This window comes from Microcaecilia unicolor, chromosome 13 (genome assembly GCF_901765095.1).
Source record: "Microcaecilia unicolor chromosome 13, aMicUni1.1, whole genome shotgun sequence".
NCBI classification, from domain to species: Eukaryota; Metazoa; Chordata; class Amphibia; order Gymnophiona; family Siphonopidae; genus Microcaecilia; species Microcaecilia unicolor.
Genome location: NC_044043.1, coordinates 82,763,670 through 82,996,353, shown reverse-complemented (window position 1 = coordinate 82,996,353; position 232,684 = coordinate 82,763,670). Strand labels below are relative to the sequence as shown.

General features: G+C 42.9%; 1 protein-coding gene across 2 annotated transcripts; it reads left to right on the top strand.

The window, feature by feature from the left end:
- Positions 1-20,084: 20,084 nt before the first annotated feature.
- On the top strand, positions 20,085-225,018 carry ACOT7 (acyl-CoA thioesterase 7). 2 transcript variants are annotated; one of them, XM_030185904.1, is made up of 10 exons: positions 20,085-20,224; positions 40,254-40,371; positions 56,037-56,193; positions 110,930-111,021; positions 115,468-115,503; positions 119,098-119,212; positions 138,291-138,377; positions 173,786-173,902; positions 199,152-199,336; positions 224,841-225,018. In XM_030185904.1, the coding sequence occupies exons 1-10, from the start codon at positions 20,178-20,180 to the stop codon at positions 224,940-224,942; spliced, it is 1,056 nt and encodes a 351-aa protein (XP_030041764.1). In that variant the 5' UTR covers positions 20,085-20,177; the 3' UTR covers positions 224,943-225,018. The 2 variants fall into 2 exon arrangements, with proteins under 2 accessions (XP_030041764.1, XP_030041765.1); XM_030185905.1 differs by lacking the exon at positions 115,468-115,503.
- Positions 225,019-232,684: the final 7,666 nt, after the last annotated feature.

Here is a 232,684-nt window from a genome sequence, read left to right as displayed (position 1 = left end):
GAAGTTCTCTTCTCGGCTGTGCCGGGGCGTTGCTTCATCAATGATCAGCTGTTCAAGTTTCTGTGCGTGCATCTGACATCAGACGCACGCACAGAAACTTCAACAGATGATCATTCAGCGAGCAATGCCCCGGTGCAGCCGAGAAGAGAACTTCAGCTGTCGGGGGTTGGGGTTCCCCGTCAGCACAGGTACGCAACGGCGGCGGAGGAGTGTTTTAGTCAAAAAGGGGGGTTGAGGGGGTCGCGGCAGGGGGGGTCCAGGGGTCCGTAAAGTGGAGGGGAGGGGTTTGAAATCGGAGGGAGGGGGAGTCTGGAACTGCTTCTTGCTGGCCTCCCACTTAGTCACCTCTCCCCTCTCCAGTCAGTTCAAAACTCTGCTGCCCGTCTCATCTTCCGCCAGGGTCGCTTTACTCATACTACCCCTCTCCTCAAGACCCTTCACTGGCTCCCTATCCGTTTTCGCATCCTGTTCAAACTTCTTCTACTAACCTATAAATGTACTCACTCTGCTGCTCCCCAGTATCTCTCCACACTCGTCCATCCCTACACCCCTTCCCGTGCACTCCGCTCCATGGATAAATCCTTCTTATCTGTTCCCTTCTCCACTACTGCGAACTCCAGACTTCGCGCCTTCTGTCTCGCTGCACCCTACGCCTGGAATAAACTTCCTGAGCCCCTACGTCTTGCCCCATCCTTGGCCACCTTTAAATCTAGACTGAAAGCCCACCTCTTTAACATTGCTTTTGACTCGTAACCACTTGTAACCACTAGCCTCCACCTACCCTCCTCTCTTCCTTCCCGTTCACATTAATTGATTTGATTTGATTACTTTATTTTTTGTCTATTAGATTGTAAGCTCTTTGAGCAGGGACTGTCTTTCTTCTATTTTTGTGCAGCGCTACGTACGCCTTGTAGCGCTATAGAAATGCTAAATAGTAGTAGTAGTAGTCTCTTGTAACCAGAGCTAATATTGTGATGTCATAATGCCTCAGTCCACCAATAAGAGCCAACCTCATCAGTGATGTCACAATGGCTTGATTGTCCTATACTTGGCTTACTTTTATTACATAGCTCTTTGAGCAGGGACTGTCTTTCTTCTATGTTTGTGCAGCGCTGCGTATGCCTTGTAGCGCTATAGAAATGCTAAATAGTAGTAATAGTAGGGAGGGGCGTGAGTGAGGGGGCCTTGAAATGGGTGGGTGGGAGGGAGGGGGCCTTAAACTGGGAGGGAAGGAGGGAGGGAGGGTGGTCTTGAACTGGGAGGAAGGGTGGGAGGGGGGGTCTGGAACTCGGAGGGGACAGAGCCGAGACAGCAAGGGAGGGTGGGGGATTGCCTTGCTAGCGCCCGTTTCATTTCATAACGAAACAGGACTTTTTTACTAGTTTCTTATAATGGGTTGGGTGCTTCAGATAGCCTTTCGGTTTGCGTGACTACCCAGGTATTATCCTTTCAAGCACCAGGTTCCTTTGTTTTGTCAGTCAAGAAGACGGATCTTGATCAGATGCTGTGCTGGAGAGGTTAAGCCTATCTGCAGGTTTCTGGGCTAGCATGCGGGAGGCAAAGACTGCGGAGCCTGCCCGGGCATGAAACATGGAGAATAGATATTCAGCCGCCCACACTGCCTACCTCTGAGTAAGCAGTTTCGTTCACCAGTTCCCAGGAGAGGCTCTGGGCCATTTAGGGAGCTGTAATGTGATTTAATAGCTTCAGAAGCGTGAGAAACAGCAGGTCGGAGATGCCTGGGGTTGCTTCACACGTGTCCTGTGCCTGCACGTCTAGGTTCTGCTTCCGTTTTGTATTACCAGGCATTAGACTGCAGTCAAAACACCCCAGTGCAATGAGTTGGTTTAATTAATTTTTTGTTTTGTTATCAACCTTCATTTCCTAAGGAGGCAGCTTATTAATGTAGGTACAGCAAGTACCTATTCAAAAGAACTTGCAATCTAAGCTGGTATTTCTGAGACACCCTGCGATTCTGTGGCTTTCCTAAGGTCAGGAAAAGGTAAAGGGATTTGATATACTGCCATATGCAGGTATTTTCTCTGTCCTAGTGGGCTCACAATCTTTTTTTTTGGTTCCTGGGGCAATGAAGGGTTAAGCGACTTGCCTAGGGTTACAATGGGCTGCAGTGGGAATTGAACCCAATTCCCTAGGTTCTTAGCCCACTGCATTAAGCATTAGGCTGCTTTTCCTAATGGATTTGAACTCTGCTTTTCCAATTCAGTTTTAGTTTACAAATAAATGATAATTTTATAAGGGGCTGCATAGTTTAAAAGGACTAGTAAGAGACCATTTAGGCACTCTTTTATAAAGATACATAGGTGCCTATCAAGCTCATTTTCAAAGCACTTAGCCTCCCAAAGTTCCATAGAAACCTATGGAACTTAGCCTCCCAAAGTGCTTTGAAAATATGCCTCCATGGGGATCATTTTCAAAGCACAGACTTACAAAATTGCATAGTAACCTATGGAACTTTGTAAGTCTTGGGGGGGGGTCTTTTACTAAGGTTCACTAGCGGTTTTAGCTCAGCTAGAGCTAAATGCTGAGACGCTAATAGCAATATAATGGGCATCAGTGACGATCCTAGGTTGGCTGCGACCCGGGGCGGATCGCCACTGCTCACCCCCCCCCCCAGGTGCAGCAGCGTCCATCCCCCCAGGGTGCAGCATGACACCCCACCCCCGGCACAATGACACCCAGCGCATCAAGCCCCCCCCCCCCTCCGGGTGCATTCTTGGCTGCTGTAGGGTGCAGAGAGCAGCCACGTGCCTGTTGGCTCCACTGGCTCCCTCCTCCCTCTGCCCCGGAACAGGAAGTAACCTGTTCCGGGGCAGAGGGAGCAGGGAACCAGCAGAGCCGACAGGCACGCGGCTGCTCTCTGCACCCTCCAGCAGCATGCACCCGGGGCGGACCGCCCCCACCGCCCCGCCCTTGGTACGCCACTGATGGGCATCTCAGCGTTTAGTGCCAGATGATTTCTAGCATGAGCTAAAAACGTTTACGCACTTTAGTAAAAGACCCTCCCCAAGTGCTTTGAAAATACGCCTCCACATGTAAGCACATTCTAGGCTTACTAAAACTTAGTAAATGGACCCCTGTGCTTGTGTGTTAAAAGTTATTAGGTGCTAATTCATGCATTAACTTTAGTGAAATGGCCCCTGTATTCTTTGGAGAAGAGGCAAATCTTACCTGAATACTGACCAAGGTGTGCATGTCCAGTAGTATTATACCCGCGGGAGGTGGTGGAAATGAAAACGGTAACAGAATTCAAGCACGCGTGGGATAAACAGAAAGGAATCCTGTTCAGAAGGAATGGATCCTAAGGAGCTTAGCCGGGATTGGGTGGCAGAGCCGGAGGCGGGGATAGTGCTGGGCAGACTTACACGGTCTGTGCCCTGAAAAGGACAGATACAAATCAAGGTAAGGTATACACAAAAAGTAGCACATATGAGTTTATCTTGTTGGGCAGACTGGATGGACCGTGAAGGTCTTTTTCTGCCGTCATCTACTATGTTACTATGAGGCATATTTTCAAAGCACTTTGGGAGGCTAAGTTCCATAGGTTTCTATGGAACTTTGGGAGGCTAAGTGCTTTGAAAATATGCCTCCATGTTACATATGATAAATATTAGTATTGGATATTGCTGCAATGATCCTTGAGACCCCCCTGACTGCGGCGCCAATATATGCAAAGCAGAAGAAATGAAAAAATGGTTGGTAGGAAGGGTACTGTGGTCCTAATAAAATTTGCACATCCCTTGTTCCTCCCAAAAGCCTCAAAATACTGAGGGTCAGATGCACTAAGGTCCTCGGAAGAACCCTTCCCTTACCGATTCCATAGCGAATCGGTAGGCAACGGCCATGCATCAAGGAAATGGAATGGAAATGAGCTGTTCGTTGTAGGTTACATAGGTTACATTACAGGAGTATCTTTTACTCTCCATATATTCCACAATTTGAATATATACTATAAAGCCCCCCCAAAAACAACATATATATATATATATATATTGCATATTGTTCCATTGCTTATTTGTGTAAACTTTTGTAACTGTGGTTCATATATATTTTTATTTTATACCGTCTCTATAGGATATATATGTTTCAAAATTTTTTTGCATATATTCTTCCTGTCAATTTCTCTAAGTTTTTCTTTTTAAACTTTTGTTATATTTATTGTTTTAGACTCCTGAGGCAGACCTGTGGCCGAAACACAGTTTCTGTGTCGAGTCAATGAATAAAGTGGTACTCTGAAATTTTATTTCCCGTTTCCCTTGAGTCATTGGTCCACTTCCCACTCTCTTTGCACCGTTGTAGCGCACTTGCATTCTCTATTCCCTCAGAAGCCAGTCGGCCGGTCGAGCATGCGCAGAGCAGCCAAGCGTTATGCTGGCTGCTCTGCGTATGCCAAGGACATCCTTTATGGACATCCTTCACTAAAAAACACTAACAAAAAAAAGGACGTCTCTGCCGAGGCACACCTTCTCTCCCTGTAAGGCATCCCGCAGGCGGCAAACTGCATCTACAAGCCGGGGGTCGGGGAACCGATCTTCACTCTTCTACTTTCCTCCTTGTCCGCAGTTCAGAACCTCTCTCTCAAGCCCCTCCACACCGTGTCATCAAGCTCATACCTGGCAGCTATCGGCGGCTTCTGCTCCGGCTGCCTTGCCCCGGGGTGTTAGCAGCACGTCCGATGCCCCTCCTCCAGGTCTCTCCCAGCCAATCACAGCCCGTTTAGCTGTCACTGGTGTCAGCTAAACGTGCTGTGATTGGCTGAGAGAGACCCGGAGGTGGGGCATAATCGAAAGAGACGTCCAAATAGTTTTTTGATTTGGACGTCCTCGCACCCATCACAAAAACATCTGGGAGAAAAACGTCCAAGTGCTCATCAGGGACGTCCTTTTTTTAGTGAAGGACGTCCATGTTAGGCACTTTAGAAGGACAGCCCTGACGAGCACTTGGACGTGGCTAGGCAAAGGTTTCCGGCTGGTTGTTTTGAGTGAAGGACGTCCATAAAGGACATCCCTGACGAGCACGTGGACATTTTTTTTTCCCAATTTTTTTTTTGTTAAATTTATAGAAGTTTTTAGAGGCGAATAAATCCCGCGCAGCTCCAACGAGAGGTACAGACCTCCCGTTAGATTTTCCACGGTTAGGCAATCGGAAAATGGTAGTGCATCTCATTACAATACAATTGGGGTACTAATTTGCTCATCTGCATTCCGTTTTCGTTAGCTGCTACCGTGATCGGAAAATGGCTTGGAGAAGCCTTTTGTGCATGCCACGGTTTACTACTTGCTCGTTAATGGCTCATTAAGTTTAGTGCATCTGTGAAAAGGGACTTTAGCCAGCGATACTGCTTGGTGTTAATGCTGGCACTGAGGGTGTCAACAATGCAATTACATTCACAAAGCTGCACTGTGAATTGCTATTGCTGAAGATTATTAATACTCTGTTACAGCCAGATATTACATGCAATATTCTGCCGGCAAGAAAATGAACTGCAAAAAGAGGAGAGACATGGCTGTGAAAAATATTATTTATTATTATTCTTTTTATTTGGAGGATATGATATTCGCCCCCTCTCTGATGATATGAATTCAAAAAACAAAAGAGTAGGGAAGATACTGCTGGGGACCGAACAGAGAGATGATAGTGGAGTTCTTTACACGCAGTGCATGGAGAGTATCAATGCAGAAACCAGGGGCAGGTTTACAGCAAATTAGAGAACTGAAATTTATACCAAAGTCTAAGGGGTCCTTTTACTAAGGTGCGCTGAAAAGTGCTCTGCGCTGGTGTAAACGCATGTATCGGACATGCGCAGGCCCATTTTTCAGTGCACCTGCAAAAAAAGACCTTTTTTTTTTTGGCCAAAAATGGACGTCTGGCAAAATAAAAATTGGCACGTGTCCATTTTGGGCCTGAGACCTTACCGCCACCCATTGACCTACCTGTTAGGTCTCACACGTTAACCAGGCGTTAATGGTCTACGTGCGTACAATGCTGATTACCGCCTGGTTAGCACCACGCGCCGGAAAATAAAATATATTCAAAGTGAACGGGCTGTGTCAGCATTACTGCACAGCACCCGCTATATCAGTGGTTCCCCAACCTGGTTCTGGAGGCACCCTGGCCAGTCAGGTTTTCAGGATTTCCATAATGAATATTCATGAGAGAGATTTGCATGCAGTGAAGACAGTGCATGCAAATCTCTCTCATGAATATCCATTGTGGATATCCTGAAACCCTGACTGGCTGGGGTGCCTCCAGGACTAGGTTTGGGAACCACTGGACTAGAGACTGATAAAGAGCCATCAGCATGTACCTTCACCTGCAGGAAGGGTGGCCAATTTCCAAAAAGCCCATTTGATCAGATAAAGGCCTTTTAGAAATAATTCTCATATGTGTGTGTGTGTGTGTATGTGTGTTAAAGTTAAATATTCAAAAGCGTTATGCCAAATTATATATTTTTACATTATCTTTCTGGAAGGGATGGTTATGATTTTTAAGTGCTAAGGGCCTGGAGGTTAATTGAGGATGGAGCATGCCTGGTGGCTCCTCCTGCCTGCCCAATAGTCTTATTCTACACAGTAGAAAGTATGCTAGCTGGAAGCCTGATGCTTGAAGAGTTGTTTAAAAGTCTTCCTGACCCCGTGGGTGGCAGAGCTCACTTTTGGGTTTCGGTTTGGTGTGGCTTTATCTGTACAGAAACATATTGGAAGCTCTTTAATGCATGACTCCTGCAAACAATACCCCTCCGGGAGATCAAATGCAAGCAGTTTGTACATGAAGCATGTAGTGTAGCCTCCAGGGCACATCAGAGCTGTAATTAGACCTCACCTTTTTTTCTCTCTCTTAAACCAGACAATCCATGGGAAAATTCAGCTGAGGTTGTGTGTTGGCTATTACTAAGTTTGCAGGTGTAGACCAATTACATAAATGAATATCATTTCATGCAAATAGCTGTCTAGAGATCACCCACTTGTTTTTAATACTTACCCTCACCCTTTCAGGGAAGGCTGGAAGGAAAATGAAACTGGTTGTCAGAAGGTGTGAACCAGCTAGCCTGTGGAGTAACCAAATGTGAAGTAACTTTGTAGGGCACTTGGTTAAGTCACTTTGAACCAGTAGAAAGTTTAACCTAGATAGGCTTGATTAGGCACATGATAAAAATTCTCACACTAATTACCTCCGTTCCCCCCTCCCCCCCTTTTCAAATCATCCAACAACATTCCAAACCCCATGACTCTCTTACTCAACACCCTCACTTATCACCCCTAACTTATCGGCACCTAACCTTTTGGAAATCTAGACTGCCCCACTTTGTCTGTACACTTGTCTTTTAGATTGTAAGCTCGTTGAGCAGGGACTGTCCTTCTATGTTAAATTGTACAGCGCTGCGTAACCCTAGTAGCACTTTAGAAATGTTAAGTAGTAGTAGTAGTAGTAGGACCTAGCTGCATGCAAAGTTCAGTATAACTAGGTCTACTCATGGAAAAGTCACATATTCATTCAGCCCATCATTGGGATTTATTATTTATCTCACTGAGGAGAGGATGGCACATAAAATTCTTGTCAAAAAGTGTCAAATCTGCCCCCTTCCATGACTCACCAAGTTCAGAAAGTCTAAAACTCTGACGTCATCCTGTTCTTTCCCCTCTTTCCTCTCCCTCCCACAAAGTAGGTACCTTCCCACACATTTTGACAGAGCTTGATCCAGCCCTTTCAAAGTCATAAGGGGTTACCTGAAACATACTCAGTATAATTTCATAAGCCTCCTTCATAGAGATCTGAGAACTGATTGTTGGGGCTTGTTTCTCATACTGTCTCTGGTTCTAGCATCCATGTCTGATCTGATGTTATTTTCGCATACATAAATGAATGACATTAATTTGAAGAGTGATATATTACATTCTACTAAATAAAATGGTGAAATGGGTCAGAAATTAAGAACAGTAAACCTTTGTGGACCCAAGTTAACATATCGTAAACTGCAAATACTTGTTACCTGCAGGTTGGTTAGATGCCAGAATACTTTCAATTGCAATGGTTGCTTTAGTATATTCTACTGCAGAATGATACGTGCCAGTGTACAAAGCTCATCGGGTGATGAGATGCATGTTGGAACTGGCATTGTGGAGCTGATGCCAAAACAAATTTTTGAAAGAAGAAAAACTACCGGGTCAAGGCGAGTGGCAATCTCCACCTTCCACTACAGCCACAATGGGAAAAAGAAGCAAGTTCAGAGCAGTGACAGGTTGGTGACTCGGCATGACTGGCAAAAAAAATCACCATTGATTTACACCATTGCTTTGGCTCCCTGTACAGCCCTATGAGGAAAGACTGAAGTGGCTAGGGCTCTTCAGCTTGGAGAAGAGACAGCTGAGGGGAGATACGATAGAGGTCTATAAAACGAGTGGAGTGGAACGGGTAGATGTGAATCGTTTACTCTTTCCAAAAATACTAGGACTAGGGGGCATGCAATGAAGCTACAAAGTAGTAAATTTAAAATGAATCTGAGAAAAATTGTCTTCACTCAATATTTAATTAAACTTTGGAATTCGTTGCCAGAGAATGTGGTAAAGGCAGTTAGCTTAGCGGGGTTTAAAAAAGGTTTGGACGGCTTCCTAAAGGAAAAGTCCATAGACCATTATTAAAATGACTTGGGGAAAAACCACTGCTTATTTCTGGGATAAGCAGCATAAAATGTATTGAACTTTTTTGGGATCTTGCCAGGTATTTGTGACCTGGAATGGCCACTGTTAGAAACAGGATGCTGGACTTGATGGACCTTTGGTCTGTCCCAGTGTGGCAATACTACTTACATACTTATTTACTTATGTATAGTCAAATATAGCACAAAATCCTGAGTGGTGTAGAATGAGTAGAAGTAAATCGATGTTTTACTTGTTCCAAAAGTACAAAGGCTAGGGGACACTCGAGGAAGTTACATGGAAACACTTTTAAAACAAATAGGAGGAAATATTTTTTCACTCAACGAATAGTTAAGCTGTGGAACTATTTGCCAAAGGATGTGGTAACAGTGGTTAGCATAGCTAGGTTTAAAAAAGGTTTGGATAAATTCCTGGAGGAAAAGTCCCTAGTCTCCTATTGAGGCAGACATGGGAAATAACTGCTTGCCCTGGAATTTGTAGTATGGAGTTAACACGATTTGGGTTTCTGCCAGTTACTTGTGACCTGGCTTGGCACTCTTTGGAAAACAGGATACCGGGCTAGATGGACCATTGGTCTGACCCAGTATGGCTACTCTTCTGTTCTATGTACCTTCTGATATGTATCATCTTGAACACTATCCCCCTGATTCTATAAAGGCTGCAAAAACTTGCACATGAAAATTTAGACGTGTTCCCAATTTGCGTGTGAAATTTAATAGAATAATGAGCCAATTAGTGGCAATGATTGGCTCTTTAACAAGCAATCGTTGACACTAATGAGATTTAATTGGGACTAAAACTCGTAAAGTTAGGTGCGGGATCCGCAACAACAATTTACGCATGGTTCAAAAAAAAAAGGGCACAGAAATGGGAGGGTCATGGGTGTTTTGGGGCAGAACAGGGCGTGCATTTGTTACACACATAATTACAGAATATGGGTGCTCTGTGTGTAAATTTAGGTGCGGGCACTTGCACCACGTTTAAATTAGTGCAATTGATGGTGACTAAATTTACACGTGACCTCTCCACTTAATCATTTATTCTATAAACCGTGCCAAACTTTAGGTGTGGCTTATAGAATACCGCTTATGCGGTTATTTTTCAGTGCCAATATTTTTAGGTGTCATATATAGAATTTAGCCCTATATTTTTCCGCAACCTAATACAATCAATGGTAATGACCCACGCAGATTACTGCAATGGAATACATGTGGGATGCAAAGAACAATTCATAAAGAAACTCCATGCAGCCCAAAACACGGCAGCCAGGCTGATCTTCGGTAAATCACGTTTCGAATCTGCCAAACCCTTCCGAGAAAAACTGCACTGGCTCCCTATCAAAGAAAGTATCACCTTCAAAATCTGCGCCTTGGTTCACAAGATTATCTATGGTGAAACCCCAGGATACATGGTCGACCTGATGGACATTCCAGACAGAAACAGAACTAGAGCATCACGCACCTACTTAAATCTAGTGGTTGGTGCAGTGGACTTTGATCCTGGGGAACTGAGTTCGATTCCCACTGCAGCTCCTTGTGACTCTGGGCAAGTCATTTAACCCTCCATTGCCCCTGGTACAAAATAAGTACCTGAATATATGTAAACCACTTTGAATGTAGTTGCAAAAACCTCAGAAAGGCGGTATATCAAGTCCCACTTCCCTTTCCCTTTAGTGACAGAAATATGTTACATATAGAGAGGTAGAGAATTACATCTGTTTGTGTGTACCTAATTATTTTTTTCACTTGAATGATGTTTAAGGGAAATTGCACTATATTAAAGCCTGGAAACTGAAGATCAGGCTTAGTCCCCTCAAGAGCTGGGTGGTTGAAAGAATATGTGATCCAATTGGCAGAGAGTCTGCTGTAGCAACTGTAAGGGATGTCACCTGATTTATCATGACAGCCTCTGCTTTTATTTAAATGACTCTGCAAGTACAGACATTTACTGACAAATTAGGTGTGTCCAAACTGACAAAACCTTACCTCAGGTGCTGCTGAACATGACACGAGCTGGTCTTACGCTTGGCACAACTGGTAAAACAGGACAGACCTAATGCAAATGCATTTGTGAATTCAATGCACAATATGTAAAAGCTGGTATCAGGTCCCATGGAATCTTTATGGGCCAGATTCAGTAAATGGTCCTGAAAAATAGGTAACGAAACTGAGACTCTAAACAGTGGCGTACCAAGGGGGGGGCGGTCCGCCCCGGGTGCACGCCGCTGGGGGGCGGTGCCGTGCGCCAGTCAGCGTCATTCGTTTCCATGCTCCCTCTGCCCCAGAACAGGAAGTAACCTGTTCCGGGGCAGAGGGAGCATGGAAACGAATGACGCTGACCGGCGCGCGGCACCCCCCCCAGCGGCGTGCACCCGGGGGGAAGGGGGTTCTTTCGTCGGGGTGGGGGGTGTCCTTTTGCCGGGGGGGGGGTCGCGCTGCACGGGGGGGGGGGGCGCTGCACCCGGGGGGGGGCAGGGCGCATCGGCAATCCGCCCCGGGTGTCAGTGCCCCTAGGAAGCCACTGACTCTAAAGATCAAACAAACAAGGTAATGAAGAGTCCAGTAATCATGCAAAGATATATGCTGCTCTTTCAAAAATGAGGAAAAGACCTCAAAACACCTGAATGCTTACTATAATTTCGGCGTCTTTCACTGGGGTTGTGACATTCATCATTGGTCTAAAAAACCTTGTGACATTTTATTTTTTATTTTAATAATTACTTGATGTTTATTAGCCCTCTGTTAAAATAATTCTTTCTTCATTTTTACTTTGTCCTGTGAACGGAGGTTACGGGCGGGAACGTAAGGGGAGATGAGGGTAGAAAGATAGTGAGGGGCAGCAGACTGAGTGCATTTGTAGGTAAGAAGGAGAAGCTTGAATTGAATGCGGTATCTGATCGGAAGCCAGTGAAGTGACCTGAGGAGAGGGGTGATATGAGTATATCGGTTCTGGCGGAATATGAGACGTGCAGCAGAGTTCTGAACAGATTGAAGGGGGGATAGATGGCTAAGTGGGAGGCCGGTGAGGAGTAAGTTGCAGTAGTCCAGAAGTACCACCTTTTTGAATTCTGTCACTGCTTTTGTCCCCATCACCACCACCAGGAGAGCATGCTAGGCATCTACCACCCTTTTGATGACAAAATATTTTAAATTTTCCTCCTTACAGCTTTATTTCACGTCCTCTAGTTCTACAGCTCCCCATCTTTGAAAAGGATTTGTTTAATACCTTTCACGTGTTTAGGCATCTGTATTGTATCTCCCTGTTCCTCCTTTTCTCCAGGGCAGTGTTCTTCACTGCAAGGCCTGAGAGACAGTGGTGGCCCCTGAAGCCCTCTGGGGCAACTCCCATCAGCTTCATCACTATTCCCTGTTTCTCTTATGTTTGCTATATGCAGAGTATGGCTTCATGGGGTTCTGTATTAAGTTTTGTCTCCATATTTCTGCTCTTAGTTTGTGGTTACTTATTCTGTACTGTACTCATTCTATCTGTGTTCTGTGTGTCTGAAAGAGCACATGGTTTTCCGTTAGCATTGTCTGTGCAGGATCAATCCATACTAATGTGGCTTGTTTAGTTTTCCAATAGTTGTATTGATGTTCTAGTGTCAATCGCAATGTTTATGGTTCTTCCTTTTCCTAGGTGGGTCCTTGTTTTGTGGCTCATGGAAGTTACTGTTGTTATGGTGTGATAGAATTGCTTTTTAGGTTCTGAGTGACATTTGTAGTGTTTTGCATTACTTTTCAGTACTGGATTTTGAATTTGGATTTACATTACATCTTAGTAGCTCAAGGCAGGCTATATTTTATTTATTTATTAGGATTTATTTACCGCCTTTTTGAAGGAATTCACTCAAGGCGGTGTGCAACAAGAATAAGTCAAACATAAGCAATAGACAATTACAGCAGTAAAAATATTCAAACAACGATACAAAGTATAGCATAGTAGGCTACATTACAATGCCAACACAATATGCAATAAAACATTTTAATAGACAGCGTAGGGCAGTAGTTCCCAAACCTGGTCCCTTTCATGAATATTCATTGTGGATATCCTGAATGAAAACCTGACCGGCTGGGGTGCCTCTAAGACCAGGTTTGGGAACTACTGGCATAGGGTGTAAGCAAAGGTGGAACATATAAATAGATAAGATAGAGTAACAGGAGTAAGAAAATAAGGGGACTAATTTAAAGAAAGTTGCAAATGAGGTCAGAAAGGTGCTTGAATATTATCTAGTAGTATAAAGACTAGGGGACACTCAAGGAAGTTACATGGTACTTCTTTTAAATTGAACAGGAGGAAATATTTTTTGTCACTCAATGAATAGTTAAGCTCTGGAACTTGTTGCCAGAGGATGTGGTATCAGTAGTTACTGTATTTGGGTTTTAAAAAGGTTTGGACAAGTTCCTGGAGGAAACGTCCATAGTCTGCTATTTAGATAGACATGGGGAAAGCCACTGCTTGTCACTGGGATCAGTATCATGAATCTTGCACAATGTGCCTATTTCTCTATCAGAAGTCTTCAGTCCATTAAATATTTATTCAGTACAGCAAGTTTATTTATTGCTCACACCTTTTTCAGTAGTAGCTCAAGGTGAGTTACAGTCAGGTACTCTGGATATTTCTCTGTCCCAGGTGAGCTCACAATCTAAGTTTGTACCTGAGGCATTGGAGGGTTAAGTGACTTGCCCAGGATCACAAGGAGCAGCAGTGGGATTTGAACCAGCCACCTCTGGATTGCAAGACCGGTGCTCTAACCACTAGGCCACTCCTCCACTAGCAACATGCCATCTAGAATCTCAAATAGTAGCAACATTCTATGTTCATTTGCTTTTTCATGCGGCTGTATGCGGTATCTTCCATCTTAAGTAGAGGAGTGTGGTAGCCGTGTTAGTCCACTCTTAAGGTTATCAATAGAAATCAAACAAAATAAAACATGGAAAAGAAAATAAGATGATACCTTTTTTATTGGACATAACTTAATACATTTCTTGATTAGCTTTCGAAGGTTGCCCTTCTTCCGCAGATCGGAAATAAGCAAATGTGCTAATCAAGAAATGTATTAAGTTATGTCCAATAAAAAAGGTATCATCTTATTTTCTTTTCCATGTTTTATTTTGTTTGATTTCTATTGATAACCTTAAGAGTGGACTAACACGGCTACCACACTCCTCTACTTAACATTCTATGTAAAATCTCAGATAGTAGCAACAGAATCTCAAGTAATTTATTTGGATTTTGCTCACACCTTTTTCAGTAGTAGCTCAAGGTGAGTTACATTCAGGTACTCTGGATATTTCTCTGTCCCAGGAGGGCTCACAATCTAAGTTTGTACCTGAGGCAATGGAGGGTTAAGTGACTTGCCCAAGATCACAAGGAGCAGCAGTGGGATTTGAACTGGCCACCTCTGGATTGCAAGACCAGTGCTCTAACCACTAGGCCACTCCTCCACCCCAAAAATGTTGTTACTCTTTGGGGTTCTACATGGAATGTTGCTACACTTTGAAATTCTGCATGGAATCTTGTTATTCTTTAGAATTCTAGAATCTTTATCTATTTAGATTTTGCTCACACCTTTTTCAGTAGTAGCTCAAGGCGAGTTACATTCAGGTACTCTGGATATTTCTCTGTTCCAGGAGGGCTCACAATCTAAGTTTGTACCTGAGGCAATGGAGGGTTAAGTGACTTGCCCAAGATTACAAGGAGCAACAGAGGGATTTAAACCAGCCACCTCTGGATTTCAAGACTGGTGCTGTAACCATTAGGCCACTCCTCCACTCCCTAAGTTTATTGTCCCCTGAACTTTGTAAACCCAGGTTTCTAAACCAGGAAGAAAACCCCTCCCTTCTGCTTTGTTTTAAGACATATCTGTTGCATTAATGAGAACGAAACATGGAAGATGATTCAGATTCTTGCCCAACAATTGGATTTTCGATGCAGTACATACTTAAGGTGTTCCCAGAACAGCATCTATTGATGATGGTTGCCATCACACAATAAATGGATTTTCTTATTGTTTTGAACTTTTTATAACACTCTTCAGACTATTAAACCACAAGCTCAAACTTCTACAGCGGTGAACTTGGATATTGTGATCGTTCTTTAATAGACAGAAGTAGGTACAGCAACACAGCTGCTAGTTTTGTGGGTGCAGCAGGACTGGTGTTAGGGACGTGCAAACACGGCCATTGCCCTGGGCTCCCATGCCACAGGAAGTCCCGAGCCTGCCTGAAGCTGAAGGAGGCACAGATTGTTGGGAGTCCTTGGGCTCCCCTTCCAATTGGACCCCAGCGTGACTACAGGGCCGCCGAGAGGGGAGGCAGGGGGGACAAAATTCCCCGTGCCCGGGCCTCCAAGGGGGGCCCGGTGCCGCAGTCCCCTCCACCCGCCCTCCTCTATCCACCACCGGGCCGGGCCCCCCTGAATTCAAATCATAGCGCCTCACCTCGACCTCGCTCCCTGTGAAAGAAGCGCAGCAACTGCAGATCACTTTAAAGATGGGCACCCAGTTCGATTATGCCCCTCTCTATAACCTCTCTTCTCTTTGATCCCCATTGTGCCTGAACCTCTCAGTACCCTTCTCCACCACCGCCAACTCCAGGCTCCACTCATTCTGCCTCGTCTCACCCTATGCTTGGAACAACCTTCCTGAGCCCTTATGCCAAGCCCCCTCCCTGCCCTTCTTCAAGTCTTTGCTTAAAGCCCTCCTCTTCAATGCTGCGTTCGGCACCTAACCCTTATAGTTCAGTGAATCCAGACTGCCCCAATTTGACTGCCCCTATCGGACCCACCGTTCACTTGTCTATTAGATTGTAAGCTCTTTGAGCAGGGACTGTCTCTCTTTGTTAAATTTTACAGCACTGCGTAACCCTAGTAGCGCTCTAGAAATGTTAAGTAGTAGTAGTAGTACTTCTACTGGTGAGTGTTGGAAAACCCACCTGCACATCTGCCTTGGCCGTGCTGCCGCAAAAACAATCAAAACACAACACTTAATCTGAGACTGGAAGAAATCAGGGATGTGCATGTACATTTCGCTGAGTTTTGTTTTCAGTGCGATTTTTTTATTTAGCAGGCACTAAGCAACATGTACTAATCTGAAATAAAACGTGCTAAAACAAACGCAATGCAGTGGATAGAAAGGCTATAAGTGCAATAAATGAAGAAAAAGAAAATTTTACTAAAATAAAAGTCAACAAAAGCTTTCCTCCTGCATATTGCTAATGGAAATAGGAGTGGATGTCTGTCCATTCCTGGCCGCTGGTGCTCAGCATCTTTCCCAACCTCTGAGAGCTCAGCAGAGACGGAGAACACAGGTGACAGCAATGACACCCCCTGCCAATCATAGAAGACAACTTTTCAAAAAGATTTATTTATTTATTTGTTACATTTGTATCCCACATTTTCCCACCTTTTGCAGGCTCAATGTGGCTTACATATAACCGTTAACGGCTTTAGCCGATTACGGTCTGAACAAATACATGGTATGAATGAATACAAAGTGATATTGTAGTAGAGTGAGGTACATGTAGTTACATGTATGGTCGGTGCATTGGGGGGAAGTTAGAGAGGGAAAGGGGGAAGAAGAGTCAGATAATGTCCGTTACGGTCTTTGGTTACATTGTGTTGCGTGTGATCAGGTAACTAGATTGTGGGTGCTAAACTCAAAACAAATTACCCCTCACTGGATACAGTGGAGTTTGCTCAATATTGGGGGTACTCAAGCACCTACTTCACCCACAGAGCTGACACCTCTGATGCCAATCTTCAGTCCAAAGCTACCATCGTTTAAACCTGAAGTTTCAGTTTCAGACGCATTTGGACAAATGCAAAGTGATGTACATTGAGAAGAATCATCCAGATCACAATTACTTGATGTTAGGGTTCACCTTAGGAATCAGCACCCATAGGTGTAAAATGGGCTTCTTCACATTCCGCGCAACACTGCTTGATGAATTCATAAGTACGTAAGTAAATATGTAAGTACATAAGTGTTGCTATACTGGGACAGACCGAAGGTCCATCAAGCCCAGTATCCAGTTTCCAACAGTGGTCAATCCAGGTCACAAGTACCTGGCAAGATCCCAGAAAACCTCAATACATTTTATGCTGTTTATCCCAGAAATAAGCAGTGGATTTTTCCAAGTCCATTTTAATAATGGTGTATGCACTTTTCTTTTCAGAAGCTATCCAAACCTTTTTAAAACCCTGCTAGGCTAACTGCTTTTACCACATTCTCTGGCAAGGAATTCTGAAGTTTAATTACACGCTGAGTGAAGAAATAGAGTTTGAATGTATACAGTTCTAACTTCTCTTACTGACTTACAAGTGCATTGACTCTGCAGCTTCTCTTATCTCTTCCTACCATGAGAGGCCCAACCATTCAGCCACCTGAGGCAGGGGCCTCAGGCGGCACTCTTTCAGGAGCAGCATCTCCCCCTTCTTTGCTCTACCCCGTTCCCCGAGTTTACCTTCTTTCTTCATGTACCAAAAGTCGGCCCAAATCCTACTCTGCCACCGTCATCCGTCTCTTCTCTTTACTGTAGCCCGCCTCTCTGATGTAACTTCCTGTTTCCTCAGAGGCGGACGCAGTAGAGAAAAAGACGGTGCCGGTGGCAGGGCAGCGTATAGGAATCACTGCCATCACCGGCTTCTGAAGCATGAAGGAAGAAGGTAAAGTCAAAGAATGTGGTGGAGGAAGGAAGGAAGGGGGGAAATGCCAGAACTGCATGCTTTGAATCGACTTCCTGAGTCAATACATGATGCTCCCCCTCTCCTGGGTAAGTGAAACAGCCAGTGCTGATTGGAGTTATATGATGGATGGAGCAGCCCATTTTGTGGGGTGTATACAGTTAGGGGGAATAGCCAGTGTGGAGTGTACATGCTGTGCTAGATGGAGGGGGGGGGGGGGTTACAGTACTGAGTAGGGGAAACAGTCAGTGCGGTGTGGGCTGTATATGCTGTGTTAGATGGGGAAGCAGACCATATTGTGTGGCACATATTGACTATGCGGAGTGGGGGAGCAGAAAAACAAGTAGGGGATGCCTGGATAGGACAACAGCCCATGATAGTGAAGGGTAGTGGTGATAATAGTGCTGAGTGGAGGTGCGTAGACCGAGGAGCAGCCCATGGTTAAGGGTTTATGCAATACTAGGTGGGGGAAATAGCCAGTGCTCAGTAGGGTATAGGTTGAGGTAATGGAGGGAGCAACCCATGTTGGAGAGATTATACGATTCTGGGTGGGGAGGGGGGAATTAGCTGGTGATGAGAGGGGGTATGCATGTAATGCTAGATAGGGAGGATTATGCTAAACTGGGTGGGGTATATATGTTGTGCTAGATGGGGGAAGTAGCCTATATTAGAGGTTTCTATAGTGCTAGGTGAGGAATAGCCAGTGATGAGTGGACTATCTATATGTGGTACGGGGGGGGGAGGGAAGAATACCTTTTTAGGGGGTTTATATAGTGCTGGGTCTCTATGTTGTGCTTGATGTGAGGGAGAAGCCCCTATTGAGGGTATATACGGTGCTGGGGGGAGGGGGAGGAATAGCTACTGATCAGTGGAGTACATATATATATATATGTAACGCCCCTGACCTGGGGCGCTTCTGGGTTCGGGATCAGACCCTTCTGGAGCCTCCTGAAGGGCAGGCAGTCTTCATCAGACCCTCTCACTCACTTTGCACCTCCACCTGGTCCAAATGCAAACTCTGGAAACAAGGCTGGCTATTAGGTTAGCCCAGTTTGAAGACACTTATATTCTCTCAAGTCCAAAAAAACACTTTGGTGTCAGCAGCTCATGCAAACTCAACTCTCTATTCTTCAACTCAGAAAAATCAGGAACATCAGCTGATATTAACTCTCCAACTTAAAAGGCAAGTCTCTTTTTTAAAAAAACCCAGTTCGTCTGGAATTTCTCTAGGGAACTGCTGTATTTTCTGTCCTTGTATTTATGTACAGAGGCTACTCCTGTCCATGCACATCCCAGAGAATAATAACCCAAAGGCTGCACTCCGCTCACTGATTTCACAGATGCAGATCCTCCGTGGCCTGAGCTCCCTCCAGGTTGAGCTAAGCATTGACTCGCCCTGGCTCTGGGATGGGCACTCCTTGGCTCCAATCCTACACTCCCAGGCTGGTTCTCTCCACCGCCCACCAGTAGCTCTCCTCACTTTTTCAGAGTTATCACTTTGGTGAACCACAACTCTTGTTAGCAGCCAATGGTTTTGTTTCTCCTAGTTGAGATTCCCCTTTACTCCTCCAGGTCAGCGGCAGGCTTAGGGTTATCATATGGCTCCAGAAAAAGGAGGACACATTGATCCAATCCGGGTTTTGCTTCAGGGGACCATCAGGCAACCAAAGGACAAACACTCCCCTTTATCTCTTTCTAATCTTCTCTTCCCCCTCCCTCCCTCCCTCTTCAGTCTCAGGCCAGTATTGTTCTGGCATTTTATTCTAAAACTACTACTAATAATTTCTAAAGTGCTGCTAGACGTATGCAGCGCTGTACACTTGAACATGAAGAGACAGTCCCTGCTCGACAGAGCTTACAATCTAATTAGGACAGACAAACATGACAAATAAGGGATAAGGACAAAGAGTAGCAAGATTCTGTGCAGAATCCCAGAGTAGCAAGATTCCACAATCCCAAACACTACTACTTATTTCTATAGTGCTACTAGACGTACGCAGCGCTGTACACTTGAAAATGAAGAGACAGTCCCTGCTCGACAGAGCTTACAATCTAATTAGGCCAGACAAACAAGAGATAAGGGAATATTAAAGTGAGGATGATAAAATAAGGGTTCTGAACAAGTGAATAAGGGTTAGGAGTTAAAAGCAGCATCAAAAAGGTGGGTTTTTAGCTTAGATTTGAAGATGGCCAGAGATGGAGCTTGACGTACCAGCTCAGGAAGTCTATTCCAGGCATATGGTGCAGCAAGATAAAAGGAACAGAGTCTGGAGTTGGCAGTGGAGGAGAAGGATGCAGATAAGAGAGATTTACCCAGTGAATGGAGTTCCCAGGGAGGAGTGTAGGGAGAAATGAGAGTGGAGAGGTACTGAGGAGCTGCAGAGTGAATGCACTTATAGGTCAATAAGAGGAGTTTGAACTGTATGCGGAAATGGATAGGAAGCCAGTGAAGTGACACAAGTATGTCCAATCTAATAGGGAATTGCCTCTTTCTTTATTTAAAACACTTATAGCCCACCTCCAGAAAAACATATATATAAAAATACAAAATAAAACGTATAGTTGTAAGGGGTGGGGGAGGGGAACCTGCCCTGTTGGATGTTATATAGTGCTTGGTGTTGGGGGGGGGGGGGGGCAGTGTTGGCGTCACTTTGTACCTCGTGCCAGCACGGGGTGGGGGGAGGGGAGGGAGCAGGCGGAGGCGCGTTACTATGTCACGCCGTCGCTCCCACGCTCTCTCTCTCTCTTTCTCGTAGCCTCCTCCCGCCAGGCAGCAGCCGGGGGGTCACCGCTCCGTTGCCAGCCCCGCTCGCCCGCTTCATGGCCGTGCGAAAGACCCTCAGCATGGCCGCCATCCAGATAAGCAGGTGAGAGAGGTGGGAGAATGAGAGAAAGGCCACCGCCAGACCCCTCCTCTTCCTCCATCATCATCATTTCCCTTCGGCGGCCTCGGCCCAGGCCCCGCCCCGACTCCCAGTGACGCGCTGTCCTTCCCGCCACGACCCTGGGGGAACAGGGCCTGGGCCTCCCCTCAGCCCCCCCCCCCCCCCCGAAGGGATATGATGAGCTTCCTCCGTAAGGGGCCCCCTGACCCCGGGTTCTCACTGAGCTCTGGTGGCCTCGGAGGCCCCTCTCATTTTAACAAAGCCGATGAGACTTTTTTGGGGGGAGGGGGGGGAGAAAAAACTAGGTTTGAAAAGTACAATCTATTTTACTGCTTTTAATGGCAAATAAGTGCACCCACTTGCCGCCCACGACCCCCTACATTCTCTCTGCTCTCTTTTCCTCCTTGTTTTTGCCCATATTTAAAGATCATCCTCAGTTTTTAATAGTCACCTCTGAATGTTCTTCGTGTGCCTCTTTATGTATTTAATTTTTTGCCCTTCAGAATGTCTTTTTATTTATTTATTGATTGCATTTGTATCCCACATTCTCCCACCTCTTTGCAGGCTTAGTGTGGCTTACATTACATCATGAATAGTGGAAATATATAAGAAAATAGACATTTAGTATTGCATAAGGATCTTGGGTAACATGGTAATAATAAGGCATGATAGTAATATAACGAGCAAATATCGTAAGGCAATTCTGGATCTATGCGTAGGAGTTCACATTTGTTCATCTTTGTGGTATGCCTTGTCAAAGAGATGGTTCTTCAGTAGTTTGCGGAAGTTAGTTCATAGGTCGTTTTTAAGTTGCGCGGCAGCGCGTTCCAGAATTGTGTACTCAAGTAGGAAAAGGTTGACGCGTGCGTTAGTTTGTATTTTAGACCTTTGCAGTTAGGGAAGTGAAGATTAAGGAATGTGTGGGATGATTTTTTAGCGTTCCTGGGTGGTAGGTCTTATCAGGTCTGACGTAGGCTGGGGCATCTCCGTGGATGATTTTGTGAACTAGGGTACATATTTTTCAGGCAAAAGGTAAAAGATGAATACAGCGGGATCCTCGGGTAAGTACTTAACCGGGGGATCCCGCAAATCTGGCTTTACTACTTATCATTTCTATAGCGCTACAAGGCATACGTAGCGCTGTACACCATACACCTTGTCTTTCAGTACTAGATTACCTGATGTGCCACTAGGTCCTGTGCTTTTCATCTTTGTTACAGGGCTAGTCCAAGGGTATTATTAGTTGCCCTAAGCAAACCTTCAGTTTTGCACCCTACCCCTTTAATTTTCAGGTCCTTAGTCCACCCTTTAAATTTTGATAAATTCAACACCATCCCTCTAATTGTGAGACTGAGGTTATACACCACACGCACTTTCATTGTATGTGCAAAATTAACCCATCTGCATATTTGCCCTGAGTGAACCAATCCGAAATGTATAATTGGACTTCTACTTTTAAATATTAAAATTTATTTTATGAGCATATAAACATTGAGGATAATTGCCAGTCATATACTTCAGTAGATTGGCAATTTTCAAATAACCTTGCTGCAGATAAAAGTGCTGATAGTTCTTGTTTGACTTTGTGTGGCTGTCAAGATCTATTGTTTTGCTTTGACTGAAGCTAGTCTTTGCTGCCACCCTAGGCAGTTGCCATATCTTGCCTAATGGTTAAGCTGCCCTGCTTAGGTATATAGAAACATGATAGGCTATATGGCCGTTATCTACCTTCATTTTCTGTAGGGGTAGATTTTCGAAAAGGTGCTACCATGATGCACATTATTTACAGTGGGTCCCATTTTGAGACCTATTTACTAATAAGCATTAACAGCATTAGTGTGTGCTAACCCAGAAGCACACTTTTTTGTAAATCTAGCCCATGATACTGTAAGCACCTGGTGGCATTATACAAATAAAATTAATAATACATGCTGTCAGCAGAAAAGGACCCCTTGGTCCACCTATATTTGCTATAAGGTCTTAGTTGATCTGTGGTCTTCTGCCTCCCGCTGATGCTTAAGGGTTCATTGTATGTATCCTGTACATGCTTAAGCTGTGATGCTGTTTAGACTCCTATCATTTCAACTAGCAGCCTGTTTCAGGTGTCTGCCACCTTGGTGGACTAGTACATGCTCGCATTCGTTTTAAACTTGCCTCCATTCAGCTTCATATGATGATTTATTTATTTATTTGTAGCGTTTATATCCCGCTCGATAGCAGGTTCAGTGCGGCTTACAATGTTTGGTAACAAAGTATCACAGAGAGAGCACAATTGTGTGGAGTAGGACAATAGGAAGGGATGTGGTGGGAGGGATTGAGGTATTGGTAGTATACTGGTGGAGAGGAGTGGTTCGCGAATTAAGTTGGGTCATTTGGATAGGCTTGTTTGAAGAGGTAAGTTTTCAGCAACTTTCGGAAAGGTAGGTGTTCAGTGGTTGTTCGGATGTATCTTGGTATGGCGTTCCAGAGTTGGCTGCCTTTTACGGAGAAGTTGGATGCGTAGTAGGTTTTGTATTTGAGATCTTTGCAGTTGGGAAGGTGAAGATTGAGATATGTTCGAGAAGATTTGGACCCATTCCTGGCTGGGAGATCGATCAAATTGGTCATGTAACTTGGGGATTCTCCGTGGAGGATCTTGTGGATCAATGTGTCCTTGAACTTTTTCATCTGGCAAAGGTGCTACTTTTATGGTAGTACAAGGAAGCTTGCTGGTTATCATCCTTTCTTTTGTCTTTCTGGCGTTTTCTTTTGTCCAGGAAGTACATCTTTAGGTTCCTCAGTCTGCTTCTGTATGGCTTTTTGTGCATTCCATGAACTATTTTGTTGGCCATTCCCTTGTCAATGTCCTCTTATAGATGTGGTCTCTAGAACTGAATACGGTTCTCAGGGTGGGTTCTCACAAATGGCCTTAGAGGTAATATGTTCCTCTAGCTAACTAGTAATTCATCTTCAGCCATCTGTAAAGTTCTGCTAGCAGTTTTCTTATCCTCCTGTCATCTCATTATTTTATTTGTGATCATGTTTTTCTAGCTAATCTTCAAAACTCTGCAATACTGCATTTCAAGTATCTATGTTTTCTTTAGTATTTTTATTATTAAGTCCATATCACGTGTCCTATCATTAAGAAGCTGTCTGCGGTAAGTAGTAGGGCTGTATTGAATTTTCGTATTCGATTTGGCCCCGAATACATTATTTGTATTTGGCCAAATAGTGATGTCAATTTGAATATGAATAATCCGGGGCTCTACTGTTCTAAATCGTACTGAACTGAACACTTGATCTATGATTTAACCTTGCTGCTTTTATTATTTGTTATGATAAAGACAATACCCGATGTAAGTATGTTAGATTACATGGCTCACTTTCACTGAGGAATATGTTCGAGGAGGAGGAAAAGACTTGTAGATTGGAGTCCAGCCATCACCCGTCATAAAAACCTCCCCTACTTGTGTTAACTTAAAAAATTTTTTTTATTTACTTTAGCATCCCTTATTTTCTTTAATGTTCAAATCTAGCCATGCAGATTATTGGTTGTTTGCTCAGTTATCATCAGTATAAACAGTTTAGTACATTATTGAAAGAGCTGAACTGGTTCGTGCCCAACAGGGCCAATCTATTTCACTTTTACAACTTCCTCAGGAGTTGCCAAGTACTGTTTTCTGCAATAAAACATTCATGTTATAAAGTTGAATCAGTGACAATATTATAACGTTTTTTTTAGGCTGTAACTTCATATGGCAAGTCTCACTGCTTGGTGCGTAGCCTCATCTTTCCTCTGACCAGCACAAATCTTTCAAAATGGTGACTAGCTTTTAACAATGACGCCCTTGTCTAACCACCAATCATCTGTCTCCAAAAATGAAAGTCTGCCTATAATTGGACTTCCCCTTCAGTTTAAATTTGTAAGAAAACCTTTTCATGCAATGGCTATATCTAATTGATTGTAAGCTCTATTGAGCAGGGACTGTCTCTCTGTGTCAGGTGTTCAGCGCTGCATGCGTCTGGTAGCGCTATACAAATGTTAATAATAATAATGATGTCTCAAAAATATACACTATGAGGAAACAAACTGGACTATTGTCAATGCTACAAATCACCACCAGTCAATAAGCTTGTAGTCTCTCACTGTTACATCAAGAGCTTTTTAATAAACAGAAGAAACCTCAAAGCTTCTCAGTGAGGTCGTTCAATTTTTGAAGTACTGTACCATTAGTGGGTACACTTAACTGCATATGGAGCAAAATCATATTGGTTTCTATAATATTCAAAGGAATAGGAAAAAAAGAACCAATGCAAAAAGCTCTTACTAAGGAGAAAAAGCTTTGGTTCTAAAAAAAATCCCCCTAATTCTCTTTAAAATATTTTAGCGGTGAGAGAGAATGCTTTAATTAAGTTAAATGGTGTTTGTTTTAACTTAGGCATGCATAGAAAAAGCTTGATAGGGGATGGTGCACCATTAAGTACTTATCTAACAGGAAAAAGAAATAGACTTCAATCTCTCGTGTCTTCTGATTCCTCCCGATTACTTTCAACCATGTCACCATCCCATCTCTTTGCTGTGCTTTACTGATTTTTAACTTCTGTGAAACTAAAAAAATCTTCAACAAGAGCGCCTTGTTTCGCTCGAGCTTACTGCTTCGGGAAGAATTACTTCCAAATAGTAATATAATAATGCCCATTATTTGTATTCAGGCATTTGTATTTGGCTGAATAGTAAAATATGCTATTCAGTACAACTCTATTAAGTAGCCTTTGGTTTATCTTTAAGTTCTTCCTAAGAAATGCCTTACAGTCTGCGCCCAAAACATTTTTTGCTGTTCTTCAATTTTGCTTCAGTTAAAGGGTTTTCATCTTCTGTGATCCAGCTGCCTAGATATTTATATATTCCAATTTCATTCCTTAAAGAAAACCTATCTTAAATCCCCCCTTAGCTATTTATTATTACTTAATAAACTTGAAATATAATATAACATTTTATTCCCACCAAATAGGATCAGAGCACATTACAGTGTACAAGGCAAAATAATAAAACAAAATCTATCATAAAAAAAAAAATTAAAAACCCACCATTCCAAACTTATATATTATAATAAAACTAAAACATCTCTATCCTATATAATAAAACGCACCTCCAACATTCTGAAGCTGACTGCATGGCTGAGGCATTCCTGCTCTCTGTATCCATCTCCTGAATTGACATCACGTACTTCCGGGTTCGTCACAAGCAGAAGTGACCAACCACACGAGGTTTCTCGGCTTCAGAATGTTGGAGGTGCATTCTATTAAATAGGATTGGTCAGTTCCTTGAAGCACAGCCAGAGCTCAGCTTCCTGCACAGTAACGCTCAGACACCAGAGAGAGAGAGAGAGGGGGGGGCCTGACACCAGAGAGAGGGGGGGAGGTATCTCTGTCACACACACACACACTCTCTCTCTCACACACTCTCTCTCTCACAGTCAATGTCTTCCTCTCTCTCACTCTCACACACTGTCTCTCACACACTCTATGTCTCATACTGTATCACATTCACTCTCTGTATCACACAGTCACTCACACACTCTCTTGGAGGCATATTTTCAAAGCACTTAGCCTTCCAAAGTTCCATAGAAACCTATGGAACTTTGGAAGGCTAAGTGCTTTGAAAATATGCCTCTTGGTCTCATATACTCAGTCTCACAGAGAGTCTGTGTCTCACACACACTCTCTCACACACACTGTATCTGTGTGAAACACTCTCACACTGTCTCACATACGCACTTGCACACACTCTCATTCTCACACACACATTCTCTCTCTCACAGACACACTCGCACCCAGACTCTCTCACACACACACACTTGCACATTCACTCTCTCACACACAGTCACTCTCACATTCACTCTGTGAAACATACACACTCCGAGGAAAACCTTGCTAGCGCCCGTTTTATTTGTGTCAGAAACGGGCATTTTTTTACTAGTCTGCTTATAAAACCTAGAAGTGCATCTGTTCTTTTGAACATATTTCTTTTTTCCTTACTGTTATAATTTATTTCCTAGTATTTTGTCCTATTTGCTTTGCCCCTCTATATTGTGGACTTTATTAATAAGGTTGATGTATGACTTGGCACTGGCTGAAAAAGTATATATTTTTCCTGTTCAGCTTTATTATTTCAAACAAGTATTTCTATTTGTATATTATATTGACATTTCATAAAAATAAAACAGAAAAATAAAGCTAGAGGTGCAGCAAATAACTTTTAAGACTTGCACTGCAGAGGGCAGCAGATAGTTCTGATTTTGTGAGAAACGCTAGGTCAATGAAAGCTTCCTTATGCTGAAGCAGTGGCAGCTGAGTATTTAGAAACCTTTGAATTGTTCAGTCCGTGGTGTCCCCTGATATATATAATTAGTTCTATGCACGTAAATTAATTAGGATGCATAAGCAGGCAGTTGGGAATTACTGCATCCTGGGGATTTTTCAGCATCCCACTGCTGAGAATGGTGACTGGAATTTATTCCCTGAAAAGGTGATTATATTTCCAAATGCCAAAGGTTCACTTAAGAAATATTTTATTCCTACCCAGTCACATTTCCTTGGTCATATGATTTATTTTGCTCTATTGTGGTTACCGTGGCTGTAATTTTGTCAGGGTTAGATTTATTGCCTGCAGATCAATTTCATTCTTATGGATATCCTGAATACATGACTTGCTTGACGGTAGGGGGAGGCAGAGAGATGCCCCAGAAAAGGGTGGGATCACTTGGTCTTTCCATATCTCAAAGACTGGCTTTGGCAGTCTCCTCCCACAGTTAGCCTGGACTAGGCTTCATTATCAACTTTGAGAAATCAGCCTCAGGCCTCACAAACAAAGCTTCCTTTACAGAGGGGCAGTGGCGTAGCGAGGGAGGCTGCTACTCGGGGCGGTTCACCGTTGCACCCCCCCCCCCCAGGTGCAGCACGATGACATACCCTTCCCCTCGGCGCATCGACACCCCTCCCCAGTGCCCACCCTCTTTCATCCAACCAGCTCCCTACCTTTAAAAAAATATCGGAATCCGAAGCGAGGCGCAGCACCTCGCGTCTGCACGTAAAAGAAATGTGCACCGTCTCATCGGGCCTTCCCTCGCTCTGTCCCGCCCTCTGCTGATGCAACTAACTATTTTCGCAAGGGCGGGGACAGACCGAGAGAAGGCCCAGTGAGACACTGCACATTTCTTTTGCATGCAGGCGCGAGGCGCTGTGCCTCGCTTTGGATTCTGATATTTTTTTAAAGGTAGGGGGAGCTGGTTGGACGGAGGAGGGTGGGCACTGGGGGGGGGGTGCGCCGAGGGGGGGAGCTGGCAGGGAGCACCCCCCCCCCCCCCCCGAGCTGACACCCGGGGCGGACTGCCCCCCCCGCCCCCCCCCTTGCTACGCCACTGCAGAGGGGCTATTCCAGACATGGTACAAGTGAAAGTTTTCCTGCCTGCAGATAGACTACATTCCTTGATGTTTCATGTCCCTGCATTTTAAACTTCTGCCAGTATTACCTTGGAAGCCTTTTTACAGATGTTAGGGAATGTGGTTGCAGAGATGTATGTGGTCCATTTGCCCACCTAAAAATGAGAAGACCTTAATGGGCAATGGAACCAGTGTACCCAGACTCATTCTTCTACATTTCATCCTTTAGTTCACCTGTGATCTGTATTGCACTTGTGGATGTCTGACTGCAGGTTGTCCTGTTTGCACCACTGAACTGTCATTCAGTTGTAACAACAGATGGTCTTCGGCTCTCTTAGATTTCTGTCTTATTCAGGGATCCTAGCCTCAGTCTAAAAGACTGCTCCGCATCAATCATTTGAAAAGCTGAGCAATTTTGTATTCCCTCCGATTATTTATTCATCTTCTCCAGAATCCATCAGTATTAGTTCAGATGGATAACCAAGTTATTTTAATTGTGGTTAGAAGTAGGAGTGTTATGTTTAGATGATTTTATTGTTTTTTTTTTTTTTTTTTTTTAATAAACTGCCTGGTGCCTTTTTGGTAATTGGTGGTATATCAAATTGTGTTGTGTGAGCTGAGTTGGTGAAGGAGGCCTTCAATAAATACAGCCAGAGAAGGGAAAAATGAACAAAACCCCTTTGTTAACCAAAAGCTGAATCCTGTTAACTCACAGGTACAATAAATAAAGACTAAGATCTCCCTGGGTTCAGAGGCAAACTTCCCACAGGCCTTATGTCCACAGTACATACACACACAGCTATTTGCAGGGTTTCACAACACTGGTCTGCTTCCAGTACCCTGAGGGCAGTATTCTTCTTACAAACCTAAAAGTTAATGCTGCCTGTCTTATCTTCCGCCTAGACCGACATGCTCATATCACCCCTCTCCTCAAGTCACTTCACTGGCTTCCGATCAGGTACCGCATACAGTTCAAGCTTCTCCTACTAACCTACAAATGCACTCGATCTGCAGCCCCCCATTACCTCTCTACCCTCATCTCCCCCTACGCCCCTACCCGTAACCTCCGCTCACAGGAGAAATTCCTCCTCTCAGTACCCTTCTCCACCACCGCCAACTCCAGGCTCTGCCCTTTCTGCCTCGCCTCACCCTATGCTTGGAATAAACTCCCTGAGCCCATACGCCAAGCCCCCTCCCTGCCCATCTTTTTTTTTTTTTTGTTATATTTGTACCCCGCGCTTTCCCACTCATGGCAGGCTCAGTGCGGCTTACATGGGGCAATGGAGGGTTAAGTGACTTGCCCAGAGTCACAAGGAGCTGCCTGTGCCTGAAGTGGGAATCCAACTCAGTTCCTCAGTTCCCCAGGACCAAAGTCCACCACCCTAACCACTAGGCCACTCCTCCACTGTTGCTACTACTTGAGATTCTACATGGAATGTTGCTATTCCACTAGCAACATTCCATGTAGAAGTCGGCCCTTGCAGATCACCAATGTGGCCGCGCAGGCTTCTGCTTCTGTGAGTCTGACGTCCTGCACGTACTCACAGAAACAGAAGCCTGCGCAGCCTTCTACATGGAATGTTGCTAGTGGAATAGCAACATTCCAGGTAGAACCTCCAATAGTAGCAACATTCCATGTAGAATCTCCAATAGTATCTATTTTATTTTTGTACCCTGCGTTTTCCCACTCATGGCAGGCTCAATGCGGCTTACATTGGGCAATGGAGGGTTAAGTGACTTGCCCAGAGTCACAAGGAGCTGCCTGTGCCTAATCCTTGCTTAAAGCCCACCTCTTCAATGTCGCTTTCGGCACCTAACCATTGACCTCTATCCAGGAAATCCAGATTGCCCCAATTTGATTGGCTGCACTTTTTGTCCTTTAGATTGTAAGCTCCTTTGAGCAGGGACTGTCCTTCTTTGTTAAATTGTACAGCGCTGCGTAACCCTAGCAGTGCTTTAGAAATGTTAAATAGTAGTAGTAGTAGTTGTTTTGGTAGCCTACTCACAAGCAGTGGAGACCTGCACCCTAGGGCAGCTTCTCCTCCAAAGGCCTCTGTTCTGTTCTGTCTGAGGGCTTTTCTTCCAGCTCTCTGTTAAGCCCTGCCCTTGTGGTCAGGCAGCCTAACATGCCTAAGCTAAAGCAGGTTTAGTGCCACCTGCTGTAAAGCTGAACTGTGACCTCAGTGAGGGAGTGTTTCTAGGGACGCCTGCAACTATGTAACTAATGCCCTTACACAAATCAGTATCAGAACACATGGTGAGATGGGAGCCCATTGTTTGGACCTGAAAGTAAGAATTTGGGATGTGTTATTAATTGCATTCAAATTCAGTTGTCTTCCTAGTGTTCAGAACCTGATAGCTGACAGGCTCAGCAGAGTTCTTCAACCTCAAGAATGGTCCTTGGACCAGGAAAATTGGCCTCTTTGCCAGCATGGAAAATTCAAAGCTTACCTTCCTTGCTTGGTTCATCTCTCTTCCCATTGAAAGTTCTACCGTGATTATGCCTCCAATTTTACATGTATAGGCAAACAATTGTGGAATGCTTTACCCAAATCAGTAAAATCTACCCAGATCTACCTAAATTTCAGAAAATTATTGAAGTCCGTACTGTTTAAAAAAAGCTTATTCTCCAGGTTCAACATAATTCTGTTCAACTTTTAGTCTTAAGGTTCAAGGACACTAATTATCTTTATTATCTCTTAACATATTGTTGTTTTAAATGATATTTACTAACTTACTATCAACTGTATAATTGTACTTCATGCACTGTAGCCTCCCTACAGATTAGTGTAAGCCACATTGAGCCTGCAATTAGTGGGAAAATGTGGGATATAAATGTATTAAATAAATAAATTATGCCTTGGGCTTGGTATTTCCTTTATGCTTATTTATGCTTATTTCCCCATCCTGCACAAATTCCAGCAGAGACCAAGCACCATCATACTTTGCTTTACTGGTCTGGGTAGAACTGGAGCCCTTGGCTTAAAAAGCTACTTCTATGGAAACTGAGCAGCAGTTTGGAAATGGTCTCCAAGGACAGTTTGAATGTTACAGCTTTGTTAGAAGATTGTCGCTTGGGACTTTCTCGGTGGATTGCTTTTGGTTACTTATGCATTGGAACCAGATAAAATTTGTACTCAGAAACTGTTCTTTAATATAGAAGTGTTTCTTTTTTTGGGATCGTTGATTTCTGTTTTTCCTGATGTTTCTAGAACATTTGCAGGTAAGGCGTAGAGCCTTTCTTTTTTTGAAAGAGTCCGTATTATTTAAGGCAGCAACGTTTTTGTTACATTCTTCATGTCTTTGTGTGAAGTATAAAAATTATAAATATCTTTTTTTTTTTTTAATGATCCCATTCAGTTGAAACAGTTTTTGGATAATAGAACGATTTATATCACTTATATGTCCTGTTTCTATTTCAGGTTCTTAGGCCACTGTGATTAGACGTCCTTGGACCCTCTGCCTAAAGGAATACTTTAGGAATATTTCTAGGTGACTGTTTCAGGCATAATTTTTGATTTACTATGGGCCCTGTTTACAAAGGCACATTATCATTTTTAGTGCGCGTTATCCTTGTAGGCGCCCATAGGAATATAATGGGCATCTACACAGTTACGCGCACTAAAAACGCTAGCTCGCATTTGTAAACATGGCCCTATGTAAGGTTTTGCTATAGTATTTTTTTTTTCTTATTGGCTTCTCTCCCCTCCTTTTTGGCCTTCTTAAGTTTTTTGTTGTATGTAAAATTATATTTCTTGATGCTTATATTGTTTTGCTTATTTACAGACTGATATGGCTATTACTTAAAGCAAGTTTATCTTGTCTATGTACTTTAAAATTATGTATAAATAAAAAGAATAGTCATTTTTTTCTGTGGAAGAGTGAGGTTGTGTACTTCTTTAGTTTCTCTCAGCTTGTATTTCCCTCGGTTTCCTTCTCTTGCTGCTGTTTTCCTTCTTTTCCAGTGTGTAAGTACTGTCATGTCGAGCCTGTACACCATAGTGTCCTTACTCCTTAGGGTTTTAACACTTGTTAAGTTTTCTTTTATTTGTGTAGCCCACTAGGCTCCAGGAACTCGGTTGTGTTCAGTTTCTTTACACTACAGTTGTTTGATTTTACTGTGGCCATTTTTCCAGAGATGTCCCAGAAAAAGTCCTAGTGATTTATGTTTCAACGTTTTTATTAACGATGAAATAAATATGGTATAACAGATACCATAAAATATAAAACTTCAACAATACAGTGGAACTGCACATATAAGTATTGAACAGATCATCATCAAGTTTTTTGTATACTTCCCCCCTCCCCTCCTCCCCTCTCTTCCCCCTCCCTCCCCCCTTACTTCTGTGTGTGCCAAACAATATTGGGGATAGTGGGTTTAAACATTCAGACCATGTGTACTGCCAAGGTAACTACTCCTAGTGATTTTAAAAAGTGCGCCTGGTGCAGCAGGACTGTGAAAAGTCAGAAATTGAACAAAATCCTTTTGGATAAGTATAAACAAGAATATAGTGAGGTCAAATAAAGGTACCGCAGAGTCCAAGAGGTATAGGCATTTGACCCCATTTCATAAAATGGCATAAAATGTAGGACAATTCAAGCTTGGTGGATCAATAAAACGGCAGGAAGAATGAAAGACTTGACATGGCTGTGTTTTGGTAAAGATACCTGCATCAGGAGTCAAGCAATCTATAAGTAAACAAACAATGCATCATAAATTCATATCTAATGAATTAAGACAAAAGAACAAAAACAATAAATACAGTGACAACAAACATATTTCTGCATGCGTATATACATGTTTTTTGATAATACATAAATCATGCAATAAAGTAGATTACGTGAACAATGACTTAGCTGTTACAGAAGACTAGATATAAGAAACACAACAGTAATAAAATAATTGTACATACAGCTTACCAGCCTTACCCATAATGTAGATGAAAATCTAATTTGATTAATATGATTTTCCTTAGAACTCAATTATGAAAATGCCAAGATTAAGGAGGAAATATTTATGCAAAAGACACTGAGCTATGTCCTATTAAATGTCATAAAATGTCTTTTAATTCATTAGTTGAGTTATGAAATTATTTCTGTTACATTGTTTATTTGTTTACTCATAGAATGTTTGATTCCTGATGCAGGCATCTTTGCCGAAACACAGCCGTGTTGAATCTCATTCTTTCTGCTGTTGTATTGATCCACCAAGCTTGAATTGTCCTTCATTTTATGTAATTTTATGAATAAATTGTGGTCAAATACCTACACCGCTTGAACTCCACGGTATACTTATTTGATCTCGCAGCAGGATTAGTTGGTGCCTGGGCCTGATTATGATTCCTTCTCTTGTAAACTCTGCAGATGCCAGTAAGGGGCATCAGAGGTTAAAGGAAGCAGTGTGAAAAGATATTTGGCATTGACAAGTCTGTTCCATCAACATCAGGGGAGGAGGGCAACATGAGTCTCCATGTACTGAGGTCAACAGTATCCACGAGGTGCTCCCAACATCAGAGTATCTTACTTTTCTTGGAACCAGATGGGTGCGACAGCCTCCATCAAACCAAGACCAGCCCATTGACACTCCTCAGGGATCTCTGAGGGATGTTACTGTACTGATTGAGCCCCAGCCTTCTTCAGTGGAAGCTGTCAAGGACCGTTTAGGGGCATGATCCAGTAGTAGATAGAGCACCTCTTGGCATAGCCAGTCAGTGAGCTCCAGGGCTGTAGTAGCTGATCCACTCTGTACAAAGTTTTACAACAATGGACATCCCTGCTTTTTTCGATTATGGCTCCCAAGTCCCGTCTTCACCACGCCTCCGACACGACCCCTTGAAATTTGGATGCCCTTGCGATGGACTGCAGTTGGAGACGTCCAAAATTGGGTTTCGATTATACCGATTTGGACGTCTCTGGGAGATGGACGTCCATGTTCCGATTTATGTCGAAAGATGGACGTCCATCTCTTTTGAAAATGAGCCTGATTGTAAGTAGTATACTATGTCAACACAATATGTAATAGAACATTTTAATTGACAGTGTAGGGTATAAGCAAAGATGTATGTGGTAACACATCATACCTTATGCTATGAGTTTATCTTGTTGGACAGACTGGATGGACCGTACAGGTGTTTATGTTACTATCATCTGTGTTTCTGTTTCTTTGGTGTCATTGGCCGTTTCCATCCTCTTATCACTTCATCTTGTCACAATCAACTAATTCATAAAGAGCTTAATAATTAAGCAGTATCTGGGCTAATTTAAACATGACGTCCCATTGTATTATACTTGGCAGTTTTATCTGCTTGTAAACACTGTCATACTGCAGGATATATATCCCATAGATAATTGTGAGTGCACATTCAATCCAGTGTTTATTTTAAACTGTGGTGTTCAGTGAAATTAGGTTTCAAAGCAACTGTGTACCAGTGAAGAATGCTATTACAGATTAACACACAAGATTCCAGAGTGGTTAGTTGCATGTAGAGTTAGGTGTATTGTTTGTAGATAATGTACATGGTGTGATAATAGCACTGGTGAGGTGGATTGTGAATTCTGCAGTTGAGCAGGGCACCTTGCATTTTATTCCTTTTTGATCCATACTCGGTAAAGGACCTAGTATTACAATGCTGCATGTCTGGAAGTTGATTAATACAATCAGCAAAGGAGCAGCACTGTTGCATTTTAATATGAAGCCGAAGAGGTGAGTTTTACATATACTTTGTAGTTCAGTTTAGTTTAATTAGTTCTAATCATTTAGTATACTGTGTTTTATTGCCAAGCAATAAAAACAGTTTATAATGGTAATAACCTGTAGGGGTTAAATATTATTAATCACTAATAATCCAATCAATCTACAGGTATAGGTGAAAGCTGGAACCTTTGTAGGTTGTAATATATTTCTAGGGGACCAATATAATCCATGAGCTATTGTGACCATGTAGATCTTTATTTTCCCCTGATATCTAGGACCAGTTCAGCTACCAGAAGTCTGCACAGTTGGATGTGTGAGGTGCATACTGTTTGTTGCTTCATAGAAGAGATTTAGGTATAGTGAGAACTATTAATCTGTAGGAAATGTCTGCATGCCTTCATTTATTAAACAGTAATTGCAAGGATGATTTTATGTTTAAATCTTTTTTATTGATTTATATAAGTCAAAAGAAATTACATGCACAAGCTCCGACATCCTCACATAACTATACAACCAACAACTATCAAGTGTCTAGTACCATCACAGAATGCATCTTAAATCTCCCCTCAACAATCCCTCCCTCTCCCTCCCTGCAAGGATGATTTTAATTAGGTGCATTGATACTCAAACTTATTTTGACTCTCATTAGCACATCACTTTATTATAATTTAAAACTTCCATCCTGAAAAGACATAGTACAAAATATGAATACTTGTCACTGCACACAGTTTTGCTATATTGACGAATGCCTTCTTGTTACAAGAGCGAGTACATAATACAGAATGATCCTTTCACTGGAAATTTGATTTTTAGAATTATAGAATGTTTTCAGAAGACTTCCATACAACACAGCTGGCTTATAAATTCAATAACAAATGAATCTGTATAGATCTATAATCTCTGTTTTATGAAAGTTAGATCCATCACTTACAATGTGCCCTATAATCAGGTGCACTGGAAGTTACATTTGCAAACAGCTTCTGCAGTTCTATCGTTTTCAGCAAGCGTATTTATTTTTAAAAACTTTTTCCACAATTTATGCATGTTTTTCCAGCCTTCTTAGAAATCTGATGTAGTGCTGCTTCTCCTGTTATGGAGATATCTTCTGCTCTGTGCAGGCTACCCTGATTTATTCTTGGAAGCTGGATGCAGACTTACGAAGTTAGGATTGTACCTACTGCTCCATTCAGGTCCATTTCCCAATTAACTTAGAAACTGAGAGCAGTTGCATCGTTGCTGTTACAATCATACGCTGCATCTTACAATTGTGATGCCACTGTTCATTCAACAACTGCTCAAGAAGACACATAACGACACAAGAACTACTAGAAATCTGTGAAAACAGGTATTCGGAGTATGTGCTTGGGAGAGATGTTGGATGAATTATTTATCTGTATGGGACTGACTACCTATTGTGTTGTAGCTCATTTATATACAGGCTTTGGAAATCTTGAATTCCTATGGTTCTGTTTCTTATTATTATTAGCATTTGTATAGCGCTACCAGACGTACGCAGCGCTGAACACCTGACACAAAGAGACAGTCCCTGCTCAAAAGAGCTTACAATCTAAATAACACAGACAGACAAGACAGTTACGGATGAGGGAAGTACTGGGTGAGAAGGACGGAAGGAACAAGGGAGGGCAAATGAGGGCTAGGAGCCAAAAGCAGCAGTGAAAAGGTGCGTTTTCAGCATGGATTTGAAAACAGGTAGAGATGGAGCTAGACGTATAGGTTCAGGAAGTCGATTCCAGGCGTAAGGTGCCGCGAGAGAAAAGGAACGAAGTCTGGAGTTAGCAGTAGGGGAGAAGGGGGGACGACAAGAGAGATTTGTCCAGTGAGTGGAGTTCACGGGAAGGAATGTAGGGAGAGATGAGAGCAGAGAGGTAATGGGGGGCTGCAAAGTGGATGCACTTAAAGGTCAGTAAGAGAAGTTTAAACTGTATGCGGAAGCGGACAGGGAGCTAGTGAAGTGACTTGAGGAGTGGGCTAGTGTGGGTATAACGATTCCTGTGGAAAATAAGTCGTGCCACAGAATTTTGGACAGATTGGAGAGGAGAGAGATGGCTGAGCGGAAGATCAGTGAGAAGTAAATTGCAATAGTCCAAACGAGAGGTGACAAGGGTTTTGGTATCGTCATCAGAAAGGAAGGGGCGGATTTTGATAATGTTATAGGTAAAGAAAAGACAGGTTTTGGCGATCTGTTGAATATGTGCAGAGAAGGAGAGAGAGGAATCAAAGATGACTCCAAGGTTACGAGCCAAGGAGATAGGGAGGATGCGAGAGCCATTAAAAGAGATAGAGAAAGGGGGAAGAGGGGAGGTGGGTTTAGGGGGAAAAATGAGAAGTTCAGTTTTGGTCATGTTAAGCTTCAGATGGCATTGAGACATCCAAGCAGCAATGACGGACAAGCAGGCTGAAATTTTGTCCTGGATTGAGGTTTATAAATCATCTTCACCAGAAAGGGGGTAACACTTGAAGACATGAGCCTTTCACTTTTTTTTTGCTCTATGTAATTAGTTTGAAAGTTTTTTAAAACTGAATGTTTAAAAAAATGTTTTCAGCTTGGATGCAGTTTGAGAGCGTGAGTAACTTAAATTGATTTTTAAAACAAGATGATACTTTTGTGCATTTCCTCTGCAGCATCCTCTCTACAACTGACTTTTACCTTACTGAGTGGGAATCCACTTTCAGATTCAGTAATGCAGGAAGATGCTTTTGTCATCCTAGCACACGTTTCGTCATTGCCTTGCAGAAATTGTGTGCAAATATAGAATGACTGGAGCTGTTTTAGGAAGTGGCCAGTACACCTTATTGATTCACAGCTTTGCCTTTCTTCAAAAAGTCCTTTTTTTTCTTGGTTTAATGGCTCCTCTTCTTGGCAGGTACAGTGCTTGGAAAGTTTTTCTTCATATTTTGCTAGTAAAGGGTTACTGTGGTTGTGGTAGGGGACCTTAAATTTACATCAGCATTGTCGAGGATTTTTATTGTTTTCTGGCTCTAATTTTGGGAATGGGGATGGGATTTGATATACTGCCTTTCGTGGTTACAATCAAAGCAGTTTACATATTATATATAGGTACTTATTTTTGTGCCTGGGGCAATGGATAGTTAAGTGTGTTGCCCAGGGTCACAAGGAGCTGCAGTTGGAATCGAACCCAGTTCCCCCAAGTTCTCAGGCCGCTACACTAACTATTAGGCTATACTCTTCCCTTTTCTGTGTTTGAATTGAATTTGAATGAATGAAATAAGGAAAAAAATAAGAGTGTTGAATGTTTGACACCACACATAAAACTGCAATGATCAGGTAAGCTGACTGTGGTTAACATATCCCAGGTCTGTATGTGCACCAAGGTTTAAACCAAGTCTTGACTTTCACCCAGAACTGATTTAGACAAATAAGTGATGAGCAATGTCATCTCTGGTTACTTCTACTGCATGAGCAGAGACATGATTTGAATAGTAAGTTTTACCCTACACCCCTTCCCTGTAAGTTCAGTTGTATGTCAGGTTAAAAGCAATTAAATACTGTATACCATTCATCATATTTGCAGATCATATAAATAGCTATGTAGGTTTTTGTGTGCTTGAATATAAATCGTTCATGATCACCATTCTGTGATCATTAGGACTTCTTGCTTCTTTATATGGCTTTTCCTCTGCAGAGCTCTATGCCCTAGTTGGCCAGAGGAACAGAAATGGGAGCTGAAGTTGGAGCTCTTGCTGTTTACACGGTAAAATGTATTTGTGGAATAGTCAGGGCTTTTTTTTGAGGGGGTACTTGGGGGTACTGAGTACCGGCACCTTTTCCATTGTCTGCTAAAATTCACCCATGGTCCCCAAAAGAGCTCAGGCCCTACACACCAATTCTGCCTTGTCATAGATTCTGTGACTGGTTGCAGGGGGCCTGGCTACTGTGGGGTGGGTCCCTCAGTAATCACCCCACCTCTGAAGGGTGGCCTGGCATTTTGAGTACTGGTACCTTTTTTTGCTAGAAAAAGCGTACTGGGAATAGTTCTCATCCTTATGGTACGGAAGAGTTTCTAGAAGACGTTTGTAGCATTATCAGCTGACTGAGGTGAAAATTTGCACAAAATATGTCAACAGGCACCAAACCTAATTTTAACCGTTAACATCAGTGACTTGCGCGTTCTGGTAACAGGAGGAACTACTGTATCTAACAAAAATCCATTAATCTAAAAAAATCACATGCATTACATAAACCAAAATTAACATTGTTTTCGAGAGCATGTATAATACTTCTGGCACCCTAGAAACCATAGCATGGTAAAACAATGGCAGATAAAAGCTTTCTGTCCAATGAGTGGATGAGTATACAGCTTTTCAATACCCAAACCAACACCAGCTTCTCCCTTCCACTCCACTCGACCCCTAGATCTTTGTTATTTGTAATGGCCTCCCATATCTGTCAAAACTACGATCCTTGATATTGTATTACCCTTGGCTTCTCCATGCACACTATATCAGCCTTGTTTGGTGCATAATGCAGAGGTACTTCTGATGTGAGGGTTATTACCACAGATATTCAATGCTGGTTACCCCAATCTTTTTGGAAGCCTTCTTCCTGTTGGCTTGTATAGTCCCTCTTGGTTCTCTACATAGAAGGCCTATCTAATCAGCTTATTCTTGGGGATCCCAGTTGATTTCTGGTTTCCCCCTCCTCTGTAAAGTAATTACACTTTTGGGAGTTATGCCATTGTACTGGTAATCCAGTACCTACTGCGTGCTACAACATGTGGGCAAAATATATTACATCACTAAATGCATAATATCAATAATTCCTTGACTATATAATACAACCAGGTGGTTGCAGGTGAAGGTCAGCTCTGTTTGAACTGACTGCTCTTAAGTAAACTAGTAACCAAGGAAATGGTTGCCCAGCCTGTGGAATCTCCTCTCTCTCTTTTGCTTGTCATGTGGGTGCGTCTGAAGCAAGCGTAGAGAATGCTGCACTTTGTAGACTGTTTATAGGGGCTGCTATAGCGTTAGTGTAAAAGGAAGTAAGTGGGTGGGCAAATATAGATAACACTATAACCACTTTCATTTGGGTGTATTTGTGTGCAAGTTCACTGTGAATACCTTTCATCCACTTCTGATTAATAGTGCTTCTATTAAAAAAAAAAAAAAAACCATGAAAAGAATTCCTTTCTGTCAGCTTCATATACATTTATCTCGTCGTTTAACTGGCAATCACTGGTCTGACATCAACCCTGGGCATGTTTTACATTCAGCAACTGCAAATCTGCTTAATGTACCTTGTTTTGGACATAAAAACGTTATCAGATATATGGCATTTTCAGTTGCAAGTCGCATTATTGGAATTCACTGCCTGCTCCAGTTTAGAAAGCAGTTCAAGGCTTTTGTTGTTGCTGTTGTTGTTTTATGAAAGTTACAATTATATGTCTATTCATGGATGATAAAATGTATTTTGTATTTTTGTCTGTGGTTGGGATGTTTTTGTCTGAATGCTTTATTTTTTATGAATACTTTACTGTATACTGTGTTTGCTGTATAGAGAGACAATGTAAATGTATTTGAAATAAACTAAAATTAAATTATTTGGTTCTAAAATGAACACAAACATTCTCCAATGTAATAATAAAAAAAGCCCCCCTCCCCCGCACTTACTTTCTTATGCTAACATCTAAAAGGCTGATCTGATTCTGACTCCTCAGATCTGTAGACTCTAGGAAAAGACTTGCCTTGGATTCCTGATGCAATGATCAGAGGGCGTTTTGGTTTCTAAGTTTAGATGATTGCAGGTTAAATGGATTGCACGAGATAAAGTTATCACAGGTTGAAAAGCTGATCTGCATCATTGATTTGACTTTGTTAGTGATAGAGGAATAATATAATGCACTTTTATTTCTCTAGGATCATGCGTCCTGATGATGCAAACATTGCTGGAAATGTGCATGGAGGAACCATACTGAAAATGATTGAAGAAGCTGGTGGCATTATTAGTACTCGGCACTGTAACAGTAAATCTGGGGTAAGTAGAGCTGATTGAAGCTGGTCCAAATGATTTAGACAAGATCCCGCAAGAAAATTCCATAAACTGTTATTAGCCGGGCAGATTTGGGAATACCGGTCCTTTTTCCTGGGAGTGAGCAACATGCGATGGTTCTGCTTTTTGTGATCATGCTGGGTATTTGTGGATGGGCCAATGTCAAGAGACAAGGTATTGGGTTAAGTGGATACCTGTTCTGATCCAGTATGCATATCTTATGTTCTAATCACAGAAAGGAAGCTCTGGTGGGAATCTTCCAGCCAAGATGTAAACTATGTTTATGCTTATTATCATTTGATATACCACTTAAGTAGTAGACTTTCTAGGCCCATACGCCATGCCCCCTCCGTACCCATCTTCAAATCTCTGCTTAAAACTCACCTCTTCAATGCTGCCTTCGGCGCCTAACCGCTTGAGAAATATAGAATGCCCCAATCTATCCACCCTATTAGATTAACTGTTCACTCGTCCTCTAGATTGTTCACTTGTCTTTAGTTTGTTCTCTTGTCTTTTAGATTGTAAGCTCTTTGAGCAGGGACTGTCCTTCTATGTTTGAATTGTACAGCGCTGCGTAACCCTAGTAGCGCTTTAGAAATGGTTGTTGTTGTTGTAGGCGGTTTACAATATTTTAAAATAAAATGATAAAACAACTTTTAGAGAAGTACAAAAATGATAGGAAAGAAAACTAGTGTAACAGTAACAAAACCAGTCATGATTGTCTACTCATTCCACTTCAGAAGACAAACGTGGGAGAAAAAGAAAAAAAAAAGACTAAAATTATCAACTATCCTGAAGAATAGGTTGATCCTCTACATACCTCCAAGGACACTAAGGTCCTCTCATGGACTATTACTAACCGCACCATCTCCAAAAGACACAATGATACCCACAAGCGAACCTTCTCCGGAGTAGCCCCCACACTCTGGAATGCACTCCCTGAAAGTCTCCTCAACACAAGACTATCTCTACTTCAGGAAGCAGTTGAAAGCTTGGCTCTTCAACCAGGCCTTTAATGGAAGAAGTAGCTAACTTGTTGGTCTCACTCACACACACACACACAAGGAGTGACAAGGGCTGCACATACTGCAGCAGGACATGTTTATCCATTCCTACCCTAGCTGACATAATATTTAACCATCTCTCTGACCTCAAGTGCACCTTTCTTTAAATTAGTCACCTTATTCTCTAACTCTTCTTACTCTCTTACCTATCTATATGTTCCATCTTTGCTTATACCCTTCACTGTCAATTAAAATGTTCTATTACGTGTTGTGTTAACATTATATCCTACACTGTCAATTACACACAATCACAACTAGGGGGAAGGTGGACAACAGCACCTTCTGGACAATGGCGACAAATGAACATAAAAACATTACACCCAAGGACATACACTTCATGAAAAATTGGGACGAAGCAAGCAAATACACTCTAATCAAAAATAGCACCTCTCAAAACAAAAACAAGAATTAAAAAGCAAACACATCCCTGGTTTAATGATGAGCTACTGCAAATGAAAAAACAGACACAAACAATACCACATGGAGAAAAGCTATAAGAACATAGACAAACAACATAAAGAAAGCTAATGCAGAATATTACAGCACATATACTAACCCAGAATAGGTTAATACAAAAAAAATATTGAAACATGAACAAACTACTGAAAACCCAAGATGTACTGGCATGAACTGAAACACCACCAACTGCAGATGAGCTTACACAAGATCAAACCTTGCGAAATCACAAACATCCATCATAGATTTCTTACAAGAATGCAAAATCACAGAAACCCACAGCAGACAGAACCTAGTCTTCCTTCAAATCACCCAAACCAAACACAGTAAAGATGTTACTAACAAAATACACACATGCTTACTGTCGGTTAAACAAATGCCCCAACCATATGATGAGAGACCCACCAGATTGGTTCATCGAATGCTTCACCAAACACATCACATACATGTTTTCAAAAGGTCAATTCCCCACTGACGGCAATATCGTACTCGCCCCAAGTCCCAAAAACACAGCAAGCAAGATCAGCGATATCACAAACTATAGACCATTGGCTTCCATACCACTAATGACCAAAACGATGGAGGGGCTTGTAGCACAGCAACTAATGGAATACTTGACGCAATTCTCAATGTTTCATAATTCCCAATCAGGATTCAGACCACAGAGATGTTCATAACCACCCTGATAACGAATATCAGAAACCTAATAAGCCAAGATCAAAATATATTACTACTACAAGTTGACATGTCAAGTGAATTTGACCTGGTAGACCACACAACATTAATGTTGATACTCGACTACATGGGAATCGGCAAAGCAGTGGCAGCATGGTTCAATGGTTTCCTAAGGACCAGATCCTACATTTTAAAGATGTCAACCCAGTTATCAGCCTCCTGGATCCCTGAATATGGAGTACCACAGGGTTCTCCAATATCACCAATACTGTTCAATGCAATGAGGGCACCACACAGCAATAAACTGGAATTAATGGGTTTCAACCCATTCATATACGCAGATGATGTCACTGTCTGCATACCTTTCAACAACAGTATCTCAAAAATACTGGATAAAGTCAAAAAAGGCCTGGACCTCATGGAAAACTGAGCAACAACTTTCAAGCTGTATAAATAATGGTAGAAGCCTGAGGCCTACTACCCTGCCTGGGACCTGCTGGAAAGGGTTGCTGGGAATTACAGGCCAAGGGAAGATTGATTTCAAAAGAGCATTTTTCTTACTGTGACTTTAGTTTGATAGTGTGGAGTGATGAAAATAGATTTTTGACTGCAGAGGTAACAGGGAGGGGCCTTGTACCAGGTGCATGAAAAAGCAGAAGTCAGAAAGAACATTTGTGGACAAAAACAGCTGCCCATCTGCCGGCAAAAGGTGGGGGACTTTTTCCAAGGGTAAAAATATCAGAATCTGTGGTTAAGAGGAAAAAACTGTTATTCGGCCACCTGGGCCATTTGCGTAGAAGTAATTTTTTTTTTTAGAACGCCATAGAACCTAATGTAATGAGGAGAGTATAAATATGATTGACAGCCTCCCTATGAGAGAGGAGTCTGAAGAGTCTGTGACTAGAGGTAGACCTGTGTCACACTATCGGAGATCTCCCCATAAGAACATCTTGTTTATGTAACCTGCCTTGGGTGAGTAATAAATCACAAATTCTCTAATTGAACCTGCCTCGCATTCTCTTTATTAATATCTGTAAATGATTCCTTGGTTTACTTGAAAAGTAAGTGAATTATTCTATTCAGAGATGGAGTCAGATTTGAGGTCTAATCGGCCTTCTCAGGGTTCTCTCTGGTACTGGACAACTCTATCCCGGTACCGGCCAGAACCTAGGGGATAATTAACCCCTCATTAATTCAAAGCTCAAACAGAGACAAAACCAAATTCCTGGTTCTATCCAACCAGCACACCTCGACATCACACCAAAGTTTCACAATCAACAACCAAACATACCAAATCGAGTCACAACTAAAAATATTGGGAGTCATTCTCGACAAGCACCTATCAATGGACAGTCAAGTATTGGTAGTAACATCAAAATGCTTCAGAACACTATGGAAACTGAGAAGGATAAGAGACTATTTGCAAGCTTTCCAGATAATAGTACAATTGTTGATACTATCACATATAGACTACTGCAATGCAGCATACGTAGGGTGCAAGGAAAACACACTAAAATCATTACAAACTGTACAAAAGACAGCAGCAAGACTGATTTTCAGGAAGTCAAAATACGAAAGAGCTACCCCATTGCTCAAAACACTACACTGGCTACCTATCAAGGCTAGACTATTTTTCAAAGCTAGCACCCTCATTTTCAAAATATTGTTTGGAATGGCACTTGAATATATGGTAGACATGATTAATCTTTTTCCAAGAAATGGAAGCTCAGAAACCAGAGGCTATTCTTCATCTACCCAATTGCAGAAACATAAACTATAAGATCATTTACACAGCAGGATTCAGTTAGCTAGGCTCCAAATGGTGGAACTCAATACCAAAAGCCACAAGAAGCATCACAAACTATCTTCAGTTCAGAAAAGAACTGAAAAGTTACCTCTTCAAAAAATTCTACAAATAACCACGCAAGTTAATGACGTCCTTCCCTCGGCCCAACTGTAAACCACTATTATAATCTCACCAAATGTAAATTGTAAGCCGCTTTGAACCGAAACTTGTTTTTGGATAGCAGTGGAATACAAGAATACATAAATAAACAAAATGTTCTATTACATATTGTGTTGACATTGTAAGTATTGTACTATTGGGCTCATTTTCGAAAGAGAAGGACGCCCATCTTTTGACATAAATCGGAAGATGGATGTCCTCACAGGGTCGTCCAAATTGGTATAATGGAAAGCCGATTTTTGACATCCCTAACTGCTTTCCGTCGTAGGGATGGCCAAAGTTCAAGGGGGCGTGTTGGAGTCATAGCGAAGGCGGGACTTGGACGTGCCTAACACTAGGATGTCCTCGACCCATAATCGAAAGAAACAAGGACGTCCCTGATGAACACTTGGACGACTTTACCTGGTCATGCTTTTCTTACGACCAAGGCACAAAAAGGTGCCCGAACTAACCAGATGACCACCGAAGAGAATTGGGGACGATTTCCTCTTACTCCCCCAGTGGTCACTAACCCCCTCCCACCCTCAAAAAACATCTTTCAAAATATTGATTGCCAGCCTCTATGCCAGCCTCAGAGGGTAAATCTCTCTTATCTGCACCCTTCTTCTCCACTGCTAACTCCAGACTCCGTTCCTTTTATCTTGCTGCACCATATGCCTGGAATAGACTTCCTGAGCCGGTATGCCAAGCTCCATCTCTGACCATCTTCAAATCAAAGCTAAAAGCCCACCTTTTTGATGCTGCTTTTAACTCCTAACCCTTGTTCACTTGTTCAGAACCCTTATTTTATCATCCTCACTTTAATATTCCCTTATCTCTTGTTTGTCCTGTTGTCTGTCCTAATTAGATTGTAAGCTCTGTCGAGCAAGGACTGTCTCTTCATGTTCAAGTGTACAGAGCTGCGTACATCTAGTAGCGCTATAGAATTGATAAGTAGTAATATCATACTCAGGTCCATGACAGCAGTATGCAGGTCCCTGGAGCAGTTTTAGTGGGTGCAGCGCACTTCAGGCAGGCGGACCCATCCCCATCCCCCCCTACCTATTATGTTTGTGGAGGAAACAGCGAGCCCTCCAAAACCCACCACAAACTCACTGTACCCACATCTAGGTGCCCCCCTTCACCCGCAAGGGCTATGGTAGTGGTGTACAGTTATGGGTAGTGGGTTTTGGGGGGGGGGGGGTTGGGGGGCTCAGCACATACGGTAAGGGAGCTATGTACCTGGGAGCAATTTATGAAGTCCACTGCAGTGCCCCCTAGGATGCTCGGTTAGTGTCTTGGCATGTCAGGGGGACCAGTGCACTAGAAATGCTGGTTCCTCCCACGACCAAATGGCTTGCATTTGGTCGTTTCTGAAATGGACGTTCTTGGTTTCCATTATCGCAGAAAATCAGAAACGACCAAATCTAGGGACGACCAAATTTAAGGATTTGGACGTCCCTGACTGTATTATTGAAACAAAAGATGGATGTCCATCTTGTTTCGAAAATGCGGGTTTCCCCACCCCTGAATCGGGACATTCTGCGAGGAAGTCCAAATCAAAATGAGGACGTCCCTTTGGATTATGCCCCTCCACGCCATACTTTCTATTATTATTTGAATATTTTTACTGCTGTAATTGACTGTTGCTTATGTTTGGTTTATTCTTACTATACACCACCTTCAGTGAATTCCTTCAAAAAGGCAGTAAATAAATCCTAATAAGTAAATAAAAATAAATAGGATTTAAAAATAAGGCGTTGTGGTGAGAACCCTGTATTTTCAATTTTAAAACATACATACAGAGAAACATAGAATATGATTATTTATTTATTTATTTATTTAGTTGCATTTGTATCCCACATTTTCCCACCTATTTGCGGGCTCAGTGTGGCTTACAATACATTGTAAATGATGGAAATACAGTTTCTTATATTACATTACATTACGAACAGATAAAGGAAGACAAGGTCAGATTAGTCGCCTTTGGGGCGTGGAAACTAAAGGATATGGTGTAAGGGATTTAATACGCTGATCGAATAATAGCAAGTGAGCGATGGGGTAGACAGTTTTTATCTGTGGGTAGATATTGAATGGGAGAGTACGGGGACGTGGATTACGTGGGGTAATATCTTGAGGCATTGTTGTGATGTATATGGGATTTATATGTTTTGCTCCTTGCGGTATGTTTTGTCAAAGAGATAGGTCTTCAATTGTTTGCGGAAGTCTGTCAACTCGTAGACAGCTCTCAGGCCGTGTGGTAGTGCGTTCCAGAGTTGCGTGCTCTTGTAGGAGAAGGTTGAAGCATGTAGTCCTTTATGCCTTTGCACTTAGGGAAGTGGAGGTTGAGGAAAGTTCTGGATGATTTTTTGGCGTTTCTGGGTGGCAGGTCTACCAAGTCGGACATGTATGCAGGGGCTTCACCGTGAATGATTTTATGCACTAATGTGCATATTTTAAAGGTGACACGTTCCTTAAGTGGGAGCCAGTGTAGTTTTTTGCGTAATGGTGCTGCACTTTCGTATTTTGGTTTTCCGAAGATGAGTCTGGCCGCTGTATTCTGAGCTGTCTGAAGTTTTCTCATTATTTGTTCTTTGCAGCCTGCGTATAATGAGTTGCAGTAGTCCAGATGGCTTAATACGAGTGATTGTACCAGATTATTGATTTGTTAGCACTTATATCCTGCTGAATCCAAAATGTGCTAAGCGGGTCACACAAAAGCAATAGATTAAAAAAAAAAGGTACTGTTCACCAGACTAAAAACATATTTGTCATTACAGTTTGTCAGTTCTATCTCGATGGCATAGTTATAATAAGATTCTATTATATGGGAGGAAAAGACTTCAGACGCTCAGAATTAAAAATCTTAGCAGACCTAAACGGAACTGCTGTACCTCTGATCAGCTTCCTCTCTAACCTCAGAAACCTCCCCTTTAAAATTGTTTTTTATATCTCTTCAATATATGTAAATATAAATATATAAATATACCCTCAAGTTAGAACTGGCAAGTTATAATGGCAAAGATTTTATTAGTCTGGTGAACAGTATCTTGTTAATATATTTTGTGATTTGTATCTAGTGACAAGATAATTTAATTTGGAAAAAAAAAGCCCATACACAGTATGAGGAATAGCCTAATGGTTAGAGCGGCGGGCTGAGAACCAGGGGAGCCCAGTTCAAATTCCACTGCAGCGCCTGTGATCTTGGGAAAGTCACTTAACCCTCCATTACTTCAAAATTCAGATTTTGAGCCCTCCAGGGACAGAAGATACTTACTATACCTGAGTGTACATCATTGTGATAGTTTTCAATTTTGCAGGTGGTATATAAGAAAATAAATAGACACCATGATATATAGAATAACAGCCTAACCGAAATACCATATAACCCTGATAATAATGGCTTTCTCCTGACTTCTTCGTAACCAGGTGTCCTCTGTGCTTATCACAAACTTTCTTAAATTCTGTCACTGCTTCTCTTTCACCTGCTTCCACTGAAAAGCCATTCCATGCATCCAGCACCTTTCCATAATGAAATGTTTCTTGATGCTGCTCCAGTTCACTCCCATTGAGCCTCATATCATGACCTCTTGTTCTGGAGTATTCTTTCCTCTGATAAAGGTTTGTTTCTTCTGTATTATTGATACCTTTGAGGTATTTGATTGCCTATCTGATATCGCTGCCTGGATGTCTCAACGTCATCTGAAACTTAACATGGCCAAAACCGAGCTTCTCATCTTTCCCCCTAAACCTACCTCTCCTCTCCCCCCTTTCTCTATTTCTGTGGATGGCACTCTCATTCTCCCTATCTCATCAGCTCGTAACCTTGGAGTCATCTTTGACTCCTCTCTCTCCTCTGCTCACATTCAGCAGATTGCCAAAACCTGTGGTTTCTTTCTCTTTAACACCAGCAAAATCCGTCCCTTCATCTCTGAGCACTCTACCAGAACCCTTATCCACACTCTTATCACCTCTTGTCTTGATTATTGTAACCTGCTTCTCACTGGCCTCCCTCTTAGCCATCTCTCTCCTCTTCAATCAGTCCAAAACTCTGCTGCGCGATTCATTTTCCGCCAAAGTCGCTATGCTCACATTAGCCCTCTCCTTAAGTCACTTAAGTGGCTCCCTATCCGTTTCCGCATTCAATTCAAACTTCTCTTATTGACCTATAAGTGCATTCACTCTGCCGCTCCCCAGTACCTCTCCACTCTTGTCTCTCCCTACGCCCCCCCCTCGGGTACTCCGTTCTGTAGATAAATCTCTCTTATCTGTCCCCTTCTCCTCTACTGCTAATTCCAGACTTCGTTCCTTTTATCTTGCTGCACCTCACGCCTGGAATAGACTTCCCGAGCCTGTACGTCTAGCCCCGTCTTTAGCCGTTTTCAAGTCCAAACTTAAAATCCACCTCTTTACCACTGCTTTTGACTCCTAACCACTACTCACTTGCCCTGTCCTTTTATCCTCACCTCTTTATTCCCTTACCCTTAATTGTTCTGTCTGTTTACCTGTCTTATCTAGATTGTAAGCTCTTTGAGCAGGGACTGTCTTTTTGTGTATGGTGTACAGCGCTGCGTATGCCTTGTAGCGCTATAGAAATGATAAGTAGTAGTATTTGAATGTTTCTATCATATGCTCCCTCCAGCCCTCACAAAATTTATAATTTTCAAGATGCTGATTACCCAGTGTAACTGAATGTAACTCATCTTGAGTTACTACTGAAAAAGGTGTGAGCAAAATCTTAATAAATAAATAATGCTTTGATGTGATTATTTACTAGCAAAGAGTTGAGTGTTCTTTCTTTATGAAGTACCACCATCTAGTGGGAAGAAATGTGTAATACTGCAGAGACTGCAAATGTCTGGCATTGGAAAACAGATTGAAATATTTTGTAGCTGACCCACCAGGAGCAAAAGTTACATTTAAGAGAAAATTATATGGGTTTGATAGTCAGTGTGGTTTAAGTGGGCAGGAAAGGCTCCTGACAGCCTAAACCATGCTGAGTGGTCCATCTGTTGATATTCACCCAGCAGTACCACTGAATAATGGCTATAACTACATTATCCAATGGAAAGGCAATCCGGCGGTGGAGTCGGGCAGGAGCCGGGAGTTGTGTGGGATACTGGCGATATTGGGAGCCGGTGTCCACATAGCTAAGCACCTTGATAGGGGGCAGCCTTTTGTTCAGTCCTATCTTTTGGGTTCTTAGCTGTGTGGGTGCCAGCATTGAACATCTGCTACACACATATAACTTCTACTACCAACATTACCCCTGCTTTGCTCCCCCAGCCTCTTTTCCGGTTCTGATCCCCACCTGATGTGATATGCCCCCCCCCCCCCCCCCAATGTTTCTATTTCCACTTGATGCGATCCTCTCAATCCATTCCTCAACCCCATTCCGATTTCTGCCTCCAATTATGAGTGCCCCATGCCCCACTGCAATTCTGAACCCCTTGATCCCTCTCTCCTCCTGGACTCCCTTTTTCCACTCAGGTGGTGATTCCTGGTGTCTAGTGGGAGAGGGCCGGAGTGGACCCTTTCTGCTCTTGCCTCATTGGCTCTGGGTCTCAAATGACGGTGTTGACTCCTAGCAGAAGTCTTGTGCACTACTGCTAGGGATCAACCATCCATATATAGGGTCAGCACTGCCATTTTGAGACCTGGAACCAACGAGACAGGAGCAGAAAGAGGACCCTGTATATTTAGCATCTCTCATAACATTTCACATCAATTAAGACCCTTTAATCTCTTCATGACGGCCAACTATTTATACCTCCACCACATCATGTTCACCTAGAATCAACACGTCATGGAGCATTCTTTGCATAGTGCCTCTACTATGGAACTCTTAGGAATCTTCGAACTGAGCTATCACTGATGAAATTTTGATCAGCCACAAAAACTGCTGTGACAGCTGATATGGGTGGAACCTGGAGCAGACTAGCATAGTCTATACCTATCATTTTTTACTTATTCTTTTTCTATTCATGTTCTTGAATATTTTATGGTACACGACTCTTACGCTTGTTTGGAAGGCGGTTTATAAAGTTTGAATAAACCATAATTGAGGCCTCCCTTTTCAAAATGTGGTCTTGCAGCACATGTGCTTTCCCAAATTCACCCTATTGAAGTAAGTCTCAATCATTTCCAAACCACAACTCAATTCAGGTTTTTAAAGATCCTCAAAAAAATTGCCTAAAAGCCTCGCGGATCACTTTATTCTTTTTCCTCTCCACCCCCTCCTTATCTATCTGATCTACTTTGATAAACCCATCCCTCCTCTTACTTGCCTTGTTTCTGTTTGCCATTCTTAATAAGAATTCTGTTCTCTCCAGCTTGATCTCATCAGTTTTACTTCGAACCCCCACCAACTTTTTATGCACTCTAGGGCCTCCTGTCTGCTTATGCTGTAATTGCAACCTCTCCTGTTCTTTATACCTCCATTCTTCTCTTCACCCTTGCTGGAGTTTACAGTAGTATCCCCCTCATGTATGTTTTCCCTTCCTGTCCCCCCTTCTACTTCATTGCTACTAATATAATCTTCCCATTTTTCTTCTCTTTCCTAACCTCCTTTTTCTGAATTGAACCCACATTAATCTTCCAAACCATCCCCACCTTTATGACCACTGTGGCATGATCAGACACTGCTGTGGACTCAGTTCTTATATATTTGCCACCCTGTCCCCATCTATCTAACTGAAAATATAAATGTGTTTTCCCTGCGAAACACAAATGCTCTCTTACTCCTGGATTACACAGCCGCCATATATCCATCCATCCAAAGCCAGTCAAACATTTCCTCAACGCATTTCCCTCTCCTCTATACCCCCTGTCTTCCACGGGTGTAGATCTGTCCCCAGGCACAAATACACAATTCCTATCTTCCTCCTAGTGCTACTACTACTTAACATTTCTAGAGCGCTACTAGGGTTACGCAGCGCTGTACAGAACAAAGAAGGACGGTCCCTGCTCAAATGAGCTTACAATCTAAAAAACGAAATGTTATCCTATGGTATCCTTAGCTTTTACCTCAAAGTTCATTGTGGTACTTTGGTCCATTTTGGTCCATTGGGTGCTTATAGATATTGTAATGAATAAAAAAAACCTAAAATAATGCTTGAAACTTGCTCTTTTGTTACATGTATGCACTTTTCTACCTAGTTGCTACCATTTGCCACACATTTCTGCCAATGATGGACAAGTTCTTCACTGTCCTTTCCACCTCTTCATTCGTGTTGAACAGATGCCTCTGAAGGTATTCCTTCAATTTTGGAAAAAGATGGAAATCACATAATGTTAAGTCTAGGCTGTAAGGTGGATGGAGTGAGACTGTGAGACCCATCTTTGCAGTTGCCCCTGTGGCGTTTCATGCTGTGTGAGGCCTAGTGTTGTCATGTTGCAACAGAATTTCCTTCTTGTGCTTCCTTGCTCTTAATCATTCTTTCAGAATTTTCCGGGTTGCTTTAAGGGATCCTCTGATTATTCTTTATGAGCTCATCTACCTTTCCCATGTGAGATTCATCCATTGCTGTCACAAGTCATCCACAGAAATCATCCCTTCCCGGTCCACGATCATTACAATTTTTAGCCAAGTGACACACACAGTACTCACATCAGCACAGTCATCACCATAAACAGCCTGCATTTGATGGTGAATTTCAATTGCAGGAATTCCATCAACAGAAATTTGGGATTTGTCTCCTATAGCTGTTGATTTTTAGATTATATTTGACTAGTAAAAAAGCCCCGTTTCTGATGCAAATGAAACGGAGGCTAGCAAGGTTTTCTTCTGTGTGCATGTGGGAGTGTGTGTGTCCCTGCCCTCTGCCCTCTCTCCCCTCCCCCCTCTGAGTCCTTCACTGTTACAGAGAGAGCAATTTGATTTCGTGCTTTGTTTGTGTTACGGAGAGGGCGGGGCAGACACTCATGGGGAAACCGGATATCACTGCCCCTTCACACTTCCGGCTGGAGGTGGTGCCTTTTATATAGAGAGATGTATTATTGATAACTTTCAATAAAGTTTTTTTGAAAAGAAAAAGAAAAAAATTCTATCATAGCAAGTTGCTTAAATTGTACTACTGAGTGCTCACTTCAGGCTTCCATTTCACAAGCAATAGCAAAACAGACTTTTCACACAGACACTTCTTGCCAACTTGAAGTGAAGGAGATTTCAAAGAAGAACTGTGGGGGTGGAGGCATTACTTTTCATTCAACAATTGCGCATTCAATATTGAGTGGGTGGAAGGATTGGCTAAATTGTGTGTCGTTCCGTTTCTTCCCCCTCCCCCCCCCCCCCATAGACAACCAGCAGCAGCTTTTTAAGTATGCCAGTGTTGTTATCCCCCTTTCCTCAGATTGAATAAAATGCCTGCCCAAACCATGCTCTCTTGAGTTTCTCTATTTCCTGTATCTATGCTGTATCCTCTTTGTGTCTAGCAAGGTAAGCCAGGATTCACCTCTGTTTAATGAAGCTGTTAAACCTCCTCCTCTTCCAACTTCAAAAGTGACAATTTTTAAGGGCATTTGAAATATCTTGCATCCACTTACTATCTCCCCTAACCCCTCTTTCTCACCCCCCATGCCCCTCATCCCATTAAACATGCCACCACCCCACCAGAAAACTTATTAAAACCTACACATTTAACATGCTTCCACCCCCCTCTCATTTTATTTTCCAAAGACCATTTAACAAAGTGCAGACCTCCCCATCGACTCGCATCATCAGCCCCAACCAGCATGAGTCCGTGGGGTGCCTAAATGTACACGCCCAATTATAGAATTGCCTCCTTACACCTTTGGAGCAAGTGTAAATGTGCAGGAGAGGATTTGTGCCCTACTTGGGGTTGGGGGGGTGTCACTGTAGGCATTTGATTTATAAAGGCACATTTAAGCCATGTTACAGGGATCTGCAGTATTTGCTTAGTTAGTGTAGTAAACCAGGTGTTGAGTGCATTTTGTGTCAGGAGATGTGGCATAGGTGGAGAGTGGGTGTGGAAGGCATTTTGCAGTTAAAATGCTACGTTTACCATGCACTAACTAACATAGAATTAATACAGGACCACTTACCATGCTAAGTTCTTCTGCGCTAGCTGTGAGCAGGTACCGCAAGTTAATCTGAATGTTAATACACGACTTGCATTAAAATAGTGGGAACACCCTTAATAGGTGCAGGGCTACATTTGCATCTACCGTGTGGTAAAGTCCTGTGTTAAGCCACAGTAACTTCAAATTTTACCATGTTTTAGTGGAACAGCCCCTAAGTACCTATGCTGTCTTTATTCAGATATACAATCACATTTCTGTGGGCTTTAATTAATCTGTTCAAGCCACCAAAGCCGTAGACGTGTCTAGCAGCGATAATTCATTAGTTGTAAGATGTAAACAAGATGGATTAAATGATTGGTGATAGATTGTTTTACTCCTTTGAAGCTTATCTTAAAAATGACATTATTTTAAGGGACGAAGATTAGTAACACACTTCTTCCTCCTTGATCATTTTTCTTAACTTCTCAAGACTAAAGACTGGTCCAGTAAATCACAGTATAGGAAACCGGCTTCTAAATAGCTAATAGTTGGGGTTTTTTTAAATTTCCACTTCTAACCTTATTACAGTGTTTCTGGCATTTTATCAAGGAAATAATTTGCGTTAGTTATTTGGGAGACAGAGATAAGTAGTAACTATTTTTTTCTTTGAGAAACATAACCATCTTATATAATAAAACTCACCCTCAACGTTCTGAGGATACTGACGTCACTTCCGTCATCAAAACGGGTTTGAAGGGTTCGTGGTGGTGAAGCCACCAAAATCGCCGTCTCGGGGCCCTGCCCTCGCGTCAAACGTGATGACGTCAAGGGCGGAGCAATGGCATCACACACCGAGGGCGGAGCAATGGTGTACGGTGCGTTCAGGAGGTGTGGAGCAATGGCGTCAGAATGACGAAGGGGTCGGGAGGGAGGGAGAAGGGTGGGGGGGTGTTGGGGAGGAAAACCTTGCTAGCGCCCGTTTCAATTGCTCCAGAAACGGGCCTCTTTTATAGTTATACAATAAAGGACCTAAACAGATTATAAAATTTAATATTTTAGTGTGGGAAGAAAATGATTTCTAACTATTTTTTCATTAGCATTAGAATTTTCTGATGCATTGTGCTTGTATTCTGTACACTGCAAACTGAATACATTGGGGTGATTCTGTAAAGTGGCATTACGATGTAGGCAACACGTGGATCATCTATTCTATAATGACATTGGGGTACCCAGATTCCATTATAAAACTTATATGTTGTGTGCGTACATGGGAAATACTCCCATGTCCTGCCCATGTACATTCTCTCCTTGACAGCAACGCTTTATGCCACTTGCGTGCACCCTTCTAGAATAATCCTTAGGACATTTGCATGCCTAAGTGGCACTTTTTGCTGCATTTACACATTCATGGTTATAGAATTGCCCCGATTGGGTTAACAAGGCAGAAGGGGGATGCTGAAAAGATAATTCTGATGATGTTGAGGTATGATGAGGTTCTGTTGAAGTCCTCCGTTGCAAGAGTGAATGAAGTGTAAGGAGATCAATAGTTATGGTCCCAGCCATTGCCATTCCTTCAGGGGCTTGTCAGTTATGATGATATGCTTTGCAACACCTGCAAACTGTTACTATCATTATGAAATTATAAAGGTAATAGATCCCACTATACTGTCATAATTTCAACATTTTCACATTTCAGCAATTGCTGGATCTTACTAAAAAGGGCTTTCCCTTCCCCGTCCCATTCTGGTCATATATTAAGTGTTCTATAAGTCCTCCAACAAATTTAAGTAAACAGCACATTCAGATATGAATTGGCTGTAGCATTCCAGATAAAGAAGTACATAAGCATCGCCATGCTGGGACGGACCAAGGGTCCATCGAGCCCAGCACCCTGTCACCAACAGCGGCCAAAAGAACAAGCAATTTGCCCCGCCCATCCTAGAAATACTGTATTATTCCCTCGTCCATTCAATAACATTCTATGGCTTTTTCCTCCAGGAAGCCGTCCAACCCTTTTTTGAAGTCCGCTAAGTTAACTGCCTTAACCACCTTTTCCGGCAGTGAAGAAAAATTTCCTCTGATTCATTTTAAATTTACCACACTGCAGCTTCATCGCATGCCCTCTTGTCCTAGTATTTTTGGAAAGCGTAAACAGACACTCCACATCGACCCGTTCCATTCCACTCATTATCTTATAGACCTCTATCATATCTCCCCTCAGCTGCCTTTTCTCCAAGCTGAAGAGCCCCAGCCTCTTCAGCCTATCCCCTGTATCATCTTTGTCGCCCTTCTCTGCACTTTTTCCAATTCCACTATGTCTTTTTTGAGGTGCGGTGACCAGTACTGTTAACCTGCAACAACACACTGTAATTTGCAAACTTGTCTGCACACTGCTTTTATCTGAAAAATGTTTCTTTTTTTTATGTCATTGCCACAGCTGTCTAATCAGGCATTCTCATGTGTGACTCTCATTGTTTGTGCTGTTTTAGGAGCGGTGTTTTGCTGCCTTGGCTCGCGTGGAACGTACAGACTTTGTTTCACCCATGTCCATTGGAGAAGTTGCTCATGTCAGTGCCGAAATCACCTACACCTCCAAACACTCTGTGGAGGTCCAAGTTAATGTGATGGCTGAAAATATTTTAACAGGTAATCTCAATCTTAATTAAATCTGATGTTGTGTAAGTTTGGTATATAAGTTGATCTTGCCCATCCCAATCCAGAACCGCAGAATTAATACATTTCTAATGAATGGCTACTATTAATGTGGGTTCAGACTAGATGGAAATTCTGATACCTTGGTTTTTCATTGGCCAGATGCTAAACTCTAAAGCTGCTTCCCAAAGTACTGCTGTTTAAAAGTATTCTTGGGACCCTGTTTAATAAAGTGTGGTAGGAATTTTTAGTTATTTAATTTGCAGTAACTGCAAAATCTCTGTGGTAACTGTTGGAGGTGTTCCAGCAGTTTCCCATTCAGTTAATGTAGAAAAACATTTTTTAAATGTTTTCATTGCAGATAAAATGATGCAATTAAATACACTTATGCAGGAGGTGGTAACTGCACAGTGTTATCTGCTATGTTAGAGTTAAAGGTACTTACTGCCGGTTGGGTGCAGAGTTGGTAGGGACTGTCTCTCATTCTGCATTAGCTGTAAAGTGTGATAACTAGTAAGACATCTGTGTTAAACTGTTAAAGAACATTCGAACATATGAATTGCCATATTAGGTCACACCAAGAGTCGGTCAAGCCCAGTATTCTGTTGCTTACAGTGGCCAAACCAGGTCACAAGTACCTGGCAAGGTCCCAAAAAGTAGTAAGTTTCTATGCAGCTTACCCCTAAGGATAAGCAGTGGCTTTTCCCACATCTACCTTAATGACAGTTAAAACTTAAGAATAGCCATGCTGGGTCAGACCAATGGTCCATCTAACCCAGTATCCCGCTTCCAACAGTGACCAATCCGGGTCACAAGTACCTGGCAGAAACCCAATTAGTAGCAGCATTCCATGCTACCAATCCTGGGGCAAGCAGTGGCTTCCCCGTGTCCATCTCAGTAACAGGCTATTGGCTTTTCTTCCAGGAACTTGTCCAAACTTTTTTTTAAACTCAGATATGCTAACCACTTTTACCACATCTTCTGCCAACGAGTTCCAGAGCTTAACTATTCTTTTGAGTGAAAAAATATATTTCCTCCTATTTGTTTTAAAAGTATCTCCATGTAATTTCATTGAGTGTCCTCTGTTCTTTGTAATTTTTGAAAGAGTGAAAAATCAATTTGCTTTTACCCGTTCTACACCACTCAGTATTTTGTAGACCTGAATCATCCCTGCTCAGCCATCTCTTTTCCAAGGTGAAAAGCCCTAATTTCTTTAGCCTTTCCTCATATGGGAGGAGTTCCATCCCTTTTATCATTTTGGTTGCTTTTCTTTGAACCTTTTCTAATTTCACTATATATTTTTTGAGACTACAGCAACCAGAACTGAACACAATACTCAAGGTGAGGTCGCACCATGGAGCGATACAGAGGCACTATAGTATTCTTGGTCTTATTTTGCTTACCTTTCCACATAATTGCTAGTATCCTGTTTGCTTTTTTGGCCACCGCTACACACTGGGAAGAAGATTTCAGCTTATTGTCTACAATGACACCTAGATCTTTTTCTTGAGTGCTGACTCCTAAGGTGGACCCTAGCATCAGGTAACTGTGATTTGGATTATTCTTCCTAATGTGCATCACTTTGCATTTGTCCGTATTACATTTCATCAGCCATTTGGATGCCCAGTCTTCCAGTTTCCTAAGGTCTTCCTTCAGTTTCTCACAGTCCGCATGTGTTTTGACAACTTTGAATAGTTTTGTGTCAAAGTTTTTGTTTGGGGGTGCTCAAGCTCTGCCCTAGACCCCGCCCCACAATGCTACTAATTGTAATATCATTTCTTCCATTTATTCTTCATATACATGGGATATAACCTTATTAATAATACATAATGGTAACCACAGAATTAAACTACACAAAGCACACTGTATGCATTGAAACATGTAATTAACTGTCGTTTATATTCTGCTTTGTCCAGGGAGGTCAAGGCAGGACTCAAACAATGCCAACCCTACCTTTGAAAAGGCAGCATAGCAAATATTTACATTAGTATCTAGAGCACTTGGGCCTTCATGATCAAAAGCAAACTCTGGCGCTAGAGGCTGTTAACGCCATACTAGCGCCAGAGTTTGCAGCCGACCCATGATCAGAGCCCTCAAGCGCCTGAAACCGCGCACTCGAGGGCTCTCAGCGCAAGTAGCATGCAAATGCATGCTAAACAGGGCTTCTAGCACAATTAGCTTGCAAATGCATGCTAATTGGCGCTTAACGCATTCATCCCCAATGATCAGCGACCAGCGCGCCAAAGATTGGGTCGCTGGCCGCAGCAAAATCAACACCAGCTCCGAGCTGGCGTTAGATTTTGCGGATCATTGGGGAGGAATGGTGAGCCCTGTCCAGCATGCAGTTGTATGCTGGCAGGCCCCCCTTCCCCCCCAAGGCAAACTCAAACGGGGTGCTGGAGGTCCGGTGGGTCTCCAGCCCCCGAAACCCCCAGAAATCGTTCTTCCATCGACGGGGGTGGGGGCTGGAGGTCCACCGGACCACCCCAAATCTTCCCCCCAGCGTTGTCGCTCCCTTACATGGTCTGTAGCCCCGCCCAGTGCATCCCAGGATGCAGTGGGCGGTGCTGGGTGCCGCCATTTTGGGCTACGACTGACTGGAAGAGGAGGGAGGCAGGCAGGCTGCGTCCCTCCTCCAACAGAAAGGTAGGGGGGCCGGGAGGGGGCCGGGACGGGGCCAGGGGCGTGTCACCACACCACGGACCACCAGGGAATTTAAAGACAACGCTGGGGGGAGGATTTGGGGTGGGCTGTCAAACAAGTGCGGGAGGATTGTGCTGAGCGCATGCTCGGGCGCAATTCTCCCGCACTTCAACATGATAATCAAAGATAATAGCGCTGCTTAGATTTGCATGCATTATCTTTGATCATCGATGCAGAAAAGCCCTGCGCTGTCCCGGCGCTATTTTTAGGGCGCTGTTTGGAACAGCGCAGGGCTTTTGGTCATCTGGGCCTAATAGATCTCCTATTGAGAAAACAGAACAAGCTGGACTGCCACAGGCTCTTACACAGATAATCAGGTACCTCGGTCACAATGCAAAAAAGACCCTCTTTAAATAGAACTAAGGACCTCAAATTTCACAGTGCATTTCTTCACAAAATACAAAGACATGAGAGATGCACATTTTCCAAAGATATAACTAAAGGGGGTATGGAGGACTATCAGAGATGAAAAATGTACAAAATCAGAACCTCCACCAATTCAAAAATAACATCTCGTAGACTCTAATAGCAATATTACTCATAAATACCGTTCAATCTCAGGGCTTAAATGCAGTCTTCCATATCATCAAGCTGATCAATCCATAGACTGGTGGGTTGTGTCCATCTACCAGCAGGTGGAGATAGAGAGCAAACTTTTGCCTCCCTATATGTGGTCATGTGCTGCCGGAAACTCCTCAGTATGTTCTCTATCTCAGCAGGTGGTGGTCACACACAGCAGCAGCTCTGGCTAGGCCTCCAAGCCTAATTTTTAGGTTTTGTTGAGTGCCTGGGGTTGAGGGCTCTTTTGAGCAAGTGCAAACCTGGTGGTGCCAGGTCCCTCCTTTTCTCCCCCCTCCCGCTGGCTCCGTTAAAAAAAAAAAAAAAAAAAAAAAAAAAAAATTTTTGAACGGCCTTAAAGGCGTTTATTTCGACGTTTATTTAAGCGTCTATTGCAGCTACTCACTGAGACACCAGGTCGTTACAACTCGGAGCGGACAGCAGGTAATTTTACCTTTTTATAGCGGGCGGGGGTTCCCCGATTCTTCTCCTCGTGGCTCATGGCGTCGGAGGGCGAGGGCGCAAAGGGTCGCTCCCCGGGTCGCTCGAGCGCTTCTAGAGGGGATGCGGGGGTCTTCAAGCCGGATTCGCCCTTGGTGGGTGACAGTTTCGCGACCGATGCATGTCCCGGTCCTTCCTCCGGCGTGGCGGTTTTTCCCGCCATAAACGCCCATCCCCCGCTCCTCGCCTCCGCCATCTTGGCCGGCCACGCGGCTCGGACGGCTTCTTCTTGGGCCGCCCTTGAGGTTGGAGACATTAATGCCATGAACGCCCTTGATTTGGGCGACGGCACAGAAGCGGCTAAAGTTAAGAGCCGTTCTTCCCGCGCGGCTCCTTCGCGGAGTTTCGCGCCGGACGCCATTTTGGATGCGCAGCATGTCTCTCCCCCGCTATTGCGAGCGCCGGTTGAGAGCGCGCCTAGGGCTGTTGCCCAGGCTGCGGAGGTGCACAGTCTGGGGGGTTTCTCCCCCGAGTTTGTTTTGCTGCTGCATCGGGCCTTCCTCATGCACAACGCTGCCCCCGCTCCCTCCTCTGGTAAAGAGGTTGAGGTTCCCAGAGGTAAACGCCCTCGGGTTGATTCCCAGGCCTTGGAGGAATTTGTCTCCTCCGATGTAGATGAGGGCAGCGTGTCTGAGGTCTCCCAACGGTCCTTTGCGGATTCCTTGGTGGAGACGGATCCCCGCTCGGATGGAGCGGATGACCCCTCTGCAGCGCGGCTTTTTCGCCCGGAGGATTTGCCCAACCTGTTGTTACAGGCCATGGACACTTTGAAGATATCCTCTCCGGAGGACGTCTCTCCCTCAGCCCCTGTTGGCTCTGCCATTATGCTGGGGACTAAGCGCCCGCCTAGAACCTTCCACGTGCATGATGCCATGCACACCTTAATTGCGGCTCAATGGGATGTCCCAGAAGCGAGCCTTAAAGTGGCTAGGGCTATGTCCCGCCTCTATCCTTTGGCTGTGAGTGAACGTGAGGCCTATCTGTGGCCTACCGTGGATTCTTTAATCACTGCGGTGACTAAGAAAACGGCATTGCCGGTGGAAGGTGGCACGGCCCTAAAGGACGCCCAAGACAGGAGATTGGAGGCGGCCTTAAGGTCGTCCTTTGAGGCGGCTGCTTTAAGTTTGCAGGCCTCAGTTTGCGGCTCCTATGTGGCCAGGGCGTGCCTGACTATGGTGCAGCGGGCTTCCCCCTCGGATCATTTCTTGAGGAATGATTGGCCAGCCCTGGAATCGGGCTTAGCCTATTTGGCAGACTTGCTGTATGATGTCTTGAGAGCCTCAGCTAAAGGCATGGCTCAGACTGTCTCTGTGCGGCGGTGGCTTTGGCTGAAACATTGGTCTGCTGACCACGCCTCAAAATCCCGCCTGGCTAGATTGCCTTTTAAAGGCAAGCTGCTCTTTGGGGTCGAGCTGGACAAAATCGTGACTGATCTCGGCACGTCTAAGGGCAAGAAGTTGCCGGAGGTCAGGGCTCGGGCGAGTGCTCGTCCCGGTACCTCCAGAGGACGGTTTCAGGAAGCCCGTCGGTACCGCCCGGGCAGGTCGGGTGCTTCTGCCCCCACTTCCTTTAAGAGGAATTTCTCCCCCAAGCAGCATTCCTTTCGCAGAGACCGCCGTCCCGGAGGTGCTCCCTCCGGTCCTCCCCCAGGGTCTCGTACCCAATGACGGGGTATTGGTCCACGCCCCAGTGCAGATTGGAGGACGGCTGTCCTCGTTTCTGGGCGAGTGGACCACAATAACTTCAGACGCTTGGGTGCTGGAAGTCATCAGAGACGGCTACAAGCTGGAGTTCTGCCGACCCTTAAGAGACGGGTTTGTACTCTCTCCCTGCAAGTCTCCGGTCAAAGCTGTGGCTGTGCAGCAGACTTTGGACAATCTGATCCGCCTGGGTGCGGTCGTTCCGGTGCCAGAAAGTCAGCTTGGCAAGGGGCGTTACTCCATTTACTTTGTGGTACCAAAGAAAGGAGGTTCGGTCCGGCCTATCCTCGACCTCAAAGGGGTCAATCGGGCCTTGAAAGTGCGGCACTTTCGCATGGAGACTCTCCGCTCTGTTATAGCGGCAGTGAAGGCAGGGGAGTACCTGGCATCCTTGGACATCAAGGAAGCGTACCTGCATATTCCCATCTGGCCTCCTCATCAACGCTTTCTGCGTTTTGCAGTCCTGGGCCGACACTTCCAGTTCAGAGCCCTCCCGTTCGGGTTGGCTACTGCTCCGCGGACCTTTTCCAAGGTAATGGTGGTCATAGCGGCCTTCCTGCGAAAGGAAGGAGTACAAGTCCATCCTTATCTGGACGACTGGTTGATCCGAGCCCCCTCTTATGCAGAGTGCGGCAAAGCTGTGGACCGGGTAGTTGCTCTTTTGAGCTCCCTGGGATGGATCATCAACTGGGAGAAGAGCCAGCTGCGCCCGACTCAGTCCCTGGAGTATCTGGGAGTTCGATTCGACACCCAAGTGGGCAGAGTGTTCCTGCCAGACAATCGGATTGTCAAGCTTCAGGCTCAGGTGGACCAGTTCCTAGTAGCCTCTCCTCTTCGGGCTTGGGACTATGTGCAGCTGTTGGGTTCTATGACGGCCACGATGGAAGTAGTGCCCTGGGCCAGGGCTCATATGAGACCACTACAACACTCTCTGCTGCAGCGCTGGACTCCGATGTCGGAGGATTATGCTGTGCGTCTTCCCTTGGATCCAGCAGTGCGCAAGGCGCTGAGCTGGTGGATGCAGACAGACAAGTTGTCTGCGGGAATGCCTCTGGTGTCCCCAGAGTGGATTGTCGTCACGACGGACGCCTCGTTATCGGGCTGGGGAGCCCACTGCTTGGGAAGGACAGCGCAGGGGCTCTGGTCTCCTGCAGAGGCAAAGTGGTCTATCAACCTCCTGGAACTCAGAGCCATTCGGTTGGCGCTTTTGGAGTTCATCCCGGTACTGGTGTTCAAGCCTGTACGGGTCCTGTCGGACAATGCCACGGCTGTGGCCTATGTCAACCGCCAGGGAGGTACCAAGAGCGCCCCTCTAGCCAAGGAAGCTATGAGTCTATGCCAGTGGGCGGAAGCGAACCTGGAACAGCTGTCAGCGGCCCACATTGCCGGAGTCATGAATGTCAAGGCGGACTTTCTCAGTCGCCATACCTTGGAGCCCGGAGAGTGGCAGCTATCTGCTCAGGCGTTCTTGGACATCACGAAGCGCTGGGGCCAGCCGAGCCTAGATCTGATGGCGTCATCGGCCAATTGCCAAGTGCCGCGCTTCTTCAGCAGAGGACGGGACCCTCGATCCCTGGGAGTAGATGCTCTTCTCCAACAATGGCCGACACAAGAGCTTCTCTATGTGTTCCCGCCCTGGCCCATGTTGGGCAGGGTACTAGACCGGGTGGCAAAGCATCCCGGCAGGATAATCCTGGTGGGTCCGGATTGGCCCAGGCGTCCCTGGTATGCGGACTTGATCAGGCTCTCAGTCGACGATCCTCTGCGGTTGCCAGTGGAGCAGGGCCTGTTACATCAGGGTCCCGTGGTGATGGAGGATCCCTCCCCCTTTGGTCTTACGGCCTGGCTATTGAGCGGCAGCGTCTGAGGAAGAAGGGCTTCTCAGACAAGGTCATCGCCACTATGCTGAGAGCGAGGAAACGCTCTACTTCTACTGCTTACGCCAGGGTTTGGCGTATCTTTGCAGCGTGGTGTGAAGCAGGCTCTCTTTCTCCTTTCACTGCTCCAATTTCTTCAGTGTTGACGTTCCTGCAAGAAGGTCTGGACAAAGGCCTGTCGCTCAGTTCCCTTAAGGTCCAGGTAGCGGCTCTGGCTTGCTTCAGGGGCCGCCTGAAGGGTGCTTCCCTGGCTTCGCAGCCAGATGTGGTGCGCTTTCTCAAGGGGGTTAATCACCTGCGCCCTCCTCTGCACTCAGTGGTGCCTGCGTGGAATCTCAACCTGGTGCTAAGAGCATTGCAGAAGCCGCCGTTTGAACCCTTGTCAAGGGCATCTCTGAAAGACCTGACGTTGAAAGCAGTCTTTTTGGTGGCTATCACTTCAGCCAGAAGAGTTTCCGAGCTCCAGGCGCTCTCGTGTCGAGAGCCTTTTCTACAGTTCACTGAGGCAGGAGTGACTATTCGCACAGTGCCTTCCTTCCTGCCCAAGATTGTTTCTCGCTTCCATGTGAATCAGCAGCTATGTCTCCCTTCCTTTCGTAGGGAGGACTACCCAGAGGAGTACTCTGCTCTTAAATATCTGGATGTGAGACGAGTCATCATCAGATACTTGGAAGTGACCAATGATTTCCGGAAATCGGATCATCTGTTTGTCCTGTATACAGGTCCTCGTAGGGGTCTGCAGGCTGCTAAGCCTACAGTGGCAAGATGGGTCAAGGAAGCCATTGCAGCGGCTTATGTGGCCGCGGGGAAGGTGCCGCCTATCCAGCTGAAGGCTCACTCTACAAGAGCTCAGGCGGCCTCGATGGCAGAGGCCGGTTCCGTCTCCTTGGAAGAGATATGCAAGGCGGCAACTTGGGCTTCGGCCCATACATTCTCCAAGCATTACCGCTTGACTGTGGCTGCTCGGGCGGAGGCCCGGTTTGGAGCTTCAGTGTTGCGGTCAGGGATTTCTATGTCCCGCCCTGGGTGAGTACTGCTTCGGTACATCCCACCACTACTACTACTACTACTACTACTATTTAGCATTTCTATAGCGCTACAAGGCATACGCAGCGCTGTACAAACATAGAAGAAAGACAGTCCCTGCTCAAAGAGCTTACAATCTAATAGACAAAAAATAAATAAAGTAAGCAAATCAAATCAATTAATGTGAACGGGAAGGAAGAGAGGAGGGGGTAGGTGGAGGCGAGTGGTTACAAGTGGTTACGAGTCAAAAGCAATGTCAAAGAGGTGGGTTTTCAGTCTAGATTTAAAGGTGGCCAAGGATGGGGCAAGACGTAGGGGCTCAGGAAGTTTATTCCAGGCGTAGGGTGCAGCGAGACAGAAGGCGCGAAGTCTGGAGTTGGCAGTAGTGGAGAAGGGAACAGATAAGAAGGATTTATCCATGGAGCGGAGTGCACGGGAAGGGGTGTAGGGAAGGACGAGTGTGGAGAGATACTGGGGAGCAGCAGAGTGAGTACATTTATAGGTTAGTAGAAGAAGTTTGAACAGGATGCGAAAACGGATAGGGAGCCAGTGAAGGGTCTTGAGGAGAGGGGTAGTATGAGTAAAGCGACCCTGGCGGAAGATGAGACGGGCAGCAGAGTTTTGAACTGACTGGAGAGGGGAGAGGTGACTAAGTGGGAGGCCAGCAAGAAGCAGATTGCAGTAGTCTAAACGAGAGGTGACAAGGGTGTGGATGAGGGTTTTGGTAGAGTGCTCGGAAAGAAAGGGGCGGATTTTACGGATGTTGTAAAGAAAGAAACGACAGGTCTTGGCGGTCTGCTGGATATGAGCAGAGAAGGAGAGAGAAGAGTCAAAGATGACCCCAAGGTTTCGAGCTGAGGAGACAGGGAGAATGAGAGAGCCATCAACAGAAATAGAAAATGGGGGGAGCGGGGAGGTGGGTTTGGGGGGGAAAATGAGAAGCTCGGTTTTGGTCATATTTAATTTCAGGTGGCGTTGAGACATCCAGGCAGCAATGTCAGACAAGCACGCTGAAACTTTGGTTTGGATGCAAGGTGAGATATCAGGGGTAGAAAGGTAGATTTGGGAGTCATCAGCATAGAGGTGGTAGGAAAAGCCATGGGATGAGATTAATGAACCAAGGGAAGAAGTGTAGATAGAAAAGAGGAGGGGACCAAGAACAGAACCCTGGGGTACGCCGACAGGCAGAGGGATAGAAGTAGAAGAGGATCCACCAGAGTGAACACTAAAGGTGCGGAGGGAGAGGTAGGAAGAGAACCAGGAAAGGACAGAGCCCTGGAATCCAAGTGAGGACAGGGTATCGAGAAGTATGCTGTGATCGACAGTGTCAAAAGCAGCGGAAAGATCAAGAAGAATGAGGATGGAATATTGACCTCTGGATTTAGCCAGTAATAGGTCATTGGAGACTTTAGTAAGCGCAGTTTCGGTTGAGTGGAGAGGGCGAAAACCAGATTGTAATGGGTCAAGAATAGCATGTGAGGAGAGAAAATCAAGGCAGCGGCGGTGAACAGCACGCTCAAGTAATTTGGAGAGAAAAGGAAGGAGGGAGATGGGTCGGTAATTAGAGGGACAAGTAGGGTCAAGTGAAGGCTTCTTAAGGAGAGGTGTGACCACAGCATGTTTAAAGGCAGCAGGGACAGTCGCAGTGGAAAGTGAGAGGTTGAGAATGTGACAGATAAAAGGAATAAGAGTAGGAGAGATGGCATTAAGAAGGTGGGTGGGAATGGGATCAGAGGAACAGGTGGTACATTTTGAGGAAGAAAGGAGAAGTGTAGTTTCCTCAATAGTAACTTCAGGAAAGGAGGAAAGGGAATGAGGGGAAGGAGAGAGAGGGGAACGGACTAGTGGAGGGAGAGCTGGTGAGGTAGAGAAAGCAAGGTTTATCTTTTGAACCTTGTTGTGAAAGAATTCAGCAAGGGTCTGAGGAGATAGTGAAGGGGGAGTTGGGGGAGGGGGCACCTTGAGGAGAGAGTTCAATGTGGTGAAGAGAAGTCGAGGATTAGAGCCAAGAGAGTTGGTCAGTTGGATATAATAATCCTGTTTGGCACGTAAAAGAGCAGATTGGAAGGAGGTCAGCATGAACTTAAAGTGTAAGAAATCAGCAAGGGCCCGAGATTTCCGCCAGAGGCGTTCGGCGGAGCGGGTACAGGAACGTAGGTAGCGGATATTAGAAGTCAGCCAAGGTTGGGGTTTTGTACGCCTTACAGGGCGGGTCATCAAAGGTGCAAGAGTGTCTAAGGCAGAGGATAGAGTATTGTTGTAAGAAGAAACAGCCTCGTTGACAGACATGGATGGTGCCACAGTAGAGAGGAGGTTTGAAACATGGGAGGATAGAGATGAAGGGTCAATGTCGTGAAGATTCCTAGATAAATTAGATAGGATAGGACGGGACTGGGAGGGAGGAGATTTAAGTGTGAAAGTTATAAGATGGTGATCAGAGAGGGGAAGATCGGAGGCAAGGAAACTAGAGGGTGAACAGTTGGAGGAGAAGATGAGATCAAGACAGTGACCATTTTGATGAGTGGGGGAGGTGGAGCATAGTTGGAGATTAAAGGACGACGTTAAAGCGAGTAACTTGGAAATATAAGAGTTGGAAGGATCATTAGCAGGAATATTAAAGTCACCAAGGATGAGAGAGGGGGAGGAAGGATCATGGAAGAAGGCAAGCCAGGCATCAAAGTCACTGAGAAAGGATGAAAGGGACTTATCAGGGGGACGATAAATGACCGCTATTCGAAGAGGCAGAGGAGAGAAAAGGCGGATAGAGTGGACTTCAAAGGAGGAAAAACAGTGAGATTGAGGTGGAAGAAGGGGTTGAAATCTGGAGGAGGGAGAGAGAAGTAGTCCAACACCGCCCCCACGGCCAGCAGGGCGAGGAGTATGTGAAAATAGATAACCGCCATGGCACAGGGCTGCGACTGAAGCAGAGTCATCAGGGCAGAGCCAGGTTTCTGTTATGGCGAGCAGATGGAGGTGACGCGAGATAAAGAGGTCCTGGATATAGGGGAGTTTGTTACAGATAGAGCGGGCATTCCATAGGGCGCAAGAGAAGGGCAGAGAAGAGGAGGGGAGTAGAGGAATAGAGATGAGGTTAGAGAGGTCACGGTGAGATCTGTAGAGTTTGGATAATAGTTGGTGAGGAGGGCCAGGATTGGGATTGATGTCACCAGCTGAGAGTAAGAGAAGGAGTAAAAGAGAGCGGAGGAGAGTAGGAGAGGTGTGGCCACGAAGGCGTCGAAGGCGAGAGGTATTTAGGTGGAATGGGGAAGGCAAAATGGAGGGAAGAAAGAGACGGAGATTAAAAGCCAAAAAGGAGGAAGAGGGTAGGAGAGAAGGTGAGGTGATGAAGTCAATGGATGGGAAGTGAGTTCCTGTAGCGGAGAGAGGTAGGGGGTGAGGGAAAAGATTAGGAAGGGACAGAGCTAGGAAGAGAATGTGAATAGGGGCCATAAACGATTAAGGTACTTTAGCAACTGGAAAAAGATTAGATACAAAGAGAAAAATGCCCCGCGCGCCGTTAGGCGCGCGGCACCTAGAGCGGAGGCCCTGAGTGGATCGGGGTGGACCTGGGTGTCACCCCGGAGAAGGCTGTAAGGATATGCAGATGAGCTGCAAGTCCTCCACAGCACCTGAAAGGCAGCCGGTGGTAGAGGTGGGTACCTCTCAGCTGAGGAAAGGCTTACCAGGGGTTAGGCCGAAGCCAGCATTCCTCCCCCTGAGGGTCGCCTGATCCTAGCCAAAAAGCACCTGGGAACTCTGGGCACTTGGAGAGAAGGCCCTGGGAAGGTCGGGGTGGAACTGGAGTCACCCCGGATACAGCTGTGAGGAAATGCAGAAGGGCTGCAAGTCCTCCACAGCACCTGGTGGGAGCGCTGGGCACCTAGAGCGGAGGCCCTGAGTGGATCGGGGTGGACCTGGGTGTCACCCCGGAGAAGGCTGTAAGGATATGCAGATGAGCTGCAAGTCCTCCACAGCACCTGAAAGGCAGCCGGTGGTAGAGGTGGGTACCTCTCAGCTGAGGAAAGGCTTACCAGGGGTTAGGCCGAAGCCAGCATTCCTCCCCCTGAGGGTCGCCTGATCCTAGCCAAAAAGCACCTGGGAACTCTGGGCACTTGGAGAGAAGGCCCTGGGAAGGTCGGGGTGGAACTGGAGTCACCCCGGATACAGCTGTGAGGAAATGCAGAAGGGCTGCAAGTCCTCCACAGCACCTGGTGGGAGCGCTGGGCACCTAGAGCGGAGGCCCTGAGTGGATCGGGGTGGACCTGGGTGTCACCCCGGAGAAGGCTGTAAGGATATGCAGATGAGCTGCAAGTCCTCCACAGCACCTGAAAGGCAGCCGGTGGTAGAGGTGGGTACCTCTCAGCTGAGGAAAGGCTTACCAGGGGTTAGGCCGAAGCCAGCATTCCTCCCCCTGAGGGTCGCCTGATCCTAGCCAAAAAGCACCTGGGAACTCTGGGCACTTGGAGAGAAGGCCCTGGGAAGGTCGGGGTGGAACTGGAGTCACCCCGGATACAGCTGTGAGGAAATGCAGAAGGGCTGCAAGTCCTCCACAGCACCTGGTGGGAGCGCTGGGCACCTAGAGCGGAGGCCCTGAGTGGATCGGGGTGGACCTGGGTGTCACCCCGGAGAAGGCTGTAAGGATATGCAGATGAGCTGCAAGTCCTCCACAGCACCTGAAAGGCAGCCGGTGGTAGAGGTGGGTACCTCTCAGCTGAGGAAAGGCTTACCAGGGGTTAGGCCGAAGCCAGCATTCCTCCCCCTGAGGGTCGCCTGATCCTAGCCAAAAAGCACCTGGGAACTCTGGGCACTTGGAGAGAAGGCCCTGGGAAGGTCGGGGTGGAACTGGAGTCACCCCGGATACAGCTGTGAGGAAATGCAGAAGGGCTGCAAGTCCTCCACAGCACCTGGTGGGAGCGCTGGGCACCTAGAGCGGAGGCCCTGAGTGGATCGGGGTGGACCTGGGTGTCACCCCGGAGAAGGCTGTAAGGATATGCAGATGAGCTGCAAGTCCTCCACAGCACCTGAAAGGCAGCCGGTGGTAGAGGTGGGTACCTCTCAGCTGAGGAAAGGCTTACCAGGGGTTAGGCCGAAGCCAGCATTCCTCCCCCTGAGGGTCGCCTGATCCTAGCCAAAAAGCACCTGGGAACTCTGGGCACTTGGAGAGAAGGCCCTGGGAAGGTCGGGGTGGAACTGGAGTCACCCCGGATACAGCTGTGAGGAAATGCAGAAGGGCTGCAAGTCCTCCACAGCACCTGGTGGGAGCGCTGGGCACCTAGAGCGGAGGCCCTGAGTGGATCGGGGTGGACCTGGGTGTCACCCCGGAGAAGGCTGTAAGGATATGCAGATGAGCTGCAAGTCCTCCACAGCACCTGAAAGGCAGCCGGTGGTAGAGGTGGGTACCTCTCAGCTGAGGAAAGGCTTACCAGGGGTTAGGCCGAAGCCAGCATTCCTCCCCCTGAGGGTCGCCTGATCCAGTCTATGGATTGATCAGCTTGATGATATGGAAGGTAAAATTATGTATAATCATACCTGATAATTTTCTTTCCATTAATCATAGCTGATCAATCCATAGCCCCTCCCAGATATCTGTATTGTTTTTATTCTGGTTGCATTTCAGGTTCAAGTTTAGTCTTCAGTTACTTCAGAAAGACTTCGTGTTCAAGTTTTTTCACTTGGATTCTTCAAGAGTTAAGACGAGTTTGTGTTACAGTGAGCTGCTGCATTCCTCTCCCCTCCGTTTTACGGGGCTGGATTGAGACTTAAAATTCTGCCGGCACTCCCTCCCGCTTCGTGCGGCTGTAGGGCAGTTTTGTACCCCTCCCGCTTCGGCGGTGTTAGGGTCAGTCAGCTCCTCCCGCGGTTGCGGTTGCAGGATAAGCCAGATCCCCCCGCATCGGCGGGTGTGGTGTCCCTCCCCCGCTCCGCGGGGATGAGCTGGACGGATTCCCCTCCCCCGTTTCGGCGGTGGTGAGCTGGGCAGAGTGTCCCTTCGTGGGTGTAATTCTCTAAGTGCTGAGTCCTGCGGATGGAGCTTTGATATCGACATACTGAGGAGTTTCCGGCAGCACATGACCACATATAGGGAGGCAAAAGTTTGCTCTCTATCTCCACCTGCTGGTAGATGGACACAACCCACCAGTCTATGGATTGATCAGCTATGATTAATGGAAAGAAAATTATCAGGTATGATTATACATAATTTTACCATTGATGGGTTCTTTCAGAAAAACATAAAACCATGTTTCATCCAATCATATGAGAAGTTTTCTGATTGGAGGGATTCTATATGAACAGCAACAAAGCGCCATTTTGAAGTGCTTGTAGAATTTGCAAGGAAATAGAGCAGCACAGAGTAAGTTAAATATTGCTTTCATCCTGCACTTGAGTTATTTGTCTGTTTGGTTGCAGAAATGTCAATGGAGATCGATAGCAGAAGCTCTGGTCCAGTCTAAAATGCCTCATTCAGCGGTTGATTTACAAGACAACGCTGATGAGCATGGGGAGAATCTGAGAAACCTTAAAAACTACATTAGAGTAATTCTCTAAAGAGAAGTTTGCAATATAAATACAATTGAATCACTTTAAGTGTATGAGAGAAGATTATAGTAGAAGGTTTTTGCCAATGACTGAATAAGGATTCAGCAAGTTCTGAGGCTTTTTCCTTCCATCAGACTGAAATGGTGCTTTCCTATTAGAGTCTACAAGATTTTTTTTTTAATCGGTGGAGGTTTGGTTTTGTATATAAATTTCATTTTCCAAAGGTGACATTTATATTAAAAATGTAAAATAATTTTTTCTACCTTTGGTATATTTTTCACATCCTGGCCCAGGGGCGTAGCTACGGGTGGGCCTGGGTGGGCCCAGGCCCACCCAATTTCAGCTCAGGCCCGCCCACCGAAGCGCGCGCACACACTGTGCAGCAGCGTAGCGACCACGGCAGAAACGGCACCCGCTCGCTGTAGCACAGCTGATCTCTCCAGGGCAGGCTCCAGCCCGATTTCGGCTCAGGCCCGCCTGCCCGCCCACCGACCCACCCACGTGGCAAGCGCACACACTGCAGCAAAGTACCATGTCGCGCAGCCGTGGCCATCCGCTCAGGGCCGGTTCAGCTGATCTCTCCAGCAGACTCATCCTGCCTACCGTCGGCTCGGGGGGGGGGGGGGGGTGGGCGGCGCAGGAAAATGCACTTGTTGCAGCAGCAGGTCCCGTCGCGGCCACGCAGCGCGTCGTAGTTCCCTCCATCCATATGATCCTATGCGGTAGTACCTTATGACGTGGCTGCTGTGCGCGGCGGTGTGCTCCGCTCGCATCTGAGGGCAGGCTAAAAAAAAATAGCTGCAGGTGCACGCAGGCCGGGTTGAGTATTGAACTAGAGCCTCAGCCTGGCCCTGCCCTGTGGAAATTGGAAAGGTTCGAGTCCGAGTGAGATCATTTGAGAATCGAGTTCCTGCCAGTGCCAGCCCAGCAGGTAATACAATTGTATATTATCTCTGGGCCCGGCCAAAATGTCAGGTCTGGCTACGCCACTGTCCTGGCCCCTTTGTTCCTCTCTGTGTGAGAATGAGAGAGGGAACTGGAAGGCAGTAGCCTATGAAGGGAAAAGGCAGGAGGGAATTTCAGGGCTTATGAGGAGAGAATTCTGCACAGAAACACTACAAATAAACTACATAGGCTGGAGAAGGAGAGAGAGCATCAGGATTAAAAAAAAAATTCTGCCTGTCCCCTCTTCTCATGTCTTCCTCTGCTCTCAAGTTTTACTTCCATTGCATTCAGGAAGGAGAAATGGCTGTGCTGCCTTGCTTAATTTTTGGGGGTGCCATGGCACCCGTGGTTCCCCCCCAGTTCCGACACCTATGTGTCATCTGCAAATGTAATCATCTCACTCGTCGTTCCGAGTTCCAGATCATTTATAAATATGTTAAATAGTACCGGTCCCAGTACAGATCCTTGTGGCATTCCACTATTCACCCTCCGCCGTTGAGAAAAATGGCCATTTAACCCTACCCTCTGTTTTCTGTTCAATAACCAATTCCTAGTCCATAGAAGGACATTGCCTCCTCTCCTATGACTTTTTAATTTTCTCAGGAGTCTGTCATGAGAACTTTGTCAAAAGCTTTTTGAAAGTCTAGATACAGTACATCAAGCAGCTCACCTTTATCCACATGTTTATTCATGCCTTCAAATAAATGAAGAAAATTGGTGAAGCAAGACTTCCCTTGGCTGAACACATGCTGACTCTGTCCCATTAAATCATGTTTGTCTATGTATTCTGTAATTTTATTCTTTATAATAGTTTCCACTATTTTGCCTGGCACTGAATCATGCCTGGAACCCTTTTTAAAAATTGGCGTTTCATTAAACACCCTCCAATCTTTAGGTACTACAGACGATTTTAATGACAGTTTACAGATCATTAACAGCGGATCAGCAATTTCATGTTTGAGTTATTTCAGTAACCTGGGGTATATCATCCGATCCAGGTGATTTATCACTCTTTAACTTGTCGATTTGGCTCAGTACATCTTCCAGGACAGTTCATGGATTTTTTTCACCAGGAACTTGTCCAAACCTATTTAACCCAGCTACACTAATGCTTTTACCGCATCCCCTGGCAACAAATTCCACAGCTTAACTATGCATCAAAGGAAAATATGTTCTATTTATTTTAAATGTAACTTTACTTTGCATTATTTGATGTTTCACCTCAACTAAGGCTTGAAGTGAATTGCAATAAAACCACATACAATACAACTGTCATGGTTCCCTGCACTCCTGTTCCTCTGTGTCAGGTGTGATGTGCCCCGTGCTCTCTTCTTCAGCCTGCAAAAAGTTGATCATGCTTGTTTGGGAGAGGCTGGATTCGGATTGACACTGCTCAGGCCCACCCTGGAGGAAAAATGTTAACTCAAATATAAACCCATGGTTTATATTCAAGTACCTGTAATCTTCTCTCTCCTCCCTTCTTCCCCCAACTGGAAAAGCTCAGTCCCTCGTTGTAACACGAACATTCCCCCCTCCCCAAGCTTACCTTACAACCTTGGTGGTCCAGTAGTGAGCTGGGGCAGGAGTGATGCTCCTATGCTCCTGCCTGTGCAGTCTGCTTAGTTAAAATGGCTACAGAGAATCCACATATAGGAGAAGGAAACGCAATGTTGTGTTGAGTTGCTTTTGATTTTCAATAAAACCTTGTTTTAATTCAAGACATTGTGTGCTCCAGTCTCTGGAAACCTTGGCCTTAGTTCCCACTTTTCCTTCTCCTAGTTAAAATGGCTGCCACGAATTTCAGCGGCAGTCTCGTGAGATTGCTGTGGGAACAAGCAGCAGCCATTTTAACTACAGAGACTGTATGGGCAGCGGCGTAGGAGGATCACTTCTGCTCCAACTCACCACTGGACCAAGTGCAAGGTGATGCATGTGGGAAAAAAGAACCCGAATTATAGCTACGTCATGCAAGGTTCCACGTTAGGAGTTACGGACCAAGAAAGGGATCTGGGTGTCGTCGTTGATAACACACTGAAACCTTCTGCTCAGTGTGCTGCTGCGGCTAAGAAAGCGAATAGAATGTTGGGTATTATTAGGAAAGGTATGGAAAACAGGTGTGAGGATGTTATAATGCCGTTGTATCGCTCCATGGTGCGACCGCACCTTGAGTATTGTGTTCAATTCTGGTCGCCGCATCTCAAGAAAGATATAGTAGAATTGGAAAAGGTGCAGTGAAGGGCGACTAAAATGATAGCGGGGATGGGACGACTTCCCTATGAAGAAAGACTAAGGAGGCTAGGGCTATACAGCTTGGAGAAGAGACGGCTGAGGGGAGACATGATAGAGGTATATAAAATAATGAGTGGAGTGGAACAGGTGGATGTGAAGCTTCTGTTCACGCTTTCCAAAAATACTAGGACTAGGGGGCATGCGATGAAACTACAGTGTAGTAAATTTAAAACAAATCGGAGAAAATGTTTCTTCACCCAACGTGTAATTAAACTCTGGAATTCGTTGCCGGAGAAAGTGGTGAAGGCGGTTAGCTTAGCAGAGTTTAAAAAGGGGTAGGACGGTTTCCTAAAGGACAAGTCCATAAACCGCTACTAAACGGACTTGGAAAAATCCAAAATTCCAGGAATAACATGTATAGAATGTTTGTACGTTTGGGAAGCTTGCCAGGTGCCCTTGGCCTGGATTGGCCGCTGTCGTGGACAGGATGCTGGGCTCGATGGACCCTTGGTCTTTTCCCAGTATGGCATTACTTATGTACTTATGTAGGGCTTTAAGGTAGGCCTTGGGAGGGGGCCCCATGTTGGGTCTGGAGGGAGGTGTTCTTGTTACAAGGAAGGATTGAGCATTTCCAGTTCACTGGGGGCAGAGCTGGCCATGACAGGATACCTCGGAGAAGGGTGGAAAAAGTAGTGCCCGGTTATCGGGTGGGGTGGAGGCTCGAATATAAACAGAGACCCCAATTTCTTGGCCATTTGGCCCAGAAATCTTGATTTATATTTGAGAATATATGGTAGATGACATTTAATACTATGTTGTTCTATGATAGACACTTTTGGGCTTAAATACAAATAAAAAAACAATGGTTACAATATTGAACCTTGGGGGAGCCCACAAGTAAGGGTTGTGACATCTGATTTTTGTTAATTCCAGAAGACATGCTGAGTTCTTTCTGAAAGAAATGACTGAATCCATCTGATGACAAAGACTCTAAAACCTAATTTGAACATTGTTAGTAACAACAAAAAGTGATTTATGGTGTCAAAAGCAACCATCAAGTTGAGCAAAAGAAGCAGTACATCCCTCCCCTTGTCTAAAGTAACTCTTATATCATTAGCAAGGGGGTTCAAATCTGTGTCTGTACCTTGGATTTTCTGAAATCCTGATTGTCTAGTGTTAAGAAAACAAGCCTTTTGATTGCACTTCTCAAGTATATCCACTGTACCATGCCCCTTCAAAAGCGTGGAAATAATATGTGAGAGGAATATGCTGGAGGCAGTGATGCAAACTCTTGTAGGTTAACAGTGAGACTGAAATCAATTCTTTTCTTTGTTTGTACTTCATTACAAGTTCTCTCAGTACAATATGGAGGTAATGTAACAACTTCTACGAAGCTGGCTCAGGCTAATGCTTGAGTGCACAAAAGCTGCTCTAATATCCTCCTCTCACAAACATTACTGTCCACTGGAGCTATTTTTAGGACAAAAATATTCAAGGGAAAACATACTTATGTGATTATTGTTTAAATTCCTCTTCTTGTTTTTAAGAGTAGATTGCATTGGCTATGGTTTCCAAACAAGTGTGTTTAATACTGTATATTCGCTTCTGTAGATGATATGGAGGGTCATTTTTGATATGATGTCCAAATGGCGAAATGTTTATTGGAAAACATCTAAAAACTGAAGCCATAAAGAGAGAAAAAAAACAAAACATTTTCTGATATTCACAAATACACTAAAAAAAAGTTTTGAAAGAGGAAGTACTGAACATTTTGCCAATCGAAAATACACTGTGCAAAACGTACAATGACTGTACTGGTCCCTGTGTCGAAAAAACATCTACATCAATTAAGATATTCCCTCCACATGCAAAACATGCATGTATACCTCTGTAGGTGGAGGAATGCTCCTCAGAGTGCCCAGCTAGCAGCTCACTAAAGTACCTTGAGCTGCCCAAAGGCACACTTGCTTTACCCCACTGCAAATCATCACTTCCCAGACACAGTGCACAACAGCCACCTCAGCTCACATAGCACCTGCACCTGTATAATGCATACCCACCCCTTCAGCCCCCCCCCCCATCTGCCTATTGCCATCTGTCATTTATCAAACTTGCTATACCGCTTAATAAACCCTTCAATTTAAATCAAACAAGATACTAGACTATCGCCTAAAAGCGCTAGCTTGAAAACTCAGTTAGTCAAAAGTTCACTACCAATTATTACAATAGAACTAATGATTTGGCCTGAGGGGGAAATTTTTTTAGTTTCATATATGGACTTGGACACCAACAATTGTCTGCGTGGAACCCGAGGAAAGGAAGAAGCTGTAAGAATAGTCCTGGAAAGAAAAGATGGAACCTGTATCCACATTGGTGTTATCTACAGACCTCAGGTACAAGTGGGGAAGCTGGACAAGGATTTGATAGAAGATATTCATAAGCTTGGTATGAAAGGGGAGGTACTATTGGCTAGGAGATTTCATCTTACCTGATGTGCAGTTTTTTTAACATCACAAAAAAGATATAATGGAATTAGAAAAGGTACAGAGAAGGGCGACGAAAATGATAAAGGGGATGGGATGACTTCCCTATGAGGAAAGGCTAAAGCAGCTAGGGCTCTTCTGCTTGAAGAAAAGACGGTTGAGGGGAGATATGATAGAGGTCTATAAAATAATGAATAGATTGGAATGGGTAGATGTGAATCACTTGTTTACTCTTTCAAAAAAATACTAATTAAACTCTGCAATTTATTGCCAGAGAATGTGGTAAAGGCATTTAGCTTAGCAGGGTTTAAAAGAAAAGTCCACAGGCCATTATTAAAATGAACTTGGGGAAAATCCAATGCTTATTTCTAGAATAATCAGCATAAAATGTATTGTACTTGCAACCTGGATTGGCCACTGTTGGAAACAGGATGCTGGGGTTTGATAGCGATGCCTATATTTATTTATTTATTACATTTTCCCACCTATATGCAGGCTCAATGTGGCTTTCATGGTTTTGTTAACATTGTCATTCCAGGATATCAGATACAGTTAGTATTGTGCAGAGATTAAGTAAGGGAAGAGAGAAGAAGGAAGAGAGTGATTAGGGTAATTATAGAAGGTGGGTTTTCATAATTGAGTGGGTTGGTGAGCCGGATTTGTGAGGCTATTGGTTCTCATTGTAGGCTTTGTTGAAGAAATATGTCTTCAGAGATTTGCGAAAGATAGTTGTTTCGTCGATTGTTTTCAGGTCTGTAGGTAGTGCATTCCATATCTGCATGCTCATGTAAGAGAAGGTAGTGGCATGCATCAGCTTGTATTTTAGTCCTTTACAGCTGGGGAAGTGCAGGTTGAGAAATTTGCGGGATGATCTTGTGGCGTTTCTTGGAGGTAGGTCGACGAGGTTTAGCACGTAGATTGGGGCATCTGCGTGAATGATTTTGTGTACAATCGTGCAGATCTTGAACGCAATGCGTCCCTTAAATGGGAGCCAGTACTTATGGATTGGAACGTCCCATCAGCAGAATCAAAAAGAAGTAGAGAGATCATAGATGCCTGTCAAAGTGCATGGTTGTTCTTAGTGCGGGTTTGTTTGAATAGGAACAATTTGAGGATTTTGCGGGATCTAGTATATTCCTGTATATTTCTTATTTTGGTTGGTAAGGAGTTCCATCATTTGATTCCTAGGTAAAAGAAGTCTGCAGTGTGTGGATAGTTTTGTTGAGAAGCAGTGCTATAAAGGAAAGTAGGCACCTACTTTCTATAATAGAATAAACTCAACATAGAATGTTCTCTAGCTCATTGTTTACCAAGTTGGTCCTGAATGTGCTCTAGGCCAGTGTTTCCCATCCCGTTGATCCTGGAGTACCCCCTTGCCAGTCAGGTTTTCTGGATGACCACCATAAATATGCATGAAAGAGATTTGCATACAAGGGAGGCAGTATCCCCCGGATTCTGTATAGCACGCCTAGCGTTCTGCACCCAAATCCAAGCGTATTCTGTAACAATGTGTGTAACTTAATTATTTTAAGCCAATCCTTAACAGCACTTAACAAGCAATAATGAGCACTAATTGGCAGTAATTAGAATTTAGATGCACAACTCCCTAAGCATATTCTGTAACACACTGTGCCTAAATTTTAATGTGTACAGGCAAAAAGAGGAGTGGTTATGGGCAGGGAAATGGGCGTTCCGTGGGTGTTCCAAAATTTATGCGCATTGTTATAGAATATGGCCCTCTGTGCCTAAATCTATGCACTGGGATTTACGCATGTTTTCATTGGTATAAGTGGATGTGTGTAGTTTTAGGTGCTAGGACAGTGGTTCCCAAACCTGGTCCTGGAGGATTGAGGATATCCACAATGAATATTTATGAAAGAGATTTGCATGCAGTGGAGGCTGGGGTGCCTCCAGGACCAGGATTAGGAACCACTGTGATATGATATCAACTAAGCATATTCTATATACCGCACCTATATCTAGGCACCGCTTATAGAATATGCTTAGGCTGAAATGTTTTCTTGGCGGATTTTTTATTTACCATATATAGAATCTGGCCCTATATGCAAAGCAAATCAATCTCATGCACATTCATTGTGGATATCCTGAAAACCTGTCAAGGAGGTGCTCCAGGACTGACTTGGGAACAGTGCTCTAGGCATCTAAATATAGGCAGCCCTATATAGAGACCTGCCCTTTTAACATTTATACTCTACATTAGTAGGACTTCCAATTCTGTACCATTTGGCTGTTCTGTTTAAAGTTTTTTTTTTTTTTTAAATTAAAGAAACTAGATCAATTAGTATTTTTTTGCAAGTGTAACCAGATTCCAGAATAAATTCAGACTTCTGCATCACCCAATTTGCTTTTGTAACAATTTTCTTTTTATATCTGTTTAACGTAGCCTAGCCGATTTTCACCTCATGCGTGTCGAGCTTCCTTCTGGGCATGAGATCATTATGGCATTACCTGTTTACGCAGTGCAGCTACATATGCATGCACGTCTGAGTTTCTGGAACAGAACGGCTATGATTTGGGGTTATTTTAGCTAAATGTTACAAGTGGGAGTGGTTTGGATACATCTGGACTGTCAGAGTAGACTTGCTAGGTCCCCTGGACAGTGCTGTCTGCTGCTGACTGCAGTAAACCTTTTGGCTCCAGTTAGATCTAAAAATCTCTTCCTAGGCAGCGGTTACCATGGGAACCCATTTTCATCTTCCCACATGGCAGCTGCAGGAGGATGGGTGATGATTGCTGTAACATTCGCACGCGCTTTATTTTCCTGGTATACCCTGGAAGTTTTTCTGTTTTAAAAACCCTGTGCCTGGATTTTCATTATAAAAGATAAGTAGATAAAGGCCTTTCTTCTGTTTTTCACACAAAAGGTTCACGCTTGGCACTTATTTACAAAGCAAGGACTTCCTAAACTTGTCCTTTTTACCCCACAACTGGTTCAGTTTTCAGGATAGTCACACACATTGAATATGCATGAGGTGTGTTTGCATAAAGGAGGAGGAGTGGCCTAGTGGTTAGGGTGGTGGACTTTGGTCCTGGGGAACTGAGTTCAATTCCCACTTCAGGCACAGGCAGCTCCTTGTGACTTTGGGCAAGTCACTTAACCCTCCATTGCCCCATGTAAGCCGCATTGAGCCTGCCATGAGTGGGAAAGCGCGGGGTACAAATGTAACAAAAATAAAATAGATACTATTGGAGATTCTACATGGAATGTTGCTACCATTGGAGATTCTAAATGGAATGTTGCTACTATTGGAGATTCTACATGGAATGTTGCTATTCCACTAGCAACATTCCATGTAGAAGGCTGCTTCTGTTTCTGTGAATCTGACCTCCTGCACGTACGTGCAGGACGTCAGACTCACAGAAGCAGAAGCCTGCGCGGCCACATTGGTGATCTGCAAGGGCCGACTTCTACATGGAATGTTTGCTAGTGGAATAGCAACATTCCATGTAGAATCTCAAATAGTAGCAACAGTGGAGGAGTGGCCTAGTGGTTAGGGTGGTGGACTTTGGTCCTGAGGAACTGAGTTTGATTCCCACCTCAGGCACAGGCAGCTCCTTGTGACTCTGGGCAAGTCACTTAACCCTCCATTGCCCCATGTAAGCCACATTGAGCCTGTCATGAGTGGGAAAGCGCGTTGTACAAATGTAACCAAACAAATATATATATATTGGATCTTTAGTATATTCACATTCTCTCATGCATGTTCATGGTGGATATCCTGTAAATTCGAAGGCTGTGGAGTCCCCAGGAGTGGTTTAGGAAGCCCTGCATCAAGGTATTCTTCCATTTTGTGTCTGTTTAAAAAAAAAAACAACCAAAAAAACAAAATGCTTACATTTAGATCTTCTAAGTTAGTTAGTTCCAGGAGGTAGATTTTAAACTTATCCTGATGTATTAAGGGACCTGCAGCACTGATTTCAGTGGGCAGAATCGGTGACTATAAATACCACACGTTTTTAGGATGTAAGTTTAAAACCAGCATTAGCTGGGTAACTTGGGCAGCTCTGTAAATCAGTTTTCCCTTTCCTAGGCAAGAACAGTTTCCCTATTCGTCTCTCGGGAAACATCGGAAATATATACTTAATCATAGAAGCAGTGCTATATATATTTTTCCCTGAATTTGTATGCATAATTTAAATAGCCTGAAGAAGTACAAGTGAAGGGGAAATTCCCTTTTATTTGGGTTTTCTCACTAAGGGCTTCTCACTTACCGCTCAGGAATCACTAGTGTGGCTTTGTAAAAGAAGCCCTAAGAGTTCGATGTACTAATCCCATTTTGGACCAAATTCTATAAATAGCACAAAAAAAAAAAATCTGTGCTGAAAAAAATAGCGTTTAGTGCTGTTCTATAAATGGTTTTCAAAATTAGACATTGTTTATAGAATAGCGTTGGGATCTGCAATTACTTTTAGGCACTGTATTCATACCAACAACCCTGATGTAAATTGTCACGCCTAAATTAGGTGCAGAACCCTCTTATTCTTTAACAGCGCTCGTAAATTGTGGGAATGCCCATGACTCTCCCATGGCCACGCCCTCTTGTTGCAGTTCGTAAATATGTGCCTAGGATGCCTTGCCCCCTTCACACCCTGCCCCGCCTCTGTCACACCCTCGCCTCACCCCTGTCACATTTTCCCCTCCCCCTGTCACATACCCCATCACTCCCCTCCCCGTCACCCCCTCCCCTTACCTTACTACTGCCCTGGTGGTCTAGTGACCTCTTCGGGGCAGGAAAGAGCCCCCTCTTTCCTGCCTGGAGTGCTGCCCTGCATGCATACTTCCTGTTGCTGATCCTCGGCGCCGAGTCAAAATGGCCGCCGAGAGTTGAAGTCTCGTGAGGTCACTTCAACTCTCGGTGGCCATTTTGAATCGGCTGCGAGGATCAGCAACAGGAAGTATGCATGCAGGGCAGCACTCCAGGCAGGAAAGAGGGGGCTCTTTCCTGTCCCGAAGGCGGGTCACTAGACCACCAGGGCACTAGTAAGTAAGGGGAGGAGAGGCTAGCAATCTGCCCGTTTGCCCAGAAATCCGGACAAACGGGCAGATTGGCAAAACCCGTCCGGTTGCCCGGACATGCCTTCAAAAAGAGGATATGGCTGGGTAAATCCGGACATATGGTAACCCTATATGTGCCTGTAAATTTTAATTAATGCCAGTTAGCACCTATAATTGTTAGGGCCCTGTTGTCGGTGCTAATTGGCTTATTTAGTTAAATTGTGCATGTGCCCAAATTTGCACGTGCAGTTTTTAGCTGCATTTATAGAATTTGGGGGTTTGTTTCTTTGGGAGAAATGTTTAGTACATTTAACCCTTTAATGGGATTATCATGTTTTTAAAGCTGGATTTTTCTCCACCGAAATAGATTTGAAAGAGTTGTGTGTTTTTTTTTGTTTTTTTTTTAAGGGCACTATATCAAAATGTTCACAGCCCTTGGGGGAGGAAGTCACAGTCGTAGCCAGTTTTAGGGCCCATGATTGCAGTGTTTCAAACCAAGTTCTGGTGCACGGCCTCTAGCTGAGGACTGTTGTTGAAATGACTGGACCAAAAGTTGCTGGGACAAGTTATAAATAGGGGAACAATTTTTCTTATTTGGATCGAGCCTAAAGCCCAAAGGAACAGGATGAAACTGTGGGCCAAAATAATAGAGCGCTCTCTTACTGGGCTGCTTATGTTCCATGACACCAACTTCCTTGGAAGTGAGTTATTAGGCAGAACACAGAGTGCTCATTACTGAGCTACAATTTGTTCACTTAAGTTGTATCCATGGCTACTTGAAACCATCTACTTTACTGTGTGTATGGGGTAATAAATATTGGTTGTTGTTTGATGGTATGTTAAACATGATGTCCACGTTCCCAGCACTCTTCAAAACCCCGGGGATACTTGTTTTGAACTCTTCTTGTAACATGAAACACAAGATTTTCTTTCCAAGTTGGATACAACTTATTTTCCTTATCATGCCAGACCAGTTGGACCCGTTCTGTCAGAGGACACTGGTTGTCTTGTCTGGATTGGAGGTCTCTGGGAGTCACTGGGACCTGAACCCCTGGGACAACTCCCCCATTGGTTGTGCCCATGGGGTACTCGAGCGTGTTTGCCTAAGTACTCAGTAAGGACCGAAATGTAGCCAATGTACCTTCTGCCCCCCCCCACCAAGGCTGCCCCATGACCCTAAGTCTAGCAGAGGGGAAGCCCTCTGCCGACCTCAACAGGAGAGGCTTACTCATCTTGGATCGTGTGTCCAAAACATAGTCCAGAGACAAAATAGCTGCAGTTGTCGATGAAATTACCTTAGCTATGGCAGAAATGACAGCCTTCTTAAGAGTGCGCTCCAGCTTCTAGGGAGACATGGGTGTTTCCTGTAACTTCCTTGTGCAACATGACACTATCCCTGTTGCACACGATGCAAAAGACCTGGCTAGGCACTAGCCAGCTGGCATCAAACAAGTTTCTGACTATTCCACTCTAGTGCAGTTGCTGATGCATGGCCCTCTCCTGCCCCTGAGGAGGCAGTGTCGGCTACCCTGGGTCCAATTATAAAAGGTCTGCTACTGGCCTGAGCAAGGCTGTTGAGCCTCAGCCTGCTGTTCTCCCTCCATTTGCTTGCTTTCCTTCCCCCCCCCCCCCCAAAAAAAAAAAACAAACAAACAAACTATTTTTCCTTCAGGGGAGAAAGAGGACCAGTTCCTGTAGCAAATATTCTTTTTCTTTTTTTTTTCAGAGCCCTCAGGAGGATAAAGGGAGGCATTACCCCTGGGCTCTGAGGGCCATGACATAGCTTGGCACATGGAACAAAGGCTGAGGCTCCAGACCACCAAGGAGGCAATACAAACCCTCCCTTCCCTCAGCCAGTGGTCTAGCCATGGCTCAGGTTCAGACCCTAGCAGTGGCGTAGCCAGGGGGGGTGGTGCCAGGGGAGCGGCCGCTCCCTCAAATGGAGTTCTGCCAGCTCCGGCACCTATTTTTTTCTCAACGTGTCGCGTTGAAAATGTGCGCCAGCGTCGACGGAAGTCCACTCTCGCGCCGCTCTCGCTCCCCCCGCGCTGTCAACCTGGCTCTGCTTCTGGACCCTAGGAGGGAGACCTCTTGTAAGACTGCAACCACAGAGCCAAGCGCAGTACTCCGAGGTTTGGGGAGTTTGGCTCAAATGCAGATAAAAACAACAAAAGAGATCCTGCTGCACCAGTCCATTTGCACCATCTGCTGAACGCAGAGAAATAATGGAACGTGCCTGGCTGTACCATTTCTCATATTGGCGATGTCATCGGAATCTTCAAATCTCTTCCCCCATCTGCTAGTAAGGGGACATAGGTCTGGACTATTGTTTTCATTATTGTTATTTTTTTCTTTCCATTCATATATAGGAAGCTTGTTCTTTTAGTCTTGCTGGAGGTAATTTTCAGAGTGCCTAGATAGATGCAAAATCCATGGGTACTTTTTACCAGCAGCCTTTGCACTAATTTTAAATTTGAGAACTGTCTAAAGATAAAGTACCCACACATATTTGCATCTGCAAAATTGTTCAGGCATACTTGCGTAGTTTTATTTGCATGTAGGAGGGGTCTAAAGTACTGTTTTACTTGTGGAAGTGAAAATAAAAGAAGTGGGAATAAAAACCAGGCTTATCCAAAAAATCCAACAAACAATATTTATTAATTTTCTTTAAAACAGAACTCATAAATATTGTTCGTTGGATTTTTAACATTTGGTTTGGTTCCAGTCTTTTGGATAAGCCTGGTTTTTATTCCCACTTCTTTTATTTTCATTATTTATCCTGTGGGATCTACAGAGTTCTCCACACATGTGGATTCTCTTTAGATTTTACTTGTGGAAGTGGCCTTGAATATATCCCTTGTTGTGAGTAGTAAAATATTAATTGTCTATTATTCTAGATTAACATTTATCTAATATTTTCATGTTAATTTAGATGGGTGGTGATTGAAATATTGAATTTGTGTTGGCCCTATGAAGAATTAATTTTAAATTTTACTTGTTGGACTGTCCTAATGACACTTTTGTGAGGCTACTTAAAAATAAATGTTAGATGGCTGAATATTTGGACAGTCCTCTTTACATATGATTTAATTAGTTCAAGTGAACGCTTACTAGATAAATGTTTGATAGTTTAAACTTCCTTCATTTAGATATCACTCTTTTGCAGGGCTTTTTTTTGAGAGGGTACTTGGGGGTACTGATTACCAAGCACCTTTTCCATTGTCTGCTAAAATTGACCCATGGACCCCAAGACTCTACACACCAATTCTGTCTTGTCATAGATTCTATGACTGGTTGCGGGGGCCTGGTTATTATGGGGTTGGTCCCTCAGTGATCACCCCACTCTTGAAGGGTGGCCTAGCATTTGAGTCCTGGCACCTTTTTGGCTAGAGAAAATACACTGCTCTTTTGGGTTCCTGCCAGGTTCTTTGTGGCCTGAATTGGACTTGATTGGAATCAGTATACTGGGTATGATGGACCTTCAGTCTATCCCGGTGCAGAAATACTTATGCACTTATTTAAAAGAGGTATTTTTTTTCCTCAAGACCCGACATCCAGTGATCTCTGATCATTCACACCAGTTTTTTTTTATACATTTGGGGAGGGGGAGGACAAATTTTCAGTTGCAATCTAGCTAGCAAATGTGCCCTCCATGTAGAGCTGTAATCATTATCTTTCACTTAGTAATAGTGGAAGGTAAGATAAAACAAAAAATAAGGGAATTTTAAATTGTAATAAAAGACATTATTACTGGAGTTGTAAGTACAAGAAAGCATAAACCAGGATTTGTTCAATAATGGGTTAAAAATAGTTGTGTTTTCTGAGATGAAAGCTCTTTCTGTTTTCACATTCCCAAATTTTTCTCTGTACCTTGATGCATTTCTTTTGATAAGATGTCCTTGCATATATTAAGTATAAAAGCAAAGTGGGAATATAGTTAAACCAAATCCTTCTAAATCTGTCTGGCTATACTATCATCAGTTAGATTGGTTCTGCTCTCCCTGTGAATGGGAATAGTCATGGGGCAGCTACCATAGCTGTCTAAGCATCTGTCCTTGCATCCCAGACTTAACCCTTTTCACCAGGTCACTCAGAATTTGAGCCTCAAAAATACCTTCTAGTGAAACTATTGTAGAGTGCTATATACAGCTATACATGCTTTTATGCACTGAGCTGAACTGGCCACACTGCTAACAGAATTTCCCCCTATGTCAGTAGTTCTCAATCCAGTCCTCAGGACATACCCAGCCAGTCAGGTTTTCAGAATACCCAGAATACATGAGATAGATTTGCATTCACTACCTCCATTGTATGTGCTAATTTCCTGTGGGCAAAGCGATGTTCTATCCTAATTCTCTTCCTTCTAGTGCATCCATTTTAATTGTATTGTTTATTATTTTTCAATTTCGCTAATACACAAAATTGATAAGAAAAATCAGTAAGTGAGGTTACAATATCAAACAAAATCTTTTACCAAATTATTTCCTCAGAAACCAATATAAGTCCACATTTGGGAGTTCAAAATATAGGTAACAGTTGAAGAACTTAAGGAAATAAAAATAAAACAAAATGGTAGATAGGCATGATTTGGACTTTCTTTATATCATCAAACATTGTTTATAGTTGGTAGAGTTGTTCCAATTGTCCTTCTAGATGTTATAAATGCTTCCAGTTGAGAGGGATCAAAAAAGACAAATTTTTCAGACCGGTAAGTAACCAAACATTTGCAAGGAAATTTTAAAAAGAAAGTTGCTCCTATCTGTAACGTTTCCTGCTTCTTCTGAAGAAATTTCTTCCTCCGTGCTTGTGTTTCTCTCGACACATCAGGGTAGACATTAATCTTATGTCCCTTAAAGGTCTTTTCACGATTTTTATAAAATAGTTTAAAAATCCAAAATTTATCTGAGGAAAAAGTAACAGTCGCTACCAAAGTAGCGGCTGCTGCTTGGTCTGTTATAGAAGATTCCAACAAATCCGTCACATTAAGGGGTTGATTATCGGAAACCTGTTGATTCCTGAAAGGAAGATAATATGCTTGTGCAAACAAAGGAATATTTTCTTCTTTTATTTGAAAAATTTCCTGAAAATATAATTTCAGCATCTCTCTAGGAGATATCTCTTTCAAATAGGGAAAGTTCACAAAACGTAAATTATTACTTCTGGTAGAGTTCTCCAAAATCTCTATCTTCCTTCTAGAATTTATTAAATCCTTTAAGATAGTCTGCTGTACATCTTGTAATTGTTTTATATCCTTCTCTTGTTTTTCCACTCGAATATTTACTTGTTTTACTTGTTCTTCTACCCTTTCAACTTCTTGTTTTACCTTTTGTACTTGGGGAATTAATGCCTTGCCTAAGTCTACTATTAAAGTCCAAAGGCAGTCTAACGTGACTTCAGGAGGTTTAATCTGTAATTGAGCAAATGAAAAAGCTCCTACCTCCGTCTTTTGTTGCAGCGGAAAGATTCCTGCCATACTGGAAACACTTTGATCCTCCATAGTTGACTCGGCCGTCGTGGTAAGCTCTGCTCTTTGATCTTTGCTTGCCTCACGTCTGCCTAACTCCACATCCACTTCCGGGATTGGAGTTGAAGACATTACCGATTGAGCACCTAGCTCCCGAGGCACAGGAGGAGGAGGTGGTGTTCGAGCATCGGGGCTAAGAGAAATTTCCAGCTCTAAAGACTCACTCGCACCTTCAACTTGCACTGGAGTCGACAGCAAGCCGCTCGCCGATGTATTTGTGTCCAAAACCCGCTGGAAAAACGCATCGATCGGTCCTCTTTGAGTCGGGGTTTCAAGCCGCTGGGAGGCTGCGGCAGCGGCTTTCCCCCTTCTCTTGGGCATTCTAGGAGTAATAAGGTATGTTCGCCAGGAGCTCTAAAATCACGTCCTATCTACTCGGCAGCCATTTTGAACTCCGTGCATCCATTTTTAATGTAGAAAAGCTTGTGGAACCATCGTCTTTCCACCAAAACCCACGTCTCCTCTTCCTCCACTTTCTATCTCAGTTGATAACACCCTCATCCTCCCCGTCTCATCTGCCCGCAACCTCGGAGTCATCTTTGACTCCTCCCTCTCCTTCTCGCGCATATCCAGCAGACTGCCAAGACCTGCCGCTTCTTCCTCTTTAACATCAGCAAAATTCGCCCTTTCCTCTCTGAACACACCACCCGAACTCTCGTCCATGCTCTCATTACCTCTCGCCTTGACTACTGCAACTTACTCTTCACTGGCTTCCCACTTAGCCATCTATCCCCCCTTCAATCTGTTCAGAACTCTGCGGCACGTCTCATATTCCGCCAAAACCGATTTACTCATATCACCCCTCTCCTCAGGTCACTTCACTGGCTTCCGATCAGATACCGCATTCAATTCAAGCTTCTCCTTCTTACCTACAAATGCATTCAGTCTGCTGCCCCTCACTACCTCTCCTCCCTCATCTCCCCCTATGTTCCCGCCCGTAACCTCCGTTCACAGGACAAATCCCTCCTCTCTGTACCCTTCTCCAACACCGCCAACTCCAGGCTCTGCTCATTCTGCCTCGCCTCACCCTATGCTTGGAACAACCTTCCTGAGCCCTTACGCCAAGCCCCCTCCCTGCCCATCTTCAGGTCTTTGCTTAAAACCCACCTCTTCAATGCTGCATTCGGCACCTAACTCTTACCGTTCACTAAATCCAAACTGCCCCAATTTGACCGCCCCTATCGAACTGTCCGTTCACTTGTCTCTTAGATTGTAAGCTCCTTGAGCAGGGACCGTCCCTCTATGTTAAATTGTACAGCGCTGCGTAACCCTAGTAGCGCTTTAGAAATGTTAAGTAGTAGTAGTAAGTAGTAGTAGTAGTAGTAAACGTTTTCACTCATGCTGGTTAACTTCAGCCTTGCCTTGATTGTAAAAATTGTTGTTTAATGTAAAAATCTTATATTCGCATACACATATTCTATGCAGATTACATAAAAATTATACATACAATCAACAGACAAGACGATATAGTTATATTTTATTTGAATTTGTTATACTGTTATTAACTAACTTGCAGATCACAGCAGTATACAACTCTAAAAGCAAAGAAAAAGAAGTAAGGAAAGCAGGTTAGAGAGAACTAAGATGGCATCATAGCAAGAGGTACGGGTCAGATGCAACTCTCTTGGTTGTTGCTTTGTGGAGCTTTGCTTTGGGGAAGTATAGGGAAAAGCTTCGAGTTTTCCCCTTGAAATTCCGTTTACCTCATCTTATTGCCAGATGACCCAGTCACTGGCTAGGAGATAAGCTCTGGGATGGTCATCTGGCAATAAAACGAGGTAAGCTGAGTTTCAAGGGGTAAACTTGAAGCTTTTCCCTACACTTCCCTAAACAAAGCGCCACAAATCAACAATACCTTGTTCTCCCCTGTATCTGTTTCACTCAGTTAATGATCACTGAATGGTCCTTCCCAGTCCTAAATTGGCAAAAGTGTACAAGGCAAAGCACTTTTTATTTTTTGGCCCCTGCAGCTTGGAACAGTCTTCCTTTAGAGATGTGTGAAGAACTATCTCTTCCAAGATTTAAAACGTCAATTAAAACCTGGCTTGTCAAGTAGGCTTTTGGTGCTAGTCACTGTGACTGAGTCTTGGGTGATTTTTTTTGTCCTCTCCTTTTTACCCTTTCCCCACTCTCTTACTTCTTTCCTTGCTTGTTGGTATATTTGCATTGTCTTCTATTCTCCACCTTTCCTGTTTGATATTGTAGTTCCTTTTCCATGTTTTAAAATGTCTCTTTAGTGTGTAACTTAGATTGTGAGCCCTCCTGTGACAGAGAAATATCCAGTGTACCTGAATGTAACTCACCTTGAGCTGCTACTGAAAAAGGTGTGAGCAAAATCTAAATAAATAATAATAATAAATAATAAAAACCACTTAGCTCTGGAGTGCTATAGTAAATGGAAATAAAGAATGAAGAATTGCACTGGGCAAGTGCGGGCCTTTGAGCATTTGTGCACGCTCAAGACTTTACAGCTGCCACCCTTCAGAAGTTTTGGAGAGGGCCGGAACCAGCAGGCCTTATGCATGCACAGATGCTCAAGATCCCGCACCACCGCAGCACACTATCTTTGGTGTCAATGGCTGCTGGCAAGAAGGAAATACCAGTCACTATAGGGGAGGGGGTAGGAGAGGAAGAGAAATGCTGGTCACCATGGGGGAGAGGGGACAGTGAGAAGTACCAGTCACCATGGGAGGGGAGGAAGAGAGGAGAGAAGAGGCAGATGAGTGCCAGTCACTACTTTGAAGGGGGGGGGGAGGGTGAAGGAGATGAATGAGGGACACCACAGGGGAGGAAGCAGGGAGGGAATCCTGGAAAATAAACCCTCTGTTTATATTTGAGTTACCATCTCCCTCCCTCCCCCCTTTTTTAAGGGAAAAATGTTCTCAGTTTATATTCAGATAGGTTTGTATTTGACTATGTATAGCAGCACAGACTTAGCGCACAAAGCTAGGTTACTACTTCAGTGGGTGGAGGCCCACTCACAACAACTGTCTGCTGCGCACATTGCGGGAACGCTCAATGTACTGGCGGACTATCTCAGCAGGCATGTACTAGATCAGGGGCCATGCACATCATGGCAACTCATCTTAATGCCAAAGCCCCTTGGTTCTTCAGCAGGAGGAAGGAGTTTGTATCTGAGGGCATTGATGCTCTGGTATACCTGTGGCCTCCGAATCTTCTGCTTTGTGTTTCCTCCCTAGCCTATGATAGGCAGGGTGCTCCATCCAGGTCAGGTGATCCTGGTGCTCCAGATTGGCCACGTCGTCCCTGGTATGCCGACCTGATGCGCTTGCAGGTGGATGACTCACTGCCACTGTCGGAGATTCCCAGCCTCTTATTTCAGGGATTGATTCTAATGGAGGAGCCATCCCGCTTTGGTATTACGGCTTGACTATTGAGCGGGTGAAGCTGAGGAGGAAGAGTTATTCTCCTGCAGGCAAAAAAGCGTTCTACCTCGGCGGCTTGTACCCGAGTGTGGAGAATTTTTGAATCCTGGTGTTCGGACCGGGTGGTGTCTCTATTTCACGCTTCCCTTCCGCAGATCTTGGCTTTCCTCCAGGATGGTCTTATGCGAGGGCTAGCGTATAATTCACTCCGGGTGCAAGTGGCGGCTCTAGCCTGTTATAGAAGTCACCTTCTACACACCTCTTTGGCTTCCGATCTAGATGTTGTTAATTTTTTTTCAAAGGAGTGAACCGTCTTAAACCACCGCTGCGGTGCGTTCCCTGTGCCCAGAATGGAACCTCAATCTGTTGTTGAGGTCACTACAGAAAGCGCCCTTTGAACCATTGAAGTGATCTACGTTGAAAGATCTGAGGTTTAAAACTATTTTTCTGGTTGCTAGGCGCTCTCTTGAAGGAAACCTCTTCTCCGTTTTTATCTGCCTGCCTTTTGGAAAGAGGCATACCCGCGGGATTTTTCTTCTTTTGAATGTGCTCCAGGTTCTCCTGCGCTATTTGGAGGTTACTAATGATTTTCGCAGAATGGATCACTTGTTTGTTCTGTTTGCAGGTGCACAGAAAGGAGACATGGAGGGGCATTTTCGAACGGGGATGACCATCTCTAAGGGCGCACAACTCTAAGGACGATGCCGCGAAGGGGCGGGGCAACGCGTATTATCGAAACAAGATGGACGTCCAAAAACTGACATTTAGGTCGACCTTAGAGATGGTCGTCATCGGTTTTCAGCGATAATGGAAACCAAAGACGTCTATCTTAAAAACGTCCAAATCCAAGCCCTTTGGTCGTGCACTGGTCCCCCTCACATGCCAGGACACCAACCGGGCACCCTAGGGGGCACTGCAGTGGACTTCACAAATTGCTCCCAGGTGCATATCTCCCTTACCTTGGGTGCTGAGCCCCCCAACTACCCCCCCCCCCCCCCCAGGTCTGCCTGCCTGAAGTACACTGCACCCACTACAACTGCTCCAGGGACCTGTATACTGCTGCAGTGGACCTGAGTATGGCATTTGAAGCTGGCATTATTTTTAAACTTGTTTTTTATGGTGGGAGGGGGTTAGTGACCACTGGGGGGAGTAAGGGGAGGTCATCCCCGATTCCCTCTGGTGGTCATCTGGTCAGTTCGGGCACCTTTTTGAGGCTTGGTCGTGAAAAAAAATGGACCAAGTAAAGTCGGCCAAGTGCTTGTCAGGGACGCCCTTCTTTTTTCTATTAACAGCCGAGGATGACCATCTCCTAATCACGCCCCGTCCCGCCTTCGCTACCCTGCCGACGCCCCCATGAACTTTGGTCGTCCCCGCGACGGAAAGCAGTCGAGGGTGTAAAAAAATCGGCTTTTGATTATGCCGATTTGGACGACCTTGCGAGAAGGCTGCCCATCTCCCGATTTGTGTCGAAAGATGGGCGTCCTTCTCTTTTGAAAATAAGCGTGATGGTGTCCATTTCTGGCACTAGATAGAAATATTGAAAAAAATATTTCCACAGGAAGTTACCTGGTGGTATTTAGGCAGCATCAAGCTCTCCTCGGTTATCGCCAGGTTAGCACAGGATCCCTTAGTGCCACCTCAGTGGGTGGTGATAAGTGCTCACCTCTCAAAATGTCCGCATGACAAGTGCGAACTTACCACATGTCCATTTCATTTTTGGCTATTTTCACCCACATGTAGTAAAAGGGGCCCTGGCGTGCATCAGAAACGCCCGTCGCCACTAGCACAGGACCCCTTTTAGTGCAGCTTAGTAAAAGGTCCCCTTGTTTATGCCATCTCTTTCTACAAATTGACTTTCTGTAGTATGTTCTTTTTGTGCACATGTTAGGCGTTAACACTTTTTTCCTTTATAGTATGAAACTGCGCTTCAGTCTTGAAGGATTCTGTTTTGAAAGTAATTATAGTTTAACAGTAATGCCCCACAGTTATCTTCTGCACAGAATTCTAAGTGAGCCTATGTTATGAATTAAGCCTTAAAGCAATCACCTGTTATGGTAGTCCCCATTCATGTTCTTTGGTTCAAATGTTTGTTTTAAAATTATATTTACAAGTTGCTTTTTGATACCTGAATATATTTGAGTCTTTTTATTGCCTTTTCTGAAAAATATGCAAATTATAGACAGAAGTATTACAATTTTCATAATACATGGAAGTCCTATCAATATACATATTAAAAAGAGAACCCCCCCCCCCCCCAAACCTTGTGTTGATGTCATCAGATTGCTTGGCCTGGAAATCTCTCACTCTGGTTACAGAGGGATAGGTAACCTGAAGGGAGCTTAGTACGATGTATTAAAGTTTGCAATGCTTACATCAATGCCTTGAAGAAAAACAAGAAAAACTGGAACTAACACACAAGAAGCATATCTCCAGATATATCCTTGAGATGTCTTCAGTTTAGGCCCGTCAGACTGGAAAACTCATTATATCCAAGTTTTTCAGGTTAATGTAGCAGAAATAGTTCAAACAAATATTATTCCAGTTATAGTCTTTAGGAGCACAAACAACTCTAGTAGCAAGGCAGACAATTTATTTCTGAGATAAGCTAAATTAATTACAACAAATTATCCAATTAATCTGATACCATTATTAGAAGATTGACCTGGAGGCTAAGCTTAAATTGTGATGTTCATATTGATGTTTCCATTTACACTGACATTTGTGTAACGTGAATAGCGCTTGCCATTTAGCATGGAAACATAATTGAAAATTCATGTTTGGTTGATAAAATAATTTTCATAAAAATGTACTTTATGTAAATGCAGTCAAGGGAGAGCTGCCCCCAAAACCAGCACAGACCATATGAAGATTTTGAAATGTTTGTATACTTATATCCTTGCAATTTTATTAAAATATTGCATATTTGCAGCTAAACAATGCTGTATAATTTTATGTATACCGTTCATTAGATCTTAAAAACATAGATCTATGTGGTTGCTCTACTAACTTGTCTGGGTGCATTTATTTTTACAGTTGAATTTAGTTTCAACATTTTTATTGATGACAAGTCAAATGGAACACATTATACAGAGGCTTAAATATGAAAACGCCCTTAAAAAAAATTGAATTCTTACAATCCGTCATCAAAAATTTTCAATAAAACATTATATCCCCCCCTTCCCCTCCAATGTAGGATTAAGCCTATACCATTTAACTAAGGAACTTCCACATTTAGCTAACCATTTATCTTAGCTCCAAAACTGTCAAACCAATACACATTACATCATACTAAGTATTATAAACATATTTCTTCTGTCTAGTACATTATTATGTCCCCTCCCCTCCACACCAAAGGAAATCCCCCTTTTATCTATACCGATATCAGGGAACTCAGTCCTACTCCTTAATCCTTTCTTAGGATGAACCTCTTAAACCCCCTAATAACACAAATCCTTTGCCGCCCAACTCCTAACTCCCAGATCATCTAGCTCCTAACCTCCCACACCCCCCTTCTCCCCCCCAACCCCCCATTAACCCCTTTTTACAGTTGAATTTAAATGTATTTCATAACATTGTATTTCAAAGTCAATAGAATATCTTCTAACCATATCTAAATCCCTATTTTCACTTATAGTGACAGAATGATAGTGTAGGTTGCTGGTGGAATCTGCTAGCTGGAGTTGCCAGAATGCATTGAGCTCACTATGGGTTTGTTATAGCAAAAGAAGATTAGATGTTTCCTGCTTGCCCTGGAATTGTTAGCATGGAATGTTGCTACTGTTTGGGTTCTGGAACCTTGTTACTCTTTTAGATTCTGGAATGTTGCTACTATTTGGGTTCTGGAACCTTGTTACTCTTTTAGATTCTGGAATGTTGCTACTATTTGGGTTTCTGCCAGGCACTTGTGACTTGGATTGTCCACTGTTGGAAACAGGATACTAGGCTAGATGAACCATTGATTTGACCCAATATGACTATTTTTACGTTCTTATTATATGACCAAACTAATGTCCTTTCTTGTTTATAAAACAGGCAGGTTGGAATTAATTTTATTTTATTTTTTCACAATGTCTTAAGTCTGAAATTGCAGGGTTCTTTTTACTACCGTGTTTCCCCCAAAATAAGACACTGTCTTATATTAATTTTTGCCCCCCCAAAATGCGCTAGGTCTTATTTTCAGGGGCTGTCTTATTTTTCGGGGAAACATCGGGGTTGGATCAGGGTTGGGCCCGCCCGCTCTCCGTCGCTCCTGGAACTAACCTTAAACACCTCCTTTCACCTTCGCAGCAGCAGGGCAGGCCACTCCTTCCTTCGGTGTCCCGCCCTCGCCTGACGTAACGTGCGCGAGGGCGGGGCACGGAAGGAAGGAGAGGTCTGCCCTGCTGCTGCGAAGGTGAAAGGAGGTGTTTAAGGTTACTTCCGGGAGCGATGGAGGGTGGGGGAGGGGGCGGCCTTGTCCAGCTCTCGGCGGCCCTGCTTTCAAACAAAAATTTGTAGGTCTTACTTTTGGAGGAGGCCTTATATCTAGCAATTCAGGAAAACCTCTACTAGGTCTTATTTTCGGGGGATGTCTTACTTTCAGGGAAACAGGGTATTAGCGATGCTACTGTAGGTTTTTTTTATTTGTTTGAGCCTTTTGAACTTGATAGCTTCACAGTGGCTTTGAACCCCACTTTGGGTTTGAGCAACCCATGATATAGGTGATAGAGTAGCCGCTAGAAGTTTCTCTTTGGTCACATGTATTGTTTTTTTTAATTATAGTCCACATTGGCAGCCGATTCCTGAGGAAGGCTGTGAAGCCGAAACACGGCCTGTGTTGAGTTTGCATGGGACTGTGTGTCTTCATTCCAGTTTCATTTGTTTTTGCTACCTGATTGTGTGGGAGGTTTGGTTTTCTACTTTCTGTACTACAAAGTTTTGGTATGTTAAAATGGAAGAACACCATTTGATCCTCCTGTAGTAGCAGGCAAGATCAAATTTAACTTGAAAGACTAATTTATGCAAAGCAGTCTTTATAACTTGGAAACTGGCTTTAATGTAGTATAGTATCTGACATATTGAAAATTTTAGGAGCAGTGTCACACAGACAATTCCTTGGTGATATTCTGTTGGTAAGAAATATCTTAAGAGATCTATTAGGGAATTATTAATCTTGAGCCAGGGAATTGGAAAGTTTCCCTTTATGGGTGTTTTTGGCTTGCATATCTTTTTAGTAAGGAAGAGTATTTGATCAATAAAACTATGGTCTGAGTCTTGAAATGCCAAGGAATAGATAGACTGTTATATTACAATAATGAGTGGCTTTGAAGATTAGTGGTTTTACTAATGTGCTATTTGTTGCACTCAGGATGTTGTCACTGTCTTGAAGATATGCAGATGTAAATATACATTTATAACTACTTAGCCATTTCTTAGATGTTGTCTTTCTTGTTTTTAAGTTGATTCTTAATCTCCAAAATATCTAACCATAAACCAGGGCTTCCCAAATCTGTCCTGTTGACCCCACTTCCAACTGGATGTTCAGGATATCCACAGTGAAGATGCTTGAGATAATTAGGTATATATTATGTCTCCGATGCTTGCAGAAGTATCTTGTGCATCTTCATTGTTTATATCCTGAAAACCTGACTATTGGTAGAGTCACCAAGACAAGCTTAGGAAACCCTGCCATAGATGCAAAGTGATTGTAAGTAGTGTACTGTATTGTGTTAGTTTAAGATTTATTTTCTTTTCATTAAAAGTCATTGTAAAATATGTACAAATATTCATGTCAGCTTCAAGCAGGCTAAATGTCCATGACTTTGGTCTAGGTGTGATTTCTGCTGCTTCACCCCTATTTTATAAAGACATAAACCCCCTCATTCTATAATGTGCCTAAATTTAAGAACAATTTGCATGCTCAAATTATAGAATATTAGCACTTTTATGTGTAAATTCTTATGTGAACCCTCAGCATTATTCTATAAAAGACGTGAGCAATTTGTGTAGCATATAAAGGGAAATGGAAATAGGACTTGATATACCGCCTTTCTGAGGTTTTTGCAACTACATTCAAAGTGGTTTACATATATTCAGGTACTTATTTTGTACCAGGGGCAATGGAGGGTTAAGTGACTTGCCCAGAGTCACAAGGAGCTGCAGTGGGAATCGAACTCAGTTCCCCAAGATCAAAGTCCACCGCACTAACCACTAGCCTACTCCTCCACTAGCAACATTCCATGTAGAAGCCTGCCCTTGCAGATCAGCAATGCGGCTGTGCAGGCTTCTGTTTCTGTGAGTCTTATGTCCAGCACGTACATGCAGGACGTCAGACTCATAGAAACAGAAGCCCGCGCGGCCGCGTTGCTGATCTGCAAGGGCAGGCTTCTACATGGAATGTTGCTAGTGGAATAACAACATTCCATGTAGAATCTCAAATAGTAGCAACAGAATCTCAAACAGTAGCCAACATTCCATGTAGAATCTTAGATAGTAGCACCAGAATCTCAATAGTAGCAAGATTCCATGTAGAATCTCAAATAGGGAAATGGGAATTGATATACCACCTTTCTGAGGTTTTTGCAGCTGCATTCAAAGCGGTTTACATATATCCAGGTACTTATTTTGTACCAGGGGCAATGGAGGGTTAAGTGACTTGCCCAGAGTCACAAGGACCTGCAGTGGGAATCGAACTCAGTTTCCCAGGATCAAAGTCCACTGCACTAACCACTAGGCTACTCCTCCACTCAAATAAATACAAGAGGGGTGCAAAAGGGAGGTGCATGGGTAGGGTATGCTATTGACATGGTGTAAGTGGGCACACCTAAATGTAGGTGCTTAGATGCCAACATTCTAGCATCCTATAATTTAGGGGTGGGCTACCTAAGGGCCATAAGCCAAATGCGGCCCACCATTGAATTTTATATGGCCCCTGAGACCATGGGAAGTATACATAAAAAGATGAAATTTATAATTTTCCCAGATAGCTTGTAAGCAAATTCCCTAATTTAGATGCAATGGCTAAGAATGCCATCTGACTCATTTGCACCAATCTAATCTCCTTTGGTAAAGGGATATGGAATAAATTCTTACCTATGCATTATGAACGTCTTGTTGGAGAATGCTAGCATAAACAATTTATTAAAAACAATTGGACCATAACAAACAGCACTTTAAGGGGGGGTAGTTTTATAACAGGTCACCTAAGTTGATAGAGCTGGAAGGCACAAACTGGGACAATTGTATAACTGGATGCCACAAGTTAGGCACCTAGATGCAGTGGCGTAGGAAGGGCGGGACGGTCCGCCCCGGGTGCACGCTGCTGGAGGGTGCAGAGAGCAGCAGCGTGCCCGTCGGCTCTGCTGGTACCCTGCTCCCTCTGCCCCGGAACAGGTTACTTCCTGTTCCGGGGCAGAGGGAGCAGGGAGCCGACAGGCGTGCGGCTGCTCTCTGCACCCTCTAGCAGCCAAGAATGCACCCGGGGGGGGGGGGGGCTTGATGCACTGGGGAGGGGGGGTGTCATTGCGCTAGGGGAGGGGGGTGTCATTGCGCCGGGAAGGGGGTGTCGTGCTGCACCCTGGGGGGACGGACGCCGCTGCACGCGGGGGGGGGGGGGGTGCACAGCGGCGATCCACTCTGGGTGGCAGCCGACCTAGGATCGTTACTGCCTAGATGCAATGTACTGAGCACAAATTCTATTATCAGCATCTGTGTACCAAGATTCCATTATAGGAGAAGGCCACCTTTATACACAGAGGGCCTCATGAATGTCAGAACTACCCCTTAGTGGGCTGCAACATTTTGTAATGTCCTAACTGGAAATGCACAAAGCTCTGTATGTGACAACATACATACATAGTAGATGATGGCAGAAAAAGACCTGCCCGGTCCATCCAGTCTGCCCAACAAGATAACTCATATTTGCTGCTTTTTGTGTATACCCTACTTTGATTTGTACCTGTGCTCTTCAGGGCACAGACCGTATAAGTCTGCTCAGCACTAGCCCCGCCTCCCAACCACCAGCCCCTCCTCCCAACCACCGGCTCTGGTACAGACCGTACAAGTCTGTCCAGCACTATCCCCGCCTCCCAAACACCAGTCCCGCTGCCCACCACCGGCTCTGGCACAGACCGTACAAGTCTGTCCAGCACTATCCCTGCCTCCCAACCACCAGCCCCGCCTCCCGATCCTGACTAAGCTCCTGAGGATCCAAATAAGTAAAAGTTCAGTTGCAAACAATGAAAACTGCTAGGGTGGTTATTCTGAAAGTATTTGCAAAATAAGGTAATTAAAATTGCCAAAACTCTGGTTAATGATGGTTTTTCAGAAAACAACTGAATGGAATTATTTTTGCTAAGACCTTTGGAAAAAGTTATTGCATCCTATTTATGAAAGCCTGTTTTAATAGGACTGGTTTACTATGTACGTAAGATGGGACTTAGGGAATGAATTTATTATACTGAAAGTTATAATTTTGGCTGTATGTTAAAGTTTAATGGACCATCGGAGGTGATCTTCCACTGGGGGATGACCCCTACTGTGAAAGTAGGTGGAACACCTTATTTCATAATCAGTCTGATAGCAAGTTTCTTGCATATTGTTGAATTTCTTATTTTTATCATCAGATTTGTCACTATTTACAATTCTTATAACTTGTGTGATTGTTGCATATCATAGCTTTCTCATAATTTGCAGAAATAAATTCCAGCAGTCATCTTAATTTCTTTTCATAATCAAAAAAATTCAGATTACTTGTCTTGAGTGTCTCTTTATGTGGGGATCTGTGCCATCAGAACAGAAAACAGCTTCCGTAGCTTCAGGAAGAGGTTAAAAACCTTTCTTTTCCCAAAGACTGCTTCATAACAATCTATTGACTTCTACCTTCTAATATCATCCATTATCTTTTCCTATAATGTTTTTGGTCTCATACTTTACACTAGCGGTCTCTAATTGCTCTCATACCTCACACTAACAATATCGGCTTTTGTCTCATCTAGAATGTAAACTGCACTGAACCCTGGAAAGGGGATATTAGCGGTATTCAAGAATCGATTTGATTTGATTGATTTTGATTTTTTTTTTCTGCCTTTCTGTGGTCCGGGGTCCTCAGCCAGCACATGTTAAAATAGACCTAAGAGTAGACCAGTGAAATCCGTGGAGCTGAAATAACTTTACACAAATATGTAGTGGTTTCTTCTTCTTGCTTTTCTGTCTGCTACATTCATATTTTCTGTGTTTTATTTGTGAATATTTTTTGCCTATTTTGTTGTGACTGACAATTTCATTTTTTGAAATCTGCTTTAAACAAATCTGTTATCTGTCTGGTAGACGAATTGATTGCTTGAAAGTTTTGTATATAGATAAGTGGCTGAATTAGTACAAGTTTCAGATTTGTACCAATTCAACCATCTTTCTCTCTGTCTTACCATGTGACCATTATAGATTTATGCTTTCCTAATGAACTTCCGTGTTTACAAAACCGCGTTTGTGGCTGCCAGTGAACTAATTCCTCCAACACAGCCCATTTACTTTGAATGGGTTGTGTTGGCATTGCCATGTGGCTTTGTAAACAGGAAGGAAAGAGTATAATACATTAATTCATTATTTTATTTGCTACACTGAAATCTCTCTAATAAGATTGAAAGCTTGTCAATCCACCTCCACCTTCCTTAACAAAATTTGTTTCTTGACTTCAGTCTGCTATTGCCTTCAGAAATGCAGAATAAATTGCTTATAGAAATAGGGTTGAAGTAAAAAAAAAAAAAAGTACAAGAATCCGGGCAATGTTTTAGGAAATTTTTGATTGCATTTGTTTTTATTTATTTAATCTATACAACAACTTTTTATTTTTTTTTGTTCAAAATAGTTTGGAATAGTTTATGCCTTTGGCAAGATATAGCCTCCAAAACTGAACAGGTTCTGTCTCACAGACTTGTACTGGGGTATTATCTTCTCCTTCTTAATATTAATTATGTTCCTCTCTATGCATCCAAACGTCTTTTCTTGGCCGCCACCTTATTACATTATTTCTCCACCTTGGGATCCTCGGATACTGCTACCATTGTTTCCTAGTCCTGGCACATCAGCCACTCACCTCCTATTATATACTCTTAATTTGGGTTTCTATACCTCAAATGCATAACTCTACATTTGTTTACATTAAAGCTTAACTGCTGAGTATTCCCCTCTACTTCTAATTTTTATACATCACTTCTCATGCTTTCCACTCCCTCTGAGGTGTTCACTCTGTTGCTAATCTTCAGCCCATCCACAAAATGGCATATTTTTCTTCTAAACTTCTAGCAATATCTCTCACCCAAATACTGAACCGTATTGATTTGATGTTTGAGAAACTCCACTTCTCACCTTTCTTTCTTCCAAGCAAATTTCATTTACCCAACACCCTTTGTAACCAATTATTCAACCAGTTTCTGATCCAGTTAACCACTTTGGATCCCATTCTCAAGCTGCTGAGTTTATTAATAAGCCTCCTATGAGACCAGAATCAAAGGCTTTGCTAAAATCTAAGTAGACCATATCCAGCGCATGTCCTTGATTCATTTCTTTTGTCACCCAGTCAAAAGAAATCACATTCATTTGGCACTATCTACCTTTGATGAAGCCATGTTGACATGGATCCTGTATCCCACTGGATTGTAGAAAGTTCACTATTTCCTTCAGTGGTGTCTCTATTATCTTTCCCACCACCAAGGATAGATTTACCAGCCTGCAGTTTCCTAATTCTTCTCTGTTCCCACTTTTGTGAAGATGGATCACATCAGCCTTTCTCCAGTCCTGAAGAACATCCCTCATATCAATTAAATACATCCTTTAGAGGACCCACCAATTCCTCTCTGAGCTTCTTGAGAATCCTAGGATGTATCTCATTGAATTCCATGGCTTTGTCCATTTTCAGTTTTGTAAGCTGTTCATAAACACTATCTCATTGAACTATTTGGAATTGGCACCATCCTTATACCTTATAAAATGTCTTTGTCATTCATTTGCAGACCTTCTCTAAGATTTTCTTCTGTGAACACTGAAGAGAAGTATTCACTTAGCATTTCTTCTCTTTCATCGTCACTTTCCACACATAGGCCCTCCCCTCAGCATATTTACACCTCTGGCCTTCTTCCTTTTCTCAGAATACCAAAAAAATGTTTTGTCACCTTGCTTTTATATTTTTAGCCATTTTTACCTCTGCCTGTGTTTTGCCATCCTTATTTCATTCTTTGACTCTTTCAGCTTTAGTATTCTCATTTGTATTCCCCCTTTTGTAATCTTCTGTATTTTGTGAACTCTACAGCATTTTGCCTTGATTTTTGCTGCCATTTAATTGGTGAATAATAATGAGTTTCTTTGCCTCTCGCTTTTATTTACTTTCCTTAAATATAGATCGCTATAGCTCCTTTCAGTTTAACATACCTCCTAATTTCTGTGGACTGGGCCATATGAGGGAATAGTGACCACAAAAAAAAGAATATTCTTATTCTTGAAATAAGCTTTAAGAACCAAGATTTTATCAGCTGTGGTGTGAAGGAGACCAGAAGAATGGCTTTAAAAGAAGTAACATCTTGGGAATCTTCTAAGGAACACATAAGATCTAGAGAAGAAAACCAATTGATCATGCCCTCCCAAACTCTGTGCTGCTTGCGCTTTATGCCAGGTTAGGTAAAATAAGTTGAACAATAACAAACAATACACACTAAGCAAAAGCAAAGAAATTATGAAACCAAGAAAAGAAAAAAATACATCCTCATAAATTTTTTAAACAGACCACTTCAAGGGGGGAAAAAAATAAAAGGAAATGCCTTCCATCAAAAACTCTGAGACAACCTCTACCACATGGCACCTACTCCATCAATGACCCATAATTCCCACTCACCACAAACCACACAAATCTTAACTAGTTAGCAAACATTGATCAGAATGCTCAGATAGAACTAATTAAATTGGGTCAACAAAGATATACAGTACCTCTTCCCCTGAAAAGTCAGAACACATTTACAGGGAAATTTTTAAAACGAATGACCTTACTGCAGCCAGGATATGAGCCCTGGACTACAAGAAAGTCTCCCTCCTAATTAGTGGGACTGAGCTACATCAGGAAATAATTGAGCTTTGTGACCACAATAAAGAACAATCTCATTCTGGAAATAAGTTTTCAGAAGCAAAATTTTATCAAACTGTGATGCAAAAGAGGCCAAGAGAGTGTGGCATCTTGAGAATCCTCTAAGAAACCCATATGATCTACAAAAGAAACCAGTTGATCAAACCCTCACTAAGTATCTGCCGATTGCACTTTTTATGCAGTCAGGCAAAATAAGTTCAACAATAGCAGATTGTTAGAATTAGGAATATCCAAGATCTCCTTTAAGTACTTCTGCAACAGTATTTCAGGAGATAGTAAATGTGTCTGAGGAAAACATAAAAAATCTCAGGTTCTCAGACGTTCAGTTTTCAAGCAATTCCATCTTCATTGGCTTAGTTAATATATTTATTCTGTTATCTAGTTCTGCAAATTCTCAGAAGACTCTTTGGTAGAGTAACATAATTGGAGGCCGTATCTTGTTAAGGATGTAAAAAGAATTGAAGCGGTGCAAAGAAAAGCTACGAGAATGGTATGGGATTTGCGTTACAAGATGTATGAGGAGAGACTTGCTGAACTAAACATGTATACTCTGGAGGAAAGGAGAAACAGGGGTGATATGATACAGACGTTCAAATATTTGAAAGGTATTAATCCGCAAACGAACCTTTTCCGGAGATGGGAAGGTGGTAGAACGAGAGGACATGAAATGAGATTGAAGGGGGGCAGACTCAAGAAAAATGTCAAGAAGTATTTTTTCACGGAGAGGGTGGTGGATGCTTGGAATGCCCTCCCGCGGGAGGTGGTGGAAATGAAAACGGTAACGGAATTCAAACATGCGTGGGATAAGCATAAAGGAATCCTGTGCCGAAGGAATGGATCCTCAGGAGCTTAGTCAAGATCGGGAGGTGGGGCTGGTGGTTGGGAGGCGGGGATAGGGCTGGGCAGACTTATACGGTCTGTGCGAGAGCCGGTGGTGGGAAGCGGGACTGGTGGTTGGGAGGCGGGGATAGTGCTGGACAGACTTGTAGGGTCTGTGCCAGAGCCGGTGGTTGGGAGGTGGGGCTGGTGGTTGGGAGGTGGGGATAGTGCTGGGCAGACTTATACGGTCTGTGCCCTGAAGAGCACAGGTACAAATCAAAGTAGGGTATGCACAAAATTAGCACATATGAGTTATCTTGGTGGGCAGACTGGATGGACCGTGCAGGTCTTTTTCTGCCATCATCTACTATGTTACTATGTCCTACAGAAGTTTTGAGCATACTGTCTGACCACCTGCCAGGTATCTTCAAGCAAACTTTCCTTGGTGACTCTGGTATAAACTGGAGGCAGTTGTATTAGATTTTTGAGAAGCAGAACTAGTTCCTTTGGATGATTTATTTCTCTCTGAATCAGTTGCAGACATGAAGAAAATCCTCTCTGCATGTTCAGTTTTCTTTCTATAGCACTTTGCTTGGTCTGTGCACTGAGATGTAGGTTCCAACTTCCTCAATCTGTGCCAGCCCCTCTCAGCTCACTGAAGCTTTTGTGTCTCCTTTATCAGTTCCTCAATAACACACACACACAAAAACAAATCTGAACGATTCCACAAAAATAACTCATGTTTTTCTTTTAAGCGCAGTTCTTCAATAAACCATAAGGTGGATATTTTAATGGAAACACATTGTTATATGTTTCTGAAATTGCTTGCTTCCACAATTCTACTTGATTTATGAAATTGCAGATCACTATCTTTTCAACTGTGCTATTGTGTATTTTATTGATAGCTCCTCTTTGTACAGTCTTGTAATTTTTCTGTCTCCGTTGTAGAGCATGTTGTGTGCTGTTATTTTATGACATAGCCATTGTTTATTTGGATCATTCAATATACCGCCTTTCAAAGTATAGTATCAGTGCAGTTTACGGGCACAACAAGAAGGGGTGTAAATAGCACAACAGTTTATCTTTTGGTAGATACTGAAAAAGTTATCAGTAAACATTAAGGATAGAATCAGAAATCCACCCCTGTTCCTTCAAATGCCTTAGTTTGTTCAGGTTTCTTAGATCTTTTGTATTAAGAAAAGCTTTTCTTAAGGGAAATCTTTTGTTGCTTTGGTTGTTATATATGGGTCTCGTAACCACTTGTAACCACTCGCCTCCACCTACCCTCCTCTCTTCCTTCCCGTTCACATTAATTGATTTGATTTGCTTACTTTATTTTTTTGTCTATTAGATTGTAAGCTCTTTGAGCAGGGACTGTCTTTCTTCTATGTTTGTGCAGCGCTGCGTATGCCTTGTAGCGCTATAGAAATGCTAAATAGTAGTAGTAACCTATAAATGTACTCACTCTGCTGCTCCCCAGTATCTCTCCACACTCGTCCTTCCCTACACCCCTTCCCGTGCACTCCGCTCCATGGATAAATCCTTCTTATCTGTTCCCTTCTCCACTACTGCCAACTCCAGACTTCACGCCTTCTGTCTTGCTGCACCCTACGCCTGGAATAAACTTCCTGAGGCCCTACGTCTTGCCCCATCCTTGGCCACCTTTAAATCTAGACTGAAAGTCCACCTCTTTATTGCTTTTGACTCGTAACCACTTGTAACCACTCGCCTCCACCTACCCTCCTCTCCTCCTTCTTGTACACATTAATTGATTTGCTTACTTTATTTTTTGTCTATTAGATTGTAAGCTCTTTGAGCAGGGACTGTCTTTCTTCTATGTTTGTGCAGCGCTGCGTATGCCTTGTAGCGCTATAGAAATGCTAAATAGTAGTAGTAACCTATAAATGTACTCACTCTGCTGCTCCCCAGTATCTCTCCACACTCGTCCTTCCCTACACCCCTTCCCGTGCACTCCGCTCCATGGATAAATCCTTCTTATCTGTTCCCTTCTCCACTACTGCCAACTCCAGACTTCGCGCCTTCTGTCTCGCTGCACCCTACGCTTGGAATAAACGTCCTGAGCCCCTACGTCTTGCCCCATCCTTGGCCACCTTTAAATCTAGATTGAAAGCCCACCTCTTTAACATTGCTTTTGACTCGTAACCACTTGTAACCACTCGCCTCCACCTACCCTCCTCTCTTCCTTCCCGTTCACATTAATTGATTTGAGTTGCTTACTTTATTTATTTTTTGTCTATTAGATTGTAAGCTCTTTGAGCAGGGACTGTCTTTCTTCTATGTTTGTTCAGCGCTGCGTATGCCTTGTAGCGCTATAGAAATGCTAAATAGTAGTAGTAGTAGAAAGAATTTTGAGTTTTGAATGAAACAGTGAATATAGGGGTTTTTCTACTAAAATCTGGTAAATTTTGCACTTACTGCATGTTAACAGCAAAACAATAGTGGTAAATTCAGTGGATGTGCCCAGCATCTATTTTGCATTTACTGCACAGGATAACATTTTCTGTACGACTCCGCATTACATGCAGTGCAAGATAGCATGAGAGCACCCACACTATCAGGGATTGCATAGGACGCAAGACCCACTGAAAATAAATAAAATACTGCTGCAGCAGCATCTCCCCCCAAGCATCTGTCCCCCTGATGTAGTCCACCCCCCCCAGTCAAGGTCTCATATCTCTGACCCCTGTCCTCTGATCCAAATCCCTGAGTCCCAACTCCACCCCCCAGGCCTCCACAATCTGACTCTTTCAGTCACAGTACTGACCCCCATCCCTTTAACCTACCTGGGGTCTGCAGTGGTAGTTCAGGGGCTCTGCAGAGACAACGGTCACCCTACTGCTAGCAGAGGAGAGGTGTCGTTTTGGATGATGGTGCTGACCTGGACAACAATGAAGAGTGACTGCTGTGGCCAGAGACCCCCCCCTGAACTACTACTGCAGACCCCAGGTAGGTGTTGGGGGGTGAGAGTGGGGTTTTTGTATCTGGAGGTTTGGGATTGTGATCAGGGGGTGTCGGGAGGGTTTGGGGCAGTGATTGAGGAGTGTTGGGGGTGTTGGAATTGAGGGGTATCAGGGAGTTCAGGGTTGTGATTTAGGAATGTTGTGGGGGGTGAAGGATTTTTTTTGGGGGGGGGAAGCAAGGAGGGCTGTAATCCTCCACCATTTTTCTGTGGCTATGCCACTGAACTTCCAGTGGCGCAGATGCACTTACCGTCTCCTCATGAGGTAGCAACTCGTGTGCCAGCTGTCACAGCCGACCATTCCTCCACCTGCTCATGTCATGCTCAGCTCCCACACACTCTTGCATTAGCTAACATGGGATTTTTTACCTGGTTGGCTGTGTTTTTAACACAGAAAATGCTAGCACAGACCTGTGGTTATGTCTACTGCCCAGTTATACTCACATTAGCTGCTTAAAGCAGCTTGATAAAAGGGCCCTATAATTTGGTATTGTAAATAGAAGGAATGTGACTGATTTTTTTGAAAGAGAAAGATGAATGAGAAATCTCAAAGTTCCACATATGTATCTAATCAAAGTTGTGCATGGTAGAAATCAAAGAATTAATCACCTTCAAATGTATATAGTTGTTAATGTCAGTATTCTTAAATGGGGATATAAAAAAAGTTTTTGGGTGGGTTTTGGAGGGCTCACAATACAATATAAGGGAGTAATGATGAGATGTATACCTGTAACCTTTTATGTGACGTCCACTGCAGTCCCCCCTAAGGTATACAACTGCTTTCCTGGGATGTGTGTATTGCCAGTCTACTAAGAATGCTAGCCCCTCGTATGTCCCAATGGCTTGATTTTGTGTGTTTTTCACATGGATTTTTTTTTTCGATAAATGGTCCAAAAAAAAAAAAAATAGAAGCACTGAGGACAATGTTTAACAAATGCCCATTTTTTTAAACAAAAAGATAGACTTTTTCTGGTTTGAAAATGCCATATTCGCTACTGGAGTTTTGGACATTTTCCGCAAAACATCCAAAGTCAGATTTAGATGTCATATCAAAAATGCTCATAGACACCTATGTTGTCTGTGTAAATTAGCTCCAAATAGGCGCCTACTTGGACATCCTACCTAGGTGACCTGTTCTAAAATTACCTTTTATATTACTTTTCATCAACTGCTAGGATTTGCCTAGGAAGATATGGCAGGTTTTGTTCATTGTCTTTTCACTATGGGCCGGATTCAATATAGGTTGCCAAAATGAGTTAATGAGCCATTAGCAATCAGTATAATTGGTGTTAATTGGCACTCATTTGGGTTTATGCATGGATTTTCCCTGCACCCTGTTCTGTGTCATGCATGCCTAAATTTTATAATGTGCAGCTCAGAAAGGGGCCTGGCCATGGGAAAGGGGCATGGGCGAGTCAGGGTTGTTCCCTGTAATTAGGCCTGATTTTATAGCATAGGGTCATTTTGCGCCCAACTGCCATTAGTTGCACGACAGCATTTATGCCAGGTTTTCGTAGGCGAATGTGCTGCGCCCAAAGTTTAGCACAGATCTACCCGGCACCTAACTGTGGACGCCATTTATAGAATTTCCCCCATACTTGTACTGCATCAGTTTCATTTTATTAAAATATCTCTGAAACCAGAGAAAAATATTTTCACCGTATCTAAAGAATTACATATTCCAAAAGGGCATTTAACTCTTAAGTTGAAATTTTAGACAGCTTGGTATATTTGTGTATCTGAATTTCTTCTAATGTCGTTGCCATGTTGGTCCACTTGTATCTTTATTTCAAGGAAAATGCTCTATAATAGAGAACATTGAACTGTCGAGGATCGTATTCAGAGCAATGAGAGGTTTTTTTTTTTAAATGTGTGACAGTTATACACAGACAATATTACTGTGAACAAGAGGACAGACACAGGGGGAGCTGGGCTTAGCTCTATTCTTTGCATACCTGTTTTTGTCTCTTCCTATTGTCCGTGGTTTTGCAGCCTGACCTCAGAATATCAAGAGGGCAGCAACACATCCAATTACTGTCTGGGAAAATAGTATGGCCTTATTTCTCTTTTACTCTCCACTCTCCCAAGTGTCATGCTTTTTTTATTTTTATAGAAAATACATAACAGCTATCGAAGTGAAAACTCATTGTGGAACCACGAGTTCAAAAATTTAAGCCCATGATACTGTGTTTTCTAAATAATTGAAATCCATCAGTATTTCAAATGCAGCCTTTTGTTCTCTGGTTTCTGTAGTTATGTCTTTTCATGAATTCCTTGCTGACTGTTTTTGAACTAAATGAAATTAAAAGAATAAAAGATTGGCATGCACCCAATTTTGGTTTCTGTATGTTGAAATAAGGGTCACCAAATAAGTTGTGTTTCCCAAGCCATGGGTCACAACCACAAATTAACTCTCAAAACCCACATTTAGGATTATGACCTGAGTGAGCAAAATAAAATTACTAGCCACGTCTCCCATTGAGCCTACATGGGCTCCACGGAAGGTAGGGGATGACGGCAGCATCAGCCATGATGCTTTTCGGAAGGCTGGGAACAGCAGCACAGAAGAAAGGTTGGCCTCCAGAGGTCACTTGCTTTCTAGTCTCCAGAGGTCATTTGCTTTCTAGTCTGTGGCTGTGAAATTGGCTCCTGGCCACAGAAAGATTAATAAAGCACCGTTGTACATAACTGTAACAGTATTTCTTTATTTTTGTCCTGACCGGTTTCCTGCTGTCACTTTGGACTTCCTACTTAATTGGAACTGGCCTCTATTGGGCTACAGTTCCATGAGCCAGCCTTCACAACTACCTAGGAATTTTTCCTCTCCTTTATATTTCTTCTGAATTTATAGCCCTGTTATTTCTGTGAAAGTTCATGCCTGGGGGACCACACATTAAAGATCCTTACGGAATCCTGCAGTGAAATCATAGGTCCTACATCAAGCCACTAGGGGAATAATTCTGTAAGTGGGTGCCTCCTCTTAGGCATCCCAGTGACAAGCGGTGAGAGCATATTCGGTAATGGCTCCCTGATTCCATTATAGAATACTCCTTACATTTAGACGCCTGCAGTTACACCAGCCATAGACCTGCTGTAACTGCGGCAAGGGCAGGTGCAACTTACAGTATTCTGTAAGTTGTGTGCATACTACTACTACTACTTATCATTTTTATAGTGCTACAAGGCATACGCAGCGCTGTACACCATACACAAAAGACAGTCCCTGCTCAAAGAGCTTACAATCTAGATAAGACAGGCGACAGACAGAACAATTAAGGGTAAGGGAATCAAGAGGATAAAGGACAGGGCAAGTGAGTTAGGAGTCAAAAGCAGTGGTAAAGAGGTGGGTTTTGAGTTTGGACTTGAAAACGGGTAAAGACGGGGCTAGACGTACAGGCTCAGGAAGTCTATTCCAGGCGTGAGGTGCAGCGAGATAAAAGGAACGGAGTCTTGAATTAGCAGTAGAAGAGAAAGGGACAGATAGGAGAGATTTATCTACAGAACGGAGTACTCGAGGGGGGACGTAGGGAGAGACAAGAGTGGAGAGGTACTGGGGAGCGGCAGAGTGAATAAGTGCATAAGTGGCAGCATCACCCATACTCCACCCCTCCTTGCATTTACACCCTATGGACTATATTCTGTAAATGGAGCTAAAAAATCGGTGCTGAAAAAAATGGGTGATCAATGCTATTCTATAAAGGGCAGTCAAAGATGAGCACCCATTCTAGAATAGAACTGAGCGCTGATTTGGGCACCAGGACTTACGCATGCTGAAACCAGGTGTAATTCTCGGCACCCAATTTGCGCGCACATCAGTGCCCCGACCTGCCCATGCACCTCCCAAGGCCACGCCCCCTTTTGGGTTGCAGACTATGGGATTTGGGCGCACATTGTTATAGAATAGCACTTAGCAAGATGTGTGCCTAAATTCAAATTGGTGCCAATTAGCACCCAATTATTGGCACTAATCGGCTCAATAGCCAGTTTATTTGGGCGCAGATCTTGGATCACACCCAAATATAAGCGCCCAATTTTGAGTGCCATATAAAGAATCTGGGGGGTATGTAGTTATGCTCGTAAGTGTACACTCACCTGTGAAAGTGACAGTATCCTGTACATTTTTGTGCTCAAATAGTATATACATGTGGGTGTCTAGTTATAGAATTGCAATTTAGGTGTCCTTCCCTTCTGGGGCTATGAACACTGCCTTCGCTGCCCCTTAGCCCAGGGAAACACAAGATGCAACCTAGGAACTGAAACTAGATCCTCATGGCAGTGCACAGCTGTGTTTCTTTACCTAAACTGTTTTTTTTTCCCTGTGTGTGTTTTTTTTAAGGTGCAAAGAAGTTGACTAACAGAGCCACTCTTTGGTACGTTGCCCTCTCTCTGAAGAATGTAGATAAGATCCTTGAAGTTCCTCCAATTACGGTAAATCTATGAGCACTTTAATTTAATATGAATTTTTATGTACTGTGACATACCCAAAAGTGTGGGCATGATCTGCTAGCTCACACTTGTTTTTAAGTTTTGCCAAAGACCTTTAACCCTGTCATGGCATTAGCTGGGCGGAAATTGCTGTTAGAAGCTGCATGGAAATAAAGGTCAACAATTTTCTTTATTGTACTAGCTACATTTGTGGCTAGCTTTCAAGAGCTATGCTTCCCCCATCAAATCAGTGCTAAAATGAGCTTATTAGGCTTGTATTTCAGGATATTTTTCAAAAAGAAGCAATTAGCATGATCATTAGAAAGAGCCAATGCCACAAGGTCATGTGTAGGGGGGACTGTTGCCTTTCATTATCTGATTTCCCTGTTAGCTTATAGATTTAATTATTTGAACCAATGATGTCTTGAAGGATCTGGGCCTTTGAACTGAATGTTTTTGTAGTGTGCTGCACTTAGGCAGCAGTATCCACAGTAAATTAGCATATTGCTGTCTATAATCTGGTTCCTGTTTTGTTCTCCTAAAGAACAGTTCTTCTGCAGTGAGCTAAGGTAACTAGTTACTCAAAAGGTTTCCATGCAATAGACTGTAGTTAGACTGTGGTTCAGTAACTCAAGTGAACACTGGGCCGTGGTTAAGACTTTCTCTGTTGATATATCTTAATTATTCCTAATGGTCAGTTTGGATCGATAGACTTTATCCGGTCTATTAAAGAAATCTGCAAATATTTAGATGTACAGTATGTATGTGTGTTTGTGTGTATTGGGGAGCTCATTATGGAGTTGAGTGAGGGGGTATCTTTGCTTAGATCAGTAGTCAGGATCCCCCCCTCCCCACAAAACAAAAAACCAAAAGTTACATAGTCTGGGTACATGATTTAAAAAAAAAAAAAAAGCCTAAGGCTTTACAATTCCCATTATACTCAGCAGAATCACAGCAGTTCTATTTAGAATGTTGCCTGCATGTATAATAATTAAAAAAAAAAAAAACAGGCTGGCACTTTCTCCACTTAGACCCCCAGCATTTGACCCCATACTTTCCTCAACAGGGCTTAATTTTTGGAGAAATTGCCTGGAACACAGTTAACACCACTTCTTTTCAGTCTCCAGCTCCTCCCTTCCAGGTAGCCTGACAAGAAGAGGAGGAGTGGAGTGAGACTGAAACAAAGCAGAGAACAGTCACCTTGTCCCCTAATCCAACTCCTCTTCTGTTATACCTATCCCTGGCTTGCCTGCCTCCTCCCCAGCTAGTTTCTCCTTTCCCATCCCTGACCCCAGTACTGTTCCCAGACAGACTCTAGCATCTTATTTCTCTCTCTCTTTCTTTCTCTCTGAACCTAGAAACACTCCTTAGTCAGACCCCAGCATCTCCCAACACCCCCCCTCCCATGGCACTTTTCAGGTTTCTTCCATTTCAGCCCAGTGAGCTTCCACAGGTTTCTGCTCTGACCATTGCTTTCTACTTGGTACAGCCCCATGGCTGTCTCCTCCATTCCCATAGGACAGATAGATGGTTCCTCCTCCTGCTGCTTTTGTTCAGGGGAAACAAGGACACATGCTCCTTGCTGTGTCTATGTTGTCACGAAAGTCCTTTAACTCTGGGCTTTTAATGATGATGTTGGCAGAGACAGAGAGCTACAGGAGGGCAGACTAGTCACCCTATTTATTCAATTAAATGATTTTCAACTACTGTATTAAAAAGTCCCTTGGGCTGATTTTGGCATGTGGGCTGTACTTTACCCTTCTAGTATTGAGACTACTAAAGCAAAGAGTGGAAGATTACCCTAGTGGTTAGAGCACTTGACAACAACCAGGGGGAATCCAGGTTCAACTTCCACTGCTGCTACTTGTAATCATATAAATACCTAGTGTATCTGAATGTAACTCACTTTGAGGAATTACTAAAAAGGACTGACTGTGGTAGGCTAAAGAACATTGCGCCGCCCATTGACATCATCAAGGCAGGTCAGCATCAGCCTTTAAAATCTCGCTAACCCCTGCTGGTATCGGAGGTGGAGGAGAGTGTACCTGGTTGCAGTGGGACATTCTTGGAGGACCTTTGAGCTGACTGTGGTAGGCAGAGGAACATTGCGCCCGTTGATGTAATCAAGGCGGGTTGGCATCAACGTTTAAAATCTCACTAACCCCTGCAGCATGGTCAAAGGGCCCATTGTGAACTACTTTGGAGCCACTGTGAGCCATAGATCCAGGTTTGGAATTTCACTCCTCTCCTTTGCTTTTTGGTATATTGTTTTGTTTGATGTTTCTAGATGGGGAAACATAAAGCTAAACCCAGGCTTCCCGTTGCCAGTACACCAGTAGCAGTGGGTCTAGTGGAGAAACATCTTGTGGTAATTAGGAAAGATACTCCTCCTTCTTTATCTTTGGGGTTGGACTCCGGTACTTCCCAAAATTCAGGGGAAAGGTTTACCCCTGAACTACCTGTTCCTTCCATTCTTTCCCGTCGGGGGGGGGGGGGGGGGGGGGGGTTACCCAAAGAAGGGTTTTCCACCCTTGAAGGAGGTTTAGCCTCATGTTGTCCATCTGCACCTGTTCCATCACCCTTTGATCAGTTGAAACCTGTGTTGTTTCCAGTAGACGTTCCTACAAGGGAAGTATAGACTTCTCAGATTTTTCTTTTGGACATTTGGACAGTGGTAAAACGGACTGAGGCTCTACTACAGGGCCCAGTACAGCAGCTCTGTCAATTTTCTCAACAGGTGTTTCCTAAGTTGGTAGTACTTGAAGTAAAATCTCAACAAATGAATGATTCTATTAAAAAAATTGGAATCTCATATTGCTATTTTACAACAGGTTGGAACATCAGGGATTAAAGACAGTCTTTTTCTGCATAGACAGATTGAAAGACTAGAAAACCAACTTAAGTCTCCTTACTTGAGATTCCTTAATTTTCCTGTATGTTCATTGCTACCAGCTGAGATTTCATTGAGAAAATATTTCCAAGAAGTCTTAATGTTGTTGAATGCACATACTATTCTGGTTACTAAATGTTGTTGTGTTCCTCAGACGATTCTGAAAGCAAGGCAGATTGATGGGGCGCCAAAGACATGAGATGTTAGATTTAACTGCCTTTTTAGAAACAATTCAGTACACACTGAGCGTTGTACTTTACTGGTTTCTTTTGCATCAGAATTGGAGAGATCTTTGGCATTGAAAACTTGTTTTAAAAAGAAAGATTATTTAGTTTGTTGAGGTAAACTTCAGATATTTCCTAATGTGTCTTGAGTCACTCAATTTAGACGAAGACAGTTTCTCCAACTAAAAGCTAGAGTTTTAGCTCTAGGAGCTACTTTTTTCCTAAAATTTCCTTCCAAGTGTATAATTACCTTTCCAGATGTGAATTATGTCTTTGAACCAGACCAGCTAGAAAAACTACTGATAGGGAAGCTAAATAATATAATCGTAGGTGGTTAATGTTTGTTAGATTGCCTTGATATTTTCTAGGTAGAATGTAATTATAGTATTACTCATTTCTTTTTGGAATTTTTTTGTGTATTTTTTGTGCTCTATCTCCCTTGATGTGGACTATATAGTTTCCTGTAAAGTGCTGATATGTACTTATTTTTGAAAATATGAATTTTTTTTTTTAATTCAAACAAAACCATTTTTCATCAAGCCTTTGATAAAATGCTATCTCTTTTTTGCATATATGGGCATAAACACTTGTTTTCTGATCTGGACATGCTATATAAATTTAGGCTGTATGTCAGGTAAATTTTAAGATTCTGTTCTGGGGCAAGGAAGGGGGAGACATTTGTGAAGACAGAGCTCCTTTGGTGTCCTCGTAGCCATTGAGGAATCACCCACAGAAGGCCATTAGTTCTTTGCCTTAAGCATTTCTGCTTAATGTGCTCAAACCTTGCAAATGATACTAAACTTTCCTGGCCAGAACACAAAAGACCTCATTCATGAAAGTATTTTTTTTACACTGGTGCTTTTTCCATTGAAAATGTGCTAGTTTTTGTTGATAAATCATGTGCAGTTTTCACTTCAGAGCAAAACTGACATAAGTATTTTAAGAAATCAGCCCCCGATGGTGTCTCTGCTGCCATGTCATTGAACTGTATTGAATTAATGTTGAGAAAAATATTTTTACAGTGAATTGTCGTTGATACATATAAGGATGGATAATAAATAGAAAAAAATGCTAAACGGAATCTGATTTTCATTTTTGTATTTTGTTCTTACAGACTTTGCTGTCTAGTTTGACTCTAATCTAGAATGAAAAGTATCCTCATAATATTTTTGGCAGTCCCAGTGTACTAAAGTTTAATGTTTGACTATAATCATGGTGATGGGTATCCCAATGGCTATGATTCATGTTCTGGTACATGACCTAATGAGTCATATTACCTCAAATTCTCCCAGTATGAATATAATGCTTTAATAAATCTATTTTCTCTTATTCCAGGCATTCTCAGCACAGGTCCTCGGGGACTGCAAACAGGTCTGGTTTTCAGAGTAACAATATGCACATTTAACCTGGTTTTTGGACCAAGCATATTACATAACTTTCTCACTCTAGCAGTAAACTACTTGGAATATACTTATTACTAACAAATACTGTGCATAGTTTTAACTTTCCAGATATTTGCATTTGAAAATAAACTTTGTTCGTGATTCTGCTTGGTGATTTTGTATTTAAATTGGCTTTCATAACACCATGTGTGCAATGTACAAATAGGCAGTGGTTGAAAGTACATCCTTTTTTTATGCACGCCGAAGCCAAATTGCTTTTTTCTTTTTGAGTTTATCAAAATGTCGTTATCTAATGGGGAAAACATTTGAATGTGGCTTGAGCAGAGTGGGTGGGAAGGTAATGAAAGAATTGGACACTTTGCAGCTTCTAAGAAAAGTGAATGGATTCTCTGTTTTATATATATTTACATGGAAAAAACAGAAATAACCTGATTTGACAATTCTGTGTAACTATAAAAGTATTCTTTTTCAACTTTGAAATCAAATTGTAGGCAAAGCATGCCATTTTCAAACACTTTTTCTTTATTTATTTTAAAACTTATATCCTGCCTTAATATCTAGGTGGGTTCCAAATAAACATACACACATACATGCAATATATAACTAAAATATTACAATAAAACACTGAAAATAAAATAGGACAGTACAATTCATAATCAACATCCATTATATGCACTCATGAAGTCAAAAAGGCATGCACGAACAAGTTTGTTTTCAAAAATTTCTTAAATTGCCGCATCCCATCAGTTGACCTCAGTGGAACTTTTTTGGGCCTTTAATAATTATTGCTACATTGGGTAATTGGTATGATTTTTTGTGTGGTGTTTTACTACCAGAAGACTTTCCACTAAGAAGGTCTTAAAGCTTTAAAGGCAGGAGGTTTGCCTTCTGATGTAAAGACCGTAGATCTCTTTTTCTGTCTCACACAAAAACTGCTTCAATGCCTTCTACAATTTTCTGAGTTAGGTTTGAAACCTGATTCCATTAGTGTATACATTAGTGCAATTGGCGCATATCACCAACATGTAAAAGGTAAACCCATCTCTGTACAACCTTTAGGTGTTCAATTTATTCTGAGCGTTCTTCTACTGTGGTCTTCCGTCAAGCCTCCCACAGTCATGGGGATGTCATCGGATATCAGCATAGTTTTAACCCAGCTAATGAAAGTTCCGTTTGAGCCACTGAATACCTTTGGTCTGGAAGGCCTTGTTTTTGTGGTGATGATGTCACTGTGTAGATTTAGTGATGTCCAGGCTCTAGTAACAGATTCACCTTATACCAAATTCTCCAACAACAGGATGGTTCTGTCCATTCATTCAAAGTTCCTTTCCAAGGTGGTATCAGATTTCTACCTTAATCAGTTAATTCTCCTATCAATATTTTTCCCAAGGTATCATTCCTACAAAGATGAAAGTGCATTGGATTGTAAGAGAAAGCCCACCCAGCTTTTTGTTTCTTTTGACCCTAATAGGGAAGGGGATGCCCATCAGCAAATTCACACTGTTTAGCAAACTGCATTTCCTTCACTTTTGCCCAAGCAGGCTTGATTTGTGAGGGTCATGAAATGGCTTGTAATGCCAGAGCCATGGCTGCATCAGTAGCCCACTTGAGATCGACCTCCATGGCGGAAATTTGTAGAGTTCATACATTCACTTCTCAGTACTATTTAGAAAGACTCCTGAAGTGTTAGTAGATTTGGCCAGTCTCTCCTCTAGAATCCTTTGGGGATTAGAATCCAGCTTCATCCTTCAGGCCCATTTCTCTTTATTTCTAGGCTGCCTTCCAAATAAAAGAAAAGAAGAGAACGAAAAAGGCTTATAGGCGCCAAAAATATTTGTTAGTGTTTACTATCGCAGTGCCTATTGAAGTTGTTTTCCTCTTTCTGTGTTGAAGGCAGCCAGTACCTATCCTGCTTGTCCGCAGAGAAAACAAGTTGCTTACCTCTAGCAGGTGTTCTCCTGAGACAACAGATTGCAAGTCCTTACATACTCTTAGTTTATTACTAGACTGGGGTGGTGCTATGTAACAGCGGCAGGTGGGAAGTGGCGCACATATGTGGTGAGATGGCTCAAAAACTTTGAGAGGAATCAAAGGTGCTGTCTAAGGAGAACATCTTCTACAGGTAAATAACTTGGTTTTCCAAGCATTCCTAGAACCTAGAAAATGTGAGCGATAGAATGCTTGTACTACTATTGCTGTTTGTCATGAAGACATCTTGTCAAATAACCATCGTATGCTCGGGCATGTACAGTTCTATAAAACAACATTAAAAACTCCAGCTATCTTGGTCATATTCTCCCGAATTCTGTATATAGCACTCAGAGTTACTAATGTAAATTTGGGTGTGTACCCAATTTGTATGCGCAATTTAATTGAAGAGCCAATTAGCATTAATTAGGCCCTAATAATTATTGGTGCTAATTGAGATTAATTTAAATTTACGTGTGCATATTTACTTATAGCGCCATGAAGGGGGTGTGGTAATGGGGGGGGGGGGGGTCATGGGTGTATCAGGGGCATCTCTGGAATTTAGGCATGAGGATTTACACCAGGATTCAGTTGGTGTAAATCCTCGCAATCAGGTTAAAAATTGCCCTCCCTCCCTTTGTTGCCTCAGAATTGGAAGTAAAACTTCTAAGGCTGAACTCATCCCTCAGGTGTATCGTGTCATCTCCATGTTTTGCCAGAACTCACTGGAAAATAATACAATTAAAACTTGCTTTTTGGCTAAGCTGTGGAACTGGACTAATGATTTAGGGCTGTGTTTACTAAGGCACGCTATAGGTGCGTTAGCGTTTTTAATGGTCGTTAATGGTTGATACATGTTAAATGCTAATGTGCCCATAGGAATATATTGGCGTGTTAGTGTTTAATGCGCCTTAATTTTAAAGTCGCATTAAAAATGCTAACCTGCCTTAGTAGCATTCCCCATAGTGTACTTTGAGTTTGTTGGTGATGCTATATATTGATGTGAAAATGAAATATATGAAGTATATTTGATGTGTGAGCTTATGAAGAAATATGGTATTTTATCATTTGATTTGTTAAATGTAATCTCATGACCCGTCGGGAAATTCATCGTTAACATGGCAAATTTATTCACAAGAATGGCAGTTTTGTCAGTTATTTGTTAAAAAGTGGTATTCCAAAAATTTGTTATATTCAAACTTGAAAGCAGGTAAACAAAATACTTAAAAGGTATATAATTATATTTTGTTATTTCTGATCACTTTTTAAAGCACTAAGGCAATCCATTGGATTTAAGAACCTATTAGTCTTCTGCTTTATGTTAAAAATAAACATTTCAGTTGTGGCCAGGGGGTTTTCGCTCTCTGATCTGCACTCATGGACTTATTTAAATGCAAGTTTTTTTTATTTCAATTTTTGCGCCCACAGTTTGATCTCCCTTTCACAGTATTGCTTTACTGATTGCACAAATGGAATAACTTGTACTCATTACGATGGAGATTTTAATAGTTCTGTTCATCTTTTTCATCAAGATATTTTCAAGCTGTCAGAATACTTGACATATTCAGGATGCCTCTTATGTTTTTCTTCTCAGTATGAAAGAAAAGAACAAGAAGAGGAAGGGAAAAAACGGTATGAAGCTCAAAAACTAGAGCGACTGGAAACCAAGCATAAAGTTGACAATGTTATTTTGCCCATTGTTAATCCAGGTGAACATGCATTCATTAACATTCTTAATAACATCTCTTATTAAGTAATTTTCCCCACCACCCTTTGATGATATAGCCTCATAAACCTCTGAGAAATATGGTCTTGCAATTCCAATGTGCTCCATTAAATGAAAAGACTCCAAAAGATATTTGAACATTGAATGTGAGAAGACTGTATGGTTTGTTAAAGGACGTGCTATCTTTATAGATATTGAGAAGATGAGAAGCATTGATGTCTAAGTCTCTGATCATGGAAAGATTAAAAAGAACTTGTAGTTTTATTTTAGAAAAGTGTTTATGTTCTCCTCCCAGGAGATTGAGACTACTGAGTCAGTGATGTCACTACATTAGTATCCTGTTTAGCTAATAGACAGATTTTGGCACCTTTGGACCCCATAGACGCTTCTACACTGCACTGATAGAGACAAAGATACATTGCAAAGAAACTTGGATAAGGGATAATAAACTGCAGCTAAACAGTCAGAAAACTTGTCTGCAAGCATTTACTAAAACTTTCTACCCCCTGACCTTCATCTTCCTGTGCCATAGGTAGGGTCACTTTCCTGCTTATTTTCGAAGGAGATCGCCGGCCATCTTCCGACACAAATCGGGAGATGGGCAGCCATCTCCTAAACCTGGCCAAATCGGTATAATGGAAAGCCGATTTTGGCTGGCTCCAACTGCTTTCCGTCGCAGAGCCGGTGAAAATTCAAGGGGGTGTGTTGGCAGGGTAGCGAAGGCGGGACGGGGCGTGGTTATGAGATGGCCGGCTTCGCACGATAATGGAAAAAACAAAGCCGGCCCTGACGAGCATTTGGCCGGCTTCACTTGGTCCCTTTTTTTCAGGACCAAGCCTCAAAAAGGTGCTCCACCTGACCAGATGACCACCGGAGAGAATCGGGGATCACCTCCCCTTACTCCCCCAGTGGTCACCAACCCCCTCCCAACCAAAAATAAAAAAAGGTATATTTTTTGCCAGCCTCAAATGTCATACCCAGCTCCCTGACAGCAGTATGCAGGTCCCTGGAACAGTTTTTAGTGGGTGCAGTGCACTTCAGGCAGGTGGACCCAGGCCCATCTCCCCCCTACCTGTTACACTTGTGGTGGTAAATGTTGAGCCCTCCAAACCCCCCCCCCCAAACCCACTGTACCCACATGTAGGTGCCCCCCTTCATCCATAAGGGCTATTTGGTGTACAGTTGTGGGGAGTGGGTTTTGGGGGGGGGGGATTTGGGGGGCTCAGCTCACAAGGTAAGGGAGCTATGCACCTGGGAGCAATTTTTGAAGTCCACTGCAGTGCCTCGTAGGCTGCCCGGTTGGTATCCTGGCATGTCAGGGGGACCAGCGCACTACAAATGATGGCTCCTTCCATGACCCAAAGGGCTTGCATTTGGCCGGGTTTGAGATGGCCGGGCCCGGTTTCCATTATGGCCGAAAACCGAAGCCGTCCATTTCTAAATCCGGCGATATCTAAATCTGGGGATCTCAACATTTCACCTAAATGTTGAGATTTGGCTGGCCCCGACCGTATTATCGAAAGAAAATATGGCCGGCCATCTTTTTCGATAATACGGTTGGCTCTGCCCCTTTACGGAGCCGGCCCCATTCGATTATGCCCCTCCACGACACCCAGTGACTCTTTCAAAGTGTTGGGAGTCATCTTAGATTTCAGTTTGTCCTTCCATCAATATGTTTCGTCAACAGTCAAGACATGCTTTTTCCATCTACACTGTGTTCGCTCCATCTAATATCTCTTCAACCAAGATGCCTTGTGTGTTCTCATTCACGCGTTTTTAAAAACATGTATATTTTACTGTAATGCCATGCTTTGGGGGGGGGGGGGGGGGGGGGAGGCGTTGGCCAGAAGGAGACTAAGTGACTGCAACTGATTCAAAATATTGCTGTTAAATTGCTTCTTAAAGCCTATAAATTTAATCACGTAACACTGCTATTACAGCTTGAACATTGGCTTCCTGTGGAATACCAGATTAATTATAAAATCTTGTTACTAAGTTTTATATTCCAGTTCGTCGGCTTTTTTTTGTTTTCACATCTGCTTCCCTGCATCCCCTCTAAGACATTACTCTCCAGTCAACAGCAGCTGCTAGTTATCCCTATCCATCTATCTGTGCCTTTGTATACCTATTCAACTTCCATGTTTAATGTTAGGGGCCTCACTCTGTGGAATGCCTTACCGTTAACTCTGCGAAGAGTGGACTCTCTCTGAATTTAAAGCTATACGCAAAGCCCACCTGTTCCGTGCAGCCTTTAATTGTTGACTTTCACTCCTTTGAGTGCGCATGGATGATCCAGCCAGAGCCTGTTGGCTCACAGCAGAACTTTGTTTCTAAGTTTATTTTGTTTTTCCTGTTTATAATTTGATTAAGTGTTGCTTGTGTGCCTCTTGAAATATTATGCCGTTTTTGACTTATACACCGCTTTGATGGTCTGACCCTAAGCAGGATATCAAATAAATCTAACCTTGAACAGTATTTCTCAGTCTCCAGCAGATAGTAAGGCGCATCCCTTGCAGTTTGGAGCTTCAGTGTGGTAAGCCAGATCTAGTGAGGTTAGTTTTGGGGCTCCCTTAAGTGGTTAAAAGAGAAGGGAAGATTTTAAAAAATAATTATAAAGAAATTAAACAAGGATTGGCTGGGCCACTCCAGAAGAGCCTTGGGGTGCTAAACCAGTTGTCCTGTTATTTTCCTGTGGAACGTCCCCCGTTTGGAGAATCTAGGTGTCTTGTTCCTCAGCCCTTTTTCCTGCTTCTGGAAGGGGGACCTGGATTAAAAATAAGAGAGAGAGAAAAGAGAGACGGGGTAAATCTTTCTTCAGTCCTGTTAGCCGCAGCAATCAGGGCAGTTTTGTCTTGGTGTGGAGGGAGGAGAATAGGAGACTCATGGGACTCAGGCCTGTAGCTCATTGTGGGGCTGTTGGGGTGGAGTAGGTATGGCATATGGCTGGCACTGCACAATATGCAGACACCATTGGTTGGAGTTGTTTGCAGGTGGTACCTGCTGCACCTGTTTAGCAGGCTTCATCAGAGTGATTCCCAAACATCTGTTGAAGTGGGCCTGCATTTGGAGGAGGCAATACGGCAGTCATCATTCTCAGGAGTTTTCCGGCCTGACAGAGGACCCATTTTGATGGGAAAACACTGCCATATTAGACTCAGCAGTAGAAGTCTTAACTCTTGAGGGACCTCCAGTACTGAGCAAAATAGAGACTTCAGAAGTTGTCTGTAGGCCTAGGGACTGCAGTTTGGAGCTGTTCGTGGGATAGGCTTTCAGACCTGAGTTTGTTCTTTTTGTCTTAAGAAGATCTAGATAGTGGAGGATCTGTCCCGCAACCTATGGAAGGGCCCTCTGGGACCAAGAAATCAAGGCTCCGTTTTGGAGGTGTCTGGGATGAGGATGGATCACTGGGATCAGAGGACTCTGTGGACCCTGATGGTTAGCTGCTTGAGGCTTGAGTAGACCCCCAAGAAGAGTGGTTGGAGGAGGATGAGGTACCTCTTGGGGAAGATGCCATGGTAGTATAGATTTTTTTATAGGGGAGAGTTGTCTTCACTAATTGCTCAGATGCTCTTGGCTCTTACTTCTGAGGAACAGCTGGCAGGAAATATAAAGGTAGAGGATCCTCTTAGAAGTTATTAAGAAGCCAGCCAAGACATTCCCACTGCACTAGGCAGAGTGGTTCACCCCAGATGCAGAGCTCAAGTTTAAAAAATCCATTGCAAGGTTTCCAATAACAAAGGATGAACCCTTACAGCTCTGAAAATTGAATGTGCTAATGTCGGCAATTATTGAGATGATGACCATTCCTATAAAGGGTGTAATGGCTCTTAAGGATCTCCTGGATCAGTGAATGGAGGCTCTGTTGAAGCAGACCTTTGAAGTTGCAGCTCTGGCTCTGCAGGCAGCAGCCTGTGGAGGCTGTGTGGCCCAAGCTCGTTTCCACTGAGTGTAGCAGTTAATTGAAGATCTGCTGGAAAGATCTTTCACAAGTGTTTTGGGAGCAGTTTATTTGGAGATGGCTACTATTTTATTGGTGGATTGGGGAAGACCAAGATTTATAGACTTCTGGAGGAATACCCCAAGAGTGCAACTCATTGTCAAGGAGATAGAGGCTGTTTCTTTGAGCCAGGTAATATTGGCTGGGATGCATGAGTGGATCTCAGCACAGTAGGTCCTTGGGAAGGACCCAGTCCTTTTGAGGTGGCTGCAAAGGGGCCCGAAATCCAGAGACTGAAAACTTTGGAAGTACCTGAGGCACGCAATGAAGATTTCGGGGTCAGTGCTCTAGTCCTCCTTGTGGGAGGACAGTTAAGACAGTTTTATTGGAGGTGGACCCAGATAACCTTGGATCCATGGGTTATAGCGGTCATTCGAAAAGGATTCACCTTGAAATTTCAGCACCCCCCTGCACATCATCTTGGAATATCCTTGCAGATTGCTGATAAAAGGAGAAGCAAACAACCCAACCCTACAGAGTTCAATACACCTGAAGGAAGTTGTCTTGTTTCCTCCAGTGGAAAGAGCAACAGGCAGATACTTGATTTATTCTGTTTCCCAAGAAAGAAGGATTATTCCAGCCTATTTTAGACCTCAAACATATAAACAGGGCCTTACATAGTCCCAGGTTCTATATATTTATGTTTATTGCTTTATAGCATTTGATATGCTGCTTAACGTTTAGAACAAGGTATGGAAACATTGCATTTGGTGATAATAGTGGTTTGGCAAGGAGATTTCTTCATGTCTCTGGACCTGATGGAAGCATATCTGCATATGCGTATTCAGCAGGATCATCAGCGTTATTTGAAATTTGTGATCCTGGGACAACACCTCCAATTCCAAATGCTTCCACTCAGCTTAGCCATAGCTTTGAGGCATTTGCCAAGGTGATAGTTGTCATGGTGGCATAATTGCGGAGAAAGGATGTGTTGGTTCATCCAAATCTAGATGATTGGTTAATCAGAAAGAAGTCTTTCAGAGAGAGCCAGGAGGCCACTGGCTGGTTAGTTTAGCTTCTCCAGGAGCTTGTCAGCGTCTGGTTAGGAATTTGCTTAGGAAAGTGGTGTCATAGTGTATCAGCAGTGGCCTACAAGTGGCAGAAGAGATTAGGATGCTTATGGAATAGGCAGAAAGGCATCTTCTGGAGCTGTTGGTGGCACACGTGGCCAGCATGCAGAAAGTGCCAGTGGACTTTTTGAGCAGGAACACCTTAGATCCAGGTGAATGGAGTCTAGCAGATGAGCATTTTGCCTTCATAGTCCAACAGTTGTGGTTGCTAGTGATGGACCTTATGACAACTTATGAGAAAGTGAAGGCACCCAGATTCTTCAGTCACAGAAAAGAAAATAGGTCATCTGGCACAGATGCACTGGTGCAGCAGTGTTGGCTGCAGATAGGACAGTTGTTTGTGTTCCCACCTTGACCCCTGTTGAGTAGACAAAAAAAGAGGAAAAAGACCTTCGCAGAAATAGCCAAAGTCCAAAAAAACCTGCAGTGGCGGTCCAAGGAATTAGGAAATGAAACCAAGGGTTCACCAAGGAATTTTATTGAGAAGTTACCCCGCTCGGCCATGTTTTGGCACCAGCCTTCATCAGGGGACAGCTCAATCTTCCAAGAGAGTAAAATCCCAGGTAATATCTCCTGTTGGAGCCCAAATTATCCCGTACCGCGCTACTACATTTAGCCGTTGTCCAAATCCACTCTGTTGAGTAGAGTCATTGGCGCCTATGTGTATCCAGCACGCAACAAATTGCCACTACTGCACGGCTACCATGTGCCCCGAGCGGTAATTACATTTTTGGCATGCATCCAAAACATTCGGTATAAAATATTTTCTACCGTGGGGCCCTTACCCGGTGGTAATCGGCAGTTGGCACACGCTGCACTCTTACCGCCCGGTTAGTGCATGAGTCCTTACCGCTAAGTCAGTGGGTGGCGTTAAGGTCTCAGGACGAAAATGAATGCACGCTGGTTTTCATTTTGCCGAACGTTCATTTTCCGTCACATTAAAATATCCCCTTTTTTCCAGCTGCGCTCAGGAAATGGACCAGCGCGCATCCAAAACACGCACCTAAACCAGCACAGGCCACTTTTGGGCATGCCTTAGTAAAAGGGCACCACAGAGAATAAAGATTAATTCACAGCTTTAGTATTCCTCATGCTTCTGGACTACTCTGGAAGGATGCTAAACAAGTAAAAATTAAGTCTTACCTGTTAATTTTCTTGCTTTAGCCCCTCCAGACCGGTCCATAATTTGCCCTTATTCTCTGCACAGATGAGCAAGATTAAAGAATGAGACTGAGCAATTTTCTTCAGTTGGAAAGGGATACAGTTCATTTTTAGTTCTAATGGTTTTTAGATTGGTTTGTTCCCTGGTTATCAGGCAGTGTTTCACCTTTTGCTTTGTTATCAAAATACCAACTGTCTGCTGGCTGCACAGAATACTTATGCAGCGCGATGTTATTGACTTCATAGTTCTCAGTCCTCATCTGCTGCCAGGAGAGCATAGACCACATGACTGGAGGGATTATAGGAAAGAAAATTATTATGTAAAATCTAATATTTCCTTTGTTTTTGATCTGATAGGAAATGTTTTAATTGAGCATTATAAAAAGATATTGCCTTATATTTTGTGTTTATTGACATTTATGTCTTCCTATTTAAGTGGACTAGTATCACAAAAAACATTTGTGAATCATTTCCTTTGGCTTCTACATATTCTCCAATCTGTCAAAAACACAGAATTGTATGCTGCACATAAGGATAGAACCAGAATTTGTAATGCTGAGATATTAGGAGAGGGAAATCACAGATTCAAAATAAGAGTTAAAAAAATGAAATATAGTTAATAAGAAATAAAAATAGTTTTGAAGTTGAAGGCATGACATCATTTGAAGACATTTTTTTAATGCTTGAGAATTAATTCTTTCCTTATTTTAGTGCGGCTTCTTCATGTTAATTTTAGTTAGCTTGAAACTTTAAGAAGAGAGCAGGGTTTCAGACAGCAAGACACGAGTTGCTTAGCAACATATCACAGAGAGTGTGTGTGTATGGTGGGGGGGGGGGGGGGGGGGGGGGACATGAGTTCCTCTAGAATCTTTCCATGCAATCTGAGGTTGGATGTGAAATACATGCATTCTACTGTTTTGTCTATTTTATCAGAAAAAAAAAGAAAAAAAAATTAAAAACATTTGCGGAATCGGAAAGAAGTAAGATCATGGATGCTTTTCAAATGCTCTTCTCAGACAAATGACACAACCCATGAGGGAGGGAGCAATGCCGGATCTGGTGCTCACAAATGCGGAAAGTGTATCTAATGTCCGAACAGTTGCCCACCTGGACATCAGTGATCATCAAATGGCTTGGTTTGATATAACAGCTAAAGGGAAGGGCAGCCAGTCAAAACTCAAAAGTCCTGGATTTCAAACATGCTGACTTTTGTAAAATGGGGGAATTCCTGAAGAAAGAGCTGATGGGCTGGGCGGATATAAGAGAAATGGAAAAGCAGTGGTCCAGGCTTAAAGGAGCTAAAAACATGGCTACTAACCTTTATGTAAGGACAGTAAATAAAAACAAGAGAAAAAGGGAAACCGATATGGTTCCCCAAGCAAATGGCTGAGAAAATAAAGGCTAAAGAGTTGGCTTTCATGAAATGGAGTGGAGGAGTGGCCTAGTGGTTAGGGTGGTGGACTTTGGTCCTGGGGAACTGAGGAACTGAGTTTGATTCCCACCTCAGGCACAGGCAGCTCCTTGTGACTCTGGGCAAGTCACTTAACCCTACATTGCCCCATGTAAGCCGCATTGAGCCTGCCATGAGTGGGAAAGGGGGGGGGGGGGTACAAATGTAACAAAAAAAAAAAAAACAGAAAAACTCAGGAAGAGGAACACAGAGAGAAATAGCGGATGAAACTGAAAGAAGCCAAGAAAGATATATGTCCTGCAAATGCGCAAGCAGAAGAAAAAATCGCTAGAAACGAAAGGAGGGGGCGGCAAGAAATTTTTCAGGTATATTAATGAAAGGAGGAAGACTGAAAGATGCTGTGAATTGCTATGTGGATAATGATGAGGAAAAAGCAAACGTGCTAAACCAGTAGTTCCCAAACCTGATCCTGGAAGCACCCAGCCACTCAGGTTTTCAGGATATCCACGATGAATATTCATGAAGTACATTTGCATGAGTTGGAGGCAGTACATACAAACCTCTCACATGAATATTCATTGTGGATATCCTGAAAACCTGACTGGCTGGGATACCTCCAGGATCAGGTTTGGGAACCACTGCGCTAAACAAAATACTTTTGTGTTCACGGAAGAAAATCCTGGAGAAGGACCATGATTGATTGACAAAGGTACATATGAGAATGGAGTGGATATAGCACCGTTCATGGAAGAAGGCTTTTCTGAACAATTTGAAAATTTAAAGGTGGACAAAGCCATGGGCCAGATGGGATCCATCCCAGGATATTGAGTGAGCTCAGCGAGGTTCTAGCGGGTCCTTGTAAAGCTTTTTTTTAATAAATCCTTGGAGATGGGGGAGATTCAATGGGACTGAAGAGCAGAAACTACAGGCTGGTAAGCCTCACTTTGGTTATTGGAAAAGTAATGGCAGCGATGCTGAAGGAAAGGATACTGAACTTCTTGGAATCCAATAGATTACAAGATCTAAGACAACATGGTTTTACCAAAGTTAAATCATGCCAAATGAATCTGATTGAATTCTTTGACTGTGTGACCAGAAAATTGGATCGAAGATGTGTGCTAGATGTAATCTACTTATATTTTAGCAAAGCTTTAACACGGTTCCTCATAGGAGGCTCTTGAATAAACTTGACAGGCTGAAGTTAGGATCAAAATTGGTGAACTGGATTAGGAACTTTTTGACAGACAGATGCCAGAGGGTGGTGGTTAATGGAATTCACTCAGAGGAAGGAAAGGTGAGTAGTGGAGGGCCTCGGGGCTCAGTGCCGAGGACGATTCTGTTCAATATATTTGTGAGCGACATTGCTGAAGGGTTAGATGGTAAGGTTTGCCTTTTTGTGGATGTTACCGAGATTTATAACAGAGTGGATACCCCTGAAGGAGTGGAAAACATGAAAAAGGATCTGCAAAAGTTAGAAGAATGGTCTAATATTTGGCAATTAAAATGCAATGCAAAGAAGTGCAGAGTGATGCACTTAGGGAGTAGAAATCCAAGGGAGACGTATATGTTAGGGGGTGAGAGGCTGATATGCACAGATAGGGAGAGGGACCTTGGGGTGATAGTATCTGAGGATCTGAAGGTGACGAAACAGTGTGACAAAGCGATGACTGTAGCCAGAAGGATGCTAGGCTGTAAAGCGAGAGGTGTAACCATCAGAAGAAAGGAGATGTTGATGCCCCTGTACAAATGGTTGGTGAGGCCCCACCTGAAGTATTGTGTTCAGTTTTGGTGGCAGTATCTTGCTAAATATGTAAGAAGACTTGAAGTGATCCAGAGGAAAGAGACAAAAATGATATGGGGATTGCACCAAAAGACATATGAGAAGAGATTGGAAGACCTGAATATGTGTAGAGGAGAGGAGGGACAGGGGAGATATGATACAGACGTTTAAATACTTGAAAGGTATTAATATAGAAACAAATATTTTCCAGAGAAAGGAAAGTGGTAAAACTAGAGGACATGAATTGAGGTTGTGGGGTGGTAAATTCTTTTTCAGGAAAAGGTGTTTGATGCCTGGAATGCCCTCCCGAGGGAGGTGGTGAAGAAAAAAAACTGTGGCAGAATTCAAAAAGGCATGGGATGAACAGAGAGGATCTTTAATTAGAAAATGAATGGTATTAAAAAAAACTTAAAGGGTTGCATATGTGTTTGCACGTTAAGTGATGCTTAGATGGCAACTCTGGCTGTTTAACTAATGCCGGTGCTGGGCTGGCTTGTACAGTCTGAGTCCCGCATATAGCAGTCTGGTTTAGGATGGATTGTAGAGAGCTTCGACAGAAACTCCAGTAATTTGGGACGTAAGGACGGTGCCGGGCAGACTTTTACAGTCTGTGTCCTGCAAATGACAAGACAAATTCAGATAGGCTTTGATGGCAACTCCAGTAGTTGGAATATAAGGGTAGAGCTGGGGGGGGGGGGGGGGGACTTCTACAGTCTGTGTCCCAGAAACAACAAAGAAAGACCATGATCAAGTTCATTGTTGATTTAATCTAGAATTGAGAATGAATGAGACTGTTGGGCAGACTGGATGGATCATTCAGGTCTGTATCTGTTGCCACTTACTATGTTGTTATGTTTCACCTGCAGAAATGGCTTTAAAAATTGGCCAGAAGATTTAAAGGGATTGGTATATGTATGCTCTTGAATCCCTAATCATGGTGTTCAGGATCTAAAAGTTGTGATTTCAAAATTTTGTCTGTTTTTGTGCACCTAAAGTCCCCTATGTTATAGCATTTAACGTATTTTGATGCTGTTGTAAATGCCGTAGATCCCGTTTATGGGAGCTCTTCCTGTGGCTGCTCCACATACATGAACATTTTTGCAAACTCCTGAGCACTTCATGCTATACATGTAATTTTTAGTAAAAGAAGAGGCAAAAGCTGAAAAAGCTCAGTTTTATCTGGCTTTATCCTCTTCATGGTAGGATATGTACTTTGATTCACAGTGCACAATGGACCTGATTCTGCAAGATCTTTTGTCACAGACACAGAAAGGGAGAAAAGTCATAAGGGGTCAATTCTATAAAGTGGCGCCGAGAGGTAAAGGTGCTATTAATTGATAGTTAATCACCAATGAGGCCTTTTTATTAAGGCACGGTAGACCTAATACAGGCGTACCGCGGGATGCACTGAGGCGTCCCGTGGTAGTTTCCCACTCAGCGCACGCTTATCCCACATTGTAAAATGGGCACGGTCAGGTTACCATGCGCTACCTGTTTAGTGCGGAGTCCTTACCGCCTCTTAAATAAGTGGCGATAAGGGCTCCCGTGGTAGTGAGCAGACGCTAATAGGGAAATTAGAATGTGGTTATTACAAAAAAACATAAAGATGTGGCCATTTTTACTGGCACACCTTAGTAAAAGGACCCCAGTGTGCACTAGGCACTATTTTATAAGGTAATGTCTAACTGTAAAGGGGGCATAGGCATGTGCAGAGCATGGGTGGCCCATTCCTAGTATCTAGAACACTATAAGCTACATGCATCAATTGGCATACCTAGGTACACCAACTTTTCCTGCCATTGACATGGCATAGACAGATGCACCTACACATGGGCATTCCAATGCCGACCTTATGCTATCAAACATATAAACGGCGAGTGACCGTACTCACTCGCAAATGCGCAGTAGAGACCTTCTCTGCCCCGCCCCCGCGTCAATACGTGATGACGGGGGGCGGAACACAGAGGGTCTGTACTGCGCATTTCTGAGGGAGGGACACCGCCGTCTAACGCTCCCCCCACCCGAGTCGCCGCCGCCACCCACCTTCTACCCGGTCGGGCCCTCGCTCCACTATTGAAACAGCGAGGGTCCGGGAACGCAGCACTGAGCTCTGCTGAGCTGCCGACCTCGCCCCTTCCTTCTTCTTCTCTGCCTCTGTCCCGCCCTCGACGACGTTACGTCACACGAGGGCGGGACAGGCAGAGAAGAAGAAGGAAGGCCGACGTCGGCAGCTCAGCAGAGCTCAGTGCTGCGTTCCCGGACCCTCGCTGTTTCAATAGCGGAGCGAGGGCCCGGCCGGGTGGAAGGTGGGTGGTGACGGCTCGGGGGGGGGGGGGGGGGGGGGCAGCGGCAAACTCGGCGGCGGGGCGGGCCCTTCAACCCCCCCTTCCTATAATAGCCCGTTTTTACGGGCTCAAAGGCTAGTTATTCTATAACAGAATCTTGGCGCTAAGATGCCATTAGGATTGGTGCTAAGTGCATGGCATTGGGGCATCCAGATTGAGGTGCCATTTTATAGAATTATCCCTTTAGTGAATCAAGCCTAATGTATATGATCCAATTCATGTTACTAACATATCCATAAAATCATTTTGAGAGGACAAAACTACAAGGTCTTCTTTTGTCTTATTTAACTGTTTTCATTCTTTTTTTAAATCCTATATGCTTCAGATAGACAAGCTCATGGTAAGATGTAAATTCTTATTGACTGATGGTAGTAATGCATGAGTATCTGTACTGATGAAAAGTCATATGAAGAAGGTTACTCTTTCATAATTTAAGTTATTTCATAAGGATTTCATAGGTTAATTGCATGAGAAGAGTCGTTTTCCTTGTATTGGTAGCAGGGCCGCCGAGAGGGGGGGACAAAAGTCCCCAGGCCCGGGCCTCTGGAGGGGGCCCGGCGCCACCGCAGTCAGGCATGCCCGCCGTCGCTCCCGAACTAACTAACCTTAAACGCCTCCTTCCTTTCCTTTCACCACCTTCGCAGCAAGCAGCAGCAGGGCAGGCCACTCCTTCCTTCTGTGTCCCGCCCTCGCCTGACGTAATGTCCGCGAGAGCGGAGCACGGAAGGAAGGAGAGGTCTGCCCTGCTGCTGCTTGCCGTGAAGGTGGTGAAAGGAAAGGAAGGAGGCGTTTAAGGTTAGTTCAGGGCCCGGAAGCGGGTGGAGGGGGGGCCCGGCGACCTCGAGTGGGGGGCCCAGCGGCAACGATGACCTCGGGTGGGGTGGGGGGGGGGGCCCGGGGGCGGCCTTGTCCCGGGCCCGGCTCTGGCTCTCGGCGGCCCTGATTGGTAGATTTTGTTTCTTCCACGGAGCTCGACTTTGTGGTTGGCACTCAGAAGAATATTCTGGATCAGATTATGATGACTGATTCAGCTGTTCGAACAGACTAGGATAGAAATGGTCTCTCTCACATGCCATACGAGAGAGAAATAGTTAACGGCTCTTGTGGCAAGATGATATTATTGACCAAAGAGTTGTATTTGTTACACCGATAGAAGTGATAACCTGCTGTATTTACTTAGATAAATTGTGGCAGTCCTTGGCTTATATGTGGAAGGTATCGTGGGTTACTTAGGAAAAGCTACTGCAGGCTATCAGAGAAAGTCCAGATAGATGTATTGTGGAAAGATACCCTGCAAAGGCAGGATAAACCAAACAAAAGTATTTTCTGGCTATCCATGCTCTTATAAATTCCTCATACTTGAATTATTAAGAAGTCTGTTTCAATAGCCCATAGATGAACAGGTTAAATTATCTGTATGTTACATTGTGGATGTTCCTTTCTTTGCTGTGAAAAATGTTATTTATTGTCTGTTGTCCTTAGCTTTCAGTTGCTTTATCAGTATGGCTCAGAATTGTATTCACTTTTGCCCCATCTGTAAATTCAGTGTACAGGCTTTGTTATACTTCCTTTCAGCTTCAGTCATTTCTGTATTTGTTTATGATGCGGAATCTTTATGGGCTGTTCTATCTTTCATTGGACCAAGAAAAAGATTTGATGGTGATCACCTAGGTCTCAAAAGCTCATGTACACTGTGTCTTGTTTGTTGTTGTTGTTGCTACTGTTGGTTCAATAAGAAGTATCACATCATACAAAGACTCCAGTTTTCTTGAGGGCAGGTAAGGATACTAGAACTCCTTTCTGGAGCAGAAAAATACAAGATTTATGTCTTTTATGTTAATTTGGTGGTCATTTTCAAAGCACTTAGACTTATGTTCCGTATGTTACTATGGAACTTTGTAAGTCTAAGTGCTTTGAAAATGTGCCTCTTTGTCTGCAGTGTTTTCCAGAATATTAAAGTGGCTGAGTGGATATGTCTGACCTAAAGGTTGACCAAGGCTTTATACTGCACTATTATGTAATTTCATTTAAAACAAAATAAGACATGTCACCAAATTTCCTAATGCATTCATTTTCTAAAAGAAAGAAAAACAGGTAACATTTAATTCCTTTTTCATTTTGTTTGGAGTAGTGCCTCTGTTTCTAAATTATGCTCCCAAGCTAGGAGCCATTCCTTTTTACTACTCTTAATGTATCCTGTAGCCATAGGTTGGAATTGAGACATGAAATGTATCTAGTTGCTCTTGTGCCATTGGTTGCATATTTCAAAATGGCACTGACAAAATAGAAACATATTTGGGGTTAGATTATGACACTACTGCCATTTTAGATATGGCACCAGCAGGGTAGGAGCAACTGGGGATCACTCTTGCTCCATTTAAATCCTATGACTATGAGGTAAGTTAAATGAGGGTCTTGAGGAAGACAGGTTGAGCAGGGAGTGGGTGTGGCCAAACCTGGCATCATTTGTTTTCATTTTTAGGGGCATTATGCCTATGCAAAAGTACCTATTGAGGAAGCTCCATCCATTTATCTGACTGTTCACATAAATAGACAGATACAGACACGTACTCTCTCTCTCTCTCTCTCTCTCTCTCTCTCTGGGACACATATGAGTTTGCAAATGGAAGAAGGGAAAATATTCTATTTTGTCACATAATAAGTGTGGGATCAGGCTGCTGGCATCGGCATTTAAAAAGGAGGTAGAGCAGCTTTTAAACTAGAAACGGGGGGAAGGCCAACAGTCACTCAAAAGCGCATAGTTCGGGATAAGATATTGTTCAAAGATATCACCAAAACAGGGAAGATAGGGTATCCTGATAGTGAGGTTGCAAAAGAGACTGTAGTAGATCAGGTGTCCTTAAATAAAAATAGAAATCAGACAAAAGATTGCAAATTAATACTGTCAAGTACTAAGCATGATATAAATAGGAACAACAAACATAGTTTGAAATGTCTATATGCGAATGCCAGGAGCCTAAGAAATAAAATGGGAGAGTTAGAATATATTGCACTAAATGAAAAATTAGATATAATAGGCATCTCTGAGACATGGTGGAAGGAGGATAACCAGTGGGATACTGCCATACCGGGGTACAAATTATATCATAGTGATAGGGTGGATCGAATTGATGGAGGGGTAGCATTGTATATTAAGGAGAGCCTTGAATCAAATAGATTGAAAATTCTGCAGGAAACAAAACACTTCTTGGAATCACTGTGGATTGAAATTCCATGTGTAAAGGGGAAAAGGATAGTGATAGGAGTGTACTACTGTCCGCCTGGCCAGGATAAACAGACGGATGCAGAAATGTTAAAGGAAATTAGGGACGCAAACAAACTGGGCAACAAAATAATAATGGGTGATTTAAATTACCCCGATATTGACTGGGTAAATGTAACATCAGGGCACGCTAGGGAGGTAAAATTCCTTTGTGAAATCAAGAATAGCTTTATGGAGCAGCTGGTACAGGAGCCAACGAGAGAAGAAAAAACTTCTAGACCTAGTCCTTAGTGGAGCGCATGATCTGGTGCGGGAGGTAATGGTGCTGGGGCCGCTTGATAACTGTGATCATAATATGATCGGATTTGATATTAGCTTTGAAGTAAATATACATAGGAAATCAAATATGTTAACGTTTAACTTTAAAAAAGGAGACTATGATAAAATGAGAATAACGGTGAAAAAAAAACTTAGACGAGCGGCTGCGAGGGTCAAAAATTTACATCAGGCGTGGATGCTGTTCGAAAACACCATCCTGGAAGCCCAAGCCAAATATATTCCGCATATTAGAAAAGGAGGACGGAAGACCAAACGACAGCTGGCGTGGTTAAAAAGTGAGGTGAAGGAAGCTATTAGAGCTAAAAGAAAATCCTTCAGAAAATGGAAGAAGGAACCGCCTGAAAATAATAAGGAACAGCATAAGGAATGTCAAGTCAAATGCAAAGCGCTGATAAGGAAGGCTAAGAGGGACTTAAAAAAAAGATTGTGTTGGAGGCAAAAACATATACAAAAGCATATACAAAAACATGGACTGATGAGACAAAGTCAGCACGGATTTAGTGAAGGGAAGTCTTGCCTCACCAATCTAATGCATTTTTTCGAGGGGGTAAGCAAACATGTGGACAATGGGGAGCCGGTTGATATTGTATATCTGGATTTTCAGAAGGCGTTTGACAAAGTGCCGCACGAAAGACTCCTGAAGAAATTGCAGAGTCATGGAATCGGAGGTAGGGTATTATTATGGATTAAGAACTGGTTGAAAGATAGGAAGCAGAGAGTAGGATTGCGTGGCCAGTATTCTCAGTGGAGGAGGGTAGTTAGTGGGGTCCCGCAGGGGTCTGTGCTGGGTCCGTTGCTTTTTAATGTATTTATAAATGACCTAGAGATGGGAATAACTAGTGAGGTAATTAAATTCGCCGATGACACAAAATTATTCAGGGTCGTCAAGTCGCAGGAGGAATGTGAACGATTACAGGAGGACCTTGTGAGACTGGGAGAATGGGCGTGCAAGTGGCAGATGAAGTTCAATGTTGACAAGTGCAAAGTGATGCATGTGGGTAAGAGGAACCCGAATTATAGCTACGTCTTGCAAGGTTCCGCGTTAGGAGTTACGGATCAAGAAAGGGATCTGGGTGTCGTCGTCGATGATACGCTGAAACCTTCTGCTCAGTGTGCTGCTGCGGCTAGGAAAGCGAATAGAATGTTGGGTGTTATTAAGAAGGGTATGGAGTCCAGGTGTGCGGATGTTATAATGCCGTTGTATCGCTCCATGGTGCGACCGCACCTGGAGTATTGTGTTCAGTACTGGTCTCCGTATCTCAAAAAAGATATAGTAGAATTGGAAAAGGTACAGCGAAGGGCGACGAAAATGATAGTGGGGATGGGACGACTTTCCTATGAAGAGAGGCTGAGAAGGCTAGGGCTTTTCAGCTTGGAGAAGAGACGGCTGAGGGGAGATATGATAGAAGTGTATAAAATAATGAGTGGAATGGATCGGGTGGATGTGAAGCGACTGTTCACGCTATCCAAAAATACTAGGACTAGAGGGCATGAGTTGAAGCTACAGTGTGGTAAATTTAAAACGAATCGGAGAAAATTTTTCTTCACCCAACGTGTAATTAGACTCTGGAATTCATTGCCGGAGAACGTGGTACGGGCGGTTAGCTTGACGGAGTTTAAAAAGGGGTTAGATAGATTCCTAAAGGACAAGTCCATAGACCGCTATTAAATGGACTGGAAAAATTCCTCATTTTTAGGTATAACTTGTCTGGAATGTTTTTACGTTTGGGGAGCGTGCCAGGTGCCCTTGACCTGGATTGGCCACTGTCGGTGACAGGATGCTGGGCTAGATGGACCTTTGGTCTTTCCCAGTATGGCACTACTTATGTACTTATGTACTTAAAAGCAAGAAGCCAGCAAAAGAATCAGTTGGACCGCTAGATGACCGAGGAGTAAAAGGGGTGATCAGGGAAGACAAAGCTGTAGCGGAGAGATTAAATGAATTCTTTGCTTCGGTCTTCACCAAGGAAAATTTAGGTGGGATACTGGTGCCGGAAATGGTATTCGAAGCTGACGAGTCGGAGAAACTTAGTGAATTCTCTGTAAACCTGGAGGATGTAATGGGGCAGATCTACAAACTGAAGAGTAGGAAATCTCCTGGACTGGATGGTATTCATCCCAGAGTACTGATAGAACTGAAAAATGAGCTTGCGGAGCTATTGTTAATAATATGTAATTTATCCTTAAAAATCGAGCGTGCTACTGGAAAATTGGAGGGTGGCCAATGTAGCGCCGATTTTTTTTTTAAAAGGTTCCAGAGGAGATCCGGGAAATTATAGACCGGTGAGTCTGACATCGGTGCCTGGCAAAATGGTAGAGACTATTAACAATAAAATTACAGAGCATATTCAAAAGCATGGATTAATGAGACAAAGTCAACATGGATTTAGTGAAGGGAAATCTTGCCTCACCAATCTACTACATTTCTTTGAAGGGGTGAACAAACATGTGGATAAAGGTGAGCCGGTTGATATTGTGTATCTGGATTTTCAGAAGGCGTTTGACAAAGTACCTCCTTAAAATCGAGCATGGGATCTAAGGCCCTGCCCTCACACCAGACAGCAAACCTTCTCCATCTAAAAGTGTAACACTTCTTAGTGGAGTCTTGAATGGAAGCACGCAAGATACTGGAGACACTCTCAGGCAATCTGAGGGATTTTACGCTCTCAACATCTAAGCTGTGAGGGTCAGAGATTGGAGGTTGGGATGCAGAAGGGACCCCTCATTCTGCGTGACTAGGGTTGGAAAACAGTCCAATCTCCACGGATCTTCTGAAGATAACTCCAGAAGAAGAGAGAACCATATCTGTCATGGCCAATGAGAAGCAATCAGTATCATGTTGTCTCCGTCTTGCCTGAGTTTCAGCAAGGTCTTATGTATAGCCTATTCGATTTCCTCTATGATGTCTCTTGTCTTACTTTTCCTAGTAAAGCATTTTTGGGCTTTCTGGTAATTTAACCTTTCATCTCTCACCACGTGATATGTTATAATTTTTGTAAAATTTGTTCAGGTTTGTCTACTCCCTTTGCTGTTTTACTATACTATTGAGGAGTGACAGTTGTTCCCTTTGATATTCTTTGGACTTTTAGTGGTTTTATATAGAGAAAACAACTGAGTACCATTGATAATTTTAGGGGCCTGTATACTGAAGTGCAATAAGATGTTTTCACTTAACTACGCATTAACAGCCAAAATTAACGCACTGTAAGTGCAAAGAATGTGTGATAACTGTAGGGGACATGTCCAGCATGTTCCCTGCAGTTACCGCACAGAAAAGTCCTTTACTACACATTAAGACCATTTACAGTTAGCATGGATACAGTTAACGCCCCTTATTGAGGAGACATTAAATGCATTTGCACTAACTGCACAAGTGACAGCAATCATTAATTGTCATTCAGTAAGTTCAGTGTGCAATCCACATCCAATGCCTATCCATATCTTGCCCATCTAGCGCAGGATTTTTAGTAAAGTAGCCATTAGCGGGGTCTGTGGTAATGGTTAGTGCACTTTAAAACTCATGCTAACTGCTTGGTGCATCTTAGTAAACAAGCCCCTTAGTTATTTGCAAAAGTTCTTTCGTTAAGAGCCTTGTTTTCTAAGACATTTTAACTCTTCTCTGACTGTGGGGTAAAAGGGTTAATAAATTCCCATTGCACTAGAACTTCTCTGTCAGTGGTTCATTCTGTTTTATATTGTTTGATTGTAATTGCATTTTTACTTGTTTAATTCTAGAGCCACATACTGTTGGGTATAGCCAGTCTAGCTTAATCCATCTGGTGGGGCCATCAGACTGTACTCCTCACGGCTTTGCACATGGAGGTACGTAATTACACTAGTTTTTAAGGAGCTTCTTTTTCAGATTTTAAGTAATTTTTATGGAAGAAACTGGAGTTCTACCTGGAATTTAAACAAAGGATCACCTAATCGTTTCTGTTATCAGCTGCTAAACGTTATTTAACCAATGAAAGCACAGCCCTACTGGAGGAAGTAACATTTAGAAGAATCCTACTCACTTATATCAGGTATATAACATGTGTTTCTGCTATTGCAAATTCCTTATAACACCTTAAATTCCTAGCTAAAACTGGTGAGCACGAGTTTGTTATAAGTGGGGAAAAAGGCACTGGCTCAAAACACAAAATGCCTATGTGTAGTATTTTTCAATTTTTAAATGCTAATGAATTCTTGTATTTTAACACCACTAAAATCAGGTTATATTTAGACAGTGCTGAAAAATGAAAAGCTGTGATTCTGTCAGACCTTATTTAAACAAAATCGATTTAAATCACGAGTTGGGAAGCAGGATGAATTAGATTTAAATCGCATCCTCTTAAATCCTGTTTTAAATTGCTAGTCTAGAATGTTCTGTGCTGATAAAAATGGATCCGTAAAAGGAATATCTGCATGTTTAATTTTAGCTGCATTAAAAATAGTAGCTCCATAAAATGACAACTATACTTTTGTTTAAATATGAGAACTCAGGTGATAACTTTAAAAAGCTCATCCTAAAACTGTGGAACGGAATTCTCCCTGGTCAGTATTCTCTATTTCCAGCAGGCGGATGGATGGTTTCTCCCATGCTCCCGACTTCCTCTGATGCTAGCTCCTGTTCTGGTCCTCAGTTCAGTGTAGCTTGCGGTATGCGGATGAGCAGTGCTGTCTTTAGGGGGTACACCTGGTCCCACCAGATCCCTCCCCCACCCTGTACCCCCCTCCAGCCCTGCCTCCCCTCTCCTTCCTCACTAGCTCAGCTTAAAAAAAAAAAAGGGCAGCTAGTGGGCAGTTAATTCTGGTCAGTTTATTTGCTATAGCTTGGCTGCCAGAGGCTTTCTGGTTTTCAAGTTGTGGGCTTTGGAGGGGGGTCAGTCCCTGAAGATATTTGAAGGCGTATTAGGTTCCTTCTGTGGGGCTCCTGACGACTGGCGCTGTGGGTGAATATGCCTTGAAAATCCTTCTTCTCGTTGGGGCTGCGAAGTATTTGCAGTACTAATTTAGGGCTCCTGGACCGTTGAGCGATGCTCCTATTATACTCAGCGGAGAGCAGCAGCGGGCTGGGCTCGAAAGGCTGTGCTGACTCCCTGATGTCAGGGGAGCATGGGAGCACTGAGGCCACAATGGTTTCCTGCACAGTGAGGCATGCGATGCATCAGGACCTGGGCAGTTGGCCAGTGGCCATTTTGATATGTGGTCTGGGACCGCGCTGCCTGCTTTGTCTGACCCAGCTCTTCCGCAGGTGTTCTGCCTTCACAGTTGTGATCCCTGGAGAACAAGTGTAGGGTGACAGCATGATCTCCCTGCATTCCTTCTCTGAATTCTTTCATTGTGATGTTTCAGCTCTTTTGCCTGCATCCATTGGAGTGTGTTTACGCTTGGGCGGATGCATCCTTTGGAGTATGGGTGCTAGCCGCAGGCGCTTCAGTTTCCCACCCTATTTCAGGACTGCTTTGCTACATCTCACAAGTCTCTGGATTCATCTGCTGCTAACGCTAAGAACGAAAAATAAATGTTTCACCAGATATTTATTTTTCCTTTAGTCACAGCAGATGAATATAGAGCTAGCAGTTCCAATCTGTTCTCTATTCATCTTGTATTGCTGCATTTTTCCATTTTAGATGGTCTGTTGTACTCTGTGTAACGTGACTGCAGTTCTTGGTTTATCTGTTTTGCCCAGTGAGGAAGGAGAAATGTTCTACTTCTGTTTCTATCTGCTTTGTTATGAGAATTACTGACTAGCCAGGGAGCATTCCGTCCCATAAGACAGTACAATTCAGCGCTCTCCATCTCCACCTGCTGGTAGATGGACATCTTTTGTGACTAAAGGAAAGAAAATTATCAGGTAAAACATAATTTTTTTGGTGCTTTAAAAAGCAAGTAATAACATTTTTCTTTTTCTAAAAAGATGGCGTTCTGTTGTTCTAAATGTAAAAATTAAGTAAATGAAAATTAGCAGATGCCCACAAAACATTTTTAGGTACTCTTTTGCTCTTTCACTCTATCCCCTTCCTCCTTTGCCCCTCCAGGTGCATCTCTATTCCTTTTCTTCCTTCCCCCTCAAGGCAATCTCTCCCTTCCTTCCATTCCCTCTCTACCAAAGAATCTTTCTTCCTTCCTTCAGCATTGTCTCTCTCTGTCTGATATGCATAAATTATACCAATTTTCTAAGGGAAAGTATGTGCATACTTTGAAAATTACCCACAGAAAGTACACACCCAGATTTAAATCTGGTATGTGGTATGCATGGATTTCTCAGCTTGTTTAATGTACCTACACATACATTTTGTAAAGTTATAGAAGGTCATGACTTTCTGCTAAAGGATGCAATTTGAATGTGTGCCACCTTTTGTTGCTTAGGCAGTCAAGAGAGGTGTTTCTCTTGGTATTAAATATCAGACTATAGTGAGGCCCTTTAAATATGTAAAGGAGCCTCACAGATTATTATTAATTTTTTTTTACTTAAATATCTTACCAGTTCTTGAATGACATTATGGGTTGGATTCAGTAAATATTGCCCAGCACTTTTCTATAAGGGACACTCCAGGATGAGCACTCTTTATAGAATAGCATGTGGAACTGGGAAAGTTAGAGTTAACATTTATGTCTTTAAAAATTGTTAGAAATTGTCTTCAAGTGAGATATTGACAAAGTGTAGCTTAACAGATTCCACTGACTAGGAGAAGGCCAAATAGAAGTCATTGTTACCTCAGACCTCTTTATCTATATTGACAAAGAAAGGCCTTTAGATAAGAGAGGTTAAAGAAGGTCTGAAACTGACCAGTGTTTGTGGTAGATGTCTTCTTTTGGAAAAGTAAAGCATACTCTGTGTTTAACGAAAGAGAACAGGTTATAAATGTTTACTGTTATTAAAAGTAGTTGAGAAATGCTATGAAACGTGCATTTTGTTTGTACTACACCCTTATACTTTAGACTTTTAGCATATTTGCTTGGATTAAGTTCAGCATTCTAAAAAGATATCTTGCTGATGCTGTGGAATTCTGTGTAAATGGATTAATTACCTCATATGTGGTTGAGGGTATAAATGTAAGCATTTGGGTTGTAAAACTTTAGGGAGACTTGGAAGAAAAGAGACTTCTCTCCCAGTCTTCCCTCCTTGTTGCATCAAGAAATCTTATGCATCTCTATAAAAGACCAGTTTTACTGATCTCATGTGATAAAATGAATTTTATTTCTCAAAAAATTATGTACATTCCATTTTAGAAGCAAGGACTTATACCAACTGAAACCAGGTGTAAATCCTGGCGTGCAAGTTAGGTGTGCATCCATGGTATTGTATAATACTGCATGCAGTTTTCTTGAATGCCCCAGCCCGCCCATGCTTCTCCCATGGGAACACCCCCTTTGCAGCTGCACATGAATACACGTGCGCTATTTTATAACTAGGCGTATAAGTGTATATCTGTATTGATCTGCCATTTCAGTCGTGTTTCAACGTCTTGCTTCCAGTAGAACGCATTTCCTCGCCGAAATTTGGCCACGGAATAAGTGCGTAACTTTAGGCCATATTTATAGAATTCCCTCCTATATGGCATACTTAATATTAAAGCTTTAAAGTAAAATACTTGAATACAGTAAGGTTCTAGCATTCCTCTACTCCTTACCAGTTTTACTTCTTTTTTTATAGATTGTTTCTGGGGCAGAACTCTGGTTTCTTGCAACTTGAGTGAGCCCCTTCTAATCATTCTCTTTCTAGAGTCCCATATACTTCACTATTTCCACTCAAATAAAGTTGCCCCATTCTTATTTAATCCCACCTGGCATCTATTGGGTCTAGCTCTGCCAATCGTTGTTTCACTTTTCAAAGCCTCAAATTTGTTTTTTTTAATCTATATTTCTTCTCAATCTGTCTTGAATAGATTGTAAGCTGCAATGAGTAAGGACTACCCATTATGAAGGTAATTTTCTAAATCATGTTCCACATTTAAAACATGTTTTACATGTAAAAAAAATAGCTATTATGAAATTGCTTGGGGCATATGTGCATAAACAGGAGGTGCACAGAAACAGCACCTTCCTTTAAGCGATATAAGTGCAGGTGTTCATAGGGATGGAGAGTAGGCAGAGCCAGAATCAAACTTATAAGAATATAAGACTTGCCTTACTGGATCAGACCAACCGGCCGTCTAGACCAGTATCCTGTTTTTAACATTGGTCAATCCAGGTGAGAATTCCAAAAAGTACAAAGATTTCATACTGCTTATCCCTGGTCTGTCCTAATAAGGGTTTATGGACTTTGCCTTCAGAAAAAAAATAATCTTAACCCCTATCCCTAAAAATCCTCAATGCAGCCTGAGTGAGGTCTCAAATTATAGGCCCATAGCCTCAATTCCATTACTGGTAAAGGTTATGGTTGCTTATCATTCTCTACTTTGAAGGCTGTTAATGAATTGGACAGTTATTTATGTTCAAGTGATGCAGACAACAATGTTTAGAAAAACAAGCAAAAGTGCTGGCCACGACTGGCAAACCTTGCATAGGGATCCTGTTTATTCCTGCTGCCAGGACATCTTTTGAGAAGACATTTTCTATTGCAGGAAGGACTGTGGAAGACAGGAGAGCTAGACTGAATTCTGAGATTGTTGATGACTTATTATTCATCCACAGATTTAAAAAATCATAACAGTGCTTCATGGGGCATATTTCTCCCCAACTAGGGCATACAGAACGGGTTGTATTTTGTACCCTTAAACATTTTAACAGGGTGGATTAGGGTTCCTTTGGGTAGTAGAAGTCAGTTATTGGGGTTGGAAGGGTAGGGGGTGTTGTTATAGTTGCTCATCGTTATGTTTTTCTATTTGTGATTTATAAACAGTTGCATAGATTGTTGCTCCATTTTATCTATATATATAAAACTCACCCTCAACGTTCTATTTGCACTGACGTCACTGAAGCCAGGTTCGTAAGTTCGAAGCTCTGAAGCCACACAAAATCACAGTCTGTGGGCCCCGCCCTCGCGTCAAACATTATGACGTTGAGGGCGGAGCACATTCTCAGCTCCAACGTTGTACTGCACTGTAGCTCTGCTCCGCCCTCGCGTCAAAACGCGATGACGTCGAGGGCGGGGCACATGTTACTCTATTGGTTCCTACTGCAGGGGCATTCACATGACGCTAAAATCTTCTGTTTCGGCAGGTCAATGGGGTGGGGGGGCCTTCGGAGAGGGGGGAGCGCCGGCAGGACATCGGTGGGGGTGGAAGGGGGTGCACTGGCAACACACACATCGGGGGGAAGGGAATGGTCACGGACGCTGGGGGGGCGTGCCAAAAGGGCCAGGGTGACAGCACATTCGCACAGAGGCTGCAGGGGGGGCCGGCGACACACGGAGACACAAAGGGACGGAGGGGAGCCTTGCTAGCGCCCGTTTCATTGCGATTTGAAACGGGCCTTCGTTACTAGTACTTTAATAAAAAGATTTAAATATAAAATCATAAGTATTCGAAGTTTCTGCAGATGGGGACAGAGACAGAGCGGGGACGGGATGGGGACAAACTTTGTTCCCTGTGTTATTCTCTATTGTGGTGGCCAGAATTGCACACAATACTCAAGGTGCAATCATACCATGGAGCAATACAGAGACATTATGATACTCTTCGTTTTATTCTCTATTCCTTTCCTCATAATCCTTAATATTCATTTTTGGCCGCCACTGCCCACTGAGCAGATTTCAACATATTGCCCTTGATGACACATATCTTTTTGCTTTTGGTGACTCCTAATGTGGAATCTAGGATCATGTAACTATCATTTGGGTTTTTCTTCCCAATGTTTATCACTTGCACTTGTCCACATCAAATCTTATGTGCTATTTTAATTTCCACTCTTTTAGTCTGCCAAAATCCTCTTGTAATTTCTCACAGCCTACATGTGGTTTAACAACTTTAAATAATTTTGTGTCACCTGTTAATTTGATCACTTCACTCAATGTTCCCATTTCCAGTTCATTTGTAAACATGTTGAGAAGTGACAGGCCTAATACAGATCCCCGTGGCACACTGTTATTCACCTTCCTCCATTGAGAGATTTGTCCATATAACCCTGCTTTCTGTTTTCCATCTTTTAACCAGTTCCCACAAAAGGACATTGCCTCCTATCCAATGGCTTTTTAATTTCCTCAGGAGTCATCTTTCATTCTGAAAATCTAGATATCCTGTGGCCATTGTTTTAGAAGCATCTCCATGTCTGAGTGGCAGCATTTAAACATCTGAAGAGACCCAAACACTTAAATGCCATTTTCGAACAGTGATCTTTCAGACATGGAGAACCTGACTAGTCTAAATGAGAAGGGAATGTGTGAAGGTGTAGGCCTACCCATGCCTCAGGCCTACAAAAGGTGAGATACAGTGGATACCCCTACAGAGGGGCAGTCAGAGGGAGTGGCCTGGCTGAGACAATACAGATGTGCATTCTTTGTCGCACAGAGTAATCCACATTTGCATTGGGAAACTTGGACACTGGAATTTTCACCTACTCTGCAGCATATCTAAGTGTCTGTTGTAGGGCAGCTGTAAATCCTGACGTTACTGGTCCCCATGATACCAGCCTCCTTCCCCCAATATACATCTCCTCCTCCCCCTCCCCTCCCCCAAAATCACAAGCAAAGACCCTCCTGACATCAATTGACCTCCCCCACCAATGTCACAAGCAGACCCCCCCTCCCCCGATATCTAACCCCATTGCCCCCATCCCCCGCACTGGGACAATATAGACCCCCCCCCCCTAATTCTAAAGTGTTTTAATTGAATTTTAGATGGGAAAACAGATTCATATAATGAAATCTGAAACATCTAGTTGAGGAAGGATGGTCCAGCTATGTCAGTCTAAAAAAAAAAACCCCCCATAGATCATATTTTCATAAAAAAGGGGAAAAAAAGAGAATATTTTTGCAGAACTAGTCAGAGTTTTATTTTCTGCTGAACACCTTCAACTGATGTCAGTGCCCTTTTGTGGTGCTAATACAAAAAAAAAAAAAGACAAAAAAAACTGGTTACTATAGTAACCCTTCGTTATCAAGCAGTTATTGTCTTTAATTGCACGGTTCTAGACAGCAATTTAAAAAAGGCACTTTTCAAAACGGAATACATTTGTGAGTTTAAATATAGGACGTGTTCATAATCTTCAGCATGAAGACCTAATAGCGAAAAGAATAATGCAATTCAGGAGGGTGTCCCTTTGGTTTTATGACATTAGTACCAATGCTAAATTGAAACTTGTGATGTATTTTTTTTTCTTGTCAAAGGCTAAACAGAAATGTTTTGTGAATGGGAGAGGAAGGTTTATGCATTTCACACAGTGTAGTTCTCAAATAACTAAATTTCAAAATTCCAGTTGTTAAACTAGTGCTCCTGTAAACGTGAAGAAGAATTTATTGTACTTGATGACTCCTCCCCCCCAAAATACTGTAGATCTTGAAATAAGGGCTTCTTGACTAGAATCAAAAGTAGACATCCAAGCCTGACACTGATAAAATACAAAAAGTGTTTTTTTCAAAGAATTTTATTCAGTTGTCAACATACACATTCCAAAAAATCTCTTGTTTCATAAGAACATGTGTTGCCAAACTAGGACGGCAAGTTTTATGCTGCCTGTCCTAGAAATAAGCAGTGATTTTTTTTCCCAGGTCCATCTTAATAATGGCTTATGGACTTCCAATCCTCTTTTAAACCCTGCTAAATTAACTGCTTTTACCACATTCTCTAGCAACAAATTTCAGAGTTTAATTACACGTAGAGCGAAGAAATATTTTCTCCGGCTTGTTTTAATTTTACTACTTAGTGGCTTCATTGTATGCTCCCTAATCCTAGTATTTTTGGAAAGGGTAAACAATTGATTCACATCTACCCGTTCCACTCCACTCAGTATTTTATAGACCGCTATCATATCTCCCGCAAGCTGTCTGTTCTCCAAGCTGAAGAGCTCTAGCCACTTTAGCCTTTCCTCATTTATCATTTTTGTTACCCTTCTCTGTACTTTTTCTAAGTTACTTTTATTTAAATACTAGTAAAAGAGGCCCGTTTCAGAGCAAATGAAACGGGCGCTAGCAAGGATTTCGTCGCCACCCCCCTCCCTCCCTGGCCAACCCCTTTGTTGTTCTGCCATTGCTCCGCCTCCAACGTCATGACGTTTGATGCGAGGGCGGGGCCCAGAGCGATTTCCACCCTGCCTCCCTCCCTCCCTGCCAACCCCTTTCATTGTTCTGCCATTGCTCTGCCCTCGAGGGCGGGGCCCGGAGCGATTTTGGTGGCTTCACCACCACGAACCTTCGAATCTTTTTGAAGGAAGTCAGGGCTTGGCTTCACTGATGTCAGTGTCCTCAGAACGTTGAGGGTGCGTTTTATTATAGTAGATAAGTAGATAAAATGTTTAGAAATCACCATGCAATTGGCTGGTACCCAGCAAAACACACTGAGGGTAATTTTATAACAGGGCAGCTATTAAAAGCCTATTCTCTAAAGAAAATAAGCTCCTACTTCTAATATAATAAAACGCACCGTGAACGTTCTAATGAGGACAACGTTCTGTGAAGCCATCTGACGTCACTGAAGCTGTAGGGTTCGTGGATTCGTGGTGTGAAGCCTCCCTTCAAGCCAGCCAGCCAGCCGTCTCTGCCCCGCCCACGCGACAAAACAAACAAATCCGGAAGCGAAACGTCAGGGAAGGAGGCGGCGCTCCCGACGTCTAGCCTTCCCTTCGCTGTGTTCCGCCTTCAAAATAAGGCGGAACACAGCGAAGGGAAAGCTACACGTCGGGAGCGCCGCCTCCTTCCCTGACGCTTCGCTGCCGGAAACGCCACGGAGGTAAATTGAAAAAGAAGAAAAAAAAAAACCAAAACGATGCATGGATGCGAAGGGGGGGGGGGGGAGAAGAGGGCGGGCCAGGCTGGGACATGGGATAGAGAGGAGCATGGATGCGAGGGGGGGGGGGTCATGGAAGGGAGAGAGGGGACTTGCTGGAAAAGGATGAATGGAGGCGGCAGGGGACAGAGGAGCATGGATGGGCATGGATTGGGAGGGCAGGGCTCAGGGAGAGAGGGGAATTGCTGGAAAGGGATGAATGGAGGGGGCAGGGGACAGAGGAGCATGGATGGGCATGGATTGGAAGGGCAGGACTCAGGGAGAGGGGAATTGCTGGATAGGGATGAATGGAGGGGACAGATGGGCATGGATGGATATGGATTGCAGGGCAGGCCTCAGGGAGAGAGGGGAATTGCTGGATAGGGATGAATGGAGGGGCCAGGTGACAGAGGAGCATGGATGGGCATGGATTGGAAGGGCAGGACTCAGGGAGAGGGGAATTGCTGGATAGGGATGAATGGAGGGGACAGATGGGCATGGATGGATATGGATTGCAGGGCAGGCCTCAGGCAGAGAGGGGAATTACTGGAAAGGGATGAATGGAGGGGGCAGGGGACAGAGGAGCATGGATGGGCATGGATTGGAAGGGCAGGACTCAGGGAGAGGGGAATTGCTGGATAGGGATGAATAGAGGAGACAGATGGGCATGGATGGATATGGATTGCAGGGCAGGCCTCAGGGAGAGAGGGCAATTGCTGGATAGGGATGAATGGAGGGGCCAGGTGACAAAGGAGCATGGATGGGCATGGATTGGAAGGGCAGGACTCAGGGAGAGGGGAAATGCTGGATAGGGATGAATGGAGGGAACAGATGGGCATGGATGGATATGGATTGCAGGGCAGGCCTCAGGCAGAGAGGGAAAATGCTGGATAGGGATGAATGGAGGGGGCAGGTGACAGAGAAACATGGATGGCCATGGATTGGGAGGGCAGGGCTCAGGGAGAGAGGGGAATTGCTGGAAAGGGATGAATGGAGGGGGCAGGGGACAGAGGAGCATGGATGGGCATTGATTGGGAGGGCAGGGCTCAGGGAGAGAGGGGAATTGCTGGAAAAGGATGAATGGAGGGGCCAGGGGACAGATGGCCATGGATTGGGAGGGCACGGCTCACACTCTCTCTCTGATATACAATGTCTTTCTGACTCTCACTCTCACACACTCTGTCTCACACTGTATCACATTCACTCTCTATGTGCCACACAGTCACTCACACACTCGCTTGGTCTCATACACTCACTCAAACAGAGAATCTGTGTCTCACACACACTCTCTCTCTCGCCCACACACACACACTCTCTCTCACACTGTGTCTCACATACACACTTGCACACACTCTCATTCTCACACACACACTCTCTCACAAACACACTCACACCCAGACTCACTCTCTCTCACACACACTCACACTTTCACTCTGACTCTCAAACAGTCACTCTCACATACACTCTCCCAAACATACACACTCCGAGGAAAACCTTGCTAGCGCCCGTTTCATTTGTGTCAGAAACGGGCCTTTTTTACTAGTTTCTTTATAAAATACAAGTGGCTGATAATACACCTTAATTTATAGCCTGATCACTTACACCAGACCTAGAGCTAGTGTAAATGCCTGCATCTTCAGTATATAGTATTTCATGATCTGTGCGCATACTTGCTAATAGCGCCCTTGCTCCATCCAAACCAGGGGCGTAGCCAGACAGCAAGTTCTGCGTGGGCCTAGACAAGAAGTGGGTGGGCACAAGTGTTCTCCCCCCTCCCCCACCAACTTAAAAAAATATCTCAGCTGGCAGGAAAACACTGCTCTGTACCTTGGCAGCCTGCAGCAGGCATGCGCTGAAAACTGAGCAGGCGCAGTTGCCAGTATCGGCAGCTTAGGAAGCTCAGACTTCTGAAGTGGAGAGCAACGTTTTCAGCACCATCAGGAAGAGGTCTTCAGCTGGCGGAGCTTGGGATCCCCACCAGCTGCCAGTAAATGTGTGCTGCTGTTGGGTGGGCCTGAGCCCGAAGTGGGTGGGCCCTGGCCCACCCAGTCCCACCTGTGGCTACGCCACTGATCCAAACTCCATTCATGTTCATGCCCAACTTTATTTCTCTAAGTTAGAATTTAGGGAAATATATATTGAATGTGCAGACTGCATAAAGCACAAGTGAACTTTTCATTCTGCAGTCTCTTATTCATGAACTGAATCTGTCTGATTTTCACAGTACCTGTGCAAATGTTTCACTACTACTTGGTTAAAGGGTATGTTAAAACCAGTGGCGTAGGAAGTGGGGGGGGGGCGGGAGGGGCGGTCCGCCCCGGGTGCACGCGCTCGGGGGGGGGGGGGGGGGGGTGCCAGCCCCGCTGGTTCCCTGCTCTCTCTGCCCCGGAACAGGTTACTTCCTGTTCCGGGGCAGAGAGAGTAGGGAACCAGCGGGGCCGACGCAGCTCCGAGTGATGTGCACTCGGGGCGGATCGGCCCTCCCGCAGGTAACAATGCGGTCCGGGGGGGGGGGGTGTCGCGCCGTGCTGCACCCGGGGGGGGGGGTGCGCAGCGGCGACCCACCCCGGGTGCCGTTAGCCCTCGCTACGGCACTGGTTAAAACAGTGTTCATATCTTGAGAACACACCTGGGAGTTCTCCATTTTGACTCTCTTAGTGCCTCGAGCCCAAAATTAATTCTCATTTTTTCAGTTTCTGTTGTAGTCTAAACAGAAAGTTATGCGAGTTTGTGAAGGACTTTTTTTAAAGGAATGAATGCTTCTCTGCTCATTCATTATATCTGCTGTTAGGTGAAGAGGAGTGTACAAATCATTTTTTGATTTATAGCACATCATTGGCAGCAAGATCCCCAGAGTCCTCCTCTGATTAATTTGCCTCAGATGAAAGGAAACGGAACAGTGCTTTGAAAACGCTGTTATAAATCAGTGTTAATGTTAATTCATTTGTCACAGATACGCTTAGATTAAAAAATGAATGGCAGACAGGAGATCTAGAAGAAACACTTCTTTACCTGCTCTATTACAATAAATGAGCAACAGGCTACAATAAACTTGAGATTCTCATTTCATTCAATTATTTACACTAACAGGATAACTGAATGTAACTCACCTTTAGCTACAGTTTATTTATTTATTTATTTATTTATTGCATTTGTATCCCACATTATCCCAACTTTTTTGCAGGCTCAATGTGGCTTACAATTCATCGTGGATATGGGCATTGGCGGGGAACATACATTTATTGTTAACAGAATTTTGGGTTAAATGATAGTATTAAAGCAAGAGATAGTAAGAAACATTTCTGGAAGGTCCAAGATTATACAGTTACATGTGTTGATCTTTGTTGTATATCTTGTCGAAGAGAGAGGTTTTCAATAGTTTGCGGAAATTTGTCAGTTCGTAGACCGTTCTCAGGTTGCGTGGCAACGCGTTCCAGAGCTGCGTGCTCGTATAGGAAAAGGTAGATGCGTGCATTGATTTGTATTTCAAGCCTTTGCAATTTGGTGGATGAAGGTTGAGGAAAGTGCGAGACGATTTTTTTGCGTTCCTGGGTGGAAACTCCACCAGGTCTGACATGTAGGCTGGGGCGTCACCATGGATGATTTTATGGACTAAAGTACAGAGTTTAAACATGATGCGTTCTTTGAGTGGGAGCCAGTGTAGTTTTTCTCGTGGGGGTTTTGCACTTTCGTATTTTGGTTTGCCGAATATTAGTCTGGCTGCCGTGTTTTGAGCTGTCTGGAGTTTTTTTGAGTATTTGCTCTTTACAGCCGGCGTAGAGTGAGTTACAGTAGCCCAAGTGGCTGAGTACCAATGATTGTACCAGGTTGCGGAATATATTCCTTGGAAAATATGGTCTAACTCTTTTTAGTTTCCAAATTGAATGGAACATCTTTTTAGTAATGTTTTTCGCATGATTCTCAAGCGTTAGGTGTCGGTCAATGGTAACACTAAGAATTTTTAGGGTATCGGAAACTGGTAGACGTAGTTTGGGTGTGTTGATGGTGGTAAATTTATTCTTATTGTTGAAAAAAGTTGTGAGCCAAATCCAAGCAAATGAAGATAAATAACAAAATAGACACAAGCATGAAAAATTGTCTTATAACATAGATTGTTAATGGTAAACGATAAATGGTGATATAGAAAGACAATTTGGAACACACATTCTTTACGGTTTCTTTGCCTCACATTACATCTGAACCTTGCTTTATGTGGTGGGCCACACTTTCTCTTCTCAGCACAACTGTATTGCTGCTTTGTGTGTAACCCATGGTTTGTTTGAGAACTTGATAGAGTGAGCCCTGGGTAGCAGATCACTAGGGCAGTGACTGGAGGACCCGGGAGGAGCTCAGAGGGTATAAAAAGGGAAACCCTGTGGGAAGGGTTTTGTCTCTGGTTCTGCCTCTTGAAGAAGTAACCAGCTCTGGTGTGGGAGTTAGACGTTACTGTTAGTTCCCCTGCCAGATGACCCACTGCAAGAGAAGGGGAAGTCCTGTAGCATTGTAACCAGTGGGTAGATTACCTGGACAGTAAACTGTTGTATTTCATCAACCAATTGAGGAGTCCGAACTCGGTGGATTGGGGAGTTCAGCCATAACCGGGGCTCGGGTGGAATTGCAGTCTACCCTGGTTGGTAGTGAGACCTTCGGGGTAGCAGCCCGAAGAGAGTATGCAGTTACTGGAATCCTGGCCCAGATGGTATTGAAGTACATTGGGAGTGTGAAATCCGTTCTGGATTCTGACTGAGCTGCAGGACAGGCATGAAGGTTAAGCATGTGTATTAGCCCAGATATATATTATTGCTGATGATCACCTGAAAAGCAATATGAATTACAATTGACTGTAAGAAGACCAGTGCAGTGGAAACCATCAGTTAAGAAGTTAATAAATGTGCCAGTTCTGTGTCGTGTGGTTTCTGAGTGGATGAGCTGACGGGATCAGAGTGAGTAAATAATAAAAACATGCAGTGCCTCTTGAGCAACTTCTAACCTGGGATAGCAGGACTGGGTTATATGTGCTCATTGATTTTTTTTCTTTTCAAATTTGTAGCCTTGAATTTTCTTTGTAATTGAGCATAAAGGGGATGATTCTATAAAGTGGTGCCAACATTTGCATGTACATAACTTACATAATTCATATTTTACAGGTAGGTGTACACATGGATGGGGTCTGGATGGAGCATGGGCAGGGTACACAGCAGTGTTTCCTCTAAGCTGAGCAAGAGTCCTCCAACTGCATTTCTGTTGAGGGGGGGGAGGTGCTTCAATATTGTGTCTTCAGTCACTAGTGACAGGCAGGTTCCCTGGAGTCCTGCAGAGCTTGCCTGTCCCTCACTATTGAAAATGTGATAATGAAACAGCATCACCCACTGGCAGGACTTTAGGTGGAACACTCACGCTTTGCTTAAAGGGAACAGGGGTACATCGTTATCTAAATGATAGAATGCTATAATTTACATGCATTTTTCAGCATTTCAGGCATGAGTGTGCACGCAAGCTCTATGGCTGGCATAAGTGTTTGCACCTAAATTATCGGTGCATATTTTTACCTGTTACACAAGCATTCCATAAAAGAGCATAGACTCTAGTTTCCTATATAGAATAGTAGAGGACTGTGGTAGCCGTGTTAGTCCACTCTTAAGGTTATCAATAGAAATCAAACAAAATAAAACATGGAAAAGAAAATAAGATGATACCTTTTTTATTGGACATAACTTAATACATTTCTTGATTAGCTTTCGAAGGTTGCCCTTCTTCCTCAGATCGGAAATAAGCAAATGTGCTAGCTGACAGTGTATATAAGTGAAAACATTCAAGCATTACTATGACAGTCTGACAGGGTGGGAGGATGGGGGTGGGTAGGAGGTATGCATGGGGACATCAAAGCATATCATTGATATTCTAACAGGGTGGGTGTGGATAGGTGAGGGGAGGGTGATCAACAGAGACATACAGCTTTATGGTTTATAATGGGCTAGGAACCCCAGATCCTTGTTAAGTCCTTTCTGTTGGGTGTTAAAATATTCAATCATTCTGACTTCAAAGGTCTTACGTTCTTGTATGGTTTTAAAGTTACCTTTGAGGATTCTCACTGTGAAGTCACTGGTACAGTGTCCTGGTCCTGTAAAATGTTGACCAACAGGCGTGGGAACCCTGCTGGCACCAGTATTGTTCATATGATGTCTATGTAAATTTATTTTGTTTGATTTCTATATAGAATATACACTCTCTAGATACCTTAATATAGTTGCACTGTTAAAGAATTGCTGTCATAGATTTCTAAAAACTACTCTGGTACTCAAGCCATCCTTCCATTTTTCTACCTGATGCCCCTTTACCCTTCCTTATCACTTTGCCCCGAATCAGTCCCAGACATGCTTAAATTCTGTCATGGATTTGATAGACCAGTGTTGCCATCTGTATATTTGTTAAAATTTGACAAAAGTAACAAACACAAGGGGGGAAGCTCGCTTAAAGTCAGTCCCCACAATATCCTACATCCCCTGAAGAAAGCCCTATGGTGAAACGGGTCCTTTGGGATGGCCTGTTGTGATTACCATATGCAGCTAAGCTCAGCCAGTTAAGTCGAGCTGTACTTCTTACAATTTATCATTTTGTAGTGGGGAAGCGTTTGTTGATTGCTTTCCCTTTCTTTTTCTCTCTCTCTTGATTTTCACACGATGCAATAAGAAAAACTAAAAAAGATTTAAAAGTTTTACACAACCAGTTAGGTTGGTTTGGGGTTTTTGACCGATGAATACACAGAAGTATTGTGACTAGTTTGTTTCAGTTGCTCTAATCTTAGAGCCTAGCGTCACCCTTGTCTGATGAGGTCTTTCCCCCTGTTTTTCACATTTTTTGAGTGGTGTTAATTGATACCAAGCAATAAGCTCGTTTTTGATTATATTGTTAAAATTTGACAAACCATCCCTCAGTTAGCCCATCAAAATAGCGTACTATAAAAAGCTAAACATATAACCAAAGAGTCCCACTACCCCAATGATGTGCTATAAATCAAAAATGGTTTGTACACTCCTCTTCACCTAGCAGCAGATATAATGAATGAGCTATATGCAGAGAAGCATTCATTCCTTTAAAAAAGCCCTTCACAATCTCCAATAACTTTCTGTTTAGACTACAACAGAAACTGAAAAATGAGAAGTAATTTTGGGCTTCAGGCACTAAGAGAGTCAAAATGGAGAACTCCCAGGTGTGTTCTCAAGATATGAACACTGTTTTATCATACCCTTTAACCAGTGGTGTGCTGGAGCGGGCTCTCACGGGCTCGCGAGAGCCGTTTAAGTTTTTAAGAATTTTGGGAGCCGGTTGTTAAAGTAGGCCTCCCCATGGCTACTTTAACAACTGACTCCCAAAATGTGTGCTTGGGCCCCCTCCTGAATTCTCTTTTACTTTGCTGGCAGTGATGCTGGCCCCACCAGCCAAGTAAATAGACTGCTGCTGCTCCCTGCTCCTTGTTTCGGACTCTGAGCATCAGGCTGGGACTTTTCATGCAAGCGCAAGAAGGTTCTATCATGCTGCTCAGAGCCAGAAACAAGCAGCAGAGAATGGTGGCAGTCCATTTATTGGCTGGTGGGGCTCGGCAAAGGTATGCCTTGCGTGCCCGCACAAGGGAGGGGAGAGAGAGGCATGTATTCCACCCTCCCCCCAAATTTCAGGGCAGGCTATGTCCAGAGAGAGAGCCCATTGTTAAAAATTTACCAGCACACCCCTGCCTTTAACCAAGTAGTAGTGAAACGTTTGCATAGGTACTGTGAAAAAGAGTCCCATTACCCCATTCCTCATCCTCCCATTTAGCTAGGAAACACAAATCCTAAAGCTCTCAAATCTACCTTCCATAGCCTTTCAGCCCCCCCAAATCCTATTGTTCCACTGAGAGAACATACAACCCTACCACTCTAAATATCAACTTAAATTCCTATTCAATCTAAATACCAGAACCAAAGCACAAAAAAACGCTTCATAACCTTCAAATTCTATTCACAATATAGAACACAAAGATTAATTATAAATAGAAGGCCAAGCCTGGCCAAACAGCCATACTTTGATCTACTTCCAGAAGGTCAGATGATTCCCGTTATCCAAATGTCCCACAGAATGGAGTTCCACAAATTTGGGTCATAGTAACTAATTGCCCTTTGTCATCTAGTTGTTAAATGTAGTATGAATAAGAAAGAAACTGCAAGTAATGCCTGTTGGGAAGATCTTAACCATCTAGATATGTCATAGCAAATTACTACTCTGTTACAACAGTGTTAGTGCCATTTTGCTTTATCTCATTTCAAAATCTGGCCCCTACTGTTCACAGGCCACAGTGTTGTCATTGTTGTCTTTGAATACAGACGTGATACTGCAATTAATTGTGATCCTGATTGCCACTGTATTATCGTGATGACTGACTTTGATAATGATCACTTGGCTACATAATATTTGTTTCTGAAGTTCCCCGATTGTAAAATGTGTTTGGCCCTCTTTAGATGCAAAACATTATGTACTGTACTTTCTATTGATTATCATCTCTGGCTAAGCTGTCCATTCTGAGTTGAATTTCCAAATGGGACCTAGCACGTAATCTTAATTAGATTTTACTAAACTTCACTGGATGGTGTGCTTAGATAACTCATTTCAAGAATTTTTAATTGCTTTCTAGAGCATTTTGGGATTTGTGATCTTGCTTTTGTTAAAAAAAAAAACAAAACAGCAGGGAGATGGATAGGGAAGTGGGTAGGAAGGGATGGGGAGAGTAGTTGAAGCGAATCTGAGTTATTGGTTGTTGATGTGTTTACTTTGTTATGTATGATTACAATTAAAAATAATAATTTAAAAAACAGCAGAACTGTAAGCCCAGTTTTACATAGATGTTTGAGATAAAAATTGAGATGTACACATTGGATCAGCCACAGTTCTGTGCTTATTTTACAAAAGGCTCTATTAAAAGCCGACCTATTATATAACTTGGTCAGCATTACTTATCTGAGTACTTTCAATGGTCAAACTGGTACCTGGATGGTAACTGGATAAAGTTAGGATTGCTGTTTTGCTCTCCTAACTTTATCCAGGCAGTTACCTGGTTAGCAGAAACTATTACCAGTAACCAGGAAACTTTTGGCGGTGTCCAAGTTGCACCCCAAAATTGTCCTGGCACTACACAGATGGGGGCAATTGTATAAAGGGCGTTAAAGTTAGGCACACAAAAGCTAAATGCTAAGTTGCATTGTATAACTGCAAATGTGTACACCTAATCTGTTGTTAATTACCAGTGTAAATCAGCAATTAGGCACCTAAATTTAGGCACGACCACTTGGCAGATGTAAATGGGCACGCCTAAATGCAGCAGTTAGGCGCTTGACGGTATTCAATAAAGTATACACTTAAATAGAATGCTCATGCCCCACCCATGTGAACCCCCCACCTTTTGCAGGTATGTGTCAGAACACGTAGGCGCCAAGTTATAGAATAGCATCTAACTGTCATTTCATCGCTGTTTTGGCAGCCAGCTTCTGTTGGTGCCTAATTGGTGCCTAACTTTTGAGGCACTATATAGAATTAGGGGGATAGTCTGACTGGATTTTCAGCGGCATTATCTGAATAATGCCACTGAAGATCCAGATATGGATCCAATCAATGGGACCTCTCTGGGTAGGAGCCATTCCTTCCCAGGTAAGTCCTGCTGATTATCCACTCCATAATGTTTTTGTGAAAACAAGCAGTGGTCAAAAATAGATACTGAATAGTAATGAATTGATCCTTACAGAATTCACACCTCAACCCAGTCAGACGTCCTCACGTGCTGCGACTGTCCTATCAAAAATGAAGTAATGGTCATCTATAAAACTGTGGACTTGATATTCAAAGAATTTATGCTCCTACTTTGAGCCTTACGCTCATCAATTGGCCTCTTTGAAAATTTACTAGGACTGAATGTATAAATTTTTATTCAAAATTGCACTAAACTCTTAAATTTAGGAACATAAAATGGGTGACAACATGAGTGGATTTAGGGCAGAGAAAGCAAGTTAGGAGCGTAGTCCAATGAACATTCTTCCTCCTGATTGAAGTAATTTGAAAAAAAGGGAGCGTTTAACCCTTGTTGGGCTTGCAAACTTCGTGCAGCTTGGATTTCATTGAATAAGAATATCATTGTCAGAAGTGAAAAAGTGATTTTTTTTTTCATTTTCATTCTAAGTGCATGCTTTGTGGAATGTTTTTTTCATATTTGTTTTTTCATTATCTTTAACTCCAGTTTGGGGACGTGCATAAGAAATGTTCAGTCTGTTCATCTTTTTTAGTTGAGACTGGTTTTTGAAGTAGTGTTTTTTTTTCTCCCTCGGGAGTTTTTCTTGGCAGTTTATCCGGTCCCTACAGAAGCCAGTGATAAAAGTTAATTTAAGGGTTTCGCGAAAGGTCTATGAGACTCCCTGGACAGTTGAGGCTTCATTTATTTAAATATATAAATTTATAGGGTTCATTCTTATAGCTCTTTCCCAAATGGTGGAGCAGCAAAATATATTTGCTATCCATAGAGTTTTTTTCTAATTCAGTATTAGGGTCATAGATCTAGGTAAATGAATGGCAGGCTTGTATTATGAGCATAACGTTTGTTTCTAAGGGGTCCTTTTACTAAGGTGTGCTGAAAAATGGCTTGTGGCAGTGTAGGCGCGGATTTTGGGTGCACGCCAATCCATTTTTCAGCGTACCTGTAAAAAGGGCCTTTTTAAAATGTTTGCTGAAATTGGATGTGCAACAAAATCAAAATTGCCTTGTGTCCATTTTGGGTCTGCGACCTTGCCATTGACCTAGCGGTAAAGATTCACGCAGTAACTGGGCGGTAATGACCTACACGTGTCAAATGCTACTTGACACGCATCCGATACGCACGTCTAAAAATAAAAAATTATTTTTCGGACGCGTGCCAAAAATGAAATTACAGCAAGAGCCACATGGTAGCCAGGTGGTAACTCCATTTTGGTGCTCATTGGGTGTGCGTAGATGCTTACACGGCTTAGTAAAAGGGCCCCTAAATTAAAATGAATTTTCAGCTGATAGATTATGCTTATAAATTTGGCTGAAAATAGGGCACAAATTTAGGAGCTCAGCTTTTTTTTTTTTTTTTTTTTTAATATTGGGTTCTATGTTCATCATTAAATACCTACAACTGAAGCACTACATGTTAAACTACTTTAGCTCAAAATGATAAACTTGGATCCAGTGTAGCTTTTCTTAAAGTAAACTGCACTCTGGCTTTCTTCAAGCAGAGGGGTAAAAACTTGCAGGCAGCCAGAGCCTGTCATCAACTACCAGTTTCACTGCTCCTGCTGGACACTGGTCAAGCAATGATGTGGAGTGAAACTTGCCAAGGCACCTAAATGACAGTGAAAGAATGAAAATCAGACCAAAGTGGCATTTAATTTTAGAACCCACAGTCACAATAGTAACACTAGGGAGCACACCATGAAACTAATAGGTAACACTTAGAAAACTAATAGAGAAAGTATTTTTTCACTCAACACACAGTTAAGCTGTGGAATTTGTTGCCAGAAGACATGGTGAAAGCAGGGGTTTAAAAGGGTTTAGCCAAGTTCCTGGAAAAAAGAGTAATAAAAATTATTAGCCAGGTAGACTTGGGAAAGTCATTGCTTATCTCTAGATGTAAATAACCAGGAATTGGATTCCTTAGGATCCTGCTTAGTGTATGTAACCTGGATTGGCCACAGTTAAGAAAGAGGTTGCTGGGCTTGATGGACCTTTAGTCTGTCCCAGAATGGCAGTTCTTATGTCCACCCAGACTCTTGGGAATACATCCTCAAACAGCGGCAAACTACATGTATAAGTTTCTTGGCACTGCTTTACCTGCAGAAATTCCCTTGAAAATGGCTGCCGGTGGGTAGAAGATTCTCTTGATATCGTTGAATTTCCTTGCTGATTTGTGTAAGGGTTTTAGACAGATTTGTGTCTTCATCCATTTGGAAGTAATAATGTGAGACTGTGCTCATCTCTGAGTCTTCTTGCCTTCAAGCTGCTTCTGCCTGGTAATATTGTTGACAGATTTTTCTGTAAAGCTATATATAGTCCGTTAGTAATGAATTATGTGAGCAATGAAGATGCTGCAGCTTTGCCTTGTGCTGAGTAAATTACCTAGAGTATTTGGGGAATAGTTTGGTGCACACTAGGGTACTGCTTATTTTTTGCTGATAGAGAAACAGGACAAATACAGAGGATTATACCAGGTGTAATAAAATAGCTAAAGGATGATTATATTGTACTTAAGTTGTAAAGTGGGACAGAAAATAAATAAAGACCAACATCCAGCGATCATTTAACTAATAGAGTTATTTTTTGGCAAGTTAAAACAGTGTAAAAGAGAAAACAGAGTAATATGTGAGATGGTACAACTGTTGGTCATTATTGGGGATGTTTTTAAAACTGCAGGAACTTGAAAGATTTGCACATACGTTGACTTTCAGATGCCTACTCTCCTTTGGAAAGTACTCTGGGAAGCCACAGACACTTCCACCTGCCTTTTTCATTTATGCATGTATGTACTCCTTAGCACTGTTCTGCAAATCCCCACTTACATTTGCAAGGGGGGTGTACACAGGGGGTGTACTTAAGTTCACTAACTTAAGTAAAGTCAGTTCAACAACTTAAGCAAAGTTCAGTTCAAAAGCAAAAAAACAAAACAACATGAGCACATCACCTGTCTCCTTGTAGCACTCCAGCAGCCCTGCAGCAAGCAGGGCTGGCAGTTCACCTCCCACTCCACAGTAACCAAAAACCTGTGGCCTCCCACAACTGCCTTTATGTGCTGGCAAGGTTGGCTTTTGTATTTTCCCAGTCCATGCTGGCTTGCTCCTCTACGCAGGGAAGTCCTGGAAGCAGATCCTTTTCCTGCTCCACATACTCCATAGGTTCTGTTAGCTCTCCACAGACTTTCTCCTCTCCCACACTTCTGAGAGCTTTCAGGAGATCCGCCCTTTCCTCCTCACAGCTGGGAGGCATTTTATATTGATTCCGCAACCACAGAAATTGAGCTTCTTGACTGCAGCTCCCTCTGCTGGTAGCTGGAGTAACTGGCTCCCATTTCTTGGAGTTGCTTCCATTCCTACTAATGTTAGAGGTTCCGTCCATGTTTTTGGGTCCACCCATCTCTTTCAGTCTCCCAAGGGATGCTGAGTATGGTAGTTCTAGGGTTGGCTGCATCTACCTAGGGTCATGTTCACCTGCCTTATCACAAATGCATTGCGATCATCAAATATTGTTTAAGCTTTCTTGCTTTTGGCTGATTGCTAAATAGATATGCCAGTATTAAATGGTAAGTAGTAAGTAGAGGGGTCACATGGGAAAACCGATTGGCATGACAGCAGAGCCTTATAGCACAATTCTGAAGTGTCTGTAATCATTTCAGGAGAGAGTGAGAGATACCAGCATAAATAATGTTGCAGTAATCCAGTCTGGACATGAACAGAGCAAGAGCAGAGAATGAAAAGTTATGGTCAAACAGATAGTTGATGTATAAAAAATCCTGAGTTGCATAAAGCCGAAACCTGAGGCGCAAAAGATAACCGAGAATCAAATAAGATGCCCAAGTAGCAAAATGAGTTGACTGGCATAATTGACAAACCCAAAAGATTCAGAGCTGATAAAGCATGGGGAAGAGAAACCTGCAAGCCAAAACGCAACAGTTTTTTCAGGGTTCAAAACCAAGTGATTATCAAACAACCAACGGGCGACTTTATCTAAACAGATCTGTAATGGAGTTTAGTCCGGATTGGCTGGATGTGAATGAAAGAACAGAAGAATGTCATCGGCGTAAATGTGGAAAGAGATTGCAGTGACCTGAATCAAAGCTGCCAAGGGACTTAGGAAAAGATTAAATAGAAGAGGGGAAAGAATGGAGTCCTGTGGGACCATGCAATATAATTGTTGAGTGGAGGAAATGGCTGTAGATGTAGAGACTATAAAAGTCCTGTCATGCTGAAAAGATTGGAACTGATAGTACAACATCTGAGAGTCCATAACCAGAAAGGCGCGCCAGTAAAACAGAATGATCAATGAGATCAAATGCTGCAGGAGTGATCCGATTCTAGTCCAGGTGTGAATTAACATTACTAAAGACTACTATTGTGTGCTCAAAAACCTGATTGATGGGGATGCAAGGCAAGGGTCTGTTCAACAAAGACTTAGTTGGAGAAATACTACCTTTTCAGTTATTTTAGAGAGAATACATAAATTCAAAACAGGCCTATAGTGTTCTGGTAAACTCAGGTCTAATGGTTGTTTCTTAAGAATTGGTTTAAGGATAGCCCACTTCCATTGAGGTGGTACCAAACCAGAAGCCAGACTAAGGTTAACCATAGAGAGGACACACTCTAATTCAGGTAGTTTAATCCAAGAAGATGGTATAACATCTAAACTACAAGTTGTGAGCTGCATTGAAGTAAGAACTTTGTCTAGTGAGGTGGGTGAAATGATGTCAGTTTCACAGCGCCTATCAAAATTGGGTCATCAGTCTTCAGTTGGATAGAGGGGCAACATGATAAAGGACTAGGTGTTAAAGTCTGAGGAGCCTGAAGATGACTGAGAAAAGGTGCCTGAAGCAGAGCGATCTTAGAGGTAAAATACTGTGCAAGGCTATCTGCAGAAGGATTCAGGCTTACAGAAGATTGCGGGGTAGAGTCGGTCAAGGAACGGAAGATGAGTAGAGTTCACTTGTCGGCTAGAGTAAAAACTTTTCTTAGCCTGCTTCAAATGGTAATTATAATTGTGTTGACATGCCTTACAGAGTTGAAGGGCAGAGGAATCACATTGGGCCCTCTAAAGTCTTTCCGCCCGATGGACCTGGCACTTAAGAAGTTTCAGACTACTACAATACCGTGGCTGTCTAAGTGACTGACAGTCGAGGTAGGAGCAGTTTTATTCGTAGTGTCAGAAAGAACATCATTCCAGTGCTGAACTTGGTCAACAAGGGATCTAGACTTAAAATCCTTGGGGAGTAGAATAGAAAGAGCTGGAAATGTAGGTGAGTCAATAAAATGAGTGCGCCTAGAGCACCTTGATGGCAAAACAACAGACTGAAGAGGAAGGAACAGACAGGGAAAAAGAGTACTGTAAAGTGGTCAGACCATGTGTCACGAAATGCCTAGCACCTGCTTGGGGTTAACCCTGAGGCCACCTGATCTGTCCTCAGCACTTTCTCAGGCCTCCTGCACCTGGGCACATGCACTATACTAGCACCCTCCTTCCACCAACTGGGTCCCACTTGCCTCTGGGCTAGTTTCCCACTCTCAGGTTATTCCCCTGTGATTTCTAGGACACTGGGGCCGCACTCCAGGGGTCCCACAGTTCCTGGAAAGCACCCACAGACCCAAAAACACAAACCAGGATTCTTAGTTTAGGATAGCAGCGTCAATAAACTGATAATGTTTATTGTCACAGAATTGACCAGTGAACAGAAAACTACCTAGGTATTAAATGTTTAGATAGTTTTATAATTGATAAAACTATCTAAATGTTTGTTTACTACCTAGGTAGTACCTGGGGAGTTCAGGAAATGTAGCTGCTCACAGGTTATAAAGTATAACTGCTCACATGGCCTCAGTAAAAAGATCTTTCTCTCTCCGCTCCCTGACTCAGACTGGGGAAAATCCAGTACCTCCTGGCTAGATTTGAACTCCAGGGCCAATCAAAGCCCAGAGCTCCAAATTTAAAAGTATTTGGCAATGGTACTGCAAATTGCCTTTCCACAAGTTTAAACTGGGAAAGAGAGTCTTTTTTTTTTTCCTGCAACAGCTTTAAAACACAAAACAATTGCCATCTGCTGGCCAATTAGGAGAAATACACTTCATGAAATAATTAATACAGTTAACAGGCTTAGAGACCCACTGTTTTGTCACACTTCAAAACTGGAATAGTACGAAGCTGTGAATGAGTGAGACAACACAAATCCAAGGTATGGCCTGCTTGGTGGGTGGGCACAGAAACCCATTGATCAATCTCAAAATCCAAAATGAGAGAAATGGAATAACCGTTGGGCGAGAGGGAACATAGACATGAATATTGAAGTCCCCTAGAACCAGAATATTAGGGTTCCTAACAATGGCAAGAGCTGGGACCTGGTTACGAAGACGCCATTGGTCTGTTGAAAGAGAAGGGGGGGGGGCAGTAAAAAAAGGGAAAGGTACAAGGAACATGGGGAAGAAATCTAACTTTCAGTGATTCTGGGTAGGATAATGCTTTTGGCAGTTCCTGAACATTTAAGGGCTCTTTTTCTAAGCCACGTAAGTATCTATGTGCGCCCAATGCACGCCAGAATGGAGTTACTGCACGGCTACTGTGTGGCTCTTGCGGTAATTTCATTTTTGGCGCACATCCAATAAATAATTTTTCTTTTCGGCCGCGCGTATCGGATGTTCAGGTAGGTCATTATCTCCCGGTTACCGCATGAGACTTTACCACTAGGTCAATGGCTTGCAGTAAGGGTGCAGACCCAAAATGGACACGCGGCAATTTTGATTTTGCTGCACGTCCATTTTTGGCAAAAATTTTAAAAAGGCCTTTTTTTTACAGGTGCGCTGAAGAATAGATTGGCTCACCCAAAACCCACGCCTACACTACCGCAAGCCATTTTTCAGCACACCTTAGTAAAAGAACCCCTTAATTTGGTGGAATAAATAATCACCAATTCACCACTCTGTTTGTCTAATCTTGATTGGGATATCACTTCATACCCAGTGGGAAGGCATTGTAAAAGGATGTGTTCTTTATCTCTCTTCAGCCAAGTCTTGGTCAGGCACAAAAGGTGGAGACCCTGAGATTCAATTAAATCCTTCACTAGAGCAGCATGTGATTTGAGGAATCTACAGTTCAGCATTGCTACTATTAGGGGGGAAGAAAGATGGCATAGGGGTGGCATGCAATGGGAGGGAACTTAGGTGATGAACACGGGAAGAATGGAGAGACTGGGACATAACTGCCAATTTTTGGCACCAATCACCTGGGTAAATGCTACTATTCTGTGAACTAGGCGCACTGTTGGTGCCTAAATTTAGAAGCCAGCTTATAGGATTACCTTGTAAAAATTCACGTTATTTACTGACTCCCTATTGTATTAATCCCAAACAGTCTTCTGTAAGTCCTAGGCATTTTTCCCTATTTTGGTAGCTCTTCCTTTCGTTTTAGCATGAGCACCCCAAATAGTCAAAAGTGCAAAGGGGACATATTGGAGAGAGGTGTGACCAGCAGAAGAAAGGAGGTTTTAATGCCCCTGTATAAGACGTTGGTGAGGCCCCACCTGGAGTATTGTGTTCAGTTTTGGAGGCCGTACCTTGCGAAGGATGTTAAAAAAATGGAAGCGGTGCAAAGAAAAGCTACGAGGATGGTATGGGAGTTGCGTTCCAAGACGTATGAAGAGAGACTTGCTGACCTGAACATGTATACTCTGGAGGAACAGGGGTGATATGATACAGACGTTCAAATATTTGAAAGGTATTAATCCGCAAACGAATCTTTTCCGGAGATGGGAAGGCGGTAGAACGAGAGGACATGAAATGAGATTGAAAGGGGGCAGACTCAGGAAAGATGTCAGGAAGTATTTCTTCACGGAGAGGGTGGTGAACGCTTGGAATGCCCTCCCGCGGGAAGTGGTGGACATGAAAACGGTAACGGAATTCAAACATGCGTGGGATAGGCATAAAGGAATCCTGTGCAGAAGGAATGGATCCACAGAAGCTTAGCTGAAATTGGGTGGCGGGGGGAAGAGGGGTTGGTGGTTGAGAGGCTAGGATAGGGGAGGGCAGACTTATACGGGGTCTGTGCCAGAGCCGATGATGGGAGGTGGGACTGGTGGTTGGGAGGCGGGAAATACTGCTGGACAGACTTATACGATCTGTGCCCTGAAGAAGACAGGTACAAATCAAGGTAAGGTATACACATATGAGTTTATCGTGGGCAGACTAGATGGACCGTGCAGGTCTTTTTCTGCCGTCATCTACTATGTTACTGTGTAAGATCACTTAACGAGCACAGCTTTTCCCATTTATCTCCTTAATGCTGTTGAAATGAACAAAGAATGAAAGCAGAGTCATTACACCTTGAGCTTGTAATTGATGCTGTCCTACTTCATTTTGTTTCCAACATAATTTATTTTTTTTACTTTCTTTAGGAAAAATGTTGATGGATTAGGGCATGTATGTAATAGCGTAATTTCTCTGTGCATTACCTAGAAAGATGGCTTGTCCTTTTGTTTTTCTCTGGTATGAACATTATCTCCGCTAAAGTTAAAAAAAAAAAAAAAAAAGGGAAACGATGACAGATGTTCTTCCGACTTCAGGTGTTTAGCCATTATTTTTTTTATTTGCCTTCATGATGTAGGGATTTTGTGCTGTATTTATGATGGTTCCTAATGAGTATTAATACCTACTCTCATTCTTATAAGCAAGCTGCAATTTATAACATTGAAACTTACAGTCACTTTTTTGTGCCAGCCTCACCACTTATCAAAATATAAATCCTATTTTTCTGTACTCAAATTATTTTCCATAATGAAGTAGCACCGCAGTGCATTGTAAAAATTGTACTTGCTTCTCACATATTATAAGATGCTGTACACTGCTGAATTGATTTAAAGTGGATTTGGAGCTCATTTCATATTGGTATGGCCCTTCAGTTGAAATGCAGACTAGAATATGAATACCAATTTACAAAAAAAAAAAGAAAAAAAACAAGAAAGTCAGAGCTGTATCAATCAGTGAGTTCTAAGTGGGAATGATGCATAAACCTTAATATTTGATGTTTGAGCAAGTCCAGTTTGACAGTGCTGTATACATGCTACCATATGGGAGACTTGGGTTCAAATCCTGAGCCTGGCTTTTTCTCAGATCATTCAAGGGCTAGGAATCTTGTGGTGACAGTAGGGGTAATATTCAGCCTTTGGCAGTCAGCATTAGCTACAGATATTAAATGCCAAGCCGAGTACTGGCTCTGGCACGGAATATTGGGGGCTAATTTAAGCAAGGCTGGCTGCCAGAGCTTATGTGGGTCCTGGCTGATATTCAGCACCGACATCCACATAGCTAAGCAGACCACCATGGATATGAAGTAGTCTTGTGGAGGGCTATCTAGACCGGGGTAGGGGGTAGGGTTACCATATTTGCCGTGTCAGAAAAAGAGGACACAAAATTCAGCCCCACCCTGCCATGCCTCCTACACTGCCCCCACCACACCCCTACCCCATCCCAACCACACCCCTGTGCCACACAGTCACCACACCTTGACCCCTCCCCCCCAAAGAAAGCCAGATTCTACAAACTAGAGCACCAGGGCACATTAAGGTATGTGAGGGGAGGGCACCCTGAGGCTTACCTACTTGCAAGCCAGCCTGCCCACAATCCTAGACAAATGGGCAGGCTGAAAAAACCTGCCCAGATGCCCTGAGGTGCCCACAAAATGAGGACATGTCCGGGTAAGCTTGGACATATGGTAAGCCTAGATGGACGTGTTATAGATGTTCTGGGGGGGGGGGGGAGGGGTTGTGAATGTTGTGGTCTGAGGGGAGGGGGAAGGGAAGGAAGGGGCCTGCATCAGGGGGTGGGAGGTAAAACAGCTTTTGAGCTGTCCTAAATTCACCCGCTTGGCTACATGGGTGTTGGCACTGAATATTTCCGGTGCCTGCATAATTGCTGGCTCCTCCGCCTGTACCACCTATTACCTGCTCATTTTTTGTGGACGGTCAGAGCCTATATTCAGTGGTACTGCCCAGAGGGAGTGTTCAGAGTCCTCTGTCTAGGATGGGAGGGGAGTTTCAGCCGCTGTCCAAGGGCAAGCTTAGGATGCACACACCTGGTGAGTTGTGGAGGGAGCCATGTTCAACAAAAGATGGAAGCAGTTGATGGGGGATGATGGAGGTAGAGAGCTAACAATGGGGAAAATCTGAGGTAGTTGCAAATGAAGTCACTTGGTGCTGTGGTCTACTTAAACTGGACTGGAAGAACAAATGAGAGGAGAAAATTGTTGGGTCACAAATGAGTCAGCGCCACTTGATTCATTAAGTTGGCTATTGTTGTTAGTGATTGGCTGTTATGAGCATTTACATGAAAAAGCAAATATTTTATTAGGAGTACTAGAAAGATTAGCAAAGAAGCCACAGCTGATATCGTTTGTATTGAAGTAAACACATTTGGGGGTCGATATTCAGTGTGGTTTAAGCGGGCAGGACAGTACCACTGAATATCAGCACAGACTTCACTATCAAAATCTGGCTAATGCTGGGATTGTTCGGGGATAGAGCTGATACTTATGCGAACATGTACCATATTCAGTGCCAGCACCAGCATAGCTATGCAGCCAGATAGGACTGCAGAAAAGGCTATCCTATCTTCCACTGCTTAACTATGTGGGTGCTGGCACTGAATATTGGCTGGCATACACAGCTTCCAGGTAGGGTTACCATATGGCTCCAGAAAAAGGAGGACGGATTGAGCCAGCCGGGTTTTACTTCCATTGCTTTCAATGGAAAGCAATGGAAGTAAAACCTGGCTGGCTCAATCCGTCCTCCTTTTTCTGGAGCCATATGGTAACCCTACTTCCAGGTCACCTTTCCGATCCAACTCAATTCTTTTTTGATCCCCTCATGATGTTCTCCATCCTTCCCTTCTCTGACTTCCTGATCCGATCCCCCTTTCCGATCACCCCATTTTGAGTCCCAGTCTCCTCCCCCTCTTTTCAGTACCCCCCCCCCCCCCAGGCTCCCTGATCAGATGCCCCCTTTCTGATCGTCCCGTTTGGAGTTCCAATCCCCTCCTCTTCTGGCTTCCCAATCTGATCCCCCGCACTCTGTTTCCCAACCACCATAATTCCCTTACCCCCAGACACTCCCAGGATTTACCCAGAGGTGATCCCTGGGGTCTAGTGCGACGGGGTTATGGTCTGCAATATGTCTTTGGCTGTCATGACAAATCAGCAACTCTGGTTACAACATTGGGTAGTGGTTGCAGTGTGAAAGTCACATGTGCAACAATCTCTTAAACAAATTCTTATAAATTGCCACAACCTGCAAAGAATTCTGTTTTTGAACTATCAATATAGCTGTTAGAACACTGTAATACTAAATATTCAAATTAGATTATATACGTTATTACCTGCCCACCTCTGAATTTTCAAGCATAGGATGGGATCATTTTAATTACCTGACAACATCAATTAATTTTCTGTCAGAGGATTGCATAAGTTCAGGATTTTGATTCAGTTAAGTCTCTCTTGATGTAAAATGACATGCAGGAATGTAATTGTGGAGGAAATAGTCCAAGTGATTTCACAGCTAAGTGGCCAGACTCCTGGTGTATGCACACTGGGTCCTGAGGAGGAGGGGGCCCTGTGTTCCCTGAGGACTGTTGTTGCTGTGATTGAGCTAGATGGGAGGAGGTTCCATAGAATTTGAAAGCCCAAAAGATTGGACTGAAACAGGCTTTCCAAAGTATCTGTGCATTGATATTAGCTGTATCAGCTCTTTGAACAGCTGTCTAGATAGTAGCAGCTGGAAAGAACTTGTGTGTGGCTACAGAGCTTGAACAATCTAAAGGAGGTTTGAAATTATTAGAAACTAGAGTAAACAAAAATGGAATGCCAGAGAGTGAAGGAGTTTCACAATAGGGAATTGTAAGATTCAACCCTTTTTGTAATGAAGTATTTGGAGACATCGTGCTTCTGTACAATATATGTTTTCACTGTCACAAAAGCATTCAATGCATTCATAAAATCCAGCATATTGAGTTCAAATAGTCTATAACTTCTGCAAAAATAATTCCCAATTTTATTTTAACATTGGAGAATCATTTTCAGATTATACTTTCCAAATGTTAGGACGTATCACAAAATGAAATGACTCGATTTTTTAAAATGTTTGTGTTTATCACATTTGTAGTGTAGAAAGGCTCCTGTTTACAAAAGTGCAGTAAGATTTTACAGCTAACTTTGTTCTTAGCAGTTTCCCATTCAGTTAGCACAGATTTTTTTTAGCATCTATTAACTGCATCGCATATAAAGCGATTCCCTTAACTGCAGCTGTTCAGGTGATGTTAACCTTGTTGTGTTATCTGCCGTATTAATGACCTCTGTTTTAACACAGTAAGATGCAGTCCTCATCCATTCTACGCCCTATTCTGTTTTAAATGTTAATGTGACCGATAAACTCATGTTAACTGCTAAGTTGCCACGTTAATAGCTATAGCTGCTTATTAAATAGGTCTCTAAATGTGAAGCTGTCTTTTTCTGATCTTTAATATTGTCCTGATTAAAGAGGTAATTCTGTAAAGAGAGCATTTAGAGTTAAACAGCATATTCACTTGTGAGCTGTAGAATACCAGTGTCAAGTCAAATTTCAGGGGAAGGATTGTATTTCCATACAGACTTCACTCCTGGAGGAGTTGTTACAGACTCAGTGATGGAATATTTTCCTTAGCATTTAATTTATATTAGGACTTAATTAGGGTGATTAGTTGGAATGTTGCCTTTTCCCCCTGCTGGATTAAATATTTGTTTTTGTTTTGCTTTTTCCTTTTTTGTTTCACTCCTCCCACTTTTCTATTTATAACTTGACTAGGCCAGGATGTTTTTCTTTATTTCTGTAACCTTGAATTATGTATCGGTTTTGATATGTTGGTCCTGCCCTAATGTTTGTTGATTTATGTAAAGAAAAAAAAAGGAATACTAGCATTTACTCACTTATATGCACACCATAAACATGTAAATGCCTAGTAAATGACTTATGCACTATTCTGTAGCTAAGAACATGAGCATTGCTATAAAGAGACAGACCAAAGGTCCATCAAGCCCAATATCTTTGATTTGTACTCTACTATTATTATTATTAACATTTGTATAGCGCTACCAGATGCACGCAGCGCTGAACACCTGACATAGACAGTCCCTGCTCAATAGAGCTTTAAATCTAAAAATAATACAGACAGACAAGACAATTAAGGGCGAGGGGAAGTACTGGGTGAGAAGGAACAAGGGGAGGCAATTGAGTAGTGGCTAGGAGCCAAAAGCAGTGGTGAAAAGGTGGGTTTTCAGCATAGATTTGAAAACAGGTAGAGATGGAGCTAGACGTACAGGCTCAGGAAGTTTATTCCAGGCATAAGGAGCCGCGAGGGAAAAGGAACGAAGCCTGGAGTTAGCAGTGGAGGAGAAGGGGGACGACAAGAGAGATTTGTCCAGTGAGCGGAGATCACGGGTAGGAATGTAGGGAGAGATGAGAGTGGCGAGGTAATGGGGGGCTGCAGAATGGATGCACTTAAAGGTCAGTAAGAGAAGTTCGAATTGTATGCGGAAGCGGACGGGGAGCCAGTGGATTGACTTGAGGAGTGGGCTAGTGTGGGTATAACGATTTTGGTGAAAAATAAGTCGTGCCGCATAATTTTACCTACCTATTATATGTTTTTAGTGTGTCTAAATGTACACATGGCCAAGGCTGACTTAGCTAGTATTCTGATATTGAATCTGGACATCCAGATGCCATTATACTGCAACTTGCTCCTCACCGGCCTCCCACTCAGCCATCTATCCCCCCTTCAATCCATTCAGAACTCTGCCGCACGTCTTATATTCCGCCAGAACCGATATACTCATATCACCCCTCTCCTCAAGTCGCTTCACTGGCTTCCGATCAGATACCGCATCCAATTCAAGCTTCTCCTCCTTACTTACAAGTGCACCCGGTCTGCTGCTCCACAATACCTCTCTACTCTCATCCCCCCCCCCCCCCTACGTTCCTGCCCGCAACCTCCGCTCACACGACAAATCCCTCCTCTCAGTACCCTTCTCCACCATTGCCAACTCCAGGCTCCGCTCATTTTGCCTTGCCTCACCCTATGCCTGGAACAATCTTCCTGAATCCCTACGCCAAGCCCCCTCCCTACCCATCTTCAAATCCTTGCTTAAAGCTCACCTCTTCAATGCTGCATTCGGAACCTAACCTTTCGAACATATAGGTTGCCCCAATCTGTCTGACCTTTCAGATTAACTGTACATTTGTCTTTTAGATTGTAAGCTCTTCGAGCAGGGACTGTCCTTCCATGTTAAATTGTACAGCGCTGCGTAACCCTAGTAGCGCTTTAGAAATGTTAATAGTAGTAGTAGTAGCATTATAGAATTAATGTCCAATGTGCAGCATTGAGGCACCTGACTTGTGCACCTGATTAGAGAATTGCCTTCTTTGGCACCTGTCATGTTAAGAGCATCTGTAGAAAGCAGGCATCAAAGTACTCCCACATTGTTCATCATTATAACAAAAATAAAAGAATTAGTTTGTAAAGAGCAGAAGATGTTACCTGTATTTTCATGACCATGGTGGTCAATTTTGATGTTCGGTTTGTTTAAGAGTTCAGATAAGCCGTTTTGAAATAGATAAACTAATTGCATTTCAGACCCCCCCCCCCCCTCCCAATAATCAAAAATTGACTGTAAACATAGTTTTATTTATTTTTTTTATTTCTGCCAATGAAAAGGTACTGAAGGAAATGACAGGCCTATATATTCTGCTATTATGAATTGTACAGTTACTGTAAAATAGAAAGAAATGTAGGGGAGTGTAGTAACAAGTATTCACTGAAGGCCATTGCAGGCATACAGGAGGGGGGTCTGTGCAGAAATGAAATGGTCATGTAGAAGTCTGGCCAAAGCTTTTGATCTGTTGCTAAAATTATCTTGGCAATTCCAGCCACAGAAACCTCTTCTAAATTTGTGTTCTTATTAGCTGGTTGTACAGTTGAGGATTGGCAGACTCAGTTAAACATGGAGACAGTGAATGATTGACTGTTTCTTCATGGATTGCAAAAAATGAACTATTCTATTATTATTATATTAGTTAAAAAAGGCCCGTTTCTGTATTTAATGAAACGGGTGCTAGCAAGCTTTTCCTCGGAGTGTGTATGTTTGAAAGAGAGTGTGTGTGAGAGTGACTGTGTGTGAGAGAGTGAATATGCGAGTGTGTGTGTGTAACAGAGAGAGTGTGTGCCAGGGTCCCCCCTCCCTCTGAGTTTCACGGTTGTCCCCCTCCCTCTGAATGTCAGGGTTGTCCCCCTCCCCCTGAGTGTCAGGGTTGTCCCCCTCCCAGTTTCAGGCCCCCTCGCTACTACTCACGCGGCGCCAGCTCCCATTTCCGGCCACTGCTGCTTCTCCTGTTGAGCAGCAGCGGCCGCTACAAAAACAAAACAACCGGAAATGTTTTTAAAAAGCGAGTGCGGCACCGCAGGCAGCCATCAGGCATTGGCTGTCGGCTCTGCAGCCACTCTTCTCGCCTCTCACGTAGCTGTGCTCCTCCAGGGTCGTCCTCCAGGGGCAGTGACGTGAGAGGCGAGAGGATCGGCTGCAGAGCTGACAGCCAGCTGTGAGTGACATCAGCCTGGCTAAGGAGCCTAGCTCAGCAACGCTGAAGGAGCCACGGACACAGGCAATTCATTAGAACGTTGGTGGTGAGAATTATTATATAGGAAGTGTTTTATTATCTGTATTAAGTATTGTTTCACTTTCAGTATTAAATATTATTATTTGTCTTTTAAACTATAGGCCTAAAATGTTTTCCACTTTGATCGGAGAGACGCAAGGAAGAAAATTAGACTGTGGGGATGGTGAGGGGACAGGGATGGAGAATTCAGGGATGGTGAGGGGATGCGGTTACAAAGTCTGCTTGACCGCGGGGATGAGATGGGAATGGGAAAAAATCTTTTGTTGCAGGGACAGAATGGGGATGAATCTTTGTTCCCGCGTCACTCTCTAGTGAGAATCAATCACAGTTCCCCTGGTTCTTAGACCACTGCACCATCCACCATCTCCACCAGGTCAAATTCAGCCAGTGGTATTAGCAGCTTTGGAAATGCTTACCACCATTGGCTGAATATCACAGAAGGTGGAGGGGAGAAGACCAACATTTATGCATGTTGTTCATGCCTAAAACTAGGTGCCACCTTATAAAATTTATTCAAATTATCCATAGAAAAGACTGTTTTAGTCCACTATAAGCAGATATCATACATAATCATATAATTTCGTATGATTTAACCTGACAAGCTTTGTGCTGATGACGGAGAGTGATTGTGTACAATTTGTTGTGATATATATTTTATTTGCTAGGCAGAGAGATTCCATTTTACTTACAAAAATGGGTTAAATGTTACATATACAAGATCATCAGGAACCAAATTTCTATTTGTATTGTAATGTATGACATTAACCAACTTCTCCACGAGTTTTTGACCTTTGTTTTCTTTATATTGTCCTACAGATTTTTAAAAGATTAATAATTTGAATAGGTGAATGATTAAAAAAAGGTTATCTCTGAATTACTGTAATACCTAATTGCCTTCTTTCCAGGTGTAACCATGAAGGCTATGGATGAAGTAGCTGGAATCGTAGCTGCTCGCCACTGTAAAACTAATATTGTTACAGCTTCTGTGGATGCTATCAACTTCCATCGCAAGATCAAAAAAGGTATCGTAAATATAAGCAAAAAACGGGCAGATTAAAAGAAATGAATTTAGGGTTCAACATTTTCAACAAATTGCTCCATTCTGTTTATAGGTTTAAACTTTATTGAATTTGAATGGAGATTGCATGATTGATCCCATCATTGAGAGTTTAGTGAAGAAATGGATATTATGTGCTGGTAGATCCTCAGCTTAATTGGCAGTTAGCATTCAGGTGAAGCCAGGCTTGGGAGAGAAATTTCTGGGTTCTTGAGGGGTCAGTCAAGGTGTTAGCTAATGAGAAGGTTCCCCATGGCACTCAAGAGTCTGTTTAGCCATCAAGGCAGCACTGTGAATAAAATGGAATCTTCAAAACAACAAAGAAGTGGGTAAAAAACCAGGAGTCCCAGAGACTGGATCACAGTGAAGATGAACCAAATTTTATTAAACAGTATAGTGACTCGACACAACGTTGTGTTTCGGCACAGCTCAGACGCTCACGCGAGTGATCCGGCTAACGCTTTAGAACAAAGGTCTTTTTTAAGACCATTACAATACAGACTGCATTTTCCAGCATTACTAACTCTGGATCATCGTCATTGTTCTCTACTCAAGTATTTAGACCCCTGATGTAGGCCTCTTGGCCGAAACACAACGTTGTGTCGCGTCAATATACTGTTTAATAAAATTTGGTTCATCTTCACTGTGATCCAGTCTCTGGGACTCCTGGTTTTTTACCCACTTCTTTGTTGTTTTGTGATTATCCGTGGGACTTCTTTGAGTTCTCCACGTTTGTGGATTCTCTACTAAAATGGAATCTTCACCATGTGCTGTTAGTTCCTGCTTAGTGTTACTGCAGCTTAATCTGCTCCATGGAAGATGTACCATTCTTATTGGTGTATTTAATCCAACCATGCTGGCCTTTGATGAAATCAAAGATAAGCTCTGTGAGCTTCAGTATAAAATAATTTTTCTTGTACCTAGCAAACACAAGCTGTTTGTATGTGTTGGATGGGATTACAACATTTTGGCAAAGTACTAAAGCACTAGTTTTGCTGTTTATAACAGTATTTGTTGACATATTTTATGAGCCCTTTGGTGATAGAGACACAGAGTGAGCATATATTTTTATTTTTCTGCTTTTATTTGAGCTGACATTGAGAAAGAAGCATGCTAGGAGAATTCACTCCGTTCAGTGTCAGGGATTTATGATGTTATGAAAGTGATTCTGGATATCGGGAAAGGGTAAAAGGAAGCCAAGGTCCAAATTCTACTAACCCTGCTTGAGGCCTTGGGAAAGTCACTTCACCCTTTATTGCTTCAGATGCAAACTTAGTAAAGTGCATTAACACAATTTAACACATGTTGTTTAACACACATCCCATTATTGTCAATAGGGTCTATTTAACTAATTTCATACATAACTCACATTAACGCGTGTTAGTAAGTCTAACAGTTAGATTGTAAACCCTTTGGGACAAGAAAGTACCCCAGTATTCTGTTGTCACTTGCACTCTTTTTTCCCCCACCCCATTCTCTCACCTGAATATAACTCTGCTCATTAGTTTTGATGCTGAAAAGGCCTTTAAGTGGGTGGAGTGGGTGGAGAGGAAAACGGTAACGGAATTCAAACATGCGTGGGATAAACATAAAGGAATCCTGTTCAGAAGAAATGGATCCTCAGGAGCTTAGCCGAGATTGGGTGGCGGAGCTGGTGGTTGGGTGGCGGGGATAGTGGCCAGACTTATATGGTCTGTGCCAGAGCCGGTGGCGGGGATAGTGCTGGCCAGACTTATGCGGTCTGTGCCAGAGCCAGTGGTGGGAGGCGGGGATAGTGCTGGGCAGACTTGTACGGTCTGTGCCCTGGAGGTGACAGTTGCAAATCAAGGTAAGATATATGCGGAGAGTAGCGCATGTGGGTTTATCTTGTTGGGCAGACTGGATGGACCATGCAGGTCTTTTTCTGCCGTCATCTACTATGTTACTATGTTCCTCTTTGGCGTTCTGAAAACCTATGGGATTGGATGGTTTCTTTTTTCAGGCTGTACAAACATTATATTATGCTCCCAGCTCTTCTTTCCCAGTGCTATTGGAGAGCCTCCGTGAATATGGAGACTTCTCAGGTTTCCAACCCAACTGGCAAGTAGTGATTCTTTGAGGCGGAGTTGGGGATCCTCTTTCCCGCTGAAGTGGGTGACTGGATCGTTTCGTTATTTGGGAGTCCAGCTGTCCATTGATACTAAATGCTCTATATATTAAACATAGATACGCAAGAACAATTCAATCAATGGATTAATTTGCCCCCGTCATTGTTTGGCAAGATCCATCTTTATCATATGGTGATATTTCCCCGGTGGTTATATGTCTTACAGTCTTTACATTTTGGGCTATTATGTTGTGATATTAAAGCATTACAGGTCTTTTTCTGTGGGGTGGTAAAAAGCCTAAATTACAATGGCACTATCTTTTGGCTCCCTGGAGTCTGGGAGGGGTAGGCATGCCAGATTTAAAGAAGTATAACTAGGCCTGCTTATTGCATCATCTGCAGGATTGGATGCTCGATACCTCTACGTTTATGGATTTATCTATATCCTTCATGTGCACCTTGTGCTACTGCCTTTTCAGATATGTAGAAGCCTACTATTCCATTCTCTGTGGGTCTTATGGAGGGCAGTGCTGCCATACTGCAATTGGGAGGTTCATAGTAGCGTTTTCCTTCATTGGAGGGAAATGCTGAATTTCAACCCGGTTTGGATAAAGTCATTTTTAAGCACTGCAAGAAACTGGGTATCTTTCTGTTGGAACATCTGGTTAAAGAGAATGGAACTTTTCTTTTTTTTTTTCCCAGATTGCAGCATAGATGTGTCCTGGGCTCTGCAGATAGATTTGCCTATCTTCAATTATCCCACTACTTGGATACTTTGCCTAGAGGCAGTCTTTCCTTGTGGTTTGGGATCCAACTACGAGAACTTTTAGAGGGGGATGTTCTGGGTCAGGTCTCAATATCTTGGTTTCACAAGGAGCTCCTTAGACGTTCCCCTCGCATAATTAGCAGAGGGTTGGTGACCTTTGAGAAGGAGACATGGGGCAACCTCTCAGGGCATCCTGTATCTTTGAAGCATAGCACTCAGTTTCTAGGTTGGTCCACAGTGCAGAGCTCCAGGAGTGTCACTTTAGAACCATTCATAGAGAGTATTTTTCTCAAAGGCAAGCCTACCTAGCAGATTGCAAAGATATCCCCAGGTGTCTGAAATGTAAATTGGAGGATAACACTTTTTTTCATGGGTTATATCATTGCAGTAAGATTAGAGCCATCTGGGAAGAAGTGTTCAATTATTAATGATCTCTTATTGGCCCCAGTCTCAGAATTTCCCTCGAAGGCATGGTTTTCAGTTCTACTCGAACCATGGTATCCAATCTCTTGGTGTTCAGCTGTTTTGGGGAAAATCTTTCATATTGGGGAAGAAATGCATTCTCAATCATTGGTTGTCAGGAGACCCTCCATCACTTTGGTATTGGCGGAATAAACTTCACCAGTTAATGTTATGGGAACCTTATGGTGCCCATATCTCTCTGAAATGTCAAAAACAGTTCCTTTCTATTTGAGGAGCGCACTTACAGTCAATGTTTCCCTCAACTCGTAGTGCTGTATTCAGTCAATTTCTAGGTGCCCTATTGGGATCGACTGAGACATTGAGTTCATGGGGGAGAGGAGTATCAGTGGGGGAGGGGGAGCGGAGGACATTTTGTATTACTGTTATCTGGAGTCATAAGAGCAAAGACTCCAGGCTCCTGTTTTTGTGATGGTCTCTCCTGTTATTCAGTGCTATTGGGGGGGGGGGGGGGGGTCTTGCATTGTTTCTTGCATCTGTTGATTATTTAACATGTAGATATTTATAAAATGGTGGGTGGCATTGATTGTTCAAAATTTGATGACTGACTTTATCACTCTATCTTACTTGAATATGTTTTGATGTTAGATTCTTAGTATACCAATATTGTTGGTTGTGCTTACTTTGAATTGTCATCAATAAAAATGTTACAACTAAATATGGGATATGACAAGGGGGAGGGGGTCCATTAGACATACATTAACTTTAGCTAAAGCCTGAATGTAGATTATTTGAGTCTTAAACCCAATAAAAATATACAGTTCTGTTTATCTGTTTTGGTTTGCTACTTCAACTGAAAGGCCTGTTTCAAGAGCAATCAATGAGTTCTAATACACACTGTACACAGGTGGCTGACAACAAATGTAAAGCAATGAATTGGTTTGGAGAATAAGATTAAATATTAATGCCGTGAAGCCATTAAAAGAAAGTTCAGCAGCTGTATATCCTAATTAAGGATTTTGTAAGTGTCAGGATCTTAAAGGAAAGTTTATAGACTGGTTTCTTGGTGTTTGAAGGTACAAAGAGCTAATGATAAATTATTAATTTCCCGGTCCTTTTGGAGGACGTCTTTTAACAATGTAAACTTCAGTGCAATAAGAACAGTTCTCCAGGGATTTGTTGAGCAATTAAGCTACACAAATAGTAAAATCCTCCTTCCATTATGTAGTTTGCCATTATTCCAGAACCTGTGGGATAGTTGTGTCCACCAACCAGCAGGTGGAGATAGAGAATTGAAAACTGAACTGAGACATATCTCTCTTGGCATCCAGTCCAGCTTCACAGTATCTTTTTATCTCCAGCAGGTGGATGGACACACTTTTCAGCCTCTGGTTTTCAGTGATTTTGCTCCTGGTCCAGTTTAACAGGTCTCCAGTTGAGCTTTGTGGCTGGCTTGAGTCTGCAGAGTCATATCTGGTTGTCTTCAGATCCCTGTCTCTGGTACCCCACAAATTTACTATTTCCCTTCCTTCACCTCTCTCCCATGTTTCCTGTGGAGCTCTCTTTTTTTCAGCACAACAACCTTAACCAAAAAAAAAAAAAAAAGAAGAAGGAAAGAGGCTTTCTGGAGAGCGTGGTACAGAATATCAGTCCTGAGCCTTTCTCATCTGTGATAAGACTTGTGGAGTGTGTGAGCTTGAGGGGAGCAGCCAGCAGTGGTAAGTCCAACAAAGGTTTAACTCAGAACTGCTTGGAGGGCTGCAAGTTCTATGTGCAGGGAAGGGATCCCGATTCATCACTTGGGATAGGTTGTGCTGCTGTGGTGCAGAGGCAGTTGAGCGGTGTTCCCAGTTCCTAGTTGATGACAATTTGACTGTCTTTAAAGATGGAAGTTGCCACAAACAATGCTGTGAAGATCGAAAAGATCTTGAACGTTGTTGAGGAAAGATATTGTGGTACACCCATATGAAAAGCCTTAAAAACCAAGCATAAAAATTTGAAAGATATCCTAGCAGAGACCGAAGCCAGTGTAGTTCTTTCAGTATAGGAACAATGTGGTCAGATTTCTTGCCATTGACTATCAATCGTGTAGCCATATTCTGAATTAAATGCAGTCTCTTTTGAGATCTATTTTTGTCAAACCATGAAATAGTAAATTGAAATAATCAAGTCTGCTAGTTACAAGTCCGTGAACAGTTTTGACCAGATAGGACTGAATCAGAAAAAGTTTCAACTGACAAATCAGCCATAATTGGAAATAGCATGAGCTTACAATGCTACTAATATGTCAATCAAACTTCAGAGCATTATTGCTATGAAATCCTAGTGTCATAATTTCATCTTTGAGAGGAATCAATTTACCCTGCATCATTGGCTGAGTGGTACGTGGTTTCGATTTCTGAGATAGCCACATAGCAACAGATTTATCAGCATTTAAAATCAACTCATGGTCTCTCAACCAGTTTTCTAACATTACCAATTTACAATTCAAATTGGTCATCACTTGAGATGGTGCAAATTATAAATTCAAAAGCAGAGGTGAAAGCAAAGAACCTTGAGGGACTCCTCTCCTCAGTTCTTTAGGGGGAGATAACGTCTCATTCCAGCAAACAACCTGAGATCGGTTATTAAAATATGACTCAAACCACTTCAATACAGTGGAACAAATCCCCACCTTATACATCAAATTGAGCAATTTTATATGGCAAACGGTATCATAGTAACATAGTAAGTGATGGCAGATAAAGACCTTGAACAGTCCATCCAGTCTGCCCAACAGTCACACTCATTATCAATTCATGATTAAATCAACAAGGAATATGCCGATCCAACATAACTCCCCACACCCAGCAACACAACATAATCAAGGATCGTACTGGACAACCTACTATCATCATTTCCCTCAACCCAATGATGCCTGAATCACATCTACCTCATCTGACCACAACACAATCTTGTATTTGTTACCAATCGTAACGGCAAATGCCTTACGGTTACTTGTTAGCCACATTGAGCCTGCAAATAGGTGGGAAAATGTGGGGTATAAATGTAACAAATAAATAAAAATACTGTGTACTTGATCGTGGTCTTTCTTCAGTGTTTCTGGGACATAGACCGTAGAAGTCTACCTGGCTCTGTCTGCCCAGCACTATCCTCTGTTCCAGCTACTGAAGATACCATTGAAGCCCTTTCCAGCCCATTCTAAACTGGATTGCCATATATAGACCTACAAAGTTTACCCAGCAGCAGCCTTAAATCTTCACAGCTGGAGTTGTCACTGAAGCATCACTTACACATCCACACACATGCAGTCATTTAAGGTTTTTTTTTATTTTTTTTTTATTTAATTGAATTTAACATTTTTATTACAAGTTAAACACTTGTGAAAGAAAACACAGCTTAAAATAAAGAAAGACGAAGTAATATTTGACGTAAAAAAATAGATCAGCTTCCTTAGACCACTAATGTTGAGGGGACACAGCAGGATTAAAAGGAGTCATTTAGGTATAGTCTGAACAATTCAACAAAAGACTTACATGTGATTACCCTCCCCAATATTATCAATCTTTAACCCAACAAAATTACAACTTTTTCAAATCCAAAAATGCCTTTAACTGTTCAGGTGAATAAAATATGTACTTTACATCCAAATATCTTATCAAACATTTACACGGATAGGCTAGGAAGAAAGTGCCCCCCAAGTCCAGAACCTCCTTTTTCATAATCAAGAAATTTTTTTCTCCTCTCTTGAGTCGACTTTGTGACATCTGGATATATCCAGATCCTATTTCCTCCAAAAGGAATTTTTTATTGTTTGAAGTATAATCTTAAAATTGTATTGAGGTCCTGTTCAAAAACAAATATCACCAAGAGAGTAGCTCTCTCTAAACAATTTTCTAGCGATTGTTCTAAGATGTCTGAGATATTATTCACATCAATATTCAAGTCCGGACCTCCTCTATTACCTCCCGCAGTCGCTGGGCTTTTAGGCAAGTAGTAAATCTTGGATATAGGGGGAAATGCTTCTTGGGGAATTTTCAAGTTTTCCAGAAGATACCTTTTAAACATATCAATCGGTGAAATCCCAGGAACTTTAGGAAAATTTAATATTCGAAGGTTCAGACGTCTATTATAGTTCTCTATTTGTTCAATTTTTTTATGAAGAGCCAACTTATCTTTAGTAGTTATATGATTAAAGTCTTGTATTTGCTTTACCTCAAGTTGTAATTGTTTAACTTGGGAAGACAAATCTTCTTTTACCACATCCACTTTCTTAACTAATTCCTCAAATTTTTGGTGCAAAGTAGATATCTCACCTGAAGATTTTTGAAGAGTTGAGTTCATACCAGTGAGCATTTTCCAAATTTGTCCAAGATCTACCTCCTTTGATGTTTCGGGGGCCTCAGGAAAACCATGGGCCTCTCCTTCCAGACACCGTTCCTGCAGCGATGAACCCCCAACAGAAAACGCCGACGCAGCACTTCCGGCAGCATACTCGTTTTCTTTCAGCGCGGCAGTGGAAACTGGACAAGGAGGATTGTTGGAGGCTGAGGGAGGCAATAGCGATGCCTCTAAACCCAGCGGAGATACCGCTCCTTCGGCTTGTTCCGCAGCGGGAATACTCAGACCTGAAAGGGAGGTACCGGTAAGGAAGCGGCCGAGCCTCTGTTGAACAGGGGAAGATGTCGAGGTAGGTTGGGGAACCGTCCTCACATTCCCTTTCCTCTTAGAATGGGGCATATTGGAAACGCGGTATTGTAAATATTCAGCATGGAGCTCGACAGCGTTCTCGCTACCGGAGTTCACAGCGCCATATTGCCACGCCCCCTCCTGCAGTCATTTAAGGTTTTATTATACCATCCATATAAAGAATAATAATAAATAAAAGGAAGATAGAGAATTTATCCTAGAAAACATAGTGCTAAATAAGAGTAACAACGAAGCTGGATCATTCAAATTTCAGGGGGGAAACTGGAAAAGAAATCTGGTCTGCTATCAGGTCCACATTGAGAGATAATGATGTACATATCGGGGCTGAAGAAAAATACAGGAAATGGCAGAAATTTGAAGAAGCTGGACCCCCCACACTCAATTCCCCAAGGGGCGAGGGGAGGTATGTACTGGTAAGAGGCTTGTGAATTGGGATTTGTTACAACAGCAACACCAGAAGAAATAAGTGCCAATCCAGTGTGGGATTCGGAGCAGAGGAGGTTAGGAATGGCAGGATGACTCGACTGTTTGGTGCAACAGGACATTTCCCCATAAAACTCAGTATACTATATACCTATAAATTGGAAGATGTCTTCTTCCCCCCCCCCCCCCCCCCCCCCCAGCTTTGCTTTATTTGGCTTTTATCACCAGAGGGCCTGTTGAAACATTGGCACTTTGGTGGCCTTGTCTGATTTTAAAAGGCATGTCTGTCGCCTTGTGTATGTTATTTTCATGGGCCTGAACCTTGTCTTTCCTATTTTACTTATTTTCCACTTGAAGACAATTAAAACAAGCATCCTTTCCTGGATCACATCCATTATAGAGGACATGAGTTCAGCATATCAAGACTTCACTATTTATCAAGATGACAGGTGTTTACTAAGCTCTTGGTGTGTTTTTTTGATCTGTTTAGGAACATTGGCATGAATCTTCTAAATACATTATGCCAAGGAAAATGTCATTTGGTTGGAGACTCTGAAAGAAACAGTATGGGTTCTGAAATTCTTAATCCATTATTTAGATGAGATCTGATATGCTAGCATATTTGTAATTATACTGTCATATTAGACAAACCACCTTAGTCAAGAAAAATTAGGGTGATCACTCATCTTTTAATTACTTTCTAGATTCCAGTTTATTAAAGTTTGCAATAAAAGTTATCAAAACAAAGAACTTGAGTCAAAATACTCCCTGGTGAATTAATATTTAGCCCTACATCTGGGGTTCCTCACTGTCTCTTATCTTTGTTGTGCAAGAGAGTGGGGGTGCAACTTTGGGGGCCTTTTTATGTTGCTGTGCACCAATCCACAACTACTGCCGGCTACCACAGGAGCCCGGCAGTAGTTCTCAACCCTGATGAGCACATTTTTGGCACTACAGGAATTGTTTTCGATTTTTGTAGCAGTGGAACTTAACCGGCGGTAATCGTGTTCTCGCTGGGTTAGCATAGGAACCCCTATCGTCATCTCAGTGGGTGACAGTAAGGGCTCCCCACCAAAATGACCGTGCAGTCAGTGGTTCACTTACCGCACGGCCATTTCTTTTTGTCAAAAATGGACAGCCTTTTACCTGCTGCGGTAAAAGGGGGCCCGAGCACACATCAAAAACACGTGCTGATGCTATCGCAGGCCCCCTTTTACTTCAGGTTAGTAAAAAGGCCCCTTAGAGAGGCAACACTTTTTTCCTCAGGTTTGTCGCAATGGAGTTCTAGGTCCTAGAGTGGGACCAGTTTAACTGGTAAGCCTTTGGAACATGGATCCACTGTCTCTTCTTCATTCATACCCACTTCCACAAACTTTAAGTCCAGTCCAGGGTGTGTTCTGAACCAGGAATTTACCTAAAGCTTTTTAGTGGCAGAAAGACGAGCAATAATCCAATCAAAGAGCAGAGTAGATAAAAGAAAAGATATTACAAGTGCACTCACTTCTTCTGAGACTCCCTTGTATTTGGAGAAGCCCCCTGTTTTTTTGCTATTTCTCACAAACACCTTGAGTCTGAATTTAGATGTGATTGCAAGTACTGAACTCCTGTAGAAACCGGCCCTCCTTGTCTCATCCTCAAGGGTCCTCGGGAATAGTGGCACCCCTTTCCTTCTTTATATTCGGAGGCTTTCTCTTTCCAAGCAAACTTTTTAAGGTTCCCTAAGCAGTTCTGTAGTGCAGTGGCCTAAGCTGCCCCCGTCACTTCCTGCCATACTGATTTAAAGAATAGGTTATCCTAGGACTTTTGCACCTCCTCTCTTGTGGTACAGCGATTGCTTTAGCCAAAGACAGGAAAGTGCTTCCAAGAGTACGGTATTTATACCACTTCAAATTTCCTTCCAAGAGAGGTGTCCTCACACCATTTCCTCATTGGTATAGAGAATCCTCCCATGTTCTAGAAATTGTAAGTGGTGCACAAAGGTCACACTACACTATTCTAGTAGTGTCACTAGAGATCCCTGCTATCCAAATAAAATAGAACCTTGATCACTACAAATGAATTTGTAATCCTTAGATCTTTCAGGCCTCAGGCTAAAATACATAGGATTCAATTCATCCCATTGATTTTGGTCTCCTTTTGGGCCAAATGTGTGACAAGTAATTTCCAACGTCCAAGTATTAGGCACACCCTAATCCCAACTTTAATACGCTTCCGACACCCCCCCTTGTGATTTGGATCTACTGCATACGAAATGTATAGATAAACGTCTACAAAATAGGTTTCAAAAATACCGATCTGGACGTTTTAGAAGAGATCCTTCCAAATGGTGCATTATAGCACTTTTTGGATGTTTCTCTCTTTCAAAAATGAGTCCCGGTGTCTCCATAGACACTAGGATGCCTCCACAGAATCCTCAACCCCGTGTTTTCTGAAGAGCAGAAGCTGTACTTGGGCTACAACCTGGCTGCAAGGAACGAATACTCAAAAAACGCCAAACAGCCCAGAACATGGCGGCCAGACTCATATTTGGAAAATCAAAATACGAAAGTGCAAAACCCTTAAGAGAGAAGCTACACTGGCTCCCACTCAAAGAACGTATCACGTTCAAAATATGTACTCTAGTACACAAAATCATCCATGGCGATGCCCCAGCCTACATGTCAGACTTGATAGACTTACCACCCAGGAATGCTAAAAAATCATCTTACACATTCCTTAATCTTCATTTCCCTAACTGCAAAGGTCTAAAAGACAAATTAATGCACTCATCAACCTTTTCCTATATGAGCTCCCAATTCTGGAATGCTTTGCCATACACCCTAAAAGCGACCTATGAACTGACCAACTTCCACAAACTACTAGATCCATCTCTTCGACAAGACATACAACTAAGACCAAATCATGTGAAACTCCTACATATTGCCAGAAATGTTAATAATGCCTTCTAATATATTACTATCATGTATTCCATTACCATACAATCCAACATTCTTCTGTTGGATATTCTCTTCTCATTTCTATCATCCAGGATGTTTTGTAAGCCACATTGCGCCTGCAAAGAGGTGGGAAAATGTGGGATACAAGTGCAATAAATAAAATAAATATCTTCTGTATAGCAACTTAAAGGATGCAGTGCTTAGGATATTGATTACCCCTGGAACACTTCTCCACCCCCACAGGTCCTTTTCAGCTTACCTGCTACCCAGTGTTCCCCCTAAGTTGTGAATCATGCACATACAGCAAAACATAGCACGCACAAGAAAATATAATAGTCCAACAAAATTTTAATTAGGTGTTGAAAAGCAGCACAGGGAAATGGAACTATTCGCATCTGCCCAATCTTAGCAGCTGATGTTTTCTAATTATTTAAAGTAAATGATATGCTAAAATAACAATGAAGAGTTACTTTCATTAAAAGAGTTACGTGACAGTTTTGAAATCCCAATATTATTTGCATTATACACTTAGTACATAAATTTAAACCCAGCTTATAAAAAGTTGCGGAAAGAACATTTTTGTGCATGTAGGGAGGCATTCTATAAATAGCACTCAAAAACAGGTGCCGAAAAAATGTGCACTAATCTATAAAGAACACACGTTGATTCCTGCACCTAACGTTGGGCACCAGATACACCCCTGCTGAAACCTGGTGTAAATGCTGGTGCCAAAGGTAGGCGTGCTGAGGCTGTATTCCATAACTATGCGTGTAGCTTTTCAGAACGCCTGACATGCCCATGGCCATGCCCGCTTTTGCGATACACACTATGGGAATTAGGTACCCTGCCTTATAAAATAGTGCATTGCCAGATGCGGGTGCAAATTTTAATGGGTGCCAGTTAATATCAATAATTGGTTGTTAGCACCCAATTATTGATGGTTAAGAGCTCGTTAACCAATTAATTTGTACATACATCTGGCAGTGCACAGTTTTATATGGAGAATTCCCATAGTATTTTACAAGAGGCTCTGCTAAATGTATGTTTATGTTTATTTCCAACTTGATATACCAAGGAGAGGAGAGAGACTTGTAAAATAGGTGCAGGACTGCATATATATATATATAGTAACATAGTAGATGACAGCAGAAAAAGACCTGCACGGTCCATCCAGTCTGCCCAACAAGATAAACTCACATGTGCTACTTTTTGTGTATACCTTACCTTGATTTGTACCTGTCCTTTTCAGGGCACAGACCTGCCCAGCACTATCCCCGCCTCCCAACCACCAGCCCCGCCTCCCACCTCCGGTTCTGGCACAGACCATATAAGTCTGCCCAGCACTATCCCCGCCTCCCAACCACCAGTCCCGCCTCCCACCACCGGCTCTGGCACAGACCATATAAGTCTGCCCAGCACCAGCCCCGCCTCCCACCACTGGCTCTGCCACCCAATCTCGGCTAAGCTCCTTAGGATCCAATCCTTCTGAACAGGATTCCTTTATGTTTATCCCACACATGTTTGAATTCCGTTACTGTTTTCGTTTCCACCACCTCCCTTTGTGTGTTTGAAATGTACAAGAGAGCCAGCAATACTGGTGTTCCCCCTCCGCCCCAGTCTCCCTTCTCCAGCAGTGATCACCCCTGCCCAATCACCCCTTCTGACATTCTATCCCCTCCCCCCCAACTCTCCCAAAGAATTGGAAGATCCATCTACTTCCCCATGAGAGTCAACCCCTCCCCCTTTAAGGAATTCAGTCTCCCCCATGAAGATCCCCATCCCCCCCTCTGTGATTCCTTTCATTGCTTTACTAGGGGTCTGTGTTATCTAGTGAAAATGGGAGCAGTCCCTTGTAGCGCCTGATTTTTTGGCTTCAGGTTCAGGAGTCAGGTTCCCACATAAGAGCAAAATCCCTATGTAATAGTATATTACATTGCTGAACTGAAAAATAGTATTCTTATCCAAGGTTCCAATCCTGGATATATAACTTCCTGCAAATTTTGCTATATGTTTCACTTTATTTAGTTGAAAGTACTAGAATATGCTAATGACAAGTAAACCTCTAATCCAATTTATATGGAGATTATATAATCATAGAATTTTCTTGTGATTGGATTATTCCCTCTAGAGTACAATCAACATGTCACAGCGAATTAAGACTTTGGATATTTATGTATTTAAAAAACTTACTGTGAAATTTCAGAAATAAATTGATAAGAACCCAATTTACTTATTTAAAAATGTTCTAGTATTAGGTAATAAATTAATTTTGCACTGTTTCTAGGAATAATTAAAGGATGTTTTTTTTTCTCCTTTTTTTTTTTTTGTTAATGGGGAACCCATGTTTAAACTTTAATTAATTCAGCAGAAGTACAAAACCAACAACTTACTCAAATTAAACAAGATACATGAAACATGTATGCAACCATACCAACGTGTACTGTATGGCCCACAGAAGCCCTCACGGTGGACTCTTATTCAGGAGGGCCTCGTTTAGAGGTTTGTACTTCACTGAGTCTTTTTAATTATATCCCCTGCCCATATGACAGACAATCCCCTCACAGACCTATGCACAGTCAACCATCAAACATACTCCTACCCTTCCCATTCTGGCAGAAAGTCCGTCTTCACCCAAGGCTCCCTAGTATTTCCTGTAACTCGTGCACATTTTTAGCATGTCTCCAGAGAAACCAATTCCACAGTGTTAGAAAGGTTAGAGCCCATATTTCAGTGGTTCCCAAACTGATCCTGGAAGCACCATCAAGCCAGGTTTTCATGATATCCACAATGAATATTTATGGGAGAGATTTACATATGAAGGAGGCAATGCATGCAAATCTGTCTCATGAATATTCATTGTAGAGATTCTGAAAACCTGACTGGCTAGGGAGCTTCCAGGACCAGGTTTAGGAACCACTACCATAGTTTGTATTTATACTTATAGAATGAGTCCTTCAGAGGAACCTAATTGAGTCATCCATGCTATCCACATTTTGAGATTTTGTGCAATCTCTTATACATTCTTTCGAAATTAGTTTCTTGGCTAACAACAAGGCATGAAGGATGAATTTCTTCTGGCCAGTAGAGACAATTCTTCCCATTGTGTAATCCTTCTCCACTTCCCAATCCCCCAGCATTAGCAAAGTATGGGTGCATAGCAACTTCTTGCCCAAAACTACGTCTATGACTTCTATAGCATAATTCCAAAGAAGTCCCAGGACAGGACATTCCAAGAAGGAGTGAAGCCTTGTACCATGCCTCTGTTTGCACTTAAGCTATCAATCTGAATCCCACAATTTCATCTGAAATCCGTTAACTGTCGTAATATTCACACTGGGGGAAATGTTTTGCATGATTTCTTACAGAGCCACAGAAGGGATCATCTTATAGCCTCCCCCTTATAAGTGCATAGATTATCTGTAGTTATATCTAGTCTTAACTCCTAAGTCCATTAGCCATGAGATCATCCCTATAGCAGATGGACAATTCATTAAACTTGACTGGGTGCAACCGAAAACTCTCATCAACCTCATTCTGTTGTACGCAACTAACAGCTTTTTCCTTCAAACTGCCAGAGAAAATGATTTGCAGAAAGGATCAGATAATGACTCGCAGAGCTACTTTAGTTAAGACCTTCCAGAGTGGTACATAACCGAAAGCAGACAGAGAGACAAACGCCTGTTAATGTGAAACAAATCTATAAATCAGAGCCCCATACCAAGTTGTGTGAGCTTTGCCTTGGACTCATCAAGAAGTGCCCATGACTAAAGTGATCATTGCTTCAGGGAACAGGAGACATTATCCTGTCTGTGGGGCTCCTTCAGATTGATTGTGTATTATGTAAGAAAATGCATTTGTGCTACTAAACAAAGCTAAGTAAATCTATTTCTTATCCCCACGATTGATTGTACATGTGTGAGTTTTCTTTTCTCTCCCTCTTTCCAAAGTGGCTAAATGGAAGATTTATCTTGTTACTTGTCGAATTTTATTTGTATACCTGGAATTACTGCATGATTACTTTGTTCCTTTTTTTCTCTTGTTTACACCTGATAAAGTTTGGACAAAAAAAAATAGTGGTTCTGAATATCCATGTTTTATTTAACCACTGTGACTGGTGTTTAAAAAAAATGGTGACTACTATGGCTGAGTATTGACTTGTTAGATTACTCCTGAGTCTATCTCCTTTCACCTTAGTTCACCCTCATTCTCTGATCCCTTTTTGCTCAATGAGTGGACATTTGGCATTTTATTGTTCTCAGACCATATTGTAGAGAATTAAAAATTTGTTTAAAATACAATAAAACATTAAAGATATGGATATCAGTAACCTGGGAGGGTTATTTTCTGAGGTCCTCTTCTCCTCATGGTAAATCTTAGGTTGCAAGACAGATTATTGGTATCTTTTTTTTTTTTTTAAATTTTGATATTCTTTGCTGTACTCTCTATCAAACTTATATCCCACCTATCCAATCCATCTAAGCGAGATACAATGTAACATCCATACAGCAAGAACATCACATATAATAAAACGTATAACAACTACAATAAAACATGAAATACATTAAAACAAAAATACACTCTAAAACCATACTATAACATAAAATCCACAATTAACAGAAAGCCTCATGAAACAAATATGTTTTTAATTGCTTTCTAAACTTTGGCAAAAAAAAAAAAAAAACAGTTTGGAGCATTTCCAAAGGAAGAGCATTGCACAAGGTGGGCCCAGCTACAGAAAACATTTACAAATGGTTCTCTGTAAGATGGACCTGGCAAAATGACAGAACATCCAAAGAACACCCACTTTGAGATCTCAGAACCTGCAAAGGATTATAGGCCATCAGATCCTGCATAACAACCTTGGGGGCATCACTATGCAGGGCCTTGAAGACCAACAACAAAATTTTAAACTTAATGTGCCAAACCACTGGAAGCGAATGCAGCTTAATCAACTGAGGAGTAATATGATCCATCTTACTCTTCCCACCAATTATCCGAGCTCAGAGTTTTGAACCACCTATAGTGCCCTCAATGACGTTTGAGGAAGACCACAAAGAGCATTGCAGTAATCCAAATGAGGAAGAACATAACTTTGCGTCACGGATCGAAAGTTCTCCATAGAAAGCAAATTTCTAAGTCTTGCCATTAAGCGAATCTTATACTCAACTTTAACAACAGCAGGAACTTGCTGGCTGAATGAAAGTGAAGGATCCAGAATAACTCCCAGACTTTTTACTGACCTTAAAACAGAAAGGGAAGCATATCTAAATTGGAAACAAGAGAACGGACAGTGTACTGAATGAGACAGCCAAAGAATTTGAGTTGTCTCAACGTTCAAAGAAACTTCTTTTTAAAATGTTTCTAGTCTGCCCATCCACAGCTTTGGGCAGTTGTGGAGGAAGCCACATCTTGCCCAGGAATCAGTAGCATGGAATCTTGCTACTATTTGGGATTCTGCCAAATACTTGTGACCTGGATTGACCACTGTTGGAAGCAGGGTACGGGGCTAGATGGACCGTCGGTCTGATCCAGTATGGCTATTCTTGTTTTCTTATGATTTAACCAACATACATCTACTATAATAAAACTCACCCTCAACATTCTGAAGACAACGTTCTGAAGTCACTCAGTCACTCCCTGAAGGGTTCATGGATTCATGGTGGTGAAGCCACAATACTGACCATGTCTCTCTGCCCCGCCCTCGCATGACGGACCAATCAGAAAAAACACCCTCAACATTCTGAAACACAAAGGACCATCACAACACCGTTCCCAGGCAACACTAGGCAACTTAAGACGGACCAATCAGAGGAAACTACGTGACATTAAGGGAGGAGCATTCCCCAGCAGAATGGCTCATTATCTGTGCAGCACGGAGAGCACAGAACCACCGCTGGAATGAGAGAAGAATATTCCTGCTGTGGGTATGTGCAAAAATAGACCGGGGGGGGGGGGGGGGGGGAGAAATTTTTAAATGCCTAATGCCAGTACTGAAGAGTGCCAGAGGGCCTATAGCACAGACTATATTTGGGATCGCTTGACATGGAGTCAGAGGAGCCGGAAAACAACATGCCCGTCACCATCTGGGACGTGGGTGACGAGGACAAGCTGCGGCCCAGATGGAAGGATTACCCGCGACCCAGCCAGCAGCAAACAGCGACCAAGGACAGCACAGCACATCCCCCAACCCCCAAGCAAAAAACAAAACAAAAAAAGACACACATCAACAACCTGCACACACACCGCACCCTCACACACTCACACACACACACACAAAATAACTCTGTGACACATACACACACACAAAAAAAAAAGCCACATGCTAGCGCCCGTTTCATTGGTTTCGGAAACGGGCCGTTTTTACTAGTAATCATTAAAACATCACAAACAACTGTATAAAACATACTATTCCACTATTAAAACCAGGACCATTTACCAGTTAAAACTCTTATTATTCCAACCCACCTCTACCTCCTTATTGTCTGTCATCTACTCCTTTCCTCACTCACCCAATCCTCTTCAGTTTTAGCCACCACCTTTTCTACCTGTTTGGCTACCTTAAGATCATCAGCTACATCCCTAGGATATCTCTCTATATAAAAGGCAACACCAACATTCTATGAAGCCTCCAGATGGAAGTGTGAAGGGGGAGAGATATCCGGTTTCCCCATGAGTGTCTGCTCCGCCCTCTCTGTAACACAAACAGTCAGTGAAGGAAAACAGCAGAGCAAATGGCTGGCTCTGTAACAGTGAAGGACTCAGAGGGGGGAGGGGAGAGAGGGCAGAGGGCAGGGACACATACACTCCCACATGCACACAGAAGAAAACAGTGCTAGCCCCCCCCCCCCCGTTTCATTTGCATCAGAAACGGGGCTTTTTTACTGAAGGACTCAGAGGGGGGAGGGGAGAGAGGGCAGTGGGCAGGGACACACACACTCCCACATGCACAAAGAAGAAAACAGTGCTAGCCCCCGTTTCATTTGCATCAGAAACGGGGCTTTTTTACTGAAGGACTCAGAGGGGGGAGGGGAGAGAGGGCAGAGGGCAGGGATACACACACTCCCACATGCACACAGAAGAAAACAGTGCTAGCCCCCGTTTCATTTGCATCAGAAACGGGGCTTTTTTTACTAGTGACTGATAATGACACCGTTGCTTTAGAATTTTACCCCAACAGACTTTTTACTAATTTTCTCATCTCTTCTCTTGGTAATGGTGTAGTATGTTCAAGGATTGGGAGCGCAAACATACTGATTTTGGCACTGTTCTGGTAAGTGTGTATAATAATTCACCATGGACTTTTATTGTGCGAGTGGCAGATAAGAAATTGTCACAATAAAGGTTTTTGGTGTTCACTAATTATTATGTTTTCACTTCTCTAGTGGAGTTTTTGTGTTGCAGTACTGAACATTTGTAGATATTAAGCAGTTAGTCCTTCTAGATGTGAATCTTTCATATGCCTTGTGGGGAAGATGTCAGTGTCACTCTAGAAAATGTGGAGGGGCATTTTCGATATGACGTCTAAGTCTGTCTTTGGACGTTTTGCAAAAAACGTCCAAAATCTGAATAGGAAAGAAGGTCATTTTCAAAAAAGAAAAACATATTTCTTTTTTTTCCCCCCAAAATACTGTTTTGAACAAGATTTTTTGATTTGGACATTTTGTTTTTTGGTCCATTTTCGAAAAAAAAAAAAAAAAAAAGTCCCAAGTGCAAAACACACAAAATCAAGCCATGTAGGAGGAGCCAGCATTTTTAGTACACTGATCCCCCTGACATCCCAGGAAAGCAATAGGGCACCCTAGGGGGCACTGCAATGGCCTTCATAAAATTCTCCCAGGAACACTTCCCACCATTGCTCCTTTACCTTGTCTGCTGAGCCCCCCCCCCCCCAAAACCCACTACCCCCAACTTTATACTACTACCATAACCCTTACAGGTGAAGGGGGCAGCTATATTGTGGGGTTCTACTGAGTTTTGGAGGGCTCACAGTTTCCTCCACAAGTGTACGGGGAGGTTTGGGCCTGGGTCTTCCTGTCTGCAGTGCACTGCATCCACCACTAAACTACTCCAGGGACCTGCATGCTGTTCTAATGAATCTGAGTATAACATCTAAGACTGACATAGAGGCTGGCCAGTAATGTTTTTAATCATATTTTTGAGGGGTGGGAGGGGGTTAGTGACCACTGGGGAAGTAAGGGGAGGCCATTCCCAGTTCCCTTCAGTGGTCATTTAGGGCATCTTTTTGTGCCTTATTCGTTATAAAAACAGGTCTAGTTCAAAACATCTTAGTTTTAGTCCTGGACAGTTTTGTTTTGTTTTATCATGCCTGAAAAATGTCCAAGTATTAGGCACGCCCAGATCCCACCCTTAACATGCCCCTGACACACCCCCTTGTGATTTGAGCACACTTTTGACGGACTTCATAGAAAAAGTCTAAAAATTGATTTTGAAAATACCAGATTCATGCCACTGTTTGGATGTTTTTCTCTTTTGAAAATTAGCTCCATAGCTTCTTAAAATTCACCTAGAGTGTTCTTTATTCTCTCACCTGTTCCTCTTTTCTTCTAATCTTATTAATAGAGCAAAGAAATAACAACTTACTAATATCTGTTGACATAAAAATGTAATTAAGTTGCAGCAAAGGAGAAAAGCAATATAATATAGGCTGTTTTTCCCAGTTGAATTGTCTTGGTTTGGACAGAAGTATGTAAACTGGTAAACCATTTGTAATCACAGTTTGACACTTGGAGATTTGCTGTATGTCAGTAGATATAATGAGCATAGAAATAGTAGGGAACTAACAGTAAATAAATAATCTAATTAACGGGTAGCCTATAACACACGAAGTGCTATAATGGGTGACAGCCAGGAGAATAGAAGTGCAAAGTGTGTTACATACTCAGAATAGAAGTGACTCAACATACGAAAAAGGAAATAAATTCAGGTACAGTGAGAAGAAGCAAGGGATCTGGGGGAATAAATAAACTAACAGGGACAGAATATGGCAATAGAGCAAGGTAGCCGATATTGGAAATGAAGTAAGTCAGCTGCATTAGGAATCTAGAGAGAGAAGTAATTACCAGAATTACAATTTTCTGTTTTAATTGTTGTACCCTTTACATTTTAGACTTCCATTGAATTGGATGCTTTCCCACCCAGACTACAGGGCTACAAGCCTTTATCTTCAGCTACTGTGTTTTTTCCCTATGTTTATTCCCTCTCCTCTCTCCCATCCAGCTCATGATTCGGATAATTCTTACCAATATGCATCTCTTTGCATTTGTATACATTAAATTGCTTGCCCCAAGAAAGGGATCGAGGTGTCATCATTGATGATACATTGAACCCTTCTGCTTAATGTCCTGTTGCGGCTAGGAAAGCAAATAAATAGAATGTTGGGTATTATTAGGAAAGGGATGGAAAACAAAAATGAGGATATTATTCTGCCGTTGTATCGCTCCATGGTGCGTCCGCACCTCGAGTATTGTGTTCAATTCTGGTCGCCGCACCTCAAAAGATATATTGGAATTGGAAACGGTGCAGAAAAGGGTGACAAAGATGATACAGGGGATGGGACGACTTCCCTTTGAGGAAAGGCTGAAGAGATTAGGACTCTTCAGCTTGGAGAAAAGGCGGCTGAGGGGAGATATGATAGAGGTCTATAAGATAATGAGTGGAGTAGAATGGAATGGGTCGATGTGGAGCGTCTGTGTACGCTTTCCAAAAATACTAGGACAAGGAGGCATGCAATGAAGTTGCAGTGTAGTAAATTTAAAACGAATCAGATGAAATTTTTCTTCACTCAACGCGTAGACTCTGGAATTCGTTTCCGGAAAAAGTGGTTTAGGCAGTTGATTTAGCGGACTTTAAAAAAGGTTTGGACGGCTTCCTGGAGGAAAAGGCCATAGAATGTTATTGAATGGACGTGGGAATAATCCACTATTTGTAGGATGGGCGGGACAAACTGTTTGTTCTTTTGGCCGCTGTCGCAGACAGGGTGCTGGGCTCGATGGACCCTTGGTCTGTCCCGGCATGTCGATCCTTATGTACTTATGAGCTACATACAAATGCATTCTTAAGCTACTCTGTAGATGAGGGTGAAATATGCTGTCCCCTCTGCAACATCCCCAGCCAGGAGTCAAATCCAAGAATTGAATCTGTCTTAAAGGAAGAAAGAGCACTACCTCTGGAGTATCAGGTCAGGCCCAGTCATTTCATATTTTAAAGTATAGGACCCCCATTTGATATTCCACTCCTTTAAATACATGTTTTGGGGTGGAACATGGAAATGATGTTGAAAAGGGTACTTCCTGATTTGAAGCATGATAAACTCAATCAACATTCCAGTACTTCCATAAAATAGAATAAACTTTTGGGGAATAATTTTAGAAATGTTACTGGTACAGGTACATAAAATGGCTTTTGTTACATGTTTAAAAGTAGACACGGTGAGGAAAGAGTGCATACTTTTACACAATGTGTGTATAGACATGTACTTGGGTAGAGTTTGGGCAGGACACAGACAGTCACAGAGTATGTGTTTTTATAAAATATGCGCAGTCATACAGATTGTACACGTACATTTACTCCAATTCCCGAGCTGGTATAAATATCTGCTGTTTCAGTCTAGCCATGTTTTCTGCCGCTTTACCCCAAGTATATTATAAAGACACATAAGCTTTTATATGTCTCTATGAAATAGGGTCGAAATTATCTTCTTATGTGACTTGTTGCTAGGCTGTATAAAGAGAGGTGTGACCAGCAGAAGAAAGGAGGTTTTAATGCCCCTGTATAAGACGTTGGTGAGGCCCCACCTGGAGTATTGTGTTCAGTTTTGGAGGCCGTACCTTGCGAAGGATGTTAAAAAAATGGAAGCAGTGCAAAGAACAGCTGCGAGGATGGTATGGGAGTTGCGTTCCAAGACTTATGAAGAGAGACTTGCTGACCTGAACATGTATACTCTGGAGGAAAGGAGGAACAGGGGTGATATGATACAGACGTTCAAATATTTGAAAGGTATTAATCCGCAAACAAATCTTTTCCGGAGATGGGAAGGCGGTAGAACGAGAGGACATGAAATGAGATTGAAGGGGGGCAGACTCAGGAAAGATGTCAGGAAGTATTTCTTCACGGAGAGGGTGGTGAACGCTTTGAATGCCCTCCCGCGGGAGGTGGTGGAGATGAAAACAGTAACGGAATTCAAACATGCGTGGGACAGGCATAAAGGAATCCTGTGCAGAAGGAATGGATCCACAGAAGCTTAGCTGAAATTGGGTGGCGGGGGGAAGAGGGGTTGGTGGGTGAGAGGCTAGGATGGGGGAGGGCAGACTTATACGGGGTCTGTGCCGGAGCCAGTGATGGGAGGCGGGACTGGTGGTTGGGAGGCGGGAAATACTGCTGGACAGACTTATACAGTCTGTGCCCTGAAAAAGACAGGTACAAATCAAGGTAAGGTATACACATATGAGTTTATTGTGGGCAGACTAGATGGACCGTGCAGGTCTTTTTCTGCCGTCATCTACTATGTTACTATGTATTATTCTCTTTATGTACATCCACCCATCTTAATTTGAAAGATAGCTTATTGATCAGAAATTACTTATTCCACTCCCTAGAAACTTCTGGGCTTTTTTGACATCAGAAATAATTACAGGCTGTTTGCTTATTGATTGAGGAATTATTCAGCATAATGTTTTCTGCAGTGTCTGTGTTATAAAGGCATTACTGTAGTCCAGGTGCACAGTCTCTTTTTCTCTTTGATTATGTCGTCAGTTGTATTTTAATGAATATTATTGACATGCTAATTGTAATTAAACATATACAATTTTGTAAAATAAACAGACCTTTGAAGAGAGGCTGGAAAAATTCGTAATATGCTTGCAGAAATCCTTAGTTTAGTAAAACGCCTAAGATTAGTGACTTCATTAGTCTGAAATCTTGCACCTAATACTGAACCTGTTCTTTGGATTTTTGAAACATGGAACACTTCAAGTGGCCTGGCAGAATGAACTGCTAGGCGAATGCTTGATGATTCAAGGGCTACCACAGGGCACCACTTTATCGCCCATTCTATTCATTTTTTTTATTAATTTCAAAGAATCTTTTACAACCAGAGACTACTTTGACCAAGAATATTCTTGGTCACCCATTCTGTTCAGACTGTGTATGAGTAGTTTGGATTTAATTTGAGATCATTTCAAATCCTATGCTATTCATGTGCGGATTCCATCTTATTGATATTTCTCGTACATAATTTGCACTTAGAAACCTATATGTTCTTATTTCTGTTGATGTAGATTGTTTTTGTAAACTGCTCTGGTCTTATTTAAAGTGTGAGCAGTTTAGTAAACTTTTAATAAACATAAGCATACATACACCAGCCAATATTCAGCCCATGGGAGGCAAGCCAGCTAAGTGCTGTGATTGGTACTGAGCCTGGATATTCATTGCCGGGCTGTTTCTGGTGACCGGCATTGAATGTCAGGGTTTTTTTTGTCAGCTTAAACTTAACCAGCCAAGTTAATATTCAGTGCTGGCTGGTTAAGTTTACTGCGGCCAAAGATAGGACTGCTATTTAGGCGGTCCAGTTTGGCTGCTAAACTAAGCCAGCGAAGTGCTGAATATTTGCAGCTAGCCAGCTATATCGCGTGATCTAGCCAGGTAGCTACTAACTCCCGGATTCTATATAGCACACCTAGAGATCCATGCCGAAATCGGCACAGATTCTGTAACAATGCGCATAACTTAACAAGCTAATGAGTGCTGATAACAGTAACAAGCAATATTGAGCACTAATTGGCACTGATTAGAATTCAGGCGTACAAGTCACTAAGCGTATTCTGTAATGATGTGCGCCAAACTTCTAATGCATGCAGGCAAAAAGGGGCGTTATGGATGGGGAAATGGGCATTTGATGGGCGTTCCGAAATTTACTTGCCCAGTTATAAAATATGGCCCGATGCATCTAAATCTATACGCTGGGATTTATGCCACATTTTCGTTGATGTAAATGAATGCTTGTAGATTTAGGCGCTGAAATATGAACTAAGCATATTCTATAACTGGCGTCTAGGCACTGTTTATAGAATACTAGTAAAAAAAAGCCCCGTTTCTGATGCAAATGAAACGGGGGCTAGCAATGTTTTCTTCTGTGTGCATGTTGGGAGTGTGTGTGTCCCTGCCCTCTCTCCCCTCCCCCCTCTGAGTCCTTCACTGTTACAGAGCCAGCGATTTGATTTCGTGCTCTGCTGTTTTCCTTCACTGACTGTTTGTGTTACAGAGAGGGCGGGGCAGACACTCATGGGGAAACCGGATATCTCTCCCCCTTCACACTTCCGTCTGGAGGCTTCATAGAACGTTGGTGTTGCCTTTTATATAGAGAGATGCTTAGTTGGCACTGATTTCAGCACCGATTTTTTTTTTTTTTTTTTTTTAGGTGCCATATGTAGACTCTCCCCCTAAGTGCAAATATTCAGTGGAGATAACCAGCTATCTGAAGCTGAATATCAGCGCTTAGCCAGCTAAGTGTTATTTAACCAGCCAGGAGCCATTCTTGGCCGGTTAAATAGTTTTGGAATATTGACTGGACAGTGTTTATCAGCAGCTTGGACTAAGTTGATAGCATCCAAGACTATGGAATAAACATTTAGCCAACTTTGGCAGAATATTGTAGTGAAACAAAAGAACCTCAGATTTTTCTAAAATTCTGCTGTCTTTTGTTGCTAATAATAAATATTGATCTCCTGTGTATTTCCCCTAAAGTTGAATATTGAACTCTTAGTTGTGTGCTTTCTAGCAGGGTAAATAATATATGATATTTGTCTATTGCCACTGCAGGAGTGCACACATTGGCTAACACGCTTATGTATTGCAGGTTCTGTCCTTACCGTTTCTGGCCGCCTGACCTTCACAAGCAATAAATCTATGGAGATTGAAGTGTTTGTGGATGTAGATCCTTTTGTCGATGATACCCAAGGAAGATATCGAGCCGCTAGTGCATTCTTTACCTTCGTATCCCTTAATAAGGAAGCAAAACCTCTTCCTGTTCCTCAAGTTGTGGTTAGTATTATTGGTATAGAATATCTCACATTTTTCTATAGTGGTGAAAAGCCGATGCACTGTGTTACTATTATTGCTGTTGATTTTCCTTATTATATTATTCCCCAATTGACTTTTTTGTCTGGTAATTTTATTTTTCTTGCATTTTAAAAATTATTTTAATCAAATTATTTTTCTGTAGATGGGTGTTTTCCTATCTTGTTGGGAAAAAAATAGCATGGATAATATCCTTTGTTAAATCTTATGTGGACAGGTGGCAAATAAGTAACACACACATCTTAGTTTTTATTTCCAAAGAAATCCATGTTTGTTACGCACTTCCTTGCTAGAACAGGGAGAAAATATTCCCAACATTTTGATGTTGATATACTGCTACTGCTTATCATTTCTATGGGACTCGTTTACTAAAGTCTTTCTGTTACGCCATGGTAATTGGTCAGATTACTGCAGAGTAGCTGCCAAGCCTCTGTGATAATGGTTGGGGATGTGACCAACATCTCCCATATAATTAATATAGAGACAATATATTTACTGTGTGTTAAATGCATTGCCGATGACGTGGATGTACTTAATGCCACCAGTTGAGGTAGTATTAAGAGATCTGTGTTATCCATTGCATTAATAGTACACTCAACTCAACCCAAGGGGTAACAAACTGTTACAAACGACTATACCAAATTAATCTAGTTTATTAGTTCATGAAATTATACTACGTCCACTCGTCCTGTGATTATCCTTTTAAATAATGGGAACCTCAGATCTCCCGACAGGGGAAACTCAATTGCTTTTTAACCCTCTATCATTTCAGGGAGTCCCTTATACCGTGTTTCCCCGAAAATAAGACACTGTCTTATATTAATTTTTGCCCCCCAAAATGCGCTAGGCCTTATTTTCAGGGGCTGTCTTATTTTTCGGGGAAACATCGGGGTTGGCCCGCCCGCCCTCCGTCACTCCCGGAACTAACCTTAAACGCCTCCTTTCACCTTCGCAGCAAGCAGCAGCAGGGCAGGCCACTCCTTCCTTCCGTGTCCCGCCCTCGCATGATGTAACGTCCGCGAGGGCGGGGCACAGAAGGAAGGAGGGGTCTGCCCTGCTGCTGCTTGCTGCGAAGGTTAAAGGAGGCGTTTAAGGTTAGTTCCGGGAGCGAGGGGGGTGGGGGGGCCCGGCAACCTCGGGTGGGGGGGCGGCCTGGGGGCGGCCTTGTCCGGCTCTCGGCGGCCCTGCTTTCAAACAAAAATTTACTAGGTCTTACTTTCGGGGGAGGCCTTATATCTACCAATTCAGGAAAACCTCTACTAGGTCTTATTTTCGAGGGATGTCTTACTTTCGGGGAAACAGGGTAATTGGTACCAGAAGGAAAAAAAAGAATCGGTATAAAACAACTCCTTATGGAGAAAAATGATTGATTCAAAAAAAAAAAAAATCCCCCTATATTTATACAACAGAAAAGAGTGAATGAGTATATTTTATTAATTAACCAATGGTTCTTACTTTGTTAAAATAAACGTGCCCTGAAGAGCACAGGTACATATCAAAGTAGGGTATACACAAAAAGCAGCAAATATGAGTTATCTTGTTGGGCAGACTGGATGGACCGTGCAGGTCTTTTTCTGCCGTCATCTACTATGTTATGTTACTATGTTGCAGAAAAGGGCAAGTCTAGCCTACTGTGCAAAGAATCCTGAAGCATACAAATAGAACACACACACATTTATCTTCAAAAAATAGCATTGTTCAAAAGGGATTCACCGCCTTGGGTGAATCTCTTCATAAAGGCGGTTGATAAATCCCAATAAATAAAGGATCCAACTTCCTAATCAACAACTGTTCTGCTGTGCTTCCACTTAGGCTCTCAAACACAGTGCGCTGCCCATCCGCAAATGTTGCATTCTTCTTCAGCAAGAGCGCCTTGTTTCACTGGCATAAGTCGCTGCTTCAGGGAGAAGTAGAACTCTCAGCCTGCAATACCATGTATTAATTGCAAGACAGAGTCCATATGTATCCCTGCTCCATTCCATGCTATATATGTATGTGTCAAGCCTCCTCTGTGTGCTAACAACACACACTAATTCCCACATTAACTGCCAGATTCTATATAGCGTGCCTAGAGATCCGCGCTGAAATCCAGGCATATTCTGTAACAACACGCGTAACTTAATTGGATTAACAAGCTAATCAGCGTTGATAAAGGCACTAGCACTTAACAAGCAATAATGAACACTAATTGGCAATAATTAGCATTTACGCGCATACCTTGGTAAACCTATTCTGTAATGAACTGCACCTAAATTCTAATGCGCTCTGTTCAAAAGGGGCATGGGGGCATGGCTATGGATGGGGAAATGGGTGGGCGTTCCAAAGTTTACATGCATAGTTATAGACTATGGCCACGTGCACATACATCTACGCCCAGGGATTTATGCCATGTTTTTGTTGGTGTAAAAGGGTGCGTATAGTTTTAGACACTGGGATATCAAATAAGCTTATTCTATATCCTGCACCTAAATCTAGGCACCGCTTATAGAATATGCTTAGGCAGAAATATTTGCCGTGTGAAATTTTTTTATCACCTTATATAGAATTTTGCCGTAAGTACTTATTTAACACACTTATGTAGACCCCCATGTGTCTTTTGCCAAAGGCTCTCTTAGTTGTGTTGCATTTCTTGCAATTATTAAGATGGACTTGGGAAAATCCATTGCTTATTTCTAGGATAAGCAGCATAAAATTGTGACATGGATTAGCCACTGTTAGAAACAGGATACTGGGCCTGATGACCTTCGATCTGTTCCAGTAGGGCAACGTTTTATGTTCTTATGAGGTGTCTTTTTCAAAAATTTTCCATCTATATGGGTAAATTCTATATATGGCACCCATTGGCGCTGAAAAAAAACCATGCTTAAGTGGTATTCTATAAGCTGCACCTAAAGTTAAATTTAGGTATAAATTTAGGCACCACCATATGCACCAACAAAAACGTGGTTTAAATGCCCGTGCCTAAATTTACACGTGGAGGGCCTTTATTCTATAATTATGCACATAACTGAAAACTTCACCCCAAAATGCCCATGACCATCTGTTTTCTTTGCCCCCTTTTTTGGACCACATTTAAATTTTAAACATGTAACACCCAATTAAATCTAATGCCAATAATTGCTTGTTAAAATCCAATTATTGGCACTAATTGGCTCGTTATTCAATTAAACAGTACACACAAATTGGAATTGTGCCGCGCAATTTTCAGTGACTTGTAGAATCAGGGGGATAGTGTTGTTACTGAAGGTGCTAAAGTTGCTCCCATTGCAAGTTGAAAAAAGTCATCTGCATAACAAAAATAATTCCTTTTATTAATCAGTTCCACCAAGGTTAATAAAAATTCAGATGTGAATCTTGGGGGGCGGGGGGGGGGAGGGATTCTGCCATATAGTATTTAATAATAATTTTTAATGCAGCGTCTTGAGGATTATGGGTATATAAAGAAACTACACTAGAGTAAATGACAAGAGTAGCCCTTTCTTGAACTTCTATATCCGAAGATTCAAGTAGAGCTGTGACATCCAATGCTTCACTTTCCATAGTGGTAGATTTGATTTGTTTTTCCTAGGAAGAAAGTAAATCTTGTTAATAGAGAGGCATCATAGCATCTGGAATACCCAATATTTCATGCAGATACTTCTTAAATGTATCCACAGGTGCCAAACCAAGGATTTGTGGAAAATTTAGAACTCAGAGATTTAAGGGGCCCTTTTACCAAGCTCCGGTAAAAGGGGCTCTGTGCTAGCAGCAGCACGTGTTGTTGCCGCATGCTGAGACCCCTTTTACAGCAGAGGATTAAAAGGCTGAAAAATGAAATGGTCATTTGATAAGTTTGCATTTGCTGTGCAGCCATTTCGGGGGTGGGGAGCACTTACTGCCACCCATTGAGGTGGCAGTAAGGGTTCCCGCGCTAACCCGGCTGTAACCCCGGTGGTAAAAATACAGAAATAAATTTCCATATTGCTGTAAATGGCGCACCGGAGGGAAGAATTACCACTGGGCTCCTACAGATTGGTGTGTGGCAAGAGCAGTCGTAGCCTCAGTTCAAGCGGGAGAATTCTCACAGCCCTCAATCTCGAGGAGGCATACTTGCATATAACCATATGGCCAAAGCATCAGAGGTTTCTGTGCTTTGTAGTGCTGGGCCATCACTTCCAGTTGAGGTCTTTGCTCTTTAGTCACATCTACTGTATGTCTTCCCTCCTTGGCCCATGTTAGACCACGTGTTGAAAAGGATCATATTGTACCAAGGTTGAATAATTCTCATAGCCCCGGATTGGCCACAGAAGCTGTGGTACGCGGACCTGATTTGATTGCTGGGCGGGGGTCCTCTCCTTCTTCTTCAAGTACTTGGCCTACTGAAACAAGGTCTGGTGCTTATGGAGGATGAGGACATTCAAGAGCTGATGTTCTGAGTGCCGAATGTCTCCCTTCTCTGCTCAGATTGCACACATCGTAGTGTTCCTCCAGGCAGGCCTTCAGAAAGGATTAGCATTTGGTTCTCTAAAAGTTTAGGTTGTGGCTTTGACTTGTTTCATGGGCTGACTTCAGAAGATGTCTCTTGTGGCTCACCCGGATATCGTTTGATTCTTGGGGGGGGGGGGGGGGGGGGGGGGGGGCACTTGCGGCTTCCCTTCGTACACCATGTCCAGAGTGAAACCTTAATTTAGTCCTTCAGGCTCTTCAGAAGCCATCTTTTGAGCCACTCCGGAAGGTCTTCTTGAAAGATCTGACGCTAAAGACAGTGTTCTTGGCGGCTGTTGCATCAGCACGTAAGGTTTCGGGGCTTCAGGTTCTCTTGCCTGGATCCCTTTCTTCACTTTTTGGAGGCAGGGGTCTCTCTGTGCATGGTTCCTTCCTTTCTTCTGAAAGTGGTATCAGCATTTGATCTCAACAATCTGTGGAGCTTCTGTCCCTTCGCAGAGAGGACAAGGAGGCTCAGTATTCTTGCATGAAGCTTCTCGATGTGCGTAGAGTCCTCAATATTTATTTGGAAGTCACAAATGAGTTTTGCAAATCAGACAGACTGTTCTTTTTGGTAAACAGAGTCATGGCCACAATGGCTTTCAAGCCCACAATTGCTAGATGAGTGAAGGTGACTTGTGTCAGCAACATCCTACCTTACTGTCTACTGATGCTGCATACCTTTGCCAAGCACTACAGGGTGGACGTTGCGGTGCACTCGGAAACAAATTTTGTGGCTTCAGTCCTCAGGCTGTGGTGTCAGGATCCCACCCACTCTAGGGATTGCTTTTAAATATCCTACAGGTTCTTGAATAATGGGAAGCTATGTAATGGAAGGAGAAATTAGGTCTTCACTGATAATTTTCTTTCTGTTAGTCCTTTCCCCTATTCCAGAGACCTGCTCAAGGTTTTTGTGTTGTTTAGTTGGTATGACTGTCACTTTTGCATGGTGCTTTTCTGCATATCTCTTGTTCTCTACAAGTTGTTCAGAGATGAAAGAGGTCCACACGTCTTTGCTCATCTGATTAGTGTTAGGTCAGCGAGTTGTTAAAGATTGTTGTGGGGTTTTTTTTAGTTTCTCTTTACTGTTTGTCTACGTAAATACTGAGAAGCTGGACTGGATACCAAAAGAGAGATGTCTGAGCTCAGTTTTTAGTTACCTATTTCCACCTGCTGGTTGATGAACACAACTATCCCATTGGTTCTGGAATAGTGGGAAGGACTAATCAAAAGAAAACTTTTCAGGTAAGACCTAATTTCTTCTTATTTTCAAATTGGAGGGGGACATAAGAACCAGAAATAAAGTATGTGTGTGGGGGGGGGGGGGGGGGGGTTACATGTATAGGCAATATACATGGGTAAATGCAGGTATTCATACATCTAAATCACAAATAGGGCTTCTAAAGTTAGGGCCTATGTGTTGCAACTTTGATAGGGAATTCATTCATGGTATTTATTTTTAAAATTATACCTTTGGAACAGTAGCTATAACTTTGTCCAAAATGTATAAACTATGCCCACGAGAACCTGGCATCCTCTTTTGAGGGTTTAAGTATTTCTGTGTTGTACAAAGGGATTAAGGGAGCAGCAGCTGTTGTAAGCTGCAGGTTAATATAACCCAAATCATTGTTGACCTCTGGCTTGGAAACTGTTTTACATAGTACTAGAAATGCATAATTGATCAGGAGTGTACAAGAGTTCCATTTTTCATTTACTGTGTGAAAAATCCTAGTTAATTTCCTCAATTACTCATCCGTCACAAGCTATTGTGGCATTTCACACCTTACCTCACATTGGAAGCCAAAAAACCGAAGTGGTAGCTCTGTATAATGTGTGTTACCCTATTATATATTATTTCCTGTTAATAATAGTAACACAGTTCGTTGGTGCATATCTGCTTTTGTACTGTGTTCTGAATTGCTATTTGAGAAATGGCTGTTGATGCAGGTTTTTCTCTTTCCTTATAGATCTTATGTAGGATTTAAATGATTAAGAGAAGTGCAATTTGAGATCATAAAAACCCAGGGTGGCAGAAAGTAATACCTCTGGAAATGTATCCTGCAAAGCTCATGTCTCCTTCCCAAGTATCTTCCTTGAAATCTTTCTATTTTCAGCCCTTGTTCACACAGGAAGTACAGCATTACTGGTCTGGAGTTGCTCTCTTAGTAGTAGTTTATGCCTGAGGAGAAACCAGACAAAGAGTGTCCCAAACTGGAGGATCCAAGATGGCGTCGAGGGAGGACGTATGTTAGTTGAGTTCCCGTTTTACACCAGAATACCTGAAGAAGTAGGCGCGCTCCCCAGAGAATGGGGAAGAGAAAAGGCAAAGCCGTGGTGTTGTCCTCCTCGAACACGGCTGGGGTTCCCACCACTTCTCAGCCTACTTTGGAGAGATTTGGGGTCATAACGTCGGGGATATCGGTTTCTGCTTCGGGGAACAGCAAGGCTTTATCGCCGAATCTCAGTGGAGAGGGAGTGACTTTGAGTCCCCCTGCTGGCACGACCCCTCCAAGACCCGGAAACAGTAACGCTTCGCTATGGAAGTCAACAGTGGAAACGCCCGAAGTGGGTTAGGATTTTCATGCGACCCGAGGAGGTCCTGGCGCAGCATCGACTCCGGATACTAAACCAACTGGGGGATTGGAGAGTGAGCTCTTCCCCCCGAAGATATCTGGAGCGGTTTCTGTGGAGAAATTGGATCTGGTGAAGCCAATAATGTCACAATGGACGTACTATGGGAAGTGCTGCAGAGAGTGAATAACTCTCTTCTTCAGATGTTTAAAATTTTTCAGGAATAAACATGTGAGTTAAAGAATTTATATTAATACTTATCTAACAAAGTGGAAGTCCAAGATATAAAAATAGAGACTTTGACTACGGAAATGGTTTCTCTACGAAAATCAGTTAATTTGGTAATGAAGGACAGCCATGTTTCTTGTAAAAATTGGAATTTCTGGAGAACCAATTAAGGAAAAATAACTTGAGAATGATAAATTTTCCTATAATATCTTATATATCAGCTACTGAACTGTTGAAGAAATATTTCTCTGATATTTTGCAAATACCTTCTGATAGTCACCCTCTGGTGTCTAAAGTGATTTATATTTCCCTTAAAATGTTCTTTATCAGAGAAAAGAGATGTGAACTTAACTGACATTTTGGAAAATTCAGAAATTACAGATAGAGTTATATTATTAGTGACTTTCGCCTTTGATTTAGATAGGAACAATGTTTTGAAATTGTATTTCCGGCACATGGCTGATAGTTTTTTGGGTTCAAAGATGAATATATTTCCTGACATATCAAGGGAATCGCAGACTAGGAGGTGTGAATTCTTGACTTTTAAGCCAGGAATCATTGCCCTTGGTGGGACCTTCCTAGTGCGATTCCCTTGTAAGGGTTTTATTTCCTTATTACTTATTTGTTGAACCTAAGAAATTACAAGAGTTTGTGGAGTTGAAAGAACAGATGAAGAACCCTCTGCAGCAACTTCCTTTAGTTACCACTATACCGGCTGCAATTACCGATTAACCTTCCTCCCTCAGAAAATGTGAATTGTAAGATTAACCATTTTGAGTTTTTCTTATTTTCTTTGAGATTGTTTTCCTGATCTTGGATCTCCCAATTGTGGACAATTATATAATATATATTGATGAGAGAAAATGTTTTCTTTTTCCTTTATATTCATTTCTGTTTTTCCTTACACTCCAGAGATGGAGCTTGACGTACTGGCTCAGGAAGTCTATTACAGGCATATGGTGCAGCAAGTTAAAAGGAACGGAGTCTGGAGTTAGCAGTGGAGGAGAAGGGTGCAGATAAGAGAGATTTACCCAGTGAACGGAGTTCCCGGGGAGGAATGTAGGGAGAGATGAGAGTGGAGAGGTACTGAGGAGCTGCAGAGTGAATGCACTTATAGGTCAGTAAGAGGAGTTTGAACTGTATGCGGAAACGGATAGGAAGCCAGTGAAGTGACTTGAGGAGAGGGCTAATATGAGCATAACGACACTGGTGGAATATTAGTCATGCAGCAGAATTTTGAACAGATTGAAGAGGAGAGAGATGGCTAAGTGGGAGACCTGTAAGAAGCAAGTTAAGAATGAGACAGAAAAGGAGTATTTGGATGTAAAGGAAAGAACAAATGCATTTACAGTTGGCCAAAGTCAAATGTCATATTAAATACTAATGTTAGGGAATTTTGGTATGTGGAGGGGCATTTTTGATATGACATCTAAGTCCGACTTTGCACAAAAAATCCAAAATCTGAATAGGAAAGAAGGTCATTTTTGAAAAAGAAAAATGTTTTTCTTTTTTTTTTTTTTTTAATACTGTTTTGAACAAGGTTTTGTGCTTTGGACATTTTGTTTTTTGGTCCATTAAAAAAAAAAAAAAAAAAAAAAGTGCAAAGCGTAGAAAATCTTGGAGGTGCAAATAAACATTGGGGGTTTATGGATAATTACTCCCTTAATTCCTTGGCCAAATGAGCATTTTTAAACATTTTGGGTGTGCCTTTGAGATGGTGGTATATCTATTTGGAAAATTTTCTCTCATATACATGTATTTCCTTTGTAAAATGGGGAGTATATGTGTAGATTTCAGTCCCAACGAAAGCACATCCAAACCAGGCCTCTACCACACCCTCTTGAAATAGCTGCATGGTGTGGATCTCTATGTGGAAAAATGGCTTTCTGAAATCCTCATTTATAAATCTATGTAATCTGCATATGTAAATGCCACATGAAAATGTTTCTAAAATAATCCTCATGGTGAAAGAGGGGGTTTGTTCAGGAATTGCCAGAGTGGGTCAATTCATAAGTGATTCGGAGAACAAGCTGAAGCTGGGTATAACAGATTGATGTTGATACCCGTAGCTAAAGAGAGAGCTTTGTGGAGCGTTAACCGTGCTTCACTGTGGATAGCTATGTAATGCAAGGTTCCATGTTAGGAGTCATCAACCAAGAAAGGGATCTAGGTGTTGTCATTGATGATATGTTGAAACCCTCTGCTCAGTGTGCTGCAGTGGCTAAGATAGCAAATAGAATGTTAGGTATTATTAGGAAAGGAATGGAGTACAAAAATGAGGACGTTATATTGCCTTTGTTTCGGTCCACGGTGCAACTGCATCTCAAATATTGTGTTCAATTCTGGTCACCGGATTTCAACACAGATATAGTGGAATTAGAAAAGGTACAGAGAAGTGCGACGAAAATGATAAAGGGGATGGGACGACTTCCCTATGAGAAAAAGCTGAAGCGACTAGGGCTCTTCAACTTGGAGAAAAGACGGCTGAGGGGTTATATGATAGAGGTGTATAAAATAATGAGTGGAGTGGAACGGGTAGACGTGAATACTAGGACTAGGGGGCATGTGATGAAAGTTCAAAGTAGTAAATTTAAAACAAATCAGAGAAAAGTTTTCTTCACTCAATGTGTAATTAAACTCTGGAATTTGTTTCCAGAGAAAGTGGTAAAGGCGGTTAGCTTAGTGGGGTTCAAAAAAGGTTTGGACGGCTTCCTAAAGGAAAAGTCCATAGACCATTATTAAAATGACATGGAGAAAATCCTCTGCTTATTTCTGGGATAAGCAGCTTAAAATATATTGAACTTTTTTGGGATCTTGCCAAGTATTTGTGACCTGGACTGGCCACTGTTGGAAACAGGATGCTGGGCTTGATGGACCTTTGGTCTGTCCCAGTGCGGCAATACTTATGTACTTATGACCCTGGTTTAGAGCAGATTATTAGAGGATGCTGTGGGCGGGCAAGGGAAATGAAGATAGAAAAAAGGTTTTTAATAAGTTAAGAGAGAAGATGGTCATTTCGTTTGCAGCAGCACATACAGAGTAATCTTTAGTAGCTCGTACCTTCAGTATTCACTTTAAATTTAGTAATGTATCATCATATATACTTATTTTGTTTAAAGCGGAGGGTGGGTTACAAAATCATCAGTACATATTAACAGTCTTTTAAGCACAATGTAAACATATGGGCCAATATTCAGCTGGCATAGTCATTGCAAATAAAAGTTGCCTATTGGGAGCCTATTTTATAATGGAAAGCAGGGGCGTAGCCAGACAACAGATTTTGGGTGGGCCTAGGCAAGAAGTGGGTGGGCACCAAGTGTTTTCCCTCCCCCCCCCCCCCCCCCCCCACCACCACCACCACAAAAATATCTCAGCTGGCAGAAAAATGCTTCTTTCCAACTTGGCAGTCTGCAGCACACATGCGCTGAAAACTGAGCAGGCGCAGGTGCCGGTATCGTGAAGAATAGTGTTCTCGTTAGCATCAGGGGGAAGTCTTCAGCTGGTGGAACTTGGGATTCCCAACAGCTACCACTAAATGTGTGCTACTGTTGGGTGGGCCTGTGCCCTAATTGGGTAGGCCCTGGCCCACCCAGGCCCACCTGGAATGACTGAGTTTATATGCACATATACTTAAGCGCAAAGCCTTTATATGGTGGTGAAGCCTTGCCCAGTGCATCCCAGGGCTTATTTTTTGGGAGGGGGTGAAATTGTGTCAGGGGGCTGGAGGTCCACCATGTCGCCGACTTGGTGTGGGGGTTCAGGGCTACAGGGGGGAATGGGATGGGGGCCTGCTAGCATGCGAATGGATGCTGGACAGGGCTCTTCATTCCTCCCCAATATTCCGCAAAGCCTAGCGTGCTGCCCGCTGATCATTGGAGAGGAATATGTTTGGCATGTATTTGCATGCTACTTGCGCTAAGAGCCCTGTTTAGCATGAATTTGCATGCTAGTTGCAGTCAGAGACTGCGAGTGCACTGTTTCACACGCTCAAGGGCTCTGGTCATGGGGCGGTAGCAAACATGGGCGCTAGTATGGCGCTAATATCCTCTAGTGCCCACTTTTGCTTCTGATCAGCCCATTAATATATAAACTCAACATCACTGTTCATATAGGTAGCAGCTTATATATACATACTGAGCAGTGACTGCAGGTCTAAACAGATACTGCAGCAACTGAATGTTGCCACTAAGGAGGCAATTCTATAGTATAAGTGCTACCATTTATACACCCCCATATGCACATAAATGTTTAGAATAATAGCATTCGCGTATATGTGCATATATTCACACATCTGCCAAAATTATGCCTAAACACTGTTCTGTAAATAGTGTGGAGTCACAAAGAGGAAGTGTATACATGTGCAGAATTTGGGCAGTGCACGACTTTACGTATGTAAAACTTATAGAATATTGTATGGTATGTGGGTAGCTAGCGTAAGTGCTCATCCTTAAATTGTAGGCCCATATTTTCACCGTTACATTATTAAGGAAAGTAAGTGCCTACATTCCTTTATAGAATAGGTTCCTACTAGGCTCCCTGTTAGAGAATTCCCCTTTAAACAGATAAATTCTGACACTGCCTCTGCCCTTCCCCTAACTTAGCTCCAAATTCTTCAGATATATGTTCACTTAGTTGCCTATTATTTATAGAGTGGCATTTTATTTTATTTTTTTCCATCTTATTATATTAGCAATGTCATAAATTATAAGGCATTCGTCACTTCCCGGGTTGGGTGAGCTCTTGGGCCACTGGTGGGTATGGTGGTAAGCTCCACCCAGGGGCTGGGTGGACTCCTACCAGCGGTAGGCGAGTCACCTCTCCTGATGCTGACTGGAGGGTAGCTCTTAAAAAAGAGCTCTTGGGGGCAGACCCAGCGGAACCGGGACCTGGGATGTCTCTGAAAAGAGCACTTTGTTGGAACCTGGACCTGGGATGGCAGATTCTTTGGGGGCAGGCCTGGCGGAGGTGGGATCTTGGATGGTTCTGAAAAGAGGAATGCTGGGGCTAGAGACAGGGATGCTGAGATTAGAGCTGGAGACAGGAACGCTGAAGCTAGGACTGGAGACAGGGCTAGGTAAGGCAAGACAGCGCAAGGCACCGTAGGGCAGGACAACACCAGCAAGGCAGAGCTGACGTTGCGAAGGCAACATGGGAAGAGCTCCGGGCCCTAAAATAGTCCTCCTTAGATGATGTCGGCAATTGGCTCCCCCAGGTCTTTTCAGCTGCAGGCCCTTTAAAAAACAGCCAGTGTACTCATCTAAGGAATCCAGCTCCTGTTGGCACGAGATAGGGGTGGATGGGCACCCACAGGTGCTGAAGACAGTGGTGCTGGTGGCCTTCCACGCTGATGGACCAGCTCAGGAGCCCCCTGCGGAGGCTGTGGAACCCATCCCTGGCCAGTAGGTGAGTCAGGGTGCATGACACGGCCCAGACCATGACAGCAATACAATAACTGTCCAGTTTTAAGGTAACATTAACAAACCTTAATGGCATAGACATAGTAAAAATAGTATAAGGATTCAGATCTAATCAAATCACTTCCCCACCTGCTGTACAAAAACAATATATATGCCAAACTGCTTAACCAAATAATATCAACAAACAAACTGGGAATTAGGATCCATTTCCAGGGCAATTTTTATATAAGCATTTATAGAGTGGCGTTTTAGAAGGAATGTACAATCAGAACTGAGTCATCCAGCTCAGGACATCTCAAATTCTATTACTATTTAGAACAGGATTGGCTTACACAGAGCCTGTCCTAAAATACGTTCAGGATTGGATATTATGCACTGGTGTGTATGGCAGAAGCATCCACCTAAAATATCAATAGAGACAGAACAAGCACTCTGAAATGCCAATGACACTTATGTGGCGGAACAGAAATAATTTTGAGAGCCATTTTAGAAACATAAACATTTATTTTTCCTAAGCTGCCACAAAGTCCGACATCCTTTGCCAGTTTTGGGGATGGGGGCATAAAGTGGGGGGATGAAGGGAGCGACCACCTCTAATCCCTCCAGTGGAGCACTGCTCAATACAGGTGGCAGGTGGAAATCCTGACGTTTATTGGTTTGCACATAAATGTGCATCCCCCTTCTGAAATGGGGAATACAGTTTTTTTGCCTACCCTGGTACTGCCCTGACACACCCCTATGCCATATGCATGTTTTTTGGTTTAGACGTGTATATCCCAGTTTTGTAAAAATTATCAATGTGGGCTACCGTTAAGACATGTTATTTTTCTGTTAACCCCAGTTATTAGTAACTAGATCTCTTTGCATAAAAAGCATAAATTAGTGGTAAATTAAAACACCCTAACAGTAGCCCATATGGATAACTACATCCCTATATGTCGAAATGCTGGTTTATGCATGTCTAGAACTTGAATAATGCTGCTAAAATAAGCATCATAATGTATGAAGCAATATGGATAATGGAGTTGTGCATTTTTACTTAAGGAAATATAAAGATTAGGCTAATTTCCAGACAGTGTACTTTATGCAGTGTTAACTTTGATTCCATGTACATTTCATATACTGAGCTTTGTTTTCAGTTCCCAATCTAGCCATTTAACCATCTGTTCCATATAATTAATTAAGAATTACAGGTAGCACATTTCATATGAATTACTATTTAATCACTTCTTTAGGAGAACTATCTCTCTGTTATCAGTCAGCATCTGGAACCAATGCAGTCACTGTGCCTGTTCCAAGTGCATCAGGGAAGAGGGAAGGAGTGGGCTGTGGTTTTCATTTATAAAGGCCATTTGTAAAATGGTTTCTGGATCATAATTCATCAAGTGATTCATTCCCACAGAGAACAAAGCAGTGTTGCTTCCTTTCCTTTGTTCATGAGGAGCATCTGCCTAATTGAAACACACAGCCTTAGGTCATTTGTGCCACAATTGGGGCATGGCTCTAAGAAAGAGCATAAAGTGATCTACTCAGGAAACTCTGGGGAGTCCCCTGACTCCAGTGAAGATGGTGCCTGCTAGTTCACTCAAGTGTAGTCTGCATTTTAAATCACCAGATTCTCGAAGAACAATTAATGCAAGAGCCTATGTCAGTTTAGGGACACAGCCTTTCATAAAATGGGAGAATAGTCCTCTAGATTACTACTACTACTACTACTGCTTAACATTTCTAGAGCGCTACTAGGGTTACGCAGCGCTGTACAAATTAACAAAGAAGGACAGTCCCTGCTCAAAGGAGCTTACAATCTAAAGGACGAAATGTCAAGTTGGGGCAGTCTAGATTTCCTGAGTAGAGGGGTAATGGTTAGGTGCCGAAGGCGACATTGAAGAGGTGGGCTTTGAGCAATGATTTGAAGATGGGCAGGGAGGGGGCCTGGCGTATGGGCTCAGGGAGTTTGTTCCAAGCATGGGGTGAGGCGAGGCAGAAAGGGCGGAGCCTGGAGTTGGTGGTGGTGGAGAAGGATACTGAAAGGAGGGATTTGTCTTGAGAGCGGAGGTTACGGGTAGGAACGTAAGGGGAGATGAGGGTAGAGAGGTAAGGAGGGGCTGCAGATCGAGTGCATTTGTAGGTTAATAGGAGAAGCTTGAACTGTATGCGGTACCTGATCGGAAGCCGGTGAAGTGACTTGAGGAGAGGGGTGATATGAGTATATCGGTCGAGGCGGAAGATAAGACGTGCAGCAGAGTTCTGAACGGACTGAAGGGGGGATAGATGGCTAAGCCTTCTAAGTCACATACAGTTGATAGTGTAATTAAATCTGAAGGAAAAAAAAGTCACTAGACAAAAATATCATACTACAGTTCTGACATATTTATTTAGAGAACATCTGCATGCATGTACTTCATGCTGTTGAGCAGGCATAAATATCCATGGTTCAATCTAGGTGTGGTTTCTGTTGCTTTTGCCGTAGTATTTTATAAAAACATAAGTACCTATGTGCCTATAAAATGAACTTCTGGGAGGCTGGGATCCAAGATGGCAGCTTAGGACCAATTCTCTCCTTTAACTGGGCAGCTTTTTATTTCTCACAACGTCAATACCATGTTTTATCATTATCATGTTACCCAAAATCTTTCTGTTATTACTAAATGTATACTTTCTCATGTATTCTCACTATTCATGATATATTGTAAGCCACATTGAGCCTGCAAAGAGGTGGGAAAATGTGGGATACAAATGCAACAAATAAATAAAAATAAATAAATACTACTACTACTACTAACTAGCATTTCTAAAGCGCTAGTAGGGTTACGCAGCGCTGTACAATTTAAACATAGAAGGACAGTCCCTGCTCAAAGAGCTTACAATCTAAAAGACAAGAGAACAATCTAAAGACAAGTGAACAATCTAGAGGACGAGTGAACAGTTAATCTGATAGGGTGGATAGATTGGGGCATTCTATATATCTCGAGCGGTTAAATACGGTTAAATACTTGATGCAGGAATCCTAAATTATGAACAATTTGTTCTAAATATGGCAAGTTTTAAACCTGCAAAGCTTGAGTTCAGTTCGGGCTCAGGGCAGGGCACAAAATGCTCATAATTGGAATCTTCACTCCTGGGGACGTCAGCAGTGCTTAAGGATTTGGATGCAACAATTACCTAGTGTTTGAAGAAATTCTGCAGGTAAAGTGGCTACTCAACGATAACAATATGGCTTTGACTGAAATGTGCGGTGAAATTGGGAGAAATTAAAACCCAGCTTGTAAAGATATCAGTTTGTGCAGACATTCTAGAAGCTAAAATGGCTGGGCAACTTGGATTTGCTGCTCATGCCTATGCAGATCATCTTTGCTGGAACATAACATTGAAGATCAAAACAATAGAGCATGCAGAAATTATATTCGAGTGCTAAGGCTGCCGTGATGCATTGAGGTTTGCAAGCTGGCAGATTTTACAAGCTGCTAAGGCTCTGCTGCAATATCAGGGGCACAAAGCTTTGATTTTCCTGGATTTTTGCCCTGCCACCCAGAGACGGAAAACAGCAGCTGCTAGCCATGAGAGATCAACTGAGGAAGGCTGGAGTGAAATATGTAAAATAATCTGCAGTTGAGCCAGGTAAAACAGTCCATAACCGTACAAACACTTTGAAGGCAGCTCATCAATTTCTGGAGGTAAGACCATAGCATTGAGTGAGTGACTTGTCATCATGTGCAACACCTTTTCTTTGAGAAAGGAAGACGTTGTATGATAGCAGTTTTGAATAATGTTTTGTTACCTTCATATGCTGTCAGATAAAGGGGATTGCTTGACCCTCCTCTCTGGTACAGTTGGATTTGTACAGTTTCTACAGCCTGTTGCTATGTGTGGTGTTTGGCATTGGAGTGCCCCCTGGCCGTTGAGTGTCTGCTGAATGATGTTTATATTGTAACAGGCTGGACCAGATAAGTGGCAGCAAGTTTCCATTTCAGTTCATTATATTACTAGGGTGATCTTGGGACAGCAGTGTATGTTTCTTACTTTAAACTTTAAGGGTCTAAATAATCCCATTAAAAGGAAAAAATACCATTATATATTAGAAGGGAACAAGCTGACCTAGTACTTCTGCAAAAGACACATCGCATAGCTAAATATGCTGAGAAATTTGGCAGACACTATGTTTTGTATGTTGTCTTATGCAACAGCCTTACGTCTTAGAGCGTAGATTTCTTACATGTATGCTATAGTCTCAGCAAATGGACCCAGAGGGACATTGGATTTTAATCCATGTACAATTGTGTGTACATAAACTGCAATTTTTAAATCTGTATGTCACTGCAGCCAACTCCTCTCCTTTTTTTCAATCACCAAGTCTCTTTTAAACAATGGAGATGTCCTCGTTATCTTGGGAACCAATTTAATGTTGGTGCAAGATTCTCTTTTGGACTATAAATTTAAAGTACAATCAAGGGATCATCCTTGCTGCTAGACTTCAAGATAATTGATGCAGTTGATAGGGGTAGAAGATCCATGGTTCTTCATCCAACTACCACAAATTATTTGTTCTATTCGTTGCCTCATGATACCCATTCGACACTTGACTATTTTCTCATTTCAAAGAGCCTTTTTCTACTGAGCTTTAGCTGATCACAATTTCAGATCATGAAACCGTTCTTTGTACATTGGATTGGCATCCCATTATACTACCAACTTAACTTTGGCAATTCGGTACTGGTCTTTTGCAAGTTGAGGATTTTATTGGGATGCACAATTATTTTGTGGAAAATAAAGACTGAGGATACTTTGATCCTCAACTGATAGGATGCTTTTAAAGCTGTCCTGAGAGGGCAGGTTTTGGCTTTGTCAGGAAGTACAAACCCTTAATGTTGAATTACAGCAGTTGAAACACAAATCAGCAGGCCCTGATGGTATCCCTGTGGAATTTTACAGGATATTAAGTACAGATTTGGCTCTATGTTTGGGGATATTTTTCAATGCCTTTGGAGATCTCTCAGAACTGGAAGGATTGCTGGTGGAGGTGAGAGTAGTTGTTATAGAAAAGCCGAGTCGAGATCCCAGCTAATCAGTATGGATTGTAAGATCTATTCCAAAATGTTGACAAACAGATGGGTCAGGGTGATTGGAGAGTTTATAGGAATGGAGCAAAAAAAGTTTTCTCCTGAGCAGATTTTCATCAGAGAATGGTAGGCTTTTTTTATAATGTTCAGGCTGCCTCTGTTTTTCAGAATGCTGAATTGGCATTATCTACTACTACTTAACATTTCTAGAGCGCTACTAGGGTTACGCAGCTCTGTACAAAATACACAAAGAAGGACGGTCCCTGCTCAAAGGAGCTTACAATCTAAAGAACGAAATGTCAAGTTGGGGCAGTCAAGATTTCCTGGATAGAGATGTAGAGGTTAGGTGCTGAAGGCGACATTGAAGAGGTGGGCTTTAAGCAGGGATTTGAAGATGGGCAGGGAGGGGGGCCTGGCGTATGGGCTTGGGGAGTTTGTTCCACGCGTGGGATGAGGCGAGGCAGAAAGGGCGGAGCCTGGAGTTGGCGGTGGTGGAGAAAGGTACTGAAAGGAGGGATTTGTCTTGAGAGCGGATCCCTGGATGCTGAAAAGTTGTTTGATAATTTTGAGTGGCACTATCTTTTTTCAGATGTTAAAATGGTTCAGGTTGCAATCCCAGTTTATACAGTGTATTAGGATACTATGCACTACAAAGGCAGTTCTATAAGGTGCGCCTAAAGTTAGGATCTACAATCATTCTGTAAGGTATCACAGGTTTTAAATACTTGGGGTGTGGTTTGCGCCAAATCTGATTGATACTTTTTAATAACATGGCAAAATTGAAAGTGAAACTACAAGATCATCTCCAAATCTGTCTCCTGGGTAGGTTGGAAGTGATCTGCATAGTGTTGCTGCCTAGGATCCTTTATGTCCTGCAGATGCTTCCAAGTGCATTTACTGGCTCCTTCTATAAATCTCTGAGCGAATGTTAACACGTTTCTTATGGAATGCACATATTGCACTTAGGGCCTCTTTTACAAAGCCGCACTGCTGATCCTCAGTGCAGCAAATGAGAGAAAGTCCATTCAGTGGCTATGAAATTGAAAGCCATGATGAGTGAGTATAGAACAAGTGTTGACCCCTCTTCCGATTAGTCACGTCGTGAATGCTGTACCTTCTAATTTACACATTGAGTGCAGTATTACTTTTATTGCATTGCGAGAGTGGGTTTACTCGACCCAGAGGAAAGGGTTTCATCATCTATGCCACTCTGATATGATCCCTATATCCAGATTAATAAGACGTTTACAGCTGGAGGATCTGGTAGAGATGAGGAATTTGGTTCTACTCTCAGATTTTTATTAAGGGTCACATTATATTTCTTTTTTAACTCTGTAAATAAGACAACCTTCCAGCCATGCAGCACTTTCATTGGGTCCAGTTGCACCATTTGTTGCTTCACAGTGGGTTGGATTTGAGGAAGTTGCAAGAGACCTGGCCTTTGCATAGTGCTCTAAAAAAAAAGTCACATTGCTTCCTTATCTGGATAGCAGCTGCTACTACCCATGTAAGTACTTTTGAATATCCAACCCAAGTCAATGACTTATCTCAGTGCTTCTCAACCCAGTCCTTGAGGCACACCGTCCCAGCAGGTTTTCAGGATATCCACAATGAATATGCATGAGATAGTTTTACATACCAAGAAGGCAGTGCATACAGATGTATATGATCCATATTCACTGTGGATATCCTAGAAATTTGATGGGATTAGGTGTGCTTCGACTGGGTTGAGAAGCACTGACTTATCTGACAGCGATATTCCCAATGGAAGTTGCTGTCGCAAGTGGAGAACCTACACCTGAATCCATGTAGAAAGAAAATTTTCATTAATAACATGCTTACAAAGACACCCTTGAAAATAGAAAACCTCATATGACCACCCAATAAAGGTAACATAACTTCAAAAGCAGCAGCAACCAGTGAGCTGAGGAACACTACTATTTAATCAAATGGAGAAATACCAGTGAAGCCAATCCACACTAGAATTAACAAGCCTTCTGCTGTCTGAGAATTGGACATACTGATTTGAGCACTATCGCTCTTAAATTTGTTTTCTTAAATGGCCTATGACTGAGGATTGAGCCTTTTTTGAAATGGATTGTGGTTACAATTAGATATAAAATTGTAATATGGTATGTTGCCTGATGCCTTTTTCCCCTGTAGATTGCTATTTTTTATATATTTCACTTTGATTTATGCTGAATATTTTGGTGCTTGCCTGGTACTGTAGTTAGGACATATTCCAAACTGTAGCTAGACAGGCTATATTAGGATCTTAATAACTGTTCCTCACTGGCAGCCAGCACGCACCTCCCCTTGAACTAATTGTGAAATGCCAGATATGGTCTGTGGCACCTTCTGATACAGACCAGAAAATATTTTGTGAGGTTTCATCATTCTTAATCATTCATGAATTATTCATGTAGATTCCTTCTTGAATTAGGCAGTTTCACAGTTGCCCAGTTCTATGGCAGCTGCTGGAAATCACTGCTAAATAGGGCTCTTATTCATGAGGAAATGTTTTTTTAAAAAAAAGTGTATTTAATCTGCTTCACGTGGAAAGTTTCTCTCATGATTTCCTTTAGACAGCAGTCTATTACCAGTTTTTGAATTGTTTAGAGGATTGTTTTGTTTTTTTTTTGTTTAGTGTTTAACTATATAAATTATTCAACTGAGCGTGCCAGTTAGAATTATTATATAGTTTCCTTTGCCTTTTTAAATCTTCCTGTCATATATTCATTTAACAGGTTTCATATAATGTTTAAGTATCATTAGAGTTTAATAGCACTGCATTTAAAGTATTAGTCATTTTGTCAAATGTAGCTATTTATCAAGTGGGTGTACGTCCTGCTCTGGTTATGCCTTGAGAGGAATAAAAAGCTACTGCTGATTTTTAATGAGAACGTAATGCCTGTAAGTAGCTCTATTGTGATCACAAACAGTAGTCGAAACTGAAGGTCCTATGAGCTATTCAAATACAAATAAAAGGGAATCTTCAGACAGCAGGCCTCAGATGGTGGTTCTTTTTTTTATTGCTTTTGGAAGTCTACTGCTCAAGTATATATTTTTTTTTATAAAAATCAGCCACTTGGGAGCAGAAGTATTTTAACATTTCTGTTAAAATAGCACTAAAATGTGGTCAGTGTTCCCTGGAGTTCTACAGAAAGCAGGGGCAGTAGAACACTTTTTATGGTTGAAGGGGCCAAACCAATCAATCTCCAGCCCCGCTGCCAAGCTGTCTAGTTGCTGATGATGTGTTGTGTAAAATATTGATGGAGCCGTAGCCTCTAAAAGCCCCCCCCCCCCCCATTCCGCTGCCTATGGAAAGACACTAACATAATAAAGCAATTTGATCAAGGTTCTACATGTTTTCATTTAACCAATATTCTGTTAGGAGCCCTTTTAATAAAGTGTGCTAAATTTTTGCACCTACCATGCATTACATGGAAAATAATACCGTACAGTTAGTGCAAAACCTGTGTAATAAGCCCCAAAAGTTCCCACCCTTTTATTACACCTTAAAAGTGCATTCTCAATTGTTCAATCAGCAATGCATTAGTAAACAAGCCATCTAGGGTGCAGTAGGTACATGGAGCAAATTCCTCAATCCTATTCCTGACAACCAAACAAGACAACCTCCTGAATGCCCCCTGATATCTACCCCAACATCCATAAAAGACAATATCCCAAAGCCAGTGAAGTAACAGTTACCATATTCATGCACTAACAGCTTTTACTAATTCACTTAGGGGTTAATTCTCTATAGGTTGCCGAAATTGGGCACCAGGTTGCTGCACATTAAAGGGGGGGGGGGGGGGGAGATTCTATATACGTCACCTAAATCCGTGTGGAAAACATACGGTATTCTTATAAAGGTCTTTTTCAAGACCAGATTTTTTTCATCGACTATATGAAGACTCCTGAAGCAGGCTAACCACCAAAACACAGTGCTGTGTCGAGTCTTCAGCAATAAATGTTTTATCATCTTTAAACGTCTCCTCATTTGTTGCTGGTCAGCCTGGTCATTTTCCTACTCCCTTTTTGGATTGTGAAACGATGGTTGGCTGACAGTAAATTGTTTTTTTCTAAATTTGAAGAGATCTGAGATTTTGTGGGATACCCATGATCTGAACAGGGTAGTCATGCAAGATATGTCAGGGGGACTGAGTTACCAATAAAACATCTGAAGTCTTAGTTGGAAGATCAGTTCCTACCTGACTGGTAAGGAGCAGGTTAAAGGTATTGTTTTGAAAGTATTTTTAATTGTGATTATTACAGAAACTGTGTTTTCTTTTCTGGGTGATTAGTTTAGGGTTGTAGTGCATACCTTTAGCATTATCTATGTAGACTATTCTAATGGATTTTTGGCTTTTATGTGCATACTAGTAAAAAAGGCCCGTTTGTGACACAAATGAAACGGGCGCTAGCAAGGTTTTCCTCGGGGTGTGTATGTTTGAGAGAGTGTGTGTGAGAGTGACTGTGTGAGAGAGAGAGGGTGAATGTGCGAGTGTGTCTGTGAGAGAGTGTTTGTGAGCATGAGAGTGTGTGCCAGGCCCCCCTCTCCCAGTTCCAGGGTCGTCCCTCCCTCCAAGTTCCAGGGTCATCCCCCTCCCTCCCTCCGAGTTCCAGGGTCATCCCCTCCCTGCCTCCCTCCGAGTTTCAGGGTCCCCTCCTTCCCCTGCATTATGCTCTCTCCCCTGCATTCATCCATATGCAGGCAACGTCCTCTGTGCCCTGCCCCCTCCATCCATCCATGTGCAGCATCTTTCCCCTGCCCCCTCCACCTCCCTCTGAGTTCCAGCCCCCCCTCCGAGTTCCAGTGTCCCCCTCCATCCTTCCCATTTCCACGGTCTCCCCTCCCTCTGTCCCTCCCTCCCAGTTCCAGGGTCCCATGGAACTAGGAGGGAGGGGGACAGAGAACGTTGGAGGAGTGATGTCAGCAGGTGGTTACGATCCCAGTGAGACACATTGGAATGTTGGAGGAGCAAATTATTATATTAGGATGTGCATGTCAGTGTTAGAACTTTATTTATAGAATTGTCCTCATGTGCCACCAAAAATCAACAGGTGGAGGGCAATTCTATAACAGGGTGCCTGGTAGAAGCTTATTCTATAATGTAGACTTCTATGTTCCTTTATAGGAGAGTTGCCTAACTGGGTTTATATGCATTTAAAAGTTAGGCACAAGGAGTTACACCAGTGATAGAGCTGGTATAGCACCTGGATACCGCAGATAGTCACATAGGGCACTAAAAAAATCATCACAGAAAAAAACTGCACTTACTGCTATTCTATAAAGTTCACCTAACATGACTGGAATTTAGTCGCAAGCATTTACGCCAACTAAAACCTGATGTAAATGCCCACAACTTATTTAGGTGCAGATCGGGCATATTCTGTAACAGTGTGTGTAAATTTTTGGAATGCCCACAACCTTCCCATGCCCATCTCATGGCCACACCCCCTTTTGAGATCCATGTATTCCGATTTACGCTTAGTGAGTTTTGCACATAAATCTTAATTAGTCCCAAGTAGTACCGATAATTGCTTGTTAACATCCAATTATCATCGCTGATTCGCTTGTTAGCCAATTAAAGTTTCGCACTCAAATCCACGTGCTAATTTGCGTGCGGAACTTTAGTTATCGTTTATAGAATCTGGAGGATAATGTATAGTATTCATTACAATAACTTCATTTAAACAAAAATTAGAGGTGGAGGCATTACCTCGTATCATCTGATCAAAGGATAATGACAGAAAAGGAAATATACAGCCTTCTATAGTCCCTGTATTTTATAGAGAATACCCTGCAACCACCAGTCTGCTACAGGACCCAATTAACATGACACAATCAACACGTGTTCTGGAGCACCTGCATGTCCGATAAGACTTCTAGTTATTACTGTACTTCAGCTTTCAGAACCATTAATTTTATCATTGCATTTTAGCCTGCCAGACAGACCTTGCTTCTTGAATCACCACATTTCTAGTGAGTAAGGCTTCTAAAATTTCATATTACAGCTTTTTGCTCAGGACATTAACAGAAACATTAACTTAAGATCATTAAGCAAATAAAACCTCAACTGCCTAGGAGGATCTACATGGATGACCCTCCACCAATGGCTTCTATCAAAGGTTTCTAATGGAGTCCCCCCAAAAAAGAACAGAAAACAACTCCCAATGGGAGAAAAAACTATTGTTATAAAACTCCAAGCACTCCAATAACACATAAATATATAAATGTTAGTTCTTTTCTCAATTAATTTTCATTCAGAGCTAGAAAACCCGTAAAATTTGCTTGTTAGAGCTAGGTGCTCTGGAACTGTGTTTCACCTGGAATGCTCATTAGAATACACTTGCATGGGGTTCTGGATGGCTGCTAATGGCACACGTTAAAGCAAACCAGTGTGTTTTTTCTAGCGAAAAAGGTGCTGGTTCTGAAATGCCAGGCCACCCTTCAGGGGTGGGGTGATCACTGAAGGACCCACCCTACAATAGCCAGGCCCTCTCCCCCCCCCCCCCCCCCCCCCCCCCCACACAATAGCCAGGCCACCTGCAACCAGTCACAGAATCTATGACAAGGCAGAATTTGTGTGTAGAGCCTGAACTGTTTCATTAAAACTTGGGGACCATGGTTCAATTTTAGCAAACAATGGAAAAGGTGCCGGTACTCAGTACCCCCTCAAAAAAAGCCCTGGCGCAAACGTTCCCAGCGCAGTAAGCTTAGTGCATCAGCCCCAAAGTTACTTACCCATCAACCTTGATGGCAACAAATGAAACGCATCAAAAACAAGCCAAACATTTTTCTCACGCTCATCCCTAGAAAATTGTCTTCATGGCTCTTGTTTTACTGTTATATCGACTGTTTTGTAATAAGCTGTGTTTTTTCTTTTTGTTTTTAATTTAGCTCATACCTTTTCAGTAATAGTTTGAGATGAGTTAGTGTCAGTTACAGGATGTATTTTCCTGTCGTGGAGGGCTTACAATCTAAGGGGCCCTTTTACAAAGCTATGGTAAAAAGTTGCCTTGGTGCTCCTTTTATGCTGGTCTTCCCTGCACACTAAGGCCATTTTTACTGCAACAGTAAAATGGCCACTTTTCCATTATTTGAATTAATGACCATGCACTAATGTTTTCTGCCTTGCTGTAATTTGGTACATGACGTATATGTAGATATGAGCATTAAAAGTGCAAGTACTACTACTTAACATTTCTAGAGCGCTACTAGGGTTACGCAGCGCTGTACAATTTAACAAAGAGAGACAGTCCCTGCTCAAAGAGCTTACAATCTAATAGACAAGTGAACTGTCGGTCCGATAGGGGCAGTCAAATTGGGGCAGTCTGGATTCACTGAACGGTAAGGGTTAGGTGCCGAACGCAGCGTTGAAGAGGTGGGCTTTAAGCAAAGACTTGAAGACGGGCAGGGAGGGGGCTTGGCGTAAGGGCTCGGGAAGGTTGTTCCAAGCATAGGGTGAGGCGAGGCAGACTGAGCGGAGCCTGGAGTTGGCGGTGGTGGAGAAGGGTACTGAGAGGAGGGATTTATCCTGTGAACCGAGGTTACGGGTGGGAACGTAAGGGGAGATGAGGGTAGAAAGATAGCAAGTAACAGTAGAGGCTGCTGGACATGCAGAAATGTTGCACAGCACACAAAGGCACATGGACTGAACAAAGGAACTGGTTTAAGGACTGCAGCACTCAATTCCTCTTGTTTCTCTTTTTCTCTCTTAACAGCTAAAATCCGAAGAAGAGAAGAAGCGCTTTGAGGAGGGCAAAGGGCGCTATCTCCAATCTAAAGCCAAGAGGCAGACCGAAATGAATTCTTTAACTCAGTAATAACTCAGACCTGAGCACCAACTGGAAAACACCTAGAAGTACTTAGAAATAATTAACTTGACCAAAAAAAAAAAAATTAGATTGCACTGCAATAGTCTACTGTTACGTGATGTAAATGTTATGTTAAGTTTTGTCTTAAAGTTTATTTATGATAAGAATATCCTGCACAGAATGTGGCATCTCAAACAGCAAAGAGTTCTCAGATCTGAGTTGTAGCTGCGTATCTTAAGATGCTTCCTGTTACAATAAATATAGATGGGCATTTAGGATGAAGCAGATCACAAAATGTGGTGTCCGCTTTTTCTTAAGGTTTTATATATTTTATTTATTTTTTGGGATTTATTAACTGCCTTTATGAAGAGATTCACCCAAGGCGCAGTGTACAGCAGGTTTTTTATAGTCTGCTGAGCAGTGGCGTTCCTAGGTGGGGGCGGTCTGCCCCGGGTGCACGCTGCTGGGGGGGGGGGGGGGGGTGCCACGCACGCGCCTGTCCGTCGTTCGTTCCATGCTCCCTTTTCCCCGGAACAGGTTACTTCCTGTTCCAGGGCAGAGGGAGCATGGAATGAACGATGGACAGGCACGCGCGTGTGGCACCCCCCCCCCCCCCCCAGCGGCGTGCACCCGGGCGGGGGGTTCTTTTGCGGGGGGGGGGGGGGGTTGTCCTTTTGCCGGGGGGGGGGGGAGGGTCGCGCTGCACCCGGGGCGCGGGGGCGCATCACCGATCCGCTCCGGGTGTCAGCCCCCCTAGGAACATCACTGCTGCTGAGCAAATTGTTGTTTACTTACTTAAAGCAAGTTTATTTAAAAGTATTTCCTTGAATAGCAATATTGACATTTGATTAATTAGGAGCACTGTCCCAGTAGCTGAGTGATAGTACTGTGCACTGCCATGCAGAGGAGCCTCAGTTTGATGCCATAACTCAAGTCTTCTGTGGCCCTGAGTTGCCTTGGCTGCTGCAGAGACAGCACTCACAACACCTGAGACCGTGGAATGAGTCATAGTCATTGCACAGTAATGACATTGAGTGACCAGATACAGAACCTGTGACTGCAAGAAAGAGGGGCAAGGACTGTCACTGCAATGACTGGACTTGGGTTTTAACAAAGAGTTTGATACCGTCCTGCGTAATAAACTGAGTGGCCTGGGGCTGGGTTTCAAGTTGAGTGAATTTGAAAATTGGCAGTCATTGACGACAGGGTAGTGGCAAATGGAGTTCACCCTGAGGAAGGATGATGATTAGGGGAGTGCCTCATAGGTTGGTTGTGTTTCATATCTTTATGAATGATATTGTAGAGGGAAAAGTTTGCCTTTTTGTGGATGACACTACATCGTGCAATAGAAGAGACATTCCTGATGGAGTAAACAGAATGAGAAGTGATCTAAGGTAAGACAGCCCAAAGTGTGGTGAAATGCTTGACAGTTAACATTCAGTGCAAAAGTATGTGGAATCATGCATTTTGGGTGCAGAAATCATGTGATGAGGGAGAGAAGCTGATGTGTACTCACCAGGAAATTTTAGGAAGGTAGTTTCTGATAGTCTCAAGGTACCAAAACAGCATGATAAGGGGGTGGCCAGAGAGATCATGAAGAAAAGACATCACTAGCAGAAAAAAAAGAGGTGATTGTGCCTCTGTACAATTCATCGATGAGACCTCTCTTTGAATATTTTGCTCAATTAAGGAGGCCCTACCTGTGAATTCCCCACCTCTTGCAGAAAGCACAGAATTCTGTACAGGCCCCGGCATCGGGTAAAGGGTTGTGAATTTGATATACCACCTTTTTGTAATACGACCAAAGCAATTTACATTGATTATATGCAGGTACTTCCTCTGTCCGTAGTGGGCTCACCATCTTAAGTTTTTGTACCCGAGGCAATGAAGAGTTAAGTGATTTGCCCAGGGTTGCAAGGAGCTGCATTGGCAATCGAACCCATTTCCCCAGGTTCTTGGCCCACTGCACTAACCATTAAACTACTCTGGGTCTCTCCTCGCTGTTTCTCCCCCACAACCACAGAACTCACACAGCAAGAAAGGCAGAAAGTGAACCGCTGCACATCGGGTCACTTCTCCTCCTCTGCTGACTTAGACCCAGTTGCTTATGTGAACCACACGGGCCGCACAGTTCACATGAGCAGTCAGATCTAAGCCAGCAGAGGAGAAGGAGTGACCTGATGTGCAGCGGTTCTCCTGCTTCTCTTGTTGCATAAGTTCTGCAGTCATTGAGGAGAAACAGAGAGGAGAGACCCAGTGCCGGCTGTGTGTGTGGGGGGGGTGGGGGGGGGGGGCAGAGCAAGGTGAATTTGCCATGGGAATAGTGGGATCAGATAGAGCAAGATCAGAGTGTGCCATGGGGATTGGGAGGGGGGGGAGAGAACAAGGTCAGAGTGTGCCAAAGAGATTGAAGAGGGAAGCAGAGAAAACAGTGTGCCATGAGGATGGGGGCCAGAGAAAACTGAAAATGCCATGGGGTTGGGAGAGGGTCACAGAAAGCAGATATGCTATAAGGATGGGAGAGGTAGCAGAGAAAACAGAAATTATGGTGCAGTGATGAGAGCAGGGGTGAAACTATCAGAGTGTGCCATTGGTGTGGGGGGAGATCAAGCTTCAGGGTGTGCCATGAAAGGAGGGGTGGGAGAGAGATAGAATGAGAAGTGGAGTTTGTGTGCCTTGGGGGATGGAAGAATGAGAGGTGGGGGGCAGACAGAATTAGGGGTCTTGCTGAGAGAGGAAGAGAAAACTGCAGTTGGAGTGATAGAAGAAAGCGGGGAACCTGGAGCCTGAGGAGGGGTTTTGGGGCCTTATGATGGGGGAATTCTTTTCAAAAATACTACAAACAAGCAATGGAGAATTTTGCAGAATTTGTAAATATTGTTCGCAGAATTCCTCCAGGAGTACATATAGATAGGGCAGTAGAGAGAAAAACAGTCAGAACTGTGTATGGTCTGTGCCAAAAGCCATATAAGATGAAATTTAAGGATCTAAGTATGTATACGCTAGAGAAGATAAAAGGTGTACTACTTGTGCTTTACTGATCCTTTTTTTAAGAAAATGTCCATAATTAAAAAAAAAATTAACATATCAAAAATGTAAATATCTATAAAAACAACAGGTTATCCACTTAATTTAACAACATTTCTATCAATTCATACTGGCAGTTGTTGACTTGCTTATAGAAATACTCTAATATAATGTATACTTAAATATCCTTTATTCAATATAATCAATACTTCAAATATCATCAAAATAGCCCTTTCAAAACCTTAGTCATGAAGCAACACACAAGCAAAGAAACCCCGGGAGCTCTCTGCTGTCCCAAACCAGTGTCAAATATCAAACATAGCCGAAAATTCTCTAAATTGTTCAAACCCCATAGTAACCCTTACGTACCACAAAATCCACCTAACCCATCAGTGAAACAGATGGATATGCCACACAGCCACTCCTATTCAATGTCTCTAGAATATACTATACAATCTACTTTTTATGATTCAAAGTTCTTTTCTTCCACCTATGTTTTCCTCTTTATTGCTGGGATGATATACTTCCAATGAAATAAGAGTTAATGATGTTACACCAATACATTACTTCCTTCATCTGCTTGACATCCTCTATTCATGTTCATTAGTGTGGCATTCCAAATATCAGATACCGAGCATAGCTTTGCTCTAGGAGAAATTCATGAAGTTTAACCCTTTAGTGTCCAATGTTCCCATCAATCTGTTCCCATATGGCTTATTACGGGAACATTGGACATTAAAGGGTTTTAAACTGACTAATACAAAAAAATAATACTAAAATGCATACTATTTGCCTAACACAGGGTCGAGAGTCCTCGATGCAAACAACGCTAACGGATGCGCAACAGCAAAATCCACTCCCTTAATATACCCTTTGGCAGGTAGGAAAATTAAAAAAATCAGCTTGTTAGCAATGCTGCCCAATCCACCTCTTTGTTAAGCACATAGGGCTCAACAGTGTTCCACTGAAAAATGAATTTTTGTTCCTCGAGACATAATCTCTTCAACCAAATCACCACCCCGATTGGATTTCAAATGCATCAGAACAACAAATGTGTAACTCATTAACCAAATCCCACGTCAGCTGTTTTGTGAATTTATTTTTTAAATTGAGTCTTCTACGGACAGAAAAATATCTACTGTACCTGAATGTACACCACTTCAGTAGCATTCAGGCTTGCAGGTATCTTATATATTCAGGTACAGTAAGTATTTTTCTATCTCTGGAGTGCTTAATGAAATGAGCTGAAGTGGGATTTGAACCTGAATCTCTTGGTTCTTAGTTCACTGCCGTAACCATTATGGTTTAGGCCACTCCTCCAGATCTTCATGCTTCTTTGTTAAGAATGTACATAGTACCTGAAGTTCTCATAGAGCCTAGTATTCCTTGCTCATTTTACATTCAGGGGAGAAGAAGGGGGGGAGGGGGGGGGAGCTACCACTGGGGATTAAGGAGGTGCCAAGCCTTAATCTCTCCAATGGCCATCTCCCCAAGCAGAGTACCTTTCTGTAACCTAGACCTGTCAAGTACTAGGTCTAAATAACAACATCTTTTTAGACATGGACATCCTTTCCCCTTCTGTGATTGGAGTTAGATGTTCATATTTTCGCACCTCCCTAGTCCTACTCAAAACAGTTTAGACCACGCCCCCTTGCCATATGAACATACTGTAGTGTTAGGTGTCCATATCCTGGCTTTATATAATCAGGATTTAGACATCCATACAATATGGACATAAAAAATGCTAGTTTTCAGATGTCCAAAACAAGAATAGAGCTTCTAAAAATAACTACCTAAATGCTTATCTACCCAAAGCAGAAAAATTACAATTGGACAGACTGGATGGGCCAATCTGGACTTTTTCTCACAGGCTAAGTTTCAGTGATAGTCTACAAAATAAATAAAGATACTAGGTCGGGCTCAGCGGCAGCCATCTCCTTCCACATAAGCTGTAAGGAAGAAAAGGAATTATGAAAGGTTCCAGAATGGTGACCTGACAGAATATCACCACTGGTCTATTTACTAAACAATGTATGAGTGCCTGGTTCAATGCAACTTAGTTACCACATTATTAATTGAGCAGGTACAATTTTCAGTGTTAACAAAGCCAGCAGTGTGCTGCCATTGATTTTATTCCCCTTTCGACTGGGGCATCACTGTCCATCTCTCCTCCATCAACACAGGAGTGAAAGTGTGACAGAAAAATACAAAAATTGTGCTAATTTTGTTGGGTGCCAGTGGCCTGCTGGAAAAGAGTTTCCAGGTGCACCTTGATAAGTTTGCTGACTTTGGGGCAATGCAAGTATTGTGATGAGCATTAGCAGTAAATCTGAAAGACTGAGGTCATCTTCAACACTCCCTGTAATAGCAATAAGGTTTATTCCCATCATTGATATTCCAGGGAATGTTGAAGATGATCCTCAAGTATCAACAAATGCAGTCGGAGACCAAGAAAAGATGATGGCGGAAAGATAACTGACATTGTCCCAATTGTTATGGGTGCCACTGGTCTGATTAAAAGGATTTTCCAAGGGCACATTGATATTTTTGCCTCTCTATATTACCTTATGAGCTTCAAACTGAGATTCTCTTTGGCTCAATGCAAGTGTTGAAGTGAAAACTAGCAGTAAAACTGAGATATTGAGATTATCGCCAGCATATCCTGACACGGCATTGTTCATTTTGGTCATGGACTATACAAAACTAACTTATTTGGAGACATTGGCCCTTCCCTCTATAGGTCTCCACCCCACACACCCTCCCATGCTCTCCCCAAAGCCTATAGGGCCTTCAAGTCTTGATGTCTTTCTCCCATCCCTTCAGAGCTTCAAATTGGGTTCCGACCCTCCTTCTTACATCCAGAACCTCCCATCCTCATGCCTACTCCATCAAAGTCTGATACAGGAGGCAGGATTGATCTCTAGTCACTCCTGCCTTTGCTATCTCCCAGATATTGAATGATGCCAGCCAATTTCATGTTTTCTTTGGCCTAGGTTTGATACTTGTGAACCGGTGTGGGGAGGGGCTATCTGCCCCTTTCATAGATGATTGATGGAGAAATAAATGGGAACTGTGAGGAGTGCTTTGAGTTCCATGTGACCTTCTGGGGAGGGCAGGATGGGGTTCTCTCTAGGGAGCAAAATGTTTGAAGGGGGCTAGGAGTGAGGACAGTGTTGGCAGGGGAAAAACAGAGCTTCCGCATGTGCATTGTACTTTAGTTATTTGAAATCCCTTAAGCTACTTGACCTCCTGCACCCCCATGGGAAAAAATTAAGCAATCATATTTGTAAATGCTCCAAAAACATCACACACACTCATTGGAGCTGATAGGTACAGTGCATTATTTTATTTATTTAAATATGTATAATTTTGTTGTGAAATAATATATATATATATATATATATATATATATATATATATATATATTATTCTATATTTTATTCTCCACCAATTACATATAAGGTAATGTGATAAGAGTAAGAATATGTAAGAAAAGGGGGAATTAAATACTATATTTGTTGAATTACATTAACCTGCACTGCAAGGTTTAAGGACATGTGCTCAGAACATAAAGACCATATATTTAACTTTAAAATGTTTATTTACAATACAGGTAATGTAATAATGTTACAAGAGAGAGTCAGTTTTTAAGGATCTTTCACAAGGGAAATGTGCTTTTCAAGATTAAAAGGTCTGAATTATGAATTATGCTGGATAATGGTAACTCACTTCGATAGAGGCTGCTGGGTGGAGTGATGAAGGAGATCCTGGCTGAAACAGAAGTCTTTCGTTGCAGAATTGTAGTTGGAGCCTGGAGAAAGTCTTATCAGGGTATGGGTGAAGTCCAGCAGGAGGCAGAGCGAAGAGAACCAGATCCCAAGAGCGAGAGCTGGGCATTTTCCAGGCTTTTTATATTTTCTTGCTGGACCCTAGGCTGAAGTCAGGTGGGCTGTCTGAGAACTGGCTTCATCTGGTTTTTGAGATGGGGCATGGTAACTGGTCATATCTTTAATGACATCATAAGACTTTCTGTCTGGACATCTGCTGTGATATACACATCCATAAGGCATCTGACAGGATTACAAGAGTCTGTGTCTGAGAGTAAGTGGCCGTCTTTTGTCTGATTAGATAGCTAGATGGGCTTTTCGGTCTGAGTCATTGTCAGAGAATAGGTGGAGTTTCACTGTCTTTGGTTAACTCCAGTCTCTGTGATTGCTGTCCATCTTCAGAGTTTTGTTCTTTGGAGATGTGGTGATGGGCTTAGGTATCCACCCAGCTAATTTTTGTTATCAGTAGTTTCCAGGAGGGAAGGAGAAGATGAAAGCCAGACCAGTTTATCTGATTCTGTCCCAATAAGTCTTTGCAGCTGTATTTATTTTATATATACATTTGTATCTGATCCAGCAAAATCAATAACTCTTGACAGTTAAACTCATATCATGCTACATTGTCATCTGTGACATCATAATTATGAGGACAGGAGCAAGAGTGTCTGTGATCTTCCAAGTGTGACTATTTTTAGATGAGCCAGGAAATTACTTGCAAGGAAACTGCTCCAGAAGTGTTAATATTTCACAAATATGTAATCTTAAAAGTATTTTGGATAAAATAAAGAAAATTTAAAACAATTATTACTTAGTATAGACTATTATTATTACTTGTCCTGTGCAGTTTTGAAATGATTCACATTGGACACTATTTTCATTTAAAGTTGCTACAGCTGC

Bases quoted from the DNA above. Each gene is read 5' to 3' on its own strand.
- ACOT7 (XM_030185904.1), top strand. From the start codon at position 20,178: ATGGCCGTGCGAAAGACCCTCAGCATGGCCGCCATCCAGATAAGCAG. The intron at 20,225-40,253 runs GTGAGAGAGGTG...TTATTTCTCTAG, and splicing joins GCCGCCATCCAGATAAGCAG to GATCATGCGTCCTGATGATG. The intron at 119,213-138,290 runs GTGAACATGCAT...GTTTAATTCTAG, and splicing joins TTTGCCCATTGTTAATCCAG to AGCCACATACTGTTGGGTAT.